At 44.5% G+C, this 223,729-nt stretch overlaps 5 protein-coding genes, 1 long non-coding RNA gene and 2 other non-coding genes across 8 annotated transcripts in view; 6 read left to right on the top strand and 2 right to left on the bottom strand.

Moving 5' to 3' along the window:
• The window catches only part of SLC2A10 (solute carrier family 2 member 10), an 11,835-nt gene extending 5,882 nt beyond the window's left edge, over positions 1 to 5,953 (bottom strand). Inside the window, exons 1-3 of the mRNA XM_049780513.1 lie at positions 5,902 to 5,953; positions 998 to 2,278; positions 416 to 538 (exon numbers count right to left, since the gene is read on the bottom strand). Of these exons, the coding sequence (XP_049636470.1) occupies positions 416 to 538; positions 998 to 2,278; positions 5,902 to 5,917 (1,420 nt within the window). The 5' untranslated portion in view covers positions 5,918 to 5,953. The remainder of the gene's footprint in view (positions 1 to 415; positions 539 to 997; positions 2,279 to 5,901) is intronic.
• A 6,586-nt stretch (positions 5,954 to 12,539) lies between these two features.
• On the bottom strand, positions 12,540 to 12,646 carry LOC126019716 (U6 spliceosomal RNA). Its single transcript, XR_007499343.1, has one exon. It is a non-coding gene; the product is annotated as a U6 spliceosomal RNA (small nuclear RNA).
• A 1,053-nt stretch (positions 12,647 to 13,699) lies between these two features.
• On the top strand, positions 13,700 to 16,735 carry TP53RK (TP53 regulating kinase). Its single transcript, XM_049780517.1, has 2 exons — positions 13,700 to 13,982; positions 16,147 to 16,735. Exons 1-2 carry the CDS (start codon positions 13,700 to 13,702, stop codon positions 16,623 to 16,625), a joined length of 762 nt encoding a protein of 253 aa, XP_049636474.1. The 3' UTR covers positions 16,626 to 16,735.
• Positions 16,736 to 34,078: 17,343 nt separating this feature from the next.
• On the top strand, positions 34,079 to 106,815 carry SLC13A3 (solute carrier family 13 member 3). Its single transcript, XM_049780519.1, has 13 exons — positions 34,079 to 34,352; positions 62,700 to 62,965; positions 65,486 to 65,663; positions 74,512 to 74,564; positions 77,153 to 77,338; positions 80,862 to 80,987; positions 85,840 to 85,935; positions 86,846 to 86,950; positions 88,935 to 89,032; positions 94,933 to 95,045; positions 102,522 to 102,683; positions 104,150 to 104,287; positions 106,429 to 106,815. Exons 1-13 carry the CDS (start codon positions 34,242 to 34,244, stop codon positions 106,603 to 106,605), a joined length of 1,809 nt encoding a protein of 602 aa, XP_049636476.1. The 5' UTR covers positions 34,079 to 34,241; the 3' UTR covers positions 106,606 to 106,815.
• A 7,631-nt stretch (positions 106,816 to 114,446) lies between these two features.
• On the top strand, positions 114,447 to 124,105 carry OCSTAMP (osteoclast stimulatory transmembrane protein). The gene is made up of 4 exons (XM_049780545.1): positions 114,447 to 114,476; positions 117,805 to 117,842; positions 118,936 to 119,929; positions 123,668 to 124,105. Exons 1-4 carry the CDS (start codon positions 114,447 to 114,449, stop codon positions 124,103 to 124,105), a joined length of 1,500 nt encoding a protein of 499 aa, XP_049636502.1.
• An 8,914-nt stretch (positions 124,106 to 133,019) lies between these two features.
• Positions 133,020 to 173,886, top strand: LOC126018395 (thyrotropin-releasing hormone receptor-like). The gene is given in 6 exon segments (XM_049780544.1): positions 133,020 to 133,182; positions 133,185 to 133,343; positions 133,346 to 133,749; positions 135,431 to 135,637; positions 173,516 to 173,628; positions 173,739 to 173,886. Coding segments are annotated over 6 exon segments (1,194 nt in total).
• A 10,245-nt stretch (positions 173,887 to 184,131) lies between these two features.
• LOC126018367 (uncharacterized) lies at positions 184,132 to 213,695 on the top strand. The gene is made up of 3 exons (XR_007498916.1): positions 184,132 to 184,182; positions 187,634 to 187,684; positions 213,647 to 213,695. It is a non-coding gene; the product is annotated as an uncharacterized LOC126018367 (long non-coding RNA).
• Positions 185,215 to 185,339, top strand: LOC126019293 (small nucleolar RNA SNORA54). The gene has a single exon (XR_007499023.1). It is a non-coding gene; the product is annotated as a small nucleolar RNA SNORA54 (small nucleolar RNA).
• Positions 213,696 to 223,729: the final 10,034 nt, after the last annotated feature.

Here is a 223,729-nt window from a genome sequence, read left to right as displayed (position 1 = left end):
GACTGGGCTTTGGGAGAACCACTCTCCAATCACAGTGATTGGTTCAGGGATAGGCATGTGACCCTGCTAAATCAATGAGAGCCAGTACTGGCTGAGAGGACACAGGACACCATCTTGGCCTTCAAGACCCAGCTCTATACAAGTATACAGACACCCCAAGCCATGGGCGAGAGCAAAGCCCTAGGAGATGGACAACAGTATTATTGGAGATCTTATCCAATGATCTTATTGGATAATAAAAGCTGGATCATTCAGGCCAGCCATGGTCTTTTCAGGGATTGAAACAGAAATATTCTCTATGGGTCTTGCACTAGTTTACACAGCATTTGGGGCTCACTGAGAATGGACAAGTAGGTGGCCTCATGTTTATTCAGCTGAAAGGGCCTGGGTGGGGAGCCAAAGTCCAATGACTCACCAATAAGGTTGAGGAAGGAGAAGCTGATGAAAAGGTTGGCTGCCCAGTTGAAACTGTTGCAGAAAGCAAAGGCTCTCCCTCGAATCTCTGTGGGGTAGATCTCGCTGAGGACCAGCCAGGTCACTAGAGAAAGAGAGCAGAGATGCTACAGCCCGGTGAACACCATGTAACAGGCAACCCCACAACATGATTGACTCGTGTGACTACACAATACGGTTTCTACATGAAGTGCTCCTCCATTACTCTCATTCAGCTCTGGGGCTCCCTCATTTGCTCCCCAAGTCCATTCAACACAAGTACACTCCAGGCGAGTTCTCTGAGAAGAGCCGCATTCCATGATGCATGAAACTGAACTTATTTCAGGTTCTTCATAAGGAGAAAACCCACAAGAATAAAAGAAGGCTACCATTCTGAGAAGGAGAAATGCTGAAGTCTTTATATGAGTTTCATGGCCAAGCTTCCCCCTCCTGTTTCTTGATCTCCTTCTCCCCCCAACCCCATCCCTGCCCACTGCCACAATCTTCCAGCCTCCCACTGGAAGGGGACAGAAATTCCTGAGTTCCTGCAGAAAAACAGACTCACCTGGTCCAAATCCAAAAGAGAAGGCACTCACAAATACCATCATACAGACTAGTGCCATCCAGGGCAGCAGGGCATGCTCTGAGGCTGAAGAAAGGGGTACTGGAGAGGTGGTGTGTAGGACCACTGGGGACATCCCTGTGGGATCCCAGGCTCTAGAGTGAGGCTTGCTTTTCTCAAAGGCTGACATGTCCAACAACTGTGAGTTCTTATGGGCAGATGGCATTGGAGATGCAGAGTGATCTCTGAACAGGTCTGACCTTTCAGGGAGGCCTGACAGGCTGGTGCCATTGGTGTCCAAGCAACTTGGGCCTGCATCCATGGGCAGGGCAAAGCTGGCGAGGCCTATACCACTGACTGACAGGGCCATGAGAGCACAGCCAGCCAGCAGCAAGGCCCTGCGACCCACTTGGTCAACCAGCCCCATGGCAGCCAGGGTAGCCACAACCTTCACTGCACCAAGACCCACTGATGCCAGCACTGCTGAGGATCCTTCTTGGAAGCCAACTGAATGGAATATGGTGGAGGCATAATACAGCACATTGGGCTGCCCTGTTAGCTGCTGAAAAAGCACCAATCCCAGCCCCACAGTGGTCCGGCCTCGCATGTTCTCCTGTGCCCGAAAGAGGTCTAGAAAGGAGTAGCTGGGCTGTCCCAGTCCCAGCTTAGTGTTCTCTCTGTCCTGGAGAGGGATGAGATCCTGGTGAGCTGCAGCTACACCAATCCCAGCAGGCAATGAGAGGAGGCTGATTGATTGCAAAAGGGCAGGTGCGGCGCCCCAGCCAAGCATGTGCCTCCACCCCCAGGGGACACTGGCCAGAGCATAGTTGAGAGCATAGGACACCAGGATGCCCACAGTGATGCCTGCCTCATAGAGTGACACCAGTACTCCCCGGTGCTGTGTTCCCACAAGCTCTGACAGGTAGATGCAGCAGGCCATGGAAGAGAGTGAGATGGCAAAGCCAGTTACTGTACGGCCAACGATCAGCCAGGCCAGGGAGCCAGCCAGGCCCATGCTCAGGCTTCCTGCTAGCAGAACCAAGTTGCTCCCAAGGATGGCTTGTTTCCTACCATAGTAATCAATGAGGAATCCGCCACCCAAGGAAGCGAGGAGAGCCCCCCAGAGCAGGCTGCCCACCAGGAACTCCTGTTCCAGGCAGCTCAGTCCAAAGTCAAGCTGCAGTGGCAGTAAAGCCCCTGATATGACTGCCAGTTCATACCCAAATGTCAGGCCCCCCAGTAGAGACACTGAGGCAGATAGGGGCAGAAGTGGTAGGGATCGACCTGGAAAACAAAAGATATAGAAAGAGCTTAGGACTGTTCCTGGCCAGACTGTACATCTAGTCAACTTCCCCCACAATCCATCCATCCACTCATCCACCCATCCATCCTCCCATTTATCCATTATCCATCCATCCATCCATCCATCCATCCATCTATCCATCCATCCATCCATCCATCGACCCTCCAATCCATCCACCCATCAGAATGCCAAGGTCAGACCATGGCTCACTCCACTTTGAGGTCTCCAAAGCTTCCCCAATTCTCGGAAAACTGCCCCTTGCCCTGGCTGTAAAGTCCTGACAATTTGCTTCTTCTCAGCCTGTCACCTGCCTTCTTGTGGTGCCTTGACCCTTCACATATTCTCTCAAGTATGTGCCAGCTGCTCTGTTGTATATGAAAATATTTCCATGAGATTATTCTTTGCCTGCTGTCCCACCTTGACCTTCCAGGTGGGGGCGCTGTTGAGAGCAAAATAAATAGTTTGGGAGCGAGGTGTTCGGGGTCTTTGGCCAGAGTTGGCTGGCTGGCTCTAGGTGTGTTTTGAAGCTAGCAGTAGGCTGACAAAGGACTCTCATTGCCCAACTTTTACCCCTTAACCCTCCTATCTGTGTGGATTATTTGCTGCTGATGAATATTACCAAGATCTCCCCCAAAAGAGGACAAGGGGATGGGAATCAATTTCTCATTCTGGAAGCTCTTTGCGGATACACAAACAACCAACAAGGGAGTAAATGGGACCCAACAAATGGGCAACACTATCCACCATGGAATCCCTCCCCCTACATTCAAGAGGGCCCCCACTTTCTTCCCTTTGGATCTTTTCTCAAAGACCCCTTTCTGTTGAGGCTTTCCTGGTCCTCTTCTGCCATCTGCACCTTGGGTCCCTCCTCCCTACTGGGTCTTCTCCCAGGGTTTGTCACCATCTGAAATAATGTAGGTGATCATGCATGGGACCAGCACATTGGTTCCCAACGGACTTGTTCATGCTCAGCCACCTCTCGAACACAGAGAATGGTTCTTTGCAAGCTGACATGCAATAGTCATTCAACAGGTATAGACAGGTATTGAGTCAATAGATGATGGAATGAATAAACTGGGGTGGGGGGAGCATGCTGGGATCCAGAGAGAAAAGACCTTGGTTTATGAGCCTTTGGGGAGATCCCGGGCTTGGAAGCAGGCATGGATAGGAAGCAGCTTAATTTTGCTCCAGTCTGAGTTTAGTCATGGTGTTCCCTTTGGTCAAAGCTTTCTGAAATTTCTCTTTTCTCCCCCACCCCAAATCTAAGAAGAATTCTCAATGGTTAGAAAAAGCTAGAGGAGAGTGAGCCTGAGGGTTATAGTTTAGAACAGTGGTCCTCAAACTATGGCCCACAGGCCACATATTATATTTGTTCCAGTTTTCTTTCTTCACTTCAAAGTAAGATATATGCAGTATGAATAGGAATTTGTTCATAGTTTTTGTTTTTACTATAGTCCGGCCTTCCAACTGTCTGAGGGACAGTGAATTGGCCTCCTGTTTAAAAAGTTTGAAGACCACTGGCTAGAGCTTGTGATAGTCTCTCTTCAGGAGGAGCCACTTTACATTATCTTGGCTCTAATCAGGCCAAGACAGAAACTCAAAAACACTTTTGCACAGATAAGGATCTGGGCCATTGGCTGGACAGTGCCAGCCAGTGTAGACTGTGCAGCATAAGATCCTTCTTTGCCTCCCACTCCTACCTGGTCCCTGACAGGATTTCCGGAGGACCCAGGTGAAACAGGACTATGCAATCATCTTCCTCAAGAAACTGGTCCCAACATTTCTGATGCCAGCTAAGACCCACTGACACATGTTCTATTTTTTTTTTAAGATTTAAAAATTTTTTTTAATTTTTAATTTTTAATTATGAGAACAAAGATGAAAGAAAGAGGACAAGGTAAAGTTACAGTGGAAGGACAATCACCCATAACATAATTCTCAGAAGAAGTCCCCTTGCTGATATCTTAATTTTGAACTTTCAGCCAAAGAACATTAAGTAAATAAAACAGAATTCATGTACAATTGCTTTGTCCCTCAAGTCCCCAGATTGTAACACATTATAATATTTCTTAACAGCACACAAGGCAATCTAAAGCCATAAAACTTACGTAACTCCTTAAACATTAGAGGCATAGTATTTTTTACATTTCCATGTACATGCATATTAGCTTAAGTTAACCTCAAATTTTAAGTGTTTTTTTTTTTAAGGATTAGAGTCAAAGGAGCACAGTAAAAACAATGTTAGAGTGGCAATTGTTGTTTGCATAGGCCCACCAAAATAGGAGGGGCATGGAAAGGAATAACCTTGGCCTAAATACAAAGAGACCCTACCCCTGAAGTTTGACACATGTTCTAACCACCCACTGCTGTGGGCCTGGCAGTGGGATCCCAGAACCATGGACACCTATCATCTCCCCTTCAGAAGGTAGGGAAAACCTTTGCTCAAGGAGATGACATGGATATTAGACGATAGAGCTGAGCTCTGAAGGGGCATTTGCATTCTGAGCCCCAACATTGGGAGTGATACAGGGCAGCAGTTGAGGCATCAGGCAGGCCCCCGAGGTGCAGGTAGCAAGACCATGTCAGCTCAGTTGCGTGGAACCTCACTTCCTCCCAGGCCACCCTGCAATAGAGTATCTGATAGTTCCTGAGGATAGGGACATAGTCACCTGGGGAAATGTCAGCACAGGGGGTGGGGGCGGTACGAGGGCTATGTCCCACCACCAGGACTCTTTCCCTGCTCCCTGTCTCCACTATGGCCTCAGGGACCCAGTCACCCACAGGGCAGCCCCTGGAGTAGGGGCAGCACATGCCTGGCTGCCTTGTTGCCACCAGCCAGTCTGTTTCTCCAAAGAGCACTGCATGGATGTTTTAGGACTTAAAATGAGTCCCATGGATGTCATGGATGTCACCTCTAGGAAAGCAGAATTATTACTGCTTACCTGCTAGCTGCTGAGGACCCAGCCCTTGGCCACCACTACCAGCACTGTCCTCACTGTCCTCACTGCTCCCCATAACCCTGGGTCTCCCTCTCTCTCTGTTCCCTCAGTAGTAGTGGTCCTCAAACTTCGGCCAGTGGGCCACATATTGTATTTGTTCCTGTTTTGTTTATTCACTTCAAAATAAGATATATGCAGTGTGCATAGGAATTTATTCATAGTTTTTGTTTATACTATAGTCCGGCCCTCCAACGGTCCGAGGGACAGTGAACTAGCCCCCTGTTTAAAAAAGTTTGAGGACCACTGCAGAGTCTGAAGGCTCTGCCTGCCGCCTCCATCCCAGGGCCTAGAACAGTGCCTGGTGCAAGGAACTAACAGAGATAACCGGGCTCTGAGGTTTTTCTAGGCTAGCTTCTTTTTTTCACTTACTGCATCTGGGCGGTCTCCAGGCTGGCAGCGGGTCAAGGGCTTGGGGGGGTGGGGGGGGGACGGGAGCTGGCCGCAGGGCAGTAACAAGGAAGGGGACACTTTTTCCCCTGGATAGAAAGGAACCTGGGAGGAAGTGGGCCACTCTCCTCCAGTGTCTGGCTGTAGCCTGTCCCGGGTTCACCACCCGGGGGCGGTGTCTATCGGGGTGTGCAGATAGGGGACACCGGGCGACTTACCCATAGCGGGACTCATATGCAACCTGGGGCTCCTAGGAGGGAGGCCGGCATTCCCGAGACGAGCCGAGGGCCCTATGCGTAGCCAAAATTTTGGGGCTGGCCTCTCGCCTCCTCCCCGCTTTCCCAGCCCGCCCACCGGCCCGCGGCCAGCAGCGCCACGTCCGCCAACCCAGGCCCCCAGGGTTGGAGGCGGGACAGAGGAACCGGGACCGCCCTCTGCTTGGCCTGTCCTGGCCCCGGCTCCCAGCAGCCGCATTTCTGGGGTCTTTCTGGAGACTCCCATCTACTTTAGTCCACTCTAGCCGGTCCAGGCATCACCCGAACCTGCTTCATTCCTCCACATTCATCGTGTTTCCACGATGGGTGCTTAGTTGTTCCTAGGCCTGAGGCCCTTGGGTCGAGTGGGAGAACAGCATTTGCAGTTCTTTGCACTTTACTGAGATTACTTTCCAGGAGAGAAAGAAGAAAAATGGAAAACCAGATGAAGGAATGAGAGCCAGTACAGGGAGGAAGGCCTTGGCTCCATCTGAGGACTACATAGATCCATAAGCACTGCCAGGAGTGATCTCTGAGCACCGAGCTGGGAGTAAGCTGGGAGCACAACCCAGCATCCTTCCACCCCAATATCAGATGAGTTGAAGAAACATAGTAAATGGTACCAGCTGAGCAGAATGAAGAGGGTGATGTCTTAGGTAGGCAGATATAGGGATGCTTTTAACTGGATGTGGCAAGGAAGGAGGAGGAGGAAGAAGAGGATGCGGGGAGGGGGGAGGAAGTGGAAGAGGAGGCGGAGGGAGAATTGTTTTGCTGGGCTGAGTTGTCAGGCATGGGGAGCAGCAGCAAAGAAAGGCAGGTAGTGGGTGGAAAGAGTTGTGGGGCCTACAGAAGAACAGAGGGAGATGAGGGGTGTTTGGGAGGAGTGGACGGAGTGGGTAATGTGTAGTGGGCAGTAGCTGGCCCCTTTAAGACAATCTGAGCCGTGGATTTTATTCCAAGGGACAAGAGATGTCACAGGGGGATGGTGTTATCCTAATTCTAAGGTGCAGGGGTAGAAATAGCAATCACATTTTGAAAAGTGAACCCTGAAGTTGCTGTGCATAAGGTGGCAGTATGGATGTCTGGGAGACAGATGCCCCTAGGGGTAACTGCCTGGAAGGGGAACCCCAGAAGCAGGGGAATGGAGTTCTGCTCTATTCAAGACACTGAAACTGCTCTTTAGGCAACTCTGTGGGAAGAAAAGCTCAGTAAAGTGATGGCACAGCCAGGAGTCCTGGGGAACACACAGACTAGGAACACTTTTCGCCTCAGGCCAGACCAGCCTAGAGTCTCAGCCCTCAGACAGGCTTACCCATTCAGTTCACATGGATCCCTTTGCTCCTATATGAGTCCTCTCTCAGTGAGCTGGGAGTGAGGTGAGGCAACAGATATGCTCTGGCAAGACCTCCCTAGGCAGGTCTTCATGCAATTCTGGAAAATGGCAAAGCTGGGGCAGCTGCCTGAAAACATAGTTCTGACCTAGCTCTGGATCTGGTTCCTGCCTTGAAATCCAGGCAGACTTGGGACTGCTTTGACCAGTAGGATACCCAGAGCAGCACCCTGGCCCCTTGCCTTCAGGTGAGAAAATTCCATCTAAAGAGCTCACCATGCTGTCAAGAAGCTAAGGGCACTTGGAAGGATCCAGTAGAAGCTTCATGTTGTCCTCACTTTCAGGGCACCCATCCCACCATCTCTGGCCCCTGCACGAGTCTCCTGCCCATTCCCGCCCCCAGATATCATCCCTTTTCAGCCTGAAATCTGTGGAGTAGAGGCAAACCCCCTATTGTTCCTGTTACAGATTCTTTTTTTGTTTGTTTTGTTTTTGGGTCACACCCAGTGGTGCTCTGGAGTTACTCCTGGCTCTGTGCTCAGAAGTCGCTCCTGGCAGGCATGGGGACCACATGGGATGCTGGGATTTGAACCACCCTTTGTCCTGGATCGGCCTCGAGCAAAGAAAATGCCCTACTGCTGTGCTATCTCTCCAGCCCCTCCGATACAGATTCTTAACCTGCAATTTCTATGAGTATCAATAAATAGCTGTGTAAAGGGGGAAAGTTGAGGAGAACATTGATCAGTAATAATAACTAGAACAAGAGTTTACAGCACTGAGAGATCAGGATATTCTCTGATTGAAGTACACATTCGGTTCACCTTCGCACCGACCTGGCGAAATTGGGACTGTGACGATCTAACCCCATGGTATGAGTGAAGACACTGAAGCCACAGCAGGTGAAATCATTTATTTGTTTGCATAATAAACAAATGTGCAAACTGTTTGCTGCTCCAGGACAGATGCCAGTATATAGAGCTGAGCTGGGAGCCAAGCGGAGGGGTGGAGTAATCAGGCTGACAATGACCAGACTCTTTTGCTTTCTGGTGTGGAAAAGAACCCAAGGAGACTCTGTCCTTCCCACTTGAAGTCTCTCCTCCATCTGACTATCATCATGTCTGGAATCATAAGAAGAACTTGTCAAGTGAGCCCAGGGCTGTTATACCTTTGTAAAGCCGTTCTACCTTTATGAGAGAGCTGACAGAAGTTTTATGATAGAAAGTACAGGATCTCTCTCTCTCTCTCTCTCTCTCTCTCTCTCTCTCTCTCTCTCTCTCTCTCTCTCTCTCTCTCTCTCTCTCTCTCATTTAGTTTAGTTTTGGGGCCATACCTTGGGGTGTTCAAGGATTAATCCTGACTCTGCATTCAGACTTGGGGGACCATATGGGATTCTAGGGATCAAGCCCAGGTTGGCCACATGTTAGACAAATGCCATACCCACTCACTATACCCTCGATGGTGAACCTATAGCACGAGTGCCAGCGGTGGCACGTGAAGGCCTTGCAGCTGGCGCATGGGAAGGTCTGCAATTAGGATATTCGGAGCAGCGGGAGGCAAGTGTGCCAGTGTCTGCTTTGCAGCTCACCTGGCAACAGGGCCAGACTGGCCATTGGAAGGACGTGCTGGCACTTTGAGTAAATTCTTTGGTTTTGTGCGGCAGTTTGGGCACTCGGGCTCAAAAAGGTTAGCCATCACTGCACTATACTATTGATCTGACCCTCTCTTTTTCTCTTTCTCATCTCCGTGGTTTGCTTTAATCATAAATTTGCATGTTTGCTATTGGATTCTCTCTTCTGGAGAATATAATTCTTTATTTGGTGCCCTAAACAAGAAAGGAAAGGTTAAAACTAGGTATTTTGGCAGACAGTTTTTAAGCCAAAGGGGCTTTCTTAGGGTGGCGATGAGACTCTGGTAAAATTCATGTTTAGCGTGGGTGGGGCCCAGGGTTCAATTCCTAGCTCAGGGATTTAAATGCATTTTTAATTAATTAAAATTATTATTGGTCAATTCTGAGGATTCATTTCTATCAAGTAGAACACAGTATGCCTGCAGTTCTTGCTCAACTTCTCCAGATTCTCCTCATTCCCTCTGATGAAGATTCCTATGAGCTGCCCCAGGAAAGAAGTAAGGGTGATGTCCAGGGTCTAGTAAGTTGAGACCTTCCCATTAGAAGCCCATTCAGAGTGGCCTGAGATAGTCACACAAGCAAAAAGGACAATTACAAATGCAAAATAGGAGAGGGTCACAGAGACACTAGAGTTTACAAAACTGGGTTTCCAAGCTAGAGAGATAGCTCAAGTGGTAAATCATATGCCTTGTTTGTTGTAGAGCCTAAATTAGATTCCTGGCACCACATGTACTTGTCCAATGCATCTGTGATGACCCCTCAAAGCATTCTGGGAGCAGTCCCAGAACTCTGAGCATTACTAGATATGTCCCCCATAGTTAGATTTTCTCACCTCTGAGAAATCAGCAGGTTTTCTTTGGGGAAGTGATGCTTGAGCTGAGGATAGAAGGATGTCTAAATAGGTCTAGGCAATTAGGACAAGAAAACACACTTGGGATGGAGGGAAGGTAGGTGCAATGGTTCTGTAACAAGAAGTTGGGGGAAATGGCAGAGTTAGAAAAGGCCATGGCAACCATATTTGAAGCTCAGAGAGCAGAGTTGTTTGGTGTGTGAGAAGAGTCTACGAGAGGGACCAGAGGCCCATGGATCTAGAGGACTGGTGACTCTCTCCAAAGTACAGGGGTGCACGGAAAGATTTTAAACTTGCTTTCAACCCTAGAAACAAATGTGGCCACAGATGCCTGGGCCCGGTGACTCTGCACAGTGAGTTTTCCAAAGAAGGGATTTGGACTGATTTGGTGGCCACAGAGTGAAGAGAAATCCTCACACAATTCCAAGGAGATTGAGAATGTGGGTCTGGAAACAAAGTTGACACAAATTAATCCACACCAAATTTGGGATCTACAACAATCTCAAGAATTTTCACCATAAGCTAGCTGCAAGAGAACAAGCTGGCAAACAGGTAAATTGTGGAACAAATCATGGAAACCTCTTTGACCCATAGTCTTTATTGGGAAGAGTAGGACCACCCCATGAGTGGACAATAGGTTGGGAGAGGGGGCCAATCAGAGGTTCTTCCCAACCAAGTAGGACAAACATATGCAAAGAAGAAGCCCTCCTGATTAGGGAGAGGACCAAGACTAGTTATCAAACAACAGAGACAGTCCACAGGTACGTGGATGCTAGCAGTGATGATAGCAAGGTTACAAACTGAAGTGAAGTGGATACTTTGAAGTAAATGGGTACTGAGCAGGCAGGGTTGAGGAAATCACACAAACATATAAAGGGATCTGGCGCTTGAAAAGGTGTGTTAGCCTACCTATGAATTCCAAACAAGTCCTGGGGTCATGGTTACCTTTCACCAAAAGGCCTTTCCTCCAAGTTTCCAATAGGGGCCCATTGACTAGAAAGCAAAATAAACATAGGAAGGGACTGTGCAGTCCACAGGGCACATCAATCCTCACAAAGCCCCTCCAAGCTGGACATTATTGAAACCTGATTTTGCAGAAGAAGATCTAATACAGAAGTGAAAGAATTTTCTCTTTCTTTTATCAGTAATAGTACTGTAAACCACAGTGCAAACTTTTTACAAAAGCTCTTCTTATAGAGACAGACTAGTGGGTGGAAGGGGGTGAGGAGGGGGAGGCATTGGTGAAGCAAAGCAGACACTGGTTAAAGGATCAATGTTGAAATGTGTATGCATGAAACCCAATCAGGAAGAACTTTGTCATTTCTCAGCTATTAAATTTAAAAAATATTGCTCTTCTTCAAACAAGCCCACCCCACTTCTCCTCCAGGAACTTTGCATTTGCTACCAGCCCCCAGCTTCAATGGGATCTTCTCCCAGGGCCCTATCACAGAGCTGTCACTATTTCATTGACATTCTCAGTCTCCTTATTGACAGATGTGCCTGAGCCTCAGCTCTGCTTCTCTGCTCTATGGCTCAGAGAAGACCATCCAGATGAGCAAGCTTTGCAAAGTGGGGAGAGAACAGATGCTCTTCAGAGCTTCATCAGAGCATGTGGTCATGTCACTAGGATGCATGTCATTGTATTCCATTCCACCCCAATCTCCAATCCCCTCTTCCATTTTCTTCATAGCAGCTATTGCTTGGGTCAGCTATCTTGTTTATTTAGTTTTGTCTGTTATTACCTAGAAGCATGTAAACTCCAAGAAGTCAAAAATTACTTTCTTGTTTAATGCTATGCCCAGGCCCTAGCCCAGTTTCTGGCATATGGTAGTAATTTGTTGGATAAATGAATGAAGGAATAGATGGCCATCAGTACTGATGGACAGATAGGAAGGAAGGAAAAGGCTACAGGATCTCCTTCAGAGCCTGCTTAGGCTTAGAGAGACTAGGGCTTTCATGGAAGCCCAATGACCCCCATCATCTACAGCCAGAGGTGGAATGCTCCAAGAAACATGGATAACTGGTAGAGTCACCTCATCTGAGAAGTACCCTTCTTTCTAGCAAGAATAGTCCATGGGGGGGGGGGGAGAGCAGGAGTGGTTGTGCAATGGGCAAGGCATCTGCCTTCCCCATGCTAACTAGGATGGACCACGTTTGATCCCCTGTCGTCCCATATGGTCCCCCAAGCCAGGAGCGATTTCTGAGCACATAGCCAGGAGTAACCCCTGAGCGTCACCGGGTGTGGCCCAAAAACCAAGAATAGTCCATGGAGCAAGACCACTGCACCTTACTTCTCAGCTCTCAGTGCCACTTCTCTCTAGCTGCCTGCAACTGCCTCTCGACCCCCATCCTGGCCCTACCTCATGAAGGTGGAGCAATGTGGAGGAGTCAGGGAAGGCCAAGTCACAGAGTATAAGTTTCCATTTGATAGGAGTAGAGTTACCAGATTTAGAGGGCAGTTTTGCTGATGCAGCAAATCTTAGCTCCCTTCTACAACCACCCAGAAACTTTTTAGAAAGGTTCCCTCAGAAACACTCAAGGAAGTATGCAAAGATGACTCGATAAGGCAATGCCTTGCAGGAAGTTTGAGAGAGAACTTAATTTTAAGTGTGTGGGCAGGAGGATAGGGTGTGTGTGTGTGTGTGTGTGTGTGTGAGAGAGAGAGAGAGAGAGAGAGAGAGAGAGAGAGAAAGAGAGAGAGAAATACAGACAGAGAGAATAAGAGATCATTTACAAGACTGCAGTAGAGTTATATGTACTGAAAATGGAAAAACTGTCCAATCTAAATTTTTTTTAAAAATATGGAACGCTTCACAAATTTGTGTATCACCCTTGTGCAGGGGCCATGCTAATCTTTTCTGTATCGTTCCAATTTTAGTATATGTGCTGCTGAAGCGAGCACCCAATCTGAATTTTTAGGACAAGGAAAGTCAGTTGCAAGAGAAGGTATGCCATGCTCTCATTTCCACTGGGGGGTGGGGGGAAACCTCATAACCAAGCAATAGTGGCCCCAAGTATAGAGAATCTGTACTGTGAGAAATGTAGAATAGCTCTTATTTGGTGTGAGTTATCAGGTTATTCTGGAAGAGGTGTGGAAGAGAGGGGAGACTGTGTGTATATGTGTCTAAAAATGCTGTCGCCATTATAGTATTTTTAAAAAGCATTTCCAGGCCCAAGGATAATCGATACCAAATCGTTTCAAGAAGGAATGTCCTTCTTTCAGAGAGTTTGGAGAAAACTACATTTTAAAAATATGGAAAGAAACTATAAAACAGTCAGAGATGAGACCGACTGACGTCCCAGATAGGAGATGTTGTGTATACTGTAAGAATCTCGTATAGCTCGACTACAGTACAAACAATAAAAGTTTGTTAGCTAATCATTTGCAGTTCAGCTTTGGGAAACTTGCACTACTCCACTTTCCCACCACCGTCTGGATCTCTGTTATTTTCCTCTCCTATACACCCCACCCAACCCCGAAAAATGATTTTCAACATTTAACTCAGTTGGTAGAGAATTCACACAAGTGGAGGTATTGTTATTCCAGGCGTAGAGGATTTGTTTGCTACATTCGGCTCTGATTAGGGTGAGCTCCCTTCTTTTTTTTTTTTTTTTTTGGGGGGGGTGGCAATTCAAGTGTTAAGGGACAAGAAGTCCTAAAAGAAGTCCTAGAGGAGCTGAGAGCTGAGATGCGGAAATTCTCCCGAATTCTTCCGAATGCTCCGGAAAGAGCCGAAGAGGTGGGAGGCGGGGCCACCAAGGACAAGTTGAGAGTTTACGAAGAGAGCCGAAGATCAGGGGAGGGCGGTGCCTCACGAGACTTTCCGAGTGTGGGAGAGGCGGAAAAGCCGAAGAATTCCGAGGATTTCCGGAAATGACCGAAGCAGCGCCGAAGGTTTCCGGAAAGAGCCGAGAGGCCCCGAGCGTCCTGGCGTCCTGGTGTCCTGGCGCAGTCATGGCGGCTGCCGGCGCGTTGGCAGCGCAGAGTAACGAGGAGCCGGCGCTGGTGAACGAGGCGGTGGCTGCCTCCCGGGTGCGGAGCGGCCACTTCTTGAGCTCTCTGGAGCTGGTGAAGCAGGGCGCCGAGGCGCGCGTCTTCCGGGGCCGCTTTCTGGGCCGCGCGGCCATGGTAAAGCACCGCTTCCCTAAGGGTTACCGGCACCCGGACCTGGAGGCGCGGCTCAGCCGGCGACGCACCGTGCAGGAGGCCCGAGCCTTGCTCCGCTGCCGCCGCGCGGGTGAGTTGGCCCGGTGGGAGGCCCGGGTGGCCCCATCGCGGGGGGTAATAGGCAGATCTTCGATTGCAGGCGACGTGGGGGAGGGCCTGCCTGGATTTGAACCTGGATTTGAACCTTTTTATAACTTTTGTCAGGACTAATCGGCACCCCATATAGTCCCAAGAGTACAGAGGCAGCAGATGCAATCCCTGAGCACCCCTGTGTATGGTCCCCAAATAAAGAGAAAATCTTATGGAGGTATATCATGTGATTATCATTGGTTAAATAGTTGATGCTCAGTAAATACTTCTAAAACAATGACATTCATTCATTCTTTCATGGCTGGGGTGGGGGTTGCTGTTACCCCCTTGCTATGTTCAGGACTGACTTCTGTCACTGGCTCAAAGCTCAAGGGTCTCTTGGCTGTTGTCTCTGGGGACCTATGCAGTACTGGGGAGAGTACCTGGGCCTGCTACATGCAAGGTAAGGACCCTACCCGCTGTGCTATGAGGCCCTCATTGACTCACTCATCTCCTGACAGCCAAGTGTGCTGCATTCCTAGGCTGCTGAGTGTACCATCTTGGTGACTCCACATGCTTGTCCTAGAGCCGTGCTTTCTAGGATCAGAGGCTGGCAGGAGTCTCCTGAGCATCCTTTCTCAGGCCATGGACGCAGCCTTAGTTTGATGTCCCTAGAAAAGAACTCACAGCCTCTATCTATCCCTTGCAGTTTTATCAGGCCCCTAGGTTTGCAGAATATTATGTTTGACAGAAGCTGCCATATTTTATGAAGCCAGTTTCTTTGGTTTTGTTTTTCGTTAAAACCCTGTTGTGAGAGTCACCACAAAATTTGAGTAAGAAACTTTGACTCTGCTGGTAAGTTACTTTCTTTCAGTAAATGACAACCTACCATGGTACCCCATGCCAAGCTGTCCATATCCCCTTAACAATATTATTATCATTTTGCCTTATACTTAACACCTGTCTTTCCTTTTGGGGTTGCCTTTTAATCTTTTTTTTTGGGGGGGGTTGTTTTTTTGGGCCAAACCCAGCAACACTCCTGTCTCTGTGCTCAGGCATCATTCCTGATTTGCTCTGGCAGCTACATGTGGTGCCCAGGATCAATCTTAGTTGACCAAGTGTAAGTCAAATGCCCTACTGTTATACTGTACTCCAGCTACAGGTTGTTTTATTTATTTATTTATTTTTTAGGCAACTTTTTGTTTGTTTTTGGGCAACACCTGGCAATGTTCAGGGGTTACTCTTAATGGTGCTCAGAGTACCATATAGGATGCTGGGAATTGAACCTGGGTTGTCCCCATGTATGGTAGGTACACTTCTGTTGTACTGTTTTTCCAGCCTCTAGGCAATTTCTTACACTGGGCATTGTTAGATGCTTGGAGATGTGGAGGAAAACCAGACCACAGACACCTCTCCACTGCTTGGATTTAACAAATTTATTTTCTGTTTCCACTTTTTAGAAGATGAGTTCTGTTAAACAGGGATTGTGACTGCTGTTTTTTGTTTTTTTTTGTTTTTGTTTTTGGGTCACACCCAGCAGCGTTCAGGGGTTACTCCTGGCTCTATGCTCAGAAATCGCCCCTGGCAGTCACAGAGGACCATATGGGATGTTGGGATTCAAACCACCATCCTTCTGCATGGAAGGCAAATGCCTTACCTCCATGCTATCTCTCCAGCCCCGACTGCTGTGTTTTTTTTTTTTTGTTGTTTGTTTGTTTGTTTTGCAGTATCCCCACTTCTGTATTCTCTGGTAGCAGAAAAGTGGCTAGAACCTGGGTGATGTTTAGTACAGATCTAATGGATCTTGGAGTTATGTGAGTGTGTTGAGTTGTTGGAGGAGGTGTGCTTTTGTTCCAGGAATAGAAAAGGAGGCTTGGAAAGGCTAATTTGACTCTTGTCCTAGACATGTAAGGAGAGGTGCTGGGATTTGAACCCAGCCCTTTCTGCTGGTGGGATGGGGCTAAATGAGCCTCCACTCTGCTTGGCACCACTTCTGCTTATCTATGGAGGTGGTCCTGACTGAGTGAGGCTTACTCTTCCAGCTGCTACAGTTTGTATTTTAGGGCATTCATATGACAAAGGAAGCCTAATGAAGGAAAGGGAGAGGGAACTTTGGTATTACTAAATAGCCAGCTCAATCTTTGAAAATTGTGTCTTGATTGCAGGAATATCTGCCCCCACTGTGTTTTTTGTGGACTATGCTTCCAATTGCTTATACATGGAAGAAATTGAAGACTCAATGACTGTTAGAGATTATATTCAATCCATTATGGAGACTGAAAAAACTCCCCAAAGTCTCTTTGCTTTAGCCCAGACTATTGGGCAGGTTTTGGCACGAATGCATGATGAAGACCTCATTCACGGTGACCTCACAACTTCAAACATGCTCCTGAAACAGCCCCTAGACCAGCTGAAGATTACACTCATTGACTTTGGGCTGAGCTTTGTTTCAGCACTTCCGGAGGACAAGGGGGTTGACCTCTACGTGCTGGAGAAAGCCTTCCTCAGCACCCATCCCAACACCGAGACTGTGTTTAAAGCCATTCTGAAGAGTTATTCTGCTGCTTCCAAAAAGGCCAACCCTGTGCTAAAAAAATTAGATGAAGTGCGCCTGCGAGGAAGAAAGAGGTCCATGGTTGGATAGGAGAATGAGTGTGACAGCCACACGCTTTGAAGGCATGTATTTGCAAGTGGATTCCAAGGAATGCCCTGCATGAGAGATCTGACCTCAATAAAGGTGGCACAATGTTTTCAGAGCTGTCTGATCATATGTGGATAGCACATAATCTGCTGTGGGTAGTTTCCATGTCCTTTCCTTATACTTAGACATGTTATAGGCAGGAGTTGTGATTAAAATAGACCTGGGAAGACAGTCAACAGGACAGTGACCTCTGTTTAAAACATGGACTCATCTGACGAGGACTTGCTTCAGTTCTACTCTGGGGACCAGGACACAGTTTCAGTTGGAACAATATGTAACCAGCATTTTGGGGTGGGGGAGATTCTCACTGCTGAATCTATGATCTAGTCCTCCTGAAACTAATAGAATGGGATACACCCTGCATATAAAAGAAAGTAAAGCACCAAACAGATGGTGCCAAGGACTGGAACTCAGGCTTTTTGTGTCAGAGACCTGGGTTCAAGTCTGGTCCCTCCAGTACCTCAGGGAGAAACCCATGAACATCACACAGGGATTAGACCCTGAACATCGCCAGCTGTGGACTCAAAATAATACCAGAATGTTTCACACTGTAGATACTATATATGAAACTTCTTTTGAATATATAGACAAGGGGATGAACATGCTTTGAGGATCATGGGGGAAAAAAAGATGACAAAGGTTGCTATAAGGTTTTTTAAGGTTGCTTTAAGTTTTTCCTAAAAAGATAAAAGCAAACTTAGCTTACATTATTTTTACCACTCTGATTTTTTTTGTAACCAAATTTACTGATTGATATCAAGTTGTATATGTGTAAACAAATAATATGCCCTAGGCAAGTTGTTTCAAATCTCAGGCAGGAAGTAGATGAAGTAAGAGGGGCTCTGACTAAGGTTTGATAAAGCTTGGCTCAAGGAAAGAAGAGTGATTTTTTTCATTGTTCTGTTTGTTTTGGGGCCATACCCGCTGGTATTCAGAGGAGGTTACTCCTGGGATCTGTACTCAGGGATCACTCCTGGAAGTGCTCAATGGATCGATGGAAATTCAGAGGTCAAATGGGTTGGCAGTGTGCAAGGCAAAGTCCTACCTGTTACTTACTATCACTCAAGCCAACATAGGAATAATTAAGGTGCAATATATTGTTAGTTGGCTCATGAATAGAGGGCCTTCCCTGGAGGGTCTTTGCTGGCATGGGAAGGTACCCACTCAGTGCCTTGTACATGGTAGTCAGGAATGAATGAAAACTTTTGGATAGTGGTGACTAATAGAACACTGGCAATTACTAGATGTTAGATTCAGTTCCATGAAACTTTGTATTGATCTAAAACAACTCTGGGGATTGTCTTTATTTGATAGCAGCAGAAACTGGTTCTAAAAGGAAGGAACTCATCCAATATGTCACTAGAAGGGAGAGATTCTTGGATTCATCTCCAAAGCCTATATTGGTTTTACTGATCCTTGAGGAAATAAAATACTGATTATGACACATCTTTATATTGTTATATACTGGTGTTACAGAACACTTTTCAGAGAACTCCAAGAGCCAAGGTAATAATTCAGTAGTTTCAATAATTTCAGTAAATTCAGTAATTTCTTCAGTCAAGTGGCATGACTGAGGCCCATTCTGTGTCCCCCATATCTTGTTAGGGCCAGATGAGCCTCATGTAGCCCAGAAATGGTTGACTTCATGTGCGTACATTCAGTGACCAATGTCTGGTGCTCACCTGTGCCAGGCACTGGGCCCATGAAGAGAACATGGTAGTGCCCACACTTCCTAGGAAGCCATTCCAGATAGACATTAGCCTCTAAGGGTCTGGTTCTTATATCCCGATACTCCAGGGGAAGGATTTGGGGGTGTGAGTAGGGCAGGTATCCAAGGAACCCCCATAGCTGCCAGCATGTGGAGGGGAACTCTGGAAGCCTGGAGTGTGTGGGTGTGGGTTGGGGGTGTCCCAGGCAAGACCTTCATGGAGCAAGCCAGAGAGGGTGGAGGAAGGAGGTACAATTGGTGCTGGGTTAGTCAGTGCAGCAAGCAAAGGGGAGCAGAACTGGAGAGCAGAGATGAATAAGGGCCAGCTCACACTTGGCTCTTACTGGAGCTCAGGGTTCAAGACAGACATTTTGAAAAGATTCTTGGGATAGGAAAAAGTCAAGAATGGTAGTGAGAGGCTGGTCGGGAGCTGCAGCGATGCATTTGTATTGATGGCGGATGCCAGGACTAACTGCACTGCACTGCTTGTTCACTCCCATACTCCTATGGTGCATGGTCAGGCAGACAGTAGCAGGGGCCAGAATGGCTGGTGGGCAGCAGAAATGTAGCCTGCAAACCTTGAGAGGAAACATGCCAGAGAAGGTGTAAGCAGCCTTCCTGGGTCAGTGGTGATGCCTTCTTAAGTTTGGTGTTGTAAAAGGAGTTGCTCTTGGTTACTGCCCCCCCCCCAAACAAGCCCACTTGGAGTTGGCAGTGGTAAGTGAGCCAGCATGACAGACAGCTCCGGAAACCCACCTTCATGCTGTTGGCCCCACTGTACAGATGAGGATAGTCGGGTGAAATAGAACGTTTGCGGTCACTATGAGTGACAGCTGGATTCCAACCCTCACTTTAACAGCTACAGGTGTGATGGGTGTTGCTCAAGTGGTCCAGGTAAGTGAAAAGTTGTTTGAGATCACAGCTGATATATTGACAGCTGGGGCAGTGTGGGTGACTGTGGTGTGTCCAGTGCAAGAAAGGACACGGCCACGTTTCCCAGAGTATTGAGACGGACTCTGGCCCATTCCGGAAAACCAAACAGGCCACTTCCTGTTTCATGAGTTGAGCCCACACAGCCAGAGTGCTGCTGCAGAAGGTTTTGGGGAACCAATGTGAGCGGCAGAGAAGGAGCCTTCAATGCAAAGAATGTTCAGGAGCCCTTAAACCCGTGCCTAGGCAAGTGTCTAGTTGTAACCCAGCTGTCCACACCCTCCCTGAGACAACCTGTGTCCTTACAAGGGCCTGCCCGACCTTCTGGGGAACTGGAAATCTCAGATAGCCAGTTTCATACCTGCAAATCTGAGGGACTTTCCCCCTTTTCACAGCCCAGCCGTGAGACTCTGTCTTGCCACCAGAGGTCGCTAGGTACTGCCAACCTTGTAAAGGAGCAATACAAACTTCGTGCTTCTCCCTCTCCTCTCTCTTCCTCCTTCCTCCTTTTCTCTTTTTTACCCTTCTCCTCCAGCCTGTTTCTCATGCTACATCTCAGCAGCAAGGTGGGCATCATTCTAACGACCGAGGATTAGTGTTAGCAGGACAGAGAACTGATGTGGGTCTGATTTCATACACACATTCACTAAATCTGTCTCGAGCAGCATAAAGGCATCAGGCATCTGAAGGATGCCAGGATGAGAAGTCCAACTGAGCCCCGAGTCCCTTGCATCTTTCAGGATATGGCTGCCACCTTTGGTCTGCCCACAATTCTCCCCATTTTTTTCCTGGCACCTCCAGGTACACTGACTTGGTAGGCCTGTAAAATCATGTTGGGCCACTTCTCAGGTTGCCCACAGTTCCTCGCTTCCCAGCTGCATCTCTTGGAACCCCTCACAGAGTCAGAGCCCTATACAGTGAAATGGATTTAGTGTCTACAAGAGGGGATGTCCTCTCATCACTCCCCCTGCATTGGAATGATACACATGCATGTATCAAGTACCAAAGAAACCAACCATCTGGGCCTCAGTTCTGCTGGTGGTTATTCATGTTCAATTATGATTTAAAGCCCTGGACCAGACAGTGGTAATCCATCATGATTTCTACATACTGGCCCAGGGGATGGGAAGTGAACTTGCCCACTTCACTGGGCCCAAACCCCAGAATTTCTCACCAAAAATCTGTGTCTGGGGCTGACTTTATTTTTCACAAGTGTCCAGACCTATTAGACATGGTGGACATTCTCCAAACAGCCCCTCTAGTCAGTATCATGCTTCAGGAGAGCAGGAAGGTCTGCAGGGCACAGGGAGGTATGAGCTGTAGTTTGTACAGTACTACTTGATAGATGAAGAAGCCAAGATACAGGGGTTCTGGGCAGTGCAGGAAGAGAGAACAACAGGAATGTGATGCCTGCCATCATTACCTCTGTCTTTCCACAGGGCTCTGAATTGTCAGGGTGTTGGGGCAGATGCTTGATCTTGGGGAAGGTAAAACTCCCTAATTTCACCAATGGGCTGGACTGGGGTGTATTACATCAGTTTTCTGCAGTGTTTACCCTTCACCCACTGGCCTACTGCTGCACAGTAACCTGCTTGTTGGAAGGCTTCAAATAACCTACAGAGAACCTTCCCAGTACCCTGAAAACACACACATAGACACATACACACATGTGTGTGCATGTACATATACAGACATGTATAGACTCAGACATACAGCACATGTATAGCTACAAACAGATACATAGAGACATGTACTACAGATGTCCACACAGGTACCCAGACATAGATACATACATGCACACACAAAGACACATACAAATGGACACAGACATGCACACACACGCACATTCCACCTACCCGCAGACTTCCCTGCTGGAGGTAGGCAGGGTATGGACCTGGCCTGCAGCTTGGAACAAAAAACAGTGCCAGCCCCGGGGGTCCAGTGTGGATCAAAGGCCTCATGGAGTTTGTGAGCCTTGGCTCTGTCAGGCATGGGTTGTGGAGAAGGCCCAGAGCCGAGAGCAGCCGTTCCAGGATAGGGAAGTTGGATCTGCCCTTTTCCCACTGTGAGGGAAGGCCCTGCTGTGGGACACCCCCACCAGGGCTTCCAAAGGGGTGCTGCATCTCAAACCCCAGCTGGAGACCACCTGCTGGGTCCCTCTTCAGAGCCAGTGTTGCTCTTGGAGCCACAGAGGGCTTGACTGAAATGTCACACAGAAAGATGCTGACAGTGGTGCAGGCACAGTGAGGGGTGTGTGGGCTGGGGTGCCTATAAGTGGAGAATTTACAACACTCTTCTCCCAGCACACATTCTGGCACAGCCCCATCACCCTAACCCCTGACCCCTGACCCTTGTCCTGGCTCTGCTTTGTTTGCCCCCTTTTTCCCTAGAGCTCAATGTGCCCCTGTGAACACATTTGTTCAATGAGTAAATGTCTAATGACAGTGGAGTTTCCTTGTCCCTCTGGTGTTTGCAGCATCTCCCATGACATGGATCTTCTCTGGGGCTCTGTATCTCTATCCTCCCACACCCCACATATGTGCAGTGAGGATCCCAGGACTGGGCAGGAAGTATTGAGGTGAGGGTCGTGGACCTGGGTGGGGAGAGAAATGTTGGGACGAGGGTCCTGGGCCTATGTGGAGAAGGCGGTGTTGATATGAGGATCATGGGCTTGAGCAGAAAGTATTGGGGTGAGGGTTGTGGGCTTGTCTCAGCCTCAGTGGGTGTGGGAATGGATATGAACTTCTGGGATTGAGGGTTATCTTGGCTAGGGTGCAAGTTAGTGTTGAATCCTGAGCTGCAAGGATGTACTCCCCCAACCCCTCCAGATTGCACTGGAATAAGTGAATTGTGAATGAATAAGTGCAAATATTAGAAGAGTTTTGGGTTTTCTTTTGGCTTGATGACCAGAGAAGTGTCATGGAACCATAACTTGTTTCTATGGTTCACCCACAGGTAGGGTTGGATTCTCCCATGTCCTTAAAGTCACTGTAGATATGCTGTTCCTTGCAAGGATTCACTATGCCAAAGGGATGTTGAGAACACAGATCATACATGTCATTGGATCACTGCTGTAGCCCAGCGTTCAGCATGATGCCTGGTCCTCAGTAAGTGCTCAGCCCTGTGAATACTGGCTGAGTGAACACACTTTGTGATCTTGCTTTCCTAACAATAAAACACAAGGCTCTTTACTATCCCCAAATTACATCCCCCCAAATTGCTTCCAAATTCAGGTTTTTGGAATCTTCTTAATCACACATTCTCTGCATTATGAATTATTTTGTATTTTTATTGTGTTTCTCATTGTAAACTTGAATAGGTTTCACTTAAAAAGATTATTTCTTTCTTTTGTTTGTTTTTGTTTACTTTGGGTCACACTCAGTGGTACTTAGGTTTTCTTCTGGCTTTGCACTCAGGGATCCCTTGGCAAGGCAAGTGCCATTCCCTCTGTACTAACTCTCAGTCCACAATACTTCTGTTTGTTTGCTTACTTTTGGGTCACACATGGCCATGCTCTTGACTCTTTGCTCAGTAATCACTCCTGGTGGGGCTCAGGGGACTATTAGAGATATGAAGGGAACCCAATCTAGGTTGGCCACATGCAACACAAGTGCCCAATCTGTTGTACTATTGCTCTGGCCCTAAGACTCTTAAAACCAAACTTTAATTAAAAAAAAATCACTTACTCTAAGTCGAAAGTAATGATAAGAATAAATAAATCAGGGGCTGGAGAGGTAGCATGAAGGTAGGAACTTTGCCTTCCATGCAGAAGGATGGTGGTTTGAATCCCGGCATCCCATATGGTCCTTGAGCCTGCCAGGAGCGATTTCTGAGCACAGAGCCAGGAGTAATCCCTGAGTGCTGCCAGGTGTGAACCAAAAACAAAAAACAACAAAAAAAATTAAATAAATCAATGTTGTCCAGTGATTGCCAGCTGCTGGTCAATTGGGTCCTTCCCTGTTTCTCCCCCCCCCCCCAAGGGAGGTCAGCAGGTGAGGAATTTGTCTGATCTCCTCTGTGGAGCACTAAAACTCCTGAGACGTTGACAGTGGGAGTTAATGGCCACTCCAGGTGAGTTTTGTTATCATAAATGTTATTATTTATATGTACCATAAAGGACAACATAAAATTCCCCATATTCCCTCCTTGGGTACCTTTCAAACTCTGAGTCTTTCCCACTTTCCTTTTGAGTCCAACAATTGCCCTTTTCTCTCCTCTCCTTTTTGGGTCTCCAGAAATGTCTTTCAGCTTCACCACTGAAACATATTCATCCAGACTAAAACCATTTTCTACCCATGCCAACCATCATCAGTTCAGCCAGAGAGAACTTTCACCATGAAATGTAAATTTACTGAAATGGTTCCAACAAAACATACAAAACAAAACAAAAACAAAACATTCCTGCAGGCCAGGGCCTGGACAAACTCAAACTCCTCCAGGTTGCTGTTGGGGTTATCTAATATGGTGAACACATTGAAAAATGGCCTGGAGGATCCTTCCAAGCTTCTTCCTTGGGCATCCAGGTGGCTTAGAACTTAGGGTTGAAATGTTCACGTAAAAGCCCAACATGAATATTAATTGCAGCATTTTAATAATGGTCCTCAAAAAATGGCAGGAAGTCGAATGTCCATCAGTTCCTTATTAGATAATTAATATGTGGTCTATTCATGTCCACATTAATCAAACACAAAGGAATGAAAAATTGATGTTACCAGTAAGATGTGTGGTGACAAAAAAAAAACAAAAAACATGCTGCATGAAAAGAACCATTATAAAAGGACATACCAGCTGAGTTTCCTTGCAAGAAATGTCAAGTTGGAGTTTGTTGAAGGCTTTGGAGACTGGAAAGAGATTGGGAAAGATTGTTCATGGAAGTGGAGTTTCTTTGTGGTAAAGAAAATGTTTCAAAATTCTAATCATATTAGCCTAGCTTTGTGAGTGGACCAGAAGACACTGAGAAGAAAACTTGAAAGGCATGAAGTGTACATGATATGTCTTTTTTTCTCTTTAAAGCTTTTTTCTCTTTTAAGCTCTGCATAAAATAAAGAAGAATAAACCATAGCTAAATCCCTTCAGTAGTAGCCCTTTTTCACGAGTACTGATCAAGCGAGATTTATCCAGAGATGCAAGGATGGCTCTATAGACACAGGTTGTGATCTATCAACAGATGTACAGAAAATGTTCAAGGAGATGCATTTAAAATAAAATGTTGGGCATGGTTGTGTACTACATCACCTGAATGCAATCCTCTACCAGGGAAGACCCTACCACTGCTCTGGCATAGACCTATTCAACAGAGACTTCCCCTTAACACCCAGAGAACTTAACAACAATAACAACTTGCTTTAAAGACTGAGTTCTCTGCATCACCCTCTGATTGTGAGTGAAACTAAAGGGTGCTTCGCATCATCCTGACTCTTATATAGGATATGGACATATTCTGAGATCCTTGGCTACAGAAACTTGACACAAACAACAGTGACTGTGTGTAAAATAAAAGTGTATTGGCACTACAGACAATGACTTGGGTTGGACAACCAAATATGCCTGAAGCCTTGAGTTGGTCTTATGCCAGAAAACTTCAGGGGTAAGGTCTCCTTGTATTTAGGCCAAGGCTTTTTCTTTCCATGTCCCCTATATTTTGCTGGGCCTATGCAAACAATTTCCATACTAACACAGTCTTTGCTGTGCTCCTTTGACTCATTCTTAATGAATTATTGTATTATGATCAATTGTGTCAACAATACTACAGCTTTTAATGTTAGAGGAGTTGCATAAATTATGTGGCTTTGGATTGCTTTGTGTAAGAAATATTATAATGTACTACAATCTGGGGGCTTGAGGGACAAAGTAAATGTACATGTTAAAATAAGAAAAAAAATGTTGGGACTGGAGAGATAGAGCGATAGGGCATTTGCCTTGTTTGCAGCTGACTTGGGACAGACCCGGGTTCGATCCCCGGCATCCCATATGGTCCCCTGAGCCTGCCAGGAGCGATTTATGAGCACAGGGCCAGGAGTAACCCCTGTGTATTGCCGGGTGTGGCCCCAAAACAAAAACAAAAAATAAAATAAAATTTCCAACAAAATGGGCCAGAAGGAATTTTCTTCAATATAGTGAGGGCCATTTACTGCAAATCCACAGCTGACAGAAAACTCATTGGTAAAAAATGGAAAGGCTTTGATCCATGTCCACTCTATCATTATTCAACACAACTCTTTTTTTTTTTTTTTTGGTTTTTGGGTCACACCCGGCGTTGCTCAGGGGTTACTCCTGGCTGTCTGCTCAGAAATAGCTCCTGGCAGGCACGGGGTACCATATGGGACACTGGGATTCAAACCAACCACCTGGACCGGCTGCTTGCAAGGCAAGCGCCGCTGTTTTTTTGTTTTTTTTTTTTTTGTTTTTTTTTGGTCAATACAACTTTTAAGCATAGTATTAAAGTCCACGTCACAGTTATTATGTGAAAGAAATGTTTAAGGGATTCAAATTTGTAAAAGACATGAAACTCACTATTTGCAGATGACAGGATATCATGCATAGAAAAACCAACTTTTAAAATCTTAATGGCTTATTAGTCTGATTCAAAACAGAGAGTTCTTTTTTCTCTTTTGTTTTGTACGTTTTAGGCCACACATGGTGCTGTTCAGGGAATATTCCTGACTGCGCTCAGGAATCACTTCCAGCAGGCTTGGGAGTATCCAACCCAGATCAGTTGCATACAAGTCAAGCTCCTTTCCCACTGTATTGTCTGTCTCTCTGGCCCAACATAGAATGTTCTGTCCTGAACTCATATGTCTAGCTAGTGTCAGAGCTGAGATTTCGTGTTCCCATGCTGCTGGTATCCCACGGGGTCTTGCAGGCAAGAAGACTCTGACTAACAGCTCAGTATTTTTTATTAGAGAAGCCCAGGGGCCTATGACAAACCCCTAGGCTAGGAGAGAGAGATGGGTTTGGGACCAGGGTAAGGTCAGATTGAGGGTCAGGTAACAGGATGTAAGACAAAAATTTATAGCTGAAGGTAGCCAAAGGTCTGTCCAAATCAGGGAGAAAACCACATCATGGGGAGAAACAGTTCATTCCACTTGCTCCTTCAACTGCCTCTTCTTTGTTTGGTGGGGGGCACACCCAGTGGAGCTCAGACTCCTGGCTCTGTGCTCAGAAATTGTTCCTGGCAGGCTTGCGGGGGGACTATATGGGATGCTAGGGATTGAACCGGGGTCAGTCCCCAGGAGGCCAGTTGCAAGGCAAACACTACTGCTGTGCTATCGCTCTGGCCTGGCCCCTTCTAAATGCCAACAGCTCTCCACCCCAAGGTCTTCCCCAGGGAATGGGGTTAGGGATAGGGGGTGGGTCATAGACTCAGCCAGCCAATCACAATTAGGGTCTCATTGAAAGGGGTGGGCCCCTTTTATAGCTGACTGGTGCTTGACTAACTGTAGGACTACAAGATATCCTTATTATTATTATTATTTATTATTTTTTTTTGGTATTTAAAAGTTCTGGGGGTAGGTAGTTCCAGGTAGGTCAGATCCAAAGGGCTCTTTGATAATGTCTTTTGATGTGTGTAATTAGGGGAGGGCTGGTGTTCCGTAGTTAAGTGCTTCAGCTGATGACATCATTAGATCTGAGCAGGAGAATCAGTAACTAGCGCATTTCAGGATCCCTTTGCAGGTCATGTTTTAAGTTTCAGTTTTTCACTAAAGGGACGCTTTTCACTCTGTTTTCAAGGGAAAAGAAAGGGAAAGAAAAATGGAAACTGTTCAGTAAATGTAGGATATCAACAAGAGCTTACTTACCTATAAATAGATTCCTATATCTAACTGCATGTGGGCAGCTATCTGAAAAAGAAATTGAAACAACTATTTACAGCCAACTATTTAAAACAATGGGAAATTATTAAAATGATATAAAATTAAATTCTAACCCTATAACTACTTTGAACTGTAAACTCTGTAGTTAGGGAATAGGGATGACGTGATCTCTTTCTTTTATACTTCCTGCTGACGTAGGGGTGTTATAATGCCAGAATTTTTCTTCTTATTACTAACTAATATAAATAACAGCTAACTAGGGTCTTATTTGTTCAAAAATGTAAAATAAAAATAAAACACATGACTTTTTAAATTCCTAAATAAACTGTAGATGCAAGCCTTTTTTGGGGGGGTCACACCCGGCAGTGCTCAGGGGTTACTCATGGCTCTATGCTCAGAAATCACTCCTGGTAGACTCGGGGGACCATATGGAATGCTGGGATTCGAACCACCATCTATCTGCATGCAAGGCAAATGCCTTACCTCCATGCTATCTCTCCAGCCCCAGATGTTAGCCTCGTGAAGTAAATATAGTTTTTTTTACTCTTTTAAAAATGATGCAAAGTTCAAAATCTTTCTGGGATTTAATTTTGAGGAGTTCTTATATGATACAGTGAAATCCACGGTTTCTTTTTGGGAATGTGTTCTGTGGAAATGTAAACATATCCTTTTCCTCTGATGATCAAGTTTCCTATAACCCAGTCTTTATCAGTTTTCACCCAAATAGGTGAGCTAATTGTCTTTTGGGTTCTTAGGTCTTCCTGGAAAGGTTTTCAGTGACTGTGTATGGTTCTCCCTGTGGACTTAGAAAATTTAGAGAAAACAATGATATTGATAGAAAGTTAATTGGAGGCATTGCCTTTTTATTGTTCTTTTCTTTTCTTTTCTTTTCTTTTCTTTTCTTTTTTCTTTTTGGGCCACACCTGGTGACACTCAGGGGTTACTCCTGGCTATGTGCTCAGAAATTGCTCCTGGCTTGGGGGGCCATATGGGACACCAGGGGATTAATCCTCAGCCCTAGGTCAGCCACTTACAAGGCAAACACCCTACCACTGTGCCATCACTCCGCCCCTCCCCCTGTTTTTTATTTTTTATTGTGTTTTAAGTGTTCTGTGTGCTCTTTCAAAGACCACTCATCCTTGTGGTTTATATGGTATCTCTGTTATGTGCTTTATCTGCCACTCATTACAAAAAGCTTGGTATATGCTGGTCCATTATTTGTCCTGATTGTATTAGGAATTCCCTTATCTGAAGAACATTGTAATAGAAAGGAGCAAACTGCTTTAGCTCTCTCTGATGACATAGGGACTGCCCATATATAGCACAGTGGTAGGGTGTTTGCCTTGCATGAAACTGACCCAGAATCTCGAACCAAGAGTGATTTCTGAGTGCATAGCCAGAATAACCCCTGAGCATTACAGGGTGTGGCCCAAAAAAGCAAAAAAAAATTTTTTTTTGTAAAACCGTCAATGGCCACATGCAGGTATGGTTTGTTTGGGATTTTTTTTTTTTTTTTTTTTTTTTTTGTTTTTGTTTTTGGGCCACACTTGGCAGTGCTCAGTGGTTACTCCTGGCTATCTGCTCATCTGCTCAGAAATAGCTCCTGGCAGGCACGGGGAACCATATGAGACACCAGGATTCGAACCAACCACCTTAGGTCCTGGATCGGCTGCTTGCAAGGCAAACACCACTGTGCTATTTCTTCGGCCCTAGTTTGGGAAAATATTAACATGGGTCATATCCATTGACCTTAGTTCATTTTTCTGAGATCACAAGGGTTAGCTCCTGTCACATGACTTTTGCAGTGCAGAGGAGCACAGACAGGATAGCTCCAAATAATATATCTGGCTTGTCTTAGTGGAATTCGATATTGTACATGGAGGCAATGAACATTTGTATGTTATGTTCTTCCACCGGTATTGCCAGGTAATCAGTTAATTCATTTCCTAGAGTCATCAGGCCAGGGAGACCATATTGGGATCTTCTGTGCATAAATGTAAACAGGTTTGGAGCACTTTTATAGCATGGTTTGTAGTTGTAGAAACAGACGTTGTACCACAGGTTGTGAGCATTTATAGATGCAGTAACAATACCCGGAAAGAGGCCAACTACGTATGTAGCTCCAGCCTGGCAAATACTGAGAGCAGTATGGGGGTGTTGGCCCATATGCTGCACAGGCTTTTTAAAAACTACTCAAGGAGTTTATTTTTGACCCTTTGTATGTAGGCAGTGCACAGAGTCTATTTATGTTGGCCTCTAGTTTTGATCTTTACAGAGCTGGATCTTTACGGAGTTAGTTCTAATTCTGACTCTGAGCTCATAGGCTCATCGTCTGTGGTCCTATGGATTATCTCAGGTCTGGGAGATGCAGGCGTTTCTTGGATATCTTCATTTATGGTAATTATTGTGTCTGAACTTCCCGTATTCATGGATTGTGCCCTGGTCTCTACCGGGAACATTCCTCTCCCTTGTTTTGGTGTTATTTTGGCAGAATTTTCCACTTGATTTGATTTTATGCATATAGGAGTAGGCAATTTTATTCTGGGTTTTGGAATCGGTCTTGTAAGAGTGCAGTGGCTATTATATTAGCCTTGGTTTCCTTAACTGGTTAGAGTGGGCTCAAGAGGGGCTGAAGGAATGTTACTTCTCAGTAAATCAATTGTCATTTTGTTATATTTACTCAACATAAACTAGAGATAAATATTCCAAATTATCATTGTTATTATTATTGAATAGATCATTGCCATCATATCTATATAATTTAAAATTCAGGAGACCAAAATGACAAAATACACTTTGAGATCAGGGCCTTAATATAAGACAGGAAAATTGTCTGAACCCACTGGAAAATTGTGTATAATAGCCAGACAAACATACCTGCTAAGATTTCAATTTATTCAGTTCATTGCCTGTCCTAATTCTTCGATGGGCCTGTCAGAGCCAAGCTGCCAGAGATGGGCCCATACTGATGATATCCACGGGATCTTGTAAGACAAATATTTCAGTCATTTTTATTAGAGAAGCCCAGGGGCCTATGACAAACCCCTAGGCCAGAAGAGAGAGAGAGAAAGAGGGAAAGAGAGAGATGGGTTTGGGATCAGGGTAAGGTCAGATTGAGGGCCAGCTGAAAGATCAGGTATAGGATGTAAGACAAAAGGTTACAGTGGAAGGTAGCCAAAGGTCTGTCCAAATCAGGGAGAAAAACTGCATCCAGGGGTAGAAACAATTCAGTCCACTTGCTTTTTCAATATCTCTTCTAAATGCCAACAACTCTCCACCCCCAGGTCTGGAGGGGGGGGTAATAGACTCAGTCAGCCAATCACAATTAGGGTCTTATTTAAAGGGATGAACCCGTTTTATGGCTAACTGGTGCTGGACTGTAGGACTAGAGTTTAGGAACTAACTGAGTTGACTACTCAACGGTGGATTTCTGATCAGAATACAGTATGTAAATGTATATTTTAAAATTATTTGAGTTTGAGTTTGAGAACTAGCACAATTCATTTCTATAATCAATTTTATAATATTTTAATTTCTATAATATAGTGAATTATTATAGACATTTAATTTCTATAATATAGATTTTTAGGGCTTTCTATAATGTTAATGATTTCTGTAATTATAATCTTTAATTCATTTCTATAATGTAATAAATTCTCTACTACAGAGAATCCTTTAAATCCCTATAATCTGTGTGAATTTAAACTTGAAAGACTTGAATTTCCTCTCCAAATAAAATATTCAGGCCTAGGTTTCAGTGGGGGAATTAGTACCAATCATTTAAATAATAATTAACAGTAATTCCATACAATTTCTTCTGGAAAATAGAAGAGAACAACATATAATTCATTTAGAAATTAGTGTTAATTCATGAGATTAGCATTATCCAGATAACAACACCAGAAAATAGACAACAGGCATAGAAAGTAGCATGAAGCATGTAGCAACCTTCATGATTATAGATGCAAAAATCCTCAGTAAGACACTAGCAAAATTTGACAAAATTAAAATATGTTGATACAGTATGACCAAGTGGCATTTACTCCAGAAATACAGAGCTGATTCAGTATCTGAAAATTAATCAATGCATAGTTCACCATATTAATAAGCTAAAGAAAATTATATCAGTTGATGCAAAAATTAATAAAATCCATTGCCTACTAAAACTCAAAAAATGGTGGTGTCCTTAAGCTCCATTTCTTTTTTTTTTTTTTTTTTTTTTTTTGGTTTTTGGGCTACACCTGGCAGTGGTGCTCAGGGGTTACTCCTGGTTATCTGCTCAGAAATAGCTCCTGGCAGGTACCTGGGACCATATGGGACACCTTTATTCGTTATTCGAACCAACCACCTTAGGTCAGCTTAGATCAGCTGCTTGCAAGGCAAACACCGCTGTGCTATCTCTCCGGCCCCAAGCTTCATTTCTTGACCTGTGCAGATACCAAGGTCTCTAGATACAGAGGCCTGATTTTATCACCCATGACGAAGCAGATATCTTCCATACACCACAGAGGGTCTAGGGGAGACTAAATGAAAATGCAAGGAGTCTAGTTATTCTCATGACAGTATACTTCAAGGGCGGAGAAACTCTGTATCTCTTAGGCCAAGGGAATTCTCTCTCTAATTTCACCAATATTTACTGTGCCTCTGTGGGAAAAAAAAACAGCACAACATAGTTTTTTAATTTATTTAATTTATTTATTTTATTTACTTACTTATTTTTTAATCTTTCATTTTGTTATTGTTTTCATTATTTTCTGCACTTCGTTTTGTTTTTATTTCAGGACCATGGTTATTATACGGTGCTTGTCTTTATTGCTGTAGTGCTCATTGGATTTTTTGTTTGATTTTTCTTTTTGTATTGCTGTGATTGATGTTTCTCTTCCTTTTCCCCTTTCTTCTCTCAAACTGATGTTGAGAGCCTCTAAGGACTCCGCCCATTTTCAGCTTGCTTGATTTTTACCCCATTTTATTGCTTTTCTTCTCTTCAAACGAATCACATAACTTGAACCATCTTGCTCCACCTCTCAAATTGAGGGGGGATATAAGGAAAGGAACCAAGACCAAGCATTGTATGATCACTAAGGAGTAATAAAAAATGATTGGACTCTAACACCAAATCCAAAGCTAATGACAAAAGAATTGATACCCAATCTACAACAAGGTAGACACAGAGGGGGTCACTTATATTAGCAGCCCAGGGGGTAAGGGAGAGGGATATGGAATGCAAGCTGGGAACAGGGGTGGAAGGAGGAAAACTTTGATAATGGGAATACCCTGATTCAATGTTTTTTGATTTGATAAGAAACATTATGAAACACTACAAAGGTGAAAATTAGTGCTTTTTTTTTGGGGGGGGGCACATCTGGCAATACTTGGAACTCAGTCCTGGCTTTGCACTCAATAGGGGCTTGAGGACCATTAATGGTGCTGGAGACTGAACCTGGGTTAGCCATGTACAAGGCAAATGCAGTGTTACTATTCTGACCACGAATATTAGTCCTTTTTGACTAAGACCCATGTTAGAATGATCACTTTTGTGCTTTGTTGGTGGGGAAGGGGGAAGGGTCAGACTCAGCAGTGCATGAAGCCCACCAGGGTTTGAGGCTTGGCTTCCCATATGGCCCTCAAGTACTGCCAGGAGGAAGTGATTCCTAAGCACAGAGCCAAGAATAATCCCTGAGCATCACCAGGTGTAACCCAAAAACAAGAAAGAAAGAAGAAAGAAAGAGAAAGGAAGAAAGGAAGGAAGGAAGGAAGGAAGGAAGGAAGGAAGAAAAAGGAAGGAAGGAAGGAACGAACGAAGAAAAAAACCTGGGCTAGCACAAGAAGAGATTTTTTTCACCTCTGAGGATCTATAGATAATGAAAAGAGTGGGAAAGAGAGAACCACAATGAGGTATCTCCATATCTGCATCAGAAGGACTAAAATTTAAAAAGTGACACCACTAAATGCTGGTGAGGATATGGAGAAACCTGCACACTCAGACATTATTAGAAATGCAAAATGGGGTAAACACTACTGGGAAACAATTGGACAACTTTTTCTTTCTTTCTTTCTTTCTTTCTTTCTTTCTTTCTTTCTTTCTTTCTTTCTTTCTTTCTTTCTTTCTTTCTTTCTTTCTTTCTTTCTTTCTTTCTTTCTTTCTTTCTTTCTTTCTTTCTTTCTTTCTTTCTTTCTTCCTTCCTTCCTTCCTTCCTTCCTTTCTTTCTATTTATTTTTTTTATTTTTTAGGACAACTTTTAAAAAAGCAAAAAACGAATGCAACTATCATCTGATCTAGCCATTGGATTTATCAGATGCATTCCTCCAAGAGGAAGAAAAGGTGCCTCTTGGTTACAACCTGCAGATCGCCTACAGATAAGTGACCCACGTGGGAGAAAAACACTTGAATAGTAATAGATGCCCATAATCATTATTCTGGGCCAAGCACACGGCCTGAGTTTTCTCATTAAGACTCAATTGATATGGTGTGTGTGTGCGTGTGTGTGTGCGTGCGTGAGTGTGTGTGTGTGTGTGTATGTGTTTAATCCCGACTCTGCGCCCAGGGACTCAATTGACATGGTGTGTGTGTGTGTGTGTGTGTGTGTGTGTGTGTGTGTGTGTGTGTGTGTGTGTGTGTGTGTGTGTGTGTGTGTGTGTGTTTAATCCCGACTCTGCGCCCAGGGACTACTCCTGGCAGAATTGGGGCGCCTGGTATCGAACACGGGTTGCTGTGTGCAAAGCGAACGCCCTACCCGCTGCACCGTTTCCTTGTTAGCCAAAGTTCTCTTGCTCTCAAAGTCTTTACGCCCCAGATAGAGCCCAGGCCAGCCAGGCAGCGAAAGAGTGAAGCTAGTAGCTTCGTGCTGCAAAGATGGGGAGCTCAGAGGCGAGCGGATGCAGAGTCTGGGGGTGTGGAGGGTGGGGCGTCGGCCGGCTGAGTTCTCCTGCCTTTCTTTCCCTAACTTTGCCCCGGTCCCTGGGGAGCAGACACTGCCCTTTTCCTCCGGGAGGAGCCGGCTGGGGGGCGGTTCCGCGCGTGCCCTCCCGGCCCTCCCCCGGGTTTAAGGCGGCGCAGGGCCCGGGCCCGCAGTCCCGGGCTGCCCGCCGCGCTGGGCGATCGCGCAGATGGCGGCGCTGGCGGCCGTGGCCAAGAAGGTGTGGAGCGTGCGGCGGCTGCTGGTGCTCTTCTTCGCGCCGCTCGCACTCTTGCCGGTGCTCTTCTTCCTGCCGCCCAAGGTAATGCCTCTTTTGCCGGTGCACCCCTCAGTCTCGCCCCTCGCCTCCCAAGCTGAGCCAGATCAGCAGTGGATCAGACCCGCTTGCTCCTGAACCTGGGATGCAGGAGACCCACTGAGTTTAAGCGTAGAGGCAGCTTTCACTCGTACCCAGGACGTTCCTGTGGCCAGGTGACTCAGGTGTGCTCTGAGCGCCTCAGTCTCTACTGTTCTTTCTCTGGGGTGCCTTGGAGCCTGACCCCCCATCCCACCCTACCCAAATCTCCTGAACCTTCTTCTCATTCCACGGATTTACGTGATGGCATCAGACTATGATGTGCACGGGGCGCATTTCACTAGCTTGTCTCAGTGCCAAACTGTGTGACCCTGGTAACCTGTAAAAAAATGGGAGCATAATCATGACTACCCCCAGGGTTGCACCTGCTTAAAGCAGCACCTGCATGCAGCTCTCCCCCCAAATCACAGCCTGGTAGGTAAGCACCTGTTCCATCTGCTCAATACAGCCCACAATTTCCTGAAAAGTCCCTAAGAAGTAGAGCTCTGCCCATTTAATCCTTCCAGTGCCCCCCAGATGAGAATAATCTCTCCCTCCCCATTTTCTGGAGAAGAAAAAGTGAATTTAAGGGAGATGAAGGAGCTTGCTCAGAATCATTCCAGCAAGGTGCCAAGTGGGGATTTCCCCACTGCCTCTTTAGAATCCAGACCTTGGCACTTTTTCTGGATTTTCGGGGAAAACCCTAGATGACCAAAGGCGTTAGAAGGTCAGGGCAAAGTCCCTGCTGAGAGCTGTAAGACATGGTAACACTAGTCTCTCTCCTGCTTCTCACCTGTGTCCACCTGGGACATGATGGGAGGCCAGGAGGGCTCCTGCTGACAGGATATTGCTTCACCATCCATTCATGTGATATTCCATGTTCAGAAAAAGTAAGTGTAATTTGGTGCATTACCTCGCAGGGACCAGGACAGGTGGGAGAGGAATTCAAGGAGGCCTATCTGGAAAAAGAGCCCCTTGTTGGTCATGGGGAATAAGGAAGAGAAGCCAAGCAGTTCCAGGAGATCTAAGTTAATATGCAACTAAGGCCTATAGTATGGAATTATCCAAGCTATTTGACTGTCTTGTCAAAGAAAAGAGAAAGATTAAGTATTGGAATAAGAAATGGTCCACCCTGCTCTGCTGGTTGCCTCAAGACCTTGGACCAGCCTCTTCCCCTATTTGAGTCTCTCTTTCTTTTTGTCTGAAAAGTGGCTAGCTTTGAAGAGCCACTACGGGGATGGAAGCCCCTTTGCTTTGTGAGTTGTGTGGGTAGTAGGGTAGCCAGAGACATGTCAGACCAAACTCTTGGGAAGATGAGCTGAAACACGCAGAGGCTTCTGGGAGCTTCTATCTACTCTGCATTCTAGCAAGATCTAGCAGCCCAGGGATGACCCAGAGGGAAAAAGGCCTCAAGCAGATACAGATATGCCTAGCCTTAATGATGGCACAGACAGACTGTATATACCACAAGCCCTGATAGGCTAGCTGGGAGCGCAGTAGATCTAGGTTGTACCCCCCAGGCTAGTCAGATAATTAACCTTCCAGACAACATTGCTTAAGGAATCATTTCTCCCCATAAAATATGCAGGACTGTAGGATTTGAGGGGCTCCTTTAAAAAAAAAAAAACACATGGATTTACCAGTACAAAAGTTGAAACAGGTCTCTGGTAGGCCTCAGAAGCCCAAGTTTTATTAGCATTACATGGAAATCTGCTCCATCTGAACCCCAGTATATTGAATATATTCAGGCCTGGAAAACTGGGGAAGTGGAGGTGACATTTACTCTGTGCAAGGCACCATCTCAAGGAGTTTGACCCATATAAAGTTGACACGTGGAAGTGCACTGCTCCTCACATCCCTAATAGGGAAGAAAATGAACAGTCAGAGGTGGGTGATTTGCTCAAGGTCACACAGGCTGTTGGAAAACCAGAAGACGGAATTAGGGTACCTATTTGGAACCACTGTCCTTCGCATTCTTGCCTTCTTTGCAGTTCCTTAAGAGCCTCTTCTGTTCTCTGATTCTCAGGCAGGGGCTTTTGATGTGGTTCTGGATGTCACTGCTACTTTAAGTGGCTACTAAGCCAGAGCCTCCTCTTCCCAGGAGGCAGACTTGACTTCTTGGGAGACTGTCACACTCTCCAAGATTCTAGCAGCACATTTAAAGCCCCCTTTATAAGTATATACATATTAAATGAAATATATGATATATGGGAAACAGTCTATTATTGGACATTGGTAGCCAGCACGTTTCTTCACTGAGTGCCCTGTGTGTATAAGCATCCTAGAGAACTTTGCTGCTTTTATTGGTCTGGGACATCTATTGAAAGCAAATACTGGACTTGCTTAACAAACATAGTTCCAAAGCAGCCAGTTCTCATCTTAACTAGTCTCTACAAATGAAGGCTACCAGAAAGTTCTCATTGTGATGTCATTTCTATTCAGGAACCCTCAGTAGCTGTTCCCTTCACCCCTACTCTCAGCTTGCCACTTCCTCTCCTCTCTCTGAGATGCCTCAGGACCACCAATGTGGTGGAATTGTACCTAAAGTTTCCTACAGCATTTGTCAACTTGCTGCTGTTAGACCAGGACTCCTGCACCCTTGTTATATGCCCCTTGGGGTTCTGATTTTCCTGCTTCTTGATGGCTTAAGGCGGCCTCTGCTCTGATATCATCAGTGTCTGTGTGATGGCAGGGTGGCCCCATCCATACCTACCTGTCTACTGATGACCAATGGGTCTGGTCTCCAGGAGGCTGGAGTTAATGCGCAGGGCAGAAGGGAGGAAACAATTCTTACATTATAGCCTGCTCGGCCAGGGAATGCTGGTGGCAGGGGTGAAAAGGAGTGGGCTGTGTGTCTGGAATGCAGTGATTGCAATTTGTAGCACTACTGGAGATCTCTGCTCTTGCAGCAAGTAGAGCCAAGGGTGCAGAAAGTTAAACTGCAGCTGGAGGGGGTTTACCTCTAGGGTTTCGCAGAGCCACTGTGCTGAGATTTCACCATTGGAGACTGGTCACAGATAGACAGTGAAAGCAGGCTCACAAATGAGCACCCATCCCAGGATTCTGTCAGGAAAAGCAACCCCCTTTCTGGCACTCCTGGAAAGCAGGATCAGCTGTGGTCAGCTGGACCAATCATCTGGCCCAGAGATGTTCTTGCATATTGTTCTTGTTGTGGGTGCTTGCAGCAGAGTTTGGAGGTGATGCAGGCAGGATTGCTCCCCAGGGTGGTGCACAGTGCCACAGGAGGCAGGTGAGACTAACCCACCCACATTCCATGTACCACTACTATGACCTGGCATAGTGTGAGTTCATAGTGTCAGTTACACAAAGCCATCAGATCGGATGTTTGGGCTAATCTTTTGGCTTTTTTGTATTGTTTTAGGGCCATACCTGCTGATACTCTAGGGTTACTACTGGCTCTGTGCTCAGGGATCATTCCAGGTGATGATCAGGGAATAGTATAGGATGCCAGGGAATGAACCCTGGTTAGCCACATGCAAGGCAAGTTCCCTGCCCACTGCACTATCTCTCGGCCACCTTGTGCTCACTTTTTTATTTTATTTTAATTATTGTTTTTTTTTGGGGGGGAGGGGTCCATACCCTGCAGTGCTCAGGGGTTATTCCTGGCTCTGTGCTGAGAAATCACTCCTTGCAGGCTCAGGGGACCATATGAGATGCCGAGATTTGAACCAGGGTCCATCCTAGATTGGCCATGTGCAAAGCAAATGCCAAATGCCCTACTGTGCTATTTTTTTGGCCCCTGTGCTCACCTTTTTAGAAACTGCTGATATACCTGTGATGCTGCAAACCCGGTTTCTCACCTTTACCAGGGGTAAGCAGCCTGAAGAGAGGCTGGACTGGATGACCATTACCTGCTCTGCAGTGTGGGGGCTGGCCCTGGGGACATCAGGGCAGATGTTGTGTGGTCCTGGGTACTAGTGACTGGGAGTGGGGCTTGGTGTTGGTTTAATGACACTTGAAAAATATGCATACAGTACATTGGTCACTGTGTCAAGGAAATGGATAACCCTAAGAGGAGCTGACATTGATGGGGGAGTCAGCAAGGACCGAAGACATCCCAATGCATCCAAGGTTGGAGCCAATGATTGCTGCTACCCTTTCATGCTCCACCCTCTCTGTGTGTTCCAGCCTTCCAGGCTTTCTTTTGGTCTTTAACCTATGGTGCTTATTCCTGCCTCGGCATCTGACTGTGCCCTCTACCTAGAATGCTCTTGACCCTGATCTTCTGTAGCAAGAACCTCCTGGCCATGCCTCATGGCATCTCCTTCAGGAAGTCCTCCCTGAGTACTCCCTCCTAAGAACACTTGCTTTTCTCTCTCCACAAACCACGCTGAAATTGCTGCCTGCTTTATTTACCTCTGTGGGAAATGATAGTTTGTTCTGTGTGCCCCCTTCCAAGAGGCCGTGAGCAACATTAAGGTCAGGCCTGTGGGGGCCGGAGAGATAGCATGGAGGTAAGGCATTTGCCTGTCATGCAGGAGGTCATCGGTTCGAATCCCGGTGCCCCATATGGTCCCCCTGCCTGCCAGAAGCAATTTCTGAGCCTGGAGCCAGGAATAACCCCTGAGCACTGCCGGGTATGACCCCAAACCCCCCCCCCCACACACACACACAAAGGTCAGGCCTGTGTCTCTCTCGTTCTCTGTGGCACCTGTAGTGCCTGGGACATTATCATACTCGTAGTGAGTGTTTCGTGAACCGGCACTACATGAATGAGTTTGGATCTGAACTTTGAAAGCCTTGACTTCAGAGCACGTGGTCTTTCTGGATCCACCTGCCATCCACTTTTGGGTGTTTTTCTCTCACTTTTTCAACTGGAGAGGCTGAGGCCCAGAGTGGGCATGGAGGGGGCTTTCCCAAGCTTTTGCAACCCAGGACTCCCTGAACATTCCCTTGTCCCCTGGGTGGCCGCCCCCCCACCCCGCCTGACCTGTTGTCCACCCAGGCCCCTCAACTTCGGACGCTGCTCTGAGGTCTGGCCAACTTTCCGCTGGCCTGTCCTCATGCCAGGTGCATAAACAGGCCAGTGCACTTTCTGGCGCTGCTGCAGGGAGCAAGCTCGCGTTTCTTGACCTCACGCCACAGGACATGCCCTCTGGACTGAGTAGGATTCTAGTACAGGCCATAGAGACACTGAGTCAGCACCTTTATCTGACTTGAGCTGTCCAGGGCCAGAGCCAGGTCACCTCCCTGTACACCCAGCAATCCTCCCACCTTTTCCCATGTTTAATATGTGTCTCTTCTGCTGAGCCTTGATTTACCCATCTGCATCCTTGATATAAGGAAACCTACTGGCTCAGTTTCCTTGGAAGGTGTTCGGGCATAGTAGGTATGCAAAATATGCCTCTCTGTCATGAATACCTACAAAATAAGGAGTTTGCCAGACTTTACCTGTTGGTCCCTGGAATCCACTTGGACAGGGGCAGCCAATGAGAATGAACTTGGGCAGGGGCAGTCAATGGAAACAAACCTGTGCATGGCCAGCCAATAAGAAAGATCCTATGCAAATGAGAACAGTGATTGAGGCGCTCACAGACTCAAGAAGGGCTTGGAGGCCAGAAAGGTCCCTTTTGCTTTTCTCTCCTGGGAGCATCAGCATCTGATGTGAGGTTTTTGATTTCAACCATATGAAACTTCCTGCTGGCATGGGCTAGAGGAGGTGAATTCTATTTGAATTTAATTTATTGACATTCTGCAGCAATTCCTTATCATGTCCTCCTTTTGTACCTCAGAGGTCTTCTAGAAGTCCTTGCCAACACCCTTTCACACTTGATAAGTGTCAGGCCTAGCACAAGCTGTGTAGGTTCCTCATGAAGTGGGTCTGGTGGGGAAGCCGAGCCCAGAATGGTTTGGTCACTTGCTCAAGCTCTGAAGACTTGTGGGTACTGAAGCTGGGGTCCAAGCCCTAGCACTTTATTTGCAGAGTGTGCTCATTGTGTGAGTGGGCAAATTCATTTAATCAAGCACTGAAATAAGGAAATAAGGAACACTCCACTGGCAAAGCACCTGAAGGTCCTGGCCAGGATCGGGGGTTCCAAGAGCCCTATTGTAGAGCATCTGTGGGCATATGATTTCTTTTTTTCTACCTTTATTTATTTATTGATTGATTGGCTAGTTTTTGGGCCACACCCAGCAGCGTTCAGAAGTTACTTCTTTTTTTTTTTTTCAGAAGTTACTTCTGGCTCTACTCTCAGAAATCACCCTCAGCAGGCTGGGGAATCATATGGAATCCCAGAAATTGAACCTGATCCCTCCCGGGTCGGCCTCATGCAAGGCAAATGCTCTACTGCTGTGCTATTTCTCTGGCCCCAGGCATATGATTTTTAATCTAGCATGAGATAGTGCAGTCATTGGCATCAAGTATAGCAATAACATTGGAGGTTAAGTACAACAGTGTCATCATAAGTTAAGGAGTTACTATCCTGCTTACATCCAGGGAAGCTGGGCAAGGACATTTGCAGCAAGAGAAAAAAGATGAAAGAAGAAGTCTTTGAAATCAGTGGGCTTGTGGTTTTGCAGTGAACAGCCTGGACAAGTAAGTCATGAATCATATATTGCAATAGCAGCAAGAGCCGAGGGATCTGTTTGATGAAGAGGAGAGCAAGAGTGGAAGGTACCATCAGCTCATGGATTAGGATGCTCAGAGATCAGCTGCCCATAGAGCAAGATGCTTAGAGACTGGCAACACATAGGAAAAGATTCTCAGATTTGTGCAAATAGACCATAAAAATACTCAGGAACCAGCATCTTATAAATATGCTTAGAGATCAGAGTACATAGAGAAAAATGTAGCACATAGCTCAGGCCCATTTACAGTCTCAGACCCCAAGGAAGTTTCACTTTCCTTGTCCCTAGTTCCACGGAGGCCAAAGTAGGCAGGGAGCAATGTTGCTAGAATGACTGGAGGAACCCCAAAGAGGCTCCCCAAATGATAAGTGGGACCATTTAGGCAGTGAAATAGGACTTTAGACATCTTACGGTGTTCTCTGAAGAACAGATGCTCACCTGGGCACTCCAGTACAATGGTAGGAGCTTGGGTTTGACTACTTGGATGCCAATCCTGGTCTTTCAACCAATGGTATGACCTGGGGTCTGCTGTATCAACCCCTCAATGCCTCAGTTTCCTCATCTAGATATGGATGGCATTTATGAAGAGATCACAGCTGCAGTTTCTCTCTAGGGCCAAAGCACTCATGGTTCTCTGGATCCTGGAATGTCTCAAACATTTTTGTCCCCCCTCCCCAACCTCAACAGTGTCAGATATTGTGACACTGATGGAGGGGCTATTAGCATGTAGTAGGTAGAGGTAGAGGTAGTTTATGGGACATCCTTTGAGGTACACAGTGGCCCCACAACAGAGTTCCTGGGTCCCATGATCAGAAGTGCCTTGGTTTTCAAACCTGTGGCTGGCACAATTGCATTTCCTCTTTCTGTGAAGAAATTGGAGGCCCAGAAGGAAGTAGTTGCCAGATGGCTCTTGGAGTCGTGGTGGGAGGCTTTTGGAAATGAGGGTGCTAGGGACCAGGATCACTGGCCCCAGTGCCCCCATCTGTTCAGAGCCTGCCTTCAGCTCCAGCTATGGTTCCAATTGCAGCTGCAGCTGCCCGTCCTGCTGCCCACTGGGCTCTCAGCAGGCAGATCCAGGGCACAGGCTGCCCCTGGTTGGGAGAAACAAGAGGAGCCTTGTTTGCTGCCACCCACAGCCTGAGGGCCCCTGAGGCAGTAAGTACCTTTCTCTGACCAGCTTTGGGGCTGCCTCCTGAACCCCAAAGCTTCAGAAAGGGGAGAGGGAAGGAAAACAAGCCCCATTCCTTTTTTGGTTTGCTTTTGTTTAGGGGGGTCATACCTAGAGATGTTCAGGCATTACTCTTGGCTCTGTACTCAGGAATCATTCCTGGCAGTGCTCGGGACCATATAGATCACTGAGGATTAGGTCTCGTGAAAAGTTCCATCTTCTGTAGGATTGCTCTGGCCCTGCCCTGCTCTTTTTAACTACTTCCTTCCTGCCTTCTAGACTTCTCCTGGAAGGATGGGAGCTGTCAGCAGCCTCTTGGGGCCTAAAATGAGCATATTTCAGCAGCATTTAGCGAACCCTTGAATGAGAAGTGAGACAGGGCATGGTCTGTGATGCATAAGCCTGGAAGTTATGAGGTGTTCAGGTGTGGGGGAGCCTGGTAAAGTCTGGATGCAGCACCTTGCCTGAGCCCTTCAAAGTACTAGAGGGAAATGGGCCTGTACTGGTGGGATCTCCCACTTTCTGCAAAGTTTGATCATTTCTTACTTCAGATATTTTTCTTCTTTGGCCGCCCCTCAGTCTCATATTTCTTACAAGATTCCTTTATGGAATCCCTGGACTGGTGTGTCCCCAGAATCACTTTCTAAATTGGAGTAAGGAAGTGCGCAGGCAGCATCACAAGAATATGCTCTCTAGGACTAGGCTTCCGGAAAGCTGTTCATCCTCTCTCACTTCCTGGATGTATGACCTGGGGCAAAGCACTTAGCGTTATGGATACAGAGTTTCCTGCTCTGTAAGGTTAGGGCTGAGGGGACCCAGCTCCTGGGCTTGCCATGTAACTTGCTTCATAACCTAAAATATCCTGGGCTGTACCTGGACCACAGAAACACCAGGAATATTCACTCTGATGGTAGCAATAGCAGTAGTACTGATGATACTATCAAGAGTTATACTGATGGTACCAGTAGCAGTAATAGTACTGATGGTAGTATAGCAGTAATAGTAATGATGGTACTAGCCATAATAATAGTACTGATGATACTCTCAGAAGTAATAGTATTACCCTTAGAGCCAAATGTCTGGAAGTGCTTGATTGCCTCCTTTTTCTCTCTGTGTAGGTCCTAGGTTCTCAGAGTCTCCATTTCTTCTGCTCTAAGAGGGAAAAGATCTTATCTCCTAGGGGCACTAGTCCCATGTGAATATGAAGGCTCCCATGAAAGTTCCCTCCTGGTGCTTACTCTCAGCCTGAAGCTGATCCTGGAGGCCTGGGAAATGAGTACTGTATTCAGGAATGTCCCTGCCAAAAGGGCTTGAAAACATCACCAGCCAGGACTTTGGGAGGGCCTTGGGGTGGGTATGTAAGAGCAGAAGAGTCTTAGATGAGTGGCAGTCCTAAGGCATAGGCCAGTCAGGGTAGGGAGGACCCCAGTACCTATGAAGTTGGGAGGAATGGTGGGCATGTGGGATACGTTGTGGACTGAGCGAGGATAAAGAAGCCCAATACATCTCTGGGTGAACAGGTCTCCCCTCCCAGCCTCATTTTCCTCGTCTGTCTCTGGGCTACCTGCTGCATGTGTGGGCATCAAGGAAACCACTCACTGTGGGAGCTACAGGGAACCTGAGAGGGGGCTGCACAGAATCCTGTCTGTCTCGTGTGCCAACTCCCCCCACACACACACTTGGCACCCAGAGGCTGTTTTGTTCATGTGACACAGGAGCAAAGTGTCTCCCCATTTCTCCTCTGCATCCAGCTATATTTGCAGTGATGGTTACTGCACAAGATCCCAAGCTCCAAGGCCTGGCTGCTGCTCAGGGTGGAGAAGACTCTCTAGAAAGAATTGAGGCTTGCATTCTAAGCTGACATTTGAGGAGGCTGACAATAAAAGCAAATGAATAGGTCCTTCAGATCTCTCATATCCCATGATGGAATTAGAGTGGGGGTGTCTTGGAGTGCAGAGAAGGATGTGACTCTAGAGGCACACAGGTTTCATGGAAAAAGAATTTTGAATATAAAAGAAATTATATTGAAGCACATGCCTGAAGGAAAGCAGAGAAAAAATGTGGAGTGAAACCTCGAGTTCCTGTAAAGAAAATCCTTTTTAGTTGTGGTGTAGCAAGAGCAAAGGCCCTTGGGTAGGGCTGGGGACATGTCACATGTTCTTCCTCAGTGTTCAGGCCAACTACCTACACCCCACCATCCAGGGCCATGATAGCCAAGGGCCATCAGCCTAGGAAGGATCCAATAGTGCTGCCCTCCACAGATTAGGGTGATGGGGTCATTGTCATGAGCAGAAGCAGTGAGAGGAGACTATCTGGACTCATGGGGTGATGATGCCCAGAGAGAGATGGGATTGGAGGGGTCAACTAGGGTGTTGGAACAATGTGTTCCACCCTCCTCCAGCTGAGGGCTCACCCTCCCTCTACCCACTTCTGTCTCATGAATGATTAGTGAGTTGTGAACTTCCCCAGAGCACTTTTCATGAACATCTTCCAGACCTTGAACCTGTCACCACATCTGCTAATGAGTTCAGGCATCTAGCACTGGCCTCTTCCAAGAAACAGGGATCATTGGTCACTGTGTGTATGTGTAGCGAAGTATGTGTAGCAGGTTTCCTTTTTTACTCCCTTTTTACTCTTTCCTCTTCCCTCTCCTGAGTTTGAGCACCTCTGTCTGCTGCTCAGATGTAGTTGGATCCAGGAGGGAGGCAGAGGAATCAGGTCAAGATCTGTGGCTTCTAGATTCTGAATAGCTGAAAATGCTCCCCTTCAGCTTAGCCTGGTCCCCTTTGTGTCTTCATCTGCTAGCCCACAATTATAGGGTCAACTTGGAGAGGCCTGTCACAGGCTTTGGAGATGGGACTGTCATTCCTTTTGGTCAGACACACAAGTGACAGTGTTTTGGGAGGTGTGAGGGACAGGAATCCTTCAGAAATAGCAGCATGCCAGTCCTCACATACAGTCTTGGGGCGTGGCAGATTGAGCCACACAAAGATTGGGGACTGCAGAGGTGGTTACATCAGTGTCTGAGTCTTATGAGGGGGGACTTGTGAAAATTGACTCCACCTGAGGTGTGCATAATGTCAGCTGCAGAGCTGGAAAGAGATACAGGTGCAGGGAGATACATACCCCACTCAGCAGAACTTTCCAATAGGCTACCTCACATGCCCTGGGTTCTCTCTCTCTCTCTCTCTCTCTCTCTCTCTCTCTCTCTCTCTCTCTCTCTCTCTCTCTCTCTCTCTCTCTCTCTCTCTCACTCTCTCTCACTTAACTGAAGCTCTACACAATGAACCAGTTTCTTCCAATGGAGGCTTTGCCTCCAAACCTCTCTTTCCAAGTGGAGGCCTTGTGCCTCAGGTGTCTCTTGGGTTCTGCCTCCTTCCAGGCACAGTCCTTTGTCTAGGCCTATGGTGTATGCCCCAGACCTTTCCCAGTGGGACCAGAGTTGGGGTCCCCAGAATAATCAACTTTCTGTCATATTGCAGATACATACAGGGTCTTGCATATTGCTGAGACACAACTTCTTGATGTGAAGAGGCTGAGGGATCAGTACCACATCAGAGGGCCCATGGGGAGCACATGTGGGGAGCAACATGGGGGCCACTTTGGGGGTGGTAGAAGGCAAACATGGAAGTATGGAAGGCAAATACTGCTGACTCGGCCAGGCTCGGCCTCTGTCTTGCCTCGTATCAGGCCACTCTGCACTGGCTTCGTGAGGTTGAAATTCTTGTCGTTATCACTTCTATTTAATAAATGAGGAAACTGAGGCACAGTTTCTACCACAAAAGTGGTAGAGCAGACTTTGAACCCAGGAAGTGCCATTTTTTGGCTCCTCTAGTTCCTAAGCAAGGGGGCCCTGCCCCTGCTCCCCACATCCCTGCCTCTCAGAATGACCATCATCTGTGCCCGCCCCCAGGATGGTTCTGTGAACAGCTGAGACTCCAAGCAGTGACCTGGCCTGATGCTGACTCCACCCACGGTGGTGCTTGCTTCCCCCCTACCCCCTACCATGGTTCTGGGGTTGGAGCCAGGCCAGAGTCCATCTCTGGCAGAAGCTGCTGAGCTAATTGTGAGAGGCTGAAGGCAGGTCTTGAGCCTCACTGGAGTCCAGAGTTTAGGATTCCCTGCATGCCTGGTTCTGACTCTCCTGGAGAATAGGTTTCTAGCAGGCAGCATTAGGGGTCACCACTGTGGGCATTTGGCCTCTGTCCAGCTCCCTACAGATGGGCCAGCCCAGCTGTCAGCCTGGCACAGAGCCCTGGGTGCCTGCCGAGAGCCTGGTGATGGTCCAATAGTCTGGCAGAAATGCCTGCTGGGCCCTAGAGGGTGGAGCAGGAGCCTGGCAGGGCCATGTGGAGGAGGGTCCCCAGGCTCCTGACCTTGTGCTGGAGGAAGGCTCTATTTCTCTGTCTCTCTTGCTGTTTCTTTCTGCCTTTTCTCCTCTCTCTTTCTCTCTCCTTCCCTTCCCTCCTTCTCTTCTCTCTTTTATCTTTCTCTTTTCTCTCATCTATTTCCTTTTTTCTCTCTGCTTACTCTTTTCTCTTTTTTCTTTCTCTTCTCTCTTTTCTCTCTCTTCTCCCTTTCCTGAAGATCATTCCCTGACTCAAAAACTTAAAATTAATCACCCAATAGGCCTTTTCTTCTCCCTGTGCTTTGTGCTTCCATTGCCTGCAAATTTTTATCTCTGTGGGGCTGTGCATGCACCTGAATGCATGTGCATGCACCAAAAGAATGGATTGATCAGGTGGATTGTGGATTTCCCTGGAAGAAATGTCTGTGTTTTTGGAAAGGGCTGGTGAGAACACTGATCAAAGGTGAGGAGGGGTTTCCTTCAAGCTCTTCCATTCTCGGGCCTCAATCTCTCCCCAACCTTATTCCCAACTCTGTTGACAATGAAATGTGGTTAAAGAAAAAAATAAATCAAGTCTGTATCTCTGAATAAATATGGAATCAAGTCTACTTCTGGTATGTTGTGTCTCCTCAGACAAGGCACGTCACCTCTTTAGGCAGTCTTTTCCTTCTTTGTCTGAGGGATTAGATCTCAGTCTGGCTATTGGCAGCTCCACTGTAAGGAATGAGTAAATCTCTGTGAGAGATGGCTGTGAGTACTGTCAAGTGGTCAGCAGCATCCCTAGTCCCTACCAATATGACCCTCCCAATCATCACAACCAAAAGTGATTTCAGGCCAGAGAGGGTCCCTGGGTTGTAAGTGACAGTACAGAGCTCAGATGAGCAGGACAAGGAAAATTGAAGGCACTTGGTACTGACCAGGATGTCAGAGAGAAAGAGGAATGACACCTACTGAGCTGCTGCTCTCAGTAAGAGACATAAAAGCTAACAGATATCAAAGAACGGTGCCCTGGCTGTTTCTTCACACTTCATCTCCACATGAAACCTATGGCCTCAGACCGTTTCAGAGCACAGCTGAGAAACAGCTAATGCGTGCACACCTGCTACCCAGCCCTCTAAATTAAAACCACTCTTAGGAGATCGACCCCAATACTGTGATCAGTAGCCAACCTGGGACCTACAAAAAAGAAAAAAAAAAGGCTAAAAAGGGAGGAAAATAAAAGAGCAAATCAAGAATTGATACTGGAAGAAAAGCAATGTGATAAACTTAAAGAGGCTACTGCATGTATATTTTTTGGTGAATGATAAGAACAAAGATGTTGGAACTGGAGATAGCACAGTGGTAGGGCATTTTCCTTGCAAACAACCCATCCAGGACGGATGGTGGTTCGAATTCCGGCATCCCATATGGTTCCCTGTACCTGCCAGGAGCAATTTCTGAACACAGAGCCAGGAGTAACCCCTGAGCACCACTTGGGTGTAACCTCAAAACCAAAACTAACCCCCCCCCATAAAAAAAGATGTAATGGCCTTTTTTCAAAAGTTTCCATATCTGAAATAAAAGGATAAAAATGAGACTGAAACATAGGACATTATTTGTTAAAATTGTTTGTTAATTAGAGTTGGTCTTATGCCAGGAAACTTCAGGGGTAGGATCTCTTTGTATTTAGGCCAAGGTTATTCCTTTCCATGCCTCTCATATTTTGGTGGGCCTATGCAAACAACAATTTGCCACTCTAACACCATTTTTACTGTGCTCCTTTGACTCTAATCCTTAAAAAAGCACCCACTTAAAATTTGAGGTTAACTTAAGCTAATATGCATGTACATGGAAATGTAAAAAAATACTATGCCTCTAATGTTTAAGGAGTTATGTAAGTTTTATGGCTTTAGATTGCCTTGTGTGCTGTTAAGAAATATTATAATGTGTTACAATCTGGGGACTTGAGGGACAAAGTAATTGTACATGGATTCTGTTTTATTTATCTTAATGTTCTTTGGCTGAAAGTTCAAAGTTAAGATATCAAGCAAGGGGACTTCTTCTGAGAATTATGTTATGGGTGATTGTCCTTCCACTGTAACTTTACCTTGTCCTCTTTCTTTGCATCTTTTGTTCTCATAATTTAAAATAAAAAAATTAAAAAAAATTGTTTGTTAATAACTTAGGGACTGGAGAGATAGTACAGGATACTACAGCTAAGCAAGCTTGCCTTGTATGCAGCAAAGCCAAGTTCAATCTCTGTCATCCTATATATTCCCCCAGCCTTGTCATGAGTGACCCCTGAGTGCTAGACCAGGATTAAACCTTCAGTATCCTTGCTGTGACTCAAAAGGCAAAAACGTACATACAAAAATCAACACAACAATGTTCTAGCATTAAGAAAAGTAGAGCCAGGTTTTTATTTAAAAAAAAAACTTTTTTGGTTTTTGGGCCACACCTGGTGATGCTCAAGGGTTACTCCTGGCTCTGTGCTCAGAAATAGCTCCTGGTTTGGGGGACCATATGGGACACCTGGGGGTTGAACCATGGTCTGTCTTAGGTCAGCCCCATGCAAGGCAAATACCCTACATCTGTGCCACCACTCTGGCCCTATTTTTAAATTTTTTTTATTAAAGCAACATGATTTACAAAATTATTCATAGTTGAGGTTTAGGCATACAAAGTTCCAGCACTAATCCCATTAGCTGTGTCAAATTTCCTCCACCTGCATTCTCAGGTTCCCTCCCATACCCCATTCTCCCAGCCTAACATGTTAATAGGCATCTTTAAAGTTTGGTTATTAAAGATTGGGTCTTGTCATTTCAGTGTTATTGACTCTGTGGTTGGATATTTAGGTCATCATTCCTTAACCACACTAATGTACCTGCATCCCCTTGACTTCCAATACCTATTACTTCTCATCTGTCTTTCCCTCCTCCATTCCACTTTATTTCTTCCCTTCTCTTCCCTATTCTATGGGACCAAGGGTGATCTAGGTATCTCTCCTTTAAACTATTATTCTAAATACCACATATAAATGATGTCATCACGTGCTGATCCTTCTTTTAGATTACTTAATTTAAGATAATATCTTCCAGTTTCATCCATAGTGCAGCAAATTTCATGAGTTCATCATTCCTTACAGTTATGTAGTATTCCATTGTATGTATATACCACATCTTCATGATCCACTCATCTTTGTTGAGCATCTTGGTTGTTTCCATTATACTGAGTGCTGCAGTGAATAAGGGTGTATATACTTTCTTTTGAATGAATGTTTTTCTCTCTTGGGGATAGATACCCTATAGTGAAATTTCTGAGTCAGATGGCAGCTCAATTCTGAGTTTAATTCTTAGAACCCTCCATACTATTTCCCATAGAGATTAAACCATATCCCCACCAAAAAGATTGTTCCCAGTATTTTTGACATGTGTCTTTCTCACTGGTGTAAGATGATATCTCATTGTCATCTTGATTTGGATTTCCTTAATGATAAATGCTGATTAACATTTTTTGTGTCTGTTGGCCATCTGTTGATTTCTCTCAGAGAAGATGTTCATTTCCTTTCTCATTTTTTATGAAGCTTTTAGGTTTTTCTGTTATTGTTGTTGGTGGTGGTGTTGATCTTTGTGAGTACTTTATATATTCCTTTTTGTTTTGCTTTTTGGGATACACCTGGTGACACTCAGGGGTCACTCCTGGCTATGTGTTCAGAAATAGCTCCTGGCTTGGTGGATGGAAATGCTGTCTGTCCTAGGCTAGTGTACACAAGGCAGACGCCTTAAGGCTCATGCCACTGCTCTGGCCCTATATATTATTCTTAATAGCAACCCTTTACCTGATGTGTTGAGTGCAAATATTTTCCTGCACAATTAGCAGTCTTCTTAGTCTGTGTCCGTGTTTCCCTTACCATACAGAAACTTTTTAGTTTGATGTAGCCTCATTTATTTAGTTATGATTCTGTATCTTTGCCAATGGCATCATATTGTTGAAAATTCCTTTGAGGTCTAGGTCTTGAAGCAATCTGCCTATATTTTCCTCAATTGTACTTTATAGATTCATATCTGATACCAAGGTCTCTGACCTTGAATTGAATTTTGTGCGAAGTGTGAGATATGGACTTAGCTTTAATTTCTTACACGTGGTTATCCAATTATTCCAACACTATTAGTTGAAGAGGCTATCTTTCTCTTCTATTTCATGCTCTCAGTCAAAAGTTATCTGACCAGGGCTGAAGCAATAACACAGTTGGTAGGGCATTTACTTTGCAGTTGGCCAACCCGGGTTTGATTCACAGCATCCCATATTCCTTGAGCACCATCCCTGAGAGAAGAACCAGGAATAACTCCTGACCACTGCCAGGTGGGGCCCAAAAACGAAAACACAAGCAACCAACAAAGTTTAGTTGATCATATATAATATTGGATATTCTATTCTGACCAGTTGATCAGAGTCTATCTTTATTCCAGTACCATGCTGTTTTGACCTCTAAGGCTTGTAATACAGCTTCAAGTTATGTCATGAGATAATATACATCCCAGTTTCTCATTTCTCATTTTTCAATATGGTTTTGGCCATCTGCATTTTTTTATGATTTGACAAAAATATTATTAACTGTCCTAATCCCTAGAATAATATTGCCTGAATATGCATTGGGATTACATTGAATCTATATAATAGTTTGGATAGGATGATTATTTTGAAAAAAATTTTCAAATTTTTTTATTTCTTTTTTTTAAAGCCAGTCAAATTGAGCAGTGGGGGGGGTTATTTACCAACTTTTGTGATACTAACATTAATAAGTTCTGATAAACCACTGCCATCGGACCAGCCAGATAATTTTGAATATTTAAAAAAATTTCTTCCAATCCACAAACATGGAATGCTTTTTAATATCCTAAGGACTTCTTCCATTTCTTTCTTAAGTAGTTTGAAGTTTTCGTGGTATAGGTCTCTCGTATCAAGGTAATGTTTTTAGACACTATTTTAAATGGAATAGACTATTTGACTTCCTTATCCTCGGATTCATTAATTGTATATATAGGAAAGCAACTGATTTTTGTGTATTGTTTTTGTAGCTGGCCACTTTGCTGTATCGATTTATTGTTTCTAAGAGCTTTCTTGGAACCATTCTATTTTAAAAGTGCTGTTATAAATGGCCAAATGGACAAATATTAAGTGTATGACCCAGAGAATGATAGAAAAACTATCATAGAAAAAAATGAGGTGGGAAGGAATGAATAAAAAGGGATAAAATATAAAAGTTCAGGGTAGAAAAGAAAGGAGGCCCAACTTTGGCATAATTGGTGTTGTTGGAGACAAAGGTGAAACAAATGAAACAGAATAGCATTGGGATCTTTCTCTGAACATGTCATGGAGGCCAAACTAAGCTAAAACATATGCAGACTTCCTGTCTCCCAGAAAATGCTGACGACACTAGTCCACATCAAGGAATCCATTGGGATGCACTAGCATAAGGATATTGAGTCCTGAACAGACAGATGTGACTGCATGACCAGAAGAAACAAGGAAAGGAATATCTCTTCCCCATATAAGCTTTCACTTTGCCTCCATTTGATTGGAGGCAAACAGAAGAGGTGCATCCCCTACTTATTATTCACAGGCACTGTCACCCCTAGTCCAAGTGAGAGGAGTATAAGAAAGCAGGAGCAAAGGGGCAGCCAACACCTATTCTGACATGATTGAGACAGAGACCAGTGATTCTTCTCAACTTAACTCTAAGAGGTTCCTTTAAAAAAATGCCCCAGGAAGAGCAAAGCAAAGCTGGAACTCAGAGCTGCCCCCCTAAGCCCAGATCCTCCGCTCAGTGTTTATCCCCTGCTGTGAGGAGACTGGCATTGTACAAAATGCCTAGGTAGCAGCTCTGGCAAAAAAAAAAAAGTTGTTTTTATCATCACACATAGTGTAACATTAATGAACTTGAGGGTCAAATAGCAACAATCAAAAATCTTGTGACTTTCCAGGTTAAAAAAAAAGAAGAAGAAGAAGTCAACTGAGGCTAAAATCAAGTAGGCTTAAATTTCTGCAAGGTAGCCAAGAAATATTTACTCATTGTCAGAGAAAGAATAACTCCAGGACAAGAGAGAGAGTACAGGGGTGAATGTTCTTGCCTTGCATATGGCAGACCTTGGTTGATCCCCTGTACTGCCTGATCTCCAGAGTACCTCAAGTGACCCCAAACATAGAGGTGGGTTAACCTTTCTGGACTGTCAAGAGTGGTCCAGTGCCTCTAAAAAGAAAAAAAAACTATTGTAACCCCAATATGTTGCAGACTCAACACTTTTGTGTTCTGAGAATGTCATTAAAATATATGTGTGTGTATATATACACACACACATTGATTGTTGAAATGTGGAACATAGGACATAGAAAAAGAAAAATGGAGTCTTACTATGCCTGACAAGACTATATTTTGTATTGCTTTTACATGCCCATGCTATGGGCTGTCCACATGCTTGCTTTGTGTACAGAGGAAAACACTCAAGCTCAGAGCCTTCTGTGACTTGCCATGCACATTCATAGTAGGAAATTCATAGCCCTCTGGCTCCTCAGCATTAGCCTCAATTTCTGAGCTGCTGACATAGGTAATTGGGGTGATTATGTGGATTCATTCACCACAGTCTTATAAGGCAGTCATTGTTGCCCTGAGCCTCCCCAGGCATCCAGTCTTTCTTTGATATTGTTGTCAGTGTAATCTGGGTAATGGGTATTCTGACCCCAGAATAAAAGGAGAGACATGTGATCTTTTTCCCTCTGTCTTTAGAACTTGTCTAAAGTGGGTTTTAATGAGGTTCTTTAATGTTGCATCAGTTCCAATGAGGGCAGAGAGTATGGGACAAGACAGATTTTGATGAGTCTACTGCTCCCTTTCTTCCTTCCTTCCTACTTTCCTTCCTTCCTTCCTTCCTTCCTTCCTTCCTTCCTTCCTTCCTTCCTTCCTTCCTTCCTTCCTTCCTTCCTTCCTTCCTTCCTTCCTTCCTTCCTTCCTTCCTTCCTCTCTTTCTTTCTTTCTCTCTCTCTTTCTTTCTCTCTCTCTCTTTTTCTTTCTTTCTTTCTTTCTTTCTTTCTTTCTTTCTTTCTTTCTTTCTTTCTTTCTTTCTTTCTTTCTTTCTTTCTTTCTTTCTTTCTTTCTTTCTTTCTTTCTTTCTTTCTTGCTTTCTTGCTTTCTTGCTTTCTTTCTTTCTTGCTTTCTTTCTTTCTTGCTTTCTTGCTTTCTTTCTTTCTTTCTTTCTTTCTTTCTTTCTTTCTTTCTTTCTTTCTTTCTTTCTTTCTTTCTTTCTTTCTTTCTTTCTTTCTTTCTTTCTTTCTTTCTTTCTTTCTTTCTTTCTTTCTTTCTTTCTTTCTTTCTTGCTTTCTTGCTTTCTTGCTTTCTTGCTTTCTTGCTTTCTTGCTTTCTTGCTTTCTTGCTTTCTTTCTCTTTCTCTCCCTGCCTCCCTCCCTCCCTTCCCTGTTTTCTTTTTTTTTTTTTTATAGAAAATTGCTTGAGGGCCCAGAGAGATAGCACAGCGGCGTTTGCCTTGCAAGCAGCTGATCCAGGACCAAAGGTGGTTGGTTCGAATCCCGGTGTCCCATATGGTCCCCCGTGCATGCCAGGAGCTATTTCTGAGCAGATAGCCAGGAGTAACCCCTGAGCATCACCGGGTGTGGCCCAAAAACCAAAAAAAAAAAAAAAAAAAAAAGAAAAAAAAAGAAAAAAAAAGAAAAGAAAATTGCTTGAATTCTGTTTTTTCAGGAACATTTTCTTGTTTCCTTAAGGGTTGTCAGATTTATTGGTATAAATCATCGATTATCCCTTTAGTGGCCTTTCAAAGTCCTCAGCTCTGCAGTTGAGTCTGTTATTGTTTTTTCTTGTCATCTGTTAAGTTAGAGTGTTACTTTCATGAAAGCAGGTTTTATTTCCTGAAGTTTTAAACTCTGGAGTTATTCATGAATATCTCACACCCATATATACGCACACAGTCATACACATCATGTGTGCTCATGCTCACACATGAGAAGCATGAAACTCTCTGTTGATAGAGACAAGCCAATCTGCTGTGCTGTCTGTGAGGCCAGAGATTTCCCCTCCAGTGGAAAATACAACAGACAAATGTCCTTGTGCCTACTGAGCAGTGAAGGGTTTGAGCTTCCAAGTCTGCAAAAACTTCATGCTTTAGGATCTGGTATGAGCGACTCCTCCTGGAAGAAGTCTTCCTCTCTGCCTTAGCAACTCAGCCCTTTGCATCCCTAACTTGCTTAGAGGAAACACACTGCTTTATGGTACAATGATTTGATTCTATAGCTGACCCCCACCTGACCTCCTCAACTTTGAGTATCTTAAAAATTTTTTTCTTTCCCCATTTCCCTCTGTTCAGGGGGAATGACAAAGAATTAGAGTCTTTCATTAATTTATTCTACAATACTTGACATCAAGCCCCTGACAATATGTGGGGCACTAGGCTACATGTTAGGGAACACAGAAATGAATGAAACAAAATAAATGGGAATCCTTCCCTAGGGAACTGGGGCTGTGAATGTGGAAGCAAAAGGGGAAGCCATCTTTAATGGGATGAATCTTTGCAGGTTGCAATAGGCAGAATTTCCAACTCTTTCATGGGGTAGGAGTTGAGTTGCATTATATTTTACAAGCTATGTGTAGAGAAACTCTAATTATTTTGGAAAGTAGATTAAATCAAAGTAAATAAATGTGTTTACTACATGTCTTGGCAGAGTCCTTCATAGGTCATTTCTGGGATTCTGAGGGAGTGGGAGGGAAAACAGTTCTGGAAAAGCGTGTTTGGCTTCAGTAGCCTTCTTTGAGACTCGTTCATGTGGCCCTGGGTAGTGTGCCAAGAAATCAGATTGGGGCATTGCTCCACCTCCCAGCTCTGGCCCGGGCTGCTGACTTTGCGGCCCAGCTATTCTATCAATGTGATTACTCTTTCGGGTCAGCAGTGACTGTTTCCTTTACTCCAGAATACTAGCACATCCACTGAGAGAAATATGTTTCCCATCTTGACAGATCATTTGGAAAATCACAATTTCATATTCAGAAAAACAAGATCCACTCTGAATCTCTCAAGAAAATGCATCAATGCTGTGGTTATGGGTTCACACAAACAAGTGCTGAAGCTGGTCAGGTTTTCTCCTTCTTTCCCTCTTGCCTTTCCATCTTTCCTCTTTCTTTACAAGACACATACCCCGGTAACCTTTGAAAACTAGCCTCTGCTTTCAGAACCCCAGTTCCCTAGAGAAGGATCCCATTTGTTTTGTCTGATTCATTTCTGTGTTCCCTAACATGTAACCTAGAGCCCCACTTAATGTCAGAGGCTTGGTGACAAGTATTGTAGAGTATATTAATGACTGATAAGAACCTATAGTCTGGAGCCAGGTTGCCTTGGTTTGAGCCATAAAACAACTATACTAACTATGAGGTCATGGGGAATTCTCTGTGTCTCTCTGTCCTCTCTGCAAAATGGAAATGAAATCAGACACTTCCTGGAGAGGATTATTGAATGATCAGAGGTGAGATCCTGAGAGCAGTTCCAGGAAGAGAAACCCTAGTTCTTCCCTTTTTCCTTTTATCCCCCACTAAAAATGATCTGAATTTAGCCTAGTAAGAAGGAGCTCTTCCTGAAAAGTGCATAAAAATGCCAGGTGCAGTTGCTATAACCATGCTCCATGGACTAGTTTCAACTACAGGCTAGATCTCTCATCCTGCTGGAGGCTGGAAAGCTCAAGATATGGGCGCTGGCCAAGCAGGTTCCCCAGAGACAGAATCTACTGCAGACAGGCACCTTTTTCATTATATCTCTCTATGACACAGAGAGGATATGTTCACGTCTCTTCATAGGAGTTACGCTTCCTTTGAGAGGAGTGAGCTTCCCATCGTTTACAACTTATCCATCTCTTGGTTTCCCAATTTCCTCCACATGCGATTACTTGAAGAGTTAGAACATGATCCTGTGAATCTGAGGGAGATGCAACCATTCAGTCTCTAATAGGAAGTATTGGAAAAGGGGAGAAAGGAAAAGTGTGAGACAGAGTCTGGGCCAGCCTGAAGCATGGAGTCATTAGAGCAGAATAACCCAGGGTCAAATCCGGGCTGGTTGTCTGGATGCTGAAGCACTATTTGAACTTCATTGGAACTGAACCAGGTGAGGAGGGGTTGGGAAAGGAAAACAGTGAAGTCTTCCAGGATGGAAGTGAGAGAATGTTCAGGCAGAGAGAACTGCACGTCAAAGGTCCAGAGAATGAGCAAGATATTAGAAAACTGCTCCACACCTCACATGGCCAAGAGGAGGAAGAGTGGTGGGAAGGGTGGTCTGGGGACACTGAGAATCTGGAATACAGCCACAAAGAGCTACTGAAGGTGTTTGAATAGAAGGAAGACACAGGGAAAGTGCATCTGGACCTGTTCCTCAGGATGCCCCACAGAGGATATGAAAGCCATGTGGATCAGAGCAGAATCACACACGCACACACACACACACACACACACACACACACACACACACACCTTAGTGCAAACTCACAAAGGGAATATCAGTACAAGCTTACAAAGGTTGCAGTAGATAAAAGCAGTACCGATGTTGGAAGTGGATGGATGCTGAAGACAAGGTCTATGATGTCTGAGCTTTAGCTCTCATGCTCTCATAACTTGGCTGTCTCAGATAAACTCCAAATCAGCTGGAGAAGGTTATCCTTCTTCATGACTCAAATTCTGTAAGTGTTTTCAGGATAGACAAGAAAGCAGAAGTTCTTTACTTCTCTAAACTAGCTCCTTAAATCCTACTTTGGAAATGTGTCACCTTTCTGCAGAGCCTTCCATCTTAGGTTGGGTCTCCAAAAGATGCCTTGGGGCAGAGTTTAATGGCAAGGTGTTGATCTGGGGAGTGGGAAGAGTGAAACAATGAGAGATCTACTGCTAGTAAAGGTGTGTCAGTGGAGACATCACTTCTGCAGGCACCTGGGTCCCAGTCTTACTGGGAACCTCTGGGAGCTGATATGTCATCATGCTCACGTCTCATTTGAAGAACAACATGGAAATCATAGCTCAGATCTGCTTTTAGTCTTGGGGGTCATTTTAATTCCTGCAAATGGAATTCATTTTGTTGCCTTTGATCTTTAATGTTCCCTAATTACCTGGGTAACGTTTCTCTATCTCTATCTGTCTGTTTCTGTCTCTCTCTTGGCTTATTTTACTTAGCAAAATGTCCATATGCTGTAGCATATGTCAAAACCTCATTCCTTTTCAAGGACGAATGATCTTTCATTGAATGTATGGATCATGTCTTGCTTCTCTATTTATCTATAGGTAGACACTTGTATTTCATTAATGCTCTGGTGAGTACTGCTGCTGTGGACATGAATATGCACATAGCTCGCTGAGACCTTGATTTCAGCTTTTTGAACAAACACCCAGAGTGAAATTACTGGGTCATATTGGACTTCTATTTTAATTCTTTTGAGAAACCACCATAACCTTTTTAATAGTGATGGTCATTTTTGGTTTTCATCATTAATGTACAAGTGTCAAATTTTCACATTTTTTGCCAACACTTTACATTTTTATACTTTCTGCCATCCTAACAAGGAAGAAGCTAGCTGGCATGAATTTGAATTTCCCTATTGATCTTTTCTTGTGCTTTTTGGCCATTTATATCTTCTCCTCATAATAAAAACACCCAGCAAACTAGGAAAGCTGGAAACAACCTCAGCATTCTGGATACCTTATATAAAAAGTCACAGAGAATATCATAATCAGTGGCTAAACTGAAAAGCTTTTGCCTGAGGCAAGAAGGCCTGCCTTTGCCACTTCTGCTCAGCAGAGTAATAAAAGTTCTAAAGATCTAATGATTTCTCTCCTAAAGAGCTGTCAGAACGAATAAATGAATTCATTTAATAGCGGGATATAAAAATCAGTGCACAAAAATTAGTTACATTTCAAGACACGAATAGTGAGCAATTGGAAAGGAAATGAAGGAAATAATTTCATTTATAATATCATCAAAATATTCAGCAATTAACCAAGAAAGCATAAGAATTATGCAAGAACAAACTAAAAATATTGCTGAACAGAATTAAAGAAGTCGTAAACAAATAGAAACCGAACCCTGTTCTTAGATCAGAAAATGTACTATTTTATTTTTATTTTTTGTTTGTTTTTTTGGGGGGTTATATTTGGCAGTGCTCAGGATTACTCCTGGCTCTGTGATTCTTGGCAGGTTTGGGGGACCATATAAACTGCCAGGGATAGAACCAGTGCCGGTCATGTGCAAGACAAGTACCCTACCTACAAGTGTTATCACTCCAGCCCCAGGAAAACATTATTTAAAAGATAGACCTACTGCCCAAAATGTTTCAAAAATTATATTGCCTCTCAAGGCACCTTGATAAATCAAAAAAAAAATCCAGAAAATAGAAAATATATCTTGGATCCTCTCCTTTCCTATTTGCAAAATAAATGGCAAAGCTTCAGTAACCCAAACAGTGTGAGTAGCATTAAGGCAGACACATAAACCAATAAAACAAAATAAAAAATGCAGAAATAGACCTTTTTATATGTGGTTAAGTGATCCTTGGAGAAAGATGCTAAAGGGGTTCAGTGGGAGTGAAGGGCAGTCCCAATGATACAGGAGAAACTGGGAATTCAGAAACAAATTGGGCATTTAGCTGACGCCACATACAGAAATGAACTCATCATAGATCTGTGACTTAAATATAAAGATATAAAAGTATGTCAAAGAAGATCTTAGAAGAAAAGAGTACAGAAGCCAGGCCCGGAGAGATAGCACAGCGGCGTTTAACTTGCAAGCAGCCTATCCAAGACCAAAGGTGGTTGGTTCGAATCCCAGTGTCCCATATGGTCCCCCGTGCCTGCCAGGAGCTATTTCTGAGCAGACAGCAAGGAGTAACCCCTGAGCATCGCCGGGTGTGGCCCAAAAACAAAAAACAAACAAACAAACAAACAAAAAAAAAAGAGTACAGAAGTCTCAGGTTGTAATTTCTACCCAAGGCATAAGCAACAAAAGGTAAAATGGGATTTATTGTACAGAAATTTCTTCGTGATGGTAAAGAATCCTAAATTCCATGAGGCAAAAGCCAAATGGTTTTGGAAATGCCCAGTATTATCTCAAGATTTTTTTTAAGGTTTGAGAAATTGATATGGCAGTGGGAATGAAGAAGGGTCTTCCTTCTCTCAATGAATGGCACCCTCTCTTTCATTCTTCCACTATTGGGAAACAACTGGACTGGCACACTTATCTCTGTGCCACACATATTACAACATATCCTCAGCAAAGTGGCTAGGACCACTGTAGAACCCACACCAGAATTCAGCTTTTCATTACCCTGCCAAATCCTGCCAGCAGTCTCTTCCACTTGAATGAGAAACCACCTTGGTAATCTCCTGTTATTATCCTTGTCCACCAGAAGACGGGTCCTAGTGTTGGCCACCTAGCTTACCCATGTGGCTGAGGACATATTCTGGCAGGATAAAATCCAGTTCAGTGCCCTGTAGACACTGTATAAAGTCAAAAAAGACCACCATGCATAGGAAGTGAGGATCAGGGGTCAGAGCAATAGTACAGTGAGTACATTGGTAAGAGCTTGTCTTGCACATAGTAAACACAGATTTGACACCTGGCATCCCATTACTGCCAAGACTAATTCTTGAGTGCAAAGTCAGGAGAAAACTCTGAGCATTGCTAGGTGTGCCCTCCTCAAAAAACGAAGTAAGAAACATTAAATAGCACCAGCTAGGACACCTTCCCTCCAAGACAGAGTTTACTGGAGCACAAAGATTGTTGCCTTGAGAGAGCATAGGAATGCAAGGTCAAATGGTTAGTCATTTTATTCAGACAGGGGTCATTTTAGTAACAAGACGATATTTATTGTACCTGAGAGATTATGTAGGGGGTAAGGCACTTACTTTGCATGCAGCCAACCTGGCACTGTGTATGAACTCCCAAGCACTACTAGGATACTAGGAGTGTACCTTAACTACCACCAGATGTGCCTTCACCCCCACACAATGACATTATTTTTATTTGGGGGGGGGTTGGGTCACACCTGGCAGCGCTCAGGGGTTACTCCTGGTGGTTCTATGCTCAGAAATCGCTCCTGGCAGGCTCGGAGAACCATATGGGATGCCGGGATTTGAAACGCTGTCCTTCTGCATGCAAGGCAAATGCCTTACCTCCATGGTATCTCTCCGGCCCCCAAACTATTTTTATTGCTTATAGGGACAGAGGTATATTAGAAGTGAGGACATTGTTATTGTATCCCTGTTTGCATAGAGAAAGATGGTTTGGCAAATTTTTGTGTGCGAATGTCTCTGTGGACCCACTTTCCTCATCTAGGTCTAGAACAGTGGTCAGCAACCTTTTTTTTCAACTGAGCCAAATCTCACCAAAATCACCATTGAAATTTATTTTGAGAGCCACACAGGGCGCGCACTGACAGGCTAGGAACAGAGTCCTGACTCCAGGAGCGGCTGCCTGGCACACAGAAGAGCCAAATTAAAAGTGTAAAGAGCCACATGTGGCTTGCGAGCCGCAGGTTGCCGACCACTGGTCTAGAACATTCCCTCACCCTATGCTCCTGTGTGGTTCCTCCTCTTATCCCATGCCTGGCTATCATGGCTTCAGTGTGCACCTTCCTTCTCCTTCCCATCAGTACTGCTGTTGAGTTGACATGCCCAAGGCATGACATACTCTTAGCCAGGCTCCTCTCTGGGAGTTACACATTCAATTGTGACACACACACTTGGCTGAGGTGTGAGCCAAGACCTCATATTTTGTTGCGATTTGCGCATGTGCTCACTGGGAAGACAGCCCTTTCGTATAGTGCTTGTACACATTATTGGTCATAGTGTTTACTGAGGATCACAGTAGGGTTCCCACATATGTTTGTTGAGGGTTCTGCTCCTGGTCACGGGGATCTCACAGGCTTAGTAGCAATGCTAATGTAGGTAGCACTGGGTATACAACTTAGGGCCTCCTGCTTGCAACATAGGTGCCTTTACTCACAAAAGCATTTTTCTGAACCCCAAATCCAAATTTCTTTGAGTCTTTTAAATTGCCTTGAGTAGATTCTAGTGTAGCTGATAATAACCCAGGGTTCTGGGTTAAGAGTGTTGGTTCTGGAAGCAGAGCATCTTGTTCTGCTCAGCCTTTGTTCTGATCTCCTTGAACTCAGTGACACACACATAGGATCATACCAGTGCTACTGGGGTGTGGTGAAGCATGTGTTGTACCTGGTACTTAGTTCAGTAGGTGTTACTCATTATCACTATTTATAAAACATGCACTTGTGGGGCAGGGGAAGGACATGGCTGTTGCTACTTCTGCTCCCTAAGGCTCCTTGGCATTCACATTTCAGAAGGACCAATAGCTTCTATCTGTTTCCAAGTTGCTCTGCGTAAGTGTTTCCTCTGGCTACACACAGGGAAGGCTGAGGAGCAAATGCTTTCAGAATCAACCCTCCACCAGTGGCACCCAAGAGTTGAGAAATAGATAGCCCTGAGTCCTTGCCTTCAAGGGAAATGAACCTGACAGAGAATTTATACCAGTGCTCTTCAACTAGTGGTCCATGGACTGGTGCCAGCCCAAAGGTGTGAAAAAGTTAAAAATTACTGTCAACCACTTTAGTGCTGTTCTATGGACCCTTATGCAGGACAGGTGCTTGTCTGCAGGATTATAAAGATTGAAAAATGCTTATTTAGACCTTCTATCTCCAGTCTTTCTATCAGGATTGAGCCCCTCAGATTATGTTTTGTCCTCAAGTTACTCTGTATTGCTTTTCTTTTCTGTTTCATTTCTCTTCTCTCCTTCCAGAATTTTCTGGAATTTTCTTTAGGTCTCTGTCTCCCAGTCCTCTTATTAGAATTGAGCACCCTATACTACTATACCTTGTGGTTATTTTGTCCTCAAGTTATTCTGAATTGCCTTTCTTCTCTGTCTCATTTCCCTGTTTTCCTTCCAGAATTTTCTGGAATCTTCTATCAAACTGTGTTCACTGTTCCACTCATCCTGGATCATGTCATTCCATCTTCTAACAGTCAACTTGAGTCAGATAGTCATCCCTAGCTGCACAGGATCAAAACCTTGTGATTTTATCCTCTCCATTGCCTCCCTGAACAGGGGTTTCTTGATATGGCCTTGCCCAGGGTCCCTCCCCTTTCTGTCCCTTGCCTGCAGTATCCCCTGAGCCCACCTCTTCCCTGCAGGAAGGCCGCTGCCTCTTTGTCATCCTGCTCATGGCTGTGTACTGGTGCACAGAAGCCCTGCCCCTGACAGTCACAGCCCTGCTGCCCATCGTCTTATTCCCCTTCCTGGGCATCCTGCCTTCCAGCAAGGTCTGCCCCCAGTACTTTGTGGACACCAACTTCCTCTTCCTCAGTGGCCTGATCATGGCCAGCGCCATCGAGGAGTGGAATCTACACCGTCGAATTGCCCTCCGGATCCTGATGGTCATCGGGGTCCAGCCTGTCAGGTAAGGCCCAATAAAGGGCGATCTAGCACTGGGCAGCTAGAGGGACTCAATTTCTCTCTCAGAACCCTAGTCTCACTCTTCTTGGTTGGAGCATCCAGGCAGACAAATGCAGCACATATGTTCTCTACATTTTTATTTCTCATTCACGAGCTCAGGGGTCCTTATTTGTGGGCATGTGACTGGTCTGGGCACTTCTCAAAGTGCTAGAAGTGCTAGCACCTAGAAGTACTCAAGGCTTATCCTACTCAACTCTTGGCAAGTTCAGGGAGCCATATGTAGTTCTGGGGATCAAACTCAGGTCAGCCATATATGAGGCAAATGTCTTGCCTGCTATAATAACTCCCTAGTCATTTTTGTTATTGTTTTGCAATTTGGTGAATCTTAAGGGATCCTTCCCAGGATAATTCTTAAGGGTGTTAATTTCTCAAGTGGTGTTCATGAGACCCAGGGGCCCCTCCTGGAAAATCATGACTAACTAGGTGGCAATTTAATGCAAGGAATGGAGAGAGCAGAGCTGTACCTAACCCACATCTAGTAAAACTCTGGGAATCCCTTAGTGTTTACTGTGGTTGACCACATGCAAGACATGTGACTTAAGCCCTGTGCTTTCTCAGTTTCAGAATATTTTTTTTCCTGTATATGAAGCACCTACAACAGCAGCCATAAAAATAGGGAAAACATTCAGTTAAGCAAGTAATTGTTTGAAATTGTCCATATGAGTGAATGGTAACATGTGTCTACAACCTTTGTTGCCATCATGACAAACAGAAAGAAGTCAATAGCTTTTTTCTTTTTGTCATCATTATTGTGGGGGCCACCCCATGGTGATTGAAGGCCCCTATGGCCATAGTTCTCACCCAGGCCTTTCTCAGTGTGTTCAAGAAGCCATCTGGTACCAGGGATTCAGCCTAGTACCTCACACATGTCCAGTGCCTGCTCTTCAACTTGAGCCACATTCTAGCCCCCTGACTTGCTTTGTAGACATTCTGGATATCAATGATAGTTCAAAGAGTCTGCGGCTATCTTGAAGTGAGATGAAAACATCTTTCTTGGAGAATAAGTCACAGGCACTTTGGACATGACTGAGCTTGTCTCCCTGTCTGCATGTCTCACTGAAGGAAATGCCTTATTTCTATTAGCTGTTAGAAAATATTGATGCCTCTCAGCCCCAAGGCTCCCGATTTCCTTCCTGAATTATACCCATGTGCTCTCTGGTTGTGAACCTTTGCTTTGGAGAGTTAAAGGTAAGGAATAAAATGAGCAGATTTCTTTTTGTATGAAGCTCCTCTGGGTTGCATTCTGGGGAGCAGAGGATAAAGAGAATAAGGAGGCTGTGTGCTTACTTCCTCTTAAGAGGCAGGGCTGGGAGGCAGCTTGAGTGGTTGAGACGGGATGGTTGGAAGTGAAACAGGGAAGGTGTGCAATGATGAAGAAGATGGTTCTGACTAACCTCATGGTTTCTAGCCCTGCCCTGTGCCCAGACCTCTGCCCAACTAGATGTGATTTTGTCCTGCTAAAGCTGTCTCAGGAGCCCCAATTGGAATAAGAGCGCCAAGTGGATTAGAAAACTAGTGCTAAATGGATTAGGAGCTCCGGTTACCTTTGACATGAAAGGACAGGTGGGGCTCCTGCCAAACACAAAGTTACAAAGATCCTGGTTCCAAAGTGCATCTTTTTTTTTTTTTTTTTTTTACTGCAATGATGATCAATCTGACATCAAAGTGAGAGGAAAAGGCAAGATTGATTCAATTGCTAGTGGGGATTGCAAGCTTTGGGCTTATTTCGAATTTAAAAAGTCCACTTAGGGCCGGAGTGGTGGTGCAAGAGATAAGGCATCTGCCTTGCCAGTGCTAGACTATGAGGGACTGCGGTTGAATCCCTCGGTGTCCCATATGGTCCCCCAAGCCAGGAGCAATTTCTGAGCACATAGCTAGGAGTAACCCCTGAGCATCACTGGGTGTGGCCCAAAAAACAAAACAAAAAAAGTCCACTTAGATTCCACATCATACCATCAAGTTCCTAGTAGACAAATAGCTCCATTTAAAAACATCTGCAAAAGGACAATTCAGAGGAAGAGAGGTGGGTACACTGGGCTGGCAGGAGGGGCCATCAAGGCTGAGGTTTTTGGTGAAAGACTTTGAGCAGGGTGGCTGGTAATAATGGGAGGTGATGGGGAAGGGAGACCTTTATTGGTGGAAATTCTTGGTATGAAACTAAAGCAATCTTACTCTATAGAAGGAACCTGTAAGGTTCTGGGGACAAGGGAGAAAAAATTCCAGAGGATAAGTGACATGGAAACCATTTTTGCACTGGGTACCATAATTAATTGGCTTCAACTCATGGATCCAGTTTCTTGAAATTTATTACAGGTCGGTGAGAGGGGGGCAGACATTCCCTCTACCTATCCCGCCCTAGGCCTATTCTTCATCTGAGAGGCCCAGATTCCTCAGAGACAACCAGCTCGTCACATCTGTACCTCGAACCTTGTTCTGGATTCACTTCTAACTCTCTCTGCTCCAGGCTCATCCTGGGCATGATGGTGACCACCTCCTTCCTGTCCATGTGGCTGAGCAACACCGCTTCCACTGCTATGATGCTTCCCATTGGCAGCGCCGTGCTCAAGAGCCTCTTCGGTCAGAAGGAGGCACAGAAGGACCCTCCCAGGGAGAATGAAGAGAGTGAAGGTGAGGGGAGGGCTGTGGGAGAGGGGTGAAGAACTCAGGGGTCAATCATCTACTTATGTGCCAAGTGTTTGATAACAGTTTTTTATTTGAATTTAGGGGCTGGAGCAATAGTACAGCAGGTAGGGCATTTGCCTTGGACATAGCCAACGTGAATTCAACTTCCAGTACCTCATATGGTCTCCTGAGTACCACCAGGAGTAATTCCTGAGTACAGAGCCAGGGAAAACTCCTGAGTACTGCTTGATGTAGCCCCAAAACAAAACACACTCACAAAGTATTTTAATTGAGATTCTGTGGTTTACAGGGCTATTAATAATAGGTTCTATGAATTATGTATGAATTCTATGAACGTAATTCCAACATTACACACATTATGAGTGTTCCCCTTCACTCTCCCAAGGACCCCAGTTCCCCTTTCTCCCTCCCAGCTACTCCCAAACTCAATTGTGAGTTTTCCAGTTATGTTGCCTTTGTTTTTGTTTTTGCTTTTTGGGCCACACCCATTTGATGCTCAGGGGTTACTCCAGGCTAAGTGCTCAGAAATTGCCCCTGGCTTGGGGGGACCAAATGGGACACTGGGGGGATCGAACCATGGTCCTTCCTTGGCTAGCGTTTACAAGGCAAACACCTTACCTCTAGCACCACTTCTCCGGCCCCATTATGTTGCCTTTGGATCTCTGTTGCACCCTTGCTATGTATCTTTAGTCCCTTATATGAGAAATCATTCTGTATCTATCTCTTTCTCACTGACTTCATGTAGCATAAGATTCTCTTGTTCCATTCAAGTTGCTGTAAATTGCATGACTTCATTCTTTCTTAGAACTGCATAGTATTTCATTGTGTGTGTGTGTGTGTGTGTGTGTGTGTATCACAACTTTTTTTTGTTTTTGTTTTTTGGGTCACACCCAGCAGCACTCAGGGGTTACTCCTGGCTCTATGCTCAGAAATCACTCCTAGCAGGCTCAGGGAACCAACCACATGGAATGATGGGATTCGAACCACTGTCCTGCATGCAAGGCAAATGCCCTACCCTTTGTTCTATCTCTCCAGCCCCATATCATAGCTTCTTAATCCATTTGTCTGTACTTGAACATTTGGATTGTTTCCCATATATTTGTTATGTACTAAGTGTGGTGATAACAAAGCATATATCCTTTCAAATCAATGTTTTTGCATTCTGGGGATAGTTGCCATTTTTAAAGCATCTGAAGAGCTGTTCCATAACAGTCAGAAAAGAAGCAAATTGAAACAACGTTGTGGTCTACTTGTATCAGATTGTCACCAATGGAAAAGCTGTTGTTTCTGCCCAGTATTGCAGGAGCAGGGGTACTAGTGGGATGATGGTTTTGAAGGGGATTGGAGAGTTGTACTCTGTCAGAGAGACTGTGGTGTGAATTAGCCTTTGCACAAATATTTCACCAGACTTCATGTATAGAGACCCTGCAATGTGGTGCTTTGACTGTTTGGTGCTAATACCTCAGAAATTCTGACAAATTCCTGAAGGGACAGGTGTGACAGTGTGAACTGTAATGGAGTGGCCATCCCTGGAAGGCGAAGGAAAAGTGTGGGTATGCAAACCACAAGCTCTGTACTATTTGGAAGAGCCAAGAATCAGAGGAATCCAGAGCTATAGAAACAGAATGCATGAAACATAGTTGTGATTGCAGAAGAGAAGCCAGTGGATATGCAGAACCCAATATACAACAAAATGACCAACCATACTGCAGGAAGTTAAACTGGCAAAAATGCTCCAATTGAAGCACATGAGACTGGTTGGCTATGGATAGGGTAAGAGTAGAATATGGAGATGGAAAGAGCAAAAGAAATCAATAAACGAGGGGCTGGAGTAATAGCACAGTAGGAGGGTGTTTGCCTTGCACGCGGTCAATCCTGGATGGAGCTGGGTTCGATTCCCGCATCCCCGAGCCTGTCAGGAGCAATTTCTGAGCACAGAGCCAGGAGTAAACCCCTGAGCACCACTAGGTGTGACCCATCCCACCCAAAAAAGAAAAGAAGAAATCAGTAAGTGAAAGAGGAGGAAACTTGTGCAAGAGACAGAAAATGCTATATCCAAAGGATGAAAATAAAACACTTTCAGAGAGAAGTGACTTCCCTGAGCCACATAGAAACTAGGGCTTGGCTTTTCATACAGGCAGTCTGGTTCCAGAGGCTGCTCTCAGTCCCAGTTGGTCTCCAGTGGCTAAAAAAGAGCATTTATTTTTCTCAGTATCAGCAGGGGACAATGGCTGTTCTGACTCAGTTCAGAAGCAATTCCCCATGATTGGCATTTGATCCATTGTCTTTCCTTCTTAATTGCCAAGTGGCTGTCACATCCCCTTCACTTCAGTGCCTTTCTTTTTTCAAAGGGAGCTTTAACAAAATATATGTGTGTGTAGTGGAGCGAGTTTTCCCCAATGTCAATTCTTCCTTAGTCATGGTGTAGAGTGGGGAACTGTTTCAGAATTCTGTCCCTACATGGAACTGAATAAAGAATAACCTCCCAAACATGGAAGGCACATAATTGGAGATAAAGGTCAGATCCACCCCTAGGAATTCTGGTCCTTTACCCCAGCTATGAACACTATCTGTGACACCATGAATTATGGGTGCCCAGGTATTTTGTGTAAATATGAGAGTCTCCACTTATTGTCATTGACAGGTTCTTGTAATAAAAGAAAGTTGAACAAAACGATGGGGCTGAAGAGATAGCATGGAGGTAGGGCATTTGCCTTGCATGCAGAAGGACAGTGGTTTGAATCCCGGCATATGGTTCCCCTAGCCTATCAGAAATAATTTCTGAGCGTAGAGCCAGGAGTAACCCCTGAGCACTGCTGGGTGTGACCCAAAAAACAAAAAGAACAACAACAACAACAACAACAATAATGACATTATATAGGTCAGGAAAGTTGCCCAATGGTATAGCACATGCTTCTTTTTTATCAGCCCTTGGTTTGAACCCATGCCATCTCAAACAAAAATTCATTCATTTATCATCTCATTCATTTATTCATTAATCTCATTTCAAACAAAAAATTAGGACCAGAGAGATATTACAGAAGGTAGGGTATTTGTCTTATATGCCGCTGACCATAGTTTGATCCCTGCCACCCCAGATGGTCCCCTAAGACCTACCATGAGTGATCCCTGAACATGGAGCCAGGAGTAGGACCTAAGCACCACCAGGTATCACCTCCAAACCAAAACCAACCAAGCACATGAAAAATTAGAACAAAATTGATGTTTTGAGGACCTTTTATATATATATATATATATCTGTGTGTATATATATGTACATATATATATATATAAAGTTTGCATACAAATTCACATGCTATGTAGGAACTTAATTTACTGTGGTACAATTATTTCCTTTTCTTGAATTACGGGATCTTGCTTATCTTATTTCTACAACGGTACTGGAAACTGAGAATGAGCTTTATTGATGAGATGTAGGGAGGAGAAGTGGAGTGTCCACAGTTCATGACACTGGGGATAGAGCAGCAAAACCAGGATCTAGGCAAGGTCAAGGTCCCACATGGAAGGGAAGGGAAGAGATGCTACATAGCAGGAGTTGGCAAATGTTCCCTGAAAATGGCCAGACAGTCAATATTTGGCACCTTCTTTTTTAGAGAAAGAAAACATCCATGAACTGTGTGCCAAGAGCTTTTTATTGACATGCTAAAGTTAGTATTCATATAACTTTTATGTTGCAACACACTATTCTGGTGAGTTTTTCCATCCATTTAGAAATGTAAAACATCTTCCTTCAGGTTTTCTTTGGTCCATAATACTAGCTTGTTTCCATGTGCTTCCTCAGAGCTGCATAGCTTCATGAGATGTGCATGGCTTTCTCCCTAGGCTGACACTAACAATGTTAGCTCTGTTCCTCCTCCCTGCCTCCCCCAGTCACCCCCTCTTTATCTGTCTTCTACACTGAGCACTCGAAACACAGGTAGAGATGTGGAAAAAACGCTTATGTGATGCTAAGCATTTCCTTCACATTTTATTTCTAAGTGAGTTGGAGCTAGCATTGACCTCACTTAAAGTTAAAGAAGAACTACAGAAGGAGGGTCAAGTAAGTGCCCAAATCCCAGCATTTCAGAACTGCTGCTCTGGCCTTTGGAATCGGGCTGGTGACAGTAGAGACACTTTTTAACTTTATTCTTCAAACTCTCACTAATCCCACTCAAGACTTTTCTCCAAGGATCTGTGCCCTCTACCCTTGAGGTTTGAAAGTCAAATCTATATATGAAAAATCTGAGACTCAGGAAGGGGAAAGGACTTGCCCAGGGCCCCACACAGTATAAGATACAAAGCAAACCCTCAGAATCTTGGGGGTAATGCTGCAGGATATGGGAGCAGGCAACCCTGGGAGGTAGGAGTGGCCACTGGGCTTGCAGACGGTGGGATCAGAGAGCTGGACTTGGTTAATGATCAGCTGATTCCAATGCAAAGAGAAATGTTCCCTTTTGCCTGGTTTCTGTCCCCTGTCCTGGAGGCGGGTGGCTAAAAATTGAACGAACTGGAACCAGGTTCTGAAGGTCCAACCTCAGCTACTGAAATAAGACTTTCTTACTTGGTAGCTCACTTGTTTACAACTTGTTTATGGAAAAGGTTTGCCCATTTTACAGACAAGGAGACTGAGATAAGGCAACTTGCCCCAAAGAACCTAGTGAGTTGATGAGCTGTTGAGCTCTGCACTGCAGCTGGTGGTTAGAAGCACCATGCCCAGGAAATGGCAAGTCAGAATTACTGAAGAAGACCTCCATGGTGCTTTCTCCTGGACAGTTGCCTGCTTCAGTTTCTTTGTAACTCTGTCCTTTACTGAGCTCAGAAATTCCAGGGACTATGAACATGGGGGTACAGGCCTGATCAGAAGCCCACCTCAGAAAGAAGGAAGCAAGGTCCCTAGGGTGACAGATTTGCCCAAAGGTTCAGGCATATAGTCTTTGGGTGCTAAATCCTCACACTCTGCTTTTTTCTGACTATGAGGTTGTTGTGCTGACCAGATCTTCCCTTCAAGACTGCCTTTGATGTCATTTTTCAAAGCATCCTGCTAGGAACTTCATCCTTTCCTTCTCAACCCAGGAAGGCTCCTCTCTTTCCTAGCATCACTTCTGGGGTTGGGAAATACTGGCACCCAGGTCTGGTTCCTCCATTGTACAACATTTAAACTTGAACCCTAGGATTCCCAGAAATTGGGAGGAAGCCAGAAAGAGAACCTTTCATCCTATGGCACCCACAAACCTAGCTTGCATGAATAATTTGTGCATCATCTTTTTTCTCCCTTTTCTGGAAACTCGATCATATATGCATATGTTTGTATGTATATGTGTTATTCTTTCTTGTTGTTGTTATTCTTTCTTGTTGTTGCTGAAAGCTGCTGACCCCCATGTTATCTGTGGTCATCTCGTTGACCTAGGAACTGTTCGGCACCTAGGAAGTGTTCAGTCAATGTGTAGAATTTATGAAGAAATGAACCAGCCACGGCCCATTCTGAACTTCAGTTCTGCATCCATTGAACTAGGACAGTAAAACTGACCATGTAGGTTGTGGTGAGTGCTTCATGAATTTAGTGACTTGGGGAATCCTTTACCTTCACTGTGGTATTCTTTACCTCATTGGATACAGTTCCAGTTCAGACCTAGATTAGGTCTACTGCTAGAGTAAGCAGTTATGGATCAGACCTAGATTTGGTTTACTACTAGACTGAGCAGTTCCAGGTTAGACCTGATGAGATCTTTGATAAGGTACCTTTGAAATCAAAGTGACTTTCAAGTCTGGAAACAAGCCTGACTGTCACAATCCTATTGAGTCATTCTATTCCTGACCATAACCCACCTCTCTGAGTCTCAGTTTCTCCAGGTGAAAAGAGAATATAACAGCCACTGGCTAACTCCAAGACTGCTGCAGGTAAAAGCTCTCAGCTCTCCCAACTTCATATGGGGGCTGGGGTTATTTGGAGAAGTCCTTATGTAAGCATCAGCAACTAACCAGCCAGTGGCTTCTGGTTGATGGATCCAGGATCTTTGGGACTTTGCTCCACTGGCCAAATTCCACATGATGATTTGGGTCACTGGGGTTAGAGGAAGAACAGGGTGAGCCTGAGTAAATGGTTAAAAGCACCTAACACCTTGACCTTCTTATGGCTTATTTTTAAACTTCATTTTCTTTGACTTTACTATTATCATTCTAGGAAAATAATGTTTAGAATGAGCTTTGGTTTGATCACTAATCTGTGGAGAGAATTTTCTTTTTTAAGAAAAATTTTATTTGGGGGGGGTTTGTGTCACACCCAGCAATGCTCAGGGGTTACTCCTGACTCTATGCTCAGAAATCACTCCTGGCAAGCTCAGGGGGCCATTTGGGATGCCGGGATTCGAACCACTGTCATTCTGCATGCAAAGCAAACACCCTGCCTCCATGCTATCTCTCCAGCCCTTAAGAAAAATTTTAAATGAGGGTGATATCCAATGAGACTCAGGGGTTAATTACTGCAGGCTCTGCATTTAGGAATCACTGCTTGCCATACCTGGGGGAACATATGGGATGATAGGAATTGAACACAGGTTGGCTGTGTACAAGGCAAGTGCAAGCTGACAAGCACATGCTGGCCCTCACATAGGCATTGAAGGTTTCCTTTTCCCGTCTTTTATTCCTGGCGAGTCCTCATATTCCTGGCTACACAAGTATTTCCAGCTTGTAGCCTTGGGTCAGTCCAGTGATGTTGGGAAACTCACTGAGGACATTGAATGCTGGGTGACAGGCTTGATCCCAGCCCAGGTAGGAAGAATACAGAGTAAGTCAGAGGATGAAGCCTTGGGCATCCATGGGTCAGAGATCCCCCCAGGGAGAGGGTGCCACCCACATTAGTGTCTTATTAATAGCCCTTCACTCCCTGCTTCAGTGCCCTGGCCTCTGGCCTCCTTTTTGCGCATGGGCCTGGCCCCAGCGTCGTAGCATCACCCTATGTATCTGTCCATGGAGACCTGATTTGACTTTGAACCTGAAGATCCCTGGGGTCAGTGAGCCAGATCAATCCTGGGCATGGCGACTGTGATGGTCAGCATTCTGGACTCATGCAGGGAAGGAACAGGCCAGAGTGGAAGAGGAAGAGCTGCCCCAAACCATGGACAGAGGCATAGGAGAGCTGAAGCTGTGGCCTCAGTCTTTCTCCCTGTTCATATGGCAGAAGATTCCCAAGAGCACACTAGCAATGATTAGGTGGAGTCAGCACCATGCAGTCACCTGAACACACACAGCAGACTGTCATTTCCAAAAGAGGCATTAGATATGACATCTTTGGAAGTGGAACCTTGGGTACAGGGCAGGGAACTCAGGAAACTGGGGTTCACTCCATTTTCAGTGCAATCAAGGAGTCACTTTATCTTTGGGTAAAGAAGTAATAGGTATTTGTTTAGCAAGTGGCGGGACACTTGGTATTTTGTGTGATGTCTGCTTGTACACTGAGACAGCACAAGATAGTTCTTATTGTGGCTGAGTAGCTTAGTCTGAGGCTACTGGGCTGTCAGATTCCTCATGTCCAGCAAGAAAGCAACATGTGAATCTGGAGCTGATTCAGGAAATCAGGACATTGTTTTCATGAAAGTAACCCATGTTTCTTGTTAGTATCCACTTTCCTCTGGGTTCTTTTCTTCTCATTTTCCTTTCTTTTCTCTACTTCCTCCCTTCCCTCTCACCTTCCCTCCCCCCTTTCCTCCCTTCCTTTCTCCCTCCCTGTTTTCTTTCTCCCTCCCTCCTTTCCTCACTTCCTTCTTCCCTCCCTCCCTCTCTTTTCTCTCTGGCATACGGTCATTTTGCCCAGATTCCCCCAAGTCCCTGCTGCTGCCCAACCCCCGCCCCCACTCATTACTCTGTTGGTGCACTGGATTCTCCCCAAGTCCTCTACTCTGCCATGTTTCCTGCCACAGGGCATTTGCCCATGCTGTTCCTATTATCCTAACACCCTCTTCCCAGGGCTTCCCTAAGACTCACCCAGGTGGTCTCAGACCAGAGGTTATTGGTTCTTACCATTTTCTCAGTTATCTGATACAGACAGTGCCTTCACCCACTACAGCAACTCTGAAAGTACCTCCCACCCCCATTTCCCAGTTTTATTCTCATCATCATCTCCATCACATCCTGACATATCTTTATTCATTTATTATCTGTAAAATCACCTTCATGGACATGGGAGCCATGTTTTGTTTACATGTGTCCGGGCTCATCTCAATGGCAATACTCAGTGGATACATACTCAGTGAATAAATGGACAATGTGAGTCACTTTCTGCTCTCCCATTACTACTCATTACTGGAACTTCCCATCATGATTTTGACAGTGGATAAGTAAGCACAGACTTGATAAGGGCTGGAAAGCAGCATTAGACACTGCCCACGTGCCCATGACCAGCTCCAGCAAGGGTTGGTGTGACAGGAGAATGGAATTTTTTGTTTGTTTTTGTTGGTTTTCTTGTTTTGCTTTATTTGTTTTGTTTTGTTTTGTATTTGGGCCACACCCAGCAATTCTCAGAGGTTACTCCTGGCTCACACTCAGAAATTCTTCCTAGCAATGCTTGGGGGGACCATCTGGGATGCTGGGAATCAATCCCAGCATGGAACCCAGGTCAACTGTGTACAAGGTAAATAAATGCCTTACCCGCTGTGCTATGGCTCTGATCCTGGAGAATGGAATGTTGAATGCCTCTTTTCTTTCTCAGTTCAGAGATAGGATAGAATCCTTAGCCAGAAAGGAGTCCTGAAGTTGTGCTGTTGACTGAATCCACAAGGGAGCACATGGGTACTCTCTCCCTGATCACATCCCACTAAGACCTCCTCCTTTTTTCTCCTAGCTGCAGGGCAGAGAGGCCTGCACATCGTACCCATGGAGATGCAGTCTCTTGCCAGCACAGAAGAGTGAGTTCCTGGTGAAAAATCATAGAGGAGCCCGTGCTTGTCCAAGGAGACCTTGACTGAGAATTCAATGCTGCAAACCATCTCCCTTCCACCCAGGATTTCCCTCCCAGTGGCCTAATGCCCAGGTTTTCTCCATCCATCTCTGGAGCTCAGGCACAGATTTTTGATCTTCTTTAAAGATGTACATTTGGAAAGGGCAAGGAAAGACATCTAGTCCAGATCCTCTGGGTGGGAGTCTGAAAGGAGGGCTAGAAGAACAAGAGAAAACAAACTCTATGATGATTAAGGAGGAAAGAAGAAAAGCAGGCCTGGGGCTAGGTCAAGTCAAGGTACCTCGTGAAAAGCTGACAATCCAGGCAGTTTGGGCTTTGGAAGCCTGTTACTTCTCAAGGCACCATCTGCCTTTGGTATTCTTTGGGGCCGTAGGGGTTTAGAGACACAATCCTGATCTTGAACTCTGGCTCTGCCATTTAACAGCTGGGTGGTTTGGACAAATTCTAGAGTCTCTGAGATCAGTTTGCCTTGACTACTTACTGCATGTGATTCAAGGACCCACCCCAAGAGGAGTGTTTGGAGATTGAAGGACCAAATGTTCATAAAGCAGGTGTCAGCACTCATTAGTAGTGACATTTTCTCAACTGAGTGGGGAGGAAACCGTGGGCAGTTAGATGAGTCTGGTCAGGGAATTGTGGGACATGAGTCAGGTTTCTTTCAGAAAGCTGAGGATGAGCCAGAAATTGTGGGTCCCAGGGTTGTTTAGCATCAACACCCTGCACTAGGAAAGTCACATTTCAGAGACTGGAGGTGGAAACAGGAGTCAGAGCCATGGTGTGACAGAAGGTGAGGGGAGCTATGCAGGAGAGAAAAGCAGGGAAGGATGCTGGGAAGGGGAGGGACAATTTTTAAAATGAGTGGAAGGGAGAGGTGGAGAGCTGGAGGAGCAGAGGGTTCCTTGGGAGGGATGAGTGGGTCTACAAGGGCTTGAAAGCTGCTAGGAAGCTGGTAAAGCTGGAGGGGAGAGCTGGTAGGAGATAGTGTTTGGCCAGAAGGCATGGGGCAGGCAGAACCTGTGACACTCTCGAAACTCCCTATATAATCTTGAATTTGAATGAGGTGGGAACCACAGAGGGAAGGAACAGGCCCTGACATCTCTACCAATCATAAAGCAGAGCTTGAGCTGTCCGTCTTCGAAGGGCCCCATTCTGTTCTGACTCAGGCGTTCCAGGTGCATTGAATATAAGCCCTTTCCCCTTCCTGGACTCAGTTTTCCCATGTGTAGTCCTCTTATCATGCTTGTTCCTTGTGAGGATTAGTCCGGTTTGACACCCACTGTAGAATCCCTTAGCTTGAGTGAGATCTAGGTGAGACTTTTCAGTCCCCACCCAGGGCTTACTGCCTGAAAAACTCCATCACTCATTCCCGACAGATTCCTGTTTTCCAGACCCTAAACCATGATTCTGTAGGACCCCACAGAAGGCTCCCATTAGGTGGTACTTATAAGACCACAAGGTAAAATGTCTTTCATTCTTTTTTTTAAAGATCGATTAAGCAGAAATGATTCTTTATCTAGGCTTTTTATTCTTATCTGATTGTTATTATTTATTATATTATTCTTTGATCATTGCATAAGTTAAAAAACTCAGAAACCTAAAGAAAAAAAAGTATTCAGCATCTCAGTCCTACAGACAGACAAAAACAGTTAACGTATATAATTCTAGGTTATTTCTTAAGGTCATTCTCTGTGTCTCGGTGCATGTTTCAAATCAAAGCTCAATAATGCTATTTGGAACCTGCCCTCTTTTTCAACGGGGACAATGTCCTCCTTTGTACTAGATTACAGTTAGGTTGATATCATTATCTTTATCTCTGAATAATTCTTCATTACATTGTTTCTCCAAATTCTAACCATATCCAAAAAACAACTCAGAAAACATAAGAATCAAAGAGAGGGGAAGATACCTATAATTCTGCTCTTGATAAAGGTACCAAAGCAGTATTGTGGGAACCATTTTAGACTTTTCTTGATACTCATATATTCATGAAATATGTGAATATTTTTTACTTTTATTTTTTTCCAGTACCAAGAATCGAACCCAGGGCCTCACACTTCCAAGGCAAGCACTTTATCACTGAGCTATCTCCCCAACCTCCTCTAACTGAATATTTGTACTTATTTATTTTGGTTTTAGGGCCATCCCCAGCAGTCCTCAGGGTTTACTCCTAGCTCTGTACTCATTCATGATGGCAGGGATTAAACCTGAGTCAGCTGTGTGCATTGTAAATGCTCTACCAGCTCTCTGTCCCTATGTGAATAGTTTTAAAAAACAAATGAACAGTGCTATTACTTCCTTTCACTGTATATAATGGGCGTTTCCACCTTGAAATCATTGTTTTTAATAGCTTCATGGGGTGTGATCTGGACAAAGAAGAGTCCCAGAGCTAGAGGGTTGCCCACTTTTAAAGGGTTTTGCATATCTGCTAATTTCTTATGGAAAGATCCCTGACCCCTCACAACCCAAATGACATGTTTCACCCCAAGGCCCAGATTTCTGACTTTTCTGAACAACTTCTCTTGGGTCTGTTTAAAGCAAAGATGGCCTTGAGGAGGTCGAGGTACCCACGGATCTCTCCGCTGACTCCAAGAAGGAGAGGGAATATTGCAGAAACATCTGGAAAGGGCTCCTCATTTCCATCCCCTACTCGGCCAGCATTGGGGGCACTGCCACCCTCACAGGCACTGCCCCCAACCTCATCCTGGTTGGACAACTCAAGAGGTAAAAATGTTCATGCTTGACACTGGGGTCTCTGCTCGCTTATCCTCTACCTCCTTCAACATTCAGGGAGTCTATATACCCCATGATAAAGCCCTGATCACTACCTGCTCCAGAGGGTACTTCTGTTCTGGTAGGAAAATAAGCAATAAATGCAAAGGCACCTGTGTAACATGTCTGTTGTAGTGATTTGTGAAACTAATCAGACAAGGTAAGGAGGTACTGCTGGGAGGGCTGGGTGCTCCCTAAAGTAAGACATTTGAGCAGAGCAGGATGTCATAGAGCGCTAGGAGCTGACAGCTGACTACTCATTGTAGGGCCCTACAATGTAGGGTGTTTGCTTTAAGCACAGAAGGCTGATTTTATGGCCAACCCATCTCAATGTCCTGAGAAGCTTTGCATCCAAGATCCTTGGGATATTTTTTCGAATTCCACTGTTGCTAAAATCTCCAGATTCCAGATTGCTGAGAGGTGTTCAGACCCTCTCAGATTTTTTTTCCAGTTCAGTTTTTATATCCTTTAGCAGTAAGAAGTGCATCCTATGTTCATTTCATCTACACAAAACACAAATATAAACATTGAACCAACACTTGGTATTTATCATGGCCCTAGATGTTCACCTACCTCTTTATCTGGTGTGCACCCCAAGGGAGAACTTTTTAGGGTAATGGAGGGAAGATTGGTCATGTTGATTTCTTGGAGATTGAGTGTTTGGTCTATGTATCAATCATACTGTACTTCTGGGCAACCAAAGTGACCTTCATGAGAAGTTCTTTAATTGGTTTTATAGAGAAAACATTGGTTTCTTAGAGTGAGCCTGTTACAAAAGAGTGGAAATGTTGGGGCTGGAGCAATAGCACAGTGGGTAGGGCATCTCCATGCAGATGACCCAGCTTGGATCCTGGGCATCCCCAGTTTGAGTCTGAGCACTGGTGGGTGTGGCAAAAAACAACAAAGAAAAGAGAAGTGGAAATGGTTATGACCTAGGAATACAATGTTACCATACCACACCCACCACCAATCTAATATCCTTCTCCCTCAGTCCACTGCACCCATTCAAGAGGACATGCTAGTACATCCATCTTTTGCCTCATGATCTGACTTTAAAACGACATGATGGGTAGGGCCGGAGATGGCGCAAGCAGTAAGTCTTCTGGCTTGCCCGAGCTAGCCTAGGATTAACCGAGGTTCTGTCCTCAGTGCTCATATGGTCCCCCAAGCCAGGAGCGATTTCTGAGCGCATAGCCAACAGTAACCCCTGAGCGTCACCGGGTGTGGCCCCAAACCAAACTAAACCAAACCAAAACTACATGATGGGAATCATTAGGGGAGTCCATTGCAAATTATTGGTGTCCTCTAAATCTCAGTCTTGGCTGGTTTGTGTTCAATGGACAACCCAGATGTTAAGGTGATCCTGCTTCTAGTCTGGTCTGGGTCTTTGAGTCCCCTTGCTGGGAAGGACAGCTGAGCAAATCAGGACAAAATAGTGTCCTCAGGCTGGGAGAAGAGATACTGGGGGTCAAAGAAGAATGTTCTGAGTTTGGGAGAAAGAGGGGAAAGTTGTTGTCAGAGGATTTTCAAGCTGCCTGCCTGCTATGATGTGAAAGTTAACTCTTCCAACTAGAAAAATGAGTATAAAAAGTGAGAGTTCTAGCAAAAAAAAAGAATAGCCAACCTATAGGATTTTTAGTAAATTTAATTTAAATGAGGGGGCCAAAGAGATAGCACAGTGGTAGAGCATTTGCCTTGCACATGGCCGACCCAGGACAGACCCAGGTTTGATCCCCAGCATCCCATATGGTACCCCGAGCCTATCAGGAGCGATTTCTGAGCACAGAGGTAGGAGTAACCCCTGAGCACCGACAGGTATGGCCCCCAAACCAATAAATTTTTTAAATGACATGCAAATCATTTACTTGCACTAGCTTGGACCTTCTGTTCAGAAGGGTAATTTAAAAGGAAGAACAAATAACAGGGTTTGATTCTTCAACTGGGAGCCTGGGAAACAGGCAAATGGCTTTGCTTGGTGTTCCTCTGGGTCTCTAAATACATTTTATTTATTCTGATTATACATGATTCAGACACATATAGAACACTCAGAAGATATAAGAAAAATAACCTAAAATTGAAATGCTTTCAATCACAGTTATTATTTTAGTGGGCTTCTAGTTTTTGGAGGTACATAGTCTATACAGAGATATACACATTTGACATTGTTGTCATATTTTCTATAGTTTTGAGGTCTGATTTTGTCAATAAAATGGTTTCTTAAATAAAACATACTTAATTTCTAAATTTTTCCCATTTAAGTCTCATACTCTAATAATCTATTAACATGTACATATGATTATTGAAACTATTGACATTACCTTTTTATCCATTTGTAGTGATTTTGATAACTGTCCACATTTTGTTTATTCATTTATCATTTAATTGCCATGGATTTCTATCCCTATCCTTTTTTGAAACAAGAGTACATCATTTTAGAAATGCTTTTCCCTCCAAGAAGGTATGTTGAGCAAGTATATATAACTTTTAGACCATTTTTGTTTGTTTGTTTGCTCTTTAGACCATACCTTGTGATGCTCAGGGTTACTCCTGACTATGCACTCAGAAATCGTTCCTGGCTTGAGGGACCATATGGGATGCTGGGGATCATACCAAGGTCTGTCCTAGATTGGCCACATGCAAGGCAAAGGCCCTACCTCTGTGCTATCACTCCAGCCCCTTTAGATCCGTTTTTGTTCCCTAATCCCTAAAATGTATTTTTGGTAGAATTTCTAGGTGAAAGGAAATGTATATTTTAAGATCTTGAATGAATTTTGCCAAATTCTCCTATAGAAATATGTTTCTTTATCTCACATATTACTACCCCAGTCCTTTCCCAAACTGGGTGGGGGAAAGCTGAGATAGCTGGTAAGGAAAATTACCTGGCTATGGCACTGTCAGGCATAAATCACAGGGCTATTTTTGCCACTGAAATATCACCATTGTGGAGCCAAAGCAATAGTATAGCATGTAGTGAATTTGCCAACCAGAATGGAACAAGGTTCCATCCTTGGAATCCAATAAGATTACCTAACCACGACCTAGAGTAATTCCTGAGGTAAGGGCCAGGAGTAAGTCCTGAGCACTGGTGGACATGCCCCCAAAACAAACAAAAGAAGAACAAAAAAAGAAATGTCACCATTCAAGCATCAGCCTCTTTCAATAAAGAACCCCAGATGTAGGCTCACTGGACCTGTCCTCTTGCCTGGTAACCACATGGGTTGCAGTAGCAGCTAACTCTTCCAGTGGTGTGTGCTTTACCTTATTTGGGTTCAGGTCACACAACCCCATGCACCTATCTCACTTTATCTGGCAGCAGCAGTCCCATGAGGTCAGAAATCCAGGGTTTCCCCTAAAGAGAAGCAAAAGAGGTCTGTGCTTTTAGGAGAAAGGTGGGAAGGGGCTTCCCCATGATTCCCAGGGGTCCCTCTTTCCACCAGAGCTTACCTGGAAAATGTCTGCTCCCTTTTCTCTCCAGTTACTTTCCGCAGTGTGATGTGGTGAATTTTGGCTCCTGGTTCGTTTTCGCCTTCCCGCTCATGCTGATATTCCTGCTGGTGGGCTGGCTCTGGATCTCCTTCCTGTACGGGGGACTGACACTGAGGTGGGTACTCATCATCCTTCTCCTGGGAAGCTATGTATGGAGGGATGGGGGCGTAGTTGAGTGTGAGGCTCTGTATTGAAGGGAGCAGTGCTGGAGAATTGAGGTGGCTATAACTGCAGTACCTTGTGTTCAGAGCTGACTGGTGACCTCACAGCAGGTCACCTGCTCTCACTGAAGACCCTACCTCTGATTATTAAGCACACTCTTCTCTGAGTCCAGAAGAGACACCCACATCAGAGGAAAGGGAAAGGGGTTCTCTTTCATGGGGTCTTAAGACAGAAGATCATCTGAGGTGGCAGGAGAGCAAGAGAATTTGGAATAAAGAAAATGTTCCTTTGTCAATTCTTCGAGAATCCACCTGCTTATGTGGGAAGAAAGGCTGCTGAGGAACATCAGATAGCCCCCCTCCCATCCAAATCAGCCTTCTAAATAAAGTGGCAGCTTCAGGCCAGGGACTGTGCTAACCCCAATACCATGTTACTGCTTGCCCTCATTTGTTTTCAATTCTATGGTTTCTTTCTATTGATGCTAAATGAGCTTCGTTTTCCATTGACAAAAATTATATAAAATTTTTTCTCTAAAAATGTTTTTCTCCTAAATACATTTTTTGACTATAATGATATGGTAGAAAGTACGAAGCTGATATGAGTTGGGTGAGGTGCAGGTCTAGAAACCTTTGTGAAGGTAGAATGAAAAGGCCTGGAATTAAAGAACTGCTATAATGGGAGTGTGATGAGGGAGCCGGGATCACAGGCCTAACATAAACTCTTATTCTCTGCACAGCAATCTGCACCTTAATTTTGTTAAGGGGGAATTAAGAGGGAGGGGGCCAGACAAATAAAACCTCAGATTAGCTACTTATTTACATATGCTAGCCAATAGATTATCTTTCAAGCCCTTATTTGTACTGGGCATATGTGATCTAATCGATCAGTTCTGCAAACACTCCTTTATATAAGGCATGACTAATCACAGAAAATCATCAGGGATATGTAACCTACAAAACTCAGGTCAGGGCATAGAGGGGGGCTGTTTTGGAAATGGAAGCACTTGCTTTGATAGAGTCCTGTTATCACTACTGCTGAGGATTCCATCCAAGAGTCAATCCACAATGATTGATTGATGTGTAATGTAAACTTAAGAGCTATAATATTAGTAAAATTTTGGGTTTTGATTGTGGTGCTCAGGGCTCATTTCAGGCTCTGTGCTCAAGGATCACTTTGGCAAGCTCCAGGAACCATATGGGATATCAGGGATAGAACCCAAGTCAGTTAAGTGCAAGGCAAGTACCTTATCTGCTGCCATATTACACTGGTCCCATCACTGAAAACATTTGATGGTGGGTGTATTAATCTCACATGCCATGCACAGGACTCCAAAGTTAGCCAACTCTGCAACAAAAGTTTATTCATCTATAAAATGGGACCAGAAGAAGCAATTCAAGATCAGAGACATGGAAAGGTCTTGAGAATAAAGACTTGGGTTGTGGCATCTCTTGAGGCAATGCCCAAGTCTCTTGAAAGCAAAATCAGGTTTCAGGGAGTGAACCCAGACTTTAGCTCAGTTGGTTCAGAATCAAAAGTACAGGGGGGGCATCAAATCATGATCTAGTGAGCTCCCAAGCAGGTCTGAAGTCCTCCCATGAGTTTTCACTTTCTGCACTTCTAGAGGATGCTTTTGCCAGTAACTCAGTGGGGAGAGTGAGTCCATTGAGGATGGTTCCTTTTCCACACTTGCAATATATGGCCTAGAAGGAGGTGGAAGTAGAAGAAAGGCAAGTAAGGGAAAGTTCAGGAAGGAGGGATTTCTGAGAGGACTCTCAGGATATCCACACCCAGCACCTTCTATGTGCCCAACATAGAGTGTTGGACTGGTGCCATTGGGCAAGGCAGAGACCTTTCCTGAGAAGGTCACAATCAGAGACTGAGGCCAGCTAGTAAGATGGGCATGTTAGTCGTAATGGTGCTGAGAAAGAGGACAGTGAGATCAGGGGAAGGATGTTCAAGGAAGGATGAGCAGCAGAGCCTCTTGGAGAGGCCTTAGAACTGATCTGTGAAGAACAATGCGACAGAACTCACCAAAGGGAAGGAAGGATTTGGGCATGAAGAAGCAAGTTCCTGGCAAATAGAACAGTGAGTGCCAACAGGAACAAGGAATGTTCTGGAATCAAAAGCAGATGCCACCGATTAAGTACAGGATGTGAAGGAGAGTGATGGGATATGAGGCCAGAAAATGAGGCAGAATTTTCTGCCCAGCAGGACTTTTGTCAACTCCACCTCTGAAGGGACATGTGGGTGTCTTTGTGGTTGTCACAACAGAAAGCAGAAGCCAAGACTTGTTCAATGCTCAGAACAGTTCCCTGCAGGGTGGAATTGACCCACCCACAGCAAGGACCATCTACAGTTCCATGCTGAGATCCTGAGCTGTCACTGAGGGCTTGGGGGGGTTTGATCTTCCTACAAAAGAGCCACCGAGAATATTTTTAGTTCACTTAATTTGTAAAAACACCACATCCACATGGTTCAATAGTCAAAATAATACAAACCATACAAAGAGGTCACAGTGAGAATTCTTCCTTCCAGGCTTACAAATACCCATTTATCTAGTAGATTCTCCCGAAATAGCTATCCAATTTCATTGATTTCTTGTCTAGTTTCCTTAAGCAAATACAAGCAGATAAAACATATTTTCTGGTGATCAGTCTGCATGACAGATACCATTTTGTATAGAAACAAGAGTGTTTGTAAGATGAATTTCCATAGGTGGATTTTTTTTGTCAGTGAATCAACACATTTTATCATATTTTAATACATGTGTTACATTGTTCTCTGTATGAATCATTCTCATCTGTTGTCCCATTGACAAAGTATCAGGCCTGTATTCATGCATGTAGCAAGGTGATTTTTTGTCAATCTGCCAATAGTAAGAGAAAAATAATTTGTATTTCTTTTATGAATATTGAGGGGGCCAATGACAGTTTTATGGCTCCTGTTCCCCAACTGTAAGGTTATAAATCTGATTTCCAACATCCTAGCATCATTGCTTCTCAGTGGCTCTCATGTGGTCCCTGGGCTGTCTTAAAGGGTGGTATTTCAAGGTGCAGGACCCACAGTGAGCATCCTAAGTAATTCTTCGGCCTTTGCTTACCATAGACATAGCAAGAACGAAAAGGAAAGAAAATGAGAATTCTTTAAAAAGTCATTTTGAACAATATTTCAACTTGAGGGGAAATTCATGCATGATGTCATTAGCTTTTCCATTCTTTTTTATGTTTTGTTTTGTTTTGTTTTTGGGCCAAACCTGGCATTGCTCAGGGGTTACTCCTGGCTGTCTGCTCAGAAATAGCTCCTGGCAGGCATGGGGGACCATATGGGACACCGGGATTCGAACCAACCACCTTTGGTCCTGGATGGGCTGCTTGCAAGGCAAACGCTGCTGTGCTATCTCTCCGGGCCCAGCTTTTCCATTCTTGACAACTGTGAAACTGTGGGTTTATTTTTCATATAGGTGGAAGGAGTTGAGGGCATTTATTTCTATGATCTGCAATTCTACTTTCATGAATTATTTTGTTTATTTGTGGTACTTACTTCTATATAGATATTTTTCTAACTTTACCACACTAACTAATGGGTCAATCATTTCTCATATGGCTTCTAAAATTTCAAATACAGGCCAAGATATTTTCAAGACACAAGTTATGAAAGAATAATTTCATTTTCCTCAAGCATTTTTACAGTTTTTACAATAAGATCTTGGTTCTATTTAGAGATTACCCTTAGGGTAAATTGTGAAGTTTGTTTCCAATTTAATATTTTTGTTCTAGATGGCCACCCCCATTGACCCAACACAATTTATGGACACATATAAGCTTTGGGATATTTTTGTTGTTATTGCTGTTTTTGGTTTTTATTTGTTTCGATTTGGGTTGCACCCATCTGTGCTCAGAATTTACTCTTGGCTGTGAACTCAAGGATCTGGCAGGCTTTGGGGGATCATGTGGGATTCTGGAGATTGAACTTATGTTGGTCACATGCAAGGCAAACACCTTACCTGCTGTACTATCTCTCTATCCTCAGAGTTTCTCATTTGAATGACATCCAATTGAACTCTCTTTGGTTGTTTGTACTTGTGTGGTAACAGCTAAGAAAGAATTACCATATTCAAGAATTACCTCATTCAATGAGCCCTAAACTTTATTTTAAAAAGTCTGTGGACTTAGCTCTTATATTTCGAGCATCAGTCCATTTTGAGTGACATTTTGTGTATTGAACAAAGTAATTATCCAGGTCACTCTTTAGCATTTTATTATTTATAGCATTTATTATTATTTTATTCTGGTGAAGGATTTTCTTCCCCCCCCCCCTTGAAAGGACTGGGCACTCTTTTTGAAATTAATTGGCCACAGAAGGACTGGCTTGCTTTGCTTCTAGGTTCTCTGTTCTATTTGAACTTTATGATCCAACAGTATTGAGTAAACAAGCCCTTCTTTTTTCACACCAGTCTTGACCCCAGCTTTATCATGAACTAAATTCCCATTGATGTTTAGGTTGTTTTCTGGACTCTATCTTGTTCTGTTACTTGGTCTGTTCATTCCAGTGATTCTTTGAGACTTAAGAGGGTTCATTCCCAGATTCACTCTTTCAGAAAACTATCCAGGCTGCTCACAGGGAGAGCAGATTTCAGGAAGGAAGGACAGAGCGAGAGAGACCAGGAGATCCTCTTGCCAAACCATTGTGATCTCCACAGCAGAGACAGCGTGGCCTGGCCAGGTGGTAATGAGGGGGTGAAATTAATGGTACCTGCAGGGGCCATACCTAATTCCTGCTCCCTCACTCCTCACTTTCTATTTCAGGGGTTGGATGAAGAAGAAATCCAATATCAGGACTCAGGTGGAAAAGAAAGCACACACCATGATTCAGGAGGAATTCCAGAAGCTGGGACCCATCAAGTATGTGATGTGGAGATCCATGGGGGTGGGCAGAGCACTGGGTATTCACTGGTACTTGGCTTTTAGCCCAGCCCTGGGAGTACTAAACTTTGGGTTGCCTTTTTAGGCCACTGGCCTGGGAACTTGGACATGAGGGGCAGGAGAAGGGTTCTTGCCCCATATAGGGTGAGTGCCCTGAGCCCCATATAGTGGAGGGCCTGAGACATGACTGTCTTCCTTGCACCCTTGCTTTTCAGAAACATAGGATTAATAATTGCTCCACAATGGGATTTTTCTTTCTCTGCCCTTCTCCAACTATGTCCTTTCTGTCACTATCAGCCTCTCAGAGCATCTGTCAATCTTGTTCTATTTCCTGTCCCCCTCTTTCTCCCTCTTTTTGCTTTGAGACTACACCTGGCGGTGCTCAGGGCTTACTCCTGGCTCTGCTCTCAGGAGTCTCTCTTGGTAGTGCTAAGGGGACCATATAAGATGATGGAGACCAAACCTTTGTCAGCTCATGTTCAAGGCAAAAATGGCCTCCCTACTGTACTATTGCTTAGTCCCACCCTCTCTCTCTTTCTTTCACGTCTCTCTGCCTTCCTTTCTCAGTCTCTTGTTGGCATATTCTTGAGACTCTCCATAAGTTCTGGGGAGGTTCCAGGTGAAAATGAGATACATAGTTTGGGGAAGAAGAATGGCTGGGTGTTTACGAAGGGTACTAAGGGAGTATGTGAACTCCAGAAACCAGTTCCCTGGGGGGTACACTTCCCTTCACTCTGGGGGCTCCCTGGGGTGTGGATTTCTCTTTCTAGCTCCTCTGTAGTGAGGCCTGGGCTTACTCACACTGAGTGGGTCCCTGCCCATGTCCTTCCCCTGCTGTGGCCCACACAGATCCCAGTGCTCACCTGGGACTCTGGTGTCTGTGCCACAGGTTTGCTGAGCAGGTGATCTTCGTCCTCTTCTGCTTGTTCGCCATCTTCCTTTTCACCCGGGACCCCAAGTTCATCCCTGGCTGGGTCAACGCCTTCCTTCCTGGGTAAGATTCTGGGGAGCTGTGGGTGGGACCCCACCTGGGCTGGCCTCCTGCAGCTGGGGAGCCCCAGGTATGGGTTTTTCTATTCCTGTCCCAGGGAACTACTCACAGCATCTGCTACGCTAAAGAATTTCCATGTGGCTGATAAAGCATTTGGCTTCTTGTGTGTTAAGATTTTGATTTTGGCAGCAAACAAAACTGGGTTTGATTGTAGCTCTGCCACAGGCAGATCAAAGCAAATCACTCAATCAAGCAACATTTAACTGAGAGCTCAGAGAGGGCTTGTCCTTGTGCGTACCCCCAGCTCAATGGTGGACACACACAGAAGCAAAGAGTTCAGGGCCAGAAGCAGTTCAGCCTTGTATGTACAAGGTCCAGGTTCTATCTCCTGCCCCACAAACAAACAAATAAAAGCCCATACAAACAACTCAAAATCACAAGAGTTCGAAAGCCAAATACAGAAAAGTTTAGTGAGCGAACTGAAGGAGAGAGAGGGGATGATCTAAAAGAATGGAAGTTGAACATGGATTGTGGATGTTTGGGGAAGAAGCAAAGGTAAGGGAGGAGAAAAGTCAAAAGAAGAGAGAGCAAGCTCATCTGAAGAACTGCAGGGAACCTGTGTGACTACCAGTGGAGGTGGGAGAGTTAGACAGGGCATTGCTGGACAGCTGAGCAGGTCTGGCCAGTGTGAATGAGGCAGTAGGGCAGGCCTGGCATGACTAGATGGATCTATTCGGAAGGAGAGGAGGACCACAGGCATGTAAGAGGCCAGAACAGAAGGGCTTGTCCCACATGCATACATTTGGGTATTCTGTCACAGTGACCACATCCAGCCATATTGGGTAGACTTCTCTTTGGGAACCTCAGGTTTTCTTGGCCCCCATAATTGAGTAACCTAAATTTTGATCTCTTGCTATGAAGAATAATCTATATCATTTAAAGGAGCTAAGAACAGTAGTTTTTACAGCCATTCTTTCATTTTTTTTCAAAATTTAGATGCTTTTTTTTTTTTAGATAAACAAGGGTTGTTTTAAATATTCCATCAATACAAAGAAAGAGAAAATCACCTAGAACCTCAGCCTCCAATTCTGATAGTCATTTTTCTGACTTAAAATAAAACCCAATGAGGCTAGAGAGATAGCATGGAGGTAGGGTGTTTGCCTTGCATGCAGAAGGACAGTGGTTCGAATCCCAATATCCCACATGGTCCCTCGAGCCTGCCAGGAGTGATTTTTGAGTGTAGAGACAGGAGTAACCCCTAAGCACTGCTGGGTGTGACCCCAAAACAACGAACAAACAAACAAAACCAACCCAACTACGGACTCTTCTTTTTTTAAAATGTATTTACTTCTATTTTTTAAAGTATTGCTATTTTTAGTATGTGAGATATCCCCCTCCCCCACCCACAACTATCCACTGTGAGTTTTGATTGGTATTTCTTTAATTACAGCAGTAGGGACCATTCTGGTCCTCTCATCCCATGGATGATCTCTATAAAAAGGCCTTCGTTAATGACTGACTCTGTGCTCTATTGAACTGGGAACAGAAATGCCCAGATTCCAAGTCCTTGTCTTCTTCATACCCAGTAGCTGCTGAGACTAAGAGATTCCTCTGTGAAATGTTAGGGACCTGCTTCTAACAGGGGAGAATAGAATCTCATCAAACATACTGGTATCCTGGGTTGGGGTGATGAAGTGAAATTTTTAGAGGGGCTCTGTGGCATGCTGAACACAAGCATTGCTGCTTACATGAGCTGTGCTGATTTCTGGAGCAAGCTGCCTGTCCCAGGAGGAAAACAAGCAGATGCTGGGCACAGGCAGGGCTTTGGAGGCCATTCCTGGTACTTTGCTCCTCCAGGTTAAGTGATCAGGGCCTGACACCCTCCCACTAACTCTCCTGCCTTCTCCTGTCCTCACCTAATGAGTTGCTGGGTTGATGATTGAGGTCACATGCTCTGGGTCATTTCTCTGGGACTTTGTCATTCTAGGTATGTTTCCGATGCAGTCACTGGCATGACCATTGTCATCATCTTGTTTTTCTTCCCATCCCAAAAGCCCTCTCTCAAGTGGTGGTTTGATCTGAAAGGTAAGACAGATGCTTGGGGGGTGTGGTCTGAGAACTGTGGCCTGGAGGTGGCCCCACAAAGATCCTGCCTGTATTCCTGTCCTTGTCCTTGTCTGGGCCTTTTGGAGCTTATCCACGATGAAGAAAGCTGAATATGACAGGGCAGGGCATCCACTCACAGCCCAGAGCCCAGAACAAGAACTTTCACACTTTTGGGGAGGGTAAGGTGAGATTTCAGACCATACCCAGCAGTACTCAGGGGCTATACTTGGCCCTTTACTTAGGGGGTCACTATTGGTGCCTGGAGGAGACAGATACAGTGCCAGGGATCAATTGGGGGGTGGGGGTTGGATGAAGGGCAAGTGCCTTCACTCTGTCCTCTCACTCTGCACTGAACTTTCACAGTTTGATATGGTTGAAAAGCACCAAAAGAAAAAATATTCATGACATGTCCATGAAATTTAAAGCTTCAGGGCCATAAATAAAGCTTTCCAGTTCTTCAATAAAAAAAATGTGCGCACATTTGTTTTCTTAAGTTACAGCAGCACAATAGCCCTTGATCTTGCCTCAAATTTTCCCTCAAAGCCTCTACTGACTCCAGACCCCAAATACTTACTTCCATGGTCCTTAGTAGCAACACTGGGCCTTGAGATTGCTCAGGGGCAGGCCCATGGGGCTCCCTGCAAGAGTGCCAGGAGCAACATCACTTGCCCTTCTGACACAGACCATCAGTGCCATGGCATCCTACCCCAGACCTAACCCCACTTTTTCAAGAATAGGTCTCAGGAGAATGATTTTAGTTGCAGTTGAATCCTTTTCCAGGCATGGGTAGAGCTGGGACATCTGAAAGAGGAGGTTGACAGTTTTTGGTCTCTCTGGGTCCCAGTTCCTCCTTCCCTCCCTCAACTCCATCTGCTCCTGGCTGTTGTCATAGAACTTGTTGATGATTCAGAAACTTCTCTTGTGACCCCAAAGCCTCTTCTTCCTAGAGCTCCATCCTTGGTGACCTCCCACAATTTTTACCCTTATTATCAAGGAGACAGCTTGGGGGAGGAGAGGGCATGGGGGAGTGGGGTGATTTTGGGCAGTTTTAGGGTCTAGTATCTGAAAGATCACATAAAGCAATGAGCTCTGTATAAAAGAATTTTATTAAGCACAAGTCAAGCAAAAATAAGTCCCAAAGCTGACTTGTCAGGGCCATATCCCAAGGAAGGAGAGCAATCTTGATTGCTAATCAAAAGTCATTTTATACTCAAAAACTACACTGTCCAGTGGTCCTGGAAAAACACTAGGTACTTTGTCAGCTCATTAGTTGTTTCCATTTAGGGATATAATTTTTGTTTTGGGTAAAACAAGGTACAATCTAACACTTACCTTGCATCATGCTGATTTTGGACAAAATAATGGGCTTATGAGCAACAGCCTGAAAATTTCCCAGCAGAAACTATGGTAGGTTTGCAGATACGTCTTACTTGCTGAAGTGTTTAGGTCTCAAGTGGATGAGGTTTTGGTCAAAAGTCTATCCAGGAGATGAACCTCAGTATCTGCTGACAGGCCAGGTGCACCATGTTGCTCTATGAGTCTATGGCCTCTCAGAACATGCAATCTCTTTCCTCAGAGTTGAACAGAACCAGGAGGAGCTGTTGAATGTTGATCTAGGTCAGCTGAGTGTTTTTACACTAACAGAGAGATTAGATCGTGTGGATTTTAAGAGAAGGGCTTACTTTGAGCCTTCCAGTTATAGAGATCAGAGGAAGAAAAAGAGACATAGAACACATAGAGGTGGAGGCCACCCTCAAGAGGATTGACCTCTCTGAGGAAAGAGATTGGTGCTACCAGTCAGGGGATGTAGTGTTGATTGGCACCCCATAACTGGATCCCAACCGAGTGTGGGGAGGGTCTAGCAGTGGAGGTGGGCCTGGCATGGGGGCTACAGAACCAGGAGAGTTGCTACTCTGGAATAAAATTCGGCAAAGAAGGAAGGAGGCCTCAATAGGGTGGTGGAGGAAGTAGGTCATCTTCTTCATGCATTGGTAAAACCTTAACAGATATGGTATCCCTCTTGTAATGCTTCACCTGTCTTATTGGGAGAATATTTTGTTAGCAGGGGCAGGGTGGCTTTAGCCAACAGGGTGGTCCTCCACCAAGAACCACCAGGCTATAATGTAAGGAATTTGGTCAGAGTGCTTGGAATTAAAAATTATTTCTTGAGGGCCAGAGCAATAGCGTAATGGTAGGGTATTTACCTTGCATGTGGCTGACCCAGGACGGACCTCAGTTTGATCCTCGGCGTCCCATATGGTCCCCCAAGCCAGGAGCGATTTCTGAGCATATTGCCAGGCCCCCCACCCCAATGTTATTTCTTGAGTTGAATAAATTTTGGTGAGTGAAACATTCCTTCTGGAGGCTATCCTGACCCAAACATTGGCTACTCAAGTCGATAGAATGCAGTCAACTTTCTGGGATCAACCTATTCACTGGAATACTTAGTTCAAGCTTGCAGGTCCTTAAAATTCTGGAGGACCACAGACAAAGCCTTTTTTTGCCTCTTTTGTGTTGGTCTGTCCCATTGTGAGAAAAATGAGGCAAAGTGTGTCAGAACAAGGCAGACATACAGAAACCAAAACTGACATCACAAACAGTCACTCTTGTGGAGAGACAAAGGCTGGCACACAAGACAAACTAAGGAAGAAAGAGACTCCAGGAAAGTTGCCAAACTGAGTTGGCTTTCTCCTGGGCAACCAACCAGGTGTCCCGTCTGCCACCTTGGTCTTGGGGAGCAATATTGTGTCCAGCTTCTCCCTGCTCTTGTCCAGACCATGAGTCACAGACAGACAGAGGACCTCTAAAGGACCAGATGAATCAGTTGCTGACTGTAGTGCTCTAAGGGCTATGGATCCTGGACAAGCCCAAATGTTAGGGTCCAGGATACACAAAACAATGACCACACAAAACAGTGAGCTCTGTATCAAAGAATTTTATTAAATACAAATCCAACAGCAAACAGAGTCCCAAAAATGACCTGTCAATGCCATCTCCCAAGGAATGAGAGCAACCCCGACTGCTAGTCCAAAGCCTTTTATACTCAACAACCACAATGCCCCTTGGTCTAGGACAAACACTAGGTGCTTTGTCAGCTCATTAGTTGTTTCCATTTAAGAATATAATTTTTCTGGAATTGAGGAAACATTGCCCTCAACTTTTTATTATTCAGAGAATTAAGGAAACTCTGGTTAACAAGTTTGCTAACTTAGTAGCAAGGCAAGCAATGCAAGAAATCCTTTAGGCAAATGAGTTATAAGTTATGTTATTGCAGTTATAAGTTGGTCCAGGGGTGTGAATTATTTTCCCCTGATGGGTCCACATATTTCACCAAGATGACAGTCCTGTACTAATATAATGACTGCACTACAATTAAGCTTCATTATATTCAAGTCTACACTCTACAGCAGGGGTATCAAACTCGTGGCCTGCGGGCCACAAATGGCCCTCTGTACAACATTTTGTGGCCCTACCCTAGAGGAATCTTTTTTTGTTTTGTTTTGTTTTAATTGTTTGGGTTACACCCCCAAATGTTCAAGGCTTACTACTGACTTTGCACTCAACGATCACCCCGACTTTGCCTCCTTCGGCCCCCAGGTAAATTGAGTTTGAGACCCCTGCTCTACACGCAGTGGGTAGGCTGAGTGGCTGCTATTGTTAGTGGAAGAAAGATCAGGGTCTGAGGTCTCAGATCTGTAGATTTTTTCAAGTGAATCTCCATATCTAAATAGCCCTGATTTTTAATGTTGGCAGTGAATTGGAAAGCGGATATATGTAATAACCCATGACAAGGGTGGGTGTAGGAAATCTGAAGGTCAGTGTGCCATCTCAGCTGGGGAGGTCCTATGAACAGGGTGCCCATGGTCTTCTGCTGAAAGGTTGCTTGAGCCCTGGACAATGGTCAGTTCTGAGAGAGAGAGAGAGAGAGAGAGAGAGAGAGAGAGAGAGAGAGAGAGAGAGAGAGAGAGAGAGAGAATTGGTCAAGATCATGGTGGAAGTTCAAAGGGAACCCAGATGTTCTTCCCTCTGCCTCTGTCCTTGGCCAGGTCTGTGCTGCTCTGGTATGTGGTCCCTTCTGGACACCAGGTATCTGCTTTTGTGTTTGACCTTGTCAAGGATGAGGTGAGGGAGCTCCCACTTTCTGTCTCCATCCCAACTGCAAGTGTCACCTCAGAAAAACCCTCCTGATTACTTCATCTCCTAGAGGCCCCTCCTCTATCCCTCCAATGCCCCTCCTAAGGCCCTGTCTTCTTTCTCCTCATAGCATATGGCAATTCTGAAGTGACATGACTAGTTCATCCCAATTCCTCTTACATACTTTGTTAGGAGGGACTTGTCCTGTCTGGACCTCTTCTGGACCCCCAAAAGGATAGCATGGGTGGGGCTTTGATATAGAGAACTACACTCCCATGCACCATAGGTCACTGGGGGCTGTGCCCCATTAGATTTATGGGAGCTGTCATCCCAGATAAGGTCACTGGGGTCCTCAGAATAGAATTAATCTCTCAAGTCACAGCTGACACAGATCTAGGCTGCATCTGGAGGTCAAGTCCATGTCTAGCTAGCTTCAGGCCACTGCTCTAGCCACTGACCTCCTATGGAGCAGCCTAAGGGTCAGAAGAAGGCTGCCAAGAGGGAGGGGCAGTGGCAGGTAGGTGGGACACAACAGAGACCTGGTGTCTGCATCTCAGACCCTGTGTAGCTTTTCCTCTAACTTGGGGTCCATTGACCCCCAACATCCCACTTCCCACTCTGACTTATGGTGTGGGCCCCCACCACTTCTCCTTTCCAGACCTGGCTGCCTCTTTCATAAAATAGAGTTTGATCATGGGACTGTTTAACCCAGAGAAGGTTGTGAAGAAATGTTGTACATAATTAATTCAGAGAGATCCAGAAAGGAGCTGTGGAAGTCATTGATTAATGTTCAAGAACTAGAAGGATTCTCAAAGTGGTGACTGCATGACTGAGTTGGCCTGAAAGGTGGGAACCCTTCCCTAACCCCATTGGCCTCCTGTCAGCCACCAGGGGGAAAGCTCATGCCAGGAAACTTTATCCTGCCCAAAAGTATTTATGGGCAACTAGAGGTGCTGGACATGGCACAGCCCTATGAGCTCCTCAAAGCAATGCCCACCTGTCCTCATGTACTTCTAGGAACTCCAGGAGCTGAGGGCTGGGGACTTGAGAGGCAAGTTCACATGTCAAGAGCAGACCATGAGAAAAGGTCCAGAGGGGCTGCAGTCTGGGGTCCAGCTCCCGTCTCAGCCCTATCCAGGGTGGGTGCTTGAAGGTCTGAAGCTAGGGTGATCACTTTCAGGTCTCTAGGCCTACCCTGAGGACTTGCTCCCTAACTTTCTGTTGAGGAAATGAACCCACAATTTCTTAGGCTCTCCCATTACTGCTACCCTTCCTTCCTTCCTTCCTTCCTTCCTTCCTTCCTTCCTTCCTTCCTTCCTTCCTTCCTTCCTTCCTTCCTTCCTTCTTCCTTCCTTTCTTTTTTCCTTTTTCTCTTCCTCCCTCCCTCTCTCCCTCCCTCCCTCCCTCCTTCCTATCATGCTTTTTTTTTTTTCCTATCATGCTTTTTGACAAGGATCTTTTTTTCCTGTCCATGAGGGTGAGAGACACTTGCCCGGAAGCTGAGGGAACTTAAGAAATGCCTTCATTAGGAGGCCAGATCACCCCCTTATTGTGACATAAGTTTTCCCCCAAAGGCCTGGAAGCAAACTCCAGAGCCAGACTGTGGCTTCTGGGGAACCTCCAGAGACCCCACATAGCTTGTTGGGCCTCATCCTCTCCTCAACGTGGGGCTCTGAGCATCAGTCCTGAGTACTGAGTCTATTCCCCTGAGCTCAGCCAGCTGCTGAATCTGTTCTCTCCACCAGCTCCCAGTGTGGAGACACCACCGCTGCTGACATGGAGGAAGGCCCAGGAGACGGTGCCCTGGAACATCATTCTCCTGCTAGGAGGGGGCTTTGCCATGGCCAAAGCCTGTGAGGTGAGCAGGGCTGGGGTGTAGGCTTGGCTCAGAGGAACAGCTCCTGCACTGTTCGTCGTGATCTTGGATCTCTCATGGCTCCTTTCTCATCCTGAGAGCTGGGAATGTGAGGAAGGCAGCTAAGACAGGTCCCTTGGGAGCCTGCGATGAGCCTTGCACCCATCACATGATCAGCTGGGTCTATGAGGCAAGGATTCACCTCATGTTCAGCACAGTAGGCCTTGCCCATTCTGCTATGACCAGCATGAGTACATCAGTGTTTTGGCTCTGATTCTACCAGATTCTGTGAGCTCTGAGGTAGGGCTGGGTCTAGAATGAGGGGCAGATGCAAGGAGGGAAGAAGTTTAGGGCTCAGAGAAAGAATGACTCAGTGTCTACTGTATACCAAAAGCTATCATTTTTCAGGAGACCCTGGGGTGGGGGTGGGTTACTGTCCCCATTTTACAGACAGAAAAACAGAGACTTATTTTTTTGCAAACTCAGGCCTCAGACATGCACAGGTGCTTTATCACTGAACCACATCCTTGACCCCCAAAGTCAGCAATTTATTTTTGGGTTTTGAGTCACCCTTGGGAGTGCTCAGGGCTTACTCCTGGCTCTACACTCAGGAGTCATTCCTGGTGGGAGTTGAGGGATTATCTATAATGCTGGGAATTAAATCAGGGTCAACCATATGTAAGGCCAGTTGCATTAGCCCCTGTGCTATCTCTGGCCCCAAACAGCTGGCATAAGTAGCTTTCTTAAGATTATACTGTTACATTTCATGTCAAAGCTGGATTTTGACTCTAGCCCATCTGATTTCAAGGTACAGGTTCTTATGGGCTTACTCTCAGGATCCCCCGACTCCTGAGGCACTTTGCTAGCGCATGACCCCTGAGCCCTCAGGCACCCCAACCAAAAGGCTTGCTGCCCCTGCTGAACAAGACACAATGAATAGGGCAAAACCATTTGCTTTGCTGCAGCCAGAAGCTGGTGGAGTCAGAACCAGTCTACAGCTATGTCCAGACTGCATCCCACATATGTGTCCCTCTCTGACCCTTTTAAGTTAACCAGTTTGTGCTTGAGGGCTGGGTCTGAAACTCAGGGAAAGTAAATTTTCTTTGCTCTCATTCAAAAATACCACTGTTCCATTTTTGGCCACCTGGCTGTGCAGGATCTGGTCCTCAAGGGAATGCTGATTAGAAGTACAGGCCAAGAGCTGGAGAGATAACACAGTAGATAAGGCACTTGCCTTGCATGTGGTTGACCTGCATTTACTTCCTGACATCCCATATGGTTCCTCTCAGAGCCACCAGGACTAATACCTGAGTGCAGAGCCAGGAGTAACCACTAAGCATTACTGGGTGTGACCCAAAATGAAGGAGGATGTACAGGCGGAGGGAGAGCACAGGCTTGAGGATGACTTTCTGAGTCTGAATGCCAACTTTTCCTTTCCTCATTGGGGCACTTCAGGCAAGTGCTACACCCACGCTGGGCACTGTTTTCCCACCATGTGTGGATGGAAGGCAGGGCAAAGAGGACATATTGAGGACAGCCTGCACTTTCTCTGTGCAGGGAGTGTAGGCTAGGGAGATGTGGGATCAGCCTATGCTTTGGGGTTGCACCTGCAGATCTGGAAGTGAAGGGGAGCTGTGGAACAGACCCCCACAAAGCCACCATCAACCCGGAATGAGGAGCAGCTTCAGGTACCTTTATTGCCTAAATTTGTGGAGCCCAGAAACAGTCAGCTCAGCCTGCAGCATTTAAGATAGCCCTTCTCCTGGCAGTGTGTGGTAGTAGGGCTGCTCAGCTTCTCTGCGCCTACCCTTCCTTGGGAAACGTACTTTTATGTTAAATAAATAGCAGCTACAATGGAACAGACTTGAAGAGGTGGATGAGCAAAAGTGCTGCCTAGTGCGTAAAGACCAAAGAGATCAAGTCACTGATTCTGGGCTGTACCACTCAGAGTGGGTAGAATTGGGAATTGAGCTCTGACTCTTCTTAGCTCCACTCCTATGGGAGCTGGGTCAGGGAAGGCTTCCAAGAGGCAGTTTCCACGCAGACCATGGGATGCGAGATGCAGAACATGCACCTAGGAGCTGCAAACCTCAGCAGGAATGTCAGTGGGGCCCACTTAAGCTATTTAACTAGTTTTATGTTTGTTTGATGTGTGTGTGTGTGGGGGGGGGGAGAGGTGTTTCTAGTTGTTGTTTTAATTTGGGGAGCCGCACCCAGTGGTGCTCCAAATTTACTCTTGACAGGTGCTCAGGCGACCATATGGGATGCTGAAGAGCAAACCTAGGCCAGCTGCTTTCAAGGCGAGCGCCCTCCTCGCTGTTCTATTGCTCTGGCCCAATTTTTCTTTTTTTCCCTTGTTACATAAGCCCACACATACGCAGGAGGTCTTAGAGCCGTAGAGTGGGGCTCATGCGGGGTTCACACACACACACACACACACACACACACACACACACACACACACACACACACACACACACAAAAGGAATGTGGGGTGGTGATGGTGGAAAAGATGCCAGATACCGAGAAGGGAAGATCCTAGCCTGAACCTCAGGGTACAGGGAACAGGCCCCGCCCCCAGCGGCTTTTGGAATTTGGGGCAGCAAGGCCAGGACTGGGTGGGGGCTGGGTGAGCGCCCCGAGTGCTGGGCATCCAGGCTGGCAGCATGCCCAGGCCTAGGCACGGGGCGGGGCTTCTGTTCAACAAGGGCTTTTGTGTCCCTGCCCGAGGAGGGACGGGAATCCTCAGAGCACAGCCTGCTCCCTAGCCCCACCGGGTCCCTGGGAACCCTGAGCCTGGCAGTGTTGGAACCCCAAGGCTAAGTGCCCCATCGCTTGCTTCCTACTACTCGGTGCTTGGGCACCCTGGAGTGCCTGCATCCTCCCAGCGCTCTTCTGTAGTATTGATTCCCCATATACCAGGTCCAGTCTGAAGGCTTATGTGGCTCCACCACCCCTACACCCCAGGTCCAGTCTCTTGCCTCCAGTCTCCTGTCCCTGCAACCACAGGACTCACTAGAACTCAGACCTTGTCATTGCTTTTGACTTCCTGTGCTCTTGACTGAGCTCTCCAAGTTCTCACTCTTCAGAACTCAACTCTGAGATCATCAGGCCGAGCTCTCAGTGGCCCTTGATCTGGTGGTCCACACAGATGCCAGGGAAGGAACCCCAAGTTCCCACGTTCGAAATATGCCATCTCCCTATCTCCACGCCAGCCTTTTGTTTTGCTTTCTACCTTAACTCCTAAAACTATACCATTCATTTGCTCAGGGCTGATCCCTCTTACTAGAATTAATACCCCTGAGATGGAGAATAAACCCCTCTTCTCCACCCCTGGGGGTTGGGGGCTGCAAGAGTGCAGGTGCAAAAGTGGCCATCAGAGGACGAAAGCATGCAGAACAGAGATGGGAGCCATGACTTGAGCTCAGGACTTCCCTTTCTTGGAATCTCACTTGTGCTGGCTTGAAGTGGCTTCATTTGGTGCTTCCATCTCATCTCCCTTAACCTCCCTCCAGGAGTGCATCTACAGACATGCTTCGGGGCTATGAAATCAGAGTGGAGCGCCCCCCGCAGACTAGACCTTATTTTCTGCGGGCTGGAGACCAGAGCTGTTTTGTTCTTGTTCTTGTTGTTATTTTTAAATGACTATTTTTATTTACTTGTTTGTGGGGAGCTACAGCCTGGCAGTGCTCTGGGCTTATTCATGAGTTAGTGCTACTGGGTAAGTAGTAAATTACTCCTGGCTGTTTTGGAGGAACTGTGCAGTCTAGAGGGTTGAACCCAGACACTAACCTTCATTTCCCTGGGTATATTTTCATTTTTATTTGTTGGGGCTCAGGGTTCACTCCTGGCTCTGTGCTTGAGTCATTCCTGTACTGAAGATTGAATTGAGGTCAGTCATGTTTGAAATAAGCACCTTAACTCTGGGACTATCTTCTCTGGCTTCTGGTCCAATTTTTTTTAATTATGTTATTCCATTAAGCAGACTGATGACATTATTAAGGACCCGATTCTGAGCTCAATGTTCCATTCCCAGGATGAATCATTTCACTTACTTGGATAAACCTAAACGTGTTTGTGCCTCAGTTTCTTCAACCACGGGTGTCATAATATTCTTTGCCACTCGATGTTGTCACGAAAATGAAATATATTCATATTAGCAAAATACTTAGAAGCCAGTCTGGCACAGATTGTATTATATTATACATTATAATCTATTTGTTAAATGAAATAACAAATCAGACTCAGTACTTACTGGGTGCAGGAACCATATACATATTCATTTAATCTACCATAATCTTTTAAAGAACAGGGCCGGGAGGTAGTTCAAGTGGTGGAACAAATGGCTTACATAGACAGGCTAGTCCCGAGCATTGCATGGTCCCCTACACACTACTGGGCATCATCAATTTTAAAAAATTAAGAGTAATGGAACAGAGACATGCATTAATTTGCCCCAGGTCACACAGCTTGTTAACAATACAGTGATTTAGTTGCACGCACATTTTCTTCTTTCCTTTAATCAAATGTGCTGGTTCTCTCTACATCAGAATTATTACATGGGGTTGGACACACACAGTTGAGTCTATTGTGATTCATGAGCCATCGTTTTCAGGTTGTTTTCTATGGAGATTAAAAATCTAAATACACTTAACTTGTTTCATTAACCCCCTCCTTGTCATAAAAGACATCAAAAAGAAAATGTCTGTTTGAATTAGGAGAACAGAAAGGGGGCAGCCCCTCAGGCTTCCTCCCAATCCTGTGTCTGGCCTCAAACACCTCTGAGTACCTATAGGTGCCATAGGAACTCAGTTTGACCTCCAGAGCCTGGGCATGTCTGCATGGTCCCCACCTCAGCTGATGGCCTTGGTTCTTCAAGTGTTCTTCAAGTGTTTCCTAAAGTCTCTCTTTCCTCCCAGTGGTGACCAGCCATCAGGGCTACTGCTATATGACATTACTTATTAGAGATGATAAAACTGAGCCCCAAGGGGGTGAGGGACCAGTTGGGGATGACCTGGCTGGAAGAGGCCATGAGAGGAACAAGCTGAGTCCTTTTCCTCAGTCTCTGCCTGTACTGGTGCTGTCTGAAGAGCTGAAACTTCCAGAATCTCTAGAAAAGGCCTTTTGGAGACCTCTTCCCCTACCAGAAAACTGTAGAAGCTGGGAATCTCCTCTCAGAGTTACCAGCACCTGCATCCTCCCACCCCAGACATACTTACCCCATGGCAGAAGCTCAGCTGAGACCTTGATTGCCAGAGACTGGATTTCTCCTTAGACATTGGCATTCTTGCTCACAAGCCTTCTCCTTTCTAGGGCATAGTCTTCGGCCTCTTAGACAGAGCTGAGGCCTGACCTGACAGGACCAGGCAAGGCTGGGGGTGGGAACAAAGTGGCCCCATTTTTTTCTGGCAGAGTTCCCAGAGCCCAAGGCGTTTCCTGAGACTTTTGCTCAACATGGGCCATCATTTCACTATCAGATGAGAAGACCTTGATCTTCCCAGATTATTTTAAGCATTTAAAAAAAATAATAGGGTCTAATGCTGTCAGATTTCTGTGCTGTAGTCCAGAATCCAGTATTTTTGCTTATCTAAATTGGGATATTTTTAGTTCTCAATAAACAGTGAGCTTTCTATTAAACAGACAAGGAAGGCATAAAGCTTTGCAGGTCAGCCAGAGAGTATTGGTGCCAGAGGATGCTGGGTGGATGAAAAGGTGTCCTTAGATGTCTACTAGATTCTGAATGGCAGAGGACCAACTCAGCTCTGGCCAGATCAACCTCTGGGTCTGTAGATTTGCATTCATAAATACAGTAATCTGGAAGAGCCTGGGTCGCTGGGCTGGAACAGTACCAAGAAGCACCACCAGGGGGAAACATCGGACACCTTGGGAGCTACGAAATCCCTTTGGGGACTTAGTGTGTTTAAGGATGCATGAATGGTGTGTGGTGGAAAAGACATAGATATTAGTACACAGAATAACAAGTTAACCAAGTCTGGGCTGGAGAAAGATGGACAGAAAGGCTTCTTGAACAGAGGGACAAGCACCTGTCATTCTGGAGGCACTCATGCTTGCAGGTCCCTGGCACCTCACCTCAGTAGTGGTGTCTTCTAATCATGAATGATAACGCAGTGTTGAATTTGGCCTAAAAAGATAGGATAGTGGGTAGATAATTTGCCTTGCATGCAGCTGATCCAGGGTTGACACTTAGCACCACATATGTTCCCCCAAATCACACTAGGAGAGATCTGTGAGCAGAGCCAGGAGTAAGTCCTGAGCACCTGCTAGGGATGACCCCAAAACAACCCCCTGCAAAAATGCAGTGTTTTGTTTTGGTTTGGTTTTTGGGTCATACCCGGCAGCGCTCAAGGCTCAAGGGTTACTCCAGGCTCCACGCTCAGAAATCGCTCCTGGCACGCTCGGGGGACCATATGGGATGGCGGGACTCGAACCAATGACCTTCTGCATGAAAGGCAAATGCCTTACCTCCATGCTATCTCTCCGGCCCCAAAATGCAGTGTTAATAATGTCAATGGGTGTCCTGTTATTCTTGTCACAGTAATTATTATTATTTATTACAAATGTCTATCATTGGTAACAGTACTCGACTGTACTGCATTTGTCATCTCTTTCTGACATATGCTTGACATACCATACATTTAGTATATCTATTATCTGGTTGATATAGAGGGATATGCTACTACAGAACATTTCTAAGGTTAGGAAGCTGATTCTGTATAGAGACTTGTAGAAATATTGGACATTGGCAACCAGGCATGGAACTACTGTATTTTCCACCGTATAAGACAACTTTTGAAACAAAAAAAAAGTCAACCGAAAATCGGGGGTCATCTTATATGCCAAGTATATCCTGAAAAATATTTCAATATGCCGCTAAACGAAAATTGTCTGAATATTGCCACAAAACGAATTTTCCAACTCGATCCTGCACCAATCACTGCCAGGCTGCTTGGACCGCCTCTCTAACTCAGCCAATCCAAGCAGGCTTTTTATGCATGCAAATTAGACAATGTTCTGGACCCGAATCTACACTGTAAAAAGCCTGCTCAGATTGGCCAGAGTCAGAGAGGAAGTCTATTACAGTATAACCTTTGAACTTTTGCTTGTTGTGATTGGCTCACTGTGGTACATACAGTTGCAGCACAGGAACGTTCTGTCTGATACAGCGAATATAGGCCTAAACTTATGTTTTAACTGCAAATTTAGGGGGTTGTCTTATACGCCCAGTCGTTTTATACGCTGGAAAATATGGTATATCGCACCAAAGGCTCCATTCACCTCTCTCAGTCAAGTCAGAACAGCCTTTGGGGCTCTGTGGACATAGATGAGTTAGTTTGGGCAGCACGGTAACCAGTTCAAGCTCAAACAGGGTGCCTCCCTACACTTCCATCTCCCTGCCCTGGGTCCCAGCCTTTCAGCAGGGTGGCATCTACATAAGCAGTGACCTGCCTCCCCCTGCAGGAGTCAGGGCTGTCCACGTGGATGGGGGGACAGCTGCAGCCCCTGGAGGCCCTGCCCCCCTTACTAGCCGTGATGCTCATCACCTCTGTCATCGCCTTCTTCACCGAGTTCGCCAGCAACACAGCTACCATCATCATCTTCCTGCCAGTCCTCGCAGAATTGGTGAGGCCCCTTCTGGGGGGTGGGGGGGTGGGAAGGCAGAGCACCTCTCCCCACACAGCCCCCAACCTCTCTGTAGGATCAGGAGTCACTACACTAGTTGCTACCACTCTTCTCTCTCAAAGTACATAGACTTCAGAAGCACCATTTGTTTTTAAATATATGTAGCTTGTTTTGTTTTGTTTTGCTTCAAGGCAATTCCTACACCAAGTCAATATTTTTGAAATGCACCAAATTACCTCCAGTGGAGAGTTTTCTGGGACAATGTAGGTTGTCATATTTGGATTAAGAAGGAGCAGAGAATCAAGGAAATCTAAAAGCTTAATGGGGACACGGCAGGAAGTACTAGGCCCTCTTCAGAAAAAACATTGAGGGCAGAGAATTCTGGGAGGTGGGGGGGGGTGGGGTTCGAGTGGAAGATGTGTAGCGGCATTCCTGGCCTCTACCACTAGGTGCCAGCAGCACACCTAAATGGTGACCATTGGAAATGTCTACAGGCAGCCCTGCCGGAGAAAGGGGTTCCCAGTTGAGGCCATTGCTTCCCAGCTGCCACAGGCAAGCAATTTCTGAAAGAGTCAGTGACCCCCACAGGGAAGGGATGAGATGGTTCCCACCTTACCCACGGGTTCTCAAGCTCAGAAAGAGCAAAACCTGTGTGGTGAACCAAACCTGACCCTAACCCTAAACCAGGGGAGAGCAGGGAGCACTTTGTTCTCAGCAACTTCTCCCACATCACACATCTGAGTAGTTTGGGTGACAGTGTCAGTGCTTTACTTTTCTGCTGCTTGTAAAATCCACAAGAAGTGGAAACACTGTCCCTTCAATGATATGCCAGTGAACTGATGATGCTCACAGAGCACTGAGCTCTCAGTGTCTCTAAAATCCTGGGAGGGAGGCTCAGAAGGAGGTGCCCGGAGGACAGCTGTGAACATTTTGGGGGGAAAGCACCAGAATAATATATTTGTATACATGTGACTTGGGAGCTTCGACCACCACAGCACCGGGAACATTGAGGTGGGGTCAGTCAACCCGCTGACCCAGTTATTTTGGGTGAGGGGAGCGGACTAGCTGTTGGACCATGTTCTCCATGCCAGCTCCAGGGGTCTAGCCGCCTGTGGGTTTCCCCAGCTCATCCCCTGCTATGGCCCCCAAAAGTCACTAACGGAGCAACTTTTTTCCTTTCTCCCTCTTGCCACCCCTTTCTGCCCATCCCCGCTGCTTCCTTGGTGTCTGTGCTTTTCTTTGTGTTTCCTTTTCTGAGCTGTCCCATCTGTTTCTCTGCTTCTCTCTCCCTTTACCCTCTTCCCCACTCTCCATCCTGTCTTTCCTCTCTCTCTTTCTTCCCCTTCTCCCTTCCTCTCTTCCCCCCTCCTCTCTCTTCTCTCTTTCTCTCTCGTCCTCCATCTTTCTCTCCCCATCTCTCCTGCATTTCTCTGGGGCTTATTCTCTCCCACCCTTCCATGGCCCAGGCCATACGCCTGCGTGTGCACCCCCTGTATTTAATGATCCCCGGCACGGTCGGCTGCTCCTACGCCTTCATGCTCCCGGTGTCGACGCCCCCCAACTCTATCGCCTTTGCCTCTGGACACTTGATGGTCAAAGACATGGTGAGTCTGGACTGGGCAAACATCTAAGCAGGGCTTTTCTTCCTCCCATTTCTCAATGAGCCACTCTGAGTGGGAGCAAGATGGAGGAACCTTCTGGAAAACACTCTGGGAGGCGCCTGGTGGGAGACACTGAAGGGAAGCCTAGATCTGTGGCTCCTTTCCACGTTGCTTCTGAAACAGGAACTCTCATCTGCATTTCTGTGGGCTCTGGGCAGATTCTAAGTTGGTGTGCTCCCTGGGTCATAGAATTTGTGGGTCTCTGCAATTCTCCAGAGCAGAGGCCCAGCAGGATAAATGTGGAGGGAAGAAGACAGAACACCAGTAAGAGGCAGAGATGGAAGAGTGAGGAGAGTCAGGGGGTCATGTGTGTGCTGAGGGCCTCAGGGGACTCAGGGGAGCAGTGGGGGGGGGGCTGGTGTGAAGGTCTCCTATATGCAACCTTCCTGGACCACAGCAGTGAGCAAGTAGGGGAGGTCACACATTCTCTAACTCTGTCTTCCTTTCTCCCCTCCCTCTACCTCTTTCTTCTCCCTCTCTCCCTCTCCATGTCTCGCTCTCTCTATCTCTCTGTGTATGTCTCTCTGACTTTCTATGTCTCTCTTTTTTATCTGTCTCTTTGTATCTGTCTCTCTACTTCTCTGTGCCTCTGTTTTTATCTGTCTGTATCTGTCTCTCTACTTCTCTCTGGGCTTCATTTATACTCAGCATGTGCTCAGCCTCTGAGCCAAGTCCCTGGGTCCTGCAGTTTGGGGCTTTTCCAGCCTCCCCTGAGGTGATTGGAGCCTCCACAGTCACTCCTAGAGAAGCTAGGGGGCCTCCAGGGTTGGACCTGGCGATGCTTTGGGGATCATCTGTGGTGCCAGGCATTAAACTGGGGTAGGCCATGTATAATGCCTTAACCCCCGTACTAATTTGTTCTCCAGACCCCAGGGTTATTTTTGTTTAACAAGTTTACTCTGCCAAATGAGCACTGTTTAAAAAAAAAACCTCAAGAATACTTGAAAAGTTTCCCACATGTCAGAAAATGGAAAACTGGGATTGTTTGTCCCATATGGTAAGTGTAAAAATCACTGCAAAGGGAAAGCCTGTGGAATATTTAGTCTCCCTATTACCGACTTTTGAGCCCTCGGTTTACACAAAAGGGCTGTAGGCAAGGAGGGCAGCAAAGTGGAGCAGAAATGAGGGAGTCAGTGGACTGGATGGGTACAGGTGGCTTCTTACCCTGAGCCTGACCACATGGGGCAGGAAAACTCAGGCTGGAAGAGCAAGAAAGTAGCCTGTGTGGAATGAAGACAAAAACCTTCCAGAGAGAGGTAGAAATGGTGGAGGTGAAGTTCTTTCTAGAAGCAAATGCAGCCCAAAAGCTGATACGAATGTGTGTGTCTGTGCGTGTAAATGGGAGTGCAGATGTCTGTGTCCTTACGTGAGTACATGTGTGCAAATGCAGATTTGTGTATGTGCGAGTGTATGATGGATGTGAATATGTTTGTGTGTATATATGTATGTGTTTTTACCAGTATGAGAGTGTGTATATGAATCTGGGTATTGTGTGTATATATTTGCATATGTGTGACCATGTATGTATGTTTGAGTGTGCATATACATATGGGTATAGGTGTGAGTGCAAACACATGCATCGATTTATAAATATACATGTTTGTATGTGTATCTGACTGTGTGTATATGAATGTGTGAGTATATACCTGCACTGTGTTGTGTGTGTGCGCATATGTGCATGTGCAGATATGTATGTGTGAGTATTGTGCACTTATATAGTATCATGTGGGTATATATGAACATATATAAATATGTGTACTGTGAGTGTATATACATATACATATGTAAATGTGTATATTTCACGTGTATGTGAATATGTGTGAAAGATATCATGTATGTGAACATGTGTAAACGTATGTGCATGTGTGAGTACATAAATATTGTATTATATATTTGCATGTGTGTGTGAGTATATAGACATGTATTCATGTGAATGTATGAATATTTATACAGAAGTGTGTCTTGTAGGTTCATGATCAGTCAGTTGTAGCCCCCTGCTGGGCCTCAGAGCCCATCATACTCATGCTTTGCGTAGTGTTTGTCTGCACAATGGGCCTCCTGCGGTCATTGCGGTTCTGTTGCAGATGCGCACAGGCTTCCTGATGAACCTGATGGGGGTCCTGCTGCTCACCATGGCCATCAACACTTGGGGACAGGCCATCTTCAACCTAGGCACCTTCCCTGACTGGGCAGAAAGCCACTCCATCAACGCCACAGCACTACCCTCCGTTACAGCCAATGGCACTTTTCGGACCCTCTGAGTCCCCAGGGGACCCCTTTTGGGCAGCCCTCACTCTCCAGAAGACCCTCTCCATCAACCGCTCTCAGACCCTGGATCTGGCAGTACTCTTGGACCCAGAACGCAGCATTCAAGTTGACCTCCTGGGCCTTTCTGGTGTTCCTGCAGTCCCTGTGGGTTGGAAGATGGTTCTGCCTCTTCCCAATATGGTACTTTGGGCTCCAGTGGCCTTTCCCCTCTCGTCTGTGACAGGGCAGGAGAGAGTGTCCTCACAGGGGAACCACAGGGTTTATACCCCCATGATCAATGTCTCAGAAACTCACCAAAAATACTATCAAATAAAGATTATCAATAAATGTGCTGCCCCTTTCTTTGCCTTTCTGGATTTCTGGACATAAAAGGGTTGGCGAGCACCCAGTTCCTGAAATTGACCCCAGCGATCTTTCTACTGCTGTCCCTTCTGTCTCATCCACCTGCACACACACAGAGACACACATACGCACCCCATACAGACACACACACCACACAACTCACATACCATGTACCCCCCCACACTTACATACACCTCACACATCACACACTAGCTCTCTCACACTCACATACACTCATCCTTGCCTTGGAACATCTGCACAAATGGTCCAACAGCTCAGGTCACTTGGTTCCCAGTAGCATCTGTTCTCTCCTTTTATGCGGGTCTCTACCCAGGTGTCCTCCCCTCCCCTTCCCTCAAAAAGTTTCCCCAATGTGAAGGTCCCTCACTCTTCAGCACCCACCTTCCCTTGCTGCTTCTTTTGTCAGTGTGTTACTAGGGAGAGGAGTGTGTTTGTGTCATGGTACTAGAGACATAGTACTAGTCATTGTACTAGAATTGTGTGTTTGTGTGTGTGTGTGTGTGTGTGTGTGTGTGTGTGTGAGAGAGAGAGAGAGAGAGAGAGAGAGAGAGAGAGAGAGAGAGAAGTGTTTGGGTGGTTTCCAGGACTTCCTACATACAAAACCCATGTTCCACAAGCCAGTCTCTGCCTCTGCCCATTTGGAATACAAATTTAGAAGAACGAAGACTGGGTTTTGTTCTGTGCAGGAAATCTGGAACCTGGGCCATTTCTGGCTCTGCAGGCATTGTTACCTGGAAGGACAGCCCTGATCTTTCCCTGGGCAGGGTCATCCCTTTACCATAGCCTCCTCAGTGCGGCCTCCAGAGTTTCTCAGTGTAGGTGCACAGTCCATACCACATGGACTTTCCTTCTGGCTGAGAAGCAAGGCTGAGGCAGGTTCACAGATGAGCCTAGGCTCTGATGTGGGCGCAGAAGAAGGAGGCTGGTGATTGTGACAGGCTGACTCAGAGACCACTTCAAGCAGTGGCCAGAGAGGGCTGCATTCGAGGAGGAGGTTGGATGGAGTCAGCCCAGCTGTGAGCTCTTGCACTGTGGGAAGAAGTAGGGAGGCTAGGGCAAGACTTTGGTAGCAGGCAGGTAGCATCACAGGGTCTGTGATGAATATGACATTCCCAGAAGTTAGAAAAGACAAAATAAAATGAAACAGAAACAAAAACAAAATCTGGATGTTGAAGCAATAACACAATGAGTAAGGCATTTGCCTTATAAGGGCCAACCTATGTTTGATCCTTAGCATCTCATATGGTTCCCCAAGCCTTCCAGGAATAATTTCTGAGCTCAGAGCCAGGACCCACCCCCAAAGAAAACAAGTTCTCCTCTTGTAGTTGTGGCTGCATAACCACCACCACCATCCCTACCCAGAACTCAGGGCCTTGTAAGACAGGAGTTTCAGATTTGGGGTTTTCTCCTTTTGAAGGGGCTCTGCTGAATGGGTTGTCTTTTCTGGGACGGCTGGAGTTTGTCTGTGTTGGCTATGGATTCTCTAGGATCACTCTAGGAGTCTGACTTTGACTCTACCTGATTGTGGACTTCTAGAAAGAGATTATGGACACTTCTTAGTGCCTAGGATTGGTGTCATAACATCAATTCTGCCACATCCTATTGGCCATAAAGTTTTCTTGGCTTCAAGGGACTGGATTTGCCTCTTCCTTAGAAAGAATGGGCAACCATGTATAGCAAGGGAGAGAGTAGGACTCCACCTGTAATCAAGAAGGAAGAAAGGAAGGTAGGAGGGAAGGAGGGAGGGAGGAAGGTGAGAGGAAAGGAGAAAGGGAAGGAGGAAAGGAGGAGAGAGGGAGACAGGAGGATATGAAGGAAAAAGGGAAGGAGAGGAGAGCGGGGAAGGAATGAAGAAGGGAGGGAAGAGGTGAAGAAAGGAGGAACTGGGCAAGGAAGGAGGAAGGAAGAAAGAAAGTAAGAAAGAAAGAAAATAAAAATGAAAAGAAAAGAAAGGAGGGAGAAAGGGAGATCTAAATATCCAGCAGCTTTCTAGAGAATTATAGTGACTGTCGTCTGCCCCCTGAGCACATTTGGGAGCACCCTCGAATGCACAATAAAGAAATAACTAAGTAGAAGATCATAGTTTATTGTGAGAGAGAAGGCCTGTGATCTGTCAACAAGACTGGAGCCTACAGAGTACACTTGCCAAGCTGTCTGAGAGTGGTTCAGGAACTTCAGGAACTTCCACATATCCCAAATATGTGTGTTCAGATCTCAGCACACACACACACACACACACACACACACACACACACACACACACACACACTTCACTGGGCCTGAAGGAGTCGACATTGGAGAACAGTTATGCCATTCTTTGCAGTTACTGAGGGGCTGGAGGCCATCAGGAAGTGATTAGAAATCACAGGGAGAAACTGAGTTGTGCATACACAGACACATGTGGAAGCAACAAATGACAGACTCATCTTTTGTTTTTGGTTTGTTTTTGTTTTTTGTTTTTTGGGTCACACCCAGCAGCACTCAGGGGTTACTCCTGGCTCTACGCTCAGAAATCGCTCCTGGCAGGCTCAGGGGACCATATGGGATGCTGGGATTCTAACCACTGTCCTCTTGCATGCAAGGCAAATGCCTTACCTCCATGCTATCTCTCTGGCCCCACATCTTTTGTTTTTAGCTTTAAATTAAAAAAAATTGGTGGGAACCACACCCAGCAGTGCTGAGGGGTTACCCCTGGCTGGGTCTGTACTCATAAATCACTCCTGGCAGTGCTCTGGGGACCATATGGGATGAGGAGGATAGAACTTGGACTGGCCACATGCAAGGCAAACGCCCTCTCTGCTAGACTGCACTCATTTAGGCCCCACGTTTTAAAAGTTATTTTTATTAAGACATCAAGATTTACAAAGTTAATAGAGTTGTTTCAGGCATACAGTGTTCTAATTCCACCACCACTGTGACTTCCCTCCCCTTCCTCTGGGAGTTTCCCAGTTCTCCAGAGAAACAGAAAAACTGCAGGGATGAATGTCTATGCTGCGGACCCAGAGCTAATCTGTTTTGGCATCAAAAAGGAGCTGTCATCCCAGACCCCTCTTGCTCAATGGGAAGCTGGTCTTCAGCTGAGGTGGTGAGACCCATCACATCACAGCGGACAGCTGACTGGTGCCCACACTGTCCATTTCACCCCACAGAAACACCCAGAGGAATGTGTGACTCAATAGGTGGGTCAAACCCAGCCCACAAGATACAGAAAATGGACCCTCCTATCCACCCAACGTAGAGTCAAATGGTCACTCCTAGGTCTGTGCTCAGAAGTGACCCTGGCAGTATAGGAGAGATGAAATTCAGGAACACCCATACTGGGGTTTGAACCATGGAAGGGCAGAGACTGAACCTCAACATGAGGTTGGCTATTTGACATTAACTTTGATTTTGCCTATGGCTCCTAGAAAATAAAGCCTGAGAAGTGATGTGATTTTATGCATGAAGAGATTGTTTCTGCTGTGCTGGATAGCCCTAAAATGTGTTATATCTGGTGCTTTCTCCGCTGTCTGCAGCAACAGCCTCCACCCACAGAGCCGCCTGGCCACTCTCTGCTCAGACCTGAGCACTTACCACTTCCCCTTCCTGCTTGTCTTGTGGCTCTGAGTCCTCCTATAGAAATTCCCCTGCCCATACTGACTGTTTGTGATGACTCACAAGTCCCTTCCGGATGGGCTGGGCACCAGAATGGGACCACCTCTCCTCTGCACAGGCAAAAGGAACTGTTTGCCTGATCCTGTACAGAAGGAGATCAGCTTCACCAAGGGCACTGCTACTTGGTCCATGACCCATTTTTCCAAACTTACACCTGCCCAAGCCTTTGACTGCTCAGGGACCAGGCAGCAATCTGGTTCCCACGCAGAGACTATGCATGCTAGGGTCTCCCGATCTGCTCCCTTCGAACCCTGCCAGGCATAGAGCTGGTTCTTGGGGGTTCATAGAGGCTCCCACAATAAGGTCCTAGCAGCCTGATCTGATTGATGGGGCTCACAGCAGAACGGACCAGCTTGTATTCATTGTTTCCTGGGCACACACCATCCATGATCAGCCCGAGTCCTCTGACAGCTCTGAGAAGTAGGTGCCAATTTCCTCTTTTCTCTGGACCAGGGAACACCTGGCATCAGCAAGGGATGAAATTTGGTCCAAAGTCACATAGCACCACTCCTACAAGGGTGGGAAATGGTGGGCCCCACCTCACTTCAAATAGTTGGTCGAGATGGGTTACTCCCCTGTTTCAACCTGCCATCTTCAGAAAAGCAAATCCTTTTGCATTGAAATGAAGGCATTGCAGGGCTAAGGCTTGAACCTCAAAATTTGGGACTGAGCTCAGTTGGGCACTGACAAAGTTTTCTATTGGCGAAGAAGCACCAGAAGTGGCCCCAGGCCTCCTGCACTCCTCCTTGGACACAGAGGCGTGTCCCCAGAGACAGCCCTGCCTCCAGACCACAGGAAGAAATGGACTGAACCTTTGAGGTTTCTGTTTTGGATGAACCTCACCCTCAGCTGCTGCAGAATACAAACCCCCTATGTGCTGGATTCTGCAGAGACATATAATAGTGGCTCGTACTTTAGCTGTTGGGGCCCTACAGGCTCTGCCCTATGTCCCACGTCCCCTCCCACACATGGGAGATCTGGTGTCCTCTCCTGGAGGGTGATGGGACACCCCTATGGCCACACGTGTCTCACTCAACTATGTGATGAAGGTGTCACTTCCATTTGGACAGGGAGACTCAGGAGTAAGTGTAGGAGGGAAATGATAGGGACTGTTCCACGTACCTCCTTCAATGGGTCCTTGCAATAGGAATACCAGGGGAACCTCCTGTAGAGAGTGGTCCTATTGTATGTGGTAGGGCACAAAGTGTTTTCTTCTCATCAAGAGTCTGAAAGCACCCATGCCAGCAGGGTGGCAGTGTACACCTACGGGCCCACACATGGATTGAACAAGAATTGTTTGTACCATCACAGGCATCCTAGCAGACTCCTAGGAATTCTCAACTTGCTGGAGCCTGGAATAAAACCCTAGAGCAGACTCTGGCAGATGCTGAGACTTGGTTAAGGGAATTCATCCTCTGGGTCTCCTTTCTGGGCTGGAGGATGGAAACCGCTCCAGTGCCCTCTCCAACACCTTGTTGGAAATTAGGATTCTGCAAGTATGAACAATATCCTCTTTAAGACCACTATGCCTGGGGCTGGAGAGATAGCATGGAGGTAGGGTGTTTGCCTTGCGTGCAGAAGGACAGTGGTTTGAATCCCGGCATCCCATATGGTCCCCCGAGCCTGCCAGGAGCAATTTCTGAGTGTAGAACCAGGAGTAACCCCTGAGTGCTTCCTGGTGTGATCCAAAAACCAAAAAAAAAAAAAAAAAGACCACCATGTCTGTTCTGAGCCAGTGCTTAGTAAACGGTAACTTAAATTATGGCTTCTTTTGGTCTGTTTCCATATGGGGGACACACCCAGCAGTGCTCAGAGGCTAGTTCAATCTTAGTGCTCAGAGAAGATTCCAGATGGTGTTGGGGGTGGGGACCAAACGCATTTCCAGAGATGGAAATCAGTGTTCCAATATGCAGAGCATGTCCAGGGCCAGGCAAAAGTTCTCCAGTTCTCATAGCAATTCTGTAATAGGAGGAAACAGACCGAGAGAGGTGAGGTCACCTGCCAATGGTCACACGTGGAGACAAGGACAGGCCTGAAGCTAAAAGCTGGAAAGAGTTGGGGAGGACAGAAATTCCCTTGACATAGAGGAGCATGGGGTAGGGTCCCACCCTTAAGAGTCAGGAGCATCTCCCCCTGAGTTGTGTAACTTCAGAGGGAAGCAGCAGAGTTCTCTGGGCCTCGGTCTCTGCCTCTTTGAAATGGGTCTAGTGCTGTCTTTCTGCCATCAGGATCAGAGCAGTTGCCAGGATGAGGCTTTCTTCCCTCCCACATCTTCCACCCACTCCCAGAGCAGAAGGGAATGAGGCATCCTGCCCAGCCCAAGGCGGGACAAAGTGACCAGGAGGGGACAGTTGAAGGGCAAGAAAGCAGAAGCAGCCGGGTTTCTCGATCCTCCTGGACTTGATCACCCCACTTCCCATTCACCTGCCACCGCTGCCAGAGAGCTGTCCTGGGTGTGCTGCCTTCCCAGAAGCATGAGAGTTGCCTGGGGGACAACTGAGCATGAGGACAGGAGCCGGTAGGTGGGGAACCTTGACTCTGGGGGTCTTGGGTAGCAGGCAGGAAAGGCAATTGCTGAGGCTGATGGCCTGTGCTCTGGTGTGTGAGCCTGGTAAGTTCTCACCTCTTTGAGTCTCAGTTTCTGGTCTGAGATGGAGAGGAATGGGGGGACTCAGAGATGGTGAGACAGGTGAGTAAGAAGCAGTAGCTGGAAACCCCACTGTACCCTCCATTCAGATCACCTCCCATTCTGCAGTAATTAGTCTACTAGCTTGTATTTTAGGCGCTCCCACATTCCCGACATAATTATACCATAGGGGGCTAGGGAATTTTATCCTGAATCCAACTCTTCATGGCAGAGGAGGAGGACTTGTTTGCAGAACCAGACACTGATAATAGGCATTGCTGGCAACAGTGGCACTCAGATTCACCAGCCTAGTGTAAAGGTAGAAACTTAACCTAGATACTTTGATTTCTCAACAAAAGCTACAAGTCTGAATTTTTTTTTCTTTTTGGTTTTTGGGCCACATCCAGCGGTGCTCAGGGGTTACTCCTGGCTGTCTGCTCAGAAATAGCTCCTGGCAGGCACGGGGGACCATATGGGACACCGGGATTCGAACCAACCACCTTTGGTCCTGGATCAGCTGCTTGCAAGGCAAACACCGCTGTGCTATCTCTCCAGGCCCACAAGTCTGAATTTTTATGCAAAATTCTTTTGTTTCTGAATTGAGGCAGCTAACAAGCACACTCTCACACAACTCATGTCACATACATGCATTCACACATATACACAATCTCTCACATACTGTCACACAATCACATACATACAGACACTCTCACACACATATATACACAAACTCTCTCTCTCTCTCTCACACACACACACACACAAATACATATCTACACACTTTCTCCCACATACTGAGGAACCAACACAAAGCACACTGGCATTTGTAGATGAGTGAGATTCAGCATCAAGCTCTTAGCTTGAGAACTCTGTCCTAGCCTGATCACACTCCTTCTCTCTTTCAGTCTCCCCTCTTCCTGAGCATACCTATCAGAGCTTAGAATATTTATGTACCTTCTTACCTCTGATAGGGATACTCAAACCCTTGTCATCTCAAGAACTGACATGTCAGACCCAATTCTAATGTCACCTTTACAAAAAGACTTCCCAGCTCTCTGTCCTGACCCCCTCCAGGGTTAGGCCCAGACATGTGGTTATGAGAGTTATTTTTCACAGCAGTGCTCTGGGATCAGAGATTTCTTTTTCAGGAAATTAAGTGATAAATTTTTCAAACTAGATTTTGTATGGACCATGGCCGAGTCCATCCTGATATTCACAGAGGTTAGCAGGGCTGTCACAAGGCAGAGCCCTGAGGTTTGTCACCATCATGCTCATTGCTAACACTGTGATTTTATAGGGCTCTCCACTGGGCGACACATGAAAGTGCTTTTTGTGCCCTGTAAATTGGTCTAATGCTCCAAAAATCCTGTAACAAAAGTTCTTACTCACCAGGACTCAGTTGTGATGAATTTCACCCTGGAAAGAAAGTTTCGGATCTATGGCACAGCTGGAGCCAGCAGAGATTTCCTTCCAGATTTGTCTAAATCCCGGGATTGTCTTGATTCCATTGGAGTTCTCCAGCTCCACATTCCTTTTTTTTTTTATTTTTTTAAATTTTTAATTATGAGAACAAAGATGCAAAGAAAGAGGACAAGGTAAAGTTACAGTGGAAGGACAATCACCCATAACATAATTCTCAGAAGAAGTCCCCTTGCTTGATATCTTAACTTTGAACTTTCAGCCAAAGAACATTAAGATAAATAAAACAGAATCCATGTACAATTACTTTGTCCCTCAAGTCCCCAGATTGTAACACATTATAATATTTCTTAACAGCACACAAGGCAATCTAAAGCCATAAAACTTACATAACTCCTTAAACATTAGAGGCATAGTATTTTTTACATTTCCATGTACATGCATATTAGCTTAAGTTAACCTCAAATTTTAAGTAGGTTTTTTTTTAAGGATTAGAGTCAAAGGAGCACAGTAAAAACGGTGTTAGAGTGGCAATTGTTGTTTGCATAGGCCCACCAAAATATGAGAGGCATGGAAAGGAATAACCTTGGCCTAAATACAAAGAGATCCTACCCCTGAAGTTTCCTGGCATAAGACCAACTCTAGGCTCCAGGCAAGTTATCGTCCAATCCAAGACATTGTCCGTAGTGCCAACACACTTTTCACACAGTCTCTGTTGTTAGTATCATGTTTCTGTATTAAAGATCCTGGAATCTGCATATCCTACATTGAAGTCATGATGTGGAGAATCTCCTCGTTTCACCTCATCATTAAAGGGCAATGCAGGAAGCCCTGTCCTGTAAGCAGGTCGTTGTTGTTAAGTCTTCTCAGTGTTAAGGGAAGTCTCTTTTGAGCAGGTTGATGTCTGAGCAGTGGCAGGGTCTTCCTTGGTAGAGGATTGCTTCCAGGTGATGTTATAGACAAACCTGGATGTTTCATGGATGGCTTCCCTGGTTCAGGGGTGAATGGAAAATGCCCTTTCTTCTGAGGCCTGTGCCGGGTCATTATGTCAATGTTCAGGGTGTAAGGTCCCATTGCACTACAAGATTTGTGTATTCCAATCTCTATTCGATAGGATCTTATTTGTATGTATAGTATTTTCTCATTTTAATGTGCCTATGCAAAAAAGGAGCAATGCCACGTGGCATTATTGGTGCATATGGGGGACATAAGAACAAGTCTAATAGTCCCCATGTCATGGTTCAATCATAAGCATTAAACTGGGGGAATCTCTCACCAAAATTCCTTGTTGAACAGCTCATAAAGAGAAGATAAAAAGTGGTTAGAATCGTCATTGTATAAGAGAATATTTAGTAAGACTTATAGTTGTCAGGGAAAAACAAAATATTCTAAAGACATACGTGTCCATTTTATGTCTTTTGAAACAGTTCAGGGTTGTTAACACACAATGCACGGCTTAGGTCTGTGATTAGGATTGTGCAATACTGAAGTTAAAAAGAGTAATGTGGGTTAGTGATGTTTGGGTGAGAGAGTTAAGGAGTAAAAATGAGCTTTGAAGGGGTGTGGAAAAGGGCAGAATACAAAATGGACATTCTGGATACGCAAAACATAACATAAAGATAAGGAATACTCTTAATACAAGCTAGCGCCCCCGCGCGGTTTTTCCCATATGCAGAGTGGTCAGAAATTGCCAGTGACAAACTTAGCGCAACCGAGCAAATCTCAGCACACCCCAAGTTAGGACCAACCATTTCTGACCGCCTGGGCTGCCACCCCAGAAGGCCTGGAGGCCGGGGGCAGAAGAGGGGAAGGCTGGGAGCCTATCAAGGCTCCCAGCGCACCCAAGTTAGGGAGAAGGCCTTCCACATGGGGTCTCCCCCAACCCCATGCCGGCTAGAGCTAGCCTCCAGCTCAAGAGAGGATCGAGAGAGAGCCGGAAGCCAGGATCTGCCCACCCTACACCCTGTGCCCTTCCCTCCCTAGAGCTGAGGGAAGGGCAGGGAAAGCTTGGGACCCCATCCAGGAAGGATCCCCTGACACCCACCTTGTCTAGCCGCCTCAGCTCCACTTCTTAACTCTAGAGTTCACCAGGGTTGCTTTCATTACCTGTTGGTCCCAAAAAGTCCATACATTCCTCCTGCCATCTTGAATGACCAAAAATTCTTTCTTAACTTTCCAGCAAAGCTTCCTGAAGGCTCTAAGTGGTCATGGGCAAATTCATGCACCAATTAGTGTGGTCAGGGATGTGTTTTCTGGGTTGAGTAGAAGTGGGTGTGTGTTCCCCTCTCAAGGTAAGGGGACTTCATAGGCTTTGCTTGCAGCTAGCTGAGTAATTGCCTTCCCACCACCATCCCTGACCATGAGTCCTACACCATGCAACCACAGTGCCTACACTCACTGAAAAGAATTCAGGATCCTTTATTTCTTCTCCTTTTCTCATGGGCAGCTATCTCATAACTTCTTTACCTTCTTTGAAAATGTCTTCAATTCTTCCAGAATTTCCTGTATCATCAGTGCTGCTCTAGCCTCCTGCAGAAAGAAGCAATTATATAACAAATACTTATGGAACATCTGATCTGTGCTCTTGGGATTATTTATTAAAAAGACTAAATCTCAATCTTGGTGGGTGGATGCTCTAATGATAGATATTAGCTAGCATAGTCCTTACTATGTGCCAGGCACCAAATGACCCTGAGAGGTGCTAGATTTTTTGCACCATTTTACAGAAAAGAACATAGAGAGGTTAGGAAACTAAAGCAAGATCAGATATAGGTGGTAAGTGAAGGAGTAGAGACTTAAATGAAGGCAATCATAGTTAAGGCATGCACTTCACCTTTGCTCTGCTCTGTGTGATATCAATGCAAGTTCCAGTACTTTGCCTACTAATTCCTCTCCATCGATTCCATTTTCCCTGCCATCTCCAGAAGGATATCAGAACAGTAAATATGTGAAAATATTCAACTCCACCCTTGGACTATCCACTGGCAAACTGGCTAGTCTATCTTAAATGAACTCTCTCAATCCCACTCTCAATCCCATTTTCCCATCAGCTGCTCTGTTTCTTAACTCTTCCTCTGCAAAAATATGTTGAAGACTCACCCTATCCTCCTTGTCCTCCTTGTCTCCTTAGACATTGGCCCAGTGTGGCATCAAGTTGTCCTTGTTCAGGTTACCGCTGACTTCTGACTTCCAGGTAGTCTGATCTCTTGGCCATAGCTCAATTCTCTTCTTCTGTGACCCAGCAGTGACCTATAACACATTTTATCTTTTGTCTTGAGACATTCTATTCACTTTGCTGTGCCAGTGTCACACTGTCTGGCTTCTCAGTTTCCTTTGCTAGTTCCTCTGCATTTCTACCCACTTCTAGACAACCTAGGAAGTCTTGAACCTCTTACATCAGAGTCCTGATCTCCCCTATGCAACAAGGTCGGCTCCAACCTCAGCTTCCCCTTGTGAGGAAGCAATCCCTCATTTCTTTCATCACCAAAACACTAAAGCACTAAACCTCCCAGTCATTCTCGACTCCCCTATTTCTCTGCATCTATAGCCCACCCATCCATCAGCCAGTCTTGTTGGCTCACCCAATAAAACATATCCAAGATCCAACCTCTTTATTATCCCTCTAAATTTGACTATGCATGCTGAGACGCTCATTAGCTTTAGTTCTTGCAGTGCCACCAGCAGCATATTTATTTATTACTTGTTGCATGAATAAATATAAAATCATGAGAGTACAGAAATACCTCATCAATCAACTGGTCCATTACTCTCAACTCCCTTCTCCTTAAAACTATAAAGGGTCAAGATTCAGCCAACCAAAACAGAATTCAAGTGAGATGGAGTCTCCCTCTTCCTCTATCTCTTCCTGGGTGCTTCTCTAGGACACTCTCATTCTCATGAGCCCAACTCCTTGACAAGATGAGAATTCTATGCACAAGCAGTCCTTAGCTCCTTGTAAGGAGCACTAAGACAGAAACAAGGATTCTCCCTCACAGTATTATGATGGAAACAAGGATTGTCTCTCACAATATTATGGCGGAAACAGTTCCAAATAGGAAGAATTCCAGGAAGAGCTGATTGGTTCCGCTTGGTTCAGGGGATTTGGGGGTGGGTTAATCTGATTGGCCCTTCTGGGAAGAGCCCGCCCCTATGGCTGGAGGGGTGAAGCTAGTTGCAAGTGCTAGGCTTAAAGGTCAGGGCCTTGGGCAGACTTGGTTTCTCACCCTCCTGATAGTGCTTCCTCCAATTTCCTTGTGTGCAGGTGGAGGTTCTGGCCCTCCAGGCTCTGCAAATTGCTTGCTCCACTACAGGCTGTCTGGCTCACCTTCTCCCAGCCTGTCCCAGCCAGCTGTGGCCAGCTGCTGACCCAGCTCCTCTTATGTGGTTTCTTGGCGGCAGTGACTGCAAGTCTGACCTACCGGTGGCTGGTGTCTTCCCTGCTCTGTCCCCCAGCGCCCTCAACCATAGTGGCCATCGTCTATGGCCTTCTGCTCTTCCTGCTCCTGGGGTTGGTGGCCCCAGCACGCTGCCTTTTTGCACTCAGTGTGCCCGCCCTGTGCACGAGGCAGAGCCGCCGCCTGCTGCTGTCCTACAGCATCGCTACACTGGCTGCGGAGGTGGTGCCCAACGTCCTGGCCAACATGGGCGCAGTGGGCCAGGTACTGAGGTGCATCTCGGAAGGCTCCATGGAGAATCTCCTCAATAGCACTTACCAGCTGAACACAGCGACTAAGGCTCTGGGCCGCAACCATTTCCAGGCTGTGAGCGTCCAACTTCAGGGAAACGGCTCTGCCTTTCTCTCTCACATGCTAGGGGTCACTCAGCAGGTCCTGGCTGACTTCTCTGACCTGGAGTCCCTGGCCAGAGGTGCAATGCTGGGCGTCCGGAGGGTGGTCGGAGGGCTTTTTGTATTGGGTCTCCTGGCAGATTCCGCCTACTATCTCCATCGATACCTCATGAACCTGCACTTTGATAATATCTATGCCACAGTGCAATTGGCTCAGTTACTGGAGCAGACCGGGGCCACACACCTGCTGAATCCCCCACCATCCTGGCTGATATGGGCAAATCGGCTTCGGCTGTCCCCCCGAGAACTGCTAAGCTGTCTGCCCATGCTGGTGCTGCTCACCCCACTCCTGCTGACCACAGTCCTGTTGGTAGCCACTGACCACCTGGCCTTCCTCCTGGCACAGGCAGCCATGGGCTGGGCTCAGGAGCTGCCTGTGGTGCCCATCACGCTCATAATCAAGTACGATGTAAGTGTCACACGGAGAACAAGGGTCAAGACTAGAAGGAAGTGCTTGGCTTTGTGAAACCATTAACTTCAAACTGATGTTCACTAGCCTAAGCTGTGGGCCCCTAAGGCATGAGCTAAAGAGCTCCTTCCATGCCCGATTGCCCAAAGGGAGTGAGCTCTGTTGCCAGAGAGGACCCTGGCTCCCAGAGATGTGAAAAGGAGTTGTTGTACACAAGATATCCTTTTCATCTATGGCATCATGCTCCACCCTCATCTTCCTCCCTCAACAAGTGGTACCATATTCCTCCCCCCACCCAAGTTCTCATGAATGCTAAAATGGGGGAGTGTCTCTGAAAGGACCTAGGGTATGCCAGGTCATGTGGGAGATACTGAACCAATGCTGGTTCTTAATTACTTATATGTATAGGAATCATAAGGTAAGTGAGCTTTGGAATGCTTTGGTTCACTGTTTCCCAGCAGGGGCCATAAGGTCCTGGGGTGTAGCAAGTCAGCCCCTGAAGAGGTTGACTGATGGAGGGATGGAGGATGAGGTCTTTCCCTTCCAGCTCGGAGCACGCGTCTGCCACCCTGTCTAGCCCACGGTTCTGAGGTGAAACGGCGGGTAAACAGCTGGCAGTCAGCTCGTTGAAATATTTGCTTTATTCGGTGGACAACACTGAAGTCCAAAGACTCAGCTTCTGTTCCAGCCAAAAGGGCCTTCCACAGACCCTTGTTTTTATTCCCCAGAATCAGGTACCACCCAATGGTGGGATCAAATACCAACCAATGGTGGAAGCAGAATCAGGTACTACCCTAGGGTGGGGGCAGAATGCCAGGTCACACCCTAGGGTAGGGCACAATCACCAATCAGTTTAGGGTGAGTAACATAGTAATCCCCTAAAATATTTACATACACAACACTGGGGTATTCCAAATGGTCACAGGTAAAAACTATATTCATAAGAGGGCCATAGCATAAGGCTAGTGGCTACCAAGGAATCCATAGAAAGGAAATAAGATTGGAAAAGTACATGGTTAGAAAATGGATGAGAAGCACAGGTCTAAATCAGGACTCAAGAGGAGAGATAAAACAAGAACTGACTGCAGTTCAAATCCCTAGCACCATATACCTTATATGAGCACTTCCAGGACTCACTCTTGAGCACAGGGGCAGGAAAGTCCCTGCCAGGTATGGCTCAAAATAGAGGAAAATAGTGTTTGGGTCAAATCCTGCTTTTGCAAATTATCTTCTATTGGAAGTTTCAAGTAGTTTTAAATACATTGCTTATGGGCTCCTCTACAATGATGATTTTGAGTAATTGTAAGAGGCACTGTAGACTCATAAAGCCTTATGTGTCTATTGTTTAAATAACAGTGGGTAGGTTTCCACTGATTCCAATTGGTATGATTACTAGTGAAGCAAGACTTATGGTTTTCAATCTATTTTGTTATTTCTGGGCTACACCTGTCTGTGCTCAGTTCTTACTTATTCCATGATTAGGAATCACTCCCAGTGAAACCAAAATTGGTGCCAGGGATCAAACATGGGTAAGTCATTTGCAAGGCAAGCATCTTACTATCTCTCTAGCCCTCAGTCTTTGACTACAAGTCTTTTTATCTTTGGTGGTGAAATTTCACACAGAAATTCACTTTCTAGTGTCTGTCAAACTATCAGGCCCTGGACCAAGAACAAAGAAGAAATAATGACAATCAATATGTATCGATCACTTCTATAGTGTTTCTATCACATGAGATTTGTCCATTTAGAGGGCCACATTCCAGCTTTTTTAAAACAGTTTCAATAGACCAGAATAGAAATTGATTGAAGAGAGTTGTAGGTGATGAAAGTATCTACCATTTTATGAATTCTTTCCCACTGCTCAATCTGAGCCTCTAGAAGCTGCTCTAACAAGCGTTTCTGACTGTTGGTTTCAGGAAAAAAAACCTGCACTGTGTCCCAAGTGTCCCCTGACGAGTTCATCTCATCCACCCTGCAACATCAGGGCTTGTGAATCGTATTGTGATTCTCCATGGAGCCTTGATACCATCCTCTTATCAGATAGGAGGAAAAGGGGTAGGCCCCAGCTAACAGTGCTCAAGGATCACTCCTAATAGTGCTTGGAGGACCCTATGTAGAAGGAGTGAACCAGCATCAGCTAATGTGCAAGATTGTGCTCTTGCCAATCAACTGACTCCCCTGCAAGGCTTCACAGTCTGTCAAATGCTCTCCCTTATGAGTAGGTAGAAGCAGCCCTGTGCTTCCATGAAGGCTCCTGAAGCACCCTTCAGTGAAAGGCTCATGCTGAGTGCTCCTTTGCTGTGGTTGCCCCATTCCACATGTTCTCCATGCCTTTCAGTCCCAGTGATGCTCCATGCTCTTCTTCTTCCATGATCTTTTTTTCCAGGTTGATTCCTGACTCCTCAGAGGGTCCTTCAGTCCCACCAGGAGTGAACCTTGAGCACAACCAAGTATGGGACTCCAGAAACAAAATATTAATGAGGGTGTAGAGAAACAGGGGGATGGTGAGGTCACGTGACCAGCAGGCACCCAAACTAGGTTTGATTCCCTAGGTCTTCTGGAACTCATCAGTGTAGCTCTGGAGCCCCCAGCCCTCTTACCTGCAGGCCACTCAGAATTGCTGGGTATAGGATTGGAGACCACCCAACACTGCAAGAGTGGCTTGGCCATCCCAGCACTCAGAACCCAGGCATCATTGCCCTACATTAGTTAGCTGAGAATTGCTAGGAGAGCCCCTGGACCTTCTGAGCAACTCTTGGGAGCCTCTCTCCAGAATATTAAGAGGGAGATGGATGTTTCTAAGTGAAGTTCTGGATTCAGTCTCCAAGCTTGCAACAAGAAAATAGAGAAGACTCTAGAGGCAGAGAGGTGGCTCAAAGGGCTGGTGGTGCATATTTGGAGTTGCATTGGGCTGAGAGCAAGCTCTGAGCACTATTAGGTGTGGCCCTGAAAGCAAAAATAAATAAATAAATAAATAAATAAATAAATAAATAAATAAATAAATAAATAAATAAATAAATGAAGCATGATGGCATGGGTCCAAAGATGAATATTGTAATCTTTTTTTATTTTTTATTTTTTGGTTTTTGGGTCACACCCGGCAGCACTCAGGGGTTACTCCTGGCTCTATGCTCAGAAATCGCTTCTGGCAGGCTCAGGGGACCTTTTGGGATGCCGAGATTCGAACCATATGTGATCCTCTGGGATCAGTTCCCCCTGCCTCTCTTTAAATTATGCCCAAGTTAATCTTGACCTCTGTGGGTTTGACAGAAAAGAACATGTCAAGTGCTCCCTAAGACCTCAGAATGAGAAAACCCTTTGAAACATTGGTGTATTTCTATAAGAATGTCTTCCCAAAGAGTAAAAATAAAAATACTTTTGGAACTGGAGAAATGATACAGCAGGTAGGACTTCTGCCTTGTACAAGGCTGACCTAAGTTCACTCCTTGTTCCCTCAAAACTCTGCCAGTAGTGGCTCCTGAGATCAGAGCCAGAAGTAAATCCTGAGCACTACCAGCCATGGCCCTCAAAGAAAAATTGTAAAAGAACTTTTGTACAAATCCAGTTCAGACTCCGCATCTCTCTGGATGCTCCTCAGGTCTGGGAAAACAAGGGTCACTTCTATATCCATTTTGCAGAGGAGAGCAGGGAAAGTTGAGGCCAGTCAGTCCTGCAGAGTGAGCAAGAGGTGTCAGTTGATGATCTGTCTGTTAATGTGGCTCCTTTCTCCTTTTGAAGGCAGCATACACGGTCCTGGACTTCATCCCTTTCCTTTTCAATCAGCCCCCCATCGAGAGCCCTTTTATCTCCACCCACCGGACCTTTCAGTGGGAACTTCGCTTCACCTCCCCAAACTGTTCACTGCTATCTCCCCAGCGACCCCACACAGCAGCCCCCCTGGTTGCCGGAGCCCTGCAGCTGATAGCTGGATTCATGGTCCTGCTAGAAACCTACAGTCATCGCCTGAGACACACTGTAGCCGCTTCCTTCTTCGAGGAGCAGGAGGTGAGGAGAGTCCATTACCTCCAAGCCCGGCTCCAGCGCAGATATGATAGGCACCGGGCCAGCCGTTGCCCTAGGGTTCTTCCTCCAGGCACCCCACGTGGAGACGCAGGCCTACTGGACAGTGACATACAGAGCAGAGGTGACAGAAAGGACAATGATGGACAAATCTGAGCTAGAAACTTATTCCTTCTGCTGTCACCCTCTGTGACCTTGGGGAGATTACTTACCCTTTTCGAGCCTCCATTGCCACAACTGCAAGACTACTGTTCAGTGACCCTGAGGGTGCAGTGATTTGTGGGGCATAAATGGCCTTCACAAACAGAAAGGGGCACAGCAGAAGCCAGAGCAGGAAAATCAAAGACACGTAAGTACTGCGTCAGGCCACTTGGTCTCACTAGGGGTTCCTTCCCCACTGGATAGACGTATCTCCTCAATGCTTTTGATACTTCTCTCCAACAGTCTCCTGGACTTATTTATAGGAACCTCAGTTGTTCTTGAGTTAATAAAATAAGTTATTCACCAGATCAAACTCAATTATTTTCTCCTTTGCTTCAATTTCCCTTAGGGATTGCCAGGGTTAGTAGCCAAAACTCCTGGATTTCTTGTTGAACTCCTTGAGTTCCAGATGAAGAGGAGAAAAAGGCTTAGGGCATGTTTGTATCAAATATGCTGTGTTTAATACTTTTCTTGGAGATGGAGAAGTAGTATATGGGGTAAGGCTCTTCTTGCCTTGCAAGTAACAGACTTTAATGCTATCCATGGACACCATATGGTCTCCCAAGTAAACTTGGGTATAACCCCTTCCCCAATCAAATAAAATAAAACAAAGTTCTTTTTCTCATTTTTCAGAAATTCACATCAAACCAGGACACCTGCAGTTTAGCTGAGTTCTTTCCCCATGGAAACTATCATAAAATCTTGGTCTCTGCCCCTACCAAGGTGATGGTCACTATCTCTAGAGAGGGCCCCCTCACTTCTGTGGATATTACAAGCTTTCTTGCCTTCTGCATTCTCTTGTGGCTCAGCCAGCTGAAGCATCAGAGAGAAAGACAAGAGCCTGGCCACATGGCATTGGGTCCTAGTGGGAATTCCCTGGCAGGGAGTGACCCCTTGTGCACCATTTCAGAGCCCCCTCAAAAGAAAAGGGAATGAAAAAAACAGTCTTAATTTATGTAGAGTGCCTTGACATTTTCTGTCCTGTTATATTTCATTGGATCTGGTTCTAGATTATTCTAATCTATTCCACCTCATTAAAGAAATTTGGGGCTGGAGTTATAGCACAGAGGGGAGGGCAATTGCCTTGTGCACTGCTGACCTGAGTTTGATACCTGGCTTCTCCTATGGTCTTCCAAGATCCAACAAGAGGAATTAGTGAGTACAAAGCAAGGAGTAACCCTTAAGCATTGCCAGTATAGCAAAAAAAAAAATTAAAAATTAATTATTGAGGAGAACTAGTTTTTGTGCAGGTGAACTGAAACCCCTTTGGAAAGAAGGTACTTGGGGGGGTTATATTCCCTAGAGTGGGCTATCCAGGAGAGACCAGGTAGGAGGGGGTCTGCAGTGAGACTGCAGTATCACCTGGGGTTTTTGAAGACACCCCCCACCAAATAAAATCATCGCTTTCAGTCTGTATCACTACCTAAATTTTTAATGGATGCCAGGTTCAACCCACCCCCATCTGAAGCCTCCCTTTGGGAGTCTCCTGTAGTGCAGAGAGGGAGCTTCCATGCCTGGCTTCCTACCATGGGAAGCACCCACAGGTGGTAGCCTGCAAAAGATGGGGATCAGAAATGTTAGCATTTCTGAAGGATGTTTAGGCAACTGGTCTATGTGCCAGACTACCATCTCTACTCCTTAGAGACATGTGTGCTCAAGTTGAGGGACACATGAGGGGTCTCCCCTGATACGTCACTCCAGGCCCACTCTCCACAAAGCCACTTTATGCTCCAGGCAGTGATACACCCACATGTTTCTTAAATTGCACAAGCACCACTAAGGGATCCTCCTCCTGATAAAGATTAGAGCGTTCCAGACAGTAAGAGCCAGTGTTTGCGGGGAGCTTATAAAGCCCAGGCCTGTGCAGGAAAATACTTAACAACTGGTACTAAAAATAACCCCCCTCCCAAGCTCTGATGCATCATGTTGGCTGCTTTCTATGTAAATACTCCCACCAGGCAATGTCAAACCACCCACTCAGTGTCACTGGCAGTGGGGTTTGAAAGAGGGGGCCCTGGTCCACTTTTCAAAGCTACAGTGGGCTTCTCGCTGCACAGTTTTGAAGACCTGGCACTCTGCTGTGCATCGTCTTATTTAGACCTTACTCAAGTATACAAGACAGCTGGAAGGATTGTTCTTCTTCAGTGTGAAACAATTGATATTCTGAAAGATTCATTCTCTGTTCAAAGTTATGCATCTAGGAAACTGCAGTCAGAATTTAAACCCAGGTCATCTGACTTAAATTCATGAATGGCTTCCTAAGTAAGGGGGCAGTCCCCTTTGACTGCCAACCTCAATCTATCTGCCTCCTTTAGCTTCTAAAGCTTAGCCCAGTGGATAAAAAATAGAAATTCTGATGTGACCTAAGACAACATAATCAAGTGTGCTTTGGCTGCTTATTGGTGTATGCTGAATTTAATCATGTCCCATGACCTCCAAGGATGTTGGGGAGGGGGAAATAAAGAGAACTTCAGGAACTCTTTATCAGAGGCTCACTGCAGGAAGGAGTGAAGGGATTTAGAATCCAAGAATCATCCTATGCACCATACAAGTGAAGATCAAATGGGATTCCCCACAATCCCTAATAAGACCTGAAGCATCTTCAAGAGCTAAAGCAGAATGAAGTAGGATATCATGGCACTTTTTCTGGAGCTGATTGCTTCAATCCTTGTGGGGAAAGAAAAAATATACAGAAATAAAACCAACAATCTATGTCAAACAATAGTATCTGAATTCACTGTATGCAGTATATATTGCTGAAATTTAAATTTCTTATACAGTGGTCCTCAAACTATGGCCCACGGGCCACATATTGTATTTGTATCTGCTTTGTTTCTTCATTGCAAAATAAGATATATTCAGTGTGCATAAGAATTCGTTCATAAGTTTTGTTTTTACTATAGTCAGACCCTCCAATGGTCTGAGGGACAGTGAACTGGCCCCCTGTTTAAAAAGTTTGAGGACTCCTGTTAAATGTCATTAGTAGAAATACCATTAAGGATCATTTTTTTCTCTTGCCATCTAGACCTATTTGAGACAGCAACGAGGTTGATGCTCAGTAGACTTTAGACTTGTGAAATAAATGATCCAATTCAGGGATTAAATGAAGCAGCAAGGGATGAACTACACCAATAAATATGGGGCAGCAGACTGGGAGTTCTGAGTAGTTAGGATATGGAACCTCATACTTGAACCACAAAAGACACAGATGACTTCAACAAATTCTAATTTGGAATTCAGCACCACATAGTCATGGACAGCTCTCCTAGAGACTTCATCCAGACCTAGATTAATACTGATATTATTATTAATACTGATACGCCTACATATTCTAGGTCAGATTTTCTTTGTAAATCTAAAGTACATTTTATTTCCAACAATGAAGTTGAGTTAATTTCTTACCTGTCTTTTTTATCGAACCCATCTCAATTTTTATTTATTTTGCTTTTACTATGGTTATCAACATGGACTCTTTCTTATAGGTTCACTTAAGATATAGTTAATGAACAGATAAGGAGATAAATCAAAGAATTGAATCATATGCCTTGCCTGTAAAATACATTTAAATTTGATTCCTGGTATGATATGGTCCTCTGAGCAGCATTGACTATGATCCAGGTTCCCTCTGAGCATCAATATGTCTTAGCAATGTTGCATCACTGGGCCTGAGCATTAAATCATTCAACTGGCCAAGTAATGTCAGCAGAGGCCCTGACTCTCCCTGAGCATTGGGAGATAAAAAAAGCTTTTAGGGGTTGGAGAGATAGCACAGTGGTAGGGAGTTTGTCTTGCACACAGCCGATCCAGGATGGATGGTGGTTCGAATCCTGGCATCCCATATGGTCCCCTGAGCCTGCCAGGAGCAATTTCTGAGTGCAGAGCCAGGAGTAACCTCTGAGTGCCACCGGATGTGACCCAAAAACAAAATAAAACAAAACAAAACAACTTTTAATAAAATAAATATTTATTAAAATCCTCCTAGTATAAAGAAGGTATAGAACTGTGATTATTTTTCTACCCCAATCCCACCTTTGATTTTTATATAGAATGAATTCAGTTAGATGAGAAAGATAACTGATAAATACTCAAGGAAATTCATACAATAATTTCAAAGGGTTGAATGCTAAGAAGATAATTAAATAAGTTGTAGTTCTTAACAATTGAATCTGGTTGAGGGAAGCATCTCTGAGGAGGCATCTCTGAATGGACCTTTTAAGAAACAAGATAGAATTGTCTTGTTGAGGCAGCACTGGGATTTCCAGGTGAAGAGACATGTACACTCAAAAGGCTCTGAGGCAGGAAGAAAACTTTGTGCTAGTGTCTATGGCTATTACAACGAATGGCCACATACCCAGTGACTTAAAACCACAGCACTTATTCCTCCACTGATTCTGGTTATACATCTAAAAGCTGGATATAAGCAGAGCTATGGTTTCTCTAAAAGTCTGAAGAAAGAATGCTTCTTTGACGCTTCCAAGCTTCTGTTGGGCAGAAGCTATACTAGGCAATTATTGTAATTCTTGCAATACTAGGCATGTCTTGACTGGGGCTGCATTATCCCAATATGTACATATGCATCTTCATGGCCTCCTTCTCTGTAAGTGTCTCCTTTGGGTCTCTAAGTTGGATTCATCCACAACTTTCTTTTATAAAGCATTGTATGTTGGCTTTAGGGAACCCCAAATCCAGTATGACTTAATTTCAGCTAAGTGCATCTGCAAAACCCTCCAAATAAGACTATAGGCCATTTTTGATGTATCATGGATTTTGATCTACTCAACTTATTCTGCCATGTAAGTTGAGTAGAAAGATGGAGCATTATGAGCAAGAGAGAAAGGAAGGGAAAGACCATATTATGTTGGGCATTTTAGAATTGTGTGAAGATTTTGAATTCACTTTAAATGTCAGGGACACCACTGAAGGTTATATAGCAGGTAGTGATGTGTATTTTATTTTTATTTATTCTATTTGTTTTATTTTAATTTTAAATAAATAAAACAAAATACATATTTAAATAAAATAATTTATTTTAAAAATTAAAATAAGTGTTTGTTATTTTATATAATTATTTATAATTAATTTTTATTGGTTCAATTCTTTTTGGTTTTTGGGCTACACCCGGTGATACTCAGGGGTTACTCCTGGCTACGTGCTCAGAAATTGTTCCTGGCTCGGGCGACCATATGGGATGCCAGGAAAAGAACCGAGGTTCGTCCTAGGTTAGCTGCATGCAAGGCAAACACCCTACCACGTTGCTATCACTCAGGCCCCTATTGCCTTAATTTTTAAGATATCATCTTATGCTATCAAGAGAACTGGCTATGGAGAAGCAAGAATCTAGCCTAAAGACTCACTGGAAAACAATTGCAATTGCCTAAATAAGATGTTAGAAATGGACAAGAGGGCTAATAAGAGAATATGGGGGTAAATGGTGGTTTATTTAGTAGTATGTATTAGATGTAGGCTTGAGGACCTGCTTAGGTGTTGGCTATTAGTGGTGAGGGAAAAAGAGAACTAAAAATTACTGAATACTGGTGCCAGATTGATAGTAGAGTAAGTAGGGCATTTGCCTTGCACATGGCTGACCCAGCTTTGATCCCAGCATCCCCTCTGATGCCTTGAACCCACCAAGAGTGATCCCTGAATGCAGAGCCAGAAGTAAACCCTGAGCACCACCAGATGTGGCCCCAAAACAGAAACAAATTCTTGAACATTTAGCTTTACCAATGGAGACATGCAGCCAGTGCCTTTATTAAAAGGTCTTTTCTAACCCAGAAAGATTACAGATGGAATAATTAGACTATGGAAAAAGAGACACTAGCTTTTTGCCATACTCTTGCAAAATATTCTCCTTTCTACTGACAACTGGACGGTGAGATTGGGCAGAGAACAGAGCTGGCAGGCTTAAAGGGAAAGAAGCAATTGATTGCATTAATCTGATTAAAAGAATTGATCTGGATGACATTCAGGGACATTGCACACCCAGGAGACAAGGGAGGGAGGTATCCTGGGTTTAGTTGACATTTGCCATCTTAGTAGGGGCAATAGGAACTGGAAGCATACATTTTCTACTACCTGCCTATTTGATTCCAGTCCCCTTCAGCCAAGCTTCTGGGTTCAAATCCTAAGAGTTCCCCCAGCTCACTAGCCCTTTGCCATGAGCAAATTCTTTAGGCGCTCCGAGCCTCCTATACTGTGTCTATAAAATGGGGATCTGCTGTGAATAGACTAAAGTCACCCATATAAAACATCCATGGCATCAGCAGGCAAAGAGGAGGGGGTTTGTGTCCCCTGAGTCATCACTTCCTAGAAAACCTGACAAAAGGAATGAGTGTCATGGACTCTGGATGGGAACTCCAAAATTCATCTCTTGCCAAGTTCCCTCTCATTTATTCTAACCCATTAAATCAGGTCTATCTACTGAGAGTTGAAAAGAAAGATATTGCAATCATCGTGATCTCTCATAGAGGCACTAAGCATTTGACTCAGATTTTTCCCACTTCACTCATGAAAGCCCTTTAGCACCCTCAGAGAGAATTCTATCATTATGGTTGTTGTTGATGATATTATTATTATATTTCACAGATTTTAAAATGCTGCTTAGAGAGTAATTGATGGGCCATTCTCAGCAAACAATTCGTTCGTGTCAGTTATGTGCAGAAAGAAGGCCAGGTTCCCCAAAGCACAACCTTTGAATCTTTTCTTTTTCTTCTTTTTTTAAAATAAAATAAATTCTTCAACTGAATCAGCATGAGATACACATTTAGTTATACAGTTGCTTATGTTTGAGTTTAAGATATCCAATGTCCAATATCTTTTACCAGTGCACATTTCCTGACACCAATGTTCCCCCCCTCCTTTCCTTTCCTACTCCCCTGCCTGGCCATCTCCCCTTTTGCTACTATTATAGATATTTTTCTTCTCTCTTCCTCTTCTCTACCCTGCACCTATCTTCCTTTCTCCCTCCCTCTTTCACCCTCTCCTTATTTCCCTCTGTACCCCTCTTTTCCCTTTTAGGCACTGTGATTTGCAATATTGTTACTGAAGGGGTATCATGCATGTCACTACCTCCTTTTAGCACCCAGTTCTTGGCAAAGCGATCATTTCCAACTATCATTGTTGTAGTGGTCCCTTTTCTGCCCTAACTACACTCCACCACTATTTGTGGTATGGACTGGTCCTTCTGGCCCTCATTTCTATTGTCTTTGGGAATTATTATCTTACTATATTGTTTCTTTTTATATTCCACAAATGAGTGTGATCATTCTATGTCTAGCTCTCTCTCTCTGACTCATTTTGCTCAGCATAATACTTTTTATATCCATCTATGTATAAACCAGTTTCATGACTTTATTTGTCTAACAGCTGAATGTTTTCGAAAACTTTGCATGCTCCACCTTGAGAAAACTTCCAAGTCAACAGTTCTTTTTTTCTTCTTGTTTTGTGTTTGCATTTTGGACCACACACAGTGATGATCATGGTTTACTCCTGACTCTGCACTCAGAAATTATTTCTGGCAGATTTGGGGTATTGAACCCAGGTCAGTCTCATGCAAGGCAAATGCCCTATCTGCTGTATGTTCACTCTAGCCCAAAATGTTCTTTCTTTCCTCTAATTACTGCTAACTACACACCTCTTCTACAGCAAATATAAGAGTCAAGACTGTTGGCTTACTGGGGAGTGTATCCTGAGTGACAATATCTGAAAGATGGGGGGGGGAGGATGCTATATAATAACATAAGCATCTTCTCCTTCAGAGTTTTGTTTTGTGTTTGCTTTTGAGCTGTGCTCAGTGATTATTCCTGGCCCTGCATTTGGGGATCACTTTTGGCAGGGCTGTAGGGACTATATGGGGATGGGGGTTCTAGGGATCCAACCAGGAAAACAAGGCAAGCACCCTCCCCACTACACTATTTCTCTGGCTGAGATGAATTTAGGAGGACAGGATCATTCCAAGAATCTAATGCTAGACATCTCTCAGAAGCTCGCAGGGTTTTTGCCAGTGAGCATGCCCCCAGGATCCCAGGAAGGCTTCCAAAGATTCTAGAGTTGTGCTGTAGACCCAGCGGGTGGCCATTTCTCCCCCTTGCCTGGCAGAGCTCCCCAAAAGCAGGAGAGGAGGGAGAGATCCAGGAAGGGAGAAAGAGACAGCCCAGCCTGAGGCAAAGGATGACAATGCACAAGCCCTAGGAAGGTCTCCAGGAACTTCCCTTTCTAATTGCGCTGGCATTTCCTACTCCTGGAGTCCAGGAGCTGGAGATGGTATAACTGATCCGCTGCTGTGCTGCAGCTACCAGAATCAGCAGAGAGGATGCACCAAGGCTGGCAGAGGAACAGGCCTGGGGTGGCCTCTGACAGCAGCGCCAAGAGGAAAGCTGGTAAGGCAGAGGAGATTCAGCCCCACGCACCGAACGGAACTTCATTGACTGCGTGAAGCCAGAAGTCAGTGCATGGGCTGGAGTTCCGAGAACCTGTAGGGAAGGGACGTTCAGGAGTGGAACGGTTGCAAACACGGAGGTCAGTCAGTCCGGAGCTGCACCTACAGTTTATCCTACCAGGAAGAAAGGCACCAACTCAGCTGAAAGTCCCAGTTAACTGGGCAGCACAGCGTCAAGCGATTGCATTTCTTCTGTGCAGCCGGCAGAGACACAAGATACCCTGCCAGGAATGGGAGAAGCCGGAGCTCATGAAGACTGTCAGGAATTCCCTAGCAAACACACGGAGGGCGGAGAGCGTCAACCTAGATTATTCCTAGATGAGGGCAAGTCCCCAGCACAACCACTGCTTTCGGTGTGCAGCTGGGATTGGGGGAACCATGGAGGACCCAACCCAGCAACCTGAACGCAAGAACTCATCTGGTCTGAGCACCATGCCCCAGCCTGCCATGGCTATCCAGGCAGCAACTTTGACCCTGGTGCCCCTCGTATGTGCCATAGGTGTGGTGGGGAACGCCATGGTGGTTCTGATGGTGATCCGGAGTCACCATATGGTCACATCCACCAACTGTTTCTTGGTGAGTCTAGCCTTTGCAGACCTGCTGGAGTGCCCACCGGGGATGAGGCAGCGTCTAACCGGGTCTGGGTCTTCGGTCATGCCGGGTTTCTGGGTATCACCTATCTGCAGTACGTGGGCATCAACGCGTCCACTGGCTCCATCACAGCGGTCACGGGGGAGCGCTACTTGGCCATTTGCCACCATTGCGTGCCAAGGCGCTGTGTACGGTGGCCCGTGCCAAGCGCATCTCTGCGCTGGTCTGGACAGGTACATGTGCCTACTGCATGCTCTGGCTCTTCCTGGTGGACACACGCGAGACCGTCTATGCCGATGGCGTCCAGGTGAAGTGTGGCTACCACGTGTCACGCTCCCTCTACCTGCCCGTCTACTTTCTGGACTTCACGCTCTTCTATGTACTGCCCCTGGGCCTCGCCATCATCCTGTACACGCTTATAGCTCGCGTCCTTTGTTTGGGGCCACTGCTGCCTAGAGGTTGTGGCAGCGCCTATGGCCAGGAGCCCTGTGGCTCAGTGCACCAGCATGGCTCCTCCAGTCATGAGCACTTCTCCAGGGTCACAAGAGGTTCCCTCAATTCGCGGAGACAGGTAAGCACCCCACTTCTCCAGGGTTCCCAAGTGCTGCAGCGCTAAACCAACAAACAGGTGGGTGGACGCTCAGGGCCCTTGTCAAGTCCTCAGGTTCAAATCCTAGCACTACTTCCCAGGTTACTGTAGGGATTCATCCCTGAATCTCAAGTTTCCTCCCAGTGTGGACCCAAGGATTTTCAAGACATGCAGATGGGAGGGGGAGGGCAGATCCTAGGTCCAATGATCCTCAGCCTACCTGGTGGGGAAGTCAGTGAACCCTTCTCCCAATTGAGTTCTTCAAAGATTGGAAAGCCACTCTATGCCATCTCCCTGCCTCCCTTGGTGAACACACCTTTGGGAGGGACTCATCTATTCATCTCAAATAGCCCCCTCTCCCCATCTTCTTTGTAGGCTCCTTAGGTCAAGGTAGTTTTTAGAGGGAAGGGGCAGGAAAGTTGGCCTTTCACAACCCTAATTAGATTTTCCCAAAGTAGGTAATACCACTCCAGAGGGTGCTGGTGGCCCTCCTGAACCTCCTTTAAGCATGCCCCCCCACCTACGAAGGCTTTTTATGGGGTCTCAAACTCAATTTACCTGGGGGCCGCAGGAGGCAAAGTCGGGGTGATCCTTGAGTGCAAAGTCAGTAGTAGCCTTGAATGTTGGGGGGTATGACCCAAACAACTAAAACAAAACAAAACAAAAAAAGATTCTTCTAGGGCAGGGCCACAAAATGTTGTACGGAGGGCCATTTGTGGTCCATGGGCCACAAGTTTGAGACCCCTGCATTTGGTCTCTGCTCTGAGGAGGCCTATTTTTGTTTGCCTTTTTGTGTGTGTGTGTGTGTTTGGGTCACACCCAACAGTGCTCAGGGGTTACTCCTGGCTCTATGCTCAGAAATCGCTCCTGGCAGGCTCAGGAGACAATATGGGATGCCGGGATTCGTCCTTCTGCATGCAAGGCAAATACCCTACCTCCATGCTATCTCTTTGGCCCCTGTTTGTTTGCTTTTGTGGATTTTTTTTTATTTGTTTGCTTTTGTTTGGGACCACATCCAGTGGTGCTTAGGGGTTACTCCTGGTCTGCACTCAGAAATTACTCCTTGTGGTGTTCCAGATATCATATAGGATAATAGAAATTAAACTCAGATCAGCATGTACAAGGCAAGCTCCCTTCCCCACTGTCCTATTGTTCTGGCCCAGCTGAAGGGCCTGTCATCCAAATCTACAGAAGTGGGATGGAGGGTCAAAGAGGAAGAAAAATAGAAAGGCTGAGGTGACCACGAAAGAGGAAACAGAAAGGATGAGCATGAGACTGGAAATGTGGGGTTGTGTGAGATGGGGTACACCCTTGGCTAGACCACTAGACACTGAGCCAGCACTGCCTAGCTCAAGTTAGGGCTAAGTTAAGACTGATGGTATGGGGGTTACCATAGCAACAAGCAGACCACTTATTCCAACATCCCCCAGGGGCACTTTCCATCATGTACTGTTTTCTATAAGGTTTTGGGGGTGGCAGAGCAGGGATGGGGTTCCCAGAAAATCTGATGGGAGTAGGCTTCAGTGTCACAGTTTTCAAGTGGGGATGCAATTGTATGGATTACCTGTGTTTTCAGAGGACACACACATGAGAGCAATGCTAGGCCTGAATACTCAGGCCCCTGAGGACACATGCATTTGATGGTCTCTCTCTTGTCCTGCAGGTCACCAAGATGCTGGCAGTGGTGGTGGTTCTCTTTGCTCTGCTGTGGCTGCCCTACCGGGACCTGGTGGTGGTCAACTCTTTTCTGAGCCAGCCCTATTTGGATGGGGGCTTCCTTCTCTTCTGTAACCTCTGCATCTACCTGAACAGTGCTCTCAACCCTATCATCTATGCTCTCATGTCCCAGCGCTTCCGGGAAGCCTTCCAAGTACTGTTTCCCTGTTGTCTGGCTCAGCCCAAGCTCCAGCCCCAAGAGGGCACCCTGTTTTTTTACAGCACCATCAAAGGCTCTTTCCAGCACAGACAGGGTTCTTGGGAGGAACCAGGGCATAGCATGTCCATAGCATCCCAGGGCAAAGCCCATCACCTTATCCTTACTGAGATGTCTGTGTATGTAAGAAAGCAGAATGAGGAAGTGGGATCCAGCCTGCATGATGCAGGTGCACAGTTGTGCACTATGTGACCCTGGGGTCATCCTCCCATTAAAGACAACCTAGAAGTGTGTGTCTAATAAATAACAATAACAATAATGATGATGATAATAACAATGATAACAATAACACTCTCCAGTATACTAACTAGACAAATATAAGAGGGGTTAGCACCTTTTCATAATTCTTACCAGCCTGGATGGGAGATGTTTTCAAAGATTTATTAGGCGGGGGTGGGGATATCCAGGAAACTTCTGGGAATCTCTTGAGTTCCTCCCAGCCCCAGGGATTTAGGGGACCTTTTGCCAGGACAAACATCCAACTCTGCCTCCTTCTGAATAGGGACAAGAACTGCCTCTGTAGATAGTTGGTTCACTGCCAATAGCCAAGTTCTTCTAGAGCTGGCTATGGAGGTACAGAGAGGAAAGAGAAATGATAGGGGTCACTCTCTCTGCCCAGAGCACAGAAGAAAAGCCAGAAATGTAAACACAGCCCTGTTCTAAGCATTTTCTTCAAAAGTAGCACCTTAAAGGAATGGAAAGCTAAGATGCTTTAAATTTGTTTGCGAATGTATGAGGGAAATAGAAAACCTGTCTAGAGTACAGGCAGGGGGTTGGGTGGGGAGGAGGGAGATTTGGGACATTGGTGGTGGGAATGTTGCACTGGTGATGGGTGGTGTTCTTTACATGACTGAAACCCAAACATGATCATGTATGTAATCAAGGTGTTTAAATAAAATACATTAAAAAAGGAAAAAAATAAAATGTATCATAGATTAAAAAATTTGTTTGTTTGTTTTTTGTTTTGGGGGATACATTCATTGGTGCTCAGGGATTACTCCTGGTTCTGCATTCAGTAATGCAGCAGTACTGGCCCCAAAGTAAGTGATGCTTACTTCTTTAGGCTCTGGTGAAAAGCCATGTACATGAATCAGGGTGGTCAGTTTTTTTGGTAACAAATGACCTTCACATCAATGAGTGGGGCTTGGGGCCGGAGAGATAGCATGGAGGTAAGGCATTTACCTTTCATGCAGAAGGTAATCGGTTCGAATCCCGGCATCCCATATGGTCCCCCGTGCCTGCTAGGAGGGATTTCTGAGCACGGATCCAGGAAAAACCCCTGAGCACTGCCGGGTGTGACCCAAAAACTACAAAAAAAATGAGTGGGGCTTAATCCTTTATGAAATTCATCTCTCAAAGGCAGTTCCTTTCCACAGAGGGCACCTGGATCAAGGCCACTTTAGTCTTGTGGCACCACTTCTTCAGTGCCTGCTCTCCTGATTCTGGCCATAGGTTAGTCTCTGAAAAGGTCTCAAGCTGGCCATTGAAGGCATCACTCAGGAAATGCTGCTTCAGCTTAGCCAGCAGCGTGGCTACCTGAGTGCTAGGTGGTAGAGGACTTTGTAAGCCCAAGTAACAATGAGCACCAGTTGGGAGGATGTATTAGGATTCTCTAGCAGACAGGGCATATGCAAGAGCACCTGCCTCTCCAAAGCCACTGGTGTAGCACAGTACTATGGTTTCAAAGTAGGAATTCATGCCCCTTTTATAAAATAAAATATTTAAGTACCATGATTACAAGCATGATTGTAGTTGGGCTTCAGTGATAAACAGAACAACCCTCTTGACCAGTGCAACATTCTTACCACCAATGTCCCCTCTTTCCCAACTTCCTGCCTGTATTCAAGACAGGCATTCTACTTCTCTCACTCATTGTCATAATAGTTCTTAGTGTAGTTATTTCCCTAGCTGCACTAACCACTCTTTGTGGTGAGCTTCATATTGTGAGCTGGTCCTTCCAGCTCTTATGTCTATTGTCTCTGGGCATTATTACAATAATGTCCTTAATTTTTCTTAAAACCCATAGATGAAGAGACTATTCTGTGTCTATCTCTCTCCCTCTGACTTATTTCACTCAGCATAGTAGATTCTATGTACATCCACATATAGAAAATTTTCATGACTTCATCTCTCCTGGTGGCTGCATAATATTCCATTGTGTATATGTACCACAGTTTATTTAGCCATTCATCTACTGAATGGCATCTTGGTTGTTTCCAGAGTCTGGCTATTGTGAATAGTGTTGCAATGAATATAGGTGTGAGGAAGGGATTTTTGGATTGTAGTTTTGTGTTCCTAGGATATATCCATAGGATTGGATCATATGGGAGCTAAATTTCCAGTTTTTTTAGGAATCTCCGTATTGTTTTCCATAAAGGCTGGACTAGACAGCATTCCCACCAGCAGTGAATAAGAGTTCCTTTCTCTCCACATCTCCACCAGCACTGATTGTTCTTAGTCTTTGTGATGTGTGCCAGTCTCTGTTCACCCCCTTCTTAAAACACTTCAAAGAACATTTGAAACATTTCAAAGAACATTGTGTAGTGAAAGATAGTGGAGCAGAGCCAAATGCTGAATATTCTGCCTTGTAACCGCATGGAAGGGCCGAGTTGGAGAGGATTTGACCTGCCTGCCAGCTGCTTGTGTCAACTCAGGAGCAGCTCTGATGTCTAGAGAAGATGCTCAGAAAAAAAGCTGAAAATAGGCAGGTCATAACTCTGGAATTTGGAGACCGGGCATACCTCTTACTCTGCCTCTAACTCATTGTGCTATTGGACACATCAGCCAACTTCTCTTGCTCTTGTTTCCTCACAAAGAAATAGAGAATAGAGACCTATTCATTCTGGCATGAATGTTTTCTGTCCCAGACTATGGGAAATTGTCTCTTTCCTGTTAATTTCAAAAACCCACATATTTCACCTGCCAGTAAACTCTGGGATGTTGATATAATGGGATTCCCAGATGTTCCCAGGCTTTCCTTTACCTTCACCTCTGTTGAGGCTACATGCACCCATGCTGCTCTGGGCCTGCTGCATTGCTGTGGTCATGGAGGCTCTCTAACCCATAATCATCCCCTTGAGAGGATGATTTGCATCCACACTTTGTAGAGGCATCTAGAAACTGGTTTCAGGTCAGCTGACAGGTAACAGAAAACTAAGCTGAGAAGTTTCTCAGGGAACTGGGGTTATCATAATTGACTAAAGCTAGTCCTGGCTCATTCTCTGGAACTAGCGGGGAACCCACCCCCAATGCAACCCCAGGAAAAGCAGGATCTGAGGAAAGGTGCCAGTGACTGCTGAGTGAGCATCTGCAGGGCCAGCCTCTTGCTCCTGTTTGACACTGTAAACATTTTTTATCCCATGTGCCAATAAGTCTCCATTCTTGCCCATTTTCAGTTGCATCAGATTTTCTCTTACTATTGCTAAATGCTCCCATGGATACACTCCCTGAGGCTCTCACGATGAATGAGGTGAAGGATGGAGCTTAAAGGTATCATACTAAGGGAAATGAGTGTGATGAGAAACATCTGATACTACAGGAGTTTATTCTTGAACAATATATGATCTCACTTAAGCTGCCATATGATTTCACAGGCCCAGGAATCAGAGTCAGAGGGGGTTCGCTTTGCATATGGTTGACCCAGGTTTGATCGTAACCCCCACATATATTCAGTCCCCCTGGCGCCACCAGGAGTGACCCCTGAGCAGAGAGCCAGGAGTAAGTCCTGAGCATAGCCAGGTGTAGCCCCCAAACAAAAACTAATAAAAGTAATGCTTGCTTTAAGCTGTCAAAGTTTTCTGTAAAATCCTTCCTGTGCATGCCTGTGCCTCAGACCCCCTCACACTTTATTAGTTAGAGGGTTTATCATTAAATTATAAACTTCAACTCCCTTCCTGGAGCAGGATTTTCAGCCGGCACGGGCTGGCCCCCTGGCAGACCTCCGTATGTGCCAGGGGCCTCTTGGCTCGGTCTAGGGTAGGGGGGCCCAGATCTGGGTCACCCGACCCCCCTCTCCCTCTCTCCTCTGGATCTCCAGGTGGGTTCCTGGGAGGACCTGATGGGGCACCCTGGGTTTTCCCCACTTCCAGGCCGGCTCCAGAGATTGGCTTAGGGGGTGGAGTTTGATCTGGGGGGTGGCAGATAGCTGCTCAGCTATACTCAGGCTGTCACTGGCAATTTCATACCAGTCTACATGTTGCAAACCGCGCAGGGGCTAGCACCCCCGCGCAAACATATACTCCTCCCAACCATCAGTACCCCAGATTTACCCTTCTTAACTTCAGTAACACACAGTTCTAATCTCAGACCAAAGACATACAGTGGATATAACAATCCCAGAACTATTTAGAAGGACATAAATTGAACACATATTGAGCACATATATCTTTTGAATATTTTATGTGTATTTTCTTTAACAGCTGTAACTCTCTATATATTCTTCTACCATGATGTTTCTATCCACTTTTCATCTTGTCTTTTCTTTGTAAGCTGTTCAGTAAGGATTGTTGGTGGAATTGTCCCTCAGTTTAATGCCTATGATTGAACTATGTCATGGAAATTGCTGGTCTTGTTCCTATTGCCCCCAGATGCGCCGATAACGCTTCATGGCATTGATCCTTGTTTGCATAGACACATTAAAATGGGAAAACATTATACATACAGATAAGTTCTTATCTAATAAATCTCAGTACAATGTACCTTACACCCTGAACATTGATATAATGACCTGGCACAGGCCTCAGAAGAATGGGCATCCTCCATTCACGCCGGAACCAGGCAAGCTATCTACGAAACATCCAAGGTCTTTTATAGCAACAGCTGGAAGCAGTCCTCTACCAGGAAAGACACTACCAAGGGTCTGACATCAACCTCCTAAAAAGAGACTTCCGTTTACACTGAGAAGACTTGACAACAACAATGACCTGCTCTACAGGACATGGTTCTCTCTAGTGCCCCTTAAGTGTGAGGTGAAACGAGAGGATGCTCTGCACCATCCTGACTGCAATATGGGATATGCAGACTCCAGGATCTTTAATACAGAAGCATGATACCAACAACAGAGACTATGTGAGGAATGGAGGTGTATTGCCACTACAAACGATGGCTTGGATTGGACAAACTAGTTTGCCTGGAGCCTAGAGTCAGTCCTGTGCCAGGAAACTTCAGGTCTCCTTGTATTTAGACCATAATTTTTCTTTCCATGTCCCTTATATTTTGGTGGGCCTATACAAACAAATGCCACTCTAACACCATTTTTTACTATGTTCCCTGACTCCAATCCTTAAGAAAAACAACCCACTAAAACTTTTGAGGTTAACTTAAACTAGTAAGCATGTGCATGGAACTAGATAAATGTACTTTGCCCTCAATGTTTAAGGAGTTACATAAGTCTAATGTCTTTAGATTATATTGTGTGCTGCTATGAAATAGTATGTACTACAACTGGGGATGTGAGGGACAAAGTAATTGTATTGTACATGGGTTCAGTTTTGTTTTTCTTAATGTTCTTTGCTGAAAGTTCAAGGCTGGGATATCATCGATGGGACTACCGAGAATTCTGTTTATGGGTGATTGTGCTTCCACTGTAACTTTACCCTGTCCTCTTTCTTTGCATCTTTGTTGTCATAATTAAAATAAAATAAAAAAAAGAATGTTATAAAATGAAAAAAAATTATAAACTTCAAGTTGAGGATCAGAAAGAAGATGAGTATAGCAGATAGGGCTTTTGTGTTGCAGAGGCTTGCCTAAATTTGATTTCTGGCATTTTATATGGTATCCCAAACTTGTCAGGAGTGATCCCTAAGGGAAGAGCCAGGAGTAAGCTCTGAGTACAACCTGCTGTGCCCCCCCCCCATAAAAGACAGGAGAATGTCAAGTTTCTCCCTCAGAGAGAAATGAGGGGAGTGGACAAGTTCCTGGATGTGGGGTGAAGGGTCATGTTCAGAGAAGTGACCCCATTTACTCTTGCTCTTTCTGCTGGTGAAATCTCATCACAATCTGCAGTGACCAGAATTCCTGTCATTCAGGCTCCCTTACCCTGCCTTTCTGGATCTTCTCTGAGCCCTGACTTGGCTCCAAGACACCCCAATGTGCTGATGCAAGAGCCCCCTTTTGTGTCCAATGGCCTGGGTCAGAATTGGTTGCTGCAGCCAGGAATGAGGATTTGCCCAAACCACAGCTCTTGGCGCTGAGTAGATAAATGCTGATATTCTGAGATTTTCTCTGCCTGGGGACTAGATAGAAAAGCCCTCATGGACATGTCCTCCTCCTCCTCTCTCGGCAGCACCTGGCCCTGAGTGACCCCGGCACTTCCGCCTCTCTGCCAGGGTATTTGTGACACTGACATCCCCGTACTCTGAGCATTGTTCATGACTTAGCAGTGAAAGTCATAGATATGTCCATTTGCCAACAATTAATTATATCTATTTCTTGGGACCGTGAACTTTTCTCACCTCTTTGAGGTAGGCCCTGCAGTGATATTTATCCCCCTAACACTGTGCTGACAACTTGCAGTTGGGAAGTGCTTTCACATAATCAGCCTTAAATAAATGTTTTAATACCTCTTGCAGGAAGCCTTCTTCTCCTTTTCCTCACACTGCACCATTAATAGCGATTTGTGTTGTCACATTACATTGCACTAAATCGTGGCCCTCCTCACCTGACATTCTGTGGAGGCAGAGAGCACATCTGGGCATTTTTGCTGTTTTCCAGAGCCAGACACATAAACCAACATCACACAGAATATGTTAGGTGAGAAAATTAATGATAATATAGTCTAGCTTTGATCATCATAGTGAACCCCCTTTGCTGAGATCGAAGATGAAGAAGGTCTAAGGAGTAGATTGTAACTCATTAGCATTCTTTATTGGCCAAAGAAAATATTTTTGGCTAACTAAATTAGGAAGAAATGAAGGAAAGGAGAAAGGGAGGGAAGAAGGAAGGAGGGAAGAAAGAAGTAAGGGATAAAGGAGGGAGGGGAAGAGGGAATGAGGGAGGAAAATGGAGGGAGGGAAACAGGGAGAAAGGGAGGAAGGAAAACAGGGTGACAGGGAGGGAGGTAAAAGAAAGGAAAGGAAAAGAAAAATAAAGAAAAGAATATCAGAGTGGGAAAGGACCAGAGCCAGCATAATGTCAGAGATTGTGCCTTGGGAAAATATGGGTAGTTGTTTCAAGACTGAATGAATCAATTCACATAGGCCAGGAGGAAGATAAACTGCCATATAATAGTCATTAACAGATGTCCAGGTTGGGCACTGCTCAATCCAAGGGTCAATGCTCCCTCATTATGTGCCATGCACAAAGCCTACATGAGTGTACATAACACACTTAGTGGAAGGAAAGTAGTTCCCTGAAGAAAAATTGGAATGACTATTATCAAGGGGGTGTGGATGCCAAAATTAAAAGCAAAAATCAGGTGACTCAGGATAACAAGGGCAAAGTGGTACTGTTTGATGCTTTAATCAGAACTAGGCCTCTCAGGGTGTTCCTTAGCACTAGCTGAGGGTCAGATCTTCACTCTGTAGTCACTGGTTGGACCCTGGAAAGGGGCAGGGGACACCTCCCGTTGGGCTGCAAAATTGGTCCCTCTAGTCAGGGGCTGCCGACCTGTGCGATGCCGCCACCTTCAGGCTTAGATGCAAACTGCAGCATCCCTTACGGGCTTGCTGGTTTGCCTTTTAATTCTCCTGATCTCCATCTTCTCTGCCCTTTCCCTCCCCTCCCACCTGCTGTTTATTTACCTTTGTGTCTCCTGGTGGAAATGTTCCCCAGCCCCTCCAAGAACGAGATCTTTATTCCAAGGAAGTGAAGTGAGAGTAACCCCAACTTCATCTGGAGCAGAACTACCTTGTGTTGGGTGGTAAGTAGGAGGCCCTGTCCTCCTGAGAAACACGTGTAGGGTTTGACAGGTTTGCCTCACTTTAAACTGGCAGTGGGGCATCTTCAGATATAAATAATATGCTCCATGCCCAGCTGTGCTCAGAGATCACTCCTGGCTAGTTTCTGGGACCCTATGTGGTGCTTAGGAATGAATTCACGTAAGACAAGCACCTTACCAGCTGTACTATCTCTCCAGTCTTTTAATTAATAAGATTACCGCCCTAGTCAAAACTCCACTCTATCATGTTACACATGATAAAAATCAAAGATTTGTGCCATAGTGGTATACAGTGTTCTCAACAATAACCATAACCCTAGTCAAAACTCCACTCTATCATGTTACACATGATAAAAATCATAGATTTGTGCCATAGTGGTATACAGTGTTCTCAACAATAACCATTTCTAACCCAAATCAACTGAAATATTGGGGAGGGGGGTTTGGGCCACACCTGGTGATGCTCAGGGGTTACTCCTGGCTATGTGCTCAGAAATTGCTCCTGGCTTGGAGGACCATATGGGATGCCAGGGGATCAAATCTTGGTCCACTCTAGATTAGCTCAGGCAAGGCAGACGCCTTATCACTTGCGCCACCACTCTGACCCCAACTGAAATGTTAATTAGAAAAATGCTGCTAAGATCCAGGCTGTCCCTTTGAGTGTAGTCTGCCCCTTGAAAGAAAGGGAAAGCCTATTGAACCTGCTCCTGAGGGTTGTTTTTGTTTGGGGTCACACCAGCAATGCTCAGGGGTTACTCTTGGCTCTGCACTCAATAATCACTCCTGGTGGTACTCAGGGAATCTTATAGAATGTTGAGGATTGAACTCTGGTTTGCTGTGTACAAGGAAAACTCTCTCCCAGTTGTATTGTCATTCCAATTCCTGTCCCTGGGTTTTTACAACTAAGTCTGAGCACCTGGACCTCTGGCAGCCTGGCCCTACTGGGTTTTCTTACAATATTCACTTCATTTAAGGCATCTGGGGATATAGTACTATCTATCAGCCACTACAATGCCTCTGCCTTGTTTCTGGAGAAGGCACCATAACTCCACCTTCACTGAGACCCTAATAAACCACCTCATAATTTCTGGAGCTGCTTCACACACACCCAACTCTGGGGACTTTTGTGCTCATCACTGGGTTCTGTGGTCCAGGATGTCAAGCAGAGCTTACATTAGTAACTCATGTGCTTCATACATTCTCAAATCATGGTTGAGAGGCACAGTAGCCAAGAAAGAGATCTATGTCCAGTCTGGGTGGTTCAGGAGGCTGGAAACTGCCTCACCCAGAGTGCAAAGGTCCCCGCAATCAGCCTTGCGGTAAGCCCAGAAATGGAGACAAGATTGCCCAATGCAGCACCCAACTTTTGGATACAAAATGGTCACGTGATCATCATGTGACTCAGTCTTCGTGACGCCAGGATTAGGGTTTCCATAATGCTCATTGACTACAGGGCCCCTAACATGGGCTGGATTCTAAGGAATAGCTTTTTTGTTTTGGAGCTGCACCCGGTGACGCTCAGAAATTGCTCCGAGCTCGGGGGACCATATGGGATGTGGTGGATCGAACCCAGGTCCGTCCTGGGTCAATCCTGTGCAAGGCAAATGCTCTACCACTGTGCTATTGCTCCGGCCTACATAAAGAAATAGCTTGTAGGTGGTGCTTTCCTGGTCTACTGGATCGATCAAAACCCAGCTGAGTGGTCTTATTGCACTTTATTCAGCTCCCAGACCTGAAGCCACTTCTAGGCATAAAGTAACTCTAAGAAGAAATACAGAATAGGGCTTTGCTGCAGAAACTGCGGAAACTCAGGTCTTCCCTGAGCCCTCTTGGAGGGTGGGGGCCATAGGGCCCTGGAGAGGAAAAGACTCGAGCTGCCATAGGTAACTTGGTTGATACTGGCTCTGATAGGAAGTTTTATCTGTTGTGGCACACAGAATAGGGATTCTGGGAGACAGAGGAAATCTGGGCCTGAATCCATTGCGCAGGGCCAGACCAATACTGTGGCTATTTCTTCAGTCCCAAGAGGGATAGTAGAAATAGATTTAGTCACTGGCAGGACCCTCACCTTGATTCCCTGTCCATGGAAAGATTATATACTCTTGTACCCTTGATGTATAATCTAGTTCAGACCATCTAAATTTTGCTTTCTCCTTCCAAAATAAGGTAAGAGGAAGTCACTGACTTCATGCAAATATTCACCTTATATGGTAGAACACAATGTGCTCTGTATTTCAACTCTATTTTGGCTTCGAAGAATAACTTAATTTTCAATGTTCATACACTCAATAGTGATTATTTTGTATACAAAAGATTAGTGTTTCTATGAGACTTTAAACCTAAATTGAGTGCTTACATATCTTCTCCAGCAATGATTATATTGATAACTATACTTAAAAAATTGTATGATTCCTGGGGAACACAGTACAGCAGATAGAATTTGCCTGGCATGTGGCCAACCAAACAAGGTTCCATCCCCAGTATCCCATATGGTCCTCTGAGCACTGCCATGAATAATTCCTGAGTGCAGCATTGTGTGGTCTAAAAACCAAACAAATAAAGGTACGATTTTTAAAGACACTGTTGATCTTATGTGGTTTTAACATTAATCTCTATTGGAGCCAGAGAGATAGCACAGCAGTAGGGCATTTGCCTTACAAGCAGCCGACCCAGGACTAAAGGTGGTTGGTTCGAATCCTGGCGTCCCATATGGTCCCCTGTGCCTGCCAGGAGTGATTTCCAAGCAGATAGTCGGGAGTAACCCGAGTGCCGCCGGGTGTGGCCCCAAAACAAAAACAAAATAAAAAATCAACATTAATTTCTATTGAAATAAACTCAACTAGACAATAAAAATTAACTCAACTAGACATGGAAAATTCCCAATAATGCTGTCTTAAATAGTTGAACTCTTGCAGAATGGCTAGTATTTTATTCTTCACAACATTGTTCAAAATTTAGACTTAAAATTAGTGAGAGCTCCTAGGAAACATGGCAACAATTTGAAACACATGTTAGGAGTTAATTGGGAACTAGGTTTCTATTGAGCCTGTTGATGGCAGAACTGGAAAGCAAGGATTTTCAGAATAAACTGTTCTAGTCTACCGTAAACTTTTTTTTCTTCATATTAAGTAGACTGCAACTGTCCATTTGAGCAAGATAGGAGCCATTTTGGTATTCTGAGCCAGCGTTTCAATTTTTAACCCCTAGCCAGTGTCCTTATTCAATTTTAGACCTATAGATAAGAGGTTCAGGACATAATTTCTTTTTATCCCAGTAAACCATGGGCATAGTGGAACAGGTAACATTACACTCAGTTTAGAACACTTCAATTGCACTTTTAATATCTGTATGCCTTAAAGCCTATATAGCCTGTATAGTGCTGTTTGCAAAAAGTGACACAGGCCCCTTTCTTTAGAGAAAAAAACACCTAAGTGATAAAGCAGATAAGGTGGGGCATCATTGTAGGATTACCCAGTTGGCTGTGGTACCCACTGTCATCTCTGGGAAAGTAGATAAATGACACACAGAAGAAACTAAGTGTCATCTTCTTATCTCAAAGAGACTTGTCAGACTGCTTGCCCCTCTTGGCTCTACAGGGGTAAGTTGTCACCAATATTTATGGAAACTAATTTGGGAAGGCATTAGAATTGAAACAGCATACAAAATGCACACAAAACCACCTACCAGCATTAGTATATGCTAGATATCTGAACACTTATTCATTATAACATATAGAAAATTAACTTATTTCCAATACAAATAATACTATAAGCCATAGGCCTCTGTTTGAAATCTAATACCTACCATGGTTGTAATTGTCTCTCTTCTTGCTTCTCTAGATGCAACTAACTTACTGTTTTTACTAACTTACATTTTCTTCAGCACTGATCAAGTTACAACCATTAGGCGGAGACAGCCAAAACCTTTGTTGCACAACTCACAAAACCCATGTCCTTTAACCTTTACTTAACTCACAATCAGCTTTTGACTTTTTATTGGTTGTTCTCCTCCTACAGAAGTTTGTATCTTTAGAATTATCTCTACTCCATATTTTATGCATCCAGTGAAATAGATGAGTAGCAAAATAAAATTGTTTTCACTTCAATCTTTCAGCTGTATCTTTGCTACTTCTTATCATAGAAATCACCTTGTCCAATTTCATGTTTGGATGGCACAAGTTTAGTCGTTTTCCCTCAAGGAATCAAGTCAATGCAATATAGAATGCACCTTCTGATCACTGCTATCTCAAACATTTGCATTTACATTTATGTATCTAAAATTTCAATCACTTTGTGCTAAAGAATTGGCTTTGACTTCCAACATTTCCACACCGAGCTCATTTAATGTCCAATTGCTCACTAATCAGTGGTTCCCAATGCCTTTCTGAATCTTCCCTAATTTTTGCTTTTATCATGAGTTTTCTTATGTCGGGTAAGTTTGGAGTTTAGACTAAAAGCTTTTCCACATTGATCACATATAAAGGGCTTCTCTCCAGTATGGATTTTCATGTGTTTATTGAGATTTGAAACATGGTTAAAATTCTTTTGGCATACATTACATTGATAGGATTTCTCTGCAGTATGAGTATTTTTGTGTTGATGAAGGCTCGAATAATGACGAAAGGACTTGTCACATTCATCGCATTTAAAGGGTTTCTCTTCCGAATGTGTTTTCCGATGTTTAATAAGATTGGAGTGATGTCTAAAGGCTTTTTCACAAAGATTACACTTGTAGGCTCGCTCGCCTGTATGAGTTCTTTCATGTCGAATTAGATCTGAGAAACGAACAAAAGTTTTTTTACACGTAGTACAGATGTAAAGTTTGTCTCCGGTGTGAAGTTGTTGGTGGCGAGTCAGATCTGTGAGCTGAGTAAATGTCTTTTTGCACTGATCACAGGCAAAGGGCTTTTCTCCAGTATGAGTTTTCTCATGTTTCTTAAGATTTGCACTGCTTTTAAAAGCTTTTTCACAATGGTCACATTTGTATGACCTGTCTTCCATATGAACTTTTTGATGCAAGAGAAATTTTGAGTATGGACTAATGTCCTTGTGGCAGTATTTACACGTGTAGAATTTCTTCCTACTGTGACTTTTTTGGTGCTGACTTTTTTCTGAGAAACTGTGAAAAGTCCTCCCACAAAATCGGCAAACAAAGAGATTCCTGGACAGATATGGTTTGGGTGCCTGAGTCACTATGGGTCTCTTGTCAGCATGAAGCCTCTGATGTATATGTAGGGAGGTGAGGAAATGGAAGGCCTTCTGGCAGACATCACATTTGTGAGGTTTCACTAAAATGTGTGTCTTCTGGTGCTGAAGAAACTTGGAGGCTTTGCTGAAGGTTTTGTTACACTGGTTACATTCAAGACTATCGATCCTTTGATGGGATGCAAATGATGAGCGGTACCTATAGGGCTTATCATTTTGACCATCATCCATGTCATGGATTCTTTGATGTGCAGCAAGATGGGAGATGTGACCAAAAATTGCTGGACAATCATCACACTCATAGCTCTGAATGAAAGTGGACGGTGCTGGAGAACTTGACTGGGGAGACCTTTGTCTGAATGCTGTCTCAGGAAAACTCACGAAGGCTGGATAACATGCTGTAGAAAAACAGGAACCAAGGATTAAATCTAAGCACAACCACATCAATTTGGATGTGGAGGGTACAGGGAGAAGGGATCTGTAACTGGGACCTTGGAGAAATAAGAAATTTAGAGAAAAGAGAAGAGTGGAAGGAGAGGAATAAAAGGCTTATTCAAAGTCTAAAAAGAATTCAAGTAACCCACAAAGAACTCATGAAAATAAAACTTGAAATTATTAGATTTGTGACAGAAAAGTAACTTGAAGGGTTTTGTTTTGGTTTGGGTTTGGGGGCCACATCCAGTAGTTCTCAGGGATTACCTTGGTTCTGTGCTTATTCATTATTTGTTTGTTTGTTTGTTTTGGGGGTCACACCCAGCAGCGCTCAGAGGTTACTCCTGGCTCTATGCTCAGAAATCGCTCTTGGCAGGCTGGGGGACCATATGGGATGCTGGGATTCAAACCACCATCTTCCTCCATGCGAGGCAAATGCCTTACCTCCATGCTATCTCTCTGGCCCCTGCTTATTCATTTTTAAGAATATATACCAACATATCAATTATGTGTTAATAATATTCTTCTTAGAAACAATAAATATAGCTTTAAATCCAGAAGGAGAGTGATAGTATGGCAGGTAGGGTGCTTGCCTTGCATATGGCTGACCCATGTCCAGTTGCTGGCACCCCAGATGGTTCTCTGATCTCTACCAGGAGTGATTCTTGACTCTGGAGCCAGGAGTAAGCTCTAAGCACTGCCAGGTGTGCAAATCCCCCCAAAAGCAATGACCCAATATGATATATGTAGCATATATTTACATACACAAGTATGTATGCATAATTTGTAATATGCAGAACAAAATGAAATTGATTAACCATATTAATGCTTATTCACATAAATATATTCAATTTTATTTGCTCATATAAAGTTTTCGAATTTTGTTGATCTAAGGTAAATATTTAAAGTGTAATCACTTCCACAAATTGCCATATCTATACAGATATATTTTAAAGGACTTACATAAAATAAAAAACATTACTTTCTGCTTAGAAAGTCATGCAAAATTCTTTCTAGATCCATGAAACATCTCTGTTTAATTTAAACATCAAGAGTTGGAGAAACAATAAAGAGTATAAGGTGCTTGTCTAAGATGCAGTTTACTGTGATTCGATCTCTAGCACCACATTTTACCCCTCAAGCACTGCCAGGATTGAACCCTGAGCACAGACACTTTGAAGTACACTTCATGAAAATGGACAGTAAGTCTGTACATGAAACCATATTCAACATTTGGGAAATGCAAATAAGACACGTGATAGTAGTTACAAGCCTATTATTGGCCTTCTAAGACAACTCACTATCCAAGTATCAACAGGAATGAGAAGGAACCAATACTCTACTATATTGCTAATGGGAACATAAATACACACAACCACTCTGGAAAACATCTGACAATTTCTTAAAATAGTGATATAGACCAATAGATTTAGTCATTCTCCAAAACAAAAAGAAAACATGCCCATGACTGAAATGTCAATGTTTATGGTGGCTTTATTGGTATTAGCTCCAAACCTGTAATGACCCCAATGGTCATGTCAAGAGCAAAAAAAGATGCCTTTGGGCATATCTATGCAATGGTGTAATATTTCACAATATAAAGAATGAGCTGATATATCCTATAGCATGGACAAATATCCAACTAATGACACTGAGTTAAAAAATTATACAACAGACCAAAATAGGAACATGGCAAGGTCCTATTTATATAAAAGTTAAGGAAATTCAAGCTGATCTATAATGACAAAGTAGACCAGTGGTTGCTAGAGAATGAGATGACCATTGTCAGAGATGCTCAGAAGGTTAGGAGGAAGGGAAGAACACATGGAATCTCCTAGGGTGTTTACTTTGCACACTGTCCTGACTAGTGTGGGCTACATGCATTTTACACATCCAATCATGCACAAAAATAAACAGCAAACCAAAAAGCTTCTGTATTGCAAAAGGAACAGTAACTAGAACAAAAAAGATTTGCCTATTGAAAACTGGAGAGATAGTAAATAGGACACTTATTTGCCTTGCATACAGAATAACTGGGCTCCATTCCTGGCACCCTTATGGTCTCAAGCCATACCAAGAATTAACCCTGAGTGAAGAGCCAGAAGTAAGCCTTGAGCATCTCTGGGTTTACCCCAAAACAAAACAAAAAGACAACCTACTGAGTTGGAGAATATTTATATAACATATATTTGACAAAGGGATAATATTAGAGACCAAGATGTAACTCACAAAAACTCAGCCAAACACCAGCCCCCATGGAGATTGGATTCAAGGTGATTAAGGCAGTGGTGTAGGGGTTGGGGCACTTATGCAAGAGTGGGGTACAGTGCTTGTACATGCTACCATAAACTTTATTATAAGCATATTAAATAAACTATAATTTAAAAATTACATATGAGCCATAGTAAGGTACTTGCCTTGCATCTTGTTTGACCTTGGTTCTAATCTTCAGGCACATATATGGTATCCTGAGCATTTGCCAGGAGCCACTTCTGAGCACAGAGCCAAAAATAGCCCTAAATAACGTTAGGTGTGTCAACCCCTCCACCCCAAACAACAATCTTTCCCCAAAATGAGAGGATAAAAAATCTGAACATATCCTCCCTCAAGGGTGATCTAATATGGTATGTAGTTATATGAAGTGTGTGCATCTCTGATGTGAGGAACCTGAAATGAAGGATGCTATCCACCACACCCAGCCTCTGAGACAGGAAGCCCAGTTCAGCTCTGGCTCATGACCTGGCCGGGCAGTTCCCAGGAGAGGAGGGAACACTGTTATTTAGAGCTTTGTTCCATAGGCAGCATATTCATCCTGCTCCGCATCCTCAAGATTTCACTGCCCACAATTGTCCCTTTCATGGGAACTGTTTCGTACCCTTCTCCACACCAGTGCTGTGGATACCACCAGCCTTGGAGCACTTTCTCAGATCAGCTTCATGACCCCTGCACTAGGAAGTATTCAGTGTCTGGGACTGCCTCACAACAAATGAGTATCAAATAAATGCAACCCATAATCACGAGATCACATCCACCAGAAAGAATGAACTCACAAAAAGGACAGAAACAACTCATGCTGGCAAAGATGTAGTGAAAAAGGAATCCTCACTCACTGTGATGGAAATACCAACTGATCCCACCTGTATAGGAAACAAATATAGAGACCTATCCCTAAAAAGTGATCCATTAGTTCTACTCTTTAGTGTTTATCCCCAAAAGACAAAAACACAAATTCAAAACATATATGTTATGTTATAATATATTAATTATATTATAGTATAATACATAATTTATATGTTATAATATATCCAAAACATAAAAATGCTCACTGCAGCACTATATCCAATAACAAAGATCTGGAAATATACCAAAGGGTCACCTAACAACAGAGGATAAAGAAATTGTGGTGTAGGGTCAGAGAGACAGTAAAGTGAGTAAAGTCTTGTACCTGGATAAACTATGGTTCAATCTCTGGCACTCCACATGGTCCCCCAAAACTCACTAGGTGTGACTCCTTAGCACAGAGCCAGGGGTTTAATCCTGGCTATATTATGAAATCGTGCATTTTTGAACAACATGGATAAAATTACAATATCATTTCCAATGTTGGTGATACAGACTAAAAATATAACAGAAAAATGACAGGGGAATAGAGGAGAGAGTGCAGAGGGCTAGAGCACAGGCCTGGCATGCAAGATCCTGGGGCTCAATCCCTGATAGGGCATGATTTCCTAAGTACCCTAGGGTATAGTCCCAGTGACCCCCAACACTACTAAGGAAGTACCCCTCGTTAAAATGTGCAAGAAGGATGATAATTGTGGGATAAGATTTTTTGAACTTCGTGGGCAGCAGAACTCTGCCTCCATCATTACCAGGGGTCCAGGGAAATTGGGGTGTGGGCTGTAATGATCCCCACTGCTGATTGCTTGTCAGTTACCTGGACATGGGTCATCTAACATCTCTCTTCCCAGGGGGTTCTCCCCTCGCTTCAGTGAGGATATCACTTCTGCGTTGTAAGTCCAGTGTCCTGAGGAAAATGAACAGCTTTGACTGGGGCCCTTATACAACTCAGGCCCTGTCCCCAGAGTGATAACACATCTCATTGTTGCTCCAGTATCTCAGGAACCGCCAAAGTATATCTTTCTACAGTAGGCAGAGAGAGGGTTCAAAAGGATGAAACCAGGCTATGCATGCAGGAGCCCCAGGTTCAATCTCCAGCACCACATCTAGTTCCCTGAGTGCTGTTAGTAGCAGCCCTAGAGCACTATTAAGTGTGGCCTGAGAAAAAGAACAAATAAAGATGTCTACATTTGAGTCCCCAACTACTGCTGAGTCAGTGGTCTGGTTTCATAGGAAGATGAGATACTTTAGATCAGTGTTTCTCAACTAGGAACTCCTTGGGGCTCGGGATATTCCAAAGAGGTCATAGGTAAAATTCTCATAAAATCTCATTAAAATTTCATAAATGTCCAGCATGACATCTTTATACAAACTTCTCTCTTCCAGGTTCAGCAGGCTCCAGTGAACTGGAGAGAAGACCACATCTCACAGCTTCACCACCTCCTGAAAGAACAGACTTTGCTCATTGCCTATAAACTTGAACTCGGTTGACATCAGCACTGCAGTTTATGTCTCTCGCCTTCTGGCAGCTTCATGAATAGTGTTCTGCTTTGTCAGATGGTACAGAACTAAAATATAATGTAAAAATTTGACACCAAAGTTATTCCATTGGTACCATCTAGGCATGAGACCAGAGGGTCAACCAGTAGAGCAGGAAATTAACTACAGGGAAGAAACAAGGTTGGCAGGATGGCAGGGTCAAAAAAAAAAAAAAAGCTGAGAAGTGATACTTAGAGGACAATGGAGAAGGGCTGGAGCAATAGTCCACCAGGTAGGCCATTTAACTTGCATGTGGCCAACTCAGGTTTGATATATTTAATATTCCATATGGTACTCTAAGTACCAGTAGAAATTATCCCTGAGCAAGAGCCAGGAGTAATCCCTAAGCACTGCTAGGCATGGCCTAAACAAAACAAAAGGACAATGAAGAAAGGAGAGGAGTCTTTCCATGAGGTGTCCATGCCCTGTTATACAGCCCCACCACCTTACCCAGAGACACGAAATAATCACAGTTGTCCAGCATGACATCCCTATACAAGCTTCTCTCTTCTGGGCTCAGCAGGCTCCACTGGGCTGGAGTGAAGACCATGGCCACATCTTGCAGCTTCACCGCCTCCTGAAAGAATAGACTTTGCACATTGCCTACAAACTTGAACTTGGTTGACACCACCACTGTAGTTTGTGTCTCTCGCCTTCTGGCAGCTTCATGAATAGTGCTCTGCTTTGTCAGATGGTGCAAAACTAAAATATAATGTAAAACTTTGGCACCAAAATCATTGCTATTGGTGCCATCTGTCTTGTGCGATATCCAAATGAGCTAGTGGTCGTACACATCAGCATTGGGTTGATATGGGCAACATAAATGACCTCTTTCTGTGAAAAGGCAGCAGCTAAAGACACAGGATTAGAAATATCTGCTCAGTTCAGGAGCCACTGGGGTAGAACTGTCATCTATCCTGATGGTTAAAGTGCCATGAAGCCGGAACCCCATCCATGCAGAATGATCTCTTATTGCCTGGCTGTAATGCTGGAACATTGGTCTTTTTCTACCTCAGGCAGCAACAATTCTAATGTGTTTGCTGCAAAATTCACACCAATGTTCTCCTGGGTTTTTAATTACTAACTCTGGGTCATTTGGGTCTTTGTGATAAATGCTATATACACTGAACTGAGCGAATAGCAGAAGAGAGGGCTTGGAGCACCTGCTTCAAAAACATCTCATCAAGAGTTCAAATCCCTAGTCTCTCATGTGGGCCAAGTATGATCCTGACTGAAATCTGACACTGCAAATCAATCAGGCCACACCACATCCAGGTGCATGTAAGAATCACAGAAAGGGAAGTTATTTCCCAGTGAACACAGCAACTAGAAAGATCTGTACGTGCCATGAGCAAGAAGAGGGGCCCTAAGTGAGCACCATAGTCGAGAGTTAATGTGAGCTCTAGCATGGCAACATCATCCAAAATACTAAAGAAAATGAGAATATTATTTAAAAAAACAATGTGAATTTGTTATAAAATGTTATTATAGGAGCCAGAGAGATAATACAGAGAGCAAAGCACTTGACTTGACACAGCTGACCCTGGTTCCTAGTCCTGCTACCACATATAGTCCCAAGTATTCCCTAAGTGATCCCTGAGTGCAAGCCACGGGTAAACCCTGAGCACCACCAAGTGTGTCCCCACAAAAAGACAAAAACAAATACCAGCTGTTACAAAACACTCCTGTTAAGAATTATATATACATATATACATATGTGTATATATAGCATATATACATATATAATTGATTCTGCATGCCTATAGCACACTGATTGATATGACCACTTTTTAAAGTCCTACAGGTGATATGGATCTGGACAGATAGTAAAGCAGGCATGGCGCTTTCCTTACACACAGTCAACCTGGGTTCAATCCCTGACACCACATAGGGTCACTGGAGTCCTACCAGTTGTGATCCATGAGCATCAAGCCCTAAGCACTCCTGGGTATGACCCCTCAAAAAAAAGGCAGGTGTGTGGAGTGAGGCAGCAAGGGCTGCCTTTACAGCTGAAGCACATTGAAGCTATGATTGGAGGGAAGGACATATTATAATGCAGTAGTTGCTCCAGCCCTTTTTCCCACGATGGCCCCTCCAACCTGATTTATTATTGGGCTCCCCCTCCACTGACACAATTTTCACCTGTGGCCCATGTATTGTCCTGTTCCCTCCCAGCCCCCCATTTGAATAAATCAGCTACCATCTCCTATGAAAATCCTAACATCTAGGTAAAGGCCTGGGGTGTGGCCGAAAGAATAGTGCAAGTATCATTAATGTGAGGCCATGGGTTCCACCCCCAGCACTAAATTAAGGACATAAGAAGTCAGATGAGCCAGGTGTGTAATGGTACAATGCATGTGCTGCATGCAGAAAGCATGCACTTGACCCCTAGTACCATATGTACCCCTGAGCACCGCCAAGAATAGTTGCCAGAGCCATGAGTAACTCCAAGCACCACTGTGTGCGGCTTGCAAAACAAAACAGTGAAATATTGAACCACTTTTTCCTGAGAAGCATCCACTGGAGCTGATGCCTGGGAGAGAAGATGGGATGAACTGGTTGGTACCCTTTCTGTGTGCTCACAGCAATGTCAAGGCCTCACTACACAAACCGGGCCGCTCAGCTAGAGAAGACAGACCAACTTCTGTGCATGCCTGCCTTGGTGCCTTTGGCTAGCTTTTGGAACTCCAACCCCATGGCAAAAGATTGGGAGGCCATTCAGCATGGGCTAGCCAGGCTGAAGAATCAAGGTCAGCACACAGTGGCCAGCAGTTTCCTAGAGATCTTTCTCTGCTTATTGCATACAGCCCTTTAAAGTTTAAGGGGCTTAAACCCAGGAGAAGGCAGTAAGGCACACCCAGCCTGGGCTGAAGAAATGAAGCACTGACTGCCCTCAGAACAGGGCTTTTACAGAAGTTATTTTAGTTGTTTTATTTATTTTAGATAGTACTAAAATCAGGTAATATGGGTGGGTCTTAGTTCAAGAGGACTTGCAAAGGGGAAATTGGATCTAGAGACAGAGCTGCAAAGAGTAACTGATGCTGAAGGACAGGAGAGCTGCGTGTAGACTAAGACTCTGGGTGATCATATACACAGGAGCTGGGGAATGCAGGCTGGGCCAGCATATGTGGGGAGAAGACTACCAGGGGCTCCCTTTTATAACTCCAGTAATCAGAGGCATTATTTTTCTTGTTTTTAGAGGCTGGAATCATACCTAGAACCTCCCACATGCAAGGCTTGTGCTCTGCCACTAAACCACTTCCCTTGCTTGAAGCATGAGGTTTTTATTTTAGCCCTTGAAAGTGGCATGTGGGCTGGAGAGATAGCATGGAGGTAAGGCGTTTGCCTTTCATGCAAGAGGTCATCGGTTCGAATCCCAGCGTCCCATATGGTCCCCCGTGCCTGCTAGGAGCAATTTCTGAGCATGGAGCCAGGAGTAACCCCTGAGCACTGCCGGGTATGACCCAAAAACCACACACACACACACAAAAAAAAAAGAAAGTGGCATGTATGGTGGGGATGGCAAGACAGTATAGGGGTAAGATATTCGCCTTGCATGCCTTGCATGCAGTAGACTCAGGCTCAATTCCCAGTACCCCATGTTGTCCCCTAAGGACTGCCACCAAGTGATCCCTGAACTCAGCGCTAGGAATAAGCTCTGAGCACCTACGGCTATGGCCCAAAACCAAAAACGAAAATGTGGCGTGTGTGTCAGTGGCCCATTTAAGAAGAAAGTCAAAAGTAGCTTACCTGTGACATCACTTGTAGAAATGAAAGAGCCATTTTCTCCTCCTCCTTCTTCAGGGGCAGAAGCCACCCCTTAATGTTGAGATCATAAGCTCAGTAGCTAAACTTATACCCCAAATCCCTATTACCTCAGTCCTACCCAGAGGAAGTCTCCCTCACCTGTGCCCTCCAGGAGTCCTACCTCTTTTGTCTTAGCAGTTGATAGTTCAGTTACAGGTAGCCCCTTCCCCACCACATCTCAGAATGTGACTCAACTTCCCCAAACTGAGCTCTGAGCAGAACTTCTCCAGGTTGAAGTGAAATAGAGGGGCAGCCCCCACAGCTTGACCAGCCTCTACCATGCACACACAACCAGTGAGCCCTACAATTTGGGCAGCTTATATAGATTCCCCCAGGTCTCAGCCTTTCCAATCTTGAGTGAAGGGGGCAGGAAGGATCAGACAATGGAGGATCAGATCAGGCTGGGAAGCCCCATACTTGTTATTTATTTGTGCCTACTGTGCCCTATTAAACACGCGCCCCTGTGGGCTTGAGACCTCTTTCTCACTCAGCTGTGTTGAGTCTATAAAATTGGAGGGAGCTCACCAAAGCTAATCCCAAAAGGCATGGATAATAGGGGAATAAATAATGATCTTGTGAGAGCTTATGTACTAAATCATTCCCGGCACCTGTGAGTATGTTGCCCTGCAAAACACAAGGGATGCAGAGGGTGTGATTAAGTGAAGAAGCCTGAGATGAAAAGTGGCTTGTGTGTCCAGGTGGATCTAATGTAACCAAGAGTCTAGGAAGGAAGATGGAGTGTCAGGTGAGGAAAAGAGACCAAGAGATATGGAAGGGTAAGCAGGCTTCTTGAGGGTTCCAGAAGGACTGCAAGTTTGCTGATATCTCAGCCTCTTTACGCCCACATTGGACTTCTGGACTCCTGCAAAGGAAGATAATACATTGAGGCATATCCAAACCTGTAGTCTGTGGGAATTTATTGCAGCAGGGCAAAACAGAGCAGAGGGTTCTGGATGGGCCTGGGTGGGCAGAAAGAAAAGCTCAACGCAGAGAATAATGTGTGGATCTCAGACAACAAAGAAAGACATTGGGTTTGATGGGGCACCTCAAGCCCAAGACAATGACTCTGGAGTAATGGGGACATTGTCCTGTTTCCCACCCCATAGCTAGCCTTTGCCCTGAAGTACTTGTCTAACTGAACATGTGAGAGCCCAGAGAGGAACCAGAGCTTGAGCATCTCCTTACCTGATGTTGGCACATTTTTAGGACTCAGGTAAACCACATGTCCATGGTGATGGGACTCAGAAAAAGTGTTTCCTTGAACTTTTGCCAACTTTTCTCACCTGCCCCTGAGTGACTGCTCTCACCTACAAACCATTGACCCTTTGCTCCATCTCCCTGTCTTAATATGTCCAATTCCTTCTCCTCATGACATCTGTCTTATGGGGCAAAGGCCCACCTAGCCAGGCTAAGAATGGGGTTGCAGAGGGAGAATAGAGCCAAGATGCCCTGAGGAGTCAGGAAAGAGTATGAAACCCCCAGAGGGCCCTAAGACAGAGCCATAAAGAACCCTAAGGAAGCTGTGGGTGCCTGTTGAGATGGAAAGAAGTGCAGTGTAATCATGAGACTCAGATGGCCTGTGTCTGGTCTCCTACTTTGGAGTGCCCAACTCTAGGAAGCACCAGGTGCTTCACAGTGAAGTGGACACAGAACAGAGATGCGGCCACTACTGGAGACAAGAATGGCAGAGACCAACCCAACCCCTTTCCCTTCCTGTTAAGCCTCATGCCAGGGATACTCCATTCCAAGACAAGTTAGAAGGAAAAGAAGATGGTACAGGAGGGGCCATGCTGGAGAGCACTCCAGACATTTACATTGGAGAACTTCTCGATTTAAGGAGAATTTCAGAGGCGCTGGCTTCCATCACAGAAGAGACCTTATCTGGGAATCCAGGAATGTTTGCTACCATCACTTGTGGTAGGGTGAGCGGAGCTGGATGAAGATCCACTGCCAACTTCTTACTTCCACATGGGACAAACTGCCTCATCTAATCTTAACTTTCCTCATTGCCAAAGAAAGAACAGGCTGTATCAGAAAATGAGATAAGGAACAGGAAGCGCTTTATCCTGCTCTGTTCTCCAGATCTTTAACAGCTTTCTCTTTTGTTTGTTTTATTTTTGGCTCATATCCAGCAGTACTCAGAGCTTATTTATAGCTCTGTGTTCAGGGAATCACTCCTGGCAAGGTCCAGGGGACTGACTATACATGGTGCTGGAGATGGAACCCAGATTAGCTGCATGTAAGAGAATGCCCTAGCTATGAAATTTAGGCAAGATAATTAGGCAAGATAAGAGAGAATTGGAAATTAACAGAATTTTACTTTTTATTCTGTATTTTTTTTGTTTTGTTTTTTTGGGCCACACCCGTTTGATGCTCAGGGGTTACTCCTGGCTAAGCGCTCTGGCTTGGGGGGACCATATGGAACACCGGGGATCGAACTGCGGTCTTTCCTTGGCTAGTGCTTGCTAGCAGACAGGTAAGGCAGACACCTTACCTCTAGCGCCACCTCACCGGCCCCTTATCCTGTAGTTTTTAACTAATAAAAGAATTTTACATTTTCTATAATATGAGGGAGGAAAATGGGACACACCTGACAGTGCTCAAAATTTACTCCTGATTCTGTGCTCAGGTCACTTTTAGTGGAGCTTAGAAGACCATATATGGTACCACAGATTGAACCTGGTTTGGCAAAGCAAGCACCCTACCAACTGTATTAGCTCTCTGGGCTCCTCTAATTTTTTTTTAAAGAAAAGGCAAATTAAGTTGTTCCAGGCTGAATACAAAATTCAGTTTAATTTTTATTTTCAAAAGGTGGCCCTTCATAACCACTAGACTGATCTCATGGATGCCATGCTTATTGTCATTATGAAAACCTCTTCAATTTTCAACAAGGAATATTTTGATCAAATCAATCTAGTATGCTATGTCTGTCTGCTCTAGGTGGGTGTTTGGTTGGTTTCCAATTCTTCACTGTCAAGTATTGACTAAACACTGGCTTCTTGTGTTCAATACAGCTTTCATCATGTACCAAATCTTTCTACACTAATTTGTTTTTCACTATTCCTGTGATTACTTCTTGACATTGAGACCAATTAAGCATTTCTTCCTTTGTTGCACTACATTATTAATAAAATAATTTGGAATGCATGTAATCCCTAAATTTCATATCCAGATGTCTTAATATTATATTATCAGCCTCCTAGAATTATGACACATTTATTTTATTATTCCTTAATTTGCCATTGATTTTTGCTTTTGTGCTCCACCTGAAAACACTGTAAGAGAAATATACTCAAACTTCAGCAAACAACTAGGTTGCCCAGAAGGCTGGTTAAGATGGTGGCTGAGCCCCACCTCTACAGTACCTGATTCAGTAGACTGGGCTGTGGGACACCATGATCTCCAGAGCATTCAGCTGTTTCTGGCCAATACTTGCTACCAAACTCCATCCCCCAACTCAGCCAGTTTCTACATTCTTAGAGAAATTCCTAATACAGAATGGGGCACTTTTGTATTAAGTCTTTGACCCATCATAGTCAGCACCTCCTTGAATACCATAATTTGGTAGATGACTGTGTGAATGTGTGAAGAAATGAGAAGACCAGAGACAAGAATCTTTACTTACCCACTAATTTCATTTCAGGAGATTGACTCTGGTCTTCCCATCACAGAGCCTCTTAACCGGATCATGCTCGGCTCTGCTCCCACCTCCAAACCATTGACTAAGGAGGGAAGAGGTGACCCTTTTCTCCATTTCTATGCCTTAATATGTCCAATTCCTTTTGAGACATCTGTCTCATGGGTTAAGGGCCCACATAGCCAGACTTTCTTGTTCTCTTTCAGCTCCTTCCCAGAGCTGTTGGCATCTTAAAGTATAGGAGTTGAAAAAGCTAAGAAGTGTGTTAGGAAGAGAATATCTGTACTCGATAATGAGAGAAAGAGACAGTTTCATTCACATGACATAATTAAAAAGGGGACATGCAGGAGCTGTAGCAATAGCACAGCAATAGGGCATTTGCCTTGCACGTGGCCAATCCAGGATGGACCTTGGTTCAATCCCTGGTGTCCCATTTGGTCCCTCAAGCCAGGAGTGATTTCTGAGTGCATAGCCAAGAGTAACCCCTGAAATGAAAATTAGTAGCTCAAAGGTGAAGCACACAGTGCATATAGGAGCCCCAGGGTCTATGCTGGGGATCTCTTGGTCCCTGAATCCCTCCAGAACTAAATGCTTCTGTACCACTGGAAGTGGTCTCCCTTCACCACACTTGCAGGGAAACAGTCTGTGACTCTCTCCAACCTTGACCTGTGATTTCCCCTATTTTCCCCAGTCTCATAATGACCCCACATGGTTGCCATAGCAGCCAGGATTTGTAATACAGCAGACCCTGTAATAATAGAGAATCTGACATAGTCCTTACAGAACTGCCCTGGGAATTAAGCTGTCTCACACCTTCAGAAGGCAGTGTAGTAGCAGTTTGAGTCAGAGATGGGAGTCAGATCGAAGTCTGCAGTTCCTGTTACTGAAGCCTGCTGGTGATCCCATGACAGTCCTGGCTACCACAGCCTGCTAGTGATTGGGGGACAGTCTGGCCACAGCTGTCTATTGGGTGTAAAGACATACCCAGAATATTCCAGAGTTTTATGGGTTTTTTTTTTGATGTTTGAACTACAAACATCAAACATTGATGGTCTTATTCCTGGCTCTGTGCTCAAGGATCATTCCTGGCAGTGCCCAGAGACCATATAGTATGCCATGAATGCAATTGTGATTGGCCGTATGTGAAACAAGCACCTTCCCAGTTGTATTATCAATCAAGACCAGTGCCCCGCCTGGATGTCTCCAATCCTCTTGCCCAGAGTTGGGGGTTGGTGGTTCTAAGATATTGTTATGGCTAGGCACCCCTGGAATACTGATCCCTGACATTGAATCAATAGGTCTGGGGCCAGCCACATGAGTTTACATTTCTTTTTTATTGTTATTTTTTTAGTTTACATTTCTTTTTTATTTATTTATTTATTTATTTATTTTGGTTTTTGGGCCACACCCAAAACACTCAGGGGTTACTCCTGGCTATGCGCTCAGAAATCGCCCTTGGCTTGGGAGGACCATATGGGACGCCGGGAGATCTAACCGAGGTCTGTCCTATGCTAGCGCTTGCAAGGCAGACACCTTACCTCTAGCGCCACCTTCCGGCCCCTTAGTTTACATTTCTAATAAGTTGTAAGTTACCCGAACACTGCTGCTTGTTGAGACCACACTTTGAAAACTAACAAGACTAGCCAAGGTTCTGACTAGATCACTAGCATTTTTCAGAAATGTTGGGCTGGGCCTCAAGTACTTTGTCCATTAAACACAGACCAGAAGGGATTGTACCCTATTTCCCAGGGGAATCTTTGAGATGGTGGGTCTGACCAAGGAGATTCCACCCCACAAGTTAGCTGCCATGGAGGCAGAGTGACAGCTGGCAGCGCTGCGCAGGAAGCAGGCAGCACTTGTTCTTTCCCCAGGCCCTGAGATAGTTTGGGCCATCATGTGTGGAGTAGATGAACAGTGCTGAGGGCAAGACTGACCATGATGGCAGAACCAGAGGCTAAGCAGGCAATCAGCACCTGGTGTGGACTTCTGGATCATGGCCCCCTAAGGGAAGGACTAGGTATGACACCCCCTTGAACCCACTGTTGGATTCCCTCCTCTCCCTCCCCTAATGTTGTTCCTAAACTGCCTGGCAGATGAACCTTGTAGAGCTATTATTCCAGGGATTCTCCTTGAAGCTAAAAGCTTCAGAGACACCATTCTAGAGAGGATGAAGGACAGCACAAAGAGGGGGCAACCCCCTATGATCAGTGATTACTAATGGGCTTGACTCTGGGCCATCCCATCTCCCTCTCAGAGAACTCTGGTTAAAGGAGAGAACACCTATCAACACTGCATTGCTCTCAAGGTATTCCTAAGCACCAATATTTATGCTTCTCTTCTCCCAGGTACCTTATTTGCCCCTGGATGTGCTTTTTCTATATCCTGTTAGCCTGCAGGCATCCCAGTTCCTCTTGTTCTATATAAGCATAGTTAGCATAAAATAAAGTATCTCTGATCATTAGCCTAGGACCCATTCTTTTCCAATCATCAGCTGGGGACAATGTCTTCAAACCCTAAAGGTATTTGGGGGACAGAAGTTGACCCTTGCCCAATGGCAGGGTTGGCACAACCCAAGGTTCCAAGTAACAGTTAAAGTAACAGAACAAAAGCTAAAGCCAATGCAGAAACATTTGAGAGTGGACAAAGAACCTTGGGGTAAGTCCCAGACCAGACAACTCCTCCCACATTCTCTTAGAGTCTGTGTGTGGAGACTAAAAATGTTGAAGAGAGCATGCTTCGTAGCATATTTGCGATATAAAATGAAATTGATTAATTTCTTCATTATTCAAAAATAGTTCAATATAAAATCTGTCCTCCTGAAAGGGACTGAACAGTGAGTTTTTATTTAATATAAGCATGAATAAGTCAAAAGATGTCTTCTGGCACTAGATCTATTCAACACTAAATGAAACACTTAAAAAAGGAAAGAAAAAAACATAAGGATGGGGAATGAAACTCCTTATAGATGGCATAATTGTATATACAATGAATCTAAAATAATCTTTAAATGATTGGGCAGGGTTGGTTTGGAGGCCACGCTGGATTGTGTTTAGAAGCTGTTTCTGGATTTGGGCTCAGGAGTTGCCCCTAGCAGTACTCAGGGGATCATATGTAGGTGTCAGGGATTCAAACCAGGGTCATAGCTGCCGGAGACCTTACCTTCTATAACTCTCTAGCCCTAAACCTTCAAATTATTACATTTGATTTATGATTTTGACATCTACTTAATGCCAAATAAATATTCAAAGAAATAAATTATTTTCCACATGCCAATAACAAACACATGGCAAATAAAAACTTGTAAATATAATTCACTTAAATGAAGATTGTTAAATACAAATAGATAAATGTTAAATCTGTGAATATTATTGAGAGAGGTTAAAAATATACTATGTTCTCAGACTTGAACACCCACTATTATAAATATTTTCATTTCCCCTATTTATCTGTATATAGAATGCATTTTAATCAAATCCCAGTAAGGTTTTGTGTTAAACATGTCAAGCTGATTTTAAAAGTTACAAGAAAACACAAAGATTTAATAGTAGCCACATCGTGTTGGTTTTTTAAATGACAAAGCTGGATGATTTTCATAACCAAATGCCAATATGTATTATGCTATAGCAGAAAAGACTAAACAAATAGATATTTTCAATAGAACAGAAAAACCTAGAAATATACACACACACATATACGTGCATAGTAGTCCAGTGTTTTACTAAAGCATTCAAGCAGTTCAATTGGAAAATGAAAGTCTTTGAACAAATGACCCTGGAATAACAGCATGTCCATGTGAACAAATTATCTTGCCTTACTTCATAAAAATTAACCAAAGATGCATAGTCAACCTAAATGGAAAAACAAATAGTACGAAGCTTCTAGAAAGAAAAGATATGTTTATTCATCATCTGGGAACAGGCAAAGATTTCTTGTGTAGTCATAGAATACAATAACCATAAAATACAAAGCCGTGAAGTTGGATTTCATCAATATAAAAAATGCCTGCTTACCAAAAGAGGCAATTTAGAGCACAAAGGGAAGTCAGGGAGTGGAGAAAAATACTTACTATACAGATTTCTGGAAGAAGACTTCAATCCAGGAGAGATGGAAAAAACCCTTACAACTCAATTATTTTTTAAAACAATGCCATCTTTCAAAGACTTTCACAGATATTTTATAAAGGAAGTCATGTAAACAGTCTATATATAAAGTAGAGATCCACACGGAGTCATCTAGGAAATGCAAGTCACGGTGACAATGAAACACTAGTGCACAATGACCAGAAATAGTTGCAATGAAACAGACAGGAAATACCAGATGTTGGTGACTTTAGAGCAAAAAGAAGCTCATGCACAGCTGGTGGTGTGTTTGTTGCGTCAAGTGCTTTGTAAACCTGATTGGAAGTTCCTTAAAATGTAAACACAGCTACCACATAACTCAAAGAAGAAATGGAAACTTGAATGCACAAAAAGGCTTGTATGACCATGTTTATTCATAATAGCTAAAATCTGGAAACAACACAAATTACCATCAAAAAGAAAGTAGATAAACTGCAAAATATACAATACACCATCAACAGTAAAATGGAATACACTGCTATGAACAGCAGATAAATCTCAAACTCATTTTGCTGAGTAAATAAGATTCCCTCTTGGGGTCTAGAGAGAGAGAGAGTAAAGCAGGCAGAGGGCTTGCCTTGCATGCTCCCAATCTAGGTTCTATTCCCTACACCCCAGATGGTTTCTAAGCTCATCAGGAATGATTCCTGAGTGCAGAGCCAGGAGTAAGCCCTGAACAATGCATGGTGGGGCCCCCAAACAGACCAAAGGCCAGAAAGATGCTCCCCTGGACCACATATTTTGGACAGAGGGTATAGCCCAGTGATTCAGTGCCTGCCTCAGATGTATGAGGCCCTGCATTCAATATCAGTCCTGAAACACCTTCCTTCCATATAATTGCATTTACTAAGAATTCTAGGCAAAGCAGAGCTCATCTATGGCTATTAGAATGAAAATAGTCATTGCCAAGGAAACTGGATAGCTGAGAAAAAGCTTAGAAAACCTGGGTTGATGGAATTTTTCAATATTTTTTTAATTTTTTAACTGAAACCCAATTACAAACATGTCATAATCACGGTGTTTAAACAAAGACACTATTATAAGAAAAGAAATTAAAAATAAATCTTCAATCCATTTTCTTCTTTTTATTTTTTCCTCTTCTTTTTCTTCTTCCTCTTTCTGAGATCAGACGAGATCAGGCACATTCAGGATGGTATGGCTGTAGACTCTTCCTTCTCTTTCTCCTCTTCTTTCTCTTAATCTTCTTCCTCCTCCTCTTTCTTTTCTTCCTCCTCTTCTTTTTTTCTCCTCTTCTTTATTTTCTTTTTCCTCTTCTTTCCCTTCTTTCTCTTTTCTTGTCTTTTTTCTTCTCTTCTTTTTCTTCTTCCCCTTTCTCCTCTTCTTCCTCTTCTTTTTCTTCTTCTCCCTACTCTTTTTCCTCCTTTTATTCTTCTTCCTCTTCTTCCTCCTCTTTCTCCTCTTTTTCTTTTTTTACTGTTCTTTGCTCTCGTCTTACTCTCCTTCCTCCTCTTCTTTTTCAGAAGAAAAAGATGAATCCTTTTCATCTTCCCCCTCTTCTTCTTACTATTTTTTACTCCTCTTTGCCTTATTCTTACTCTTCTTTGCCTTATTTTTCTTACTCTTCTTCTTCGCCTTATTCTTCTTAAAATTCTTCCTCCTCTTCCTGCTCTCACTCTTCCTCCAATTCGTTTCTGGGACTTCATATGTTGTTACTGTTGAGTTTCTCAAAGACTTCTATTTTCATCGGCTCACATTCTTTGAGTAGTTTAGACATTGTCTGATCATTTGCTTTAAAGTTCTCTTCCAATCTCTTCTGTTGTGTGGAGTTGTTCTGCATTTCATCCTCTGGCTCACTGACCCCGTTTGCAGCTGCCGTTACTCCAGTGGAGAGGTTTTCCATTCATAAGCCGAGTTTTTCAGACCTTTTATTTCAGTGTGAAATTTTCTAATTTCAGTCGTCAAATCCTCTTGATGCTTATTTGTGCTCCATTCAAGTCTATCGATGCTTTTTTTTTTTTTTAGCTCCCTGAACATCTTCCATAATTCTACTCTAAACACCTTATTTGAGAGGATGCCTGACTGGTACTTTTCGAATTATCAGAGCAGCCATCTTGATTCTTTAAACATGGAGTTGTACTGCAAAATTTCCCCCATTGTTAAGGTTGTAGATTGCTTTTTACAATGTGGAGAAGGTGGGTTCAGGGGTTGAAAGATAGGCGCAGCCGCAGAGGGAAGCGGAGCGGCCGTGCTCCTCGGGTGTGGGTCCTGGAGAGATTATGATCCTTGATGTCTCTGGGCTGGCTCCCTCAGAAAGAAGGAATTTTTCAATATCTTGATATAAGTAGAAGTAAAGTGACTATAAAATCACCACACACACCATATTTCCAACCCTGGGTGAGGGGGTCTGAAGCAGAATAGCTGCACAAAATAATCCAGATGAGGCTGAGGGTGAAACACATGTAGTCTGACAATCTTCTAGCTGATATGGAAAGCAAGTTGCCTGACAGAACTGTTGTTTTTATTGAGTATAGAGACCACCCCCAGGTGGGGGAGTAAGGGCAAAGTATAAATAGCTCAGGCTATCCTGAGTCAGTCCTACCTAGTTTTAAGTGTAAGACGATCTCTGTTTTGGGGTAAAACCAAGTTGTAGGGCCAGAGCGGTGGCACAAGTGGTAAGGCATCTGCCTTGCCTGCACTAGCTTGGGACAGATTGTGGCTCAATCCTTCGGCATCCCATATGGTCCCCTAAGCCATGAGCGATTTCTGAGCACATAGCCAGGAGTAACTCCTGAGCATCATCAGGTGTGGCCAAAAACAAACAAACAAACAAACAAACAAGTTGTAAACAAACTGACGCAAAGAAATCAGGTATGATCGTTGTTTTGGGTAAAACAAGGTATAATCTAACACTTGTCAATAGACTTTTTTTCCCAAACTAATTAAATTGCAGATTAAAGTCTATACATTTGACTCTACATTATTCTTTTTGTTTGTTTATTTGTTTTTATTGGTTTTGGGGCCACACCCGGTGGCATTTGGGGGTTACTCCTGGCTATGCACTCAGAAATTTCTCCTGGCTTGGGGGGCCATATGGGATGCCAGGGGTCAAACCGCTGTCCATCCTAGGTTAGTGTGCATAAGGCAAGTGCCCTACCACTTGTGCCACAGCTCTGGCTGCTGTACACGATTCGTTTTTTAAACTTTGTTATGATGTATTTAAATGCAGGTAACTTGGGAGATAACTCAAGTGGTGTGAGGCACCTAAGTTCCATCATCAGCACTCTTCTATCACCACTGGGGTAGTTATCCTGTCCCTCAGTACCACCAAGGGGCCATGAATAGCACTGCATTGTTGCTTTATGCACAGCCAACAGACCCAGACCCACAATTTTGGACCAGTCATCATTAAGAGAGGTCCCAAGCTTCTTGAGCTCTGCTTAAAAGAAGTCAGCTTGGGATCGCTCAACTTCCAGTGGGAGGGGACATTGTACCTTTCTTCCTCAGAAAGTGCCCCCTGGAGGGGATTTCTGACCATGCACAGGAAAAATAATCTGGGCTGGGTTCTTGCTGGAATGCTCTCCTCAGTCATTGTCAACTGCTCATTTGTTTCACATTCTTTTCTACAAGCATGTTTTATTTCCAAATTAAAAAGTAAATAATGATTCACAGGCCAGCATTGATTCTGAAAGGCAGATTGTCTGAGTTAGACACTTGAAAACAGCTGAAAAGATCACTATTATTAATATTATTAGCACTACATAAATTTCTTGCATAGCATACTGATGTGATTTTAGATCATGTGAACTGATTACCATAATAAATTCAGTCAGCATCCACCATCTCATATAAATGCACAAAAGCAATTGTGAGGACTTGGGACATAGCTGAAAAGACTGGAGCACACACTGGGTAAATTCAACACCACAATAATTGCCTATGTACTGCCAGAAATGACTCCTAACTTCTGAGCACCATTGGGGTGGCCCAATTTTTTTTTATTATTTGATAATTATTTTGATTTAAAAAGAAGTTCTTTCAAAAAGCTGTTATGATCTAGTTATATTTAGTCCAGCAGTGCTTAACTCTGAAAAAAATTAACCAGTGAAACAAACTGTCCAAAAGCCATATCAGCAGTGTTCAGGGGGCACTAAGATTCTATTCAGTGAAGTAAATTATTCAGAGGTAAAAGGCCAGGAGAATTGAACACTGAACCTCATGTTAGATATATGCTCTATCCATGATTTATCTTACCAGCTTCTTAATATCGATGGTTTAGGGGCTGGAGCAATATTACAGCAGGTCAGGCACTGTCCTTGAAAGAAGCTGGGGCCGGCGAGGTGGCGCTAGAGGTAAGGTGTCTGCCTTGTAAGCGCTAGCCAAGGAAAGGACCACGGTTCGATCCCCCGGCGTCCCATATGGTCCCCCCAAGCCAGGGGCAATTTCTGAGCGCGTAGCCAGGAGTAACCCCTGAGCATCTAACGGGTGTGGCCTAAAAAAACCAAAAAAAAAAAAAAAAAAAAAAAAAAAAAAAAGAAAGAAAGAAGCTGAATGGAGTTTGATCTCTGGCATTCCATATGGTCCCCCGCACATGGCCAAAAATAATTGCTGAATGTAGAACCAGGAGTAACTCCTAAGCAGAGTTAGGCCTATAGTCCCCCGCAAAAGATGTTTTTTTAAAACTCTCTAGCAAATTAGGGAGAGAAGAAATTTTACTAAAAATGACGGATCATGGACGTCCTTAGGAAAATTAGTCCAAGTACATGACTGTTTCATATTGCATACAAATTTTCAAGAAACATAAATTCCAAACTATCCAAAACTTATAAGAAATTATATAAAAAGTAAAAACCTCTGGAGCCAGAGAGATAGTACAGCAGTGGGGTGTTGGCCTTGCATGTGACCAAACCAAGACAGACTCTGGTTCGATTCCTGGCATTCCATATGGCCCCTGAGCCTACCAGGGGCGATTTCTGAGTGTAGAGCCAGGAGTGTTTTCTGAACACTGCTGGGTATGTCCCCAAAATCAATAAAATAAAATAAACAAAAAGCTCTAACAGCGAAATATTTCTATAATTGAAATGCTGGTATATTACCTTAGTGGATAAACTACAATCTATACATCTATTCAGCCAGGATAGTTAGTGTCCAAGAATGACCGCACTGTTCCTAATGCTTTAGAATATTTTGAAGAATTTTATAACTTTGGCAGTTCTTTTAGCACTCGCTGTTATTAAAATTTAAAATCTTTTAATTACCACACCAGTCTTATCCAAATATTAATTAAGTGGCAGTGCTCTTAGGACACTTAAAAATTCATGACGACCAATTAGTTCGAAGTGAAAATTAGATGTTATATACGACAAAGGCACTTAACCCAATACTGTGCAGTTAATTTAGAGGGCACTCAATACAGCATCAGAGCTAACACTAGCAGAGTAAATAAAAAAGGCAACATTAAAGCAGAAGCATCCCACAATGGATGTAAATTTATGCTCCCTGAGAATCTATTCTTTCTTCTCGATGCCTGTTCCTATGGGAATATTAATATTGAATGATGCAGGTTTTGAATTTTTTCAGGTCTAGCCTCGGCTGCTCTATTGTTATTTATGTTGATATGTTACGTATTTTCAAATTATTGAGAAGAATTTTATTTTTAGGTTCAATTTTGTTTCTGTATTTGGCTCTCACATGTTTTTAAACCTTTAGAAGACATGTATATTTATCAAAAAATGTAGATCAGTGACTGACACTTGGCTCAAGAACATTTTATTGTAAAAATATATTAAAAATTCCCCCTTGTCAATACTGTATAGCTACTTATTGCCATTCCTTATAAAATTCTGCCAACTGTTGTATATTTTTACTATTATATTTTTGACAATATGTTGCTGTTAACATAATTTGTAGGTATGTGCTTATACATGTACCCCTGGACAATTTTTAGATTATATTTATGATAATATAATTTTTGTTTGTTTTGTTTTGGGGGTACGCCTGGCAGTGCACAAGGCTCAATCCTGATTTTACTCAGGGATCACTTCTGGCAAACTCTGGGGACCATATGGGATACCAGGGATTGAGCCCAGATCTGCTGCATACAAGACAAGCCCTTGTACTATCTCTTTGGCCCCAATAATATATAATTTTTTTAGTTTTTTTTTGGGGGGGGTCATAGCTGGCAGCAGTGTTCATCATTTTCTCCTAGCTTTGTGCTCAGAAGTCACTCCTAGCAGGCTCAGGGGTCCATATGGGGTGCTGTCCTCCTGGGTTGACCATGTGCAAGGCAAACATCCTACCGCTGTGCTATCTCTCTGGCCCCAATAATAGAATTCTTATGCTGAATCACTTGCTGCTGTGGCCAGAGCAATTGTTCAATAGATTGGAGCACATACTTCATATATGGGAAACCCAAATTTAATCCCCAGACCAACCTAATCCCGCAGGTAATCCAAGAGGTGACTCTCCAAACACTGGTCAGTGAGAAACTCCTGAGCACAGCTGAATGTGCCTTCCCAAAATATTTTTTAAAAGTACATGCTTCTTTTGCTTTTCATCAGAATGCTGTTCTTTATAAAATTTTGGTACAGAATTGCCTCTAAACCATTTATCAATTATATTTCAAGTAGAGGTTTGTAAGAAGGAACCTTTCCCCAAACTTATCCCATACTGAATATCATTTTTCTTTATAATCCCTGACAACTGGACAGGCCAAAAATGTATTTAAACATTTGCATTTTTATCTGGAGTTTATGGGATGCTCTCCTGTATTTATTCCTCATTTGCATCTTTCGTTGTATTACTTTTCCCCTCGCATCCATACATCATTTTTATGGTCGGCTGATCTTCTTATAAATGCATAAGAGATAATTAAATGAAGTCAATAAACCATTTCTTTCAGACACTTACCACATATATTTTCCAAGTGCATTTTCACATCATTTATTTTCTGAAAGTAAGGCTTTAAATTTTTCTAGAGTACAATTCAGCAGCTAGTTTGTTTAGGATTGACACATTGTCATCCTTATCTAGAATTTAAATGGTAAAATTCTTTTGTGTTTCCCCTAGGTACTTGCTGGGTTTACTGTTAAGATGTGAAATCCAGAGTCTATATAAAATTCATGTTATAACATTAGAGAACTCAATATATAATCTTTTCTTCTCCCTCCAAAGCCTCTATCCTGCTCATTGACTTCTTATAGCCAGATTTTCTCCTCCATCCCACAAGGCCCTACTTGGAAATTCCATCTTTATCAGCCAATTCTTGTGAACTTTTGCATTTGTCCTAGTTCCTCTACAGAGCTGAGGGACTATGTGACCATCATATTAATACTGTGCCTATTCATGTCTAGAGAGAACATTCGGACTTTGTCCTAGTTGTTAGCCTAGGGGCTTCTTCTCCTTCCAGATGAATTGAGATGTGCTCTGTAAGGAAAAATAAAATTTAATCCAAAGCAGAGGAGAAAAAAAAATCCACATCACTCAACTTGAAAGTTCGATTTTTGTAGTTGTTGTTGAAGATTATTGAATCTTAGGTGGGGGGTTGGTTGGAAGGGAGGGATTCCTGGATGATTGGAGGAATATTGACACTTTGGTGATTGGCATGGCTAAGGTAAGGAGCCAAGAACACATAACATATCTACCTGCTTGTGGACCAAGATTAAAATAAACTATTACCCCTCCTTTTATCCCTCACCCCTCCAAATAAAACAACCCACTCTTTTCATTGTCTTTCTATCAAGACATCTTTGTGTCTCTATTCACATTTTGAATGCCCCACGATGGGGGGTCGGGGAGGGGGAGTGGCATCATTGCTTTTGTGTTAAGTTCTTCTAGAACTTAAGGGGAGGAGCAGAAGGGCTATTATAGAGGAACAGGGGCTACAAACAAAAGTAGAGATGATGGGGGACCACAGGTCATCCAACTCAACCCCAAAAGACAGGCTCTCTTTAAGGAGAATCCCCAGCCCTGGACGGTATGGAGTCCTGGGCGACCCGGAGTCTCTAATTTGATAGATTGATGACCCCGGACGCGGAGCCAGGAAACTGGTCCTCGGCTTGCTCCTCGTGCGCATGTGCAGTTCATCCTCATTGTTCGGCCGCTTCCCTTGTCTCCATCCTCTCGCAGCGGGATCGTCGCGGAGCGTCGGGTGTGCGCCCCCTCGGTGGCCTGGTTCCCCCACAAAGGATGTGCGCTACAGGTGAGAATCGAGCCTGGAGGTTTGTTTGGCCGGCCGTGGGGTAGGTTAGTGCCCACACCTGGTGGAAGCAAAAACTTGGCGATTCCCACTTGGGCTGAGACCCTGTAGCACTTGTTCTGAGTCTGCTCTGCTCTGTGTGCGCCCCTAAAGAAAGCCAAGTGACAGAGCCTATGGGCTGGCAGAGGGGGCCTGGAGGTTTCTGGAAGAGCTGAAAGCGCCGCGGGTAGCCTGGTCCAAATCAAAGGCGCTGGAGTCAAGGATGCCTCCCAGTAGCTTCTCAGATTTGCATGCACCCTAGCCAGCCAGCCATTCATTAGCGAGTCAAAAAATCCACGACCCCAGCGGGAAGGAGAATGAATTCTTTGAACATCTTAGTCTGTGTCTGCAGTCCCAGGGCAGTTGGTAAGTGTGTGGTGGCTGACTTAAAGAGCTCGTGTTTGAACTAACACCGTGGAGTTCAAATTCTAGTTCTGCTACCGCATCTCCATGGGTAAAATAGGGTTCTCTTAAGACTCATTTTCTCCAGCTGTAAAGTGCAGCCATACCTAAACCCTGCCTCGGGGAGGATTGAATAAGGGAGCCTGTAAAGTACAGGCCAGGGCTTTCACAGGCACCTGGGAAATGGCCTTGCCTTTCACTGCTCTTATTAAGAGCTTGTACTTGCTCGCAAAGACTCCTCTGTCAAATCAGCATTACCAGACCTGTTTTATTTTATTTTGGTTTTTGAACCACCCCTGGCAGTGCTCAGGGCTTGCTCCTGGCTCTATGCGCAGGAATCACTTCTGGTGGGGATCAGGAGACCACATGCAGTGCCAGGGTTTGAACCCGGGTCAACCACATGCCAGGAACACTGTCCTATCTCTCCAGTCCCATCCCATTTTCACCTGGAAAAAAAAAATTCTCCTGACCGGTGAGAAAAGGGCAGAGACCACTAAAGAAGGATTGGTCCTCATTGATATGCTGCTCATCCTTCATAGCCCCAGGAAAAATTCTGAAACAGCTGAGGCCAGAGTTTTCCCTCCAGCCTCCTGTTGATTTCTTTTTAGCCGCTCAGAACCCTCAGAGGCGAGCCCAGAAGCCTCTAGATCTTCGTTGTCCCACTGTCCTGTCCAAATGTCTCTCAAACAAGAGTAGCTCTCATGCACCAAAATCTCCCAGAGGACCTGTTAAAAACCCAATTGGATGGGGCTCAATTGGCAGGCCCAAAGTTCTGGTTTCTATCCCCAAAGTGAACAATGGTCAGATGTGGCCTTTTTGGCCTTACGGCCTCTCCACCCCAAAAACAACAGCCCAACAGCTTGTGGATTACACTTATATTAGATGTGGGGAGTAAAATTTAAAAAAGAACGATTAGGGGGCTGGAGCGGTGGCACAAGCAGTAAGGCGTCTGCCTTGCCCACGCTAGCCTAGGACTAACCATGGTTCTATCCCCCGACATCCCATATGGTCCCCCAAGCCAGGAGCGATTTCTGAGCGCATAGCCAGGAGTAACCCCTGAGCATCACCTGGTGTGGCCTCCCCCCAAAAAAATTAGATGTGGGGAGTGAGTCAAGAACGGGCTCTTCTGTCAGGATCCTAGGAGACACCAATGCGAGTTCTCCCAGGGCCACACTGAGAGAATGATGTAAGGGAGAGTGAATTCCAAGAATCAGCATCTCACACTCTTGTAAGGAAAGAAGGATAAGGACTCACTAAACCTGGGAAGACCCCACAGAAACAGGGCAGAGTGCTCAAAAATTAGCAGGTTTTCTCTTGACTTGGTCAAACATGTACTGATGCTTCAGCCTTGATTCACTTCCTGCTAGATTGTCAAAAAGGCTGAGGAAATATAAGTGGAGGCTCAGCAAAGGCATGACCTGGGCAGGCATGGCTCAGTGTGGACCTGGCTTGGTGAAGGCTTGGTCGGGGTGGGCGTGGTTTTGTGAACTTGACTGTTGGTGGGCGTGTCTCTGTGGAGGCGTGGCTTGAGTACAGAGGTGAATAAGCTATGAAAAGCTTGGGAAGAAAAGAACACCTGGGGTGATGACCCAGGACATGTCTTGGAGGAAAAGGACAAGCAAACTTCTCTTCTTCTGGAAACTTCTCCCCAGGCTTTTAATTTTCCAAACCCAATCCTAAATTCCTCACAGCCCTCAAATCACACCCAACAAACAGCACATCTGACATTGAGGAATGTACAATCATCCCACCCCGATTTCTGCCTTTACAGGATAGGTTTACAGGAAAGGTTCCAGGGCTGAGAGCATTTACCCTCATATACAGTGAAAAAACAGGGACAAAGAAGATAATCCAAGTGGTAGAGCACATGATTTTTATGTGCAAGGCCCTTAATTTGATCCCTGGCAATGCAAGCCCCCCTGAATACAGCTGGGTGTGGCCTAGTGGCCCCCAAACACTACATTGCCACACCAATTACTGCTGAGCCTCACCCTAAACAATGAAGTGAAAAAACACTTGAGGGCTAGAGCAATAGCACAGCGGTAAGGTGTCTGCCTTGTACGCAGCTGATCCAGGACAGAACCGAGTTCCATCCCTGGTATTTCATATGGTCCTCTGAGTCTGCCAGAAGTGATTTCTGAGCACAGAGCCAGGAGTAACCACTGAGCATCACTGGGTGTCCCCCCCCCCAAAAAAAAATAATAAAGAAAAAGAAAGAAAAAACACAACCAGAGGAAAACATTTATAGAGGGGCTAAGTACTAGCTTCTGTTACCAGAGTGTCAGGGTTCAAGTCCCAACATATGCTGTTAATTTTCTTCCCTCAGTTTCCTCTAAGTGGGGCCAGTGCTCTGCTCTAAGAGATCAATGAGACGGTGCCTGTGCAATACTTAGAAGAAAGCCTGCAGCGTAGTCGGCATCTAGAAGTCACGCCACTGTAGATGTCAGTACACTGGTAGCATCTTAATCTGGTCAGCATTGCTCAGCAGGAGCACCAAGTCTATTTCTAAACCATGCTCTTTCTCTGGAATCAGAAGAGCAAAAAACAAGTTTCTTAATAAACCTTTGCTGACACTGAAACCAAAGGAAGACGCATTCATTTTCTTTTCTTTTTTTTTCTTTTTGTTTTTCTGGGTCACACCTGGCAGCGCTCAGGGGTTACTCCTGGCTCTATGCTCAGAAATTGCTCCTGGCAGGCTTGGGGGACCATATGGGATGCCGGGATTCGAACCACCTTCCTTCTGCATGCAAGAAGTGCTCTCAACACATTCATTTTTATCCCTATCCCAGCCCTATCCACATCCCTATCCTTAAAGCACCCTGTCCCAGGTTGTCACAAATTACTAATAACTTTCTAGCCTCAACAAGTTAAAAAAATATAGGTGTAAAATTCCAATAAGCAGCTCTCCATAAAGTTGTTTTTGTTGCCTTTAATGCTTTCTTAGTGAAAATATACAAAACATGCAAAAAAAAAAAAAAAAAGAAAGTCTAGCTTTCATGGACTTTTCAGCCTCAGCAGTAAACAGAGGATGAAGGAAGGCATTTTACTTGTACTCCCACCCCAAACAGTCATCCACAAACCCTCCTAATTCCCTGCCATGCTCTACTGGATTATTTTAGTGTATTTTCTGGGCATCTAAAGTGTCAGAATATGTCTAATAACAGACCAACCATCTCCATGCCTGTGCTCAATCATGTCTTGCTCAGTTGAACTTTGATTGCTTTTCCTGATATGAAATTGAAGGGAGCACTAAGTTGTCAGGAAAAGTAAGTTGTCATTTATTGTCCCCAGTGTATAGCCTTCTCTGTCTCATGGGGTTACACTAGGGTCATGGGTTGCCCTCCACAGACCTTCCAGTGGCTTTGGGGACATAGAGGCATTTGTCAGATAATTGGAGTTGAAAGACACTTTCTGACTACTTCTCATAAGTTTTCTGATTTTTTTCTTTTCCTTCAGCTCTACCTTCACAGTTTTCTCCATTTTTCCAGAAGCAAATGGGCACAGCACAGGTGAGTTGTCTATTTATTACTCATTATTCCCAGGAACCCCAATTTTCATTGCTGCTTGAACCAAGTTTTCTTGTTTCTCTTCATTTTTTTCCATTACCTTTTCTATATAATTTTTGTTGCTTTTTTATCCCTTCCATTGATTGTAAGAGTCTATGCTTTTTTATTCTATTAATGATTTTCTCCGATGTCTTTAACATACATGTAAACATATTTTACATAGATTTTCATATCAGGAATTATTTCAATAACAGCACCTAACCAAAATATATTCTCTTATATCAGGTGTCTTAGACATTCCCAAAATGTTTTTTTAAATTTCTCTTTTCTATTTACACAATAGTTTGGGGGAATTTGTTAGCAATGAAATCAAATTTCCTTGTTGTTTGAACAATGATTATTTCAATTTTAATGTATATTCCTGATTTTATATTAAAAATTTGAAGATAAAGGAATGAAATTAGAATTACTGGCAGATACAGTACCTAAAACTTGGGCTGCTTCCAGTTGCTGGAAAGTCCTTACATATATCTTCATATAGCTTGGGTAGCAATAGTATCAGATTGTTATTTTCCTTTTACCTTTATCAATTGGGGGGGGGGGGATTTTGGCTATTCCTGGTAGTATTTAGGACTAACTCCTGGCTCTGTGCTCAAGGATCATTCCTGATATGGAATGCCAGGGGTTGAATTAGAATCAACCACATCAAGGCAAGCACCCTGCCTACTGTATTATCTCGCCAGTCCTCCCCTTAGTCCCTTTTTACTGAGAATATAAGTATCAAATTTAAGAAACACCACAGCTGGGGACCAGAACAATAGTATCATGAGTAGTGTTTGCCTTGCATACAACTGATATGGGTTTGATCCCTAGCATCCCATATGGCCCCCTGAGTCCTTCTAGAAGAGATCCCTGGGTACAGAATCATGAGTAAGAGCTGAGCACAGCCAGTTGTAGAAGGATCGGAGAGGGAAGATGGAAGAGAGGGGAGGGAGAGTGGGAGGGAGGAAAGAGGGAAAGAAGGAGGGAAGGAAGGAATGAAGGAAGTTCTCTATACTTTGTAACTCTTCTAAGGCCACCTATTTAGAAATGTGTGCAGTTAGAGACCTTGAGTCCTAGGGTATTGCAAGTCAAAATTCACGGCATGATTTACTTCTGCTGTGGTTGGGAGGAAGCCACAGGCTACTTAAAGTCAAGGGTTGCCAGACTAGACACAAAGCCTATCCAAGTGTCTCATCCAAGAACATTTACAGTCTATTAGTTCAAACTTAACAGGATGCCTGTTACGTTCTGTCTAGTAACAGAATTTTCTAAATCTGGCATTCTTTCTCCTTGGGTAGAAAGCGGGTCTGATGGCCACTGGTGCTGACACCTCAGCTCCTCTGGGACCAGGTATGGTCTACCCACCATGTCTGACCCAACTCCCTGCCACAGGACCAACTAAGCTGACTGTCTTCAGTTTCAGCATCAATCACTGTAGCCACCCTCTTCCATGTCACATTTTAGAAATTCTCTTTTGGAGTCACTTTGAGTGGCTGTTTGGAGAGATGAACAAATTTGACTCCCTGCCTGTCTGAGCTGGCCCCTGCAAACACACCCCCAACATGTTCCACTCACTGAAACTCTCTCTCTGGCTTTACAGGAACTCTCTTTGCATGCTATGAATCTCTAGTCCTAAATTTTCTCTTAGATTCTGCTGAGCCATGAGAGAGATCCCTCCCAAGGGGCTTTCCAGAAGGACCCTGTGGTTGAGTTTCCCTTGATCCTCTGAGTCTTTCTTCTGTTGTGTTGCGTGAATGATTGAACACTGAAGTTCCAGTGTTCAGGTTCAAATTGATTTTTCTGGAAAGAACCATGAAAAAAGTCCTTTTCCATGCCCCTTGGCATTCTGAGACATGAGAAGCCATTTGGTACATCTTCCTTTTTCTTGTCCCCAGAAACCCCTCTGGACCATCTGCTGCCTCCTGACAATTGCCCAGTAATGCTACTTTCATTTCATCTTTCCTTTTGTTTTCTGTGGTTTTACTCTAAGACCCAGAGATTTGCTCCATATTGTCATCCACATTACTCTGTTTTTAAACTTTCTCTTGAGAGTTTTGGTTTGTTGTGTTTATAACCTGGGCTTGGCCACAAAATACTGACCGTCTGTCCACTTATTTCTTTTTTTATAGCCAACACATTTCATTTTATGATGAGTACATTCATTTAGAGATAATAATTTGTTTTTCTCTCTTTTGTTTTATTTTTTGGTTAATGCAGGAATCAAACCCACAGTTGCATACATGCAAAGCATGATTTCTACTACTGATCTATATTCCAATCCTAATTTGGTTTCTCAAAATTTATTCTTTTGGGGCCATTAAGACAGTTCCATGTGGCTGGGACAGATGTTTTACATGCAAGAGGTCCAAGCTCGATCTAAGGCCCTGTATGGACCCAAAGAAACAAGTAGAAAGTACTTCCTATAACCACTAACTATGACCCCAAACCAATCGACCTACCTATATTCCTATATTCCCTTTAATTCCCTAGTAATTGGTTTACATAGTTCTTTATTTTCCCTTCATAAATGGTGATAGATGTTAGTGGTGGTTCTGTTTGTCTGGCCTGTACTTCCTCATATCTACTTCTCATATGTTCTTCATGCTTTTTAAAAAATAATTTCTGGGGCTGTAGAGATAGCACAGTAGTAGGGCATTTGCTTTGCACACGGCAGACCCAGGATGGACCTGGGTTTGATTTCCTGGCATCCCATATGGTCCCCTGAGCCAGGAGCTATTTCTGAGTGCAGAGCCTCAGGAGCACCGCCAGGTATGCCCCCCCCCAAAAAAAAAGAAAAAAGGAAAAAAAGAACCTTTCTGAATTTTTTTCTGAAGCTGCTGGGTAGATTTACATATTAATTATAGAGTCTTGGGTGATGAAGCCAACATTTCTGGACTCAGTATTGTTCTCTAGGTAACTAGATGAAAAAAAAAACCCCAACTTTATTGGCAGGGCTAAAGAAATAATAGCACAGTGATTATAACACATGCCTGGGTTCAATTCCTGGCACTGCATGTTTCCCCAGCATTTCTGAGTCCAGGGCTGCAGGTTCCTGAAAAATGCCCATGTGGCCACATCCTCAGGCCTGGCTCTGAACTGACTGGCTGGCCAGTGGGGCCCCTGGCCCTGATAGGAGAACCACACAGAGACATAAAACCACAATAAGTCAATTTTAGTGGCTGGTGTGGGCCTTCTTGGCATAAATTTATGTTTCCTGTAAGATTTTCTTTGAATGAAAGAACTAATGGGGCCCCTTTGACGGGAATCTTGTGGAGCTATATAGAGGCAGAGTCCTCTTTAGGCTGTACCAAAAGGCAAAGAGACAAGTTAAGGGCACCTCCCAAAAGGGAGGGGGTACAAAGTCTGATGCTCAAGGATCCACATGTTCCCCTAGAGCAGCCATCTAGAACAACCCTCAGGTAGGGTCTGAGTACAGCACTCAACTTCTCTCTTGGGCTGTGGGGTTTAGAGGACTCTATAGTCTGTCAGAATATCCCCTGAGCTGTCACCTTCAGCCAGCCCCAGGAGGTAAGGATACCCTGTGCTCCCCACCCCTGTGTGGAATCTGTCTACCCTCCCCACTTTATCCTGCTTCTATAATGGCTGGGAGCACCCCAGGCTCTGAATAGAATTACAGGAGTATCTGCGCATGGTTTGTACTGGGGTGAACACAAATTTCCACTTTCCACCTTCTACTCTCTGTCTTCCAGGAACTAGTCAAAATGTTTTACCTCCCAGCAAGCCTCTGCTTGGATAGCTGTATTAGGATTCCAAGCCCATTGAGTTAGGAGAGTTGCATATTCCTGAAATTGTCACCACCAAGGACCTCCAGGCAAACTCTTTTCATTTATTTAGCAACTGCTTGCTGAGCACTCGTGGCCACCAGGGCTATTGGAGATGCTATAGGTTCATCAGTTGATATCTAGTTTTGGTTCCTTCCTCTGATGCCCCTCAGGTAGGGCCCTTAGTCGTTAAGTTCTTTGTGAACAAAATTCCTGTTCTGATGGCTTCAGATATCACTGAGATAGTCCTGGTTTCCAAAAGCATATTTTCATCTTAGAACTTCACTCCTGTATTTTGAGTATAGTGGGTAAAGGTACTTGCCTTGTATATGGCTAACCCAAGATCAATCCCTGATACCACAAATGGTACCAGGAGTTATCCCTGAGCACAGAGGCAGGAATAAGCCCTGAGCATATCCAAGTGTGTCCTCCCCCAAATTAAATTAAATTCAATGAGCCTCCTCAGGCAGAAATAATTCTCAATTGGCTGGAGTGCTGATTTGGCATATAGGAGCCCCTTGTACCATCCCTGGTGTCACACAATCTCTCAAAGCATCAACCTCCAAGCATCATGCTAAGAGTAGCTCCTGAGTCATGTTGACTCTGGATCAAAAAAGTAAAGTAATAAAATTTGGGGCCTGAGTAATAGTACAGCACACAGTCAACCTAGGTTCAGTCCTCAGCATCCCAAATGGTACCCTGTGTCTGCCAGGAGTAATCCTGAGCACAGAGGCAGGAATAACTCATGAATATCATCAGGTGTGGCCCAAAACCAAACATACATACATACATACATACATACATACATACATACATACATAAATTGGATTTATCAGCCTCAACACCATCAATACTTTAGGTCAGATCATTTCTTCAGAGGCAGCCTGTGCATTGTGGGATGGTTAACAATATCTCTGGTCTCCACCCAGCTGTACCCTTTCCTCAGTTGTGCCTGTTATAAATATCTTCAGACATTGTCAAATACCCCATTGCATCCTGATTCATGTCTTAAGAATTTCTGCTTTGGGCCCAGAGAGATAGCACAGCGGTGTTTGCCTTGCAAGCATCCGATCCAGGACCTAAGGTGGTTGGTTCGAATCCCTGTGTCCCATATGGTCCCCCGTGCCTGCCAGGAGCTATTTCTGAGCAGTCAGCCAGGAGTATCCCCTGAGCACCGCCGAGTGTGGCTCAAAAACAAACAAACAAACAAACAAAAAAAAAGAATTCCTGCTTTAGGATGCTTCATTATTTTTCCAAAATATAGACCTGAATGTATTTATTTCATGTTTCCTTTGTCCCAGGAAATAATCTCCAAAGTAGGAATACCAGCTCTAGGGAATTATGCAAGACAATTTACTAGAGTAGAGTATAGAAAGCAAGTATCAGAGTGCCTTTTTATTTATTTTTAATTTTTTTTTGGTTTTTCGGGCCACACCCGTTTGATGCTCAGGGGTTACTCCTGGCTAAGCGCTCAGAAATTGCCCCTGGCTTGGGGGGACCCTATGGGATGCCGGGAGATCGAACCCCGGTCCTTCCTTGGCTAGCGCTTGCAAGGCAGACACCTTACCTCTAGTGCCACCTCGCCAGCCCCCAGAGTGCCTTTTTAAATCAGTTTTGTTTCTAAAAAAATTTTAGATGATTAAGTTTTGTGTATGCTGTACAGTGGTAGAGTCATATGTTATTGAAATTTCTGAACCTTTACTGTTGGGGTGGTTAAATTATTGGAGGCCAGTGGTCTATACAAGAAAATTCAAAACCTCTGGGCCTATCCACTTAATCCTTCTGTTGCTCTTTTTGTTCTCAAAGCATGTCCACATTAATCCATCATAGTCTTACTTGTATTTCCCTTCACTTGGTGTGGTTGGAATTTGTCTATGTCCTTATTCACACAAACCTCATTCGTGGCATGCAATCTAATTTTTCTCTTCCTGGTAAAATACAGCTTGAGCAAACCAGGGAATTTAATCTTCCTACCCCCTCAAGAACTCACGAAGCTCATGAACATCTATTGGACATCCATTCCCCTCGAGTTCCCATACTTCATTCTTGCAGATGTATGTTTATCAGAAATCAGGACCAGTGTCCTATACGACTCGAATAAATCAATGCTGATGGAGGAATTAAAATCGTCTGCTGAATCCTTCTGTAAATTGAGAGACCACATCTGTCTGCTATTAATTACTTCTCTCACAATGTAGAACACAAAGGGAAGTACATGCTTGACCTCCTTTGTGACATTTCCTATAAACACCCGCGGTGAACACAGTAGGTGATCCTATGCCTGTTTTCTCTGCCATCTGGCATTGCACACTCCAGACTGAGCAGATTGGGCTGTTGCAGGGATGCGTGTTGTTCAAGGATATATCTGTGGACTTCACCCAGAAGGAGTGGCAGCTACTGGACCCTGCCCAGAGACTCCTATACAGGGATGTGATGCTGGAGAACTACAGGCACCTGGTATCTCTGGGTAAGCACCCCCGCCCGAGCCCTCCCAGCAGTCATCCTTCCTATCTAGGGACCAATTGCTCTAGGTCTAGAGTGCAAGAAATTTCAGGCTTGAGCTTTCTGATTCAATGACCCTTTTAGAATGTAGTCTCATTTCCCAAGGAAATGGTCTTCTCTGCAGTGACCCCACCTTAGAAAGAAGCTTCCAAAGATTCCTCCTTCAGATCCTTCACAGAGCCCAACTTTTAAACAACATTGCCAATCTTATGTCCTTATCCATCACAGGGCACTGTGATACCAAACCAAAGCTGATATCCAAACTGGAACAAGGAGAAGAACCATGGGTGTTAAAGAGAGGACCCCCAAAGCAGAGGAATGCAGGTGAGTCTCTAAGGTCAGAGAGGAAGAGAGAAAGTTCCGGAACCTAGAGCCTAAATGATGAGCTCCTGGTTGTTATCTTTGAACACATCTTAGAGATGTGTTCTGAACACCGCTTTGAGAGGCCTCAAACTTTTGGAAGTGATTAAAGAACAGATGGTTGCTGTACCTTATGTGCCTCCCTTCAGATATCACACTCAGATAAATCTTTGTTTCCTGCTTGACTTTTATAGAGCAACATTTGCTGGGTGTTGCTAGAATACGATAAACATCCTGGATCTTTAATTCTCTTGTTTTCTCTCCATTCAGCAGTGCTCATTGTTCATCTCCTAGGGTACCAATCTGTAAATGAGCATTTATTGTTGCTGCATTCTTCTTTTCAACAGCATTTATTATCCTGATATGTACCAGTAATATTATTTGGGGAGGAAGGCAAGTATTCAGGATTTACTCCTGTCTCTGAGATAAGGGGTCACTCCTAGCAGTGCTCAGGGAACCCTATGGGTTAGCTGCACGGAAGCATGAACCCTAATGCTGTACTATCACTTTAACCCCTTGCACCACTCACATTCTACGGATGGGAGGTTGTGAAGCAACATAGCTCTTCCTGAAGCAAAAGATCCAGTTAGCAAAAAAATGCAACCAGAATTCTGAAAAATTCTTTATTTACATGGTATAGAGACTGACAGGGAGATCTACTTTAAAATGGGCAGTCAGGGGCCTGAGTGATGGTGCAAGTGGTAGGGCATTGTCTTGCACTTGCTAACCTAGGAGGACTGCGGTTCAATCCCTGGCATCCCATATGGTCCCCAAGCCAGGAGCGATTTCTGAACCCATAGCCAGGAGTAACACCCTGAGCGTCACCAGGTGTGGCCCCCAAACAAACAAAAAACAAATAAATAAAATAAAACGAGCAGAGTGTGCCTCTTTGAGGAGATGAACATTTGAATAGCTAAAGTGAAATAGACTTTTCAATGATGGGATGGCATGAGTGATGGGTTATCTGAGATATTTCTGGTCAAGAAAATGGGTTTAGAGCACTGTTCGTAACCTGTTAGTCTCCTGTGGCATATGGGTTCCATTCCAGTGCAACAGAAAGTCCCACGACCCTTCTCTGACTGACTTATTTAAGCTTTCAGGTTAAGGTCTTGGAGACAGAAAAAAAAAAAAAAAAAGAAAATGGGTTTCAAGCCTGTGAGAAGAGAGCAATGTGTTTAGTGAAATCAGAGAACATCAAGGGAATCAATGGGACCATAGAAGTTGAGTGGGGAAGAGCAGCAGATAAAGAAAGAAGGTAGGGCCCGGAGAGATAGCACAGCGGTGTTTGCCTTGCAAGCAGCCGATCCAGGACCAAAGGTGGTTGGTTCGAATCCCGGTGTCCATATGGTCCCCCATGCCTGCCAGGAGCTAGTTCTGAGCAGACAGCCAGGAGTCACCCCTGAGCACCGCCGGGTGTGGCCCAAAAACCAAAAAAAGAAAAAAAGAAAAAAAAAAAAGAAAGAAGGTAGCCAGAGGCAAAACTGTATAGGTCTCTGAGATTATGGATTCTGCTCTAAAGGAAATAAATGAGAATAGGGTATCCTAAGGGTATCCCCTTGGGCACTATATTTGGGGGTCAGGAGATGCAGGACTAAAACCAAGAAACAGAAAGCTTAGTCTTTTTGGTAAGGAGAGAACTAAGTGATGTCTCCAAAAGTGAAAAGTAAGCAGTGTTTCTGGTTTGTTTTTTTGTTGTTGTTGTTTGTTTGTTTGTTTTGATTTGGGGACCACATTTTTTGGGGGGGCCACACCCGGCGGTGCTCAGGGGTTACTCCTGGCTGTCTGCTCAGAAATAGCTCCTGGCAGGCACGGGGGACCATATGGGACACTGGGATTCGAACCAACCACCTTTGGTCCTGGATCGGCTGCTTGCAAGGCAAACGCCACTGGGACCACATTTTTGTGCTCAAGGCTTATTCCTGGCTCTTTGTTCAGGAATCACTCCCAGTGGACTCAAGGGACCACATGGAGGACTGGGATCTAACCCAGGTCGACTTCACTCAAGGCAGACACCCTACTCACTGTACTAGCTCTCCAACTCCACAAAATGTTTTGAGAAGGAAGCTTTGAAGTCTAAAGTCTAAAGTCAGAGCGGAGTGATAGCACAGAGGGTAGGGTGTTCCTGGGTATCCCACACGTTCCCCCCAGCCTGCAGGAGTAAATTCTGATCTCAGAGCCAAAAGTAACCCCTGAATACCACCAAATCAGGCCCAAAAACAAACAAAATAAGGAAGTATAAAGTCAGCATTACCCCTACTTTTTCCCAAAGTTTTTATGGGAAGTTTGTTAATATCAACTTTATTTCACAGGAGATAAGAGATAGCTATAATCTTGAACTTTGGGAGGAAAAGTAGAAAAAATTGGCCAGAGCAAGAAAAATCAGCATTGGTCATGGAAGCAGAAGTCAAGGAAAAGCGTGCACAAGTCAGTGACAGAGTGGAGACCGGTGGAAAGTAGCAATAGAGGATATTGTATAGAAAGTATTTGCTTGCAGGTTTTGCCACAAATATAAGTTAACACATTGACACCAGCATATACCACTGGTGACACACATTTAGCTGTGGTTTAATTAATGCAAACAGCAGGGACTATGTCAAGATGTCAACGTGATGAAAGGTTTCTGGTTTTGTTTTTGCCTGTGGGCTGATAGTAATCTTGGAGGATATATAGGTTCTCAGCTTAGCTCTCTCAGTACATGATATATGCTAAGTAAAGACCATAAGCAGGTTTTTAATGAACTAGTGGTTAGAAAATTCATAGCTCATGCAATTAACTATCCTAAAGTGATAGCAACATTCAGCATTGTAAATGTGGGAAGCAATCACTTGACTGTGTGTTCTTAATTTAGATTTTAAAATATAATATAAATTCCAAGTAATTTTCTTAACAATATTTGCCTTATATGCTACATAAAAGTTTGATACCCAAGTTTCAACTCAACAGAGGGTACCTCTACTCTGTTCCTTAAGAAATGTATAAAGAGGGGCTGGAGAGATAGCACAGTGGTAGGACATTTGCCTTGTATACAGCCGACCTGGGACAGACTAGGCTTTGATTCCTGATATCCCATATGGTTCCCTGAGCCTGCCAGGATCGATTTCTGAGTGCAGAGCCAGGAGTAACCCCCCTGAGCTTCGCCAGGTTTGTGGCCCAAAAACAAACAAACAAACAAACAAACAAAAAAGTGTAAAGAGCTAGAGAGATCGTATAGCAGTAGGGTACTTGACTTGCATGTGACCAGCCATAGTTCATGGCCAGGAACTTTCAGGATTAAACACTTAGCATAGAGCCATAAATAATCCCTGTGCACTGCAAGGGGTCACCCACACCCACACAAAAAATAGTAATGATTTTAAAAATAAAACAAAAACTTTATAAAAATGTTTTAATATTTTGAAGTATGTTTGTTTTATAGAAATCCAGAGAGCCAGAAACATGGAGATAAGCCAAGAAGACAAAGATAAAGGTTTGAGAAATTTTTTATTTTTCAACATTCAGGAGACCCAGGAAAGAAGTAAAACATTAGAAGAGGTATTTAATATGGTCACAAAACCTTCAAGAAAAATATTTCACAAGTGTGGCTGCTTTGGAATAAGTGGGTCCACAGTAACTATTAGTAATAGAAGTCATGTAAGGAAAAAATCTAATGGTTGCAGTGAGTGTGAGTTCCTTAATGAGAAATCTCAGGCTGGGGAAAAGTCCTATGAAAATGATAAAAAGAAGAAATTCCACAGTCATAGTGAGAACTTTATTCAATATCAGAAGAAATCAGCCTCGGTGCCACTTCTTGGATGTAATAATTGTGAGAGTTTCTTTTGTAAGAAGTCAGCCTCTGTTACATATAAGAGTGCTCAGACCAGAGAGACACTCTCTGAAGAGGATGAATCTGGGCACTTCTTCAATCAAAAGTTAAAGTTCAATCCTATATTTAGGGATAGGAAAGCAGAATCATCCAGTAAAGATAGGAAATCCTCTTGCATGAAAACAAAATATGCACAACAGGAAACTCTCACAGAAGAGAAACCTTATTCAAAGGAATCAAACCTTATTCAACATCAGAGAAGACACAGAGAAGGCAAACCCAAGGAGGGGAATGGAAATGATGAAGCCTTGCAGAAGCCAAATCACACTCCAAACGGGAGAACTTGTGCAGGAGAGAAAATCTTTGACTGTAAAAAGCTTGGAAAATCGTTCCTTGAAAAGCCAACTCTTAATCAACATCAGAGAGTTCACACCACAGAAAAGCCCTGGGAATGTGGTGATAGTGATAGAACTGCTAAAGAGACACACTTAATTAGCCATCAGAGCAATAACACAAGAGAGAAAAGCTTTAAAGATAATAAATGTGAGGAACCCTCCAGTGAGAAATCAAAACACACAGAGCAACAGAGAACAGACATGGCAGGGGAACTCAATGAGTGTAATGAGCGTGAGGAGGCCTTAAGAGAGATGCCACACCTCACGAAAAACCAGAGAGCTCTGAAAGGAAAGAAAACCTATGACTGTAATAAATGTGAGAAGAGCTTCCACAAGAAAATGCAGCTTTCCCAACACCAGAGCACACATACAGGGAAGAAGCCCTATGAATGTAATGAATGTGAAAAGTCCTTCTTTGTGAAGTCCAATCTCACTGAACATCAGCGAACTCATACAGGAGAAAAACCCTATGAATGTAATGAATGTGGAAAGTCCTTCTGCCAGAAGTCAGCCCTCACGGTACACCAGAGAACTCACACAGGGGAGAAACCATACAAATGTAATGAATGTGGGAAAACCTTCTGTGTGAAATCAAACCTGACTCAGCATCAAAGGACCCACACCGGTGAGAAACCCTATAAATGTAATGAGTGCTGGAGATCATTCTGTGTGAAATCTAATCTTGTTGTACATCAGAGGACCCACACAGGAGAGAAACCCTACAAATGTCCTGAATGTGAGAAAACCTTCTATGAAAAGTCGGCCCTCACCAAACATCAGAGAATTCACACTGGAGAGAAGCCCTATGAGTGTAATGAATGTCGAAAAACCTTCAGCCAGAGGTCAGCGCTCACCAAACATCAGAGGAAAACACACAAGAGAAAACTCCCCCCAAAGGATCTCCATGAGCAGAAGGCCACAGCTACCACTCAGACCCGCTGAACATCAGCTAAGTCACACATGGCAAAGTCTCCATCTGTGGATAATAACTAACAGAAATGAGAGGATTAATCTGGGATTGAAATCCTATGTGAAAAATTTCAACTAAGATTCAAAAATATTGAGGGGAGATATGTAATTTTAAGAAATACGGATTAAACTGTGGAACTATTTCTCACCCACGGTCATATTTCAGATATGGTTTCAGGCTTACCGCAGGGAGAAAAAAAAGAAAAAATGTTTTTCTGTATAGAATGTGAAATTCAGAGCTTTTGCAAATACCTGAATAATTTGTCATGGACATGGGAACATTAAACAGGTGTATGTGGACATACTCTGAGGTACATTGCTGCATGTTTTGGTGTGAAATGTATGAGTGCACTATATATATCATGAATTTTGAGTGTATTGTATTTGCATACACAACCCATCACTGTTTCTGCATCTCAAAAAAAATCACAGGACAAATCATAAGTGAAAACTGAGTAATTATAAAGCACATGGACCATAGTTCTACTTCCAAGCACATACCCTAAAATAATTGTTCTTAACTAATAGCCTAAAGGGTGTTTGGAATGAAAGTGAGAAAATATTGAGATGGGTCAGCTGTCACTCTGACAGGTATTAGAGAGATACTACAAGTACAAAGTCCAAAGATGGTATGTTCCTTGCTGTTGTCAGCAAAAGATCAAAAGAAGGAGACTCAGTAGTAATATCATTAGCTCCTGGTACTTTAGCGATAGCACAGTGGTAGGGCATTTGCTTTGCATGTGGCTGATCCGGAACAGAACCAGATTTGGTCCACAGCATCCCATATGGTCCCCGAGCCTGCCAGGAGCTATTTCTGAGTACAGAACCAGGAGTAATTCCTGAGTGCCAACTAATGTGGCCCATAAACAAACCCTCAAAAAAGTAATATCATTAGCTCCATCAAAGAATAACACTGCCCTAGAGAAGCTTCCTGACTTGCACCCACAGATATCTACAGGAACATCCATTGCTGAACAATTGCTGAACTAATTTAACAATAACAAGAAAGCCATCAATGATATACTAGTAGGGTAGATAAATATTGATCTATCCATAAAGATATACACCAATAAAAATAAATTTTATTATATCATAAAACAATGGTGTTAAAAGGAAAGTAAAGATCTCATGTGATTACATCTATATAAAGATGAAGAACAATTCCATAGTACATATTCAAGCAATAAAATACAAAGGCAAGTAGATTTTTACTGCAAAATCTAGAATAGTAATTGCATTGGGGAGCACTGAGGGCTTTAAACTTAAAAAAAAGAGTTGACTCTGTAGGGCTAAACAGTAGTACAGCTAGTAGGGCATTTGCCTTGCATACAACCAACCTAGTTTCAATCTCTGGCATCACATATGGTCCCCTGAGCCTGCTGGGAATAATTCTTGAGTGCCACACAGGAGTGGTCCAAAAACAAAAACACATGGGTGCATATATGTTTAGGAGTATGATTTCTTCCTGTTGTAAAAGAGTTAATTTCATCTTTCTTTCTTTATTCCTTCCTTTCTTTCCTTCTCTTTCTTTTTTCCTTCTTCCTTCCTTCCTTCCATTCTTTATTTCTTTCCTTTCTTTCTTGGGGTCTAGGATTAAAATAAATGGTGCTGAGAATTAAACCTACACCTCCAGCATGCAAAACATGTTCTCAGCTTATTGAGCACTCTGGTCCAACTTTATTCATCTTAAAATGATCATGTGTTCCTTTTATTTTTTAAATAATATCTTTATTTAAGTACCATAATTACAAATATGTTTGTAGTTGGGTTGCAGTCATAAAAATTGCACCCCCTTCACCAGTACAAGCTTCCTGCCACTAATGCCATGCATCGCCCTCCTCCCAACCCCCTGCCTGTATTGGAGACAGGCATTCTATTTCTCTCACTCACTACTATTGTCATGATAGTTGTTAGTGTATTTATTTCTCTAACTGCACTCACCACTCTTTGTGGTAAGCTTCATATTGTGGGCAGGTTTTTCCAGCTCTCATCTCTATTTTCTCTGGGTATTATTACCATATTGTGTTTTATTTTTTCCACAGATGAATGAGACTATTCTGTGTCTATCTCTCTCTCTCTCTCTCTCTCTCTTTCTCTCTCTCTCTCTCTCTCTCTCTCTCTCTCTCTCTCTCTCTGGTTTATTTCACTCAGCATAATAGTTTCCATGTCCATCCATGAACAGGACAATGTCATGAATTTATTTTTCCTTACAGCTGCATAATATTCTATTGTGTAGTTGTACCACAGTTTCCTTAGCCACTCATCTGTTGTTGGAAATCTGGGTTGACCTACTAAGGGGTGACAGGGCAATGTTGAGGTCTCCCATTATTATTGTGTTGCAATAATATTTATGTTTTCTTTCAGATTTGTCAACAATTGTTTTAGACATTTTGCGGTCCCTCATTGGGTGCATATATGTTTAGGAGTGTGATTTCTTCCTATTGTACATATTTCTTGATTATTACAAATGTCCATCTTTGTCTTTTATAACCTTTATAAGTCTAAATTTTGTGTCATCTGATATTAATATAGCTATTCCAGCTTTTTTTTTATATTTTTGGTATTTGGGTCACACCCTGTGACACTCAGGGGTTACTCCCAGCTATGCACTCAGAAATCGCTCCTGGCTCGGTGAACCATATGGGACTTTGGGGATTGAACCCAGTTCTGTCCTGGTTCAACCGCATGCAAGGCAAATGCCCTACCACTGTGCTATTGCTCAGGCCTCACACTCCAGTTTTTTTTGTTGTTTGTTTGTTTGTTTTTCAGTTTTTGGGTCACACCTGGAAACGCTCAGGGATTACTCCTGACAGGCACGGAGACCATACAGAATGCTGGGATTTGAACCAATGACCTTCTGCATGAAAGGCAAACGCCTTACCTCCTTGTAATCTCTCTGGCCCCACACTCCAGCTTTTTTTTTTTTTTGGTGTTTGGGCCACACCCATTTGACGCTCAGGGATTACTCCTGGCTATGAGCTCAGAAATCGCCCCTGGCTTGGGGGGACCATATGGGACGCCGGGGAATGGAACTGCGGTCCGTCCTACTCTAGCGCTTGCAAGGCAAACACCTTACCTCTAGCGCCACCTTCCCAGCCCCCACACTCCAGCTTTTTTAAAGGAGTTGTTTGCTTGCATGTATCCAACAACCTTTGATTTTGAGTCTATGTTTGTTTTGACTATATGTGTTTCTTGTAGGTAACAGAAAGTTGGATTCAGCTTTTTGATTCATTTGCCACTTTGTGTCTCTTAACTGGTGCATTTAGTCCATTGATGTTGATGTTGAGAGAGATAATTATCATGAGATTTAATGTCATCTTTATGTAGGAGTTTGTTGTGTCTGTTGCTCTATCTTGTCTTAAAGTAGACCTTTCAGTTTGTCTTTTAAGGCTGGTTTTGAGTGTGTAAAGTTTCTAAGCTGTTGTTTATCTGTGAAGCTATGTATGTTTCCTTCAAACCTGAATGTGAGTTTGGCTGGGTGAAAAATTCTAGGCAAAGCATTCATTTTGTTGAATTTTGTCCCTATATCCCGTCACTGCCTTCAAGCCTTGAGGGTTTTTTGTGACAGATCTGCTATAAATCTCGAGGATGCTCCTTTGAATGTAATTTCTCTTTTTGATCTTGCTGCTTTCAGAATTCTGTTCCTATCTGGGATTCGTCATTGTAACTAGAATGTGTCTTGGGTGCTGTCCTTCAGATCTCTTTTAGCCAGTACTCTTCAGGCATGCAGGATTTGGTTGCATGCAATCTTTAGCTCTGGGAGTTTTTCTGCATTGATGTCTTTGACTATTTATTCTTCATGGGGATTTTTATTCTGGGTCTTTGGGACCTAATGATTCTTATGTTGTTTCTGTTTGGTTTAACAAAGACTTCTATTTTCATCTGTTCACATTCTTTGAGGATTTTTCCCATTGTATGATCATTTGTATTAAGGCTCTTTTCCAATCTCTTCTGTTGTATGGGGTTGCTATGTATCTTATCTTCTAGCTCATTGATTCGGTCCTCAGATGCTGCTACTCTGTTGGAGAGGCTTTCCAGTGAAGTATTTATTTTGCCTACCAAGTTTTTCAGTTCTGTTATTTCAGTTTGGAGTTTTCTCTTTTCTATTTTCATACCCTCTTGATTCTTATTTGTGGTTCATTCAGCTTGTTCTTTGAGTTCTATGAGGATCCTCTATATTTCTTCTCTAAACTGTTTATCTGAGAGGATAAATAGGTGGTTGACATTTTCAGGTCATTGGAGCTGCCATCTTCATTCTCTATGCATGATGTAGGGCTGCATTATTTTCCCATTGTCCCGCAGTAATGTGATGTTTTCTACATGTTGTGCTGGGGTTCATTGACTAGGCGATGTGCTGGCCATGGAGCTGAGCGGCCTGGCTCATCTGACTTCACCCTTCATGGTCAGGGTCAGATCACCTCCATTGATGTGGCTTCTGTGGGCTCTTCTGGGCAGGGTTGTCCCCAGCACCAGTAGCTATGGGTCTAGATGGCAGCCGTGAGAAAAGTCACAGATCGCATGAGTTCCTTTTGTTATTTTTCTTACTTTGATACAAAGACCATTTATATACATATACATTTATAAGCTTTCATTTACAAGAAACAAACTTAAAAAAAACTGCATTGGAATGGTAGCCATTATTTGCCTTGCACACAGCCAACCTGGGCTTGATCTCTGACATTTAGCTAGGAGTAAGCCCTGAGCACAAAGTGATGTTTTGTGTAAGGCTCACCATCACAGATTGTTTTTTTTTTATTTGGTTTTACGATTTCAAAACCTCCACACTAATCTTTCCAAATATCTATCCTACTAATCACTAAGATCTAATCATCTAGAATTTCTTAATCATATTCCCCTTTCTTCTCTTATAAGATATATCCTCAATTTTTTAAAAATAATTTGAACATTGACCAAAATATAAAATAAAGTGGAAAAGAAAACCAAAGGGTGGGGAGTGTACTTGCCTTGCATGCAGTCAACTGGGTTTAATCCCTGGCATCCCATACGCACCACCAAGCACCATTAGGAATAATTCCTGAGTGCAAAGCCAGGAATAACCCCTGAGAATTGCTAGATGTGGCCCCAAAACAACATACAAAGAAAAGAGGGTACAAGATTGTAAATTCATCACAACCAATTGAAATCACACATCAGGGCAGAGGCAGTCTATTTATGGGTGAAAAAAAAAAAAGCAAAATCTGGGACAAGGTGATAGTACAGCTATTTGAGTACTTGCTGGGCCCTGCTAGACCCAGTTCAGTTTCTGGCACCAACTGGTTCTCTAAGTATCAATGGGTGCAGCCCTGGATTCCCCAAGTTCTACAAGGTTGGAGCAACAGCACCTTTTTGGGGGGACCCTTGGCTCAATTTGCTGAGAATTTCTGGTGCCCCCCAACAGGATCTCCTGGTCACCAGTTGGGAATACAGCCCCATCTACAACAAAATAAAATTCAATTCTGTGTGGTTAGCAAAAATAAATGTATCTCAAACCAGGTAATTAAGAAAATTGGAAAAAATGGAACTGGGGAAAACGTGTGTTTAACCTTTAACCATGACCCAAACTACTCAAGTGTAAATCCCATGATTCCATTGTTGAAACAGTGCATGTTCTTAACCATGAGCTTCCTCAACCTTTTCTAAAAATATGGCCGACTGGGAAATATTCTTATGAAATCTTCATATGAAAATACACCCAGCTGCTGCTACTTCTTTGCCTTATACTAACAACTTTAACCTTTCACAGTCAGCGAATCCACAGAAGTTCTAGAAAGGGCAGAGGAGGAGAAAGACTTTCAGGCATGTCTTGGTGATTGAATGATGGGGTCCCTGGGCTGTCATTCTTCAGGAAGGAGCTTTTAAAGTGCTTGTTTTGACTTTATGTGAAATGATGGGCCAGTTACTGAGAGTGGGCAGAATGACTTACCTCCAGTTCAGAACGAAGGGGCAAATTTATATCAAATTCATATTATCACCTGTCTGGGCTGCTATAATAATAGGTTGGGGGGTTATAAACAGCAGAAATTTCTCACAGTTTTGGAGCCTGGGAAGCCCAAGACCATTAGTTCCAGCATATTCGGTATCCAATGGGGTCTCACTGTGCCCTCACAAGGTGAAGGAGGTGGAAATGGGGCTACGAGGTTGTGAGGCCTCATCATTCCTGAGGGCTGAACCAGGCCTAGTCATCTCCTAGAGATGAAGGAAGGAAGGAAGGAAGGAAGGAAGGAAGGAAGGAAGGAAGGAAGGAAGGAAGGAAGGAAGGAAGGAAGGAAGGAAGGGAGGGAGGGAGGGAGGGAGGGAGGGAGGGAGGGAGGGAAGGAGGGAGGGAGGGAGAGAGGGAAGGAGGGAGGGAGGGAGGGAGGAAGGGAAAAGAGGACAATGAATGAGTGGAGGATAGAGACATACTGAATATGCCTTTAAAGATCTCTGATTTTTTCTCCCCAGGCCTGATGTTACTGTCTTGTATGAAATAGTCATGTTTTTACATACACACAATAATCAGTTTTTCCTTGGGGAGTTCCTGCTAATCTCCTGCACTCACTTTCCTGCAAGTGTATAGTTGTAAACCTTCCATCTATCCCGATTTCCTGATGAGGTAACAAGGTAAATTCAAATATTATGAAACAGATCAAGAATTGTTTCTGGGGCTGGAGAAATAATCCAACAGGTAAGGTTCTTGCCTTATCTGTGATCCACCAAAATTTAATCCCCAGCACCCTATATGTTCTTCCAAACTCCACCAGAAGTGATCCTTAAGTACAGAGCCAGAAATAAACCCTGAGGACTGGCAGGTGTGGGCCCCACAAAAATTTTTTCTGTTTCTGATCCAGCATCCTGCCCTTCACCCTCTTCTTACAGGCAGTGGAAAGTCTCATTTTAGTGGTTTTTTTTTTTTTTTTTTTTTTTTTTTTACTTCAGGAATCTACTCCTAGCAACAAGAACTGATACATTCAATGGACAAAAATATCTGGGCCCCAATCACAAATTCACATTATCTTAAACCTCCACATTAGCAACTCATATGTCCCTCAGTGCATCTCCTGTGTCTTGCATCTCAGATCTGACTCCCAGAGACATCAAACTAGGGTTATAAAAAGAGAAGCTGGCAGTAGAATCCAGGAATCCTAAATCTGTCTCACTCTCCAAGGTAGCAGCAGAAAATCCAAGGACTGGAAGGCAGCAGTGCACTTTGATTGAATATTTTATTTCCTGAGGCTACTTCAGTCGGCTGAGTGTGCCAACGCAATCAGGAATGGCTGAAATCCAAGTCTGGCTTTTAGGCAGTCTGAATATTGAAAAATCATGGAATCAAAGTTCAGTCGTTCTAGACCATAAACCGCTACCACATGCAGCTACTACTTTCTGATGTCAGAGAGCTTTCTTCCTAGCTTATCAGTATTCTTCTTTCTTGTTTGTTTGATTGGGGGGCACATAATTGGTGCAATATTATGCTTATTCTTGAGAACAGGCTTATGAAGCAGATGCTCTTTCTGCATTCATCTTGAAAATTAGAAAAACAAGGTTTAGGGGCTGGAAGATAGTGGTTAGCACTCTTGCCTAACATGCTCCAAGCTGAGTTTGATTCCCCTATGGCCTCACAGCCATCACCAGAGACTGCCTTGGAGGCCCCTGAGCACTACCAGCATGGTCCTAGAGGCTGCCATGCACAGCAGGGATAGCAGGGGTAATCCTGCATACAAGGTCAAGCAGCACCACATCCTTGGACCTTTGCATTAAACTGCCAGACCAGTTGACTGAGAATTATCAGAGGAGTCTCAGGCCTCCTGACCATTAATTAGAAGACCCCCTCAGAAAGATAGGAGAAGAGGAGAAGAAGGTGGGGAGGTCAGAGGATAGGAAAGAAGAGGAAAGGAGAGGGGAGGGGAGGAGAGGGAGAGAAGAAGAGAGGATATGAGGGGAGAGCAGATGAGGAAAAGAGAAAAGATGAGGGAGGGGAGAATAAGGGAGGGGAAAGGAAAGAGGAGAGGATTCTATTCTTAAAATGACTGGAGTTATAAAAAGGCAAAGTCATAGACGCTGACATTGAGCCCAGTTCTCTCTGTCTCTAACACTGCTTTTCCTGATGCCACTCTGTGCTATCGTTGCTTTTTCCAGGTCAGCACATAATAGTCATTCTCTTCCTAACTGCAATACAACTATCTCTTAGGCTTGGAAAAAGATTACAGATCTTGAACTGCTTGCCTTGCATTTTGCCAACCTTTGTTCCATTCCTGGCATTGCATATGGTCCCCGGGTACCTCCAAGAGTGACCCTGAGCAAAGTGCACAGAGTAATCCCTGAGCATCCCCAAGTGTAGCCCAAAAGCCTTTTTTCCAAAGAAACCATTACCTTTTAGATTATCAGATAGTATGTTGCTCATCTCTCACCTGCAAAATCAACCTCTAGAATCATCTCTGTGCCCTTTGATGCACATTCCTGGACTGGTCATCCTGCATCCTGCTTCAGAGAAGAAAACCAACTTTTACAGAAGAATAAATCTAGAGGCACACAAAACAGAGCAAAACTCCCAATAGAATAAACCAAGAGAAGGGGCAGAGAGATAGTACAGTAGGTACAGTACTTGCCTTGTATGAAGCTGATGCAGATTTGATCCTCAGCATTCCATATAGTTCTCTGAGTGCCATCATGAGTGATCCTGAGCACAGAGTGTGGCCCATAGTGCGTGTGCACGCCTGCACACACACACACACACACACACACACACACACAAACACACACACACATAAAGCAAGAGAAACTCTGGCCAAACAGAGCAAATATCTGAAACCTAAAGAGAAAAAAACATTGGAAAGCAGATGGGGAAAAGATGGCCATCCAGATGCTGTGGGTCTCTATCTTAGAGGAAAATATAGTAAAGGCCTGTGGCATTCTCATGAGTGTCTATGGAGACCAGAGAACATGACACAGAATTTTCTACATGCCAAAAGAAAAGAACTCTAAACATGGCACATGATCTCTAGTGACAATATTCTTCAAAAATGGAGAAACAAAACATTAGATAAAATCAAAGAACAGCCAACTCAAAGGTCTACCCTAAAGGACCACCAAAGAGAAGCTAGAGAACACAAGAAGGAAGGCACTTGCCTCACATACAACAACTGAGCTGCTGCAACCCTGGTTTAAATCCCAGCACCACATGTGGGTCCCCCCGAGGTCATCCCTGGTTCTTGAGCAAAGAGTCAGGAACAGTCCTTGAGCAACCCTGAGTGAAGTCAAAAAGAAAATAACTCACTAAGGGCAGTTCTCGTAATAGAAAGGAAATTATAAAATAAGAAATATTGGAATTTCAGGAAGGGGGAACTTAGTAAACAAAAGTATTTATTTTAAATGGACTATCCTTCTCTCAAGATTTCTAAAGAGTGTGGAGGGGCCAGAGTGGTAGCATAGCGGTAGGGTGTTTGCCTTGCACACAGCTGACCTGGGACAGACCCAGATTCATTCTCTGGCATGATACATGGTCCCCAAGCCTGCTAGGAGCAATTTCTGAGCACAGAGTCAGGAATAACCCCTGAGTGCCACTGGATGTGGCCCCCAAATAAAAAATATAATAATAATAATAATAAATAATAGTGTGGAGTAGAAGCATCCTGACACTAGTATGGTCCTAAAGCAATGCATGTAGAAGAAATATTTAAACAGAGAGAAAATTCAAGGTCAACCACCTGGCAGTGCATCTCATTTTTCTTCTTGTCTTCTAGAATGCTGGTAGACTTGCAGGCAAGTTTATAGGTGAAAGGGCCCTATATGCTGAGTGCTTCATTACTTGCTCCAGGCAGGAACTAGCATCTTTGCTCCTTGCAACTGTTTTTTGCAGCTCATAAAGACATATCAGAGCCACTGGCTCCCTCATGCCACTTTCTGCATAGAAAATGTCCTCCTGGGACCCTGGCATCACCCCCCTGGGTCCTCCTGACAATGCCCAACTCTTTGCTCTAGCTCACTGTCTAATTTAGTGCCGCTGGAGTCACAGCAGGTCACAGTCACTCCAGGTCATTCTCCATGAGGAACTCCTCCCAGTCTACACTGCACCAGAAGGAGGAAAAGCAATCTTCCTGAGTTATATCTACTGGGGTCACTGGGCCCCTGATCTCCGTTTCCTCATGCCATCTTCCACCTCCTTTTGCCATTCTTTTTCTCTGCAGAATCAGCACTGACAATACTTGCACGTGGTCACTCTCCTCTTCTGCTCCAGCTTCTCCAAGGAAGAAAAAAATCAGCAGGTGAGAAGCACTGAAATATTGAAAGCTTCATGCACAAGCCCACACCTGCCTGGCCTGAGCCTTCCTTTCTGTAAAATCCTAAGAGCCTCCCAGAAGAAGAGAATGTGGACTTTGGATTGGAACAAGCCTGACTTTGAAGGCAAAGGTTGTTTCGACTGTTATCAAACCTCACTGAGCCTCAAAGGCAAGCTTAGCTCTTAGCAATGGCACCCTACAGATGCAGACCAAAGTGTGGGCATGCAGAGAAATGCAGGAGGAAGCTTCAGGATTTGGATGAGATTGAGTTGTTCCCAGGTTGGCCACCAGGGGGCTCTGGTCACACACGAAAGATCCATCCTCGCCTCTGTTGTGCGGTCCTGCCCGTCCCCTCCTTCAACCATCCATTTTCATTAACTCACATTAGCGCACGGTGCCGGGGAAACATTTCTTGCAGTTACATGTGCCGCTACGTTTCTGTCAAAGAATCAAATCAAATCACTTTAATTACAATACTGCTTTGTCCCTGTCTGCTGTAATTTTTTTTCTTATGGGAATAGACATGCCTTCCCAGTAAGGACATTAGCCCAAGGAGATGAAGGTTGATTCTTGGAACCTGGAAAATGTTTTTGATATTTCAGTGGTTTGTTTGCAGCTCTCTGAAAGACCATGCTTCATAAATAATTACATGGTGAGACTATGGTATTAAAATTTCACGGGGAAGGAGATAGGAAAAAAATATCAGAAAAAGCTTTTTATTAGAATAGGGAAGGAGGTATAGCTTTTTAAATAAAGGTTGGAGAGGGGCTGGAGCAATAGTACAGCAGGTAAGACACTTGCCTTGCATGCAGTCAACCCGGGTTTAATTCCCAGCATCCTATATGTACCCCCAAACTCTCCAGGAGTAATTCTTGGCACTGCTGACTGTGGTCCAAAAACCAAAAAAATAAAATAATATAATCATCTTTAAAAAGCCTAGAAGCCCTAGATTAAAGGGGGATAGAGCAAGAGATGACACCACCAGTGACCCACACCTGAACCTAGGCCTACACAGGCCCATTCTTTCTCCTGGAATTTGGATCAGTACAACTCCTCAATTGTTCTTTTTTGGGGGGCGGGTGCTTCATGGCCAAGCAGGCTGGCAGTCCAGTGCAAGTGCCTGAAGATGTGGTATGCTGAGTATACTCATGTAGTGCTTGAAGGACACTCAACAGTTCTTCTGTAGACAAGGCTACATTTGTCAAGTGCTCAAGATTTACTCCTGGATCTGTGCTCAGGAGTCACTCCTGGAAGTGCTAAGAGAGTGTGTGTAGTTCTGGGGATAAAACCAGCTTGAGTTAAACAAGAATCTTAACCCCTGTGCATCTCTCCAACCTCAATGATTCCATAATCCTGAGTGTTCTGTACTGCTATTCCCTGCAGAAAGGAAAGACTGCCATCTTGGAGCAGGTTAGCACTGGAATGGAATCTCTTGCAGGATCAGCATTCCCTGGAAGTGTCCCCATAGTTTGGGCTGTCTGAACAAGCCCCATAAGATTTGAGATCTCTGTGATGGGAAAGGTGCTGAGAAGAAAGGAAGGCAGGTCACTACAGGGAAGTGAGCTCAGCTTTCCAATGTCCTGGAGTCAGGCCAGGTCACCCAAAGCAGAGAATGAACCACCTTTCCAGTAAACAGCTTCCTATATGTTACATGGTATGGATCAGGGCAGAACACTACCACCAGCAGCAGCAGCCCTAGACCCAAGTCTGGGAGCACAAAGGAACAGAGAACCTAAATCAATGTTGTCCTGGATCTACCATTTTACCAGTTCAGCCAGGTCTCTGGAGAGAGGGTGGACGATGGCTGCCAGGCCATAGTTGAGTAGAAGCAGAGAGTCGTGAGGCTGAGCATTTGTCAGCAGGGTTGAACAGATTTGCAAGCTTGCAAAGGTCAACTTTGGGAGCAGTAAACCACCCTCACCCCCAGTGCCATCAACCATAGCTGCCTGGATTGGGAACAGGCTCTACCTACAAAGGAAGCAGAAGCTTCGGTGTGGGGTGTGAGTGTAGGACACAGTTGGGGTAGTAAGTACATGGAAATAGCCATTAATAGAACCCTGTAAGGGCTCAGATCCCCTAGGAGGCTCTGAGGGGATCCAATCCCAGGTCAGCCTCTGAATCCACGAGAGCTTTATGTTTGTTTGGTTTTGAGGCCACACACAGCATTGCTCAGGGGTTATTTCCTGACTCACCTCTCAGGAATCATTCCTGGCAAGTTCAGGGGACTATATTGGATGCCTGGGATCCAACCCAGATTGGCCACATGCAAGGCAAAAACCCTACCTACTGTGCTTTGGCCCCAAATCCAGCAGAGCTTTCAAGAGCTAATGGGGAACTACCTAGAAGGGAACTAGCGGGGAGTGCGGACTACAGAAGTCTGGGTGTGCTTGCCCCAGCTTCACGCCATCTACTCTCCAGCTTTCACTCCAACAGAAAACCAGACTCCATTCATGTTTGAGTGATTCAGGTGTCTGTGAAGTATGATGTGTGGGTCTGATTCTGTATTCCCAATAAGAGCTGGTCTGGTCTGCAATTTGTTCTCCAACCCTGTTTAGCTTTTAATAGGCACTTCAGCTCATTTGAGATTAGGGCAAAAATGCATGCACTTTCTTGAATTCCTTCCATTTGAAGGTGGGCTTATTATTTCGTTTACTTTGCTCTTTTACTTTTAGGTTTTTGCTAGTGTGATAAAAAAAGGCCATTTATCATCTTTTTTCCTTTCCAAGTTTGTGTTTTTCTACTCTTTGCCATTCTGCTTGCAGTTGCCTTTTCTTTTAGCGCTGGAGTAAAATACAGACTTACAATTACATAATCTTCCATCATCTGAAAAATGCCATTCCCCCACATTAAGATGACCCACTTACGGTACTTTTGCTTTTCCATTCCCCCAGGTCCCAAAGAGACTAAAATGCTTTTGTTCTCCACTCCATCTGCCCCTCCCCACAAACACTGAGCTGAGATCCCTTAGCACTATTGGTTCCATATTAGGATGATGTTTTGCTCATATTTTATTTTCACTCAAATGTCTGTAGATATTATTACCTGGCCCTTTGCTTCCCCTGTTGCAGATAAGTCAGCCAATGCCAGCTTTTCTTCCCCCAAGTTATTAATTTTTCCCGTCTGGAATCTGGTACTCTTTAAATTTTTAACTCAGTGTTTTTGCTTAAGACATATCTAAAGGTGAATACTCTTTTTTAAATGCATCACTTTAGAATACAGTGAATTCTTGTTTGTTACATGGAAGTACAGAGGTAGGCTGAAAGCATTTGTGTGTATATGTGTCTGTGTGTGTTGCAGGAAATCAAACCCAGGGCTTCACAAATGCTCACTAGCTAAACACTAGCCTCTAATGAATTGTTTCTCCTGAAGCTGTGGGTCAGTTGAATGGGCTCTGCTCTCCTGTGGATTCCCAGGGCACAGTGTTCTGCTGAAACTTAGCTCTTCTGATGTGGTTCTGATATGGCTCCTGTCATTTGCTAACTGGTGCCAGGGCTCATCCTCTTGTGGGACTCATCATCCTGAAACCTGGGTAACCAGGTTTCCTAGTGGTATCATCTCAAACTTGTGTCTGAGAAGCTGTATAGCTTCTGGACTTTAGAATTCAGAACAAAATCAGCTCTACTGTCTATTTGTCAGTACAAGTCTATCGAACTCAAAGGGGATGGAGAATGGCTGGGGGAATGACCAGTCACAGCAGGAAGTTTTTACTGAACAGATGCCTCTATTCTTTCCAGTGCCTGATCTCCATCTCCCCCACTCTCTGATTCTAGTGGTCCCAATAGCTGGAATACTTGAGGACTGGGCTGCCTGCTTCAAACCTGGTCTCTCATTTCCCCTCTGGGCTTCCCTGTCCAGGGTTAAGTTTGTAGTCTGGTTCTCTATCAGAGCAGATTTTCACAGCAGCTGTACACTTTGAAAGTTTCAATCTTAACACATGGTTTCACCTCAGTCCAGTGAGTGTGTTTATATGTCCATTTGCATGTATGTGTTAGTAGGAGCATGTGTGAGTCCATATGCATATGTAATGTATGCTGGCATAAATGTGCATGCAACATATCTGCACGACTTGTGAGTGCATGTGAGTATTGATGCAGTGATACAAGTTCATGTGTATGTGGTGGCATGCATATGTGTTGTGTTTGCCTGTGTGTGTTGAAAAGAGCATTATGAGGGGGCCGGAGAGATAGCATGGAGGTAAGGCGTTTGCCTTTCATGCAGAAGGTCATCGGTTCAAATCCCGGCGTCCCATATGGTCCCCCGTGCCTGCCAGGAGCAATTTCTGAGCATGGAGCCAGGAGTAACCCCTGAGCACTGCTGGGTGTGACCCAAAAACCACAAAAAAAAAAAAGAAAAAAAAAAAAAGAAAAGAGCATTATGAATTCATTTGTATGTGTGACGATGTGAATGTGTGAACACATGTTTTGGCAGAAGCCTGTGTAATTTTACATGCGTTTGTGTCGATGTATTTGTATGAATGTGAGTCCACATGTATTGGCACAATGTATATGTGAATTCATGTGTATATGTTGGTGTGAATATGTGTTAGTCATGTATACATGGGTGGGTGTTGGTGGAAGTGTGTGTGAATCCATATGTGTGTCTGTAACTATAAGTGTATGTAATGTATGCTGGCATGAATTTATGTGAGTTCATGTGTATGTGGGTAGATGTTGGCAGGAGTATGTAAGGCCTTGCATATACGTGTATTGGAAGAAGTGTGCATATCTGTGTGAATGTGTGTATTGGCATGAATGCATATGTGTGTTCATGTGCATGTGGGTCTGTGTTGGAGGAAGTGTGTGTGAGTCCATGTGCTTGTGTGAGTGTTGGTGGGTGTATGTGTTTTTATATATATGTGGTTGTGTATCGGTGGAAGTATGTGTGAGGCATGCGTGTGTGGAGATGTTGGCAGGAATATGTGTGTCTGTGTGCATGTGTGTTGCAAGGCTTGTGTGTGCTGGATGTCGTGGCTCCTTATTGATTTTCTCACACTTCTGTTGTCGCTGCTCTTTGCCAGGAGAAGTTCATTCCCTCTCAAGCCTGCAGACAGGCTGCTATTTGGCCCAGGCCTGGCCCTCTAGGTTCAGTGAGGTTATCTGTGGACTGCAGGTGGTGAATCTCTAAAGCTTCCCTAGTTTCTCTCTGCCTTGGGCCTATATTTTTTATGGGAAGCTGTACCAGGGAGGCTATCCTGTGAGGAAAGAGTGACTGTTCCCAAGTCCCCCAGTTCTATGAAATCTAAGAGCCAAGGCCCCCTCCTGTGGGCAAGTGCAGCTTCTTCCTCAGGGGACTTCTTCATTTCCATTAACTCAAGTGGTCCCAAATGTGCGCCCCCAACCTCCTCCTCAACCCCCCTCCTGGGTGCTGTGTCCTGGGCCTCAGCTCTCACAGGAGCCAAACATGGACTTGGTTCTGCCAGCTTCTTTCTTTGGGACCCCAGGCAGGCAAATCTTGCATCCTAAGCCCCCCCCATACACACATACACACATGTTCAGTAGCTGTTTATTAAATTAAAAATGTGGTTTAGCAAGGATATATGTGAACAAGATCTCTCCAGAATACTCAGGAGATTTCATTCTTTTCCAAAAGGTAGAAAGTCCCTAGGTACATTCACAGACCATACTAGCATAAAACCTAGAAAACATCAACTAGAAGAAGCAGATCAACAAGAGAAGTCAGCATCCACAAACCCCGAGGGACAGGAATGTTTCAGACTGACTGGTTAAAGTACTGTCTTAAGGAGAGATAGCAAAATTTTAAATTTATTTCTAATCAATAGTGAAAAAGAAAATACAAAAATTGATGTAATATGAGCCAAGGAGAATTGATGGAGGACAATACAGAAACAATACAGAAAGTAGGGCACTCGTTTTGCACATGGCTGACCTCTGTTTGATCCCCAACACTGCATATAGTCTCCCAACCACAATTAGGGTTACTCCTGAGCACAGAGCCAGGAATAGCCCCTGAGGTGCTTCCAGATGTAGCCCAAAAGTAACAAGAATTTATCTGAAAGGGTAAAGATTCATTTTAAATATTTTTATTTCATCTAATGCACCCAAAAGAGGATTTTAATTTGTAATCAATACAAAACCTATAGATGAAACATTTTACACTCTGCTTTTCATACTGTGTTGGAAATGTAGTATGTCTCTTTGGGGGAGGCACCCATTGGTACCTAAGTGCCAAACCTATCTCTGTGCTTGGAAGGACCATATGTAGTGCAGAGATTCAAACTAGGATCGAGTCATAACCATTACTAAAACAGCATTTTCACCATTGTCCTATCGGTCTGACTCAGAGTACATATCTTAGGCTTACCATCCATTTCAATATAAAACATTAACACGCCTGGTGATGACTATATTAGGTTGTATAAAGGTAGAAGTAATAAAATCAGCAATAGTAACAGTAATAAAATTGCAACAAAAATAAATTCTCAGCGAATTAAAGTCTTAAATTTGACAAATAGAACCATAAAGGGGCAGGAAGGCAGCAGGGCACTTGCTGGATGCTTGAGGTCCCAAGTTCAATCCCCAGCACTGCTAAAATAAATGAATAAATAATAAAATAAAAACCATTTGAATCTTAGGAAAGCATCTAACACAATATATAACTGGCATTGGATAAGATTATTTTAGTCATCTATGATTCACACAAAGGGTTAAAGCTTCTACTTACGAAGAGCTTTTATCTGAATTTAAATTTTATCTGAATTTAAATGGTCAGAAACTACCTTTGGGTTAATAGTGCAAGAATAAATCCAAATTGGGACAGAGAGATAGCATAGCAGTAAGGTATTTGCCTTGCACACAGCCTGATTTGAATCCTGGCATCCCATATGGTCCCCCATCTTGCCAGGAGCGATTTCTGAGCACAGAGCCAGGAGTAACCCCTGAGCACTGCAAGGTGTAACCCAAAAATAAACAAAAAAAGGAATAAATCCAAATGCAAAAAAAAATTAATGTCTTCAGTCTCTGAGGAGTCAGAAAAATGCAAATTAACTGATGTAGAATAGCCACATCAGGAGCAGAATGACACCAATGTTTGGGCCAGGAAGGAGCTCTCAGTGCCTTGTTACAGCAGCAAGGACCATATTGCAAACCAACTGGCCATAAACACTAAAATAAAACAAGGCCACCTATTCTTTCTTCTATTCTCACCTATTCTCACCCACATCTCATGCCTGGGAATTCATCTTAGTATAGGTGGGAAAAGGTCTTGCCTAGCATGAGACCAACCCTGGGTTTATCCCCAGCATTGCATATGCTCCCCTGAGACAAACTCAGGAGTGGTTCCTGAGCACTGCCTAGTGGAGCTAAAACCTCCCTTAAAAAATTTTTTTTAATGGACTAAATTCATGGAACTGTCATCTCCATCTCAACCAGAGGTAAAGAAAAGTAAACCCCTGGTTGAAGCTTTGTCAAAGCTAGGGAAAGAAAAATACATTGTAAGCATATATTTGCATCTGATTTTCAGAGCATAAAGAAAGATATAGAAGCCTATAATCACACTGCAAGCAAGGTTATCTGCAAAGGAGATGTTTCAGACAGAAAAAAAAGAGGGATGAAAAAATAAGGCTCGGAGAAGCTGAGAGGGGTTTAAGAGAAGAAAAATTATGTTCAATAAGGACAACTTTAGTGAAGTTATCATGTGTGTTTCAAAGCAGCATTTTTTTCTCTCTCTGTAAATGAATTCTAAAGATAAAGTGTGTCAATCATGGTATTCAAATCCTCTACATTCCCTTCTTGATTGACTATTTTTGCCGTAGCTTTCTAACAAGTATATTCAAGTTTCCCATTAGGCTTTGTTGTGGTTTTTTTCTTCCCCCCAATTCTCAATTCTACTATCACAGAACTTTAGAGGGAACAAAAATTTGGCAGCCCAAATATGTCTTTAGCAAATTTCAAGGGAGGGGAGCCTGGAGGTTGAACAAAGGTCACCTTTAAAATACCTGTAAACATCTCCCATAACCAAAGACCTAATGAATGGAGAAATGAACTACATTTATCAGCTTCTTCTACAGTACCTGTTTTCAGAAGGATAGTCCTACCTGACCTCACCTTTCTTCTCCCCAAATTCCTCTTCTTTCCTAGCTAAGTTTTTTGAAGATTGCCCCCTTACAACAGAGCCTGAGAACTGGTCTGTAGGTCTCAATTGAGTTACTGCAATAAACTCAAAACAATAAATAGTATTAAAAATCATGATGCCTAAAATTAATATATATTGGGGCTGGAGAGATAGCATGGAGGTAAGGCATTTGCCTTTCATGCAGGAGATCATCGGTTTGAATCCCGGCACTCCATAAGGTCCCCCGTGCCTGCCAGGAGCAATTTCTGAGCCTGGAGCCAGGAATAACCCCTGAGCACTGCCGGGTGTGACCCAAAAACCACAAAAAAAAAAAAAAAAAAATATATATATATATATATATATATATTGGTTTTTGAGTCAAATTCAGAAGTGCTCAGAATTTACCCCTGGCTCCACACTTAGGGATCATCCCTGGTGGAATTCAGGGACATAATGGGGTTCAGAGGGATCAAACCCAGGTAAGCCATGTGCAAGGCAAATACCCTACCCATTAGTCTCTCTTTGGCTCCACTCTTTAGAAAACTTAATTTTTTTGGTTTGGGGGTCACACCTGGTGGTGCTCATGGGTTACACCTAGCTCTGTTCTCAGAAATTACTTCTGGTAGTGCTTGGTGACCTTAAGATATGTCAAGGATTGAACCTGGGTTGGGTTGGACTTGTGCAAAGCAAATGTACTGTCATTGCTCCAGTCCCTAAAAAAAATTTTTTTTTTGTTTTTGGGTCACATCCAGCAGTGCTCAGGGGTTACTCCTGGCTCTGTGCTCAGAAATTGCTCCTGGCAGGCTTGGGGAACCATATGGGATGCCGGGATTTGAACAACCGTCCTTCTAAATGGAAGGCAAACACCCTACCTCCATGCTATCTCTCCTGCCCCCCTAAATTTTTTTAAAGATATATTTTTTCATGGTCCCTCAGACCAATGGTGAATTCCTCACTTGTCCTGGCTCTCTCCTGTGCATGCCAGAGGTTTACACATTATTATTTTCTCTTTCCTAGAGAGATAGATGCAGAATAGTCTCACTCATCTATGGGTTTTAAGAAAAATAAAAGACATTCTTGCAATAATTTTCAGAGACAAAAAGAGGAGGGCTGGAAGTTCCAGCTCACTACATGAAGCTCACCACAAAGAGTGATGAGTGCAGTTAGAGAAATAACTACATTGAGAGCTATCATAACAATGTGAATGAATGAGGGAGGTAGAAGCCTGTCTAGAGTACGGGGTGGGGTGGGGGGGGTGGAGAGGAGGGAGATTTGGGACAGGGTGATGGGAATGTTGTACTGGTGAAGGGGGGTATACTTTACATGACTGAAACCCAACCACAATCATGTTTGTAATCAAGGTGTATAAATAAATGTATTAATTTAAAAAATGTTTCTCTTTCTTAGCCTGATACTTGCTAATTTATTTGTTCAGTTTCTGAAGAACCTAGAACCGAGAGGAGTATAAGATTATTTCTTTTGCACCCCAACAAATTCCATTCTCTACTGCTGAACAAGATCTTGTGCATATATAACTTCTTTTGCCAGTCTTGCAGGCCAAAGAGCCAAACCATCTACAGGGGCTGATAGAATTATTCTGTGAAACAGCCATGCAGGAGGGCAGCACCTGTGGCCAGCATCCTCTCTGCTTCTGAACACGGTGACCACTTCTGGGAGTTCTGAGCAATGAATGCCAGCCCAAATCTCCAGGATGTGTTTTAGATGTCAGAATACTCGTAAACAATCTCCTGTACTTGGTCTCCTCTGGACATAGATGGGACCCACGTTCTTTAGGTGCAGGTTGTTTGGGGTAGTGAAACTATTGGTGTTGCCTTATAATGTAGTTCCCAGACACCCACTTCACATGTGGGAGGCTCGGGACTCAGTCCCAGCCCCTTATCCACAATACAGGTTAGGATTTCTAGGAGATGGAAACTTAGAGGCAAAGCACAGAGAACCCTGTCAATATAGCATATTCTTTTTTTGTTGTTGTTGTTGTTTTTTGGGGGGGGTACACCCGGCGATGCTCAGGGGTTACTCCTGGCTGTCTGCTCAGAAATAGCTCCTGGCAGGCATGGGGGACCATATGGGACACCGGGATTCGAACCAACGACCTTTGGTCCTGGATCGGCTGCTTGCAAGGCAAACGCCGCTGTGCTATCTCTCCAGGCCCAATATAGCATATTCTTGTGCCAGAGTGATATATAGTACAGCTGGTTGGGCATTACCTTGCATGTGGCTGACCTGGGTTTGAGCCCAACCGCCATGTAGGGTGCCCCAAGCCCCTGTCAGCAGTGACTTCTGAGCATCATTGGCTGTAGTCCCATGACTACACAAGAAGCTAAACAACAATAAAAAACAACTATTATATTCTTGGTGTAATGATACATTATTCCTGGGGTATAGAGTACATACTCTATAGTGGGTATCTAAGTGGGACCCAAATTTCCTAACTGGGAAAAGCTGCCAGACTGTTCCCAGGTTCAAATTCTCTCAGATTAGTTTTAAAAATCTGTTTTTTTTTTTAACTCTAAAATCTTTTTGGTTCTAACCTCCACTGAAACCTTTTTTAAAAAATTCAGTTGGCGTAAGCTCTACAAGCACACAGGCTAAGCTTATTGATAGAGTAGATACATATAATTACCAATACATATAATTATTTTTTCTTCTTGAGTCACACTGATTATTTTTCCCTGAAATCCATTTGCTCGACTAAGATTGTTTGCACACTCTATTTCCTCTTCCTGGCACTGGCCTGGTTTATCTTTTTCCACCTCGATAGTTTCAGTCTCTGTGCATTGCTCTGTTCTCCCCGTCTCTTATAAAATAGCATACCGTTTTGCCTTTTACTTAATTCAGGAATCTCTAACTGTGAATTCAGAAAATTCACAATTATTATGGTTATTAGTATGCTCACATGTTTTACCAAATTACCTTGTATTTTCTATTGTATGGGCTGTTTTCATGGCTCTTTAAAACCCACCCTCAACTTTTTTTTGAAGTCTTTTGAAAGCATTTTATTTGTTTCCAACCAATTTCTATTCAAATCACTTAATATATAGTTGTTCCAATTAACCATATATTTTAGCAGACATAACTCAAGTGTATGTGTAATAGTGGTGATGCCAGGGATCGAACTCAGGGTCTCACATACATGCAGCATGAAGTCCTCCTCTGAACCTAACTTCAAAGATAATTTTTCAGGATAATAGTTGTAATCATATACATATGTATATATATGTATGTATATATATATGTATATTTGTAGGGTTTACTTCCAGCTCTGCTATAGAGGACCATTAAATGCCAAGGAAAGAATCCAGGACTTCATTAATACAAAGCATGATCTCTACCACTTGACCCACATTCCCAGGTATAAACAGGTTTCTAAATCAACAACTAGGAGGAATAAATCTCTCTTTTCTTACTGAAGACCATGACTATGCAAGAAAAAAAGCAACAAGAACTAAAACTATTATATTCTTGGTGTAACTAATATATTATTTCTAAAGTAGGGGGTATGTATTCTATAATAGGGTGTATAAATTGAACCCAGACTTTCCAGGATAGCAGTTTTTCACTTTTTCAGATTTTAGTTAATTGTTGCAAGTGTAAGATTTATTTAGACAAAATCTGGATGGTGTCCTTGCCACCTGTGCCTTAGATAACCCACACTTTCTTCTGTTCCTACAGGATCTCTACCAGAAGCTTTACTGAACCCCTTACCAGCATGAGGTGGGGGTTGTTTGGTCTTGCTATAGTGCCTGAGGAAGTATATAGGAGTTGTTTAGTGTAAGAAATGGAGAATATAAGTAGCCTGCATTGTTTTTTCATCCTCCAGGGAGTTAACTATGCAAAGCAAAGCATGGTGTGCTGCCCATTGAACTTCCTCTCTTTCTTTCTCTCTCTCTCTGCTCTTTTCTTCTCTCCTCTCTCTCTCTGCTCTTTTCTTCTCTCCTCTCTCTCTCTCTCTCTCTCTCTCTCTCTGTCTTTCTCTCTTGCCCTTTACTCAGACAGTGAAGTGCAAGCGTTTTCAGGCCATCCGTGCATTTTCAGTTGATTCAAGTAGAATGTCTTTATGATGCCCTCACATTGCGATGGACAACTTGGTTGGATCAAGAATGTTTACTTCCCAAGCACTTCACAGAAGAACTTTGAAGCTCTCCTTGAGCAGTTTTCTTGCTTGCAGAGTTACAAGTGAGAAGGTGAATGTCAATCTTCTCATTTCATCTGGCATAAATCTTTTTCACTCCAGAAGCCTTCAGGGTTGCCTTTTATCCTCAGTGTGCTGAAATTGCACCATGATGTACTTAGATGCAGATTGTTTTCCATTCTTCCTGTAAATATTCACTCAGGGCTCTCCATTTAAGAACACATGCATCTCTCACGTTCTAAACAAATGTCTTGAATTACTGCCTGTTTCAGGGTCTTTCTTTCCTGTTTTCTCCTCTCACTAAGCAGATGGTACCATTTTTATGCCTGTCCGTCATGTCTCTTTTAACACTTGCTTCATACTTTTCATCCATTTATTTTCTTGCACTAAATTCTGAGAGAATTTCTTGATCTAGCTCACTAATTCGCACTCAACTCATTTAACTATTCAGTTAATCTTTTTTTAAAAAAGAATTACTGGGGCCACAGTGATAGTAAGGCAGGTAGGACATTTATCTTACACATTGCTGACTTAGGTTTGAAACATGCCCCAGCATCTCATTTGGTCCCCCCAAGCATCACCAGAAGTGATTCATGAGAGCAGATCCCTGAACACTAACAGATATGGCTCCAAAACATAAATAAGTAAATGAAAGAATTACTGTTTTTATACAATTTTTTTAGAATTACTTTTATTTTTTTAATTTTTTAATTTATTTTTTGGTTTTTGGGCCACATCTGGTAACCCTCAGGGATTATTCATGGCTGTGTGCTCAGAAATTGCTCCTGTCTTGGGGGGGGCATATGGGACGCCAGGGGATGGAATCACGGTCCTTCCTAGGCTAGCGCAGGCAAGGCAAATGCCTTACTGCTTGTGCCACCTCTCTGGCCCCTAGAATTACTATTTTTAAATTACTTTAGAATTACTATTTTTTTAGAATTTCCATTTTTAAGGAATTATAATATTTTTGTTTTTGTTTATTTGTTCATTTGTTTTTAAGATCACTCCCAACAGTGCTCAGGGGCTGCTCATAGAATGCTTGGGATACCTTGTAATGCTGGGGGGAAAATCTGGCCCTCTAGGCCAGAGTGATAGTACCACAGGTAGGGCTTGCTGAGTAGCTGATGCAAGTTCGATTACAGAATGTTTCCGGAAGTGATCTTTAATACAGAGCCAGGAGTAAACTCTGAGCACAGTTGGGTATGCTCGCCCCACTCCAAAAAAAAAAAAAAAATCTAGGTCTACTGCATGGAAAATCTTTTGAGCTACTTACCCATTCCCCAACACTTTCAGAACTTTATAAATAAAATTAATGAGACTGGAAAAATAATACAGTGGGTAGGGCATTGATCTTATGGTTGACCTGGATTCGATGCCCAGTACACCATAAGTACACCCCACCAGGAGTGATTCCTAAATCCCTAAATAAGAGCAAGAAGTAAGCCTTGAGTATCAATGGCTGTGTACCCCTACCCCCACCCCCCAAAAAAAGAAAAGGAAAGAAAAGACTACAAGAGAATTTTTAAACTATTCTGGGAGGCGGGCTCGCCTAGTGGTGCTTGGGCTTACTCCTGATTCTGCACTCAGAAATTACTGAAAAATTACTGAGCACCTCCTAGAGGTGTTCAGGGGATCATATAGGATGCCAGGAATCGAACCCGTGTCAGCCATTGGCAAGGCAAGCCCCTATCCTTTGTAGTATCTCTCCAGCCCTGAGACATTTCCATGTGTTCTTGATATTAATGAAACTTATTCTCAAATCTGGTTCTATTTGCTCTTCCCTCAGCTTCATCATCTACTTAACAGGAGTCTTCATACCTAGCACTTACTTTCACTGTGATGATTAGAGTGAGCAAAGAGCCATGCCTGGCAGAGAGAACACTAAATACCTACTTGATGAATAGACAAAGCAAAATAATATCTGTGAAATACTTGGCACCTCCATAGTAGACGCTCATTAAACGGAAGCAAACTACCATTACCCTCATTATCAGCATTCGCGGAGACAATGACATTCCAGGGTTTCACATTCTTCGCTTCCGCTCTGTGGGAACACCAGCAGCCCTCCCGCCCCCAGATTCCTGCCTGACACGAGAGCGCCTTCTCCATGGAGCACGGATCTGAACCACACAGTTAGGAGGCTGGTGAGTGGGAGTTGGAACAAGCCTGCATCTGTCTCCTCAAACGACTGTGTTTTCATTCAGGGATGAAGTCATTTACCCTGCCCCCCACCCCAGAGGCCTGTCATCCCCACATCAGAGTGGGGAGTAGGAATCTGAGCTTGGAGTCATACCCCAGCACTTTCTGGGCCCACAAACAGACTCTGAGCTTCAGTCTCTTCTGTTGGACCTCTTGAGCCGATTGTACAGGCACCCCACAACGAATGCCTCTGCAAATACAAGGGCGTAGGCGTGGGATCCTTGAAAGTGCCAGGACAGTTGCCTGGCCTCTTGCCCACTTCTGGCGCACCCTTCAGCAATTCCTTCCTCTTATGAGGTCCAGCTCTCTAGGGTGCTCTTTTGCCCTCACTCCTGGCAGTGCTTGGCAGCTGCAAGATCCCCCAGAGCTGCCTTCTGGCTGCCTTGTATTGTGTGGCTGGCCTGTGAGTGATGTTCCAAATAACCACATGTTCCTGGCCATTGAAAAGGTTCTCCACTTTATTCTGTTTAAATGAAGATATGAAGCCTCCGAAAGAAGGAATGAGACCACTGAGTCAGCAGTGCCAACACGAGCTAGGCGTGCTCGGCCATGAGGAGAACACAGCATAGTAATTGTGCCAGAGCGGAGCTGCCAACTGTTAGAGGAGCTTGCACAGTTCAAGCCAGAACCAAGTCTTCCCACATGACTGTTCTTCCTGCTGGAAACTCTCTCTTTGCTCCGTGCACCTCGACAGCTCCTATTCATTTGTCCGCTCATAGTATAATCATCATTGTGCAGATGATCTCAGAGCCAAGGAATCTCTGCCTGGGCATGGGGAAGAGAGCCTAATGATTTCCCCATCGTGCTTAGCAGTTTGTATAGCTTATCTGCTTGTCTGTTTCTTCGTCGTCTGTTTTCCCTGCGGGGCTACCCATCCCTCCTACCTCTAAGACAGGAAACACTTTATTTTCACTCACTACCATGCAACCACTGGCTGACTGGCCTACATTAAGCTCAGGAAATGTTTCTGGGAAAATCACACACACACACACACACACACACACACACACAATGCAGCAGCCCCCACACCTAGAGCTGGCTAAAGTGGCTCTTCATTTCTTTGACATGAGCCACCTCAGCTTCAACACCACTGGGCCAAACCTGCCCATACAATAAGACTCAATCCCATATTGGAGCATAAAAAACTGGCTGGATCCAAGAGATAGCATAGTTAGTATGGCATATACTTTGCATGTGATCCATCTGGATTCAATCCCTGGCACCTCATATGGTCCCTTCTGTGCCCACTGAGAGTGATCCCTAAGTCCAGAGCCAAAGTCAGCCCTGAGCATAGCCAGGTGTGGCCCCCAAACAATAAAAAACAAATGAAAGAAGCCATGGGTCAACCCAGACTCTCCCATCCTGCCCCCAAGATCTGAGCTCTGGGACTGGACTTGGAATCCAGTCAGGAAAGAGAGGTGAAGGCACAGAATGTCGGCAAGAGGTGAAGGGACAGAGAAACTTCTTCTTCCTCTCAGCCCCACAGCTACTCACACACACCCAACTGTTGAGTAAATTTCTACACTCAGCCAAGACCTTTATTTCTTTCTCCTCCTGTTATTCCCTCACTGGCATCCCCACCCATTCCAGTTAGTTTCTGCAACGATGCCTGTTTATTTCAGAGAGGTGCAGCAAATTCCCCAGGATCCACGCTCAGGCTGGCAAGATTCACCCATGCAAAGCTATACAATCTCATGGTTAAGGGATTAGGATTCTTCCATTTGCCCCTTTGTTGACAGCTGGAGCTCTGCCTCCCAGTTCCCTTCCCTTCCCACTCTCCAGTAACTAAAGCGTTAAGGTTCAGCATGGAGGGAGCCTCCCCTCGGAATCTTCCCCAGAGCTTCTGTGTATGCTGGGATCTGTGAGCTCTCATGCTTCACTAGCCGCCAGCTCTTCTGCGTTATTATTTGAGATTCTCTGCTTAGGTCTGCTTGCTGGAAAAGCAGGTCTAGGGGGCCCAGCTTACTGCTTATCTCTAGCCCAGATAGATACAGTGTGCTATCCTGAGGAAACAGCATCCCCCCAACACCCACTCTCTGCCTCAGTAGAGAAAATGCCACCGAGTTCCAGCCTGCTCCCCATTGTATAAGAATTGTGTGAGTCATTCTGTGTGTACTCACAGTAAAACTCTTTTCAAAGGAGCTTGCTTGCCAGGGACTGCTCCAGACCATCCATCCTGAGCAAAGATTCGAGATTAAAGACTCATTGTTCCAGTCCAGTATCTACCACATATTAGCCACAGAGCAAATGACTTAACCTCTTCTTACACCTCTTGTGAAAACTGGGAGCAATAATAATAATTTCGACTAACAGAGGGTTTGGAGGAAGGTTAAATTAGATGCAGTATGTAAAGTCCCTGAGAGTAAATAAAATGAATATAAAATTCATAAAACGATGCCTGAGCCCTACCCTGATGTTATCTGGGTAAGTTAAAGCTATTATTTCTCATTTACTGGGTGTGTTAGACATTTCTCAAATGTCATTGAATATGCTCCCCAAACCATACTGCCACCCCACCCCCACATAGAAATGGAATCCTGCTGGAAGGTGATTCATGGCACCAGCAGGTGGCGGTGGTCCCCTACAGGAGGCCAGAGCACCGTCCTGTTGCTCTTTGTGCATCCTCTCCGTGCTCCCTTCTAATAGCTGAGTGCTCCCCCAGTCCCTCTGACAGCTGAGTGCTCCCTACACTCTACAAGCCCCCCTTTTCTTGCTTCCACTCACACAAATACATGAAAAGGTCCAGTTCCTGTAAGAACGATATTCCCAAATTAAGTTATCGTGAGTTATGTGAACCCCCAACCTACAAGAGCCGATGCTAGACTGGCTGTCTGCCTCTTACCCTTTGCTTCCCACTTAAAGAATCAAGTCACTATGAATTTTCTTAATGATACTTTATTCGCCTGTTTTAGTCATTTTTCTTTTCTTTGTCTCAGCCGCAGAGAGTTGTCTGCAAGGAGGGAACACAAAATGCAGGGGAAAGCCAGGCCTTGAAACTAGCTAGAGTGGGCCGGAGAGATAGCAAAGCGGTAGGGCGTTTGCCTTGCACGTAGAAGGACGGTGGTTCGAATCCCGGTATCCCATATGGTCCCCTAAACCTGCCAGGAACGACTTCTGAGCACAGAGCCAGAAGTAAACCCTGAGTGCTGCTGAATGTGACCAAGAAAAGAAAAGAAAAGAAAAGAAAAGAAAAGAACAGAAAAGAAAAGAAAAGAAAAGAAAAGAAAAGAAAAGAAAAGAAAAGAAAAAAAGAAACTAGCTAGAATGGGATTGAATTACTAGTTTTGCTGCTGCATCAAATCACTTGGGCAAATATTCAAGCTGCTCTGTGCCTCAGTTTCCTTGTTGGTAGAGTGAAGGCCATGAAAGTGTGTTTCAGAGGAAACCAAAGATCAGATGTGGTGATGTTCCAGGGAAAGGCCTCAGCACCAGGTTTCATATGTACCCAGGCTGTGTGAGTGCTTGAAAGAAAAAAAATAAGAAAAATGAAATGCCCGATATGGCCATCCAGGGAAAGTAAAATTAGAGACATGTGCTTTGAGGTCATTCTGCCTTGGGTACCAACCAGGCAGTATTAGCAAGTATCTTTGCCTCAGTCTTCCTTTGCTATTAAATTAGCACATTGATCTTCATAGAAAATTGATAAATGGAGTGATAGCGCAGCAGCAGGGCATTTGTCTTGCATGTGACTGATCCAGGAAGGACCTGGGTTTGATCCCCAGCATCCCTTATGGTCCCCCAAGCCAGGAGCGATTTCTGAGCACATAGCCAGGAGTAACCCCTGAGCATCACTGGGTGTGGCCCCAAAACAAGCAAAATCAAAAACAAAAAAGAAATTGATAAAAAAAAAAAGATAATGTTTATAACAGTTCCCAAAACAGCCTGGAACAAAGCTGGAGAGCCTACAGAGGTCCACGTGCTTGTTTTGCACACTGCTGACCCAGGTATGATTCCCAGCATCCAATGTGGTTCCCTGATCACTGCTGGGGCTTACTCTCAAGCATTGAGTCAGAAATAATCTCTGAGCACCCAGATGTGGGCCAACCCCAGCCAAAGAAACAACTAACTGGCACTAACTGGCAACTAACTGGCTCTCAATATATTGCTGCCGTATATTTATTCAACGGTATAATCAATAGGAGGCTGATGGTGGGTTAGTTCTAGATACTGGGGACACAGATAGGGGAGATGGCAGCAACATCAGAGCCAGCCAGAGCGGAGTCCACATGTGAGTAGGAAGTCGGCCAAGGACATCCTAGATGCCTAGGGCTCTGGCTGAGAGCCAAGCAGGCTCAGGAAATAGTTAGTTGCAGGGCTGTTCTGAGGGGATCAGGGAAGCCAGGAAGCCTGCAAGGTGTTGGCTAAGGTACCACCTGAACAGATGGGAGTTTGCCAGGGAAGGACAACAAAGGAGCAGGAAGCAAGGTTCAGGGGAGGATGAAAGGGACAGTTAGATGCCTGAGAGGGAGCAAAGGGAACAGGGTTGTAGTGAGGATAGGAGAACAGAGGAAGCAGGAGTGGCTCACCACCCCAACACACGGGGATGGGGCAGGGGTCACAGAGAAGGGTCACCTGTCTAAGCTGCTACTGACTCTCAACAAGCAGGAAAAGGCTGACAAAGCGAGGGAAGCATGGCAGGTGCAGGAAAAAGGCAACTTCAAGGCCAAGTCTCTGAGAAAGTGGAATCTGGGACCCCCCCACACAGTCTGTCCTCATAGAAGGTCAGAAAGGGTGTGTTTTAGCAGAGTTATCTGGCTAATGTGGGCAGGAGAGACTTGACCCTGAGGAGATGAGTTCTTGCCTCTTTGAGTGTTCTTCTATCCTCCCTTTCTTTCACCCTTCTCCAACTACACCTTCTTTATTCTTCCTCTTTCGCCTCCTCTTCTTTCTCTTCTTTTTCCTCTTCCTCCTCCTTATTCTCTAAGGAAAGAAGTGAGCCAGCCTCTGGGTCAGTAGGAATGGGCCAGCTGGGGGAAATAGTAGTGTAGGCATGATGCCTCTCTTATACCAGACCCCAGAGTCATTTTCTTGGGCTCTGGTCAATGCTGATCATAGGTGTAGAAATGGTCTCATTGAGATGAGATTATCTGGGTGAGCAATGAGAGCTGGAATTGGTATCCAATCATGAACCCAGCGGAGGAGGTGACTGTCAAGCCTCTGCTCTGGTTAGGCAGGAAATGAGGCCCCCCAAAAATGACAGATGTCTATCTATATGGAAGGTCATGGATTAGAGAACTGAGCATCATGTTTTGACACAGTCCAGTTTCAGATGTGATATGAGAGGAGGAACTTCTTGCACAATAAGCACCTATTGTGAGCTGGCCGTAGTTTTGATACTACTCATGATGTGTCAGGCACTCAAGTGTGCCATGTCTATATACTGTATGTACATAGACAGGTCTTTTTACTGTATCTCACATCATTGTCTCAATGGCCCTATAAGGTCAGAGCTGTTGTGATCCCATTACAAGAAGGAGGAGACTGAGGGTCTGAGAGTTCTAGTCACTTAAGACACACAGACAGTAACACTTGTGATTATAATACTCAGAGCTCTTGATTTTGTTTTTTGTTTTAGAACTGTACCCTGTAGTGCTCAGGAACTAATCCTGATTTGGTGCTCTGGGGCCACTCCTAGTCATGCTCATGAAACTTGTGGGGTGCCAGGGATTTAACCCTGGACTCCTGGATGCAAAATATGTGTCCAGCCCTTTGAGCCTTCTTTTGCACTCAGAGATTTCAACTACTAGCTTTGCCACATGCTAAACAATGTGCTGTGTTTGTACGATCATGACATTAAACTTCAGGTACTTCTTGATCCCAGCCTGAAAACATGACTCCTGTCTATAGCTGCCCAGAAGTGGCAACTGGAAGAAGAGATAGAAGCATGTTGGATTATTCTGCATATAGAGGTTTGGAGAGCTAATTAATCAAGCTACTGCAAGTGTTAAAGGGAGGATGCTACTGAAGCTCAGATAGTGAACCTCTTGCTCCCAGGGCTTTGAGTTTAGAGAAAGAGCTGGTAAGTCCAGGGAAGTAAGCTTGAGAGTAGAATCTATGATCCTCATGTGTGAGATCCAGGTTTCCACTTATTATTATAAAATAAGAATAAGAATAAAGAAGGGGGCCCGGAGAGATAGCACAGCGGCACTTGCCTTGCAAGCAGCTGATCCAGGACCAAAGGTGGTTGGTTCAAATCCCGGTGTCCCATATAATCCCCAGTGCCTGCTGGGAGCTATTTCTGAGCAGACAGCCAGGAGTAACCCCTGAGCATTGCCGGGTATAACCTAAAAACCAAAAACCAAAAAAAAAAAAAAAAAGAATGAAGAAGGATGAATAGAGCATTTATGTGGCCACCCAGATTTGATCCCTGCCATCTCATATGTCCCCTGAGCCTGCCAGGAATAAGTCCTGAGTGCAGGGCTAGGAATAACCCCTGATTAACACTACTGAGTGTGGATCAACACTTCCCACCACAACCATCACCAAAATAAAAATAAAAAAGACAAGGTAGGCCCGGAGAGATAGCACAGCGGTTGTTTGACTTTCAAGCAGCCGATCCAGGACCAAAGGTGGTTGGTTTGAATCCCGGTGTCCCATATGGTCCCCCGTGCCTGCCAGGAGCTATTTCTGAGCAGACAGCCAGGAGTGACCTCTGAGCACCGCCGGGTGTGGCCCAAAAACAAAAACAAAAACAAAAAGACAAGGTAGAAAGAAGGGGAGAAAGAGGAGGAAGAGAAAGAAGAAAAGAAAGAGTAGGAGGTGAGGAAGAATAGGTGAGAAAAACCTTACCAAAGGAGGGGAGAATGGCAGGCATTGCTCATTTGGGTTAGCTAAGTACCCAGTGTGTGTTTTTCTAAGCCTGGTTCTTCAGTTTCCTGTCACCTCTGGGAATTTGCTGCAAGCCTGCCAATAAAGCCCTTTGTGCGAAAGCTAGCCAGAATTGGTTCCTGAGACGTGCAATTAAAGAACCTGCGCTGACATAGCAGGGGAAAAGACCGAGTATTTATTGTTCAGCCAACGTGAATGATTCATTCCATGGATGAATGTGCATGGGACAGGAGGAGGGTGAGGCAAAGGAAGACTTGGCAGAAAAACTTAAAAGGTGCTCCCCTCAGGGTAAGGTCAGAACTGGCTTCAACACATGGGTCCCCCCGACTCCCAATGCCTCCCAAAGAGGAAAAAGTGGCTTAAAGAACCAAGGAAAAATTCTTGTTAAGCTTTTTTTCTGTTCTGCTGTGTGATGTGAGAAAGAATCCTGGCACTTCTGTGTCATGACATCATTCCTTAGCACTTCATTAGTCACAAGGTCAAGGATCCTCCAGCCAAGGGGATCAGGATAGAGCAGGGCAGAGGCTGAACAGCTTCCCTGAGACTCATACAGCCAGCATTCTTTCAGCCAGGACTAGGCAGCCAGAATGGCAATCAGTTTGGGCCTTGAAACTTAGCTGGGGCAATCAAGGCAGGAGGAGGAGAAACTGTCAGCAGTTTGGTTGTAATCCCTGCTTGGGGACCCATTTCACTCTCCTCATCCTATCAAAAGATCAAAACTAGAGGGTGTTGGGACTCAGGAGAGAGAGATGTTCCTGGGCTTGAGTAAATGACTCTGGCTGGGAGACTATTTCTAAAGAGGGCACCCACTGTGGGCACTGGTGTGATGGGACAAGATGTAGGGGAGCCCCAGTAGAAAGCTTGTCTACTCATAGTATGGTGTGGGGGACTAAGGCTATAGGCAGGAAGGGGGCCTAATCTCTGATTCTCAGAAAGTCTCAAGGGAATTCCCCACCTGGCCATGTCTCTAATTCAGCCAGGGTGCTGGCACACCACAACAATAATGCATGAATAATAATAATGGCACAGAGAAGAGCACTTTTGTAGGGAAGAGGGACAATGTTCTATGAAAGGCACTGGTAGCCAGCAAAGCACTGCAGACTGGGGCAGGCAAACCAGACCATGCTTTTTTTGCAATAAAATAGAACTTTACTGGAACAGGGTCTCCTGCATTTGGGGTGGATGGCTGCAGTTGGCCCTGGCGAGTGGTGAGCAGTCACAAGCTGCAAAGCTGTCAAAAGTTTACTGAAAACTGGAAAGTTTGCTGATCATCTCTGCAAAAGCAGCTGTGATGACCACTAGAACATAGTGTCAAATTCATATAGCATCATTCATTATTTTCCTGGTGGGAACCAGCTCTCAGGAGGTTCAGAGCTTCTCCCAGAATACTCAAATCACCATGGGGGTTGGTTGAATGCTTGTGCTCCATGATGCTGTGCTACTTTGAACCCAGAGAACCCCAGGCCTCTGGGATGGTGTGTGGTGTTCCGAGGATCAATTGGCATGCCTGGAATCAATCCTCAGTGAGGCACATCCCCAAGTTACCCGAAGAGCCCCTGAGCATCATTTCAGTCATTACCAAAATCATTACCAAAGATAGTCTCCAACTGCAAGTGCTTAGAGGACCCCCCACCGTGAAACAACACACATCAAAAGGCAAAGTGCTAAGTTCTACAAAGGGGTGGGTGAAACAATTCAAACATTCCATGCTACCCAATTTGTTCTCCTAGCACTGTCAGGAATAATCCCTGAGTTTGGAGCAAGAACCAAACCCTGAGCACCTCAAGGTGTGCCCCCCCCAAAAAGCAAGTGACATAAAAAGGGTATCAAAGGTGTCCTTATTAGTCTCTTTGCTGATGCATAATAAAATACATACTTCCTCCCACCCCTGCGGACTGATTAAAAAAAAATCTGTGAGAAGAAACTGAAAGCATCAGCTCTGGAGTCCAGGGGCTGGCATCTCTGGCAGGGTTTTTTTGGTAGTTGCCAATTGCACCCCGCCCCCTGAAGCACTCGCTCCCTCATCTGCAACCGGGGGAGTGGCACAATCCCACACCAGGGGTGCTGTGAGTCTGAGGAGTGGGAGGAGGCACGAGTGGGGCGCTCGGCTGGCCTGGCCCGGCCCCGCAGGTGCGGTGGGAATGCCGCCGCCCACGGGCCCCGCCAACAGCGCGGCTCAGCTGAACCCTCTGCTCCGCTCAGCGCCCACGGCCAGCCCTGGGACCGATATAATTAGCTCCAGCACGGCGGTGCTCACAGCCTCTGACACGACTGTCACCTCCCACTAGATCCCCGAACCCCAGGTGTCTCCCCCACGGTGGGGTCTGTCTGCGTTCCAGGCCAGCTGGGTGCAGGGCTCCCGAGCACAATGAAGTGCTCCAAATCTTGGATCTGTCACAAAGAACCAAAGAACCTTTCCAGCACTCAGGGATTGTGTGCAGAGTTTGGTGGGTGAGTGGAGGAGAATGGAGGGAGGATGATGGAGGTGGGAAAGCGACCTTTTTCCTTCCTTGGCTGGCTGGGAAATTTTCCTTCCTCTGGACCTAAAACCCTGCGGTGGGAAAAGCATAATGATCAAATAAAATAAAATAAAATAAAATAAAATAAAATAAAATAAAGTAAAATAAAAATAAAATAAGTAGTGCATGAATAAAACAAATCCATAATTAACAAAAATTTAATAAATAAATTAATAAAAGCATAATAAATAAAATTACTGATTTATTTTTGCTTTTGGGGGGCCACACTCGGTGACCTCCTGGCTATGCGCTCAGAAATCGCTCCTGGCTATGGGACGCCGTGGGGATCGAACCCAGGTCCGTCCTAGGCTAGGTGGGCCAGG

This window comes from Suncus etruscus, chromosome 9 (genome assembly GCF_024139225.1).
Source record: "Suncus etruscus isolate mSunEtr1 chromosome 9, mSunEtr1.pri.cur, whole genome shotgun sequence".
NCBI lineage: Eukaryota > Metazoa > Chordata > Mammalia > Eulipotyphla > Soricidae > Suncus > Suncus etruscus.
Note: the sequence above shows the minus strand (reverse complement) of the source record. Positions and strands in the feature narration are given on the sequence as shown.

Excerpts from the sequence above, each read along its gene's own strand:
- OCSTAMP (XM_049780545.1), top strand. The coding sequence starts at position 114,447 with ATGGCCGAGTCCATCCTGATATTCACAGAG. Across the intron at positions 117,843-118,935 it reads ATCAAGTTGTCCTTGTTCAG|GTGGAGGTTCTGGCCCTCCA; the intron begins GTTACCGCTGAC and ends CCTTGTGTGCAG. Across the intron at positions 119,930-123,667 it reads CGCTCATAATCAAGTACGAT|GCAGCATACACGGTCCTGGA; the intron begins GTAAGTGTCACA and ends CTCCTTTTGAAG.
- TP53RK (XM_049780517.1), top strand. The coding sequence starts at position 13,700 with ATGGCGGCTGCCGGCGCGTTGGCAGCGCAGAGTAACGAGGAGCCGGCG. Across the intron at positions 13,983-16,146 it reads GCTCCGCTGCCGCCGCGCGG|GAATATCTGCCCCCACTGTG; the intron begins GTGAGTTGGCCC and ends TCTTGATTGCAG.
- SLC13A3 (XM_049780519.1), top strand. The coding sequence starts at position 34,242 with ATGGCGGCGCTGGCGGCCGTGGCCAAGAAGGTGTGGAGCGTGCGGCGG. Across the intron at positions 77,339-80,861 it reads CTGGTTGGACAACTCAAGAG|TTACTTTCCGCAGTGTGATG; the intron begins GTAAAAATGTTC and ends TTTTCTCTCCAG. Across the intron at positions 89,033-94,932 it reads GTGGTGGTTTGATCTGAAAG|CTCCCAGTGTGGAGACACCA; the intron begins GTAAGACAGATG and ends TCTCTCCACCAG.